We start from the raw sequence: 288,358 nt of genomic DNA, 5'->3' as shown, positions 1-288,358 counted from the left end.
GCATTTTGTTGTGTATCATTATCAAACTTATTTACAGGAATTTGGGTGCATTCTTTTATAACGCTTATTGTATATAATGAACAAATTTTCACGCCCCGTACTACTTCGTTATAACGAGGTTCGACTGTATCATTCAAAAGGAGGAAAAGAAACTTAGCCGCAACAATCTACCTTGTGTGTGGATATAGGGAGGCCGGCTTTTTGCAAACCAGTGTGGGTGATTCTTGATGACTGTATTTATTGAAAATAAATCTGACAGTTTTTTGCTGGATACTCTCTAATCTATCAGTTGTGTTGCTTGGTGTAGGGCTGCCAGCTAATAATACAGTATTCTGTAACAATGGACAAAAGTCATAAAGGACACTTAAAGGTGCCCTTGCAACGCTTGTCCGCTATTCATTAATAAGATTTCTTTGTCACGCAGGTACCAAACCAATAAGAATTGCAGGAATCGGTACTGTAGAATGGGAGTTATTAGTGAGTAAATGTTCAAAATACAAACAAACCAAAGCAAAAATTGCTTTCCCATTTAACTCGCCCATTGCATATGTGTGGCAGGACCAGTCGTAACAGCCTACATGAGCATGTCACTACATTGTCGCGGAAGATGGCTCCTCATGACACGTTTAAGTTGACGACCTTCCATGGTTAAAACCACATGGGCGCCTCGCAGAAATAGAATGAGGAGCAAAGATTACAGGAGCAGGCATGGGGAGGAGGCATTCCTTTGTCGCCATGCACCCCCAACTATTGTGCTTTTCTCATGAGCCCGTTCCTTGACTGCCCCTTTCACTATGCGTAGCCATCCTACAATAGTGAGGAGTGACTGGCGAGGTCGTTCAGTTCTTTCCTGCCTAACTTTGGCTGCATAGCTATAGGGAACCAAAGCTGGAGTTTGCTCCGAGACACCAGCGCTCAGTTTCCAGCGGAGCGGAGAGGAAATACAAAACCTATGCGCATCTGCGCCTGCGCTGCGCGCGGCTATCTGCGGAGTCTGCGTAGCCCGCTCGCTCGGGAGCGCATGCTACAGGGAGCCGCATGTGCACGCGGAGCGGGAGAAGGAGAGTGAGGACGAGGGGGGTGGACGCGCGTCTGCACGCGCAAAGCTGGCGCTCTTTGCCAGTGGGGTTTCTTATTTTTGCTTTTTTCTGTGCCCCAGCTGACATAGAGGCTGGCTGGAAGCATGTTTTTATCGGTGGCTTCGAAAGCAAGAAATTATGATTTGATCGTCGTGGACATTGTTTTCAAAGAGCGCTTGTTGGCAGGATAAGACATTAAGAAAAAGAAAAAAACGTGAACGCGAATTCGCTGCTGGAAGGCAGAGGCAAGCGAGAGGTCCAGCCATCTCATTGAGAATTGATACGCGTGTACACAGTGACGAGTGCTCCGGGCACTGGTTGGGGAGCTTTTTTTCCATTTGTGACTGCTCACTTGAAAGGGGCCTATTCAGCTCTTTGGGGACAGACGTTTTAGGCGATGCTACCGGCGCAGTGGTGCCTGCTTTCGGCACGTTTAGGACGCATTCCCTACAAAAACACAAAGCATGCCGCCTTACCCTTTGGTTCCTGCTGACAGCGGTCAGGGGGAGTTCGCTGCTGTGGCACTGACATCCGAAATCAATGACCTATCTACCTTTAACGATGAGGGGTTTCTAATGACCTAGGTCACTGACGAGAAGCCGAGGCATGCCATTTTTGCGGTAGTTTCCCCTCTCCACGAAATGCCTGACGACTTTCCATGCAGGCGGGGACATCTCTCCACGGAAACCTTTGTAATCTTAATTCCACAGCTACTCTGTGCAATTCCTAGTTCAGTTATCTCATCTAGCGAATGTGCAGTTTTGAGCTCCCGAAGCAGAATCTCGTATGAGGATAGATCGAACGATTGGCGTATGTGTTTTTCCTTTATAAGTGCCAAGTGGTGGCATTAATGGCGCATATGTTTCTTGAGGCCGACTTGGTTCCGCGATGGCTGCTGCGGCACCGCCAGTTACAAACAGAGGTGCGAGATACGAGCGGTACGAGATACCTAAAAAAAAAAAAGCCGACAACCATTCCGTTACAGTTTCCACACAAGTTTTGCGAAAAAGCACGCCGTCGCTTTTTCATTCCAGTCTCTTTTTTTTTTTTCCCTTTATTGGAGCGCGACGGCGGCCAGAACGCGGCCGGAGAAGGAGAGAAACAACCGAGCGTGCGCATTCAAACACGTGCTGGAAAGCAGCGCGGAGCAGATGACAGCATGCTTTTCGATGCGGCGGGGAGCAGACGACACGGCCGCGTTGCGGGGAGGTTTTGACGGGGTCTCCATGGAGGGCGCTGACGCACAGAGCGGCGCAGCTCCCCCTGGCCCAGGTTTTCTTCCCTATAGGTAGCTGTCAACGTGTATAGGTCATTGTGAAAGTCCTTGATGCAAAGTAGTAACCAGCGCCTCCGTTGGTGCTTTTTGTGTCACTTGCTTTGCAGTGCCTTTGCGTAAAACAACATTTTGGATTCATGGACCTAATACAAAATGCAACAATGCGGCATAGCATACTTTCTAATAGACACAATTTGCTGTGCATTTGCTGTTTATCCAATTGTCAAACACTCGTCAGTTGAAGTCTTATCCACTCTAAAAGACCACCACTTTGTGCCGACATCGTCAGTACCAAGCAGGCGTGTACCCCCTTTACCCTTGTTCAGTGCTCCTTCATAAAATATTAGATACCGAAATATGCATGTTACAGCCGGTGGTAATAGCATCACCGTAACTTAACAATTGCAGCAAACGACGTGCTCAAATTATGTTGCAAGACCCGGTACAGGACCGCAGGGCTGTGAAGTCAAAAGCAGACTACTTTTTAATCCACCCTTTGAGTCACTGTAATGCTCCCAAATTCAGCGGTCCACTGTTCTCCATTCTAATCCTACTTTAGTTACCTTAACCCATCCTAACTCTTTAGTCCTTTTGCAATCCAAAGCAACCGAATTTAATCCACAATACAATCTAATTAAACAATCTAATGCTACATTAATCCACCAGAATCTGCCTCAGTGCACCGTATTCTAACTCTATGCACTTAACCCTCTGTAATCTTAACCGTTTGACATTTTGCCATATGGGTACTGCGCTAAATGCATAGCGTTTAAGAAAATTCGACACTGGAGGTGAGTTTTTTTGGAATATTCGACATTCAAAGGGTTAATCTGCCACAATCCACTATGTTTGACAGCATGTGAGTCAAGTTCTGGCCACCTTGATCGGTTGCCTCGAATAGAATTCAGTCGTGTGATAACTTGTATGCTCTATATAACTGCTCACGGTTTAAAAATATGAGCTGCTTAAGTTTGATCTGTGAAGCCTAACTTTGCAAACTGACACAGGCTCTGGGGGCACCTATTGCCGACCACTTGGGGTTCTTGAATGTGCACTGACATCGCCCACTCCATGGGCGTATTTCGCCTCCATCAAAACTTGGTTGCGATGGCCAAAGTGTTCATACTACCGAGCCATTGCAGGGGGGTTAAAGTATTCCTAAGAGTTGGTGTGATAGTATGGTTTGGTCATGGTAGCCTGCCAAAGGATGATTGTCGAAACATCTCCCAACCTATCTAAGATTTCCTTATTGGTAGAGACGATGACATCACAAAGTCACGTCATCTGGCCAGATGCTGATTGGTCGGTGGTGTGGGATTTCATAAGCCGTCATGATTGCTCTTCAGTTGGCCGTTCTCATGTGAAGCACAGGATACCACCAGGTTTTTCTCAGCATGGGGGTTCTAATGGCATCATTTTATAATTGGGTAGTATTCGTTCAATGATATTTGGTTCGCAATTGTGCGACACGATGCACACTAGTTACAGCGGCCAGAAAACGAATAAAACAGCTTCGAACATTGACCAAAAAGGAAAATTTTTTAATATGGCTATCACAGTCGTGCAGTTGAGTGAAAGGGGGGGGGGGGGAAGGGGGCTGAAGCGAAAAAATTGGAGGGATGTGGAAACGAAAGCAGCTTGCGGAATCTGAGCACCCGGCTGTGAAGCTGACCGCTGGCAGCTGTGGTGGAGGTGAAATGGAGAGGCGTCCATGTGCTGTGCGATGACGATGCACGTTTAATATGATAGAAAAACAGCGCAAAAGACCCCAGATGGTCGAAATTACTCTGATGTAGGCAAAATCCACTTTCATGCCCTGTGCATGTGACAGACGCTTTCCTGTTCCACTCTGTCAGCTCTCTATGGCGGCGCACGCATGTGCAGTGCGGAAACTATCCTCCTCCTCCTTGCCGACACATGCATCTGCTGGAATGCTGCTACCCTCCTCCTCTCTGTAGCAAGTGCTGTGGCAGAACACCTGTGGAACTGCGCAGCTGGTTGCCATGGTGACGGCACATGTGCAGTAGCGGCTTGTGCCATGCACGGCAGCCTTGTCTTTGCCTGGCGTAGTGAAGCTTTTGCTTCAAAATGCCTGAATACGCTTTGTGTATCATGCAGGCCTCTTCATACCCATCACTTTGGTGGGCGCAAAAATGTTGGAAAATTAAATAGTGGCAAAAATTAAAATTAAAATGTTGGCAAAAAAATATGAATTTTTTTTCACTTCGTGTACTTTCAAGATGCCCCAGGTAGTTGGGAAAAACGTGGCATATCGTCACCCTCTCTGCATTACAGAATCTCAGCAGAAACTAGGTACTGTTCAGAACAGTTAGCATGTTCATAACAGCTTTTGATGTCCTGGGGTTAAAAATTAATGCCACAGACGTAAAATGACACCATAGTTGCTTAAATTACTAGTACGCGTGCAGCTCGAAAAACATCACATGTTAAACTTTTCCTCCAAAGCATATCCCTGCGTGTGTCCTGGCACGCCGCATGTCATTAGGTTCGAAATCTCCCTATGATGTGTGCATATATATATTTTTTTCATGGATTTAAGCTGTAGCTGTGCCCCAAACTGTGGGAATGCACACAACCATGCACTGAAAACAAGCTAGCATCGTGTTGCCCACCGTGTCCTCAGCAGCTGTATAGATCTTAAAACTACACAAGAACCACCTCTAGAATGGTGATATATGGGCCCACCTCTCTGCAGCCAGCTTGCAAACTTGTCCTGTTTGTATGGATAAGAGTCGCTAAATGTCAGCGTGCCTCGAGCGGGAGGTAGCAGGCAACATGGGATATTAGAATGGGTTCACGCTTGAGCCTGCTCCAAGGTAAACTGATTAACAAGGTGACAATGACTAAGCCTGCCGCAAGCAAAAAAAAAATAAACTGTGACTTCTCAGTAATGAACATATGACATGGATTATGTTTCTTTATTCTAGACTAATTACAAGGCCAGCAATGATAAAGGCAGAATGGTGCATTCAAATTGGAAAAACATTTACACTGTACCTTTAGAGCTGACTACACTTGACATGCATTCTGTCAGGTTAGGTTATCCTAAAAGTGATTGTGTTGAATTTTTTTTAATCCTCAGAAAACCCCTAAATTTTGTGCAGCCTCGGTAGCCGTTAGCGTTGTTTTTTGTTGCACTTTGCTTAAAGCACGTGCTTCAGCTTATTTCTGCAGGCTCTCTGAATAAATGTGGCCATAAAGTCAATGCTGCCAAGTGAATCGCATGGTTTGAGTAGCGTCACTAGGGCCACTAATGATTGATACCGGTGAAAGCTGTGAAATAACTTAATTACAAACATGGCAGGAAATTAGAAATCTTGAATTGTAGGAAGTGGACCACCTTAATCTGTCTACAAATGATCCTGGTGACAGTAAAATGACCTGAGTGTAGAATCTGCAAACAACACTTGGTCAAATTATAAAAGGGTTATGGCACTTGTGAACAAGTAACATATCAATGTCAAAAGAAATGTGAACGGGATGACTAAAAATTGCAGCTATGATATCGTACACGAGAAATTCAAACAGGTTACATATTCGCATGTTGCTGCATCTGTGAAATGACAGCAGTGTCATGTTCAGTTCTGTTACCTTCAAAGACCTTTTTTGGGAGTGGAGGGGGAGTTACTACATAAGGGGGGGGGATTTTATTGGAATAGGGAAACAATGACAGTTATTTAAAGCATTCAAGGTGACAGGTAATTCATTCTTGAAAGTCGACGAAGTGATGTTGATGTCATTGGTTAGGCCATTCCAGTCTGTTGCTACTCAAAAAAAGAAGGAAGCAGAAAAGTGTGCCATGGTGGCTGGGCAGCTTGAAGGGGATGACTGGTGTGGTAAGATACGCATGCTGTAGCTACGATGCATGGTGAAATGACTTGAGCGAAGAAAAAAAATTGGAGTCGTTTGACACTGGCAAACATGGGTACGGAGCGTTCATGAAACAGCAGCATTGAGGGTACAGGTCTATGGTAGCATCACTGTGCAATTGATTTTTTAGCAATTTTTGGCACTATCGTGGCAGTTTTTGCTTGTATTGTTTTTACTTTTGAATTTTTCTATTTAAATTTATGCATGAGGTCATGTGGTAGGCACACTGCCTCAACACTGAAGCAAACACCTGTTGTAATGGTAATGTCGAGGGTCGATAGCAGCATCATCTCAAACTCGCTGAGTGTGCGGCGTGCGCAGCTCGGGGCCGGCCAGCACCGCCTGTGCGGAGGTGCCTGATGCAGCCTCACAATTACCACGCATGAGCAGTCCTGTTGCATGCTCTCCTGCAAGTAAAGGTGTGGTTAGTGCTGTCAAGCAACTGTGTTGGAGGCTGCCTGCAACAGTGTGAGTGGATGGCTGTTGCCTTCAAGAAGTGGAAGGCTATGGCACCAATTATGGTTCTTGCTTCATTGTGGGAGAACAGCAGAGAAAGCTGTTTATTCCGGCGACTTGTTCATGACAGTGCCGTTAGCTGATTGGTCAAGTGAGTTATTACCACTGTACACAATAAGAATGTCTGTGCCACTTAGAATTTGCCGAGCGTTCAATCTTCAACTGTGGCTGTGCATGTGCCTCAAAATCCATATTGTGACATGACGAAAAATACTGGCTAAATGTGTTACCATCCCAGCCACCACAATGCATGTTAACTGCTGCAACTGAACAAAGGCAGTGAAGTTTCATAACTAAACCACTCAAAAGCATACATGTCACTCTCATGTGTGCCATTTACAGCAGCAAAATGCACCTGAAGCACTACATAATGTACGACCAACCAATAACAGGAGAAGGAATGGTATGCAAGCACCACCTGTGCATGAGCAGCCTGTTGCATGCCCTCTCTCAAGTAAAGGTGTGGTTAGTGCTTGTCAAGGAACTGTCAGAGGCTGCCTGCAACTTCTGCAACAGTGAATCTGTGGTAGTGGAAGTCTTTCAAGGAAAGGTTAACAGCCTAGTCACTGGCAGGGAGGCTAGAGTGCCCACTGCAATAGTGGCCAAGCCCTTGCAACATGTCACACCTTTGTCTGCAATAGGAGGACAGGTGCAGTAACACTTTGTTGGAAGTACACATGATCCTTTGGTGCAGATAGTGAAGATGGCCAGCCAGCACCTGGAGTGTGGTGAGCTGGCAGCCAAAGCTTACTTTGCAGCTGCCTTGCCTGGTGTTGTAGAGGTCACTGGCTGCAAAAGCTGTCCACCGCCAAGAGCGCGAGAACGTCAGGATGCATGAAAACGTGCCACAACCTAGGGCGTTGGCAGTGAGTGCAAAAGGGGTAAATTGCTCACAGTAAGCAAATGTACTCCTGGTACAGAAATGAACTGGCCAACTGTCTAATCTGTTTGCAATCTTTTTTTTTTTTTTTTTAACTTTTGAAAAGTGATATTGAGTAGTTACTTTGGTCAGCTTTTTGAAGTGACCTTGTAGAGACTTGCAGAGATAACAGAGGAACTTCGAAGTTCGAAGAGCTAAATAGAGAAGGTTGTATGCACACCTGCCAACTCTCCTGATTCAGTCAGGAGACTCCCGATTTTTCACTGCACCTTCCGATTGTACGATCACTAGCCTAAATCTCCTGAAAAGTTGCCTCGGCCCGCGCGGAAATCATTTTTGCAAAAATCTCTGCGCAGAATCTGCAGCCGCGTCGTAACGCCCCCATCAAAGTTAACGGCAGCAGCAACGCCATCAGCATCATTGGCTAGCAGCGAGCCGAAGCCAAATCAAAGCAAAAGCCGGTGGGGCCATTTGGCTGTACATGTTTTCTCGGGCCTTCCCTTGTGTGCACCGTTGCTGTCGCTTGCTGTGTGTAGGCTTAGCGTGTCTGCCGTCCACTGTGTGACGATCGACATCCTTGTGTTGTTCGCGACATCATGGCGCTCTCAAAGCCGAAAAAGAAATATTTGCAGAAGTTTTTGAGATCGTATACTTCTGACTTTCCTTGTTTTGTGACGTCAAGAAAAGGCGAACATTTCGCATTTTGCACAACGTGTGGATGTGACGTCAGTGTGTGTCGCAGCGGCAAAGGTGACTTGAAACATCACGTTTCCACAGCGAAGCATGTGAGCAACGTTCGCGCCGCTGACCAGCAAGGGAACATAAACTTTCTGCAAAAGGACTGCGACAAAAGTGTGATACGTGCGGAGTGCCTTTTTGCAGGTTTCCTAATCGAACATAACCTGCTGCTAAGTGTCAGCGACCATGTTGGGCCTCTTTTACGAAAAATGTTTCCTCGGTCTGAGGAAGCAAAGCGATATGGATGCGGACGCACCAAGGCGACTGCAATCGTGGGTGAAATGGCCTCAGAGGTGCAAAGCACGATGTTAAACGCCCTGAAACACCGTGCTTTTGCTGTTGCTGTGGACGGTAGCAATGACAGTACTGCACAGATATACCCGATTGTAGTGGCCTACTACGTAGAAGAATGCTCGAAGATTGACAGTAGGCTAATGAGCCTTCAAGAACTTCATGGGGAGGCAACTGGACGAAAAATAGGTAACCTCGTGTTGGAGGCATTGAAAAATGTTGACGTGCCTGTATCCAACTGCATTGCGTTTTGCGCCGACAATGCAAACGTTATGTTAGGGAAAAGAAACGGCGTCGCTGCAGTCTTAAAGGAAGCTCAAGAAAACTTTGTTGTTGTTGGCTGCCCGTGTCATCTGATTATTCTGGCTGCTGAGAAAGGAGCAGCGTGTTTGCCAGGGAAGTTCGACGAGGTCCTCGTTGATGTATTTTATTATTTGGAGAAAAGTGCCAAACGCAAAGACAAACTTTCAGAATTTCAGGACATGCACAATATGGAGGTGCGAAAAATTTTGAAACATGTGCCAACTCGTTGGTTGTCTTTAGGCAAGTGCCTCACTAGAATGCTTGACCAATGGAAACCTCTGATCAGTTTTTTTATGAATGAAGTAAAAACAAAAAAGCGATGCCCATCCTTAATTCTTATCATATTCCTCGAAGGCCCACATCAACAGGAGGTGAAAATCCCGATGGTGCGAGTCAAGCGTAAAGTAATAACAGAGAAGAAAGATGTTCTACCTGCAAAAAAAAGCCAAAGTTATATCTGAAACTGCAAGAGAAGCTGCTTTATCTCACGAAGAAAGACTGCTTCATTTTTTGACATGTGACATCAGCTTGGCGTTTGGATATTTTTTGAAAAGTGTGGTCCCTCTTTTTGAGAAAGCTAACTGCCAGCTGCAGTCGCAGGCACCACAAATACATATTCTGCGGCCTGTTTTACTGCAGCTCCTCACAGAGCTTTTGGCAAGGTTTGTGCTGCCGACAGCTGTAAAGGCTGCTGCTTCTCCGCTTGATGTTCTACATCAAGATATTAGCTGCCAGAAAGGAGACAATGACCTGGTCATCGGAAGTCGCACCACAGCATTGGTCGAGAAACTTAATTTAAATGATACGACAGAATTTTTTTGCTTCTGTGCGCAGTTATTTCAGCACTGCGTGCGACTACATCAGGCACAAATTTCCTTTTGAGAACCAAGTTGCGAAGCACGCTGAAGTTGCCAACCTGAATCTTATTTCTGAAGCATCTTTCTCAAGTCTGTTTTTTTGTTCAAAGTTTCCCTCAGCTGCTGCCTCACGACTGCAGTGAGACTGCTGAAGACGCGTTGGATTCTCTGGAAGCTGAGTTTGCTGTGCTGCAGGCGTACAATCTTCCGGAGCACATTCTGAAGGAAGAAAAATGTGATGTCCAGTGGGCAAAAGTCGGTAAAATGCAAAACACTGATGGAAAACTCCTGTTTGGCCGAGTTGCAAAGGTGGTACTTGATTTTCTTGTAATACCGCACAGCGATGCACAGTGCGAGAGGATTTTTAGCACAGGGAGGAAAACAAGAACTGAATTCCGTTCATCGATGTGCAACACAACGCTCGAACAATTGCTGCTGGTGAAGGGCCACAAGCAGTCTGAGCCATGCTTTGAGCAAAACTATTGTGATGAATTTTTGAAGCTCGCTAAATCTGCCACCGCAAAAGCCCTGCGAAAGGACTCTTCTGGCACTACATGAAAAGTTACGCTGCCTCCCCCCCTTTCATGTTCTGAATAAAATGTCCTGATTTTTGATCTTGCTGTGTTGGCAGGTATGCATTATAAACTACTTTACATTAACTCAAGATGCTTAGGATCCATGTAGAATGAGAGGCAGATGGTTTGCACAGTATGAAGTAGCACTGAACAAGGGTAAAGGGGGGTACACCTCAGTTCGCAAGTCGAGCCAACGTTTCGAAAAGTTGACTTGTCTTCGTCTCCACTTGTTCACCCCCCCCCTTTACCGTTGTTCAGTGCTACTCAAGATGTTTAATCAGTCATATTCTATTGCCCACTATGCCTTAATATCAAAGTAATCTTGCAATCAGTAGAATAACATTTTCAAATGAACACAATTTTATGGGTTGAATTTTATGGTCGAACTTATCGCTTTCATTAAAACGAAAAGGAAAACAGCTGCATATGTTCTGGAGCAACTCTGCCTGCGGGCAACACCATAGTGAAGGGCTCCAGATCATTTTGAGCACCTTTAACATCAACATGCTTTGACACTGCAAAGTACACAGCTGCATCAAAATCCAAATGCGGCCATGATCAAATTAGTGTACCCTGACTCAGTAGTAGAGTGCCTTAACCACTGAGCCACTGCGGCAGGGTAAAGGTAAGTAGATCAGTAAACCTTTACTTTTTTTCTCGGTGCACACCATACCTATATTTCGTCTGTGTCTCTGCTGTAACAACTTGGCAAAGTGATTCAAAAGCCATGCATTGGAATGCTGTGTATGGGCTTAAACCTGGCCCAGGCTTTTGGCCATCCAGAGCCCGTGCTATGCTCTAGGTATTGTTGCCATCTAACGAAGTGATCTTGCAGCTTTGGTGCAAAGCTTGAAATCTTGCTGTGCACACCTAATACATTGTCTATGATGACTGTGCCAAGGGAAAGAGGTGGTGCTTTCTGAGAGCCCCCTTCAGGCCCTGACAAAAACATTTTATAATGCTTCCCATGTTAAGCTGCTTTCCTGGTAAGGAAGTATGTGAAGCTCTCATTGTTGCAATTGCTTTTTTTTTTTCATTTGATTTATATTTGATTTTCATTTTTTATTTGTGCCACTCTTCTGAGGATGTTCTCTTAAGGGGGGGAGAGTAGGTTTATCTGAATGGCACCTGCTATAATTGATAGTTTTCAAAAATCCTTGGCTATTTTTGCTATTTTGCTATGCCCTGTCTATTAGTTGCCCTTGGTATATGTAACAGCACCTTTTGCATGGCATTGCAGTCCACAAAGCTTAATAGCAGTAGCCAATAAATCAAGCATATTCCTCTGGGACATTTGCCAGGCTCGGACTTTCATATCATGCTTACTTCATGCAGGTTATGTGCATGGTTTGCCAGAAGGCCCCATGCCATAGGGTGTGCGGTTGAGAAGTACAGTTGGGAGCTTGAGAATGTTTACTTGTCAAGCTGCCAAAGCTTCTCATAGGTGCAGGTTGAAACCCATCCCCACGCTTCATACATTTTGAACTTTAGGGTGTTTGTGCCCTACAAGAAAAAGTAAAAAGAGCATGACTTGTATTATATACATTCTGCTTCTTTAGGAGCTTTCTAAACGATTGTGTGAGCTTTTATATTCCGCTTTTTTTTTCTTAGCCAAGGTGGGACTTTTTGGTAACCAAGAAAAACAATAAAATTAAGGCAAATTCAAGTTAAGCGCAATAGCAGTACAGTACGGGGTAAATCGAAAAGGTGTGAGGAGTGCCCGTGGCCTTTGTCTTCAACCTTTGATGCCTCTGGCAGGTGGTAGTTGGCAGGTGGCATAAATGGGCAGCTTCTGTGACGTTGGGAGACCAGATGTCATGGTTGAATCGGCAAGGGCTACTAACAAGCTTCACCACTGAGATGGAAGGGTGAGATCAGAATCCAGCCTTCTAGGACCCTTGGGTCACAAGTTAGACATGCTGCCCTTATTCCACACAAGCACGTTCATAGCTAGCCTTTAGATCACTCCTGGCAGCTTGAGCAGCATGCAAATTACAATCCTCTTTGCAGCATGCGTCTGGCAGGTGGCACGGATGAGCACTAACCAGCTGCTTCTATGATGTCACCAGTCTTAAAATTACCTGCCTTTGTGTCTGCTTGCATTAAATGTGTTTGTGTTGTCAGCAGTGATGTATGCTGTCATATGGTTTAACCATATAAACTGTCCCGATCTTGAGTCTGCTTCAAGATAGCAGGCCTGGTCCTTAGTGGCAGTTGTCAGACAGTAAGATACATGTGCCAAGTGATGCAAGCAAGAGCTGGGAAGAAGATATGAGACATCGTGTCAAGATAACAAAATGCTCATGCATGCTATATTACGTTTAGCCACATTAAACCTTTAATTTTTGCAAACGCTTTTTAGCAGAAAAGGGTCAGAATTCCTTTGCAGGCATACACGTCTAAGTACAACCAGTTTTGCATTTAACTACCCCTACATTGAATACTTGGGCTCGGAAAAAGGCCGCGGTAGTCACCAGGTGACCTTTGCCCACACGGTAGCAGTGCGTTGAACCGCTGGAAAGATAATTGAATAACAGAAAAGAATAATTTAAAAAAGAAAAATACAATCTGAAGTAAGGACTGAAAAATGTCTGCCTAATTAAAAAGAAAAGGTCCTGTTCAAATTTATCAGTTTAGTCTATCTCATCCCATGTATTGAAAAAACAAAGTTCAGAAACGTGTCTTCTATCCAATAACAATATGTGAGCCCATAGAGCTGTAGTTTATTAATTTGCTGGCAGTAAATTTACTACCAAAGGGTTCCTTAAAGGACAGCTGCACATGCGTGCATATTGCTAATCGACAGAAGGCATACTTCTCCCTATTGCAAAAAACCAGTGCCAATGGGTCCCAGCGCCATACCTGATTATATATGGTCTCATATGACGCTGGAAACGGCGCACTGGGACGCGGCATACTGGGACGCTCCGCACTGGCGGCACTGTTCGCCCGGAGAAAAAAAGGCGTGGGATAAAAATTAACAAGTAAAAAGTAACAAAACAAGTTAGGTACATAAACCTAAAAAAAAAATGAGTGCACCAAACGCGCTTCTCAGTGCCTAGGCACGTATCAATCACAAGCTCACCACGCTAACCACTCGGCCACGCCAAGAACTGGAGTTTTTAGTAACATCTCTGCATTTTATGTCATGAACCGCATTTATAAGGTGGGACTTCATGTTTCGCAGTCTACAGGCCATTGCTACCGCTCTAACAATTACAACTTCTTGATTATTGGAGCTTGCTGTCTGCTCTCACGACTTGCAACTAATGTTCTGGGTGCCTATGCGCGCTATTTTGTGCACTGGAATCATTTTAACATGTGGATTTTGGCATCGCTGGCAAATTTACCAAGGCCGGCTCTTCGGTGGTGCTCTGTTACCGTGGGCGTAAATATCGCTGAACACGGAGCTTTAGTACACACCTTCAAGGAAAAAAGTGCGACCAAGCTTCAGTACCGGCAAGCGCAGCAGCGATGACCCTATATTGCATGTAACTAAACCTTATTTGTATGTAAACATTTCGGGAAGCGTTGCGATGACCGAGGACTGTGCTGCTTCATACGCAGAGTAAGGAGTGCAAAAGCTACAGAAACGCCAAATATTATGCATTACAAGCGCTGTATGTTTTTTCTCTCGTGGGCCCATCGCTCGGTAAACTACTCTTCCTCGTTTTAGTTTTTCTTTCTGCTGTTTATACTGGGCCGTGGTGCAGGCTACGCTCGCCTGCGATTGAGCCCGCATTGAACATTTTGGCAGTAATCATTGTGTTAGAGTGCCCTTAAGATCAGCTGTGAAGTTGGTTATGCACGGTAGCCCACATTATTGAATTCCAGCTTTAGTTGTGCGTTAATCGTCAGTGTGTCATGAGATAGAGGCGCGGCGGTCGTGGTCTCTCGAAACGCTCGAAACAACTTATCGAAACATGGAAAGTCTAGAAAAAAGATACTGCCTTTGTTTTCTTACAAATGCGCAACGACTTCGCAGCAAAAAGCGCTTGCTTGAACCATATTTTTCATATGCGCCCCGATGGTCGATTGCGAGTACGCTGTTGCCCTGTTGGTCCGCGAGGGATGCTACTCCGGCTGACGCTGCAGGCCGCACCGACTATACTGGGGCACTGGGACCAATGCGGCCCCAGCGCACAGCTTCTCCCAGTGCATCGCGGATGCCAGCGACACACCCAGCGTCAAAAAGCTAATCCCAGCGTTTTTCTCCCATCGTACCAGTGCAACCAGTGTCTTCCCGTTACTGCTGCAGTGAATATCGCAGACCTCCAGCGTGCCTAGCAGATCCAGTGCAAAACCAGCGCGAAAATCACTGGTTTCGCACTGGAGACGCTGGTTTTTGCAATAGGGCTGAGCTGTATTTTTTTAGTCACTGCATAAAGCTTTGAATAAATATGGGCTTGTCTTCAGAGCTTGTGGCCAGCAGGCACCACCACAACACTTTGAACTCATACAGACTGTAGCAACTTGTATTTGCCAGCGCCAGAACTGCTTGAAACATACAAGATTTTTAAAATAAAAACAACCAAAGTCTCTTTGTGAGCACTTGTGACAAGGTGCTAGGCTCGTGGACTGTTGTCAGGTTTCTGCACCTATCCTTCAGTAACCAAACAGGATAGCGCAAGTGCACTGGTTCACAATCTCGATGTGTGAGAATCCTCTTGCCGATTGCATTTTGTAGCTACAGGGACTGTGGCTGTAGTCCCAACATCAGAACTGAGGCTAGGTTGATTTCTAGAAGTCAGTATGTTTGTCCACACGGGCATGCCTGCTGTAAGTAGTGCCGAATGTCTGATTATTGCAAACAAGGAAGCATGCTCTGCACATTCAGCATTAACCTTGCTGCCCATGACAATGTTTCTTTTTTGAAGCACCATGCTAAGCACCCAAACTGGGGCTATACCAGAGCTGACCCAAGGGGACGCATGCTGCATGACGCAGTAGAATTGTCTGGTCTATACGTATACAACACCCTAGGCACTCCAACGCGCATAGCACTACATGCCCGACAACAAGATACGACACCCGATCTGACGGCCACGCCAGGATTCATCAGGCAATGGGAAGTCGAACGGACAACATGGGGAAGCGACCATTTACCGATTTTGATCACTCTCAATCGAAAAAAGATTTGAGAAAACAGGCAAACGGTTCTCATCAACCCAGAAAAGTTTTGGATAGCCACTGGCAACTTCATGTACTTAGCGCAATTAGGTGCTATGGTTGCAGAAGCATGGCCATGGGCCCAAGACGCAGTAATATGCGACGACACTATCACACATGGATAGGCATCTTGCCAACATGCGGCGAAAGGTCCCACATCCTCACTCAGCAATGGTGAGTGAGTGAATCAATTTTATTGTCCGACAGAAAAGGCTCTTTTCTAACCAAGGTCCTCCCCTCTAGTGGAGAGGCGCCTTGAGGCAGGTGAGAATCTGCTTCAGATGCTGGCCAAAATCCCCTGGATCTCGGCGGCCTCTTCAGCCAGTGGAACTGCTAGTAACTGGTGTTCTGGGGTTGGACTTTCCAGCAAAGCCTCCCAGGCTTCTCTACTATCGATTTTGTTTGCCCTGCCTGGAGAATGCAAACACTCCCATATTATATGGTTCAGGGTGCCCCTCTGCCCGCAAATCCTGCAGCTCTCATCTTCAAAATCTGGGAGTATATATTTATTTAAAACCGATTTTAGATCAACATCTGCTTGCAGACGTCTACATGCCGTCATCTGTTTCCCATCTAGTGTCTTGTCTGGAGGAGTAGTTTCAAACGCTGCCTTCTATAACACTGCATCACATCATAATACGATAGCAGACACCCTTCTGTGTTGTAGCCTTCCTCAGGTTGCTTATTCCGACTTGCTCGGTAGTAGAGATCTCGAGCCAGGTTGTGAGCAGCCTCGTTGCCACTGACAGATTTGTGCTGTGCTGAGGTCCAAATCAGATTAATTGTCCTACCCAGTTCTTTTTGTCTTAGAATTTTGAGTGCCATAGGACATATGCTCCCACCACCAAAATTCTGAGTTGCAATTTTACTCTCGTTAAACACTGATATGATCTGAAGACCGGGGCCCATAGGACTTCACCGCAGGGCGTAGAGGAAGGCAGAAGACGGCAGGAGTAGATTAGGAGAAGAGTAAACTGAAAATTTATTTTACGTATTTACAAAACAAACGTGCAAGCACGTGAGAAGGAGCGAGGTAGCTCTTAATCAACTGAGAGCACAGGCGATTCACACTGAAGCAGCCCCCGGAGGCTGCTTAAATCACTTTCCAGTCCAACTGTGGAACCCGCAGCTTCCCAAACGTCCAATGGACGCTGAGCCGCTTCTTTTGCTCTACCCATGGCTTCTTTCCCCTTCATGGATCACTGCCTTGTCGTGGCGGAGGGGCTTGCAAAACTCGAAGTCGTGAGCTCTGCTGTGTAGGGCCACCCAAGATAGACAGGCCACGGCAGAGTTCTGACAAAATGTGATTCACTGGAGAAGGTAATGGCAACCCACTCCAGTATTTCCTGCCAAGAAAACCCTATGGCCAGTCACAATACCATTAAAGATATGGCGCCGGAAGATGAGCCCCCCAGGTTGGAAGGCGTCCCTCGTGTTACTGGGGATGAACAAAGGGCGATTCCTAGTAGCTCCAGGACGAATGAAGCGGCTGGGCTAAAGCCAAAAGTACGCTCAGTTGTGGATGTGTCGGGAAGCGACCGGAAATTCCGATGTTGCAAGGAGATATATCACATAGCAACATGGAATGTAAGATCTATGTCGCAAGGTAAACTGGATGTCGTCAAGCGAGAAATGGACAGATTGAACATTGATATCTTGGGTATCAGTGAGCTCAAGTGGACCGGAATGGGAGAATTTAACTCCGGCGACCATTATGTCTTTTATTGTGGGCACGAATCCAAGAGAAGGAATGGGGCCGCTCTCATAGTAAACAGAAGAATGGGCAAAGCAGTGCTAGGGTACAACCCCAAAAACGACTGAATGGTTTTACTTCGGATCCAAGGTCACCCTTTCAACATAACAGTTATCCAAGTCTATGCACTGACCACTACTGCTGAAGAAGCTGACGTTGACAAGTTTTATGCGGACCTACAATGCCTTTTAGACCGCACCCCATCATCAGACGTTTTTCTCATAGGAGACTGGAATGCTAAGGTCGGGAGTGAAGAAATATCCGGAATTATAGGCAAGTTCGGTCTTGGCGAGCCAAATGAAGCTGGGCAGAGGCTAGTAGAGTTTTGTCAAGAAAACAACCTGACCATAGCGAATACTCATTTTCAACAGCACAAGAGGCGCCTGTACACATGGACTTCACCGGACGGTCTGTGCAGGAATCAGATCGATTATATTGTCACGTGCTTCGGGGCGTCAGGAAAGGAAGAAGAGGCTAGGGAGAAGAAGAAACGGAAGACACAGTGGTGTGTGCTGGTGTTCCTTGCATGACTCGCAGCGCTTTAGACTACCAATAAACACCCCCGTTACGTACTGAGTATGTAACAGTTGTGGTGGAGGTGCGGGGTAGATCCAACACGGATCCCCGTTGTCTTCGACGAAGCCGCCGGCTCGCTGGTTTGCCGGCAGAGAGGGAGAAGTGCTATACAAGCAGTAAAAACAAGGCCTGGGGCCAATTGTGGCACCGATCATCAGCTTCTTGTTGCCAAAATTAAGCTTCGATTGAGGAAAACGCAGAAAACTGGAAGGCCTTTCAGGTATGATCAGGATCAAATTCCATTAGAATATGCTGTGGAAGTGAGGAATCGATTTCAAGAATTAGATCTAGAAGACAGAGAGCCGGAAGAGATGTGGACTGATGTTCGTGATATAATACAAGAAGTTGCTACTAAGGTAGTTCCAAAGCAAAAGAAATGCAAGAAAGCAAACTGGTTATCTGAAGAGGCTTTGCAAATAGCTGAGGAAAGGAGGATGACAAAAGTTATGGGGGAAAGAGAAAGATACAAGGTTCTCAATGCGGATTTTCAGAAAATAGCAAGGAGAGATAAGAATGCCTTCCTGAAAGTGCCAAGCAGTTGAGAACAACAGCCAATTAAGGAACGCAAGAGCTCTGTATAAGACAATCAAATATATAAAAGGGAGCTTCTGTGCTAAGCTGGGCGGGATAAAGGACAAACGAGGCAAGGACCTCACTGACGCCTCAGAGATAAAGAAGAGGTGGCAGGAATACACAGAACTGTACAAGAAGGACTCGAATGTGCAAACCTAACATAAGACGGTTGTGATTACTGATCTCGAGCCGGGCATCCTGAAGAGTGAAGTTGAATGGGCCTTAGCCAGCCTTGCTAAAAACAAAGTTAGCGGAATTGATGGCATTCCAGCTGAGTTGCTTCAAAACCTAAACCATGACGCTGTTAACATTCCGCATACATTATGTAAGAAGATTTGGACAACCCTGCAGTGGCCACAGGACTGAAGGAGGTCAGTTTACATCCCCATTCCAAAGACAGGCAGTGCCAAAGATTGTCCCAACTACCGCACGATAGCGCTTATTTCGCATGCTGACAAGGTGATGTTGAAAATCCTCCAAGGAAGGCTGCAGCAGTATGTGGATCGGGAGCTTCTGGACGTGCAAGCTGGGTTTCGCAAGGGCAGATGAACTAGAGACCAAATTGCCAGCCTTCACTGGATCATGGAAAAAGCAAGAGAGTTCCAGAAACCCATCTACTTCTGCTTTATTGATTATGCGAAAGCGTTTGACTGCGTAGATCACAGCAGATTGTGGCAAGCTCTCCAAGAGATGGGAGTTCCAATTCACCTCATCTGTCTCCTCAGGAACCTGTATGAAGGACCAGAGGCCACAGTCAGAACTGGGCATGGTCTTACTGATTGGTTTCCGATTGAGAAAGGAGTGAGGCAAGGCTGCATACTGTCGTCCTGCCTATTTAACCTATATGCAGAATGCGTCATGAGGAAGGCCGGTCTGGACGAGTCTTCAGCTGGAGTGAAGATTGCTGGAAAACATATCAACAACCTTAGATATGCGGATGATACCACTTTAATGGCAGAAAGTGAAGTGGAACTCAAAAGACTTCTGATGCGCGTACAAGAAGAGAGTGAGAAGTTTGGGCTTAAACTGAACATTAAAAAGGCAAAGATCATGGCGTCTTACCCTATCAAGTCCTAGAGCATCAAGGGACAAGAAGTGGAAGCTGTAACAGATTTTCTCTTCTTGGGCTCCAAGATTACCTCGGAAGGAGACTGCAGCCATGAAATTAGGAGACGCCTGCTTCTGGGAAAGAGAGCAATGGTTAGCCTTGACCGCCTAGTAAAGAGCAGAGACATTAGTCTGCCAACCAAGATCCGTATAACTCGTGCTATGGTCTTTCCAGTTGTGATGTATGGATGCGAGAGTTGGACTGTGAAAAAGGCTGACCGCCGAAGAATTGACGCGTTTGAATTGCGGTGCTGGCGAAGACTCTTGAGAGTTCCTTGGACTGCCAGAAGATCAAATCAGTCGATATTGTCGACCATAAACCCCGACTGCTCATTGGAGGGTCAAATTCTAAATTTAAAGCTCAGCTACTTTGGTCATCTGATGAGAAGAGAGGAGTCGCTGGAGAAAGATTTGATTTTGGGAAAGGTTGAGGGTCGCCGGAGAAGGGGTAGGCAGCGAACCCGATGGTTAGATGGCATCCTCGAGGCCCTGCAGATGAAGTTATGTGATGCTAGGAAGATAGTGAGAGACCGGAAAGCGTGGCGTGACATGGTCCATAGGGTCACGAAGAGTCAGACACGACTGAACTGAACTGATGGCTTCTTTGGCTCCGCCCAATTGTTCCATCAGCACCTCATGCACACATACACACACCTCCTCGCACTTGTACAGGGAATGCTGTACACCGCTGCAAAATAGCCAAGCTGTCCCCTTGGCTCTCTATGATGTGGTGATGTCCCATATGGTTCCAGGCATTTTCAATGGCGCCGGCCAGGCGATGGTGCACTCCTCAGCAGCACAATGCCTGGTCTTAATGGCCATCGAGCAGCACGTGCAGCATGCTCCCTTGAATCAACAGTCGCTTCCTTAAGAACGGCTAAGGAAGCCCTCCCCCGCTGCTGGGTCACAACACAACGGCGTGCCGCAGCTCCTTGGTTCGCCCCACCGCCGTGGGCCATTGTTCAGAAGAGGGATACCGAAGATCAAAGGACGCCTAGTTCGGTTGCCGACAAAAGCGCTTGACTTCAATTAGCTTGGCGGAAAGATAAGGATCCGTGCTGCTTTGTCCTGATGTCCCCCGTCAACACGCCTCGGCCCGCTGTCGCATTCTCGAAAAACCACATCCGGTTCTCCAGCGGCGCTCTCCCAATGCGCGGACTCTCTGGGACGATTTGTAGCCGATTTCTCGGGCATAACAGCTTGACCACCGCCGAGGAGACGCTACGAAGTGGTTGCAGCTGATGGGTGCACCACGAATGTGCGTCGCTCTCCGAGCCCAAGGGTCACAGTCGCCAGCCAAGGTACTCCGCATATCTTGTCATGGCCCTCAAATTGGAGCGTTAGTGGTAAAATCTGCACCGAGCCCCTACCTCAGCTAGTCAGCACACAGCCAGCCTCTGAGATATGCCAAGCACTGTCTTAGCATAATTGGTGCACACAATTACAAAACAAAATAATAGAGAATCGAAAACGGCTACCCAGCCGTCGCTACGAAAGCACATGGGCGGATAAGTGGCACGGCGAACCTGGTTTGTATGCTGAATTTGATTTTCACATTGCACTCTTGTTTTCTTTAATTCTTTTTTTTTTAAGCTCTTTGGCTTTTATTTCCCCAAAGGAAAACCACAGTTTACACAAGATAGAAAAATGCAGCCTGTTCCATGCACAAATGAAAACAACTAAGCAACCTCTGCACAAAATCATTCGCTTTTCAACTTCCCTAACTGAGCCCATTTCCGCTCAAACCGATCCGGCAGCGCGTCAACTTAAACGCTGGGTGCATGGCTGGGTGCCTATGACCCCTATCAATGGAGGGCGGTCAGTCGTTTCGACGCAATCCGTGCCGATTGCCTCAACAGATTTGTTCGGCCTACTGATCAGCCCGACTTGCGCTCTATCCTTCGTTCTCGCGCTGCTGTCTACCTGCCGGTCCTTTCGTTTTCGCCAAAAGCGTTCTGTCTCCGTTGACGCTTCGGAAGAATACTGCGAACACTTACTCTTTCGGCAATGCTCCCCATTAAGGCGAATCGCGCGCACGGTGCCATTCTCAAGCCCGAGCATCTCTGCCCGCGCTCCTCCATTGGTGCTAGCTGCACACGCATTCCGCCCGCTAGCTCGTCATCCTGACACAGCGGTGCGCCTTCGCTGTTCGCGCAATTTAAGCCTTCGTTGGCATGTACCTCAGTATCTCCTGATGGAGCACTGACAAGTTGCTCATTCTGGGACTCTTCGCATTCCGCCGCACTTTCAACATGTGAACTGCTAACTCTTGCTCCCGCGCCGCCTGCCTGAGCCGTTATGATGACTGCCCCAGCCGTGACTCGCCTACAGATTTTTTGTCGCAAAGGTCGTCACTCAGCGCGGCCCCAAAGGGAGCGAGGTAGCCCTTAATCAACTGTGAGCACAGGCGATTCACACTGAAGCAGCCCTCAGAGGCTGCTTAAATCACTTTCCAGTCCAACCGTGGAACCCGCAGCTTCCCAAACGTCCAATGGGCGTTGAGCCGCTTCTTTTGGCTCCAAGCGTGGCTTCTTTGGCTCTGCCCAATTGTTGCACCATCACCTCACGCACAAACGCGCACACATACACACCTCCTCGCACTTTTACAGGGAATGCTGTAGACCGCTGCAGAATAGCCAGGCCGTCCCCGTGGCTCTCTATGATGCGGTGATGTCCCATCTGGTTCCAGGCATCTTTAATGGCGCCGCCCAGGCGATGGTGCACTCCTCCTCAGCAGCACAATGCCCGGTCTTAATGGCCATCGAGCAGCACGTGCAGCAGCTCCTTTGAATCAACAGTCACTTAAGTACGGCTAAGGAAGCCAACCCCCGCTGCTGGGTCACAACACGACGGCGTTCCGCGGCTCCTGGTTCGCCCCACCGCCGTGGTCCATTGTTCAGAAGAGGGGTGCCGAAGATCAAAGGACGCCCGGTTCGGTTGCTGACAAAAGCGCTTAACTTCAATTAGCTTGTCGGGAAGATAAGGATCCGTGCTTCTTATTTGTCCTGATGTCCCCCGTCAACGTGCCTCTGCCAGCTGTCGCATTCTCGAAAAACCACATCCGGTTCTCCAGCGGCATTCTCCGAATGCGCGGGCTCTCCGGGAAGATTTATGGCCGATTTCTCGGGCATAACAACACATAAGTGGCCTTTGTTCCGACACAAGCAAGACCTATCACAACCTCCTCTGCCACATCAATATCGCCACTCTTAATCGATAGTGCTGAGATCGAGCCCCCTACCCCGTCAACAGCTACCGCTAAGGTGCCTTCCCCCCTTTTTCCGCCCACTGCATCTACAAATACGCCCTACTCCCTCGGATTCATTGAATATATGCGTTCCTAAGCCTCAGCCCTTTTCTGCCTTCTCTTTGTTTTATTCCGGGCGCATGTTTCTTGGCAATGGGGAGACTCGGATACACTTTTGTGCCTTCCACCCTATGGTGGCTTGCATGCCCCTTCCCTTAACTGGATTAAGCTCCGCTTTTTCCAAAATTGCCCTCCTCATCCTTGTGGTCTGAGCCTTTCTAGCTGCGAGGCATTTACCGCCTCAATCAGTTCCACCAAAGTATTATGCATTCCCATGGTCAACAATCTCTGTGGATGCTGCCATAGGCAGCCCCAGAGCCCTCTTGATACTTTCGCATAAGCGCATCAAGTTTGCTCCTTTCTGCCGCCTTTAAGTTAAAGTATGGTGTCGTATAGCTCGCTTTACTCGTAATAAAAGCCTGAACCAATTTAATCAAATTTTTTAAGACCCCCTTTCGTACTTGATATTCTCCGAAAGAGACCCAAAGTCTGCATAACATAACCTTCCAGCTTTTTGATGGTAACAGCATCCTGACAGTTTCCACCTCCGGAACCTGCACCCCACCTACCAGAATTTGAATTTTTGAAGACGGTTTATTTCTAAGCGCCCTGCCCCTGTATAGGAATAATTCGTCTCTGTATAGGAATAATTCCGACTTCTCCGGAGAGCACTCCAGGCCCCTTTCTGCCGCGTAGGCTACAATACAGTCGGCTGTAGCCTGGAGTTTGCTCAATCTCTCCATCACTCCCTTATCCGCAAATTATTGCCATCTGCATACATGCTGAATTTAAGATTCGGGTTACCAAGCGCCTCTATAGCTGCCCTGGCAACTTCCTCATGGCCATATCAAGCAGTAGGGGCGACAGGAACGCCCCCTGCGGTGTCCCCCTACTTCCTAGCTGAATCACTTCCTAAGTGTTCTCCTGAAACACTATCTCGACTCTCCTTTCTCTCAAGAAATCCCTGATGTAGTTATAGGTTGTTATCCCTACTACTGCCTCATTCAGTCGCTCTAGGACCGCCGATTGTTTTACATTGTCGAAGGCCTTTAGATCCAGCCTTAATATCACCTTTGCATATCCTTTGTCTTAGATTCCACGTCATGCTTCAGGAGCAGCATAGCATCCTGCGTGCCAAGGTGCGGCCTAAAACCGAACATTTCATCCGGCCATAGCTCATTCCTCTCCATAAATCTAGATAACCTACTCTGAACTACATGTTCCATCAATTTCCCGATGCTCGAGGTCAATGAGATTGGCTGAAGATTTCCTATTCCAGGTTTCTATCCTGGCTTAGGAATTAGTATCACCTTCATCATTTTCCGCTGATCAGGGATTTTCCCTTCATCCAGTATAAGTCCATAAATCTAGTGATATCCCTAATAGGGCTATCATCTAGATTTCTTAGAATTTTGCTAGTAATGTCATCCGGGCCCGGTGCCGACTTAACTTTAAGTAACTATTTCGGCCCTTACCTCCGCCTCTATGAAACTCGAATCTAATTCCAAAATTTCTTCCCCCTCGTAGTCTTGAAGCTTTATCGAGCTGGTGTCGCCTATATATTTATCCGCCAATTTTCCAGCAATGCAGGTATAAAAGAAAGCGCCACCGGGATCTCATGGGCCTTAAGCGCCAGTATCGACTCATCAAGGAGTACCAACAGCTCGAAACAGATGCATGGCACAGCACTTCTACGACGCTCGGCTACGAACCCGGCCTTAAAGAGCTGTGGGGAATTCCAAGAAGCCTGCTGGGAAAAAAGTGCACCACCACTTGCAGAGCTGTTCCTGCACGTGAACGCTGCCGCATGTTCTTCTCACATGCTTCTGAGGTACCCATGCCACCAGTGCCGACAATCACAATTGACAATAGGGAGCCCAAGGTCAAGTTTCGCCACGCGACGGCAGCGCCGCATTCTTGGCGTGGTGGCGAAATGTGAAACAATGGGGCTTCGCCGGAGCAGACGCTCCGCTAGCTTCCTGTGCACGCGCGGCGATCGCGTTGTGCCTGGAGGTTACTTGGCGATACAAAAACGCTTCCGCTGATGCGAAACGGATGTACTCAGTAGCATTGTGTCATGGGAAGACACAATAGTAGGCAAATCACCAAAAGACGAGGCTCACGTGTGAAACTTTGCAGATTCCTTTGGAAGCGTGTCCGCAAGACCTGTTTTCCAACCGCATGACACAGAAGTCTCGCGCTCTTTGTGGAAACGAAAAGAGCCAATTTCCCCTTTCTTCGTAAACTCAGAAATGTTGACAGTTGACAAAGATGGCTTGGAGAGGCATCAAAAATATACAGTGGTTTAACACCATGCATAAAAAGTGAAGAGGATGGAAGATTATCCTGCTCTTGGCTCCCCGCGTGTCTAGTTTTGCTGATTTTCTAGGCTCTCTCCCTGCTTTGTGAGTGCTATGAAAGCAACCAAATTAACAGATGCGACGTCCGCGATCGAGACTGATGTGTGAATGTGCCCTAAGTGTCCACAGCTGTCTTTTCATTTTTAGATTGACAAAAAAAATATCTAGGAACGAGGCCTTTTTTTTTCGGGGTGGGGCGGCATTGGAAAACATGCCATGCTGGGCGCTTTTACAGATTTTTACAAATTGGCCAATAATAGAACCAATTATTATTATTATTATTATTATTAATAACAGAGATATGTTGGAAGTGCAGTACAAAAGTGATCCTAGCAATATGGGTCGACTGACACTACTCGCACGGAGCACCCCATTCGCGTCACGGGATTCGTGAGGGCAAACCAAATATTATCATAAATGAAGCACAACCATTTAATAAGAACCTACCCAGTCGGAAAAAACTACAGAAAATTTTCTGATGTTACGACAGAATTTCTGTGCGGTTTTTGACCGGAAACCTGTTGTGACAACAGAACATTCTGTCATAACATCAGAAATCTCTGTAGTTACAACAGAAAAGTGCTACAGAACTACAGACAACAAAAATATACTACAGAAACACTACAGAACTACAGAAAAGTACTACAGAACTACAGAAATGTCTGATGGTTACGACAGAACTGCAGGATATTTCGTCGTATTTTTGACACAGTTCTGTAGTTTTTTTTTTTCGACTGGGTAAATAAAACAATATGTTACAAGCTTGGATTTCCCCTGCCTTCCGAGCCAGCGAGCCGGTTATGTCGCGTGCAGCGCACGGAGCACGCATGTGCTTATGACATTGCTAGCGTTCTTGTCTTAAAAGAAACATCTCCTTCGGACTACATGCTTATTCTTCTGCTGCAAGATTTCCTTTAGTAACGGCGTAATAGTAATAAAAACATATTCGTAGATAGATGGCATGCTACAGGCAAAAACGATGGTCAACGAGCGGGCCACTTTATTTCACAGTACTGATGATACTTTAGCAGTTTTTAAAATATTATATACGACAATATTGTTACGTGCTTTGTACGCACGGGGGGGGGGGGGGGGTATTTACAGGGATCGGTACAAAGAGGTCTGCGGCGAAGGGTACAAACGTTCCTCTGCCCTTGCTCTTCTTCTTCACCGATCTACCCGACCGCTCTTCCTCATCTTCCGTCGACGTTCTACGAAGGCGCGTTACATTTCCCTCCTCGCAGACGAAGCCCGTCGGGCGAGTTACAGACATCCTCTGGAATGAAATCGCTTGAGGCGGGCTACATGCACCACCTGCGACTGCCGTGACCGTCGACCATTCGCCGTTATGCGTGCTATGACGTAATTCAGGTCATTGATGCGTTCTAACACTACAAACAGTCCGGTGTAGTGTGACAGCAGTTTTTGACAAAGACCACGCTAATGGAGAGGTGTCCACAACCACACATAGTCACCAGGAGCATAGGAAACTTGTTGGTGTCGGGCGTCGTAGCGGTTCTTAGAACGCTCTTGTGAAGATAAAATTCGAACTCTGGCCAACTGGCGGGCTTCTTCAGCTCTGCAAAGTGTGGTAGCAAGAGAAGGTTCGTCATGAATGAAAAATGGCAGTATGGTGTCGAGGGCACAGCGAGGCGTGCGAGCATAGAGAAGGTAGAAGGGACTGTAGCCTGTTGTTTCATGTTGCGCTGTGTTATATGCATGCGTAATGAACGGTAGAACGCCATCCCAGCTTATGGTCTGCAGCGACGTACATAGCCAACATGGTGGTAAGCATCCTATTAGTTCGTTCTACCACACCGTTCGTTTGGGGATGATATGGCGTGGAGTGGCGAAAACTGCAGGCGCTGAGGCGAAGAAGTTCTTCGACCAATGTCCGCTGTGAATTGGCGTCCACGGTCACTAATGATGACTGCAGGAGCGCCGTGCCGAAGAATGACGAGTCGAAGTAAGAAATTTGATACTTCAGATGCAGTAGCGGATGGTATCGCGGCTGTCTCACAGTAGCGGGTTAAATAATCACCACTGAACATTACTTTTCTACCTAAACGGTTCTTAAAACTCAAACTCATAACAGATACTGTAGCACCAGTGTCCACAAGAGCCATTGTTTTCACACCATCAACAAATATTTTCAATTTGTTCTTTAACATAAACACGGGCAGAGGTATGGACGTCATTGACTCGCCGGCGGCCTCACCTCCATCGGCCGCGCCCCCTAGTTTCCCGGAGGCGGAGGGGTAGAACGACGTCGAGGGGAAGGTGACCTGCGCGGGCGCTGGGGTGGCGGCGTCACACTACGATCAGATGCAGGAGATGAATTCCGCAAATATGTCGAATGGTGTGAGTCCCCAGTAGGCATAGTCGGGGATCGCTGTTGTTCGGTGTGCAGCCGTCCGTGAATGTTCGCGTGGGGTCGGTAATCTTGGACAGTTGGAAAACGACGGTGGCAGTATCTATACGATATGCCCCGCAATGCCACACCTGTAGCACACAGGTTGAGGGCGCCAGCGATCAGCATAAGAGTCCTCACTAACAAAGTCGCGACGTTGGTTGTAGCGAGGCTCTCGCTGCTGACGAACCACATTTTCAGAGTAGGCGGGCCTCTTTTCCATCAGCTGGTGGTCATAACGTTTAGTACAGCTGCGCTGATCGTCCATATGCGAAGCGCCGCTAGGTTGAACCCACGGAGTGGACAGGGCGGCAACATTTGCCTGCAATGCACAACTCTGCCGCACATATTCTTCACTACAGATGGCGTCCCTAGATCTTGACGATTCCTCGCGTACAATCTCTCGTATCATATCAGCCATGGAAACTGAAGGACAGGCTTCAACACTGGCTACAGAGGTGGCATTGGCCAGTCTTCCGAATTTAGGCGTAATTCACCGCAGCTTGAGAGCCTCAAATGTTCTACAATGCTTTATAACATCAGCGGTGGTGCTCAGGCTCTCTTTGCTAATAAGAAAATTATAAACGTCTTCCGCTATTCCTTTCAGGAGGTGACCGACTTTGTCTTCTTCAAGCATAGTGGGGTTGACGAGTCTGCATAGCTTTAAGATGGCTTCGATATATGCAGCACAAGTTTCTCCTGGTACTTGCGCCCGGTGAAACAAAATATGTTCAGCGCGCTTCTTCTTTGCAGGTTCATCTCCAAAATTTTTCTTGATTTCGCTTGTAAGACAGCCCATGTACTTAATGAATCCTCGTGATTATCGAACCAGTCAAAGGCAGTGGCGGCAAGGAAGAACACTACATTAGCCAGCTTAGTAGCGGCGGTACAGTGATTGTATTTACTCACTCTTTCGTAGTGCTTCAGCCACTCATCAACGTCCTCCTCAGGTTTTCCGGAAAAAGTACGCGGCTCTCGATAATGGGGCCAGTTGTTCGCTGTGGATGGTCCTGGCTGCTCGGTACTGCCGTCTTCAGCCATGTCTGATGGCATTGGTGGTAGGCCAGCAAGTCTACGGCTTCTTCGGTAGATGAAACACTCCGTGGTCGCTACCCAAGCACCTCTCACCAAGATGTTACGTGCTTTGTACGTACGGGGGGATTTATTTACAGGGATCGGTACAAAGAGGTCTGCGGCGAAGCGTAGTTGTTGTTGTTGTTGTCCAAATAACTTATGGCACATACCCACAGAGGGGGATCGGCCAAGAATTGGGTAGCAAAGAATTTTTTTTTAATATACTTGCATAAAAAATGAGGCGAAGCGTACAAACGTTCCTCTGCCCTTGCTCTTTCTTCTTCTTCACCGATCTACCCGACCGCTCTTCCTCATCTTCCGTCGACGTTCTACGAAGGCGCGTTGCAATATAATTACATAGTAGACTTACCTCGAGATGCACTTCCCTACGTTTTTGCTAACTAACGTGGGACGCATTCACAATCCATATTTACTCATCCCCGTCTGTTATCTGCTCTACAGTGCAGACGTGAATAAAAAGTTACCCGACTATAACTAAGTATCCTGGAAATACGCGTCAGGTTGCCCAATCAAGAAGGAATGCAGGCGGCATGTCGCGGTGCGCCTGCGGGGGCGCGTCAAGGCGCGTGTTCGTCCGAGAGAAAGCGCACGGCGCACGCCGTGAAGGCAGCGAGCTGAGCCGGCGGCGTCCAGTGTGTGCCCGCGCTACAAAGCAGCACGAGACCTTCTGCACGTGCGCGGAAGCGAGCGAGCGAAAGGAGAAAACATGCACGGTATGCCTAGGTGGGGCCGCCGCGTGTATCCCCAGTTTGTATTTTTCTGTCAGAGATGGTGCTCCCTGTCAGGAGCAGCAGCGCCGCTCGACGGTGCTTTGAAAACCTATACAAAGGTGGAACTTGAAAAACCATTTACATATGGCAAGCTACTGGCAGCACTAGCCCATAGCAAACCAAAATCGGCCCCCGGACACGACTGAGTACATGGCAGGAGCTCAAAAACCTTAGAAACAAAGCCCGAGATCAACGCCTAAAGGTCCACGGAAACGGCCCCCAAGAAGGCACTGACAAACGTGTTGAGTGTGTAGGATACATCCTTTTGAGCATTAACGCAAAAGTATAATTCCTTGGAACAAAGCCAGCGATTTATTATTAATTTTTAAAAACAGCGTTTTTTGAAATTCGCGGGCAGAGAGAATGCTTAGCGGTGTCGCATGGAACTATTTCTTTGACCCGTGACGTCACGGGTAAGTTGATTGGCAAGGCTTGCTAGAAGCTGCCATTCGCTGCGGCCACTGCAGCCATGACGTCACGGACACACTTCCGGTAGCTGCGAAAGTCGTCTGCTCGTGCGCTGCTCGAACTCTGTGCGGGCTGTCACACAGCTCGCCGCCCTTATCGGTTAGATGGCCATTGCCCATTAAGTACAACAACCGAAGCGACGCAGGGATCGGCAGAACGAAGCTGCATTTACAAATATCTTATTTATATAACGTAGTTTCAGGAGTACCGGAGTGTCGTCCGACGAGGCGTCAACAGCACGGTCAAGCACCGCACGATGGCAGCACCTCCTCGACCGCTGTAAACACCGCCGCTGTGGCCCCTCCTCCCGCATACTGTTCGCGAACGACACGGCGGATCGTTAGCACCGATGTCCGAAATAAAGCGTGCTAAAATTTGTTGGCGTATGGAATACTGAGCCGAATATCAAGTATGAAGCCCTCGTGAGGATCGCTGACCAGCAGCAAATTGCTGGTAAGAGTGATAGCCGTGATACAAGCTAGTTTCTGCTCAAGCCAGCTGCCGCTGGTGCATTTCGGCTGATCCGATCTGCTCGTACTAGCTATGCGTCGGCAGAGCTAATCCTATATTTATTTTACTATGGCAGGAAATGATTCACTATAAGGCAGTTTCAAAGTAGACGATTTACGAGAGCGTTGATCATGTTCCAAAGCGTCGACCGCCGCGGCTTCGAAGCGAAACAATTTAGGCCTAGCGACGACTAGGGACGGCCACGCACGGCGCCGTCGTGCGCCGCGCTCGCGCGCCCCACCCCCGCGGTAATTGTGTAACTTACCTCAGCCTGCTCGCGGCATCCCGTGCTGCAAGCGTTGCAAACTCGTTTACTTTCATAGCTAAGGCCGCGCATATTGTGACGTTCTGCTCAGCAACAAGCCATTCAAACTATACTGCAGGCAAGACAAGGCTTCAGTACGCAGTCGCTGTGCTGTCGGCCGTAATCGAAGACATCGGGTGGCACCATATTCTATATATCGATCTTTAAACGTGATACAGTGGGCAAATGAATAACTTTGTGAAGCAGATCCGCTCGTATACGTTTCGCGCACTCGGGCGCCGACGAGTAGCTTCCGTCAACGGACGCCGTCATAACCTCGGTTAACGACGCAAACCGAGATCGTCAAGCTCGGTTTGCGATAACCGCGGTTAGTGGTGTAACCATGGTTTGGTCCGCCGTGTAACATAGGGTAACCACGGGTTCGAACTGGCGAACTCAGGCGTGTGCGAGCGAGGACGGGTTGACGCGAGTACGCCAGCGAGCGAGCGCACGGCAACCGGAAGTTCGTCGAAGTGACGTATGTCTGGGCGGAGCTTTGAACTTGCTTGTATTCTTTATTTTTTTATGGCTCCCTTCGGCGTACGAGTTGAGAGGGAAAATTGGAAGGGTCATTTTTAATCGCCGATATCTCTGGTGTTGCAGAAGCTAGATCGAAAATCTTTGCGGGAGAATGATGGGCGGTTCAATAACCACCAATAACTTGGTGACCCCTTTCAGTGGACCTTTAACTGCCATAGATTCATGAGAATCCGGACTGGTGCCAAATGCACTCAAACTGTCATTGATCTACCCCATACTGAAATCAGGAACGGACCACACAAAACCAGAGAACCTACGGCCAACTGCTCTCATGTCAACCATCTGCAAACTGATTGAGCGAATGATAGCCACAAGAATACAGCATTACATTGAATACGAATAGCCTGGGTTACATTCAGCTCGGGCAGGATTCCGGCCAAATATGGGCACGCATGACTGCCTTAAGGCTGCTCCGCAGGGTAATCAAAGGTCTCGCAGACACCAGATTACATCCTCGTGGTTCGACATGTAAAACAACAGATAATCCTACGAGAATTAGAAAAGAGAGATCCCAACCAAAAAGCATACAATTGGATATGCAGCTTCCTTCAAAGACCTATTAAGCTTCATGGCAAAGCTTCAGAGCCCCAGAACCTATTACTTGGATAGGTAATAATGGTAATTACCTGCAATTAAACCCGGGCAAGTATACTTCGTAATATAATCTATTCAACGATATATGGCCACAGTAAGCATTTAATCACAAATTGCTAATTATCAATTAAGACCTACAATTAGTCTAGTGCAGTTATACTTGACATAATCTAGCTAATGATATCTGACTTAATGAAGTATGGTAATCTTAAGCATCATCACAATTTTATAATAAACTGTCATTAAGGCCTCCAATTCTTCCAGTGCCATTATACTTGATATAAGCTATCCAATGGTATATGACATTAATGTAGCATAAAATTTTAACTTAATCACAATAATCCAGTTAACAGCAATTAAAATCCTCAATTAGTTCACTTCAATTTTACTTGAAAAGCCATCCAGTGATCTAACACTTGTGGCTATTATGCTCGACATAACCCACATGGCCACTACACATGAGCCAAATAATGCTTCACATTAACAGTGACTGTGCTGGCAACTACCTTTTACAAATCACAGCATGAAGAATATGTGATGACATTATGGAGGCAAGGCGACGATATGGCAAAATAACCACAAATCTAGCTAGTCGATATGCGTCCTCCTGCGCATGCTGCCGAAGCAGAGTGACAGTAATGGAAGAATCAAGATCTTCAGGAGGAACCAGCACCAGTGCTCTTTCTTTTCTTAGTGGCCTCGAGATCCAGTGACACGAGCTGCTTTAATTCAAAGCGTGCGCCGCATAGGGCAGAGAGCACACCACCCAGTATCCTAGTACGCTACAGTACTACTACAGCGCATCACTGAAACAACAGACATAAAGACATGACACAAAGTGCTTGCATATGTTCCTCACCTTTCTGAAAGGGCAGATTTATAAATCTTTGTCCTAGATGAACCGTGTACTTCAAGAACTTTTTGGACGAATAAATGAGGTCCAGTATATAATTCTATGTAAAATCTCTCACTTAGGGGGGGGAGGAAAGCCGCCATCACTGGCCTCACAATCTGCTTCCCTCTCTCTGTCCGTTGTCTCAGTTTTGTTCTACGATGTCAGCTGCTAGCCAATCTGACTACAGTTGGTCGAGCAATTGCCCCACACAGGCAGTGGTCTTGATCCCTGAACCAAGGTATTACATTTTTCTTCATCTGAAAGCTACCTGTACAGTTTTTCTTAACAGTAGCCACACAGCAGCTTTCAAATGGAAGATAATTAGTACTTATTACAGTTTATGCCAGTGCTGTAGCAGCTGATGACAAAGATAGTTTTATTATCAGTAGATAGAAACGAGCAGGTTGACTGATAGTTCGCAGCCTTCAACAAGGTGGTACTTTCAAGGCCAATAAGCTTTCAAAAGCTGTGCCAAGAATTCTGGGGTGAAAGAACAGCAATATCAAGTGCAAAAATCTCTAGCATAGTAAGGAGGGCACACACTAAGTATTCTCTAAGTATTTTAGAGTAAGCTTAAGTTGCACAGCCGCCGATCACACAATGCAAGCAGTGATCTTAGGTGTGAAATAAATAACTAAGGCAGCACACATTATGTGGCAACATAATATGAAAATCAAATAATCAAATGTGAGGGATACATTATTTAAACAAAACAATGCACATGCTAGTGCAGAATAAATAAAGGAGGATTCATATAACTGACGCTCAGGCGGACATCGGGTGCACTGATAACCCCTTATTGAGGCATGACCTGTAAACTGGAAGAATAATTCTGAACTACTGCTACTCGAAGGAAGTTGGAGTGTCCATATTTTTGAAAATCTGTGCTTCTTTGGGACAGATGCACTAGCTGGAACTCCACTTGTAGAGCTTGAATCCCCTTTCTCTGCCAGCTCTGCTCACTTTTCTGACAATGCTGCAGTTGCAGATGCCTGCGCAAGAAATTATAAAGCATCTCTAAAGCTGTAGCATTGATAGGTGTAGCTAGACTACTTTATCATAATGAGTGTAGAAAAAAAAAACAACCTTCAAACCACAGAGTACTCATTTGATTGTCTTTTTCAATACTGCAATTCCAGGTCACTAAAATAACCAGGATAACATGACAGAGCATGACATGAAATGCAACATAAAACCGTAGTAATTCTAATAGCACCGAACAGTCACATATTTGAATAAAGTAATTCTAATAGCACCGAACAGTAACATATTTGAATAAAGCAGGTTTTCAAACTATCGAAAAGCAATGCGAAATAAAAGTAGGCAAGTGAAAAATGTTCCTTAACGTGCACTCCAGCATTTACTGCAAGGTCTGATATATCCGGCTGCTGGTCCCACACAGCACTACGGTGCAAGCAATAGAAGTAGATGCTGGAAGAACATATGTCGTAATTATTAAGGAAAACCTCATGGCGTGCCCAGACAGCCAGCACTACATAGCTAGCAATAGAAGTAGATGCTGGAAGAACATATGTCTTGTAATTATGCCCAGACAATCAGGCTGGCATGGTGTATTCTACATCGATGAGTTTGATCACTGTCACAGCATGCACGAAATAAAGCACATGTCAGTGCCAGTGGAACAGGTGCCAATGAACATGTTGCCGGGCAGGCACTGGTGACTAGCAGCCAATTGTGGTTAAAATCGTGTTGCTTATTGCAAAAGTCTATGCTAAACGGATAAGCAATGCTGCATTATCAGGCAGAGGCCGCCCGTTCCGTGGCAAATCATGAAGATACATTCCCAGCCTCATTTGGGTCCTTATGTGCGTTAATTCATTTGACTGACGTTGGACGCGCATTATTGCCCTCTGTCATGGGTGCCCGACTGACCCGTTGCCATGCAGGGGTGGTTTATCCTCACCAGATCTTCACAATGGCACGCCCGCAGTGCGGTTGCAACGCATCTGATAGCAATTAGCTGGGTTGACTGTCGCTACACAGCTTTGGCTTCTCTACACAGCTTCCATCCTGCTTTAAGCCGGGTACGAAGTAAGTAGTCTCGAAGGCGATCCAAAGACGCACACACCTACACCCGCGGCCATTCGGGGGGTTCCGGAAAACTGACCACCATACAATGGGCCGCTGTCTGGATGTTGGGTCCCACGCATATTCTTCAGCTGCTTTCCGCCAATGCACGATGGTTATCGTAGCAACTGCGGTAACAGAGCGCAGGGAATGTTAACAGTCCTCTGAATGCTCCTGTGCACATCTGCTATTCGTCACAGACGTCTGCCGTGCTGCATTGAAACTCTGCTTCAACCTTTCTGCATGCTTTGCAAGCAGAACAGCTTATGATTGAGGGCACAGAGGTCGCAGTAGCCGACATGACCTTGGCATCTATAGTGGCTGCACATCAACCATAGTACTCCATAAAGAAAGCTATAAATTCCCATTAAAAAGGGTGTTAGGTAAGAAGACATGATATTTCGAGTTTGCTTGCTTGGAGGAAGTATTCACATCTTGGTTGGAAATCGGGATAAGAGTTACTGGAGAAACCTTGAGTAATCAGCAATTTGCTGATGGCATTTGCCTTGCTATGCACCTCTGTGCAAGAATTGCAAAGGATGATGAATAACTTAAAGCACAGCATCGAAGTTAAAATAGGCAGAAGATAATTAATATGTTGAAGTAATGTTCAAGAGTCTCAGAAAAGAACAACAGTTTAAAATAGGCAGCGAGGTGCTGTAAATGGTAAAAGAATACATCTGCTAAGGACAGGTAATGGCTGCAGATCAGGACAACGAAAGTACAATGACTATGAGAAACAGATTTGGATACAGTGTATTTAACAAGCATTGTCAGATCATTGATGGCAGCTTACCAGTGTCCCTCAAGAGGAAAGTATACAAGCAGCTACACCTTTCCAGTACTCATATATAGGGCAGGAATGTGGAGTCTAACAAAAAGGGCTCAACTAACTGAGGACAACGCAGAATGCTATGGAATGGAAAATGGCAGGCAGGCTAACAGAGAGGAAGCGTGCAAGGCAGGTCAGGGAACAAACGCGAGTTAATGACATTCTGGTCGAAATGAGCATGGGCAGGACGTGCAACATTAAGGCAATATAACAGCTGCTCCCTAAGAGTAACAGACTGGATTCCAAGTGAAGGCAAGCTTAGCAAGGGGCAGCAGAAATTTAGGCAGATGACATTAGTAAGTTTGCACTGGTCAAAGGGACACAGGTGGCACAGGACCGGACTAACTGGAGTGATTAGACGAGGCCTATACCCTGCTGGGGCCATAGTCAGGCTGATGACTTTGAAAGGCACTTAATACTGCTAATTTGCGTTATGACTATTGATGATGAGTCATGGCTACGCATGTTTGTACATGATCCACAGCTTGCTAGTTTTTAAAGTGCTGAGTCATGCCGCTTTTTCCTATGACTACAAATCATGAGTCATGACTATGGCAATACACAATGTTTTTACAGCCTCAATGCCTCAGATCACGTTAATTTTTAAACAACTCAGGCATGCTACGTTGCATTATGACTATGAGTCATGACTATGTAATATTTGTACAGTTTCCACGCATGATAGTATGTTGCTTTGGAAAGCTGTTAAAGGTATGATGCAATGGAGTTTCTGACACACAGGTGATATATTACACTCATTCACATTTTAATTTTTTCTTTTTTATTTGTGATATGCCAATACTTCGTATCGTCAAGCATTGGCTTTTTATTCTGAGCATTTTGACAGCTTTGAACCCCCTGTGCCAATTTTTCATTTTTCGAATATATCAGTCGATAAATTTATCAAGGACTATTTTTCTTAATTAGCATCATCAAGCACTGACTTTAAATTCAGAGCATTTTGAAACCCGTGAACCCCCTTTTTCAATTTTTTTAATTTTTAATTTCTTCAACTCACGAATTAATTGCTTAACTCATCACTGTCTATCATTACCAATCAATCATCAAGTACTAAACTACAAATTACCATGACAGGACTTATTACGCAGCCACGATTATTTCAGACACGCGGTGCAGATGACTACTACTGCTACAATATATAGCGCCGACGGCTTTTCGTCTGAACAAGCTGTATAAGCTATCTTTTAATATTCACTGCAGTGCGCAACTAAAATGTCATGCAGTTGAGCAGTGAAGGAAAAGTACGAGCGACAACTCTCCCCTGCGTGCAGAGCACCAGTTCAGTAGGGGACCAAAATGGCACCTTTAGCTCAACTGGCAACACTGGCAAAGCCCGGGATACCGACTCCTGGGCCAGGCGAGGCCCATGAAGTAGGCCTAGATGAGCTACCGGACAGGATACTCGGGCCCAGACAGAAATCCGAGGACAAGAGTATACAGGGGGCGAACAGTCAGCAGAGGAGGGCGACTCCATCGGGGATTTGAATGCCTCTTGGGGGGAGCTAGCAAGGGATGAGGAACGTAGGGTTGTGTTCTTTGAAGAACGGGCTCGGGAAGACAAACGCATGGAGAATGGAGCTTGGGGAGGTGAGGGAGGTGGAGTCCGCGTAGCTAGTGAGCAGGGGGAGAAACACAGCGGGAAAAGTCGATGAAAGACCCGGTCAAACAACAGCAGGTGAGGGAGGAGCACCAGGAGTGCAAGTCACCGATCTCTCAGGAGGAGAGCTTCTAAGGGCCTAGGGGCACCAAAGATAGGCAGGTAGGGCAGCCCCGAGCAGTGTTAGTAGCTGGGGACGAGAACGCTTTCCGTTTGAAGCCGGGCACCCTAGAGGTAGCAGACAAGGACAGTCGCCTGTACTTCCGCACGAAGGCGACGGCAACCATGACTGACTGAAACCATGCAGCGGGTGCAAGGAAAGCTTCAGGCAAGAAAAGACCAACAGCATCTGGCAGTGGTACATGCCGGCTTGGTGGATTTGGAGGAGGGCAAGGAGCCCAAGGAGGTTGCTAGCTCGCTGCAGTGGTGGTTGCGAGAGGGGCAGGAGCAGTGGCCGGAACATTTCTTCGCAATCTATGCACTTCCGGAGGGCAGGGCAATGGAGCCCCAGTTGAGAGATGTAGGGCTGTAAACAGGCAGATTGGAGGAGTGTGCCAGGAGTTGGGGCCTAGGGTGGAATTTATACGCCATAGGCTGCAGGTCGTACAGACAGGAGCAGGGAGGCTGCTTTACACGAGGGAAGTGGCTGGGCAGTTGGGACAGAAGATCGGCGGATGTGCACGCGATTTTTTAGGAATTGCACCCGGAGCTGGCAAGTGCCGAGAGCCGCGTTGCACGCAAGAGTCGGAGTCCCAGATGCGCATAAGGACCAGACGGGGGTCAACTCAGGAGAGGGGGGGGGGGGGGCGTTGGACAAGGGGCGCACCCGAAGCATGATGCAGGCGCTAGGGCAACTGCTACTCCGGGCGGGGGCGAGATAGTGGCTCGCAGCCAAAGGGGGATAGAAGTTAGGAAGTTGCTGGAGAATAGGCGCATGAAAGAGATAGCTGAACGGAGTGGAGCACCTCGGAGGAGAGCACACCCCCGAAGGGGCAGGCGCCGTAAACAGCCAACTTAGAAGGGGGAGTCTATCGTTTTTCTTAATATGCAGGGAGGTAGGCGGATGCAAAAATGGGAAGAGTTGGCTTCGGAATTGACACAGCAACGAATGGACCTGTTTGCGGTGGCAGAAACCCATCTTCGAGAGGTAGAGACGCCTCCGTGGGTCGAGGATATGAGTGGGAGGGGTGTAATCGGAGAGGGTCCGAACGACAAGGCGGAGGGATTGGTTGCTTGTGGCAGCGTCGAGGCCGTGGACTCGCACTAGGCACTCGTGTCAAGAACACATGTGGATGGCTGGAATAGAACATAATGGGAAGTTGTACGAATGCCTGAGTCAGGATATACGTACACTTCGGGAGTGTTCGAAGATTCTGGTCCTTGGGGATTTCAGTGCCCACCTTAAGGACTTTGACGGGCGCACAGATGCAAATGGCAGGCTGCTGATGAGAATGGTAGAGGAAGAGAAGCTAGTGTTTATGAATGGCTAGGACAATGTGAGGGGCGCATAACGTAGGCAGCTCGAGAGATGTAATCTTTGATTGACTATTGCCTTATGACAAAGGAGTTGTACGAGGCGCTTGAGAAGATGGTGATAGATGAATTGACGGTAAGGGGAACGTTGTGAGTGACCATAACTGGATCCGGCTGGTGTTTGGACATGAACATCAGAGGCGACGGCAACCCCAGGCACCACTTCAAAGACGACTAAGCGAGGCTGAGTTGCAGGAGATTGCAAGCTGGCTAGAGTAGCGAGTACACCACATCGACTCCTATGAGGTGTTTATGGATGCAATAGGAGGGTAACTTCGAGCACGGGAAAGCTGTATGGGATGCTGGCGTAAGGGCATAGCATGATGGTGTACGGAGCTTGCTGCTGCAATTTAGCGGCGTCAGGAAGCTAGCAGGTTACACCGGCGTGCGGTCAGGAAGCGGTACGAGATGGCCACGGCCAGTGCATGGAATGCATATAGAGCCCGAAAACAGGAAGCAGCTGCTTTGATGGAATCCCGGCCTCACTCTTTTAATAGGCGATTGATAGAAGAACTGAGGACGGCGGGGCAACAAGTATCTCAGTGCTTCTGGCGATGTGTGAAGGCGGGGCAGCAGAACCCTAGGCCCATAGCATTGAAGGGTGGCCCAGAAGGTGAGGCGGTAACGGGGCCAGCTTGCATCCCAATTCTTGAGTGATGGTGCCGTGCGACACAGGGATCACCAGGGGGTGCGGGAAATGCGGCTGAAGAGAAAGGTGAGCTCGAGTGGCAGCGGCCGGAAGAGCAGGCGACGGATCTGCGCGCGCCACCCACCGAGAGGGAATGGGAACGGGCAACTATGAGAGTAGATTCTATGACAGCAACTGGATGTGACGGCATCCCCATGGGCTTGATCAAAGTGCTGGGGCCGAAGGGACAGTCATGACTTGGAGAATGTGTGACGAAAGTGCTGGGGGACGCCGAGATCCCAGACGACTGGAGAAGGACCAGTGTCAAGCCCCTCTTTAAGGGAGCGGGGGATAAGGAACGCCTGGGCAAATACAGACCCATTGTAGTGACGCCGGTCTAGGCTCGCCTTCAGGGGTTGGCGGAGAGATGTGGAATCCTTGGGAGCTGCAGAATGGATTTCGGTCAGGGAGACGAATTAAGGACAATTTATTTGTCCTTACGCAATGCATTGAGGCTGCTCTGCAGGCAGATAGCTCTCTCTATGTTGCGTACCTGGATATAGCCAATGCCTAAGACAATGTTGATCGCGAACAGCTGTGGAAACTTCTATGATAATATGGCTTGGAGGAACACAGGGATGACCTCCTTCGAGCATTATACGACAGGGTCAAGGTGCGAGTGGAGTGGGCAGATCAGGTGACAAGCTTCATGGATATTCCGAAGGGACTGCGTCAGGGATGCCCGTTGTCACCACTGCTCTTTATGATATATGTCGCAGGGGTCACAGCACGGCTAGAGGCCTCGGGGCTCGGTTTTCATCTGGAGCACTTCGAAAAAGGGAAAAGGGTTGTGCGACATTTACCCGCCCTGGTGTATGCGGATGGCTTCGCAGTGCTCGCAGGGTTACCCGCAGATCTACAGAAGCTCCTGGACATTTGTGCATCAGGAATGGCGGAGCGTCGTCTCAGCTTCAGTGACACGAAATGTGTGGTGATAGCCTGGGGCGAGGGAGACCACCAGAGCGGATCCACGTGGCAGATTCAAGGGAGACCGGTCGCTAGAGTGGAATCCGCAAAGTATCTCGGAGTAAGATTGTCCGCGGGAGCAGACTATCTGGGACAACACGAACAAGAGCTAAGGGGGAAAACTGCTCGCTACAGGGGTATGCTAGGGCGCCAGTCACTTTGGTCATTTATTCGGTACAAGTGACAAGAGCGCTTTGGAAGATAGTGGCAGTGCCAGCCCTTACATATATGTTACATATAGTGCCAGCCCTTACAACAGCAGCAGCGACAGCAAAGTGTGCAGCATCTAAGTTGCCCCTTATTCTTGCGCAGGTTAGTCCTGTCACTATAGGGCTCATTTCTTTATTTTTTATTAATTCATTGTTCTGCTGTCGCTGCTGCTGCTTTGGTTATTCATTTGTATTAACCATGCACTACTGTTCCTAACTAACGAAACAGATTGAGCCTACAATTTCAGCGCTGTCTTTAATTTTGCTCTGCATATCGCAAGCGATATGTCAGTTAAAGAGGCCGACCTCCACAAGTTCAAAGAGGAAATAACGCAAGAGCTGAAAATGTTTCGCGAGTCCATAGAAAGGGATTTGAAAACTGAACAGAGAAGTTTGGTTCAGAGCCTTGAATTTGCGCACGGAACAATCGAGGAACTAAAGCAAAAACTGGAGGCAGAAATCTTGGAGAAGATCTGGCAACGCAAAATGAATCCCTCCGCGAAAATTGCTTTGCAGCAGAAACTAAAATTCAAGTACTTGAATTCCGAATGGTCTCTCTGGAACAGTATTCCCGGAAAGCAAACATCGAATTTCAGGGTGTTATTGAACAAGAAAAATAAAGCTTGCCAGATTTGCTTTCTAAGATCGGTTGTGCTGTGAACGAACCAATAACGGAAAGCGATATAGAAGTCTGCCATCGAGTGCCCACGCGAAAGACTGGTAAGACAAAAAGCATTGTCGTACAATTTAAAACACGCACGAAACGTGATGCTGTTTTAAGGAAAGCAAAGAAAGCGCGCCTGACAAATGATGACCTCGGCCTTGATGATAAAGCACCTGTTTTCGCAAATGAGCACCTCTGTCCAACACTCAAGAAATTGCTTGCCATGGCTGTGAAAAAGAAACACGAGCACAAATGGAAATCTGTCTGGGCATTCAACGGCAAAATCTATGCAAAGCAAGCAGATGGCAGCTCAGCCGTGTTGATACCGCGCGAAAGTAGTCTAGAAGAGATATTTTCCAAACCGGAGTAAATCCGATTGTGCTGAAAACAACGAACATTGACAATCATATCATAGATTCTGCAATGAATTATCAAGAATTCACTTTTCCTAAAAATGTTGAAGTTCCAGAAGACAATCATATCATAGATTCTGCAATGAATTATCAAGAATTCACTTTTCCTAAAAATGTTGAAGTTCCAGAAAACCCTTTTGAATCAGTTCTGCATCAATGCACGGTCGGTGACTGGAAAAGAAGACATGCTTACTTCATTTCTCGATTACTTTAGTTTTAAATTCAGCATTGTGATGTTATCAGAAACATGGTACTATGATGGATGCCAAATGTTAAGATTAAAAGATTACAATAATTTCTTTTGTAATCGTACAGGCAGACGGGGCGGTGGTGTCGTGGTTTACGTTACAATGTGCAAGAACTGCGAAATTGTACCTGAATTTAGTAAAGTAACGTCTGACTATGAGATAATAACCTTACAGAGGAAAAATGAAACCAGATCAGTTGTATCTCGTCCACCAGGAGGTAGCATGAATTCTTTTATGCAGTTTTTTGGGCTCTTGCTCGAACATGTGTGCAGCAACAACTTCCGCCTTGTCTACAGTGGCGATTTTAACATAAATTTACTTGATGATACTAAAGCTACTCGGGACTTTAACAGTGTGTTGCATTCTTCTGGTTTTCTGAACTTAATAACAACATCTACACGAATCACTGTCAGTACTCAATCGTTGCTCGACTTCATTTTGACAAACAATAATACTGCTGTTTACAGCTCTGGTACTCTAACATCTGACATAAGTGACCACTGCCCTGTATTTATGACCTATCAGACTATTTTCAAAGGAACAAGGGAACGCAAGGAGTCGCTAATAGTTCAGTCCATCACCGAGGATAGTCTGGAATCGTTCAAACAAGACATAATTGCTTGTGATTGGTCTACGGTCTTCAGCAAACTAGATGTGAATGAGGCATACGCTGAATTTATTAAACTCTTTATGAATACATACGCAAAACGTTTTCCGTTAGTATCAGTAAAACCATCAAATAAAACAAGAAAACCATGGGTTAACCGGCAGCATTTAAAATTAATCAGAAATAAAAACCGCCTATATCATTCATTTCTCCAGTCGCGCTGTGAAGCTGCGCTAAAGGAGTTTAAAAAAAAACAAGAAATCAAGTAAACGCGGAGCTAAAGTGGGCAAAGAATGCATATTATGCTAACCTGTTTGCAAATATTAGCAGACAACGGCCCGGTGCTGCATGGAAAATTATAAATAATGTCCTTGGACGTGATGGCTCTCGTTCAATTCCAAGAACAATTACCGTAAATGGGCGTAATCTGAAAGATCGTAACTTGGCAGATCACTTCATCCACTACTTTGTAAACGCTGCACTACCAATTTGTACTTCATCAGATACAGTTTTCCTAGCTTACAACAGTGCTGAAAGCATATTTCTTGATCCTACTAATGAAAGCGAGATATACAACACATTCATGGCCCTAAATAACAGTAGGTCGTTAGATGCCGACGATATTCAGCTTAAACCCGTTAAATACGCATTAGAATTCTTAACATCTCCTTTAGCTCATATTTTCAATCTGGTAATTGAGTCTGGTATATTTCCCACTGCTATGAAATGTGCAAGGGTGTCTGTATTATTTAAAGGAGGAGATCATAATCTTGTATCTAATTACAGGCCAATTTCCATACTCCCAGTGTTTTCTAAGGGATTAGAAAAGCTAATTTTTTCTCGTATCACAAACTTTTTTGACAAGAAAAGAATTTTAACAGACTCACAGTATGGTTTTAGAAAGGGTCGCTCTACTGAGGCTGCTTTGCTAAGCCTGAAGGAAATAATTTTGGCAAATATTGATAATAATTTACTGACAGCAGGAATATTTATCGATTTCAGCAAAGCGTTTGACTCCATCGATCACAGTATTCTCATTAATAAACTTTCATCTTATGGAATTCGTGGAACAGCTATGGCTCTACTGCAATCTTACCTGGAAAATAGGCACCAGTGCGTATTCATCAATAACGAAAGGTCATCTCTCTTACCAATAGTATGTGGCGTACCACAAGGAAGTGTTTTGGGCCCCCTTTTATTTAACACTTATATAAATGATATTGCCAACATTGACACCTCAGTTCGATTTGTGATCTATGCTGATGATAGTACCCTACTTATTTCTGCGAATAATATCAGCCAACTAGTGTTAAAATCTAAGGATGTCCTTAGTAAACTCTCAGCCTGGACCAAAGCAAATAAAATCAAGGTAAACCCAATTAAATCCATAGCCATTATATTTCGAGCTAATAATAAAGTAGTTCCTCCCCTAGATCCATTCATTTTTCAAGACCAGCACATAGAGATAGTTCACGAGCATAAGGTTCTAGGTGTATACTTTCCTTCGCATCTTAGATGGGACGCTCATAAACCATATTTCTAGAAAGCTCTCGACTGTTACTGGTGTAATTTCACGTTGTCGCACATTGCTCCCCATAAGTGCTAAACTACAAATTTACTATGCTCTGTTCCTTTCTCATGTCAACTACTGTACTCTAGTATGGGCAACAACAACTAAAACAAATGTGAACAAGCTTCTTGTGTTGCAAAGAAAAATTATTCGTCTCATCGTAAACTTAGAACCAACATCAAATGTTCAACCCTTAACAACATCACTTAATATGATCCGTGTGGACAATATTTATGAATATCGTTTGTTACAATTAACATATTTCGGTTTGACAGGTATGGGTAATTTCTTGGTAAAACTTGCATCTCTTGAACACCACACTGCAATAGTAAACACTAGATGCACTGACACGTGGTCTCTACCACATTTTAGAACAAACTACAAAGTACAATCCTTGGCTCATAATCTTCCCGTTTTTCTCAACAAACATAAAAACACAGTTGGTTTTAGTCCTAAGCAGTTAAGAACCTACTTCGTGCATATATAATCTATTCATGCATGTGTTCTTTAAATATCATACTCACCTTTACGAACTTTCTGCATTGAGCTTGTTCCATTGTTTTCATCATTGATCAACTTTTTTTGTTTTGTTTTCATATCGTGCTGCAGAGATATACATTGTATAATACTTTTGATGTCATGGTCATATTGTTAACGAACTTTTGGAATTTGCTGTTTGCTCCTGCTCTGTTGTGTACCGGTTTCCTGGGTCTCTGTCAAGCTGTTTGTACAGCTTTTAGCCCAGGCGACCATCCACTTGTTGGAAAATAAATCTGATTTGATTTGATTCGATATGCCAATGCGGTACTGTGCCCGTCGACGGGCACCAGGGAGTTCCTTGAGTGCTAACAGGGGGCAGTTGGCCGATTGGCGTTGGGGGTGCCACGGTACACAGCGGTGGAAGGAGTGCAAGGAGAAGATGGATGGTCGTCATTCGGGGCGAGAGTGGCGGTGGCCAAAACAACCTTTGAGGACAGGCTAATGCGCCTTCCGGCCAGTCGCCTGGCTCATCAGATGTAGACACACCTGGTCTGTACAGGGATATCTATACGGTGACTAGGCGCAGAGCGAAGCTGCAGCGACGGTACAAGTTGCCAGCGGTGTGCCTGGCGAATGCGAAGGGGACCCGGAGACCGGCCGGGAGTCAGGCGAATAAAATAAAGGAGGAAGTGAAAGCAGCTGAAACAGCGGAATGGATAGCTGCGGTCGGTGTAAAGTCATCCCTGGCCTTCTACGGTTCGCAGAAGTTGGAGATCCGCCCGGAGCCGTGGTATGAGAACTATCTGGGAAGCGGCCTGCTGGCTGAATCTCGCTGCGGTGCCCTTAGAACACGGCAGTGGAGAGCGAAGTTCACTGAATACCAGATAGCATGCGCCATCTGCGGAGCGGAGGACGAATTCTTGGAGCACGTGGTCCTCCGACGTAGAGACATCATCCCAGTTCCGAGCGCAGCGTTCCGAGAGGCACTGGGCTTCTCCGTCGGCGCGGGTACAGCAGCAGCGGTGGAGGTTACAAAGAGACGCCCGGAGTGTAGGTGGGCACAGCGGCCGGAGCGGCAAGGGAGGCATGAACGAGTAGCGTAAATACGGTATAGTGACGGACGAAAGTGGAGTGTGCGGGCAGCCCGTAAACCCTTTATGTCTTTCTTCTTTTTGTGTGTTATATTTAGCTCGGACAGTGATGCTGTGATCGCCCGTTCCAAATGGTGCGGCCCTATCGCCATCGTGCCCCTTCAAAGGCTGGCACCGCCCTAAGCCAGGTGCAAGATGTAGGCTCTCTAGTGCGCCGCATGTTGTTGCATATTGCGCCGCGCAACAAACATCGTTGTGGTCAGGAAACAAAGCAGCATGCTATCACCGCTGGCGACCTTGCCTCGTGTAAAACTGCAACACACTCTCACCTTGTGCAATAACATCATAATACACCATACACACATGTCACCTTTCTAAAGGCAGACCACAGCCATGCCAGACAGGCTGCTAGGACCACAGAACAACGAGAGTCGAGATTAGCCCATTGCCAAGAAGCTTACCAAGTGCAGAAGCGAGCCAACATCGAAGAGGCAGCAGCTATTGTGGCTGCTGCTGATGACTAACACTCGTGAACCTTGGTTTAAGGATAGCTGAATCTCTACATTTCTTTTGTGCACTCACTATTTTTTCATGCTTCTCTAAAAACTAAAAACCATGCAGTTGACAAAGATTACTTTTTATTTATTAAGTGGAGATGCAAAACAGTGTACAGTAAAAGCTCAAAAATTCGAACTTACGGAACCGGGAAAAAAGTTCGAATTATCGAATGGCGTCGAAAAAACTGACAAGAACCATTTGTATTACGGTAAACGTACCGAATTTAGTCGCGTAACCAACTCGCTCGCATAATGAACCCACCCAGCCCCAATTTGTGCCTACTAATTTGAAAAAAAAAAAAAAAGGCGTCAGTTGTTAGCGCCTCCCTCCGTTTCGCGCGGTCACGGCCCACAACACATTTCTTGGCAGTGCGCCAAGAGGCTGCGGCAAAGACGGTACCTGCCGTTTTTATCGCAGCTCAAGCACAGGTGACCGATAGTTCTGAGCCTTGCCTGTTGCACCCACACAAATGTCGCGGCTCTACGACAACAGTTGCTGCTGCAGGTGACAAGAACACAATGGCAGCCCGCCAACACTGCATCGCGATCTATGGATCCATGTCCATATTGACGTCACGCAAGACGTTGGAACGCAAGACGTATCAAGACGCAAGACGTTATGTAGGCACTATAGGGGGTATTCACTGACGCGCTGTGCGGGGTGCATTGTGGGTAATTGAGGCGCAGTCGGCCATTTTTGTGTCCACGGAACGAACAGGGCGAACGCCTTGGCGAACGTACGTATCAAGTGCTGTCGTGCGGTTCTACAAGCAGTTGCACCCGCAGCTATATGTTGTTTATTGAGCTATCGTAGACTGTAATAGACGCGTGCACAGTGTAAACAACGGAAGCTGAAGAGCTGCGCGAAAGACCTCGGCATTTTAAGATTCCGGAAGTACACACGAACAACTCCACCCGAACGAGACACACTTCCCCGACATGCGACGCCACGTATGGCTGGCACGGCACAACCGCACAATTACCATGGAATATGAGAAATGTATGTCAAAATGGGCTGGACTGGAGTCTTTCGGATGTGCCCTAGCAGCCAGCTCTTGTCACTATCTGTGCACGACTGTTCTTCACGCACTCGGAAGACACATTCCCGGTAAAAGAGCAGCGCGGTAATGTAATCGCTCCCAGTCATGCGCATGCATGCAGCGCGGCGCCAACACCTCCTCGTCGTGTTTGGTTGCAATAAAATCCTTCAAAGAGGACTAGCTAAACTTTGTGTTGCCGTACTTGCCTCATTCGATCAGAAGAAGTCGGATGTTCGCATCGTCTGTGTCGGCTGCTAATCAAAGCAGACCGCATGCAGTTTCGGCGTTTCGGCGAAGGAACATAGGCGGGCAGAGTTGTTTTGCAGTATGTTTGATGAACTTTAAGAACAAATTTATCTCTAATATAACAAATTAAGTTTAGCTTGGCCAAAACTGCGCAGTATTTCAAGAGTTTCGTTGCAAAAAGTTATTTCGAGCCCGCAAGGCAACGAGGTGGCGCTACCGGTGTCATCGCTGTGGCGTGTGGCAGCGGTTTCTTTTGCTTCCTTACCGCCACAGACGATGCAAACATCCGACTTCTGATCGATTGAGGCAAGTACACCAAACAAGTTTTTTATAAAAGATACTGACTACTAAACGCCATTTCTATGCAGAATATTAGCTACAAAAACTCTGACGGCACGCACGTAATTGCACGAAAAGCGAGTTCGTCTGCTTCAACCGCGGCTCTTAACACAGCCGCTTGTAACGTAGTTGCGTTCCGAGTGGCCAGTAGACTTGCGACTGGTTTCTTGTGACGAAGTTCGTCTGTAGGACAAGAAATTCATGAATGTCGCACATACTTATGCGTGGGCACAGGCCGACGCTTACCATGCAGTTGCGCATATCGACTCCACACGGGTTGGTACCAAAGTTTTGTTTCGTACAGGTCTCCGTCCGCATCGCGCCCACTTTGCTGATAAATCGAACTGTCACTCATGATACCGATTGAGTTTTCATAACAACGGTGCTGACATAAGGCAGAGTGACAGAGCAAACGGACGCGCACGAACAGCTAATCTAACTGTCGCCTCGTACTAGTACTAGTCAAAACAGGACGCAAAGACGGCGTCGGCTGCATACTGACGTCAGCTGTGACGTCATGTAAACGATCTCGCCGCATTCCTTTGGCCGGCGTTGCTGCGACCCGGTTGGAATAAGCTAGAAGCTTGGTGCAACCGGGTGAAAATAAACAAATCGTTATTGCAACCCATGGATTGGCTTGGCTTTGTTTATTATTTTCGGATTGGGGTTTTTGCAGGAAAGCCAAAGGCAGATCACGTGTCGTGTGTTTGTAAACGACGTTTGGAATGTGTGGTCGTGTGAATCGCGATTTTTGCGCCGTGCACATTTCGTGCCTCAGTGCTCATCTTGCAGTTTCTTCATGGATTACGTTAGTAACGACAGAGGCGATAGACGCAGTAGAGAGTAGAGGCTTCGTGCATCCACGGAAGTTGAAAGAGTGCTCCGACCTGCGGACCCCGTCGGTCTCTCCGTTCATTCTGCAACAAATCATATTTGCGTGTTGCTTCACGAACAGGGCATCTTGGATTTATTTTTGAAGCATGAGTGGTGCACAGTGTGGCATACTAGAAACCAAGAGCGTATGTAAAACGCCTGTGTATGGGGATCGTGATTTGGTTTGTGCTGCCATAGAAGAAAAATATTCTCAACGTGTAGGTGGTCTTGGCTTTCGTTTTGAAGGTTGCGATTTTTATGTAATCACCGTATGTGATCGCTTGGCTGATTCTGGAAGGGTGTTTATGTGCTCTTTCTTTTGCAATGCCGGGCACTCCAGATAAAACGGGTCTTTTCGAAGCTGCGAGCAGTTTTCCCAAAACTGCCTTAGCGAAAGGACACTTCTATTTCGCGTTATTCACGAGGTGTGCGCGTTCGCGTAGTGTACAAGAGTGTGTTAAAAATATTTAGCATTCACCCGTTCCTACGTTCCCTGAATCACACAGGGTATAGGCACTAAGATGGAGCCGAAATGGTGCCTTTCGCCCTCAATATATCCCAATATTAACTTCGAAAAAAATATCCAGCAGGTTCGGTACTGGATTTTCTTTTACCGCTTTTCTCAAGTTGCGTCGCCTGTCTGCACGCATTTTTCACGTTGCCCGCATTCTGCTGAAGCTGCCTGAATTGAACAAACCTCTATCCACTAGTTTGATCCAAGGCTTTCTGACCGACCGCTCGCGGTTTTTATACTGCTAATACTCAGTCCTTTTTTTCAAAGTTTTCTTTCAGCTATGTGTTCCACAAAGCACTGTCCCTTACTCAACAATCTCCCTTCAGTAACTTCTACCATCCACATTTTAGTTGATGACTGTGTACTTCGCTGCTCTGTAACCAACTCATCCGACGCCTCTGCCTTATATCTATATCTAATTTGCATACAATAGTGATGTGCTATGTGGCCTCCGTCCCTGAGAATCTTTAAACTGTTGATTTCTTCTCACCACTGCCAAAACAACACATCCTACTTACAAAATTAACACTAGTATTACTTTTTCAAAGAATTCGTTTAAGTACTTTGGTGTTCACCTCACTAATGGCTTAACATTGTCTTACCTTGTAAGCCATGTAACTAATTACTCTAATAAAACTGTTGGATACCTCTATCGTAACCTACCCATGGCTGGCACCTTCTTGTGTAAAATTACTAGATTACAAAATCCTTGTGTGATCACAACTTTAATATGCCAATGATATAGTTGATCCACACTACTGTAATTTTACTGAACCTTATGAGCCTGTTCAAAACCATGCCACCAGCTTCATTCCCTCAAATACTCCTTCAGCATCTCTGCCATGAAATCTCTGTTACAGTCTCTGTTCTCATCACTGTACTTCATGCCCCTGCCTTTATCACAAGCTTTTCATACAAGACCTCATGGCAGTCGTCTCGGCTAACCTGTGTATAGAACACCTCGCACAGGTCATCGTAAAAGTGGCGTTTCACCGCATGCCCGCCCAACTACATTTCATGAGTCATTCTTCGCAAGCACTGTTCACAACTGGAATCATCCCTCATCAGTGATCCTGTAAGCTTCAATACTGCCATCGAAGAACCTGTCTAATCATAGCCATGTATACCACTAGCCTGTCGCCATTTATCACTGTGCACAAGCCCATTCCTTCTGTAAAGTCTTGCATTAGGACCTCTGAGGTATCAATAAACACATAAATAAAAGCATGGTTGATAAAGATTCCTTACAATATGGGAACTGTGATTATGTTCGGCAGGAATATATATATATGTAACTGGATCATGTTGAACGGTGTTAAGCTGTCTTTCCTGTGATATTGAACTTAGAAATTAGGATACTGAGTGATAACACTGGCATGGTGGCTTGTCTTTTGAACTTAGAATGAACTTAGAATTTAGAATTTGATTGCAGTATTCCTTTATTTGCATTCATCCTCAATGCAGGGGTGGAAGTGCTGCTTCATTCTGCTCCAGCCTGCTTTCCCTGCTCCAAAATTGCTCCAACTTGACTGCATCAATGTTCTGACATTAAATTTAGTGGAGCACGGTTTTGCCGCACAGTGGGCCATTACTGGTATTGACAGCAAGAATCGCAATCCGAGACAATTAAGTTAAGCGACTATGAGAAGCGCAGCTGGGCAATGGTCTGTTATGAGTTCTGTATACAGGGTATGTGGCTGGTGTAGTCAAAACGATGGCAGCACACCGGTAGCAGAGGTGTAATGCATGTCACCGGAGCCTAATACATATAAAATTTTAATATTACTTTTAGTATGCAGCATAATGTTTGCTTATAAGCAAATTTGAGGAATTCGTTACGGAAAATGTTCTGTGCACTTGATATAGCACCTACTCCCGGCCTTTTGAATCGCCTGTGGTGAGGGAAATGAGATCAGCAAGTGAAGCAGGCGCACCAAACTACTACGAGGTAGCGAAGCACTGTAAGTGGTAGACGAATATGTTTACTTAGGACAGGTAGTAACCGCAGATCTAGATCATGAAAGGGAAATAACTAGAAGAATAAGATTGGGATGGAGTGGATTTGGTAAGTATTCTAGTATCTTACCGGTATTGCTCAAGAGGAAAGTATACAGCAGTTGCATCTTACACTTACTCACCTATGGAGCTGAATCATGGAGGCTAATGAAAAGGGTTCTATTTAAGTTGAAGACAACGCAGATGACTATGGAATGAAAAATGGTAGGTGTAACGTTAAAAAATAGGAAGCACATAGAGTGAGTTAGAGAAATAATGAGTTAATTACATTCTAGTGGAAATCAAGGAGATGAAATGGGCATGGGCAGGGCATGTAATGCGTAGAGAGGACAACTGATGTTCGCTTAGGGTAATAAACGATTCCAAGGGAAGCAAATCGTCGCAGGGGACAGCAGAAAGTTAGGTGAGCGGATGAGGTTAAAAAGTTGGCAGGAGTAAAGTGGATGCAGCTAGCACAGGTAGAGGAGTATGGGAGAGGCCTTCACCTTGCACTTGATATAGCTTGGCCAATGATGATGACTACGAGCCATTAGAAACTTGTCCAGCTGCAATGAACTACACGGTTTGTTTCTAGCGATTCTGCTGTGAATACAAGCAGGTGCTTCACCATCTAGCCTGTCATGCCTACAACAGACAAAAGCACACTTGGAACTCTTATGGAGGTGATGCCACTTAGGTGCCAGTCACTAAATGTGTTTTCAAAAGTGTTGGAAAGTCATATACAGGGCCTATTGCCAGTGTGTTGAAACTAAGATAGCTCAAGCAATAATTTCAGCAGCCACAGAGGGCCATAAAGTAATGAATTTGAAGGGGAAAAAGGCTATACTTAAAGTGCCACCTATCTTCCCTGAAGGCCTTACTGGCCAGTACCCAGAAATTTATCTGCACAGGCGCAGGATCAAAAAGAATATGCACAAGATAGAAAGCAGAAATGTACTGTTCATTGATGTGACTTCAAACTTATTGGCAATACTTGAGTGCATCAAAGTGGTGAAGTCCACCTTTGAATCTTACAAAACAGTATAAATCTCTTAGTTAAACGATCTTCAATGAAGTGTAGAAGACAGCATTCCATTTGCTGCTATTTAACACTTTGACTGGTTTTGCTGTACAAGTGCTGCGGCCGCATGCCGTCCCGCAGCATCTGCAGTACAGGTATTGCGCTAAACGCATGGTGTTTGAAATAGCTCGACACTGGAGGTGATTTTTTTTTTTTTTTTCGGAATATTCGACAGTCAAAGAGTTAAGTGAGGAAGCTAGAATTCTATTATTAAAAGCGAGTAAAGAATCTTGCTCCAAGACATAATGTGATTGCTCCAAAACTCTCGCTTTATTGCTTCAAAGCTGCTCCGAAGTTACTTTATTACTGCTCCCTGAGCTGCTCTAAAATGCTTGAGCCTGTTTCCACCTGTGTAAATATGATTACTTTCTTCCCCTGTACGGCACTTCAACCAAGAAAAAACTCGGTTATAATTTCTTTCCTGTGTTTTTTTGTTTGTGTGACTAAACTATTTAAACTAATATTCTGCCTTGAGGTCTTAACCAACTCAATAATCTCCTTAATAATAAGCGAAGCATATAAGCAGAAGGAGCGATCACTTTCACTTCGACGTTAGATGTTGCAGAAAGTCAAGTTCATCATGGTTGACAGCAAAGTCTTATTCATTGTAATAAATTTATGACTGTATCAATACTTGTGCATGTTACTATATTGGAATGAGGTCTTTGAGATTGAGATAGATGTGGTCAGAGGTAGGGAGATGAACACAGCACTGACTGTCAACTGAGGTTTATTGGAAAACGGAGGAATTTATGCACATTTTCATAACATGTGACTCAGCCGAAGTCAAAATGTCATATACACGTGTACCAGTTTTCTCTCCTAACAAAGCATTGACAAAAAAAAAAAGTAACAGTAAACAAGAAATCACAAAAATCCAAAACGCAAGTGAAGTAGTATACACCATGAGCAAGCACATGCCTCACCGCTAAACATTCGATGAAGACAAATGAAAAAGCCAGATTGAGCTGTACATGGGCTTCTGTTGTCAAAATGTAAAGTATGAATGAGCAGGATTAAGTCGTGTCATTAGCCTTAAAAACCACCAGATATAGAACCGAAAACTGCCATACAAGAAAAGATATAACATACTAAGCATTTTGAGTAAACCTACGCTACTTACAGGATCTCAAGTTCTTTTTCACTGAGCATTATCGAAGGTGCACAGACGCACAAGCCCTTTTTCTGTTTGATGACTCTTGCCTCCAGAATCTCTGTTGTAATCTGCTTGTTGCTTCTACCAATAATCCTTGTTTTGTGAAGCCCAGTGCTTAAAGTCTGGCTCAATCGGAGGGGGTCTGTAGTGTTCGAGCATTGGTGGAAAGGGAAATAAAGAAAGTGGCTGGTTGCTTGTTTTGCAAATAATTTTATACAAAGGGGAGAAATCATTATTTTTCTCCATCTCTGGTTTTTATTAATACTCAATGTGAAACTGTTAAACTGCTAAAACGATAGAGAAGAAATCTTCCAATTACACCACTGACAAGAACAAAACAATGGTTACCTGGTTTGTATTCTTACAGTCCTCATGCTTGAATTCAAGCTTGTGGGGATCTCGGACCCCTCTTAAATATTACGGGGGGGGTGGGGGGTCTCTAACACACCCCCAGGCTTTAAGCCCAGTAGAAGCCAGGGCATACAACCTGTGCACCTGCTGCAGTGCAAAGCAACGTTTCCTTCGCAGATGTTTCTTTTTTGCAAGTTTTTCATAGGTATAATTGTGTTCTCAGAACCGTTCATTGAGGCATCTACCCGTTTGTCCAATGTAACGTTTCCCACAGCTTAATGGGATCTCATACACCACACCTGTGCTGCAGGGTACAAATAAAGTCTGGTGTTTTATGCTACATGCGCGTCGCTGCACACCACAAGTTTGAGTGATCCTACAAAGCTTCGATAACTTTTCCGAAGCTGTAAAAACTACTTCGATATTTACTTTTTTGCCTATTTGTTTCAAATCATGCGATATGCTGTGCAGATAGGTTATTGCAACCAGATTTTGTTGTTGTATTCTGTACGCTGTGTTAGGCATAGCTTCCTTGCTGTTTGTTTTCATTTTTTTATAGGTTCCTTCAGCAACTGAGATGACACCATGTTCCGGATAGCCAGCTTCTTTCAACCTGTCAGTTTGATGAATGAAGCTGCTTTCCAGGAATTTTCGAGATTATCTCATTCTTCTTTTGATACCTCTTCCTTTCCTCTGTCACATGAATCTCATGTCAAACGTAAAATGGGCACAAATTTTCTCTCCATCCCGGCACATTTCATTTTCCGCACTTTTCTTCCCCGACTTGGTGGGTTTGGCTAGTCTTGCACCAGCTGACGGACTGGTTGGCTTTGGTGACCCGTACTCAGGACATTCTCGGTGCCTAATACTCCGTGTCATTTAAGTTTCTTCCTCCTTCTCCCAGTGCATTTTTTTCTGTACCGTTTCCACCTAAAGCATCTTGTACCAACTATATCTCCCATTTGCATTAACCTGGAACATTGCTTTTCCTTTGCACCACTGCCATTCAGTCCCCCATTTATCTTGACTCTCCTCCTTTTAATTGGTGTACCTGGCTGGAGTCCTCCATGTCGAAGTGACAGATGGCCCTGGTTCTACAAGTTGCAAGCCTCTTTGGCACTCATTTTTGTAGCCAAATAAAGTTTCTTACTACTACTTCTACTAGGTCTTGAAGTACAGTTTTAAGAGTTGAGGAAAGGTCTACAGGGACCAGCATAGCTGAGAGCGAAACTTAAAAAACACAATAAGACCTTAAACGTGGGTCGTTTTATTTTGCAGTTTATAACTTATATTTTGGATAGTTCCAATGAAGCTCTGAATGGTCTCTTTTGATCGTGCTTCTATACCTTAAAATTTCTAACTGAAGGTATGAATGCATTCTAGAAAAGAAAGCAAAAGCCGTCAGGGCTAGGCTTTTTTTGTGCTTCTAAGTGTTGCAATTTTTTAGAAAAATTTGGCATTGGCAGAACAGCCAAGTTGAGTATTAAATTTTGGTAAAATGAATTCTGCTTTGCCCAGTACTCTTGCTGAATTTTGGGGGTGCTATTAAAATCACTTGTTTTGACATTTCAAAAGCCTTTTTCTGTTTCTTCTCTGGCTGCATATACTGCAGCTAATTCTCTTGATTTTAAGCGAGTATCTCAATTTTAAGGCACTTTTGATGACTCAGTACTTGCGCCTTTTCCTTTCTTAGAAATTTTTGCCTCAAATTCAAGTTAGTTTTTTATTTCATGCAAAGAGGAAGCAGCCACAGTTAAGCAATTACTGTAAGTGTCTTGATGAGCTGGCCCATCAGGTGATGAGGAATGCTTTGTATATACTGATTCACTAAATGAGAAGCATGGGCATGTTCAACTCAAATAAAATTAGCTGCCTTTTCTTAATCTTCAAAAAGCATTTGATACAGTGAACCATAAGATTTTAACTACCAAACTGAACTACTTAATTGTCTTCTGCTGTCCATTTATTGCTATTCTTATGAATTTTTGCATCAGATTAAACAACCAAATCAAACCTTCTGATAATGTATCAGTAAAGGGGGTTGTAAAGGGTAGGGTTTATTCCATCTCCCATACTTTTTTCCTTAATTTAATAACACAAGCCCCAAAATTTAAACTTCCACGAGTTTGTCCTTCTAGAATGAACAAATTATGTCACTAAGTGTTCTGACAATGCAGTTTCAGTGAATAAGAATCTGTTGGCACCATGCAGGAGGTCATGCCGACGCCCATGTCAGTATCTCTACCTATATCAGTGTAAACTTTCCCAAAACATAATTCTGTTGGCGTATTTAGCGCAAGAAATTTTTATGCGCGGGCTAAATTGAAACCACTGTGATGATCGAGCGTGTACCTGGCCATAACCTCCTCTATTTTTTCGAAAAAATAGAGGAGGCTATGACCTGGCTCTCTTATGAGCCCGTTTCATATGTGCGGGTATACCTTGCTCTCGAAGCTTGCCGTCCCTCCTGTGCGCTACGAAGGAGCAAGTGACAACTTTGGAGCAGTACGCTGCCATCTACGCTACCTGCTCGGGTAGTTTCGGCCGTACACAGGCGAAACCGAAACTATACAGCGGGTGAGCGAAAATCGCCACGCTAGTCATGCATGCTGAATACGCGCCACGCACCGCCGCGGGTGTCACTCCTTTCAAAATGTTCGGGAGCGCCCGGAAGGAATGGCTAGCGAAGCGATCGTACAACGTACACCCGTACATATATATGCCGCGCGCACGAAATTATCCTCGACCGAGAGGTTTCGTTTTCTGCCATGCGCGGCCTAAATTCATGTGCTAAAAGCGGGGACGATAATGGTGTTTCCAAAATTTAAAAAAAACTGATATAGATATTATAATTGCGACCTCAGCAAACCTATAGCTGTTAGTAAATGAGGCGCTAGTGCGCATGACTAGTTAAAAAGTATTATCAGTTATATACCAGCGCCTGCTTAATTAATTGTTATCGCACCACATACACGGGCACAATTAAAAGCCTCCAGCCGAACCAACCCGTGAAACTACATGTTAATTCTGCAATGCCCGCAGTCCCGGCATAGTTTCTTTTTTCACGGCCCGCACCCGCAGCAGCGGAGGCTGCAACGAATTGCATGCCGCCCGTAAGCGTGTACGTGGCGTCGATCGGCATTGCAGTGCACCGTTGTGATCATTTAAGAGCCAACAGATCCCGTACGTCTTTGTTGGCCAGCGTGTATAAACGAACTGTCTGGCGACTCGAGCAGGGTAAGCCACGCTAATTCGACCAGGAGGCGACTTCGTGCCAGGAATTGCATGGTTGCGATTTTATAGGAAGTCGAGATTGAATTGCGATGGCCCAGTGGAAGCTAGGTGGAACGGAACTGCATGGCCATGTCACAAAAACGTAGCAGCCGCGGGCAAAACCAAGCACCCAACAACACAACAGTGTCTTCTGCAGCCCCCCCCCCCCCCCCTCCCCCTCCCCCGCTGTGCTGGTGCAGTTGGCGTACTCGACTTCTGTGTCCAAGGGTGTGGGATTCAATCCTGACTGGGGTGACTGCTTTTCAATGGGAGCGAATACTAACAAGGCGCCCGCGTGTACTGCGCGGTACGGTAAAAACCCAGCTAGATGGTCGAAATTCTCGGAGCCTTCCACTATATACGGCGTATCTCATAGCCTGATCGAGTTGCTTCGGGACCTCATAAACCAAACCAAGCCATCTTTTGCAGTGCAGTTTAATTCGTCCCCCACGTACCCACCTCGCATACACAGCATATGTAACGCGACTCATTCGAACATTTGACCTCGAGAGCTATTATTCGAACTGAAGTGGAAGCGCGAATTTTCATGTGGCACTTGATCTCAGTGCGTGGTTATGCATATGTTTGTTGTGAACATAAAATATAGAAAAAGAAGTAAATTATTTTTTACTATATATTTTGCGCGGCCAGATTTACAAGCAATGGTATATCCAGCAGCCAAATGGCCGTTTATATCGAACAATTTGTTCAAATTATTCCATGTTGGTCTCTAACAAATCCAGTGCGTAAGACATGCATCAGAGTGAATCGCCGAACTTTCATCCTCTGATGTGCTCTTTATTCGCTTCGCCGGTTACGCGACTGCCATAGGGCTGCGCTGTAAACTAAATTCGATAAAATATTTTATTTATGTGCTCAATTAGTAGAGATGGCTTACCTGCTTATAGTGCAATAATCAGCGAAAATTGATGGCCATTAGCAACCAAACTGGAAAGAGGGTTGAATCCGTGCCGCGGAGGGCGTGGCGTCGCTAGGAGAATTGACGGCGACGATGCGCCGGCCGACAGCTGCCAGTCGATGACCAGACGCATAGCATGCTTGGTTTGTAAAGGTGACCACTGCACAAGTGCTGCCGACACTTTATGTCGCAGTCGACAAGAAAGAAGTGAAAGCGATTAAGTTGACTTACGTTGCACTCTCTCCAGGCGTTTTAATTGAGCAGTAGCCCGTCCATGTTTGGTGTCAGTGCTGTGTTTTCATTTTTAGTATCAACTAAGCAGCTCAATTAGACCACTATTAATTGTGCTTGAGGAAGTATATATGACAAACACTAAGTGACGACTAGATATATCAAATTTTCTTTATTAAATATAGTAGTTGGCAGGGCCCTTACCTGCAGGTATACTTAAAGCCTGATAGCATCTGATTTAAGCACCCTTCCATATATATTTCATGGAAATCAGGTTAAGCCTAGCTGAGTCCACTTAGAAAGGTACCCTCTCGCAAAACATGGCTTGCCAGTGCAAAAGCACGAAGGTGCTGTATAGAAACTAGCAGATGTCGTCCTTGCATGATGGAAACTGGCAGCTTGAAATATGAAATCTATGTGTGCCAGGAGGAATTCTATGTAATATTAAGCATTGCAATACTTTTCTTGAAAGCATGTTTCTTTTTTTTTTTTGCTCATTAGTTTCATTCACAGTGCACATGGGGTGTCCACTCAGAAACATCTACTCTATTTTCCTTTTTCAAAACCTTGCTTTGCCCCTCACAGAGTACTACCAAAGTTTTCACTTTTTTAGGCTTTAAGAAAATTTCTCACCGCAAAATTGGAAAGTGTGCCAAGCAATTAAGTAAGGCAACAATGCTATGCTTCAGAATACTCAGGCTACTGGAGGCATTAAGCTGAAGGTTTCATCATTAAAATCTTGTCAAACATGAGGATAGTCCGAAACTGAATTGATAAACTACTGATGTTAATACTGCATTTATGGTTCCAAAAATGGCTGGGATCACACGTGTATGCTGATGGTACAGTGTAGCAACTTTTGCTGCTATACGTACCTTAATTATTATTTCTCCATTTTTTGGAACGCTGTCATCTTGACAATGCTATTTTTTTAACTGCCAATTTTACTTACAATTACTGTGCCTAAAGGTGTGGGAAAGGTTATACCAGAAACTGAAATACACATAAATTGAGCAAATGCAACAAATATTTCGGGGGCACTTCAGCACCGCTGTTAAGGAAAACATGCCACAGCATTTACGACTCCTGTATCCTCATCCCTGTACATTTAGTTGGCTACTTGTTGACTCACCAATCTTTGTTTGCACTTTTATCACACATACCAATTTGTAAAATTACTAATTACCACATTATGTAAATGAACTCCCAACTCACACATCTGACGGGATTCTGAAAGGCAATGAGTTTTTCTCATGTCAAAGGAGCTGCTTGGGTAGGCAGCTGGACCATACCATGGCCCTCACATCACACAGACCAGTCCATCCGGTCATACTATCTGCCACTCATCCTTGTCGCTCAAATTGCCTTTTTTGGTAAATATGGCCTTTTAATGCAGTCAAATTAAATTAGGCGAGGGCTTGAACTATTGTTACATGTAAAGAATTACTGCACACGCTTATTTTTTATGCCCTTTTAGTATGCTGCTTCACCATCCCAGTAGCATAAGAGGCACAGCAATAGTGTATTAAGCGGGTATCCAAGGTTAGATCTGATCTCATTGCTACAAGCATGTCACCTCGCTACTGAACACAATTCACTTTGAAGGGCCAAGAGTTCAATATTTTAGTAAAGTGATTAGCACTGCCAAATGTTTGAGCATTACATGAGGTGACAGTATGGGTGTAAGCAAGCATTGCAATTAAGAAAGTTGCTGCTCATCTGCAAAATACTGAATTAAACCAATCTTATGCAATTCAACAAACACCGCCCACTTTGCCATTTTATCATCAGTCCCTGCCTGCAGTTCGAAACATCTTCATTGGGCTTACCTCTAAAAATTGTCTACGAAACATATCTGTGAACTTTTCTTACTTCACTGGTTTTGCGGATTATTTCCAGTCTCAAAAGGAATAACAAATACATGTGGTTCTATGACACATACAGTAAATACTTACCTTTCTAGGTAGGTTACAAAAGGGAAGTAATGCAGAAGGTTGGCAGTCTAAACATAAATGAGTGTGTCAACATGGTGTTTTGGCACTGGAGTGTTTATTACTCCAATCATGTGCGTTAATAATGAATGAAAAGGCACATAAGTAGGAATACTTTATTTTGACACAGAAGCTATGGGAAGCTATGGCCAACATGTGTGTGTTGCCATTACGCTCATAAGTGAAGTGCAGACTTGAGAGTACACTGTTGAGCCAGTAGCACAGAGAGCAGTCAACTTGGGCCAAGGAATGCCATGCTTTGAAAGGTGGGCAGCTGTTGTGATCTCTCGACTAGTATCAGTCACGTGCAGGATCGACTGTCATGGGAAGAAAAAACAAAAGAATGCAAGCTCAGAACAATAACAAAACACCCAGAGAAACTCAGAGACGTACCAAATTTAAATAAAAAGATAACAGGACTGCAGACTATGCAGCAGCTCATATATTCTAATAGTGGATTTGCATATGGTCACTACACCCTCAAAAAGGAAAGAAGCACGAATGCTGAATTCATGACTCGTCAAAGGAACCAGACAAAAAGAAAAGTGTGCACCCTGTAGCATAGCTCAAGAACGAGAAAAGCCAAAACAGCGAAAAGGTTACCCTAAGTAAGGCCAGTACTAGTGCTCTCTGCATGCATGTGACAATGTATCACTGCAGTGCACATGCACAGCAGAAATGGACACCATGGGTAGTAAAGAACTGATATGAAGTTATCAATACTGGCCACAGACATCAGAACAGACAGCTGATTGTGCTTTGGTATAACGCAAGCGTGCAGGCTTTAGTAGGTTGTGAAGCATATAAATAAACGTTGAGACATCTTGAAAACCATGTGTGCACATTTTCATTTGCTGCTGCATCCAAGAAGTTTCGCTTGCACTGTTCATTAGATGACATGCATTGCTCTCGGATTGTAGCGTTTGTCGACTACACAGCATGATTCCAGAATCGCGACTAATTCAGCTGTGGACTTTTCATTTTCTAAACTTGCGAAATCCTTCCTATGGGCCGTGAAAAAGAATGAGGAACTGTTCCACCCAAATGTCTATAACGCACATGATGGCAGCCACAAGTCATTTTGTGCCAAACAGTAGTTTCCATACAAGTAACAAGAAGTTCTCAAACTATGTGACAGGACCACAGCTATTTACTTTGAGGGTGGCCACAGCAAACAGGCAACAACCACAAGATGGCCAAATCCCTCATCGAACTGCAGCACCACAACAGTTGCTACAATGCCAGCATCATAAAACCTCTGGCTGTCTTTGATATACGGTCTCCATCACAAATACACCAGTTCATGTTGTTAAGGAGGCTGTCCACGAGCATCTTACTTCTCATAGCAGCTAAAAAATATTGCAAACAGAGACCAACACTTGACTTTAAGTGCAGTAGCAGCACTACCAACATTCAGTGTGTTAATGGAGTATACACACCCTGAAACAGATAAGACAAAAAATCAATAATAGATTATTTAGCTGTTGAAGATAAAAATCAGGTGATGATCTGTACAGAGCAATGTCTTGCATGTCGTTAACAAGCAAAATGCGACCAAGATTAGGTGCATATGCTCCTGTAAGATGAAGTGCTGCACTGGCCTAGCCCAAGCAGTGCGGGTACCTCCAGTCAAAACGCTTTCAAGTGCCATCATCCACGAGATGGTTGCCCAATAGCAATCGGAATTTTCATAATGCTGCGTTCCTTATCTTCAGCCAGCATTTTTCCCTCTTCCCAATGGATGCAACCCTCCCCAAAACTCCAAACTGAAGACATCAATTCAGTCATGCAGAACTGTCAATAATGACCTGAACCACAAACCAACTTGGAGAGGTGGAAGCAGGCTCGAGCACTTTGAAGCTATAAAACGGAAGTTTTGAAGCATTCAAATTGTTTTAGAGCACGTTTCTAAAGTCAAATGATATTGTTACGGACGACATCAAAGAAGAAAAAGCGGGCAGTGGCGCGGACAGGAGCGCTCGCGCTAGGCCCGGCAACATTTTTCATTAAACGCCATCTCACTGTCATCGACCATCTCTCTGTCCTGTGTTCTCCTGTTTTCATCGGCTTGCCGTATCGTAACATTTGGTTGGAGGTGCTGGTACTTCATCATCATCCCCCCCATCCTGGTCCGGAGCATCAGCGCCCTGCGACTTCTTGCGCCGTCGTAGAAAGGTTAGGAGGAAACGCAAAGTAGCCAATAGCGTGCGTATGTAGCCTTCACGCCATGCCAAAACTGCCATTCGTCAAGCGTAGGTACCACCTCCATCAAAGAAAGAGGAAGCCAATATTCTTCTCGAATTAATGTATCTTGAACTGGAGGTGACGGCGGTAGAAGAAAGACAAGAAGCTCAGGTGGCGTGCCCGTCCTGTGGTGTGCGAGCGGTGCCGTTATATCATAGCTCACAACAGCACCGCCGCCAGGGCCGGCACGTGTTCTGGCTGCAATGCTCTTCGCTGATTCTGCATGTAGAAGATGGCGCCGCTGCGGCAGCAAGACTGTATCTGTGGCTGAGGCGTCACGAGTGTTGAACACCAACCTTGAAAAAGATTGCACCTCATCAAGCGTTCAAATGTTGGCCCTTCCCAGTGGTTTGTATAAGGTTTCCAGTTCCTAGCCTCCAGTGGTATACAGTCGTTCCCCCTTTAATATGGACGACCCGAATTATGAACAGTTTTTCTGGGGACGAAACTTTTTCAGTGTAGTTATTCCTCATTAATATGGAAACTCGCTGTCTGGACAATGGACAGGGGAAGAATGTACACGGCCCACTTGGGCCCATGTATTTTTGTCTCGGTAATATGGACAGTGCTTGAAAAAAAAGCAGAGGAGTCCGAACGCAAGTTAAATAAGGGCACGCCGCCCGCGAACCTACGCAACAGCCGATACAACCGGATGCCTGAACGAGTCCTGTGGGGTTGGAAAGAATAAAAGCGAGCGTGGGGCGCAAGAGCGGAGAGGAACTTGCACAGCAAACCGAGGGTTGGCGTAAGAAAGACCCTGAAAGGGGAGAACCAGGAGATTTCTGGGTGCAGCGGCAGTGCCGCCGCAGTCGGGAAAACAGCAACATGTGGTTGCAATAAATTCTGCTGGACGTGAACAGAGAGGCCGGTAAAAGCGTAAGAAAGAAATGACAGGAAGAAAGAAAAGTGCATACAGTGGTGGTGGGAACTGAAGTTTTCTTTCCCAAAGCACAGTATGTGTTCCATGAAGCCGTAAACTCTTTTCGGTGAGAGTTAAGACACACTCACAAAGTAGGGCGACAAAAGAAAGGCGATGTACGAGCATGCAACCGAGACCGGGCGTCCCGTCCTGGGCGCGGTTCCCTCTCAGGCTCCTGGTTTTCGTTCCTGTTGCTGCCGAACTGCCACATTTTGCACCTGAGGCGGGTCCGCATGTCGGCTTCACTATAAGTCAACGATGCGGCCTTGACAAGGTCTGAGCTCTTCGTAGTCGGCTAATCGTCGTTCTAAACTGTACTTCAGCTTGCAGTGTTTGTCTTACACGAACACATAGAAACGGCGCCAAGAAGATGGGATGTTCTATAGCCTCCGCATAGCAGCTTGCCAATTTGACTCTCTCGCTTCCTTACGGAAACAGTACAAGGCAAAAAAGAAAGAATCAGAAGAACGGAAAGGCAGAAAGGTTAACTAAGCAAGAAAGTGCAAAGTATCAGGAGCCTGTAACCCTCAACTGGAGTCTGGATTTTGGCATGGTGGGAATTAAACGCAAAAGAACAGAGCTGAACGTCGGCGCGAAGCAAGCAATCTGTGAACACAAGCAGCAAAAGCCATCTCAGTCAATCTAAGCCGTGAGGGACTAGTATCGACAGCTCGACTGTTTCCTCGCCTCAGAAGAATCTCAAGCAGCTACTTAGCGGCTACTTTGCTCAATGCCGAGCCCATTTTGAAAGTGATGGTGAGTAGAAAATCGGACGCCGATTCATGCTCGAAAGTTAAACCAACACAAAGCCCACCATCACGTGTGTCATTGTACGCGAGTCGCTTCAGTCTCCACTACCAGTTTTCGAAGACAACAATGATAAGGATAATGCACTCAAAATTGCCGGTGTTCTGTCAAATTTTGTGTCAAGTGCACACCGTTATCTACAAAAGAAGTCATTAATTACAATTCTTTTTTTCTCAATAAAATTCTTTTCATTTTATTCATGACTCGTTATTATGGATGACTCGCTTTATGGACAGTTTTGGTCGGAAACCAAAGTGTCCATATTAGCGAGGCACGACTGTATAAAACTGACCATATGTAGAAGTGCCTTATTGCAGACCAGACTGTCTGTGCTCGCTGATAGCTGAAACAGCCTCACCTGGCACTACTCTAATTTATTAGGCGAACTTCACGCTGCACCACACCAGCGTAACCCGCACATGGCATTTTACGCTTTAAAACATGCAAGAGCGGTGTTTGACTGCTGCTCCTTAGTAACCGAGGGGAGTAATTTCATATATTCATTCGTATCGTTCAATGTGGCCGGCGCACGCCTAATTGTTTACGACTCTGACTCGATTTAAAAATTGCTCATTCAAGATTTATCTTATTCCATCATCAAGGAGATTTCTAAACTCTATCAAGCCTTTGCGGCTATTTCAGTTATGAGACGTTCCAATCAACAGATTAAAATGAAAACCATACCCACATTTGGTTTTGAATTTTTTCACGTGGAGAAAAAAAAAAAAAAAGTGTACATGACGCCAAAAAAACAACAAAAGGGCTATGTCTCTGGAGCAATGGTCCCAAATCGGCTCAAAGTGTGAGGACGCCGTAGCAGAGGCTTCCGGATCACTTCGGCCACCTGGGATTCTTCAGTGAAACTGCCATCGTTAAGTATATGCCTGCAATGCTTTCAGCTTCGACCAAAATGCTGTTTCCCAATTAGGATCAGACTAGGGTATCCCAGCTCAGTACTCGAGAGCTTTAATGACCAAGCCACCGCGGTGCCGTAATAAGTAAATAAATAAGCCAAGAAGACTAAACTTCTTTCTCGGAGCGTACCATGGTTATTTTATCCATTTCGCTGCAGCTACGCTGCGAATGTGTATTTTACTCTGACAAAGTGACTATAAAGGACATCGGCCCTATGTGTACAAGCCCGAATCCGGCTCAGACCCGTACCTTTAAGCCCACTCAGAGTCCAGCAAAAATGTTCATGTGTCGGCCCAGACGGGCCGTGGGTTGGGCCACACCCAGCTTTTGGGCCTGTCCATGCCCACACAGTGTCGTGTGAAGCGCGTGCTACCTTCACTTGACGCTTCTACAGAAGGTTTGACGATCTTCTATTTTTTTCGGTTCCTGGGGCTGCCTTTCAGTGGGTCGCTTTCTACTTTTCGATGCCTGAAAGGTAGGCAAGGCAGGCAGAGAATATCGTGGGGACCGCTTCCTTTGCTACCAACGCGCAACGCTTTGCAGCACATGCCCATTTAACTCTGTCGTCCATGTTTTGGACACAAACCTGGGCTCCAAGCGCCCCTCACAAACAGTGGCTGTATAGCTCGGTCCTTTCTTGGTATGCCGGCCACCATAGCTGAAGTCGTTTGACATCTTTTCGCACCGAAGAAAGCTGACATTTTTCATTGCAGAATACGTAGCCTGTATTGCAGTGGTGAACAATGCACTTTTTTTTCCACATTACATTACATTACAACTTAGAATATACCGTGATCGAAGAAAGGCGTGGAGCGGGGGCGTCAGCGAGAAAAACAAAATGTGCACCGATGCAAGTTGAGAACTGACTGGCAATCCTTGCGGCACCCAGCGAACCCGCGGCCACCAACAGTCAACGCAGTCTCTCGGCAGCCTACGGAAATCAGAGCATCGGTATTGCCACTTACTGTTCGGTGCGGAGCGACCCGTTCACACACTTCTAACACCATGATGCGGAGGTTGTGGGTCTGGGCCGACCAGTGGCATATAGTCGCTTTTTGCTAAACAATTACCTTTCAGACAAACTAATTATGAATTATCCATTGATCCCCACGCCATTATGGGCATAGAGCAGGGGGTCTCAAACTCATATTGCTACGTGGGCTGCATTGAGAAAGCTTTTTCTCTCATGACCCAGGAGCCAGAAAGTAATAAAACAACAGGAAACAAAGTACAGTAAATAACAATAAAATGAACAAAAATAAGCAAAATTTCGTTTTGTCAGACCAAGCGCTCCTATTATTGCAAAAGAAAAGCAATGTGTGCTGTTTCCACTTCAATGCCGGACAAAAGCAGCTTCAGGATCGCTCAGAGAGAGGTACTGAAATGGTACACCTGTTAATAAATATCACACTTATAATCTTCAACAAGAAAATAAAAAAAAAAAAAAAAAAAGAACACTTAGAAATAAAAGAGAAGGCAGGATGTCTGGCTCCTTGCTTTTGAAGGCATAGTGATGTCAAATGAAAGTTCACGCAGATTAAGTGGTCAACGCCTTTTCAAAAATGAATGCGTACTAACTGGTACAAAATCTGAGTTTATTTTAGTTGGAAATTAGGGCTGGTGGCAATGCTTTCAAAACGTCAGCTGAAAATTTTGAGCTGGCGGACTGCAGCACGCAGCTCCGCGGGCTGTGCGCCAAGGCCCCTGGCATAAAAGGATAATCTCTGATGATCTCTGATGAGCGGAAAGAAAGTGTTCGACATTGGGCTGCATTCCCCATTCTCAGCAAGGGAAACTAGAATGCTTCTTTGCTCGTCAAGTGAAGAGGATATACATTAGGCAGGCATTGCCTCTGCTACGAAATGGACACCACCGTAGGCAGTGTACACCTGGACAATGTTTTAACAGTACCACGCGACCGTCGACTGCCCTGCACTGCTGCGCCGGAAGATGCAGGAGATGACAAAGCAATAGAGTGCGAGGGCGTGCTCACAATTCTTGCTGCTGCAGTGAACCTCGTTTGCTACGCTGCTTTGATCAATGTGAAGCAACCCTGCCACAATTGGCTGGCAGGCATGCCGGTGCCCGGAGAAGCTGTCATTGTTTGTTTTTAGCCGCAATAGTATCTGCATATCATGCGAATATCTCCAAAGTACACACATTTCCGATAAAAAATCCAACATGCCCCATAACTCTTGCCATCGATACTTTTGAAAAATTGTTGTATCGGTACTTTCATTGCATTAAAAAAAAAAAAAAAAAAAAAAAAAAAAAAAAAGAAAAGAAAAAAAAAAAGAAAAAAGAAACCCTTGAGACAACCAGGGACAAGTGTAATATTTGGAACGTTACAAGTTTGCACAGATTGAAGCCACAAGCACATAGCAGAGCGCTCCCAGAACTCCGATATGAAACTTGATTCAAGGGGTTGCTGCCAATGGAGCAGAACAGCCAAGCAGACAACACTCGCTGAAGCAGCATGATTACATCTCCCTGCTTGTTCCCTCTCCTGATTTCCACTTTGCTTCTGCTCGGACAGTCGACGCTCAAGCGATACTGTTAAAGAATTGGCAGGGTGTATATTCTGTGCTGCTTGTCTTGCAAGCCATTGATGCCAATCTTGCAGACCTCATTTTATCTTTCACAGTGGTTTCCAAAGCTATAAAGTTATTGCAGCAACTTTGTTACACGCACAAAAAAGCGACACAACCAATCTGTGCAGGAATATCATTCGTTAAAGAAGGCAGCTTTGCCAGTTTTTCACAGCAAATTGAGAAGACAATAAAGCGTGGTTTGATCTTCCATCTCGTGCAAACATTTGTTTGTTTTTGGAGCTAGTCTGGTTTTCTTAGTCTGAATCAACTGTTACATTGCACACTGTTTGCAACGCATTGATTGCAACTGAGAAAAAAAGGCTGCAAACTACAAGCTGGACACTGCAGCTGCAGGAATGCTTGCTTGCTTGATTCATTCATGCACTCTATGCAAACTGGTGACCTGTGCCATGTTCCCCATGTAAAAGTTAAAACAAATGACCAGTCCCGGTGGCACAACAATTGTTTTGAAATTAAGTACAGGGCTCACGTTGTGGCGTTGGAGCATAGGCTGCCTCCGCCTTTCATAGTCCCTCCCATTTGTTCAGCCTCAGCAACCAGCAAGCCCATGCTAGACTCCAAAACACATATCAGGATGATCCCTGCGTACCAAATATTAGACGTCAGCTTATAAGCGATGTTTACACACACAAAAGAAATTAAGACAAGTACATGTTGATGCATTTTAAACACAAGGCGAAATCGCTTACCTCACCGCAATTGGAAAGTGGCCCTGCATACACTTGACAGTGCGCAGTCATAAAATGAGGTATTAAATCATTATTCTACACCGCGTCACAGCAATGAGGGTCACACAAAGGGTCACGTCGCACAAATGGTTAGTACGTCGTGGTGCACCGAAACAAAAGCTTCCCACACAGGCCTGTGTGATCCTCACCTTTCCTGCTTCTACGCGTTGTTTTGTCATGTCCTAGTATCTCCTTAAGTCCCTCCATCAGCTCAAAGACGTTACAATCATTAATTATTCATCCAGACCGCTGAGGAAAGCTTACCCAAGTTTCCCGCCGTTTTCAGGCGCACGCAAGACTGGTAGTCAGGCGTGTTTTACATGACTGAGACTTTCGTGCGGTTGGCCTAATAAACGGTATTTAACCGTATGTTCCTTGGTGTCGAACTACGTTGAGCTTTCGATTGAAACTTTCTATAATACACCTTTGGGCCGTTCGGGCCCACTGCCGGCCAAGCAGGCTCAATGGTCGTCAACAGAACATTCGGACGCACGGAAGTTGAAAACTAAATGTAGAACTCCAGACAGCGGGCAATGACTCAATACATGCATACTGAAGTATCTAAAGAATAGAAAAAATTGCTTACGTACCGTACAACACGAGAGCACCCAGCTCTCACGGCTCCCACTATGGCTCCCACCATGGACGACGACGACCAGCCATTTTGCTACTAAAAGCAACACACAAAACAATAGCCGGATGTGACGTTTTTCTTAAACCGGATAAGACGTCATGGGTTGCAGCAAGCATTTTGTTCCTGCAACCCGGTTGTAGGAAGCATTTCGCTGCTGCAACCGGGTCGCAGCAGACGGCGCCCATTCTATAGTGCCTAGAAATATACTGGCTAGTGTGCGCAGCGCGCGCGTTTCGTCCGGGAGGGGGAGGCTCCCGCCGCGATGACTGCGCGGAGAGGTCGCAAGGGGCGCTGCTGGTCGAGTGGGTGCGTGCGAAAGCTCGCGAACTCCTGTCGTCTGCTACCGCGCCGGTGCGGCGCAGCCTCGCGCGATTGCTTAGGACGTGTGAAATCAACATTTGACACGCATCATCTCTTGGATGTGAAGCTGAAAGACGCTAAACGTGAGCAGAAACATCCTAAGATGTTAAAGGCTAAGCGGCAATGCAAAGAGCGGACATGTTTCGTGCCGTTGTGTCGAAGCGGTTATCGGTCCAACGAAGAAAAGGTGTCTTTGTTTACTGCACCGGCGGACCCATCACGGCTTGCTGAGTGGGAAAATAGAATCAAGAGGGCAGACAGAAGGCTGACACCGAAGGCTGTTGTGTGTGAAAAACATTTCGAGGTCGATTGCATCGAGAGATCTTTTCAGGTTACGGTGAACGGCGTCGTGAACGAACTCGCCCGAGAGAAGCCACGCCTGAAGCCCGATGCTGTCCCTACAATATTCAAAAATTACCCAGTTCATCTTGTGCCTAAAAAGACGGTAAAAAGGAAGGTGCGGAACATTTGCGACCAAGGACCGGCACCTAAACAACGGAAGCGAAATGTCGAGCTGGTGGCTTCCGTCGTTGATGGGAATGATGCGCGAGTTGACCCCGATTGCGTTATTCGTGTAGGTGCATCAGAGGAACTCCAGAAGCAGTCCGATTCCGAGCAGACAGACATTGACACAGGACCGGTGTGTCATAGCGAAGCGATACTGCAGTCTCCGTGCCCAAGTGATGTTCGGCACCCGTTCGATGGAATTCTGATTCCGGTGACATGGATGAAGTTGCCTGCTGTGTTAAATGGCGCTTCGACTTATGCCTGTTGCGAGACCGAAGCTGGTGACTTCTCAAAGCTATTCATCGAAAAAATGGTGACTTTTGGAAAACCTCTTGAGCACGGTTCTGTAATTGCCACAATTTACTTCCGAGGAAGAGAAAAGGAAAAGTGCGTGCTTACAGCCCGCCATGAGGCAGAGACATTGGTTAAAGAAATGGATCTGCGTGCCCTCTGTAATGGATGTGGCATGATTCCTGTTGCAGGCAAGCACACCTCATACAGAAGCATGTGCTTTGCAGAAAAATGCTTGCTGACCACCGATGGGAAAGGAGAGTCATGCTTGCACTGCAAATATTTACGAAAGCTCTCGCAGAACAACATGTACAGAAGAAAAAAGACGAAAGGTTCTTGCAGTGACAAAAAAAAATTCAAGAATTGTACTCGTGCTTTAAGAAAGACGAGGAAAAGCCTCGCTAATGCTCAGCAGCAGGTTGCTCAAATGAAGGAGCAAAACAATGCACTGAGCGAAGAATCTCTTGAGGCAAAAATACATACACTCCCGAAAAAGCAGCAGTTAGCTGTGAGAGCTTGTTTCCTGGCCGCAAAACGAAAGTCTCTGAGAGGCATGCCTTATGATGATGCCTGGATTGTCGAATGTCTGCTAATGAGAATGCGGAGCCCAAAGCTCTACGAGCACCTTCGGAAGCAGAGCATTATGATTCTGCCTGGACGAAAATGTTTGCAAAAATATCTGCAACGATTTAAGGGTGGCTTTGGTCTGAATGCGAAGGTTTTTACGGCTATAAGCGAAAAGACCAAAAGCATGGACACGTTCAGCCGTCATGGGGGCCTTCTTGTGGACGAAATTAAACTCTCGGAACATCTCAATGTGAAGACAGCGGGTGAGTTTCAAGACTACTTTCAAAATGTGATTATTGTAGATTTACATTAATTCTGAAATTCAGGTAGAAAATCAAAACTGCATTTTATTCGATCCATTATGACAACCAATGTTCCACATGATGCGTAACGTGCTTTCTGTAACAATTCAGGTAACATTGAAGGCTTCGTGGATCTTGGCGACTACACGACCAGTGACCACACAAGTGTGCTCGCAGACCACGGGATGGTGGTGCTTTTTCAACCCTACACCGGTACGTTTTAAATGTGCTAGCTAGCTTTCAAACTTATGGCATCAACAAATTGGTTATCTCGTACCATCATTCTTGCCCATTTTTCAGGGAGCTGGACGCAAATCCTTGGCGTTTTTGCCTCGAATGGGAATGTAAAAGCAGCCACACTGGCAAAAATTATAGTCGAATGCACGGTCCTGGCTGAGCAAGCTGGCTTGTATGTTGACTCCGTGACATGTGATGGTGCCAGCTGGAACAGGAGTATGTGGCGGATATTTGGCATACATGGTGAGCAAACTATTATTTCACTCATTTGTTAATGCTGTCAGCAGCTGTGTGGAAGCATCCGAAAATAATAATATAATAGGTTCACGGGAAGGAAAAGGCGCAGTATCTGTCACACTTGCTCTGTGGACACCTGACCGCGCCGTAAGGGAAGGAAGGAAGGTGAAAGTGAAAGTGGAATGAGAGAAAAGAGAGCCGTAGTGGAGGGCGACGGAGTAATTTCGACCACCTGGGGATCTTTAACGTGCGCTGACATCGCACAGCACACGGACGCCACTTCGTTTCGCCTCCATCGAAACGAAACCGCCGTGGTCGGGTTCGGACCCGGGAATTCTGGCACAGTAGTTGGGCATCTTACCACTGCACCAACCCGAAAATCAAAATTTCACTTACTTAGTTTCCACATAGTCGTGTAATAAGTTCTCTTCATTCATTTTATAATTGAAACTTCTTAAAATATATATATATATATATATATATATATATATATATATATATATATATATATATGCTGCAATGAATTTATATTGTTTTATCCGTTTCCATACTAATATATTCAAAAGCTGCAAGTTTGATGGCCTGCAGCTGTGGTAAATATAAAAAATCTGCTACTTTTTATTACACTCAAAGTTGTGTAGACGAACCCTACACAGTGTCTGTTTCTTGCTGGCTTTAAAAAATTTGTTGTCGTATAATTTTGTCCCTAACTTATGCACAAAACGTGTTTTTAATAGGTTCTGCTACTCATGTGAGGAACAGCAAGGAGCACCCTGTCGACCCTGAAAGGCAACTTTTCTTCGTCTCAGACTTTCCGCATTTATTGAAAAATGTGCGGAATGGATTTGTGTCCAAAGGCTACCTGACCCCGTCTGGCCACGTTCACAGCGGCATTATCGAGACAGCGTGGGAGTTGGACCGTGACAATGTTACTCTGAAAGCTATGCCCAACATAACAAGTTCACACCTGAAGCCAAATTCATTTGAAAAAATGAAAGTAGATTTAGCGTTTCAACTGTTTGGTGATCAAGTGATCAAGGGACTCTATGTGTACAGGAAACGTATACATTACGTGTACAGGAATGCGGAACCAACCGAAGAATTCGTCAAGCAAATGAACCGGCTTATCTGCATAATGACCTCAAGGACGAGCCAAAAGGCTCTGAAGCCTGGAAATGCAGATGAAAAATTCCTAGAAAATTTTTTACATTACTTAGACACATGGCAGCGCCATGCAGAACCAGCTGGGGGTGGATTTCTTACCGAAAACACGGCTTGTGGACTAAGGGTTACGATAAGGAGCACATACTTGCTATCCTATCTTAGCTCCACTGTAGGATACAACTACTTCTTCACTTCGCGTCTGAGTCAAGACAAACTGGAAAACGTTTTCGGCATTATAAGGCAGTCATCCGGTTGTAACGACCACCCTACTGTTTCGCAGTTTCTGGTGACTGTTAACTTATTGTCGTTTTATAACCTGGCAAAACCACCGAGGGGAACAAACTGCTCACCAGATGTTATCAAAGCACTCTTGAGTGAAGAGCCTGTATCACAGTCCAGCACCAGGGCAGCGCCACTTTTGAACATTATTGATGATTTATTTGACCATGGGAAGGTTGACGAAGTCGAGGAGGCAATTGACAGTGTTCTGTTCAAAAGTGACCATGCCGGGTACGTAGAAAAGAAAAGTAACGCTGCCTTGATATATTATGCTGCCGGCTATGTGGCGAGAAAAACCATCGCAAAGAACGCATGTCCGCAGTGTGCATCTTGTCTTTGTGTGACGCCAAAAGACGCAAAAATGGACGAGAGCTCTCACTTCACGGCTCATTTTGACAACGGTGGACTTGTCTACCCTAGTTCCGCCCTGTCCACTGCAGTCAAGCTAATCGAGGACGAATTCACCGCCTTCTTCAGTAAAAATATTCTGCACGAAGAGAGCTTGCTAGATTTTGCCAAGTGCTTAAGTTCACTCTCACTGCCGCAGCTTGGCTGCTCTATCCATGGGAAACAAAATTTGTCTCAAGTGGTGAAGTTTTATGTTTTGTTAAGGTTAAGGTTTTTCGTTAAGGGCCTGAACAAGGAAAGAGAAGGCCAAAGGCAGCGACAAAAACTCCTCAAGTTGCGTCGCTGCCAGTAGCATGAAGTGTGAATAAGTCTAGTTTGTCACCTCTCTGTAGCAGCTGATTTGTTCTTTAATACTGTACAATGGTTTGCGAATAAATTACATACTTCACGTTTTTTATGTCTGCAGAAAATGGAGACGACCAGAATTTTGGTTTCATATTTTTGTATTTTCAGATATCTGTTGATGTCATGCACGTAATTACCATTATCTTGACTCATTAAGAAAGATAAGCTTAAAAGCTGCTGTAAAATATTGCTTTTTAGAAGCTTGTTTATTTTGATGCAGATGAGAAACAGGTCAAATTGTTGGCATGCTTTGGTCATGCCATCCTGTCCGTGCGCCATCGAGCTTCTGTTCACAACATCTCGCTATCTGGTAAGTGGGCTAGTAGAATTGAGTTGCTGAGATTGGTGGAGTAATAATAAGTCGAGGTTGTAACATTCTCGGTTTGTTTATTTGCACATTTGGGAATACAAGTATTGCCCACGAGGCAAGACAAAGGGAGGTGCTGAACCTCCTCACTGGGTCTTGACTTCGCCTGGCTACAGCAGCAGGAGCGGTATTGCCTCATACAAAAAATAAAAAAAAATTCTATCTTCGCTGTCATTTACACAACAGAAAATATCCACAGAATGCAAATTTGTTTTCAAATGTCAATGATTATTTAAAATTTATCGCAGGGTCATTTTAAATTTCACTGCCGTAAAGTTCTTGATTTCAATGTTTTAATTTCCATTGCAACGAGGCATCTCGTACGATGCTTTAGTAACAGAAGAAGGACCTTTTTGTCATTCTTTTTTTTTTTTTCACTTCAAGTATGTTCGAATGAAGGCTATGTGGTAAAGGGCGTGGACTTTCTGAAATATTTTTGCTCTCGACAGCTTAGTAGCTGAAAAAAAAAAAAAAAGAATTGTTGGATGGTTACTGTCGAGTTTTTTGCCGATGAAAGCAAACTGCTAGAACACGCCAACAAATCGATCTCCATATGATAACGCAAAATGTGTGCACTATGAACGAGCTCCCTGAAGCATTTTTGTAAGAGCGCGCCAAATACAGCGTAATTCTTTACTTCTCGCTGCTCCGAGAGCGCATATCACGGCGCGAATTGAACGCAGATGCACCCACCTACACCCACCCAGACAACAGCGCCCCAAGCGGGCGCCGCCGGAAATCATCCTCATTGGGACCCTCCCCTGGCCCGCGCTTGCCACACTAGCCAGTATATTTCTAGGCACTATACCCATTCCTTTCGCAATCCGCGCCCTAGCCCCTGAGCCATTAGCCAGTAACAGCCTCCTTCCGATCCGGCCATCATCATCATCATTGCAACCTTTTTTTGCTTGTTATTTTTTTTTTCATTTTGGCGAAATCGTGGGTTTTATGTCACATGCTTGTAAAAATATACAAGTGTTATCACAATTGCTGGCAGTACTTATATTTAATATTTTGTAACAAAAAAACATTTATTAAAACGGGTTTTAACATTGACCTAAATGAATAATTGATTTTGTGTGAGGTTTATGACTAGTTTCGATTTTGAAGGCTATTCCGCCAGGGTGACAGTAAAATGGCGTCTGGTTCCTCGCGTGTGCTGCCGAGAGGTCTGCGAAATATCCTGAATGGGTGAGTTCGCGATAATGTGAGGCCTAAATGTAATATATCGCAACATGTTCTTGCTTCTGCGGAGTTCGGCTGCTTGCTAAGAAAGTGCGTAACGCCTGGCGAGTGGGTATTTGCATCTCCGGCGTTTGCTGTGGTGGGCTCGCCTGATGTAGAACCTCTTCCTGGCTGCCACGTGAGTTCCCTAAACGAACTGTGTATATAAATATCGCCAAATAAGGTTACTAAGGTGAGGCTGCGAAGTCGCACTTCGCTATTGCACAGCTTGTGGCTGACCGATAGTCCAAGAATGCGACCTTGCCGCAAGTTGCACCATCTCTGCTGAAAGCGCACCACCTGCAGATTTCCCTTTGTGAGCAAAGTGCAGCTAAAGCAGTGTCGAGCATGGCTGGTACTCAGGTGTCTGACAAATGTTTTGCCTCGACCCTGCTCTGGTTGCATGAGCACCTTTTAACTTTTTGTTGGCGTCACGGCGGACGTTGCATGCGCACGTAGCGACCACGGCTCGTGTGGCGGGCAGCCACTCTTGTGTCGGGATAATGCGCCTTGAGCGCGTGCGATCGCCTCTAGCTTCTGGCCTTTAAAATTCACTCAGTCGATCTAAGTACTCTGAATGACCATGATGAAACATAGTGCGCCATCACGAATGAGGAATCGCCGAGCGAGCTCTACATTGCAGGTTCTCTGCTGAAGCGCAGAGCGGCCGTGTTGTGGGTGCAGTCGCTAGGTGAGCGTGAGAATGCGAGCCGAAAAGAACGCTACTTGTGACGATATGAGGCGGCTGTTTTTAGCGGCGTGTAGGAATGGTTCTGCTGCTGTGCCTGCTTGTGGCAAACGGAAGAACGCGCTTCTGGAGGTAGCCGCCGCAAATAAGGCTGAGGCTGTCGTCCACGCGCTCCTGTGTTCAAGCTCGTATCTCCAGATTTTCTTGCTTTCTGTATGCTTTGCCTGCAGGCTTTGAGTATTTACTCACGCGCCATGCCGCAAAATTGCCAGTGGTACTCGTTTGACGCACCTAGCGTGATGTGTTTAACATTGTGTGGTCAGTTGCCAGCCTGAAAACACTCGGGGTAATATCTGAGAGCAGCCATCCAAAGTTGCCTGTTGTCGGTCTTTATGAGGTGCACAGGAAGAGGCGTGCAGAAGCCCTGTGAAGAAGCCTCAGACACACAACTCATGCTCTCAGGCTGGCTGCTTGCTGGGGGCAGTTCTGCTGGTGATTTCAGTGCACTTGGGGCTGAATTGTGCTCCGACCTAATCAACAACTGTCATAAGCTTATCGTCGATTCTGATCAGCAGACTTGCTGAGCAATAGGAGCAGGTGCTGATAAGTTTGACAGTTTTTCTGATGCGACTCTTGTGTGACATCTGACTCTTGCGTGACATAGTGCAAAAACTTTGGCCTCCCCATGTGAAAACACACATAAATGTATGCTTTTGGGCCAGAGCTAATTACAAGCAAAGTTTAGCTTTTTTACCTTGCGTGAAAAATGTAGTTTTTGCCAGTAGTAGCCAGGCTACATGTTTTGTGCCTTGTTTTTATTGAGGAGCCTGTAAGGTTTCTTAGATTTGCTAAAAGGCGAGAACGTACCTTAACATTGCTTTGAGGGCTGGTATCACCTGTATGGTCGGCCGCCTGTCTTGTGATGACTGTACATACTGGTGCTCAGTGTGGGCCATGCTTTGTCTCTGGCCAGACTCGAAAGCATTTGCTGTGAAATGGGTTGAGGCATCGAACCTTCTGGCTACCCTTTGTTTACCTTGGTGTGTTAGGATAGCACTTGTGCGTCATATATTTGGACTCCAGCTGGCCTGAGTTGTAAGTGAAGCTTGAAAAACAAGGACTGGAAAGACAAGTGGGCACTTGCCAAAGAAAGAAATGCTTTGTGTTTGGGTGCTTAACGTTTGGCACTTCAATGTGGTTCATGTTTCATTCATCCTGTATGCCCAGGGTAATCCCCTAAGGTGTGGTTGACTTCATTCAAAGGATTAATTAATTGCACAGCCAGATGGTTATATTGTAGTTGCTAGTTACTTTCCTGGTCTTGTTTGGGACCTCTTGTCATTGACATATAGTGATGGGACTAGGCTGCTTCTGTTTGTATCAGTATGATTTAAATAGAGGGGACAAAGTCCAAGTTTGTCCTGGACTTGAATTATCAAGTTGCTGCTATGTGGGATGTGGGGCGAATTTTGGATTGCCAGAATCTGTTTACATTGGGAATACACTGGACCGAGAGCTAGCGGGATGTTATGAGTGTAGGCACTTTTGCGGGGATCCTGGTGCAAAGAAAAGTAATTGGCTTGCTGCGAGGCCATACCAGTTGGGCTGAATGGAAATGAGGCAGATTTTTAACGGAAGCAGACCTGAAATTCATTATTGAAGTGAAAAAGAGAGAAAAAAGAAAAGATGTGATTGGCCACCTTATGGACAGTGTCTAGGAAGGATTCTTCCTGTACACCAACAAGCAGTGAGGAATTAAGAGTGTTTGGATTTAACTCCCTCCAATCTTTTTCATTGCCATGTGCTCCCACTTGCATGGGCTGCATCCCACAGTAAATGTGCTCTCAACGCAGCCTCTGTGTTATTTTGTATGTGTGTTATTTCATAGAATGGCACGTCGGGAAGCTTGTTCCTGACTGAATATGAGAAGACATACTTCAAAAAACAAAGGCAGCCAAGTTCGCAGCAGTGTGGGAATCATGGTTACATGCTCTACCTGCTGAGTGTCCCTGCATGGGGCAGGTGTTTGTGTGTGACTTTGCAGCACCATGGACCTCAAGCAGCCACACTTCGCCATTCGTGTGGAATCGCCATGTCCAGGCAAAAAGGGAATCCTGGTGATTGAGCAGACGCCAACTGTTTGGACCTTAAAGGCAGAAGCAACGCACCACTGTGGCCCCTCACTTGTGTAGATGACACCTTTGGGAAAGAAATGGCAGTTGCCTTTGCCTACCTTCTTTCACTTAACCTTCCTTTCTCATCCTCTCTTCTTGGCTTACTCCTTTCTCCCTGGCAGCAAGGGTCACGCTTGTGTTGCGAACCCCCGGAGTTGTCATATTTGAATGCAGTTGTAGTGTATAGCTGGCGAGAGCCGGACTTGCAGTTTTTAAGTTCCTGTGCCATTTGGGCTCCATGGTGGGTGGCTGGCACCATAGCCAAACAAAATGCTTACTTTATCTCTCCTTCCTCTAAAAAATGTTATTGGCTAAAAGAAAGGTAGACCGAAAGTACTGCTCAGTTTTTCAAAAAAACAAGATGTTCCCAAACATACTTGGTTCTCCATGGTGACGTGAAAAACCAGCCAGACTCTTTTCCTCATTTGTAGCGTCGAGATCCTTGACAGACATCCTGGGCTAAAATATAACCAAACTGTCCAGTGATGATTTGGTTTTGCACCCGAAGACATTGTGCAGGCCTCTAAACTTGCAAACATCATTTTCATTAGGGATATCCCCATCAAAACTCTCAGATGCCTTAGCACAAGCCACGGCGGTGTCATTTTCCATCTCTCACCAAGCGAGACCTTAATGAGATGTAGTTAAGGCTTACTGCATCAAGGTCAGATTGCCTACTGCACACAGGACAGGCATCTGTCCTGTCTTTCTGTCTGTTTTAGCGCTACATCCCGTCAAATGAACTTGCACTGACTAGCCCCCAGCAAGTATTATTGAGATACCTACTAAACATCTGATTCTGGCAATTAACTCGAGTACATTGCCTGACTCAACAGAGGTTGGTTACATAAAGATCCAAGCACATATCATAATTACAGAACCCCCATAGATGTTTCAAATGTGAAAAGTATGGTTATGGTTCACTCCGTTGCCGAAGCCTGAATGTGCTTCAAGGGACCATCCATCAGAGAGCAGTGACAGTGTGCCACTCTTTGCAAACTGCACGGGATCACCCAGCATTTGTGCATGACAAAAAATAAATAATCATCAAGACAGGTGTTACAGGGGGCATTTAAAAAGAAGGAGCCATAAAGGCAAAAGAAAATGTATCACTCAAAGAAGCACAGTGTGTGTCACCGCTGCCTTTTGAATCCTCCTCTGTGATAGTTTGTCTGTTGGCAAATCATTGCTTGCTGTGTGTAGATATAACTGGAAAAGAGCAGTAATCCTAGCAATGTGCTTAATGAGGAATGCTGCTTGTGCTAAGAAAAATGCAGTGGCACATGTTATTTTGTTGTATCGGTATGCCACAAGTTGGAAAACTGCATTATCTTGTGAGAGACAAGTGCCTCAAGCATCATGCTATGGAGCATCCTAAAGAACAAGTTAATGGGTTATCATTCTTTCTGCTTTTATGCTGAGTGCCTTGTTTGTCATTCTGTCTACTTTGTGAGGAGCATTTATGTGGCTGCCCCTGTTTCATCTGGTTAACCGAGCAAATGTTAGCATTTGTTTTTAAGGGCTCTTGTATCACCTTATCTCTGCTTTAAATAGAAGTTATATTAGTAGAAAAATACAAAATAATTTAAAATTTTGTGTACTTTATGATTGATTCAGAATTTTGTGTCCTTGTAAATGTACTGTGAGCCATAAAAGTTTGTGGGATCTGGAGTGCATGGCGGAGCATTGCAAAGCTGAATTGCTGCACTATTTGCCATCACAGAGCGTGATGTCGAGGCTCACGGTCATCATCATGCATGCATGTCCTGCCAGGCATATCTCTTTCGTTACATCACTGTGATGCTCTTTTAACACTCGTGGTAACTTCTGACAGCTGTGTAAGGATCACCGCGGCGCGTCAGCTGCTTTGATGGATTAGGGAGCTCCCGAGCATCTTTGACATGGTGCTCAAATGTTCCCAGGCAGAGTATTGGGATGGGCTAGCAACAGCCCCGATGTAGGACCAGACAGCACAGTACCAACATCGGGCCTATAGTTTGTGCTGCCTGGGTTGTAAGGCTATATGCTCCGTTTCTAGATCTACTACTGATCAAACATGGATACATCTGTTGGGGTCTTCTTTCCTCTTCCAGATTGGAAATCGGCATGTAATAGGTAACATTTCACATTTGACACCACCTGCTCTGTGGTGCATGTATTTAAGCTAAGCATGATGACACGGCGAATTATGGCAGCGGTGGTCATAATGTTTTGAGGCCAGAACGGGAAAAGAAGCCATGTGCCACATAGTGGTAGAGAATAGTAATAATAAATTTTAAGAATTATATCACTCCAGACCACTTCCACAAGCTTGTCAAAACTCTAAGCTGTTACGTTCATATTAAATATTCTCTCAATCCTTGTTAAGCTTTTCTCGTGATGGTAGAAAGGTGCACTTGTAAACGGTAGAGCACATACTATAATTTAGTTGAAAAGCTAAAATAAATTTCATGCTCGATTGGCATGTCTCTTGGAAGATAACACACATTCCGGCAACATTGCACACTGCACAAAAGGCCTCCGCAAGCTCCGTTCATCACACCAGCCTAAGCACGCAAGCAGCGGTAGCCGTGTGCTACGCTCTCTCAGAGGCTACTACAAGTGTCAAAGGCTTGTCACAGGGAAACGAGCAACAAGATGTGCCTGGTAGCATAAAAAGTAAAGGATGTGCAAAGGATGCAAGTTTCGTGACCCTCGGCTCAGCGCGCTGTGACAGTGACGCAGGAATGTAGTTTTGCATTGCTCGGCCACACAGTGGAGATCCTGCAAACTTTTTCAGCCAACAGTACTCCCTGTGTCAAAAGCACTATTGCTTTTGACACAGGGAGTACTGTGTCACAAAGTTCACTTTTTCTAACAACCTCCACAATAAAAGTTTTTTGTCTTGTGTCACAAATGAGTGCAGGCTCCCAAAGCATTGCTGGGAGCTCCCTCATGTTGATTGCAGGGGCAGGCATTATGCTTTAAATGTCTAATGGCTGGAAGTACTACAGAGTAGCATGGTTGCTCAGGTTTTTGGCAGTTCGTGACAGTGCAGCATGTCAGCAGATATGTGCCCTTTCCTGGTGTGTGTAAATTGCACTGTATTTAGCCGTCACTTGTGCCTTTCAGAGCATGCATGCATTTTGTTTCGGGTGTCTGAAGCCTTGGATGTCTTGTATTCTTTGCCACAAAACATTGACTTGGGCAGTGTTATTGGGCAAAGGAGGTCAGTGCTGGGCCTTTACCAGTTTGCATCAGTATCTTTGCGCTGCTTAGCTTCCAGAGTGATGTGTGCTGAGCTGGTGAAAGCATTAGCCATGTTGTCACACTGGAGGTGTCTTGTGCAGGTGCCGGCACAGCAGCCAGCGTGCGCTGTGCACTGGGGGCACACCGACTCCCGAGCAGATCACCCGGATACCACTGTCGGATCCTCTTCCGGGTTTCCCCAAGCCCCGGTATGCAGTGCCCTCGGCCCACGACCATGCCACTGAGGTGACCACGCTCGACAATGGCCTCCGGGTGGCCTCGCACAACAAGTTTGGCCAGTTCTGCACTGTAGGCGGTGAGGCTTTTGCATCTTGTCTGGCCTCCAGGGGGTACACCTTTCAGGGTCACCTTTAATTACTACCATGTAACATTATTCTGCATGGAGGCAGAGAGGTAATTAATATATCTGGTGAATTGGGTCGTTCTCCCATGCAGTTTTTTTTATTTGTACAGAGCCGGATCAGAATAGCATAGCATACCTTCTGGTACCAGGGTTCCAGGTCTGCTGGTGTTACATACTGAATAGTTGGAGCAAAATTGTCTTTCCTGTTTTCATTTCCTGTGTACAACAGCTATGCCTGCTTTACCCTGTTGGTTATTTTTTCTTTGTGTTTTGTTAACTTGCGCACAGTTTGCTAAAATGGTGTAACGTGAGTTTTGAGTAAAATGTTAAGATTCTGTGAACTGATACTTTGCGAAATGAGAAAGTACGCAACTCTGACCACTGGTCATTGAAGGCACAGGAAACAACATTTTTGTGTCAAAGGGGATGTTTGTTATGTTGACAACAAGCAGCACTTCACTAATCTATATTTAGGGCTGACTGAAAATCACTTTCAGAAATAGCATGGTATTTTTTGTTGGCTTGCATTGTATGCTGCTGCAGGGGAGTCGATCTTTTTGGTTGTGAAATGTTTTTCTGTAAGCAGTGATCACAAAATGGTGGACAACACCCTAGCCATGGCAGTGAAATGCAGAAACATCTGTACGCTTTAAAAAAATTGCCTGTGGGGAAAACTGATTGGGGGACCGTCCAGTGTGTGGCACCGTTGTGCATTCCTTTCACGTTCACCACTCTTGCCCCAGAGCTTTACCATGTGGGTGGCTCATGTGATCGCAGGGTTGTGCTCATAAGGAAACACTTAGGTAGACCTACGTGAACAGACAAAGTTTACTTTTGAGGTAATTTCACCTGCAAACCTTAAGATGCACTACTAGGAAGAGATAGCTGGAAACGTTCCTCTGCTTATGATGGGCATGTCCTTCTCTCAGAAGCTGTGTTTGCCATCTGGTTGGAGATACTGGTGCCTTACAGACGATGGCCCCTTGTTAGGCCACTTTCTGCAGATGGTAGGTGCAGGCTTGTTTCAAAAGGGGCCTCTATTTTGCACTTATTGCCTGGATGATTATGACTAAATAGCAAAACGACATTTGTTTCCACTGCTGTCATCGTGTCTTTAAAGGAGCATGCCACACTAAGTGAGTAGCACTGCTGTGTTCTTACTTTCACCACATCGGTCATTCTGTGGTGTCTGATGCATGTACCTTCACTCCATTTCACAATGTTTGGAACTTTCCCCAAGGTGTACATTTGTCGCTCTTGGGACAACAGTGATTTTGCATTCTATAGCTTTTCAGACAGTTTGCATAATTTGGGAAACCTTTTGCCACAAAGATGAGAAGATCTAAGCAGTTCCACTCCTCGCAGTCCTTGATCACATTATTGTGGTTACTATGCCTTGTGGTGCAAAATATTTCCAGGCATGACAGCATACTTTGTGGACAAATGAGACATGTCACTCAACTTACTTCTTCGAGTTTGACAAAAGGCATTTTGCTTTATACAGTAGAATCTTGGTGATATTAAAGGTATACTGAACACATATTCAAGAATATTGAGAAAGCACCACAATTGCATTCTTAAGACACGATTACACTAGTACAGACACAAAATTCGGGTTAGTTTTGAGTGGATAGCTGCATTTTTTACGTTTTCTGAGCGGCTGCCGGGTCAGAGGCAGCGCGCTCCCAACTGTTAGCCGGCGGGTGTGACATCACAACTTCCCACAAAAATGTGATGGCCCCGCTATCCCTCCGCCGCCCCGTGCCTGAAGTTGTTTGACCGTCAACACGCAGTGTCGGTTCCCCCGCGTCGCGCCTTGAACAATGATGCGAAGTGTGGAATGCTTAACACGACGTAGGTCGAGGGGGACGCATACTGAGGGCGCATATTGCGGACAATTGTTTGCGCGCATAGAGGGAATGATGAATTGTGCGCAGGAACACGAGCAGCAAAAAAAAAAAAAAAAAAAAAAAAAAAAAAAAAAAAAAAAAAAAAAAAAAAAAAAAGAAAGAAAGAAAGCATGTTCGTCCCTGTGCTTTGTGAGTGCCCGGGGTAAAGGAAAAATGAACAGGTGTGACTGGCCGCGATGGGGGTAGTTGTGAAGTGATATCCGGTTTTGTCAGAGCTTTCATAGAAGCCCGCTAGGTGCAGCGATTTGAGAAATATTCATTAAAATACTTACTTTCCGCTCATTTCTGTTCTTAAAGTAGATTGTTTTCGTCACTTCCAATGCGATAGCTACCATTTGTGCTGGAAATCTCGACGTCAATTTTTTTATTCAGTATACCTTTAATCTCACTGAACCTTGAAAAAATTTGTTTCACCCGAAAATTCGTGTTATCAAAATAAACAATACTCATTTGCAGAAATATGGGAAAGGCATTCATGCAGATCTGTTGACGGCCCAAGAAATTTATTTATGGCTGGGAATGGCACATGATGGTAGCTCACCACTTGTGGCACATACAGTGTGACAGATGATTGCAGTGTTGGCAATGTATGGGCTGTGCGTCACTGCAACCTGCTCCCTGTGTGTACGATGCGGCAGGCAATCACGAAGTCAACGATGAGCGGGCCCCGCTGTCAGCTGCTTGTGGTGCATATAGTACATCACAACCGGCGATTGCAGCCTCTGTGATTCGCAGACCCCATGGCGCTGCAAATTTCTTGCGGTGTGGAAAGTGCAGTAGGCACTCAGTGAAAATGTGTGAAGTAAAATTTCCTGCTTGTGTATACAGGTGACAGTGACAACTTGCTAGCCATCGCTAACTGCTTTCCTTGTGTGGCTGGTGATCATAGAATCAGAAGTGTGCGGATAGTACTCAGGGTTCGTATCATGCATAGTGTCATGGAAGAGTGTTCAGATTATCAAAAATTCTGCACATTGCACTCCTGCTTGGGAATTTTACAAATTCATATCAAGCAGGTTCATATGACCAGGATTCTACTGTAATTGTAAGGGTGCCAGCTTATGGCACAAATGCTATTGTTCAAGGCAGCAGTTGCTCTGGTGCTGGATCGGAGGCATTGTCTTCATTAGTTGCCATTGTCTTCTCTGCATATTATAAATGCATGATGCACTCACACGCACACACACGCGCGCGTGCACGCACACACACACACAGTTAAACCTCTATGTAACTAGCGAATTCCGCAATACTGTTACAGTCGAACCCGGATATATCGAATTTTGGTTATATCAAACTCACGGTATATCTCCTTGAAAATCCCAATGTAAAAGTATAGGAAAGCCGCGTCATATATCGAACTAGATTTCACCGGTCGTTCGATATATCGAACTCCGCACCACGCACTGGAAAGTGTGCCTTCCCCAAAGACGATCGCATCACCCTCGGCCGTTTGCCGTGTGACGTTTTCAAGCCACGCGCGGAAAGAATGAGAGGGGACAGTTCGGCTAGGACAGCGCCACGCCCATTCCCCAAAGGGTCGCGCATCTGCGGTTATCGTTTCCCGCTCGCCAGCACGTGACGTTTGCAAGCCATGTGCGTGAATGAACCAGAGAGAACCGGTGGGAACGAGAGGGGAAAAACGCGATAGTGCGAAGCGCATAGGTGTGCCCATTCTTTTGTCGAGCTATCTCTCTCCATCCTCTTTCCTGGCCTTCGTTCGCAGTAGCACGCGTTACGCATGCGCCAAGCCAGTTCAGACAGAACGTCGAACGCTTTCTCCAGGGTGTGTTGCGAACCCTCTGCGAACCCTGTGCGCGCGGCGGCTGACGTGGCTATGACGCCTGCGGAAGTTAAAGGGACACTAAAGACATCCAAAGATTGTATGAAAATCTAATAAACTGCATTTCATGACACTGTCGCCACATATCCGGCAGCAAAAAAATCGAATAATTGCTGAGATATTGCGATAAGAAGTTGAGGTTTTTTCTTGTTCCCGCCTGTCGAATTGAAACTGTTCCCTCCGACTACGTAGTCGGAGTTGAGTGACGCACACTATGATGTAAGCAGAGACTCCGTGATAGCTAGCGAGCCGGCGCGGCCCGCGGCGTCGCATCCCTCAAGGGCCAACATGGCAACAGCGTACTCGCAATGACGGCCACAGCCAAAATAAATAAAACGATGAAGAGTGTAATTTACCGAGCGATGGGCCCATAAAGGAAGAAAAAAAAAAAAAAACATAGAGCGCTTGTAATGCACAATACTTTTGCTCCTTCTTGCACTGTGTATAAACAAACTGGGCCCTCAGGTTATATTCGAGACGAAACCTACGACCACATTAAAACGGGCAGTATAATTCGAATTTGTCAGCCTCCGTGATTCCTAGCGCGTCACGTGATTTGTAGTTGCGCATTTCGGCTGTGGCGGCGATACCTGTATTTCTGTTCTTCCTCTTTACTACCTTATAACAGCTCTGTTTTCAGTAAGAGTGGATTTTTTGTAATCAGGAATTGGCATTCTATCGATGCAAGCCCACTTCAGCTTTCTCTTTAGTGTCCCTTTAAGAAGCCGCAGATCTATCTTTTTTTTTTGCGAGAGTCGTTATTTCTTATCGTTATGCTGTACGCGCGGCGTAGCGTAAGATATGGCGTTAAGAAGTGCTTTTTTTGTTTGTTTTTTTTGCGGGAGTGTTTATTCTTGCATGTATGCATCAACGAAAGCACGCGGTCAGCTGCGATCATGACACCGGCTTTTAGCATTTTTTCGCTTCAAACAGCATTTGCAGCTACTTTATCACGCTTTCCAATATTTTGTGGCAGTAGACTACGCCCGCCCCAAGCGCGGCGTGATAAATCGAACCAGGCTTGTGCAATCAAGCCATCATGGGCAATCTGCCAAGTTCGCTCCCCGGCGCAGCAGCAGCTATCAAAAGATAAACACGCCGCGACGTTATCGCTGCGCAGCATCTTGGCACACTGCCAAGAAATGAGCTGTGGATGAGACGACCGAAACCAAGTACAACATGCAAGCGATAACGCTGGTGATTTCTGCCGCGGCGACATAGAAACCTTGTTTTGAGCTGCCGCGGTGGCTGGCTCGTACCGCAGAGGGAGGCAGTTCCAACAAGTTGGAAATTTTTTGCTCTGTCGCTGCCGCTCGTCGCTGAGATGGCTTAATCGCTTGCACATTAGCGAGCTGGCCTTAACGCTTTTTTTTTTTTTTCAAATTCTTGAGTGCAAAAGTGGAGGGTGGGTTCATTATGCGAGAGAGTTGATTACGCGACAAATACAGTATCGTTTTTTCGCATCGTAAGTGTCGTCCCAAGCTGATTTCTGTATATCGAATTATCGATATATTGAACTATTTCGCGATCCCCTTCGAGGTCGATATATCCGGGTTTGACTGTACCAAGTTTTTCAATTCCCCAACGCTGCTCCCATTAAAGTGAATGTATTTGAAAACTCCATGTAATGAACATGTCGAGGCGGTTGACCTTGATATAACGAACTCGCGGCACCGACTGTCTCTTAACTAATGCTGAGTTAGTGGAAATTTGGCAGAACCTCGCAGGTTTCATGGTGATGAAGCACAAACTGAAGTGAGAGGAACGCCTAGCATAGCAATGAGTGACCGCAGTTCATACCAACGTTACTAGATACTTTTCCAGTTCTCAAACTCCGGCGCGCCGCCTGACGCTTCTTCGTTGCGCTCCGCTCGGGGGCGCGCGCGAGGCAGTTTGCCCGGACACGGCCGGACTGAACGCAACGGCGCGCACTTTTTTCAAAGCGTGCGCCGTTGCATGCCTCCAGACGAGCCGTGGCCCGGCGAATAGCGGCGCAACATTGTTTTTGACACAAATGTGCTACTACGCGCAGCGAACAGCATGTTGTGGTGGGTGCTGGGCTTGTCCTGCAGCAGCGTGCACGTCTGGAAACGTTTGCTTTTGTATGCGCGGTTGTCGCGCAGTGTGTGACAGTGAATCATGCCACGCTGTTTCATACTGGGTTGTAAAAACGGCTACGGTTCTGTGCAATCTGTTGGAGAGAAGAGAAATTTTTTCAGGCAGCCAGCGCTGAATGCCTGCAGCTATGACACGCAGTACCAAGGCAGGACAAAAAGCTTTCGAGCTCGTGTTCAATTTTTGACCTCCATTTCCGCGATGAGGATATTTCGAAAGTGTTTGAGCCCAAAATTTGAGGGAATTTGGTGACACCACGTGACAAATGGGCACTGAAAGACGATGCCATACCTAGCCTCTTCCCAAACTGTCCGAAGTACCTTTCGAAACCTTTCGAACACGACTGAGAAAAATGCAGTCGAAAAGGGCACGAAGCTGTTTGCCTCGCAAATGACAACGGAGTCCATACGTGTCACATTTTGTCATCGACGCTAGACATTATCAGTTACCTATTCGACAAGGGCGCAATTTACATATTGACCGTCAAGCTTAACCACGACCCGTTGGGATAACAGAATGGCTTTGTTTCAATTTGCCTTTAATATTACAGAGGTGCCCTATACTTACTATATAATGTTTGATATCGTTTTCAGTGGCATTTTGGCCTGGCACGTTCACTTGAGGTGATGAATCCCATCCTACTGCCGTGAATTTATCGCAGATATTTCGCCTGCTAAGCTTGTACACACCTATAAAAACAGCACTGCGTGAAAGTGTTCAAGGGGAACCAAGTGCTGTACTTGTAGGGGAAGAAATATTGAAGACCACTGAAAAGGCATATCGCTCGAACAGGCTTTGCAATTGCAAAGTGAAATTGAGGCTAGGTTGTTAGAAATTACTTCATTTCCATTGTTCCTTCCTGAACAAACGTGTGATGAACACAGCTACTACAGAGATTTTGTAGAGGACAGTGTTGTATACTGCTTAGCTCGATATGTAGTATATAAAGTCGGCAAGCACGCAGATTGCCAGTTTTAGCCGCAGGACATATGTTCAGAAGCTCCAGTAGTAGGCACCGATGCATATTTCACCACATATTGGCTCTTCAAAGAAGGAAGCCTGAGGCAACCCAGCAGGAAGATGCAAATGAGTCAATTTTGCTTTCACGTGATGAGGAAGGTCTCTGTGGCAACCTATTTTGGAAGGTCCTGGATGACTGTAGTCTAACGCGGCTGGGTTGCGATCAGCACAAATACACGTTCCAACGCTCGTATTTTTTTTATCGCAACACGCATTCACTTTTATGCGAGGGATGCGAACTGCCGCATAGAAACCGTGCATGTGTGAAAGTCGCCATCTCGAGTAAGAAAGCTCGTCTCTTGTAAAGGGGTGTTGACCAAGTGAAATATATTTGCGCGTTTTTTGTGCCTTGCAATAAATGCGCTTACACCGCTCAAAGAAGCAGTTTCCTTTGCTTATTTCTTGTTTTCAGCAATTACTGCACGCAATGAGCGGCAGTGAAAGTTTGTTCCAGGCAGCTTCGCCGCTCGTGCTTTCTCGAGTTCATTCCGCTCAATTATAGCCTCTTCTCAATGTCTGAATAGAGCCCTAATGAGTAGAAAAAATATGCGCAACGCAATGCATGTCGCAATGTTAAGGCAAACTACGCGATTTGCCAGGCAAGCCGTAAGCGTTTCGCGTTGCGCTGCTCGGGGCGTCGGGCTAACCGTAGGCCGCCGCGCCATCTGGTGAGAGGAAATGCAAAGGGGCCACGCATCGACGGCCGCCGCGGAGGGAGTTTGAGAACTGGAAAGGATCTAGTAACTTTGGTTCATACAATGCGCGTGTTTCAGCGCCGAAGCTGCATCTCCTTGGCAGACGCAGCAATCTCTGCTGCTTTCGCTGTTGGTGCATGACACTACAAAAGTTCATGCTTAAAAGCTGCAAAAAATAACAATAAAAGACGCGGGGCGAGCAGCTCGCGTCCATCACTGCCATGCGGTTGCTCGCGGGCTCCCGTGCGTCGGTCGCGAAAACAGCGGAGCGCGCTGGCGACACGAGGCAGAGTCGGTTTTCATGGGCAACGGTGGTGGGCAAGCGCGTGCGGCATGGCGCGGCGCCTACTAACACCACCTAGACTACTACAAGGCCTGTGCAAGCTTATATGACGTCATCGTAGTGAGATCATACTGAAAATCGGTTTCACCCTACATGATTGTGTTTTTTTTTTTATTCAACGTTGCTCTGGAGCTACCTAGTGCTAGCGATGAAGAAGGTTATACTTGTGTTACCTGCGTTATCTAATATTGCCAGTCTTGCAAGTATATGAGAAGTTTGACACAATCCACCTGGCATTTATTTCAGTTCCAGAAATGAAGTTGCGAGGAAATTTTTACCATCATTCAGAGTCATTCAGAGTTACTTGAATAAACATTAAGACAGGCACAAAATTCATCTGAGAGCACATTTATTGTTAGATGGATAGATAAAGCTAAGAATGGTAGGCAGAGATATTACTCAGACCGGTGACCTTGACGACACTCGGTGTAGCTTGTCGTGAATACGAGGTCGCTTTTACGAAAGTGCTGGCTGGTCACAAAGCTGTAATGTAAATATAAAAAAGCTGCTTAAGCTGGGAGCAGCGATTGCCATGAGTATATTAACGCAGCGAGCAGCTCACTCAGCTTTAAACCAGTCATTTACTAGCAAAATAAAATTGTTTTCACAAGAAAATACATAATTCAAGTTGCAAAACAATTTTGTTCCGCGCTCAAAACAGGGCGAATGCTACTCGATGATTAGTAGTTGTTCTGTCCAAATTGTGTGCTCAATACATACACCGTGCTAAGTCAAATAGTGGTGAATAGCAGCACGACTATTAGGAAGCAAACAAGAACGCTTTCTTACCACAGTGCATTTCATCGGTAATAAGTTTTTCCACGGCACAGCCTTTCACCTTGCTCCATTTTGAGCCGAGTCCGACGGAAACTTGTAAACTTGCGCTTTGGATCCATTGGCATAGTTAGAGCGACAGTTTAGCGCACAACACCCAGACATTGTAGATACCTTGCTCACAAGCGCCTGTGCAGCACGGATTAGGAACACAGCAAACACAGGCTGAAAACATGCAGCACACTCAGGCCGAGTCGTTCCAGATCGCCTTGCTTGCGTACGCTTGCGCTCGGTGCCACCTATCTATCCCCAAATCTCACTGTCGTGATGTAGGACTAGTGGAAAGGGAAACTGGCGCTAGCCTTCTCTTAGTCTAGGGGGTGTTGGGCCTACCTGGCCTGCGCCTGCGGCAGCGCCAACACGTGCGCTCTCCCCCAGACTGATTTCTCCTCCACACCCTTTCCCCGCTCCCATGTAGACTCATCGCGCGAGCCGCAGAGGAGGTGGAGGCTGCTGCGCTATCAGTGCGATCATGTAACATCCGCTTCTATGACTTGAAATAATTCTGATTTACTGTAAACATCTTCAAGGGGTTTCTCTTACACCAATTCTTAATCTGGCTTTCGTTCTACAGTGTCCTTTTGGGTCTTCACGTGCAAACTGCATGTAACGAAAACCTGGATGCAACTAAAAATCACGGACATTTTACAGTTTCATTATAACCAGGTTTAACTGTATAACTATATATATGTAAGAATTGGCTTGTTTAATTTCCTGGCACCTGTTTGGGGCTTGCTTTGATCTGTGTGCATACAAATAGGTGCTCTCAAATAAGGCAAGGGGCCGGGGGGGCAGTTCTCATTCCGCACGTGATGCAAGGGGGATGAAGTGCCCATAATGCAGGGGCCACTTTTACACCACTTCGTTCTGGGGGAAGGTGCGCTCCTTAATTCTGTGCAGCAGCAGCTGAGATTTGCCAGTGACTGGCCAACTGCACAGGGTAGTTTATCTTGTATTTTACCCCCTGGTGAAATGTCCTAATTTTCACACTGTTACATTGCTTAGTTTTCTTCACAAGTCTTTGGCATGCTGTATTACTAAACGTTAGGCACCTTCACAATGGCCTAAGCCTAGAGAATGGTTTTTAGAATACTGATTCATTCAATTTCTGCACGTGTGTTTTGTCTGTTGAGAGTTACTTCAGTACTGCCCCTTTCAATTAGTGCATGAATAAACAAATGTATGTATATTAACAAGCCCCTAGTGGCACACCTTCCGCTTATTTCCGAAGAAGGTTTCACAAAGCTGCTCAGTGACCGACAGCAGTCAAGCCAGTGAATAAATGTGAATTGATGACACGTTAGTGGAGATTATGAAATAGGCGTGTAGTCATTACATGGTTCTCCAGGAAATTCTGAGAGGTGGACATTTGAGGAAGTGGGGGGGGGGGGGGGGGGGTGAAGCGGCTACGTAAATTGCCCCATTATGTTTTGAGGGTGCATCCTCAAAATGCAATGGTTTTGCTGAACTTGGCGTACTCAGAGCGGGAGAAGCACATGGACTTAAGGAACCAAAGTATGAGCAGGCATTAGAATGGCGTGATGCCATCCTGAAATAAAATAAGAAGCCAGTGACACGCGCTGCAGTGTCTCAAACGGTGGGGATAGTTACATCGCTCACAGAAAGTTAGTTGTCCCCGAGTATAGCAGACTTGAAGCTGAACAGGTGGGCAGTGGTGGGCGGATGGTTGGTCTTGGAGATACTATAGATGGCAAACCACTGCCAACCACGGTGGGGAGAACCCTGAGTCATCATAAAGGGATTTAATTCCAGGGGGAGGGTAAGGTGACTGCTGCAGCAGTTGGCGTGGATACGGGAGGAGAGGCTGGTGAGGATGACGACTTATGTGTGGCTCTAGTGCTCACTGTGGATGTGAAAAACCAGCAGTCACATTTAATAATTTATTTTTACTCTTAATGCTTGGAGCATTCGAATGTGCTTAACTACAGTCGAGGGTAGCAGCAGCTGTTCACTCTTTGTTTCCTCACTTTGCAGTGGTGATCGATTCCGGGTCGAGGTACGAAGCTCCTTACCCGAGTGGCATTTCCCATTTTCTGGAGAAGCTGGCCTTCAACGTAAGCTGTCTCTGTCAATCAAGAAGTGCACTTGCATGCTTGGTCCTTGAGGAGTGTTGCGGGGGTACTCACATGCTACCTTGCTGCCTTTACATTTTCTCGGCTGTTGGCTCATGACCAAGTTGGGCGCAGTGGTGCAACTTGCTTGCCAGGAAATGAGAAGACTGTAAATTTGTTAGCTTAGGGGAAGGATTTGTCAGAGCCCTCTGGCACTGTTAATGAGGCTAAAATGAGGCAGGCTTGAATGCGGAGGAGTTTGGAAAGAAACGTCTGGCAAGCGCTGCAGAAAAAAAAAAAAAAAAATTGCAGCAATTTCTTCAGGCAATTAGTTGCTAATGTTTAGGCCGTTTTCAGTGGCTTTTCTGCTCTGTAAGAGAGCTGCCCAATGTTTACTCAAATCTGTTTACAACCGCTGTGCAGGCTCCCGGGTCTTTCAGAGAAGGATTTTATATGGTTCTCACCCTTTCCTGTAGAGGTGATGTGGTGGTTGTTTTCTTTTATGCTTTTGTGCATCTGAGTATGATCAAGTGTGCAAAATACTTGTAGCACTAAAATTTTGGAATAGGCCCAGTTAAACATGGTTCTATCAAACCGCCATGTACAGGTGCATTCTTCAGTATTACCCATATGTTGCCTCCATTTAAAATGGCTTCTGTTTGCTTGTGTCATGTTCTCAAAATGGGAATTTTGGACTCCTCTCATATGCAGGGGAACACAATATGTTGCCGCCTTTTGAAGATGTGGAGCATGCGTGCAGAGTTTTTGATTTTTGCTCCGGAATTGTTGAGAAGGGCATTTCTTGCCAAAGGTAACCGAGCAGCCGTGTTGGCTGCCGAGCAGTGGTGCTGCACGCTGCAGTGGTGGCTCTTGCTTCCTGGTCACGTAACTAGCTGATGTAAGCTTGTGTCCTCGCTTAGTTCCTGAGGGGCAAAATCGCATTCTGTACTTGCTCCCCACTCATCACCTAAGGAGGGAGAATGGCGGCCTACGTTTGACAGTTTAATGGCGTAGCCAGAGGGAGCATGGGGGAAGCAGCAGGTACCTCCACGGTCGGTCGAGAGCAGCTCGGCCATGTTGCCTGCCCCCACCCACTTGTAGCGGCAGAGGTGGTGGCTGCTGCCACAGTCGCACAATAAGCCAGCATGATCACGAAAGGTGCTGTCATGACTTTGAGTAACGCAGATTGGCTTGAGCAGGATTGGAATGACCTGATTAGTAATTATTGCAACTTAGCCTTTGCAAAATAGATTTAGATATAATAATTCCAGCACCTCAACAGTGAGTACAAATTCGGAATTCACAGGGAAAAACACATTTGTGTGCATTTTGTAAGGCTCTGGCTTGAGACTTTTGAAGTGCCAGTCAAAGGAAGCCAAGCAATGGTCGAGAGGGTGCCTTGGTCTGTTTTGACAAGTGGAATTCTCTTTGCATGGGGTTATCCCTGGTGGAGTTTGTCTAGGCTTCCAAAGAAGGGGAGGTGACTAAGGTGAAGAAGGGTTGTATCGAAGATGGCTTTATCTGAACTGGGAACCCCGTGACCTCTAGAGAAATGAACAAGTGGCAGCAGCGGGGCAAAGAACAGCGTGCAAAGTATAACATGAATCGCCACTAGAAGCAGGCTCAATCTTTCGTGCATGTTTAGGAAAGGTTAGTGATTCCCGAGGGGACCCGATAGGAAACAGCAGAATACTTGAGCAGAGCGCTGAGGAAATCGTGAAATGGGGTGGTAGAGGAGTATGGGGTGCCAACCATGGCCAGGCTCGAGGAGAGCACGGAGGCACCTGCTCTTTCACGCATGTTCCTGATCACAAGCCTCCCTGCCGCCCAGAAAATGGCCTCGCATTATTACCAGCCATCCCTCTCCGCTAGCCTTGCTGCCAACGTGCGAGAGCTGCAAACACCTGAATCTCGTTACCAACTGCGTCGCAGCAATGGGCATGCACTGTTTGCTCTGTTGGTGAATCCTAATCGCAGAACTGGAGTGGTCCGCTTGCTCTGTGACAGAGCCCTATCTGCAGTAAGAAACAGTCCATGTTCTGGACCTGCACGCTCAGGATACACTTTCTCCAAATCGAGCAGATAACATTGCTGTGAAAGTGCTTCAACTCTGATTGGAATTCAGTATGAGAGTTCTTTTTTCCTTTGTCCCTTTATATTTAATTCCTATAACTGTTATAGTACCACGTTCCGAATGTGAAAGCAGTAATGACTGCTGCGTTTTCCACGAAGGTGTACTGTCAGCACTGGAGCACAGCGCGTTGCAATCGTAGACATTCCTCCCTTGTCAGTTGGTGTTCTATTGTCGCATCTCTACAGTTCTTCCAAATTTCCAGTAACTTGTCGTATTGTATTCATCAGGGCCATGTGCTGAAACATGTTGGTTACATGAAATTTTCAGGTATGTGAGCTTCAGTGGGATTGTGTTGGGAAATTGAGAAATTTGCTAGTTCTAAGGAAATCACTCGTAGTGAAGGCCTGGTGCAGTTACGCTGAGTAGCCATGCTTTTTAACCACTGCAAAAATTTGTCATAGCCAAAGCGCATGTGAACCAGTTATAATATTTTTTGTATATAGAGTCCTATTGGAGAGCAACCAAAAGGTTTCACATTGTTCACCTTGTATGAGAACTTGTCTTACGGAAATCAGCTGTGCGGGAGATTGCATGACATGCTGCTTGCATTGCAGCAAGTCAGTTGGGTTGAGCAGCTCACTGGTGCACGATAGCCCATGCTGGAAGAGAAGTGCTGTGAAACCTCAATATAACGAATCCCATGGTACCGCCAAAAATCGTTATTTTGAAATATTGTTGTAATGAAAAATCTGCGATTATAAGCCTATGGTCAAACCTAGGTATGAAAATGTACCTTGGCAGTAGGCATGTGTGTAGACAAGCGAAAAATTAAATGTTGCACTAACTCAAAGCTAATTTATTAAAGAAATCAATTATTTTCTTCTGCCTTGTGCAGCAAACACGACCATGCACTACTTTACACCACTATAGCGCATACACCTTCCACTTTGTGTGACACTTCATCTTCAGTGCTTCCTGAAGTTTGGAAATCTTTGATCGTGGCGGTTGATGGGGCAATGCTAGCTGTCTGCAGAGGCCGATTTGCTTTTTCCCTGCGTCGATTTCTGGCAGCGAAAGCTGTGTTCCTATCTTCGTACTTTGCTGGCTGCAGTCATCGTCAGGTCTCGCACAGAAACGTCACAATAAGATAATCTGCGACAAAAAAAATACCGTCCCGCACACGCTAATGGCACAGATGAATGACCGGCAAACGACACACAAGACAGGAAGAAAAAAGGTTGGCGGCTAGGCCTGCTGGCTACTGCGTAATAAACCACAGCTTTGTGGCGGTGCTAGGAGCTGGCACTAGATATGCTGATGATAGCTACAGTCCACGGACCATACACATAGAAACGGCGGTTTCTGTTTCACGCGAGAGTTGCAAGCTGCAGCGCTGTTCATTTTAGCCGAATTTTTAATGCTGATGTTTCCAGATTATAGAAAAAAATTATGTAGATTATTCTGAAATACGTTGTATTTGCTCACATAATGAACCCACCTTTATTCAAGAAACATTGATGTCAGTTTGGGGGTAGTGTTCATTATGCAGAAAAAAAAAAAACTTTTTTTTTTTTTGCGAGAGGCGTCCACCCTCCCACCCATCAGTCACTAACGAAAGCACACGGTCAGCCGCGATCATGAAACCTTCATTTTTCACTTCAAAAGGTGTTTGCTGCTTCTCCTGTTGGAATGATTTTGTGGCAGTGGAATGCGGCCACTGGGCCAAATCGTGGCATGTACTGAAAACCAGCACGCTTGTGCAACCGAACCAGCTGAGCGAGTAGCTGTTAGTTTTCCAGTCAAGGGCCCTGGTACTCCATCAAGTCCCTTCTCCCTCACTGCAAGAGCTTACTTCAAAAGATACATATGCATTGGGATGTTATTGCTGCGCAGCATCTTGGTACGCTGCCAAGAAATGCCACGCGAAATGAAGAGACTCGCTGACTTTTTTTTTTTTTTTAATTCTCAGCGTCAAAAGGGGGGGTTCATAATTCAAGTAAATATGGTACACTATTTTGAGATTCGTAATTCTGAAATAGTTTTACATTGAAAACAGGAAATCTGCTGGGGATTCTTAAAAAAATTTGTTAATTTTTAAAATTCGTTAATGTGGTATTTGTAAGAATGAGATTTCGTGGTACCAGCATCTCTGCCTCTCGTTAAGCTGATGCTGTTAGGTGCACTTTTTCTTTGTGTAATGAATGTCCTCACTGCTGCTTTGTTCACAAGTTATAATTTGGTAGTTATTCTGAAATTCTGCCTAGTAGAGGGCTGATAGTGAAGCTATCTGCATGCCACAACAAGTGCTCTGTGCAAGCGTATTTGCTCATCAGTGGACGGCTGGTCTGAGCACAGCTCTCTTTGAGTGTTGCTGGAATCCTTTGGCTGAAACTGAATTGCATGTGTGGATGTCTCTTGTGCAGTCCACCAGAGAGTTCAGGGACCAGGACGCAGTGCTCCAGGAGCTGGAGAAGCAGGGTGGCATCTGTGACTGCCAAGGCTCCAGGCAAGTAACCGTGTGGTGTGCACCCTTGGGAATAGGGGCGCTCTCAAAACATGCACCCTCTTGTTTTCAAGTTTTGGTTTGTAGGCACTGGGGCATGTAGCCTTCACACTGTGTACCCCTTTCCTGAAATTCCGAGTCTCTCCAGCACTGAGAAAAATGCTTCAATGCCACGAAAAAACATCTAGTGGAATTTGAATACAGCGCAGCCACAGTGTTATTAGTTGTTCCTGGTACCATGGTACCCTTGTCAGCCGGCCAACCTGAAAACAGTGTGTGTGTCAACAGAGGCGTGGGATCCCCTTTTACGGTTACCCGTCGTCACTCTATGAGGTTTGAGAACGCAGTTAAAAGGCCAACCCGTGAAGTACATGTGTCCATGTGTGATTGAGGGATAAGTTCAAGAAAGTTGCTTTTTTTTACAACAATTCGATATTTATAGCTAGTACAGTGCAGTCCACTTATAACGATGCCAGATATAATGACATATCACTTATAGCGATTAAATTCTTGTGATTTATCATTTTTTCCATTGCGCCTATGTAAAATAAACCAGATATAATGATCGATTATTGGCGGTACATTGGATACAACAATATATTTATCGCCGCCCTGTAGGTGTTTACCATGAAAATTTGACTGAATATTCAATAAAAGATGAAATATTTGCAAGACAATGACATGAAAACTTGACATATGCGACCTAAACGGAATAAAATGAGCACTGTCATCATCGCATTCGCAGCCGCGCAAAGGAAGCTGCTGCGGCCGTATCGTCATCGCCATCACCGATTCCGCGTCCGTGGAAGATGGCGATGACCACATAGATGGACGGCGCGATAGCTCACGAGGTGAAACGGCAGATTCATTGAGATTTTTGGCAGGGCTTCAAGGTTGGAAGCCTCGTGCAAAAATGCAGACATTCGCACTTTACGATTTTAACTATCATCAAGGCTGGGGATGTCCTTCAGTTCATCCAGCCGCTAATCAGTTTCCTGCACGCAAAAAGGACTGCCGCCAGCGTACACGCTACTGGAAGCGATGCTCACAGCGATTGTCACGCTTCAGCTGCTGCTCAAGTGGGCGCGAATTTCCAACTTCTTTAAGTATGCTTAAGTTACTTTATGGCTACTGATGTATGCTGTAATGAAGTGTTTAGCGCTCTTTACAATGATTAGCATTGTTAAACCCAATTTACTCATCGCTGGTAAGTAGGCAAGCCAACAGCATGGGAAAATACGTTGGAGTGCTTTTTTTTCTTATATTTCTTTTTTTTTTCCGCCGGTCCAGATATAACGATAATCAGTTATAACAATCGGATTTTCAGGTTTTCTCAGAGTACAGTGAAATCTCGTTGATACGATTCGGCTAAATACGCTTTTCGGCATAATACTTTTTTTTTCGTTCCCGGCCGATGCCCTATAGAGGTAATGCATTTTTGTACGGCTAATACGATCGTATTTCCACGTCGGTTTGGATAATACGATCGTGGAAACGTCTTCCGTAAATCTCGCGCAGTTTCGATTTTCGCGCCAGGAGGCAGCAAAAGTGTCCTAGCGGGATCTGACAGTAGCTGCAGATATTTTCCCTGTTCTCTCCTTATTCTGCATTTATCTTCTCCCATCCAGTTGTAGTCCCCAGCCCTGTTTTTCCCATTTCTCTGATCAGATCACTTGCATCCCACTACATTTCACCTACCGCAGTCACTATTATGGAGGCATGATGAAAAGAGGGATGTGATTGGCTCCGATATCACGAGATAGGTCAATGCTATTTTCCAGAGGGAGTTTTTCTCTTTTTTTTTTTTTGCCTTGAATTTCAAGCGAGTAGTTCCACACTCCCTTCTTCCTGTTGGACTTCCCTATCCATATGCCTGGCTTCTCTCTGGCTAATTCAGGTCTTGTTACCCGCAGAAGAAGATGGAAAGGGGCCAAGAAGAACCATTCCAATTGGTTGAAAGGGCAGGGTTGGGGGCGGCATCGGGTTCAGTAGCCCAGCTTGCCTGATCGGCGGCGTCTTGCGTCGCTGGCAATCACGGCACGTTTTTACGTGGTATGCATGGCGGCTAAAGCGATGGCCTCGCCTTTTATACAATTGCGTGATAGGAGCGGTAGTTAGGCCGCCGGCGGAGGCTGCACGTCCGCAGCGAGCGCACGAGCACGGCCGCTCGATGGACAGTGCGCTTCCATCGAGCGGCCGTGGCACGGCTGAAAAGCCTGGAGTTTTTGTTTCATTTCTGTTTTCCCGAAAGCTGGATGACCCCGTTTTGCACATCATGCCTAAAAGTGCCTGTAAGGCTTTTGTTTGTATTAGCATGTTGTGATTCGTTTTAGCCGCTATGGGCAAACTTGAATCGCAGTTCTGAGCCTAACGCGCGCAAGCTTGAGTTTCCTATTCTCGAAACGGGCTCTGGCGCTTGCAATGGTCAGTCCTGCATCCATTAGCAACTGGTTGCTTCCCTGGACGACGCCTTCAATGGCTTCATTGTCTTTGGTACCCAATCTACTTCTATAATTCGTTCAGCCTGACCGAATGCAAGAGCGAGACAGCAAATATTCGTGACATCAGTTTTTTACCTTTTTTTTTTATTTATGAAGCAAGGCGCTGAGGAAAGCTGCCTCGACCGAAGGCAAAGCAGTGCTTGTGACTGGTGAGTAGCCCTCTTTGACCCAGTGGTACGACTGCGCATTAAAAGGTTGTTAGGAGAGAGAGAGAGATCATGGTCGTAACTTCCCTAGCGCTCGTGGCCGATTTTCGATGTTGGACATGACCTTTGCTAGACACGTGTAGGAATCACATCTCTCCAACTATGATGATGACATCAGAGCCAGTCCTTTGCAGAGGGTGGGCAGAGCTACTGAAATTATCGCATCGAGCGAAACTACAGGCACGGCGGACTGAACACGCGACGACATGCGCTTCGTATGCTCGAGGCTTGGCCTGGCTCGGCTCGGCTCGAGTCCGGCCGTGCCTCAGCACAGCGTCTGCAGCAGTGTGGCGGCCTCTGGGAGCCATTTTCCCAAGCTCGCACAACAAAAGCGCCGAAGCGCACCGAAGGTTTTTAGCGCCATCTATCCTAAGACATAGTAATCACGGTAAAATCACGTGACCAAGAAGTAGTGATTGGCGCATGCATTGACGATGCTGTAGGCTTTGTTGGCTTTGTGTTTGCCATTTCTCGTTGCCATTTTGGTTTTCCGAGCGTTCAGCTTGCACTTCGCACTTATCGTTTTTGTTTTGGTGCCGCGTTTCACCCGTGCGCTTCACCATGTCTAGGAAGCGTAAAGTGTTATCGCTGAAAGAGAAACTTGATATTCTCGTAAAAGTCGACGACAATCCGCAGAAGAAACGTGTCGACCTGGCACACGAACTTTGTTTGCCTGTCTCCACGCTGAACACGATCGTCGGCAAGCGAGAAGAAATTCGGAAAAACATTCAAGTCTTCGGCGCCGGCGTGAAGCAAACAAGGGGCGCCCAGCATGGCAAGATGGAAGAGGTTCTACTGGCGTGGTTCAGGGAAGTAAGGGTGGCGGGCGTGAACGTGGACGAGACAGTTGTTCGCGAGAAAGCTGATGAGATTGCACTCTCGTTGGGCATTGAAGATTTTAAAGCTTCGGGCGGGTGGCTCCATCGTTTTAAAACATGACATGGCCTGTCGTATAAAACCGTTTCCGGCGAAAGGAAATCTGCCGACCAAGATCAGGTCTCCAACTGGCTTTCGACTCTGCCGGCGGTGATTGCTCAATACCAGCCAAGGGACGTGTTCAACGCAGATGAAGCTGGGTTGTTCATCAACCTCCAGCCCGAGAAAAGTCTCAGTATGAAAGGTGAGACGTGTCAAGGTGGAAAAAAAAGCAAAGAAAGAGTCGCCGTATTGTTGTGCTGCAATGCTGATGGAACCGAGAAGCTCAAGCCTACCGTCATTGGCAAGTTCTGGAAGCCACGCTGCTTCTCGCATAACCCACGCCTTCCTGTCGTTTACAAAGTGAATAGAAAGGCATGGATGACCGGAGCCCTTTTCACAGAGTTCCTCACCCATCTGGATGCCCGGATGCGTGCCGAGAACCGTAGAATTCTTCTATTTGTCGACAATTGTGCCGCGCACCCTGTCGATACTTCGTGGCTGCAAAACGTCAGAGTAATTTTCCTGCCGCCCAACTGCACCAGCCACTTGCAGCCCCTAGATGCAGGAATCATTAGAAACGTGAAATTTCACTTTAGGAGCTTGTTGGTCAGACGCTTTTTGGCCAAGATTGACCGGAAAGATGCCAGCTTGAAGGTGGATCTTCTTGATGCCATTCATTTTCTAGCGATGTCATGGGATCGCGTCAAACCCGACACCATCGCCAACTGCTTCAAGAAGTGTGGCTTTTTTGTGCATCTGGCGATACGGAGGAACATGGAGCTGACAGCGCAGAGATTGACATCCCGGACTGGGGTGACCTCGATGTCGGCGTGTCTCCGGAAGAGTTTGTATCGGCGGACGACCAACTGGCGACATGCGAATTGCGCACCGTCCAAGACATCATTGCAGATGTTACCGCTGAAGAGGAGAGCGACGACGATGACAACCAAGACACCGGAGATTGCAGCGGTGATCGTCGGCCATTAAATACTGACGGTGCACTCCAAGCTTTGGACGGGCTTCGTGGCTTTGTCGCGTCTGCGGAGCCGAGTGAGGAAACTGCTACTCGTTTCTACGAGTTCCAAAAAAGCTTTCTTCAGGACCTCAAAAAGCAAAAAAGTGCAACGCAAAGTGACGGATTATTTTAACGTGCTTTAATAAAAGCAAGTTCTGTGCCAAGTATGTATTATTCGCGATCTTTTGGAGTCCGTTTTGGATAATACGATTTTCGGATAATACGCTTTTATTGTCGGAGTCCGTGGGAATCGTATCAACGAGATTCTACTGTATCGTTATAAGTGGACAGCACTTTAGTCCAAATTACAAAGTTATAAAAGACGACTCGGTAACTGACAAATGGGAAAACCCGACAATGAACAAAACACTGCGATAAGAGAAGACTATAAAGATAAAGCAAGTATTCCAGATAGAGTAGATAGGGGCAAGAGTTACGCAGAAACCACACCGTAAAATGGTAAGCCAGATGAAGGCAAAAACAATATTCAATTAGGCACAGAAGGCGTCTAACGGCAAAGCCTTCAAAGCACTTATGTGTTTTATGAGAGACACAAACTTGATTGAGAAACTGTGACTGTGCTCCTCGCTGCCTTACCTTTCCTATCATTCTCTTCTATCTTTCTCCTTTAAACTCCTCATTCCCCTTCCCCAGTGCAGGGTAGCAAACCGGAAGCTTTCCTGGTTAACCTCTCTGCCTTCTCTCTCTTTCTCTCTCTCAAACCGTCAGTCTGTGGCAAAAAGGAATTCTCACGGCTTTCTTGTTCGATGAGGCATCGGAGTTGCCAACGTTACTAGAACCAGTTTCAGTTTGAAAACTCGTTGCCTCCGCTGCACATCGCGGGCAGTGCCTTTCTCGGGTAGGTGGCGCGGTGGTTGAAACTGGCTCCTGACTGACGCGGCAGCAAAAGTTGGGGCGTGATGGCTGAAGGGCAGCATTTGCGAAGTAATAATTTGTCTGAAGCAATAATGCGATTTGTTTTTTCCAATAGCTGCACCCTTCATAGTCACAAAACTGTTACGAACTAATGTAAAACCCTGCAAGCAGCTTTTCTTAAGGGGGGAGGATACCTTTGAATACCAACTTTGTTGTTTCTTGAGATAATTAAATGAAATTTTCAGGGTATACTCATGGCACAGCCATTTGAATAACTGCAAAGTTTCATGGAGCTGCGCACATTGGTACTCAAGTTAAAGAAGTATATCAGAATGGTTCACATGGGTTCCTTGTACCATGCCTGGTGAACATGCAAAATGTGTTGGCACTATGAAATTCATTATGAAGGTTCCTGAATAGGTACCACAGGGCAAGACAGAGGCCTTTTTTTTAAATTTCCCTGCCGAAAAATTTTAGCAGTGCATTGAAGTTAGTGCCACTAATTGGATTTGCATTAGCCTAATTTTGATTGTTTATTATAAATTCCAGACTCAATAATTTGAAAAAATGAGCTTGTCTTGCCCTCGGAAATTTATTCAGGCACACAATAAAAAAAATCAGGTGGGAATCCGATGAGCGGTTCCAGAAATACTGCGGGAATGAAAAAAATTCATTCTGAGAAAATGGCCCTTGAAGTTTAAAACAGCATTTTCAAGTCTAAAGTTTATTTTTAACTGCAGCACGTTGTGCCTCCACCTCTCCGATTCCCTCAGAAAGTGCATTTCCATGTGAACAGCGGACGACGCTGACGACGCGGTATCGCTTGCGATGACAGACGCGATACGGGAGGCCGAGATCGCCAAGGTTGATATGGTCGGTACAGCAGTTTATCCGAGTTGCAAGCAAAATGGGGTTTCGATTGTCGAGCGCGACTCTGCACAGATTGTGTATGAAACCAATTACTTTTTTTGAAATTGTTTCATTTAAAAGGAGTTTCCGTTTATGCGGGTTTCGTTTAGCGCGTGTCCACTGTAGTTCCTTTTAGAATACTACATGGGCTCAGGCCGAGCCTGAAAATGATTGTTTCGCTGGGCCCAGGCTGGGCTACGGCTTGAAGTTGCGGACCCAGGCCAGGCCAGAGATAGCTGTGTAGTCTTCTTTTGGAAATGAAGGACTCCCGGCATTAAAATCGTTCAAGTGGTTTATGAATAAACCACTAAATGTAGATTTGTTAACGCTGAACGAGGGAAAGCTCATTTGTAGACCGATTGTAATCAGCAGCATTGGTTTGCCCAAGTTACTTTGGGCGTGCTCGCCTGTTCAACGACACAAACGAAAAAGCTAAAACTAAAAAGTGTAAAACTATGCAGCACGCTCCACTACCGTATAGGACCGCTGCAATGCGTGACACAAGCCTCATTTATATGAGCACGTGCCTACAAAAGTGGGAATTTTCAGCAATCAGTGAGCACTAAGGAGGTGCACCAAGGAGTGAGCACCAAGCACACTCCGTCCGATATAACAGAAGGCACTCTTTTATCTTTTTGATTTTTTGTTTGTGTTACCTTAGGGACTGGCCATTTGAAACCTCATAAGCTCAGCAAGCAGCCGTCTTTTCAAAGCTAGCCTTTCTCTGCCTTAACCTCCCCCCCCCCCCCCAAAAAAAAAACGTCTCTGCGCTACGATAAACGGCATTGAATAAGCGCGTACAGCAGTAGGAATATTCGGGTATTAAAACACAAATGCGTGCACAATAAATAGGTGTTTTGCTTTTTGTCTCCATAGGGACGCGGAGTGTGGCATTGAACGCTTCACAAGAATACCTATGTAGGTTTTTTCTTCTCCTGCCCTTGCTAACACAGGTTCTTGAAGCATAGTTGCTGTAGGCAGCCTGTGTGATATATCTCAAGTAATATGCCCCATGAGTTAATTGCTAATACTGAGCCATATTTAAAATTTCTGTAATCTATAGCACTCAAACCTTAAATCTTGATTTGTAATATGAATCATTTAAGCAGTATCATTTATTTACTTTAAACATACCATCAGTTCTATTCAAGACTAAGGAGTGGGTTTGCTACATCAAAAGTGCACCCATAGTAATAAACTAAAAAATTACACATGAAATACAGTCATAACCAAAGGAAAAAAAATTCGTGAACAGCATACGTACAAGCGCTAATTCAGCAATTCAGATAACAGAATTGCGGCTATAAGCACATACAATATTATTGATAAATTTATCACAATCTCGCTTCGAACTTAGTAGGCAGTTCCTCGTGTGATAGCTACTATATGCAAATCTAGCAACCAACTAGCCCAGATAAGAGCCTTGGTACTACAGTCTTGCGCTCTTTCGATAACAGGAAATTTTTTCTTCTGTGTGCCTGATTTCGTAGCGCGTTGTTTAGAATGTTGACTCTTTTATGTACTGTTGCATGTAAATGAGAACTAAATCATTTATGATGAAATAAAAAAGCATTTCTTTTTTCGTCATAACTGTACATTTTTAAGGAATCCGCTCAGACGGACTACCGGGCCTGTACTTGATAGAGCGGGCTCGGTTCGGGCCTGCTTCATGTCAGCATGCGCCCTGACTGGGCCCAGGCCTGGAGCAGTGAGCCCAGGCTGGGCTCGATCTTCAAACTATGGGCTGCGCAGTGTGTTTCCTACTCGGTGCCGTTATTACTTGCAGGGGCAACTTAGCACACCACGCCTGCATGAATGAAATCTATTGCTCAACAAACTATGAAAAAAAAAAGTAAAGGAAACGGGATTACTAAATTCATCATATTGCTGGAGCCGCTAGGTTTCACGGCGTCAAGTCAGCGCTTTGAATTCGCGAGCTCGCAGCTGAACGCCTGCAGCCACTGGCAAACGTGCTGCCGCTGTGAAGCTTGGTTTGATTACAGCGCCACTTGCCACGTGAGGCAGCAGTGGAGATTTTAAACTGAAGCTGGTTCTAATAATCGTTGGTAGTCACAGAGTTGATCGCTAGTGGCGGTCGTAAAAGATGAGGAGAAACGATGAGTTGATCGCACACTTTGCCAGAGCGAGCGGCCGCGAGAGTTGCTCTAGAGATTACATATCCCCAGAGCGCACTGCCGCGGGTGTGCTGCGGTGTGCCTTTTTGTACTCTCGGCTAGTTGCGCTGTGGCGCATCATTAAGGCCTCACGCTGGCCGGTCGTTGCCCCGGAGAGTCATGTCGAAGCATGCTCGGAGGAGCGGGGAGATCTCGTAACTTCCGCTCTGTGTGAGGCAGCTCGTGACAGTGTGAAAGGGTATGTTGTGGTTGTGCTATTATTTTCTCAATTTCACAAATGTCACGGCACGGAAATTTCGTGTCATACTAAATGAACCAAATCTATATGGAAAAGCATGGGAAACGTGTTCACTTAGGCCTGTTTACTTATAGTTGTGTGGGCAGAGCTCACTACTCGTGGGGCATATGCCACAACTGGACATCTGTGATGTGTGGGCCACCACCCAGAGATCCCTGTGTCTGCCTGGTGTTTGAAGGTGCAGTTTTCATAACTGTAAGGGTGAGAGTGGAACACCTGAGCTTCTGTGTATTGTGCTCAATGCATCCCACAATTAATTCCAAAAGTGTGTTTATCATCAAAATACTAGTGTATTTGTACATTGGGATTAGCTTGGTCACGTGTGGCTCCTGTGGTGGTTCTCCACGGTTCTCTCTGTGAGGGCTGCCTTTTGTTGGAAGGTAGTGGTTGCTGCTTGCACGTGCAGCTTCCGTGGCCGCTGCTTTACTCCTTTCGCGTGTCACATGCTGTCTTAATTCCATGTCTGAGATGAGAGTCCAAAATGTTTTCAGAGTTGCCCAGACAGTGTTGTCACACCTGTCTTTCTTTCAAGTGATGGCCAAATGCTTCCACTGGAGTGCGTTCTTGAATTTTTATCAGACGTGGGCTTCTTCCAAGGAGGCATTGCTTACTGCCAGAGGTGACATGTCGGCTGAGCCGGTTCTCGCAGCTGTCTGATGAGGGCTATGACTGAGGCTGCCTGACTGCATCTTTAGTTAAGCGTTGAATGACCATTGATTATTTTGTAAGCCCTAAACGCTCTTTTCGGCCATTTAATATAGTGAAACCTCGATAGTTTAACCCCCGTTTATTTGAAAATCTGAATAATTCAGACTCTCTCAGGAGTTTTGCGTAATGCCTCTGTAATGTCTGTGGCATCAGAAGCCCGTTTTTCAGAAGCCCGTTTTTTTGAAAACTCCAGGTCCGTCATTGCTTCATTTTGGTGTAGATTCAAATTAGTGCCATGTTGAGGTACAAGTTAAGAAGTTAAGAAGTTTGCAGGTTAAGAAGTTCGCAGGGGTCAAGTGGATGCAGCTAGCACAGGACAGGGCTAATTGGAGAGAGATGGGAGAGGCCCTGCAGTGGGTATAGTCCGGCTGATGATGATGTTGTGGGCAGATGAGTTACAAGTCACTATTCAGGTACTGTTTGTCCTGAAGGCCTAAACTGCATGTATAGTGTAATCTTTTTGCAACAGATCCAGTTCCAGTACATATTCTCAACTGCCATCGTTGGTTGATCTCCCTAACTTTGCTATTCACTCAACGCAACACAGAAGTGTCATTTTGCCTTGTTGCTGTTTCTGTAAAAAAGAAAATAAGACAAAGAAATGTATATCTGTATTGCTATCTGTCGCACCAAAGTTGCCAAGTGTTTTTTTAGAGGCGTAGCCCCTGGTCAAGCCTTTGTTAGGCTTTTTGGCTACGCCCCAAACATCTCTGCGATGTTGAAATAAAGATGATTGACTGCAGGTTTGGTTGCAGCATAGATTTGTGTAGAACATAATCAATTAGGTGACCGGTAAGCTAGTCTGGGCTTTGTTACTGCACAGTTTTCAACAGCTGGTACCACCTCAGCGTGCCTTGGCGGCGTCGACATTGGTGGTGGCATTACCGCAAATGGATTCTTAAGAAAAGGCTGCCCAACTAGTGGTCATTGCTGAAAAAAAGAAAAGGTGACGCTAAGAGGCCTGCAACGTCACGCAGATGCTGAGGCAGTGACAACAGCAACTGTTAGGGCTGCTGGAGACGGCCGAGAGTTACCTTACAGCTTTCGGGGATTCTGCTGATCGAACTAACCAGTCTGCTTCCTGTGGCTGGGGTTTTGGATTCTGGCGTGATGCCAGTGGTGTGCACTCCAGCTGACCAGGGAATTTGGAGGGGCAGTGTCGTGTAGACATATGACCGTGTAGTGATGCTCAGGCATCCTTTCCTGCACTGCTCAGAAGTGTGTGCAGTGGTAGACATGTGGACTTAAGCCACACAGTTTTGTTTAGCTGAGCCCACATAGGCCTACAAGCACCTTGCTGGTGCAAGTTTTGCTTTCACCATGCTGTGTGTGCACTGAAGCCTCCTCACGTTCAGTGTCTCCAAGTTTCTGCGCTATCCACATTGTAGACCAGATGTGAAAATTCGAGGTATTAGTGCCTCCTCGCATGCAACTACTGCATTGCAGGCTTAAATGACGCTCCAGCGATTCTTACTACTGTCAAGTGTTCCAGCTTCCTGCTTTACTAACAGCGGGCATGATGAAACTGAAAAATCTCTGTGCGCATTTTTTCATTTTAAGAGAATGTGGTGACTATTACTGGGGTTTCTGCTTTCATGCAAATGGGCTCTTTTTAAAGCTAATTTGAATAATCTGGATGTGTTCGTTCACTGCCTTGAAATGTGAATTAATGAGGTTTTGCTGTAATTTCACCAGATTTGTCATACGCGATGGATGTGGCCATACTCTCTACTGTTTGGCCCTGTGCGCCTTTTTTGCTAGGCTTTTGTTAACGTCAACCAACAGCATGCGCCATGTGCGTGAGCTGACCAGCAGCCTCTTTGGCTGGAGGTGACTGCCTGCTGTTCAAATCTTATCATAGTCAGTTTTAACCAGTGCTTCTAATTTTTTAACTTTGTTCTTTGGGTTTCAGTGCTCCTAGTCAAAAGTGTTTTTTTTCTCCCTTAATTCTTACATGAAGAAGCTCCTGAGTGCCATTCCCAGCTTATGATACCCCCCCACACACTCAGGTGGGACCAGGAGTTCTGTGGGCATGAGATTGAGCTGTGCACTCTTTTTCAGAGACACGATGATCTATGCTGCCTCAGCGGATGCTCGTGGTTTGGATCCGGTGATGAAGCTCCTGGGGGACGTGGTACTGCGGCCACTTTTCAAAGAGGAGGAGGCAAGTGACAGTCTGTTAGGAAAAACCTCTTTCCTGAGGAAATACTAGTTGCATGAATGCTATATTCATACTACTGCCTTGTGGAGGCAATTGACATTGACACTACCCTGAGCATAGCTGGAATAATGTTTGGCTAAGTAGAGCACTACCAGTTATGTTCCACCATGTGTATTTTTGCGCTTGCAATGGGTTTTGAAGTTGCAGTGTTGAATTTCTGAGTAGCTGTTTCCCAATTGTCAAGTTGTTCATGTGCAACTAACAAAAACAAGCTGTGCTGGTTTTGTTTATTCCGACAGCCTGTTGGATCACTTTAACCAAACACAGTCAGGGGAGTGCAGTGGGTTGCTTTGTGCCATCACTGGGCCAAGGCAGAGTGTGGATGCTGACTGTCATAAACGGTGCAATACAGTGAAAGCTCATTAATTCGAACCGCAGTAATTTGAACTACACTACTTGGTCCGGTCAAGCTCTGTAGAGATCTGTGTACAAAAAAGCCCATTAATTGAAATGCAAGTCGGTTCACAACAGATAATTTGAACTACGCGGCGCCGCGTCTGGGCGGCTTGTCGCAGAGCACGTAGCAAATGAAAAAAAAACGTCAGCAAAAGAGCGGCATAGAGGCTGCGCACGTCCAAAACTGGGACAGAAGATGAAACCAGGTAAACCATGGAAGAGTGAGTAAAGCCTAAATGGCACCATGACAGGCGCGGCGGCGCTAGAAGGTAGGGGGTTGGCGGCTGTGGCTGCCTACTCTCTCTTCCGCACAACCTCCAAAACTCTCAACTAAATACTCGTTAATTCAAACCCTATCAATTCGGAAATACGGATAAGCATTGTCGGCACGGGCCCAGCCAGTGCACATGAAAGGCTATGGTTTGGACGGGCGCTACGGATTACGCAGGATTTTTCTTTTTTCTTTTTTTGCATCGGTCATAAACAAGAGTATGCAGACAAGCCGCAATCATGACGCCGGCTTTAAGCACTGTTCGCTGCTGCTATCGCGCATTTCAATAATTGAGTGGCAGTAGACAGTGCCCGCTCCAATTGTCTATGGCATGATAAAGCGAATGAGGCTTGCTCAATCGAACAAGCGTTGGCACTCTGCCAAGATCGCTCCCCCCTCCCCCCCTCCCTTCTCCTCTTGCTAGAGCCAATGTCAGAACGTAAACACATCATGATGTTATTGCTGCGCAGTATCTTGGCACACTGCCAAGAAATGCGTTACGGAGTACTGTGATGACGCTAAACGGAGGGACGCGCTAACGGCTGATGTTTTACGCCATATGTTTTACACTTTGCCAGTCTCGGCAAACTGTTTACATTTGATAGTTGTGCGCCTCGTCTAGCGTACTGTCCGCCGTGCTGCCGTCATCACAAAAACAATTCGAATGCTGCTTTATTGCTGGAGTTGAAGCAAATTCAAGCTTCTTCTGTTTTGAGCTTGCCTTTCTGCTTATCTGTGGCCTGGGATATTGTGTCGTGGCGGGCGCAACCGCTGGCAGTAGCAGCAGTCCCTCGTGCTGGGGAACACGGAGGCCTACTTCAGGCATGTACGCTCAATCGTTCGGTGCACAACTTTTGTCAGCCTGAGCGCACACAGCCGGGGCAGGGCATCGCTTGAGATGATTAACCAACAATTTTTTTCTCTTTTTCCCAAATTCTTATCGTTAATGCACCTTGTGGTTCGGAACCAAGCGTGACCTGCGTCACGTCTTCGCCGTCCCCCCGCGGCTCAGGTGCGCGGAGCAGACGCTGCTAGCCAGCTCCACCAATCGGCACCTTGAAGCAGTACAGTTTCACGAAACAGGTCTGGCGGCTAAATAAGGAAGCTTTAAGGCGCTGGCCTTGCTTTGCTGCCGCTCCATGGCTTCTGTCCGAGAGTGGTTTCTCATTTGGCAACTGCTAGGGGTGTTTGTGTAGTTGAGGGCCCGGTGGCATGACTGGAACTGTGAAATCACTGATTGCCAAAGTTCAGATGAAGAAAATTGGGCGCAGGTACCGATGCTTCAAATGCTGCAGCAGTCACGAACTATCGCCAAGTGTGAGGCCGCACAGCTCTTCGCTGAAGATTTTGCAGAAGACACGAATGCAAAATGGGATCATCGCAGTGCGACAAGTCAAGAAAGGGAACTGCTGCCTGTGAATTGAAATTGACACAACTAAATTAAAAAAAACTAAGCACGAAGATCATTACTTAGTGTCAATCGGATAACAGCTTTTGTTTCTCGCGGTACGGGTAGTTTGCACGAGGTGGTTGATTAGATGTCATAGTTACTGTTTCACGAGTCTTTCCAGGTTCGTCGGTCGATAAAATTCCCGATAGAACTGCATCTTGCCAAAATAAACAGAGCACAACGTAACTCTGCGCTAGTTTGCAACGTCTCATGGCATAAAAAACGTTTATTTAACAGTGACGACCGAACTACTCATAGGTGTGTTCGTAGCAAGTTATGAGTGTTTACTAGGTGCCGCCCACCGTTCTGGCTGTAATTTCGTTTCGATTTTTCATGCTCTTTGCGATGGCGGTTGGTTGACGCACATAAAAGGTGCGCCCTGGGTTTTAATCGCTATCGGGCCCATTTCCTGTGCTATGTCCACTTAGCGCCATCAGTCATGCGATTTATTAACGCATATGTTCTGCTGTTTATTCGCAAAAATGAAGAACTGTCGCTGCACTGGCTTAGTGGTCACGTCATCTTGAGGCAGAATGGAGGCAGAATGCAAGACGCCCACATGCTCTGCAATAAGAGTGCAAGGTGACGGAAGCCCAGTTAGTCAAAATTGCCCGATGCTCTGCATTAAGGGGAGATGCGGGTCTTAGAAAGGTCGAAAATGGTCAAAAAATCGATTTTGAGAATAGCCCATTTTTCGAAGGTTTAACCTTTCGAGCACCTGCACTCAAATTATGAACGCTGAATTCGGTCAAAAAATGCGATAAAATCGGTTTTCAAATCATCACGGCAGCCCCGAAATGCCTCCCGAGAAGAGAATATGTTCGAAATTTCCGCGTGCGCCACAGGCGCTCCAGCCGGCCGATCGCTGCCATCTTGGGCTTGGCTTGAAGCTGTTTTCTTTGTGCGCAATTTGCGCTATCTCAGAATGGCGTCGCTTAAGCGGAATGGCTGCGAGCGGTGAGTTTCCGAAGGCCGTTTATGGTCTGTGATTGGCTGTCACGCGGCGCACTTTTCAATCACGCCTTTCCGCGTCTCCCATTGGCTAGCGTGACCAGCGCATCATTTTTTTTTTTGTTTTGCGTTCGCCGTCGTGGCTGCCTCTTTGCGTGCGTCTGCATTTGCGCTCGCGTTTCTCAACGCACCGTTTTGTGCCAAGTTTTTTTTTTTTTCCTTGCGATCGAGATGCTAGAAAACGCAAGATTGTAACCGTGCGCGCAACGAGCCTTTGGAAGCTGCAAGAAACAGGCGTGGAACAAAAGCCAGAAGGCGCCAGCCGCAAGCGTGCCATCGGGACTTGCGTTACAACTACACCACTGGTTCAAATTAAAGTGCGAACTGCATCCCGGATCACGATACACCTTGTGTTGATGCCGCCGCTGCGTACTACTCTGCGGTGGAGCTGTCTCACTGTTGAGCGGTCGGCGCAAAGTCCGTTCTGTCGGGAAAGTTGGCGACCCAATGCGAGTTTTACCGCGGCCTCGGCGCGGAATGTGATGCCAGTACTGAGTTCATGATTGTAGACATGAAAGCGTTAACACCTTTATTGCGCACATGAAGTGCAGAACCTGTGGCGAGATCTGAAAGATGCGAGTGGTCAACCGCACGAGCGTCACAACGGAGCTTTTCAGGGCCACCCAACTGTTTGCCACGGGCCTCCTTGGCACCGGACCGCTAGTTCCCTCAAGAAACCGTTTTCAGGGCTCAAAATAGTGTCCTTGGAGCTGGACATCTTAGCCCCGCGCTCTCGTTGGAAAAATAAATAAATAAATAACTTCGTTTTGTTTTTTTACAATTTCATCATGTACACATCTTCAAAATTCTTAGGAAATGTTTCCTTGAATGGAACAAGACACTTTTTGTTTTGTTTTGCAGGGGGACAGATAGGGAACACTGAAATAAAATGTGTAGTTGAAGATTCCTCCCAAAATTTTCTGCAGTCAGTCAAAACTTCAAATGCGATTTTCTCAACTTCATATTTTTTGCCAACATGACTAGTCTTACGGAACTTTTCATTATGTTCTTGTGGTACAATTTAATAAGTCTTGCACCGTTGCATTCAGGAACAATTGAATTGTGGAGCTATGCTATTTTTATGTTGCTAGGTTGAACATATCAAATTTGAGGGAGAGTAATGTCAGCTAACTGTATATAAAAATTATGGGGCATCGGCATAATTGGACATTTTTATATGATAGCGCACCTCAGTGACAATGTAAGTAGCGTAGCTCCACATGGCAGGTCTTTGGCTACAGCTACATTTTAATCAGAACCAAATAATGTTCAGGGAAAGTGCCTTAATCACCCGTAAGAAATTACCTAATTAGGCATCAGTTATGTTTCCATAGTACAAGAACTAATTGAGATACAGTAGAATCTCGTTGATACGATTCCCACAGGCTCCGACAATAAAAGCGTATTATCCGAAAATCGTATTATCCAAAACGGACTCCAAAAGATCGCGAATAATACATACTTGGCACAGAACTTGCTTTTATTAAAGCATGTTAAAATAATCGGTCACTTTGCGTTGCACTTTTTGCTTTTCGAGGTCCTGAAGAAAGCTTTTTTGGAACTCGTAGAAACGAGTAGCAGTTTCCTCACTCAGCTCCGCAGACGCGACAAAGCCACGAAGCCCGTCCGAAGCTTGGAGTGCACCGTCAGTATTTAATGGCCGACGATCGCCGCTGCAATCTCCGGCGTCTTGGTTGTCATCGTCGTCGCTCTCCTCTTCAGCGGTAACATCTGCAATGATGTCTTGGACGGTGCGCAATTCGCATGTCGCCAGTTGGTCGTCTGCCGATACAAACTCTTCCGGAGACACGCCGACATCGAGGTCACCCCAGTCCGGGATGTCAATCTCTGCGCTGTCAGCTCCATGTTCCGCCGTATCGCCAGATGCACAAAAAAAGCCACACTTCTTGAAGCAGTTGGCGATGGTGTCGGGTTTGACGCGATCCCATGACATCGCTAGAAAATGAATGGCATCAAGAAGATCCACCTTCAAGCTGGCATCTTTCCGGTCAATCTTGGCCAAAAAGCGTCGGACCAACAAGCTCCTAAAGTGAAATTTCACGTTTCTAATGATTCCTGCATCTAGGGGCTGCAAGTGGCTGGTGCAGTTGGGCGGCAGGAAAATTACTCTGACGTTTTGCAGCCACGAAGTATCGACAGGGTGCGCGGCACAATTGTCGAGAAATAGAAGAATTCTACGGTTCTCGGCACGCATCCGGGCATCCAGATGGGTGAGGAACTCTGTGAAAAGGGCTCCGGTCATCCATGCCTTCCTATTCGCTTTGTAAACGACAGGAAGGCGTGGGTTACGCGAGAAGCAGCGTGGCTTCCAGAACTTGCCAATGACGGTAGGCTTGAGCTTCTCGGTTCCATCAGCATTGCAGCACAACAATACGGTGACTCTTTCTTTGCTTTTTTTTCCACCTTGACACGTCTCACCTTTCATACTGAGACTTTTCTCGGGCTGGAGGTTGATGAACAACCCAGCTTCATCTGCGTTGAACACGTCCCTCGGCTGGTATTGAGCAATCACCGCCGGCAGAGTCGAAAGCCAGTTGGAGACCTGATCTTGGTCGGCAGACTTCCCTTCGCCGGAAATGGTTTTATACGACAGGCCATGTCGTGTTTTAAAACGATGGAGCCACCCGCCCGAAGCTTTAAATTTTCAATGCCCAACGAGAGTGCAATCTCATCAGCTTTCTCGCGAACAACTGTCCCGTCCACGTTCACGCCCGCCGCCCTTACTTCCCTGAACCACGCCAGTAGAACCTCTTCCATCTTGCCATGCTGGGCGCCCCTTGTTTGCTTCACGCCGGCGCCGAAGACGAATGTTTTTCCGAATTTCTTCTCGCTTGCCGACGATCGTGTTCAGCGTGGAGACAGGCAAACAAAGTTCGCGTGCCAGGTCGACACGTTTCTTCTGCGGATTGTCGTCGACTTTTACGAGAATATCAAGTTTTTCTTTCAGCGATAACGCTTTATGCTTCCTAGACATGGTGAAGCGCACGGGTGAAACGCGGCACCAAAACAAAAACGATAAGTGCGAAGTGCAAGCTGAACGCTCGGAAAACCAAAATGGCAACGAGAAATGGCAAACACAAAGCCAACAAAGCCTAGGGCCGTATTACAGACGGCTCACACTCACAATCACACTCACACTCACAATCTTCCTATTGGCCAGCGGCAACACGGCGGGAGTGGCCGTCCTTTACATCATCGACGTCTGCTGTTTACGTCACGAACACACTTGAAGTGATGACGTTGGCTACGGGCCAATTGTGAGCGGGGGTTTAGAGCGACGCGAGCCGCTCACAAAGGGAAAATGGCGTCGATCTATGCGGCGGCCGGCGTTCTCGTGAGGCGGTAACGGCGGCGCCCCGACGCGATCATCGGCGAAGGACGGTGTACGAAGACTGACGTGCTCGGTGAGATGTTTCGACGCTTGTTGCTACTCGAGAAGGATATAGTACAGTGACTGTGCGACGCGATGAACTGAGATAGGTGTGTGCGGCCGAGTGCGCTGTGTGTGCAGCGGCAGATAATGTGTGCACTGGGCTTTTTCCGAACTGCTAGTGGCTTCCAAGCCGCTACTGGCAACGAGGCGAACATCGACTTCGCGCAGCCGACAGTTCGAAAGCGTTTGCGGCGGCGTGCAGCTAGGGCTGCGGAGAAGAAAGGCTTCCTTCGTCACGGCAGCATACCCGGCGTCGTCGGGTTTGTCGACGGCACATCCGTCGTCTACGAGTAGTCTTGTGATGTCCCTGTTTCAGATATGAGATGCCAACATGATTTTGGCCATGAACCTCCCTACGTGGGATCTTGGCATGATGCTTTCTCCTGGCGACACTCTCGGCTGCACACAGGCATGACACAGGTCGAGGCCGGCCTGCTGCGAGTAGTCGAATTCACGACACTGAGCCGCGCTGCTGTTTGCAAGATAAGTTACGGTAGGCTCCACATGCCTCACATGTATTACCGTTCTTGGGCTTTTATAAAAGCTGGAACATAAGACACTAGTACATTGTTGAAATGCCTACGTAAGAAACGAAGATGGGGATGTGTTTGTTTGATGCCTGTATTGAGTAGGAATGGGACATCGTTTATACCGATATGAAGTGCAAGGCTGTCCATACAGCATTGTTGCTGAAACGTTCAATCACTCATTGTCTGCACGCCCATGAATGTCATCGTCAGCAAAACCTGGCAATGAGCTACTTGATGGGACTCTTCCATTGTGTCAGTAAGGCTGTTAGTTTATGAGGCTGTTGAGGTCGACAACGACGTGACGAAGAATGTGCTTAACAGCTTGGCATTTTCGGTTATGCTGGTGAGAGGGGCACCTGTTGGAGACATGGCTGCCAGTGCCATGGAATCCCGGTCCGGACTCTCCATAACGGTTATAGAACAAGGTATACACCTCCACAAGGTTAATGGTGGATAGCTGCATCGACGTGCTGAAGACCCGCTTCCAGAGCTTGCAAAAATGCTAGACGTTGCTCTACCAGCCAGAGCGTGTAGCATGTGCCTTGTTGCATAACTTCGTTGGATGTCTTCCTGCCTGCCTGCAGACGAGGAGGGTGCTGGCTTGGACAAGAAAGGGTCACATCTGTGCACTGGCTACTTGGAAGTGGGATCACTATTGCCATGCATACCTCTAGTGAAAAGCCATACAGAATCATGTTGTGAGCCTGTTCCACAGAACCTACCACCAGAGGCTGGCACAGCTGCCCATGGTGCGGCAACCGCTTTGGCGTCAATCACAGCACAGCAATCGGCCGTGATATACCACACGAAGCTGACCAACTCATCACAGGCAGCCAAGTGCAGCGTCTTCTCGTTTCATGTCTGTGCCAGAAACCTGTTGTGATAAAGATGCATCTTCTCGAACCATGCGTTAAAACACCTCATCTGTCAAGTCAAATTTGTCTTCGTACACCCCCCTTCACTGTTGCTTACAACCGTGTATGTTGGTGTTTGTGTGTGTGTGCATGTGTTTGAGTACATAATTAAAGTGTTTCACAACGAGGCAGCAATTGTGATGCCTATCGGAATGGGAAGTCCTCACAGAAGTTTTTTTAGAAGCACCTGTATCCACTGTGCAGCTTTATTTTCCTGCAGCATTTCACACGCTTGAATATGCAGCAGCGAAGCCAACTTCCTGCAATAGCATCGGCAGTTATTTGACGTGCTGCACAATTGTGCTACACAGAGAGGACACACAAGAATAATTTTTAGAGCCTGTAAGCTGGCACAGTACTTATCGCAGGTCTGATATACTTCAGAAGCAAGAAATGAAAGTATTGTGCATAAAACTGTGACCCAGAGGCAAAACACAAAAGATTTGTTGCTTAATGATTACAGGCTTGCATAGTAGTTGTCATAGGTTTGGCACATTTCAGAAGCAGTAAACAAAGTATGGCAGTTAACAGTGCAGAAACATGACACAAGTAGTGCTATGTACAATGTTTGCATAAGGTAGTCTCCATTAGTGAACCTTCCAGGACTACAGGCCTGCATATACTGTTAGGACGCATAGAAAGCATTTGCTTAATGCTAAACAGTGTAAAGCTGACAAATTTAATGCATAATATTGCGAGTTTTAGTGCTCACAGTGATTGTAGCGTATGCAGAAAATCTCATAGGTATATAAACTGGTGCAAAAACATCACATATGCATCAAGCAAATGGTGTGTGGGCAGAAGGTATCGCTCAAAAACAAAGCAACTCAGTCATGAGAACGAAGAAAAAAAATACAGAGCACACTACAATGAAAGCTACATCGAAAGCCCTGTCACGGTGGCACTGCAGTGAATGAAGGCTTCGGGTTCAGTCACGGCAGGGGTGGAAGCATTCCCATGATCATGTTCTTTCCTAAACTATCCAGCTACATACAAACAGATGATCATGCAAGGACAGAGCTTCTTTTTGGCCTACACTACATGCTTCACAGTCGTTTTGTATTTCCTAAAGAGAAACAAATAGAACCACGGAGCCTGCACGTTGCACTTTCAGCACTTTTCTCATCGATACTAGTAGGCGCCGACCGAAAACACCTTCGCAAGTTTTCTTTGTCCATTTCCGTGTCAAGCGCTCCATGAAATTTTATCGCTGCAGGCCCTGAACTTCGACTGCATTCTATTAGATTTTCAGCATGCTTACGGAACCCGTACAGTACTTCGATTACCGACGACGCTAGAAAAAGCAGCACCTTCTCGGGGAATCAGCTGTTTGCTTGCAAGCCGCCATGTGCACGCCATGACGCCGCCCGCGCACCCTCGCGGCAACAAAAGTTACCTAATAGCAAGTATAACTACAAAACTAAGAACGCTTCAACTTAAGCTCAATGTTACACAATACTAAAAATAGTATCTTGCCAAAATAAACCTTTGTTTGTTTTATTTATTGCGTATTAGTTGCGTCGTGTTAGAAAAAGTAGGAGACGGTCCCTGCTCAGTTTTGTGCCACACTGTGGTATCAACGTTTGCCGAGGATTCGGGACTACTAGGGCGGAGCCACGCTAAAAGTCGCTGGTAATTGGACGATTTCGCATACTCGTCACGATTGACATCTCAAGGCTGCGTCACAGCTTCGTAATTTTGACATCACGCTCACAAACTTGTGAGCGGAGTCCGTAATTCGGCCCCTACAGCATCGTCAATGCATGCGCCAATCACTGCTTCTTGGCCACGTGATTTTACCGTGATTACTATGTCTTAGGATAGATGGCGCTAAAAGCCTTCGGTGCGCTTCGGCGCTTTTGTTGTGCGAGCTTGGGAAAATGGCTCCCAGAGGCCGCCACCCTGCTGCAGACACTGTGCTGAGGCACGGCCGGACTCGAGCCGAGCCGAGCCAGGCCAAGCCTCGAGCATACGAAGCGCATGTCGTCGCGTGTTCAGTCCGCCGTGCCTGTAGTTTCGCTCGATGCGATAATTTCAGTAGCTGTGCCCACCCTCTGCAAAGGACTGGCTCTGATGTCATCATCATAGTTGGAGAGATGTGATTCCTACACGTATCTAGCAAAGGTCATGTCCAACATCGAAAATCGGCCACGAGCGCTAGGGGAGTTACGACCACTGCAGCTACTGTCAGATCCCGCTAGGACACTTTTGCTGCCTCCTGGTGCGAAAATCGAAACTGCGCGAGATTTACGGAAGACGTTTCCACGATTGTATTATCCAAACCGACATGGAAATACGATCGTATTAGCCGTACAAAAATGCATTACCTCTATAGGGCATCGGCCGGGAACGAAAAAAAAAACGTATTATGCCGAAAAGCGTATTTAGCCGAATCGTATCAACGAGATTTCACTGTATAGTGAAACAAATTATATTTTTGAAAACAGCAGGAAGAAATACATATACAGTCGAACCTCGATATATCGAACACGGATATATCGAATTATTGATTATATCGAACACTTTCTATATCACGCGGAAAATCGCATGCATTTTTAATTTTTTATTTCGAATGGCGTCGGTTGCCAAATGGATAAATCGAACTCCGCCACCCCAAACCATGTGCACTCTGTTGACAGGAGGCGAGCTTTCCCTCAACGCCCTCGAAGATAGCGGCGGCGCGATGGGCGTTCCCGACTGCTGCGCACGATCGCTGCATACATCGGTCGCGCCATTTGAACGTAGCGGCGTATGCACGCGGCGGCTTGGCCGGGCTAGGGTGGCTAGCCTGATTTAGTTTGTCAACGACTAACCGCGTCTCGGCGCCGCCACTTGTGCTGCGCCAGTCGTTTTTATCGTGTGTGGCCTAGGCAGCCTAGGTGGCCTAGGCCTGTCACGGCGTGGTCGGTGTTATGATGGCTGCAAACGCGAAGAAGCGGACGACGCTGACATTTGCTGCGAAATTGGAAGTGATCCGCCGCGTTGAAAATGGTGAAAAAAAGTCAAGCGTCGCCGAAGCTTTCAGCATACCGAGGAGCACTTTGAGCACTCTGCTGAAAAACAAGAGTGACATAAAGGCCAAGGCGGAACAAAACCAGCACTCAGGCGCGCGGCGGGTGCGCAAAGCTGCCTTTGAAGACGTTGAGAAGGCGCTGCATAAATGGTTCATCGACGCAAGGGCCCGGAATATTCCTGTATCGGGACCGATGATACAACAGAAGGCCAAGAACCTTGCGTTCATTCTCGGTGCCGAGAACTTCAATGCCAGCAGTGGTTGGCTGCAACGTTTTAAGGCCCGCTTTAACATTGTCGGGAAGACAGTCTCGGGGGAAAGTGAGGACGCCAATGAAGGCGAGATCAAGAAGTTGCTTGAAGAAGAGTGGCCTAAGATTCTCGTCAAGTATGAGCCCAATCAGATATTCAATGCTGACGAGACGGGCCTGTTCTGGCAAATGCTTCCGCGACAAACGCTCGACACGCGCGGAGACAAGTGCCACGGCGGCAAGCAAGGCAAGGCTCGTATTACAGTTCTGTTGGCTGCGAATATGGACGGCAGCACGAAGCTGCGGCCACTTGTCATAGGCAAGTTCCAAACCCTGAGATGCATGCGCAACTGCCCCAGTGTTCCGGTGACATACGCATGGAACAAGAAATCGTGGATGACTCGGGAGATATTCCAAGAATGGTTGAAGGCATGGGACTCGGAGCTGGCGCGTCAAGGCCGGACGGTTTGCCTCATCGTTGACAATTGCACAGCACACCACACTGATGTCCAGCTGAGCAACATTGAAATTAAGTTTTTGCCGCCGAACACGACGTCGAAGCTGCAACCATTGGACCAGGGCATTATTCGTACTTTCAAATACATTTATAAATGTCGGCTGATCGACATTTTGCTTCTCAAGCTGCGGATGGGCCAAGAGCTAAAGATAGACCTTTTGGGTGCCATTCAAATGCTGAAAGCCTCGTGGGACAGCGTCAAGCAGTCGACAGTAGTTCACTGCTTTCGACATGCGGGTTTTGTAAGCCGCATTGAAGAAGCTTCCGAGCAAGCAACTGAAGAATCAGCGTTGGACGACGGCACAGAGGAAGAATGCCAGCTCGAAGAAACCTGGAGCCAGTTGGAGCGCTTTGTCGGTGCTGAGCCACACAGCATGTGCATTGATGACTTCGTTGGTGGTGATGACAGCACCGGAACAGTGGCGGAGTTGACAGATGTAGAGATTGCGGCGGAAGTTAATGCTGAGCGGCCAAACGAAGACGCTGCCGAGGTTGATCCCGTAAGCGCTGCCCCGCTCCCGACTGCAACTGAGGCTGTAGCTGCTTTGGACCTTGTACGCCGCTACTGCAGCGCAATAGAAGGCGCTGGACTATCGCTTGTGGACCGTTTAGACTATGTTGAGGATGCCGTGGTTAAGCACGCGGTTGCCAATTTGAAGCAAGCTATGCTGCTACAGTACTTTAAGCCAAAGGAATAAATACTTTGTTTGAAACTTCAAGTGAGTATTTATTGCGCCACTGTGCCACGATTGGTTCATTGATTGATTTGTACTAGTTTTTGACGCGTTTTCTACGTGATTTTGTATATCGAATTCCGGCTATATCGAACTATTTTGCAATCACCGCGCTGTTCGATATATCGAGGTTCGACTGTATACACTGAATTGCATTGTGATACAGTCGAAACCCGCAATAACGAAATCACCGGGGACAGCAAAAAAATTCGCTTTTGCTAGAATTTCATTGCCACAAAAATGAGACAGAAAAGATAGAAAACAGCCCGCAAAAAGAAAATTTATTGCCAAAAGTCTGTTAGCTTGATTTGCCAAGCCTTGCCTTGCAACAACTTCATAGTTCTACTTTCACATTGCAAGCCACAATATCGTGATGGGATTTAAAGCGGCTCAGCCAGCCAGCACTTGCTCTGAATTGTTCATGCCCGAGCATGTAGGCCAAGCCCAGAGCCTTCTTTTGCAGCACTTCGCCAGACAGAGGCGCTTTGTTCGCGTGCTGTTTATAAAACCATGCAAACCCCTCTTTGTCGACTCTGGGAATGCCACAGCCGTCACTGTTTTGTGCTGTACTCATAGAGAAAAAGATTGGTAAAGAGCGGTCACTCGGCGAAAACTGGCCCCAGGAAATGACGCGCGATTTTTTGCGCTGCCGCCGATTGATGGATGGCGGCACCAACGTGCGCATGCGCGGACGTGCACGCGACGGCACTCGCTGCAGCGGTAGCTCGCCGGAGCAGACGACACGAAGTTGTCGAAGGGTGCGGTTGTGTGCTCGTGCCTCTCTGCGCTTGTGCGGTACAGACCTCGTGGGCTGCTGCGCAGGACGGCAGCGGTTTGGAACGACGACAAGGTGAGCAACGATTTTTGCTTAACTACGCTGCATTTCAAGCAGTTTACGCTGAACAGGCGCGCCGGCTGTTCAGGCGCAGTTCGTTACGCCGTAACTCTGGCGGTTCCCAACCACGGCAAGGTGTAATATGTTGTGTTCCCGGGAAACAGTTTCATTTCGAACAGTTTAGCTCGTCACGCTTGACAAAGTGGCATGTGAAGGCATCAAGGCACGCCGTTGCGCCAAAATGGCGTGTTCGCCGGCCGGTGCGGCCATGCTGACGCAGTTTGCCGAACGGCTAGTTTTGCTAAGTGTCGCGTTTAGCAGAGCAACGGTAAAGTGAGAAACGTTTCATTCTTGACTTTCTTGTCAAACTGTGCAGTATTTCAGGCAGTTTAGGTCAGTACGGCGGCGACTGCGCTTCACAAAGTCGTGCATGAAGGGCAAGCTAACAGGCATGACAAGGCGTGCTGACCGCCGCGGTGACGTGACATGGCGATTTTGCGAACGGCTAGTTTTGCGTGGTATCGCGTTTAACAGGGCAACCGCAAGGTGTGAAATGTTTCATTCTTGTCGAACTGCGAGGCATTTCGGGCAGTTTAGCTCAGCACGGTGGTCTGCGCTTCACAAAGTCGCGTATGAAGGGCAAGCCAACATGGCGTGCCCGGAAGCGGCACTGTTGTCTTGCTCCCTTAAACTTAGTAAAGCAAACAAGTTTGACTGTGGGGATGACATGGACTAATTTTTAGCTAGTGTGATGACATGCATTCCACGCAGCGAATTCTTGCGCACTCACTACCGTCATTGGCACTCCTGGTTAGAGCGGATATTTGTTTTCCCCATACACGGTAGGGTTTATTTTAGCGCTTGTCTCGGCTAGCACATCACAACATGCATACAATGCTCTATCTTTCGTTTATTCAAGACGCTGCCCGAGACAACTCACCATGCTTACCGCTGCCCGACACGGCAGAATCTTCTAATTCAGTGAAACTTCCGTGTCAACTTGTTCATTTAGAATAATTTGAGACCTTCTGGCCTTTGAAAAAGCCGGCATCTTTTCCATCCTTCCACCAATAGGATCGTTAGCTTCACAAGCGATAAGCGCAAATTAAAATGCACGCGCCATTTTTTCTGCCGCTCACCAAACTTTTAGCGCCAACTTTATGGACAAAATCTCGCTCGCTGAAAGGTCTGCTGCGTACATCATAAGAATGATCACTTGATGATTTGCCCATTCGAATTTGGATTAAGGAAGGTTCTGTGAGCTTATGGTTCAGGTAGTAGTGGGAGCTTGCGCCGGGCTCCCTCATTTATGTCCGGGTACAGAGCAATAACGGACTGTAGCAGCAGCTTAAATAAACGTCACCAGCCTCAGTAACGATGCAAGATGAAAAAGTGCAATGCTGGCACTCTATATTGTTACACACGAAGGACGAAGAAGAGGGCAGTGGTGCGGGCAGGAGCGCGCGCGCTAGGCCCGCACACAGATTCATTAAATGTCATCTCACAACCATCGAGCATTTTCTCTCTGTCCTCTGTTCTCCTGTTGTCATCGCTTGCCGCCACGTAACATTTGGTTGGAGGTGCGGCGTACATCATCCCCATCCTCGCCTTGGAGCTTCGACACCATCTGTAAGCCGGGACCATTTACCGAGAGCCCAGGGACATCGCCGAGCAGCTTCGCCCCAGCCCTTCAAGCCCAGACCCGACCAACTACCACCACCCAGCCCCCAGCCCTGACCTGAAGACAAGGAGAACAGACAGACCAATCAGAACCGAGACGAAGGAACCGATGGACACGAACACGCAACCCCCGCCCAAGCTGCCAGACGTGACCTCTGGTGACGGATGGAGGCAGATCACCCACACATCAGACATCGTACTGGCAAGCCGTTCTATTCTTACTTCTTCCTCTTCTTCAAGCATCCGGACACGCCCATCATCATGCCATGGAATCATCGGTAAACTTCCTCGTCTATGATCAGGATGATCGCTCGGTGGCCCTGGGTCATGTTACGGACGAAGGAGGAAGAAGAGGGCTATGGCGCGGGCAGGAGCGCGCGCGCTAGGCCCGCACACAGATTCATTAAAAGCCATCTCATGACCATCGAGCATCTTCTCTCTGTCCTCTGATCTCCTGTTGTCATCGCTTGCCGCCACGTAACAATATCGACCCAAACTACAGAAATAAATGTGACTATTAGCTTTTAAAATGCACATATTCAATCGAGCATTTGCTTCAGCAGCAGTAAGAGCAGTCACGTGATCCCACTTGCTTCCCTAGGTCGATACTAGCGCTGTTTGCTCCAGTGGTGGCACTCGCGCCCAATATAGTCTTTCTCATAAAGAACAAAGCGTCACAACAATTCCATTTATATTGTCATAGCTGCAGTGTTGTACCAAATGTTAAAGATTGTCTCAAATTGGAAATGCCTTTTTTTCTCTGTGCTGTTTCTGGACACTGGACTCAGCCTTACTGGGCTTTTTCTCTACATTCTCAATGAGGGACAAATTTGATATCACTGCAGTCATATTGAAAAGATCAGGGTGTGCTCCAATATTTACATCACTCTATCGAGATTTTGCAAATTACCATTGAAATAATATTGCATATCCAAAAATTTTGCTGATTTCCTAATGTTATACACTATCTTGGCCATGGGTAATTTTGATAGCTTCAGTTTTAGATTACATATTGAAAATCCGAAAATGAAGGATGTCATCGGGTATGGGAAGTCTCTGGCTATCGATCCATGTAATTATAGGCAACAAAATGCAATGATAAAGTTCATTAAAGATGCGTAAGAAATTCACTTATTATGCCCTGGCCTTAGCTAGATAACTGTTTGATCTAAGACCACCAGCTCAATTATGATTGCATTTTTGAAATCAGGGGAGAAAACCACATCTGTGTGCAAAGTTTCGTGAGATTCTAGCCATAATTAAAAAAGTTAGTTTTAAGACCATCATCATCATCATCAGCCTGACTATACCCACTGCAGGGCGAAGGTCCCTCCCATATTTCTCCACTTAACCCGGTTCTGTGCTAGCTGAATCCACTTGACCCCCGCGAACTCCTCAACCTCAATCGCCCACCTAACTTTCTGCCGCCCCCTGCTACGCTTTCCTTCCCTTGGAATCCAGTTTGTAACCCTAAGCAACCATCGGTTATCCTCTCTTCGCACTACATGTCCTGCCCATGCCCATTTCTTCTTAATTTCCACTAGAATATCGGTAACTTGAGTTATTTCTCTGACCCACTCTGCATGCTTCCTATCTCTTAATGTTACCCCTACCATTTTTCGTTCCATAGCCCTCTGGGTTGTCCTCAACTTAAGTAGAACTCTCTTGGTTAGCCTCCACGTTTCAGCCCCATAGGTGAGTACATCCCTCATCCCCCCTTAATTCATTAACAGTTCTGCACCTGTTGAAACAGATTGATATATGCTTTACTCATTTCGCCTTTGGCGACCCCTCAAGCTGGCACTGTTCTCATGATTTGAGAGTGCATTTCAAGCATTTTTCAAATGGTGGAGGATGATGATAACGGTTAATTGAAAGGAAAAAGGGAGAAAATAGCAGGACTGAAAGCCGCGTAGTCTATTCAAGGGTGTTAAAAAAAAAAAAAAGAAATCAATCAACATTTTGTGTTACCACCCCGCTATTCGAATTTCCTCTCACAGCACATGTGCCTAAGCAGTAATAAGGTTGAGCTAGATTCGTCTACGATGTATAACAGACGACTTTATTTTTGTCGTAACCTTATTACAAACGTTGGTTGGTTGGTTTGTAGGGTTTAACGTCCCAAAGCGACTCAGGCTATGAGAGACTCGTTATTACAAACGTGACGGTAAGAAATTCAAATGGGAGAAACCATATGCATTGCGCTGTTCACATTTATTTCTATTGCAATAGTCCCTAAAATATCCCAGCCAGTATACGAGAAGTGTATGCTTCCAAGGCACCGAGCACATGATGGTTTTTTAGCAAGCAGCATTTTTTCCGTGGCTGAAAATACTTGTCCAGAACATCCGCGAATTGGAAACCGCATTGTAAAGCCGCAACGTCGCGGGCTCACGAGCTTCCTAGTGAAAAAGAAAACAAGCACGGCCTGAACAAATTCACTCGTGGTGCAGTGATCCCTGAGCAACATTTGAAAGGCATGCTAGAACGATGGAGCGCCTGCGTGAGCGGCACCTCTGTTAGTGGCGCGGATGTCAGTGCACTGGTGGCGCCGCCCGACGATTGCAGGCTCTCAGTGTGGTGATGCCCTGCCATCATGTGCACCCCGAAAACCAATGGGATTGCGAATGCCATGTTTTCCTTTTGCTATTTTTTATGTGAACGATGGGTGAATGGAACCAGCAGAGGCGGCCATTTGAAGATGAAAGGTGGCTCTTTCAATGAGACCAAGATGGCTCTGGTGCCGCGCACAAAATAGGAGCTACGCCTCGCGAAAATGGTTGTTTCGAGGGCCGTTGTCGACCCAAATTCGGGCGGCACCGATTGTGTAAATTGGCACTGTGACTGAAATACTCATCCTAGAGATGAAAAACCTAGCAGATAGGTAGATAAAGAGCTACTGATTTTGAAAATCAGTTAGAAAAATAAGCGATTCGTGGGCATAATGTCTCGTTCGAAAGATCGCAATCCAGGCTATTCCTATATTTCAGTTGGCGACCATGAGTGAGCACAAAAAAGGCGAAAACAAAGGAACAAAATCGCATGAAACACTCACTGCTATTGGTCTCTCATCGCATGTGAGCAAAATGGCAAGCTTTAGTTGGCTGGCAATGTCAACTGCTTGCAATCTGGCGCCACTTTAAGAAGGTCGCTCCGTTAGGCCCAGTTGGCCTAGCGCTGTTCTCTCGTCATGACCACAGCACGAAATGCGCAGTGTTTTAATCTGCGCTTCGTTATTAGTATGAAAAGTAGCGAAATATAGAGATAAACGTGCTGGGGATGCTGCATCACCGCATCTTCTGGTTATCTGCAGTCAATGACGAAGCGCCGATGGGCTAATAACGGCTTAGCCGGTCGTGCATAGTGTGGCAGCGAGAAGCGGGCAGGATCTTTTCGAGGCGCTTCCCGCTGTGTGGGCATCGTGATGGTGCAGATGAGAAAGTAGTACCTAAGCAGCTTTCAATACCGGGATAGATCGCACTGTGAGGCAGTGCCACTGCTGGCCGCAGCGGCAGTTGCAAAATGGCGTTCCACGACACATGAAATCCCAAACCCCGTCGAAATAAACTTGCTTCTGAATGTTACGCAGTGCAAGACTAGCAAAAGGCGTATATCGCTAGTTACAGGCCGACTGTGATTACAACATAAACTTGAGAATGGCGGTTGCACTCCAGCACTTTGCTCCAGATTTGCGGATGTCACAATGCAAATGCACTCGTCTTGGTGATGTCCTCCGGACTATACATTCCGTTGTTGGCAGTTTCATTCTTTTGAGGGCAGTTATATTGATGGTAAATTAATCATTGACATCCGAAGCCAGTCCGAACCCACATTAATGAATTACTGTTACTTTCGTGTTTCAAAAATTTGTCAATCCATTTTTCTTCAATTTCTCAAAATTGTATTTTTTGACACATTTGACATTTTTGAGGAGCAATATCTCTGGCTCCACATCAGCTATTGGTATGATTCATTTTTTTGCTAGGGAGATAAACTCATAAGCTGTGCAATGATATTAATTTTAAACCACTGGCTGGTTAAGAAAATTTTCTAAATAAATTATTTTGCTGAGTTGCCAAAACACTTTTTCCTTCAAGTTTGACGAGCTGTAACTTCCAATTATCCTAGAGTATAGATTTATGCTTAATGTACTCCTTGGTGACTCTAGGTCATTTAGAAATAGAAATATTCTCCACAAGATCCTATGTTTAATTGTCAAGGCTCCTCTAAGCAAAAGACATGCTTTCTCTGCTCTATCAAAAACTGTTTGCTGTAGAAGAAATCTGTTTGCAGTTTGGGAATTAGAATATTAGAATGCACAAACTCTGAAGGTTTCATGCCAATCTGTCCTTAAATAGAAAAATTAAATTTAATATCAGGGTCAAGCATACTTGAAGAAGTCAGAAATTCGCATTCTCTTGAGCAGCAGCTGAAGCTTGGCGATCACTGCGAGCATGGCTATGCGGCAGTCCTTTTTGCGTGCACGAAACCAATTAGTGATTGGATGAACTGCAGGACATCCCCAGCCTTGATGATCATTAAAAATCGTAAGCGTGCGAATGCTCATATTTTTTCGGGAGGTTTCCAACCTTGAAACCCTGCAAGAAATCCCGATGAATCTGCCCTTTCATCTCGAGAGCTATTGCACCGTAAATGCGGTCGGCGCCATCTTCCACGGACACAGAATTGCTGATGGCGATATGGCTGCACCCTGCACACCTTTAGGACAGGCAGCGATTGCTATGCCGATAGCGCTCATTCGTTTGTGCATCGTTCTCTTCTTCATGCCGTATTATTTTTTATTAAACATTCAAACAAATTTTATGTTAACAACTACCAGGTGGCGATAAAGCTGTCGTTGAATCCGACATACTGCCGATAATTGATCGTTATATATGGGTTATGTTTACATAGGGAAAATGGATAAATCCCAAGAAATCGATCGTTATAAGCGATATCGTTATAAGTGGACTGTACTGTAGTCAAGTTGTACATAGCCGGGTAGTTAAACTACACAGGGATTGTAAAAATGGGCTTATGGATTATTTTTCTGCATTTGCAGTTGTCTGCCAAGTCCAGTGCCATTCATGTAGTTATTGTTTCAGACAAAATAGAGCATGTAGTTGCTTGTTAAAAAGCAAATATAGTAAAATCTTCTTATAGAGATCAGAAGAAGTGTTCAAATTGTCACCCCGCAAGAAATGAAAAATTGATATATTTGGAATCAAGTGGTCACCTGTTTTGGCCCGAGGCAGAATTGTTCCACAGTAGCCCCTGGCGGCATCTCTTGCATGTGGTGTCATCTTCTAGTTCTCTGTTGTCTTTGATGTTTTTGGAAGCGCCGTCTCTTGGCCCACTATGGCAGGCCATACGTGGTGGTCAAGCGAATCAAGAGATTTAACACTTTTCTGTCCGTGGGAAAAGGGATGGACTTTGGGGGGCGTCGTTAATACAGTCGCCGATTTCCGACGGCCAATTTTCCGGACCTGCCTGAAAATCCAGACCATGCCGTGGTACCGCCACACACTCCATAGAGTCAATGTCACACTGACGATAATTTGTGGACTGGAGTTAAAAAGGGTGCTGGCTTTGCCTGGCCACAGCAGATAGGCATGAGTGGCTGACCTCAGGCACACCTGCACTTGATCTGAACCTGAGTTTGTGCTGGCGTCTTGTGCACGGGGGTTCCAGAAGATACGAGCACTGCACATGTCCTCCTGTTGTTGATTGTCATGGCCGGCAAAAACAAGGCTTTGTGCATGTGCAGAATGTTACTGGAAAAGGGTCCATTGTCTGCAGGCATGGGCACTGTCCACTCAGTTGCTCGGATCGGGCAGTCCAGTTTGTTCATCCATCCATGCCTTGCAATTCATGTACTTATTATTCAGCTTGACAGTGTCTTAAATTTTAAAAGATATTTTTTTAAGATTTGCCAGTCATGGACCATAGGTAGGTATTCTGTCTTTGTCCAACATGCGGACTCCCTTAACACTTTGCTGTCCACGCCTATTCTCATTGAATGTCTGCTGATGATGGTAAATGAATTTTCCCACTTTCAAAGGGCTCAGAAGTGCATAGCAAAGGAAGTAATCTTTCATTTTCGTTGCCACGTGGTAAAACCCCTCAGAGCTGGCTCAAGTGGCATTCCCTACACCATTGCCCCACAGAAATGGCATGTTTCTTCCGAGTCTTGTGCATTTGAAGGAACGGTGATGCAGAAAACAACTTCATCAGAATTTTAGCATAGCTAGTGGAGTAGCATCAGATTGACCCGGAATGTCAACAGGTATTTACTGATAAGTTTTTTTTTTAAATATTTTGGTGGCTCCCGTATGCTGATCTAAAGATATCCTGTGTGTTATTCTGCAGGGTGCCAGCATCTTTCAAGAGCCACCACTCGCATATTTTTTTTATTCTTGCCACCCACAAAGGAAGGAGCTCAGTAAGGTCTCTGACAACCAGCAGCTGGTGAAGGGACACAGAGTTCCTCCTTGGCTTTCTGATGATGGGCACACCTTGCAGTGTTGCACTTGCTTGGATTTGTCAGCTCGTATTCCCAGCCAAACAAATGAGGTACTTTATTGTTTCCCCTGTACTGAGCAAGCATGTAGAGAGCCTGTCTCAAAGCTGATCTGGGGCTTGCTTTCTGGACTAGCAATGGGAGTGGCTAGCCAGGGAAGAGGTGCCCTGCTGAGAGCATGTGGAACCCTTGCAGACAGAGTACCCAGTGTTTGAATTTTGCCCAAGCCTGGTTAGTGCTGAACATCCATGCAGTGTGAACTACAGATGGGGTCTGAACTCAAACCACTGCAAGGGACAAACAGTGCAATGCTTCTCCACCCCACTCGACTGATGAAGGCAGCTGGTTGTCAACGCCTGCCTGTAGAAGCCGCTGCCATCTGTTTCGGATTGATTAAAATGGGCAAGGCTTGTCAGAATGCATCTCTTCAGCATAGAAAATGGTTCCTCCTTTTCGGTATCCCAATCCTGACTTTTCCTGTCTATGGGATGACAATTGAAAAGATCAAGCCCTTGGAAGGCTTGTAGCGGGACTAGACGTTATCTTTTTCTTGGGGAGATTACTTTGCCTAGGAACACAAGAGTCGGATCTTGTCAGGGTTGATGCTGGGGCAGAACTTGATGAGCATGTGTAGCATGGCTCTCCAGGGTCTCCGAGTACACCAGGACATCATCCAAAAAAGCTGTGGCACATACATAATTTATGCCGTCCAAAAAATTCATTAGTGTTTAGAATGTGGCTGGGCCACCCGAGAACACATTCCTTGGTGCCCCGTAAATGCTGTGTAAAAAAAAAAAAACAATCCTCGGGACAGGTCAAAGCTTGCAAGCCATTTGGCTTGACCGAATTGTGCCAGCGGCCAGTCTGTCCATGCACCTTGGTGCGCGAATGGGCGGTAGTCGCCTGGCAGTAGCCCCCAGACAGCTGTGCTGGCTGGCGGCATATAAGACCCTGTTCGAGTATATCCAGTGTCAATGTGATCTTCGTCAAGAGTGGCGAAAATTGGTGTGAAAGCACTCTGTTTCCTTTGTCAGTGCCACAGTCATGCTGGCAGCAAAATAGCCTAAGCCTAAACATCCTCAGGCGGGGTTTCTTTCACCACCTTTGCAAAGAGCACAGTGGTTCCTGTCCAGCCTCCTCGTGACCGTCAGGAAGTTCCTGAGCAATGTAGCGGCCCAACCTATTGCCAGATGCAATGTCCACCCCTCTGTCTTGTTGGTGCACTGTCATAGCGTCTACTGGCACCCATTTCTCGGGTTTGAAAATGACCTTGCTGCTGGCAGTGGTAGCAGACTATCTAGTTGCGTGTAGCATGGCTCACTCCACAGTGTTGGAATAGAGTCCGTCCCATGTAGGCCCACTGAGGCAAAACAGCATAACTCAAGTGGTCCCTGTGAAAGGTTGGTTGGATGACATCGGAGGAAGCGGCCACTGGTGTGGGCTGATCTACGGCAGCAGCTGTTGATGGTAGCGGCGGTCAGAGCAGGCTACAGCCCTGGAATGCCATGTATGCCCGAGGCAGGTCGGAAGGCCAAGTTCCTGGCTGCGGAGGAGGGGATCTGCACTGCAGTCGGCACCAAGCACGTCGCATTAGACAGTCGGCTGCCTTTGCCAGCTCTGCGAGTTTTGTGAACTTCATACCCTCCACCACATCGTGCTTTGTTGGAGGACGAAGGTCACATCTTCCCTTTGAGGCATGTTACAGGCACAGTAACAGCCATGCAGCTCATGTGGAGGCGAGCAGAAACACTACAAATGTCCATCTTTGGCTGCTCCTGCAACTCCGTAGTGACATGTGGTCACAGAAACTGCCACCTGCCAGTGCTTTTGCATTAATTGCCTTAATATGCCTTAATTGGTGGAAAAGCTTTTGAATAATGGGACTGCATCAAACGTGCATTGTAGTCTTAGCCATGGCTTACAGTCATTACATGTACCGGCTGGGTTTGTCAGTACTGCTTTAGTGGATCCGTTCATGGGGCCTTATTCACCGTTTCTTTATTCTGTTTGCCATATCCACAAATATGTGGGAATGTGAGTGCCAGAGACTGCTATGAATGAAACTAGTGTTTGTAACAACAATTATGAATTGACTGTACAACAAGGGTTATTTGTCGGGAGGTTTTTGATGCCGCATTTTTGTCAGTAACATGCTTTTTCCCACATTTTTAACAAGTGGAATGGGGTTCCCCAGGTAGTTGGGGCCTCATACACACATTTTTTGGAAATAAAGAGCTCTCTGAAACAGTGGTGACGGCAGAACTAGTATCGACATAAATAAGCCTTTGGAGGCTCGAACAAATATCAACTTAAGCACAAGGTGATGTTATGTTGGGCCCTTGCCTAGGGTCTTCCAGAAATTTTATGCTCTTTTGCGAATTTGAGCTAGCGTCAGTTTGAAGTTTATGTTAGTTTTGGAACCGCTAAAGTGGCAAAGGGAGGAGTTGAGGTGCATTAACAGTTTTGAACTGCAGTTGGATAGCAAAAGGGCAGTGTCCATGTGCCTCCTTTGTTGCTGCAGTGTAACTGTAGTTAGGACACATAGGGGAGTTTTAGATGGGAGGTTCCCCCCCTCTCTCCAATGCTTAGGTGCACACTGACCACTTTTGCATGTCACGCTTACAGTCGTTGATTGCTAGCAGTGTGCCCATGGAAAGGGAAAATGTTAAGGGTTTGATGTTTAATGGTTGCAGTAATGCAGTCAGTCTTGGGTGATTGAGACTTTGAGAGAACTGAAAATTTGAGTTAAGGGGCCATTAATTTGAAAAGCAGGACTACCAGTTTAATGTGATTCCACTGTAATTTGCTTCTCCTAATCACTGACCAAAGTTTTTGTGAAAGCTTCCGACTAGGTACATTTTTCAGCCATAGCTAAAACAGGTGACACCGCATGTGTTCTCGTGCAGGTGGAGAAGACGCGGCAGACCATCCAGTTTGAGCTGGACGACATTGACACCAAGCCGGACCAGGAGCAGCTGCTCTTTGAGATGATTCATGCAGTGAGTGATGCTGCTCCAGGGAGGGGAAGGAGTCCTACTTGCCAATTACATAATGCCACCCAAAAACTATTTTCATTACCGTAAAGTTTTTTTAGGAAAGTCTGGGCGATAGAAGCATGTGCTTTTGAGATAACCATGGGATAGTGATGTTTTTTTTTCAGCTCTGTCAGGGGCTTTATGACATACACACTGGCAAGGGTGCCAGCTCCAAAAATTGCAGAGGCATCCGTGGCCTCCTTAGCACTGCATTGAAACCTCTTTACAAGGAGCACCTGTGTAGACTTCCTGTGTGTGCAAACTGCACTGGACATCAGAGGAGCTGCACGAAAAGCAGGGAATGCCTAAGTGCCTAGAACAGATTAATCCTGACATCACCGGTGGTGTGCGTGTCCAGTAGCCAACACCAGCTGAGAGGCAGAGAAAACCACTTGATTATAGAGCAACGGATTACCGTAAAAATGTGCGTATAATGCGAGGTTTTTTTCTTTCCTCGATTTTATCATGTCAGATTTCCGCTTCGTATTATTTGCAGATCCGAACAAATTTCACCCTAAATTAGCAGTTCCGGCCTCATTATCTCCAGCGTCAGTCTTCCAGCCAGAGAAGGCATCGGCTGACTGTTTCGATGGTTTTACCATGCTGATCCCGCGAGCTTTGTGACGATGATGCCCGCAGTGCACGGGGTCAATCGCACTTCACACTATGTAGAGATAGTCAAAGGATCACTCAGCACATTCCCTCTCTAGCTATGCTGGCTACACCTACAACGGAATTGCGGACGCTTGACCAGCGTTCTTAAGAAGCGCATCTGTCGCACCTTTGAGAAATGCAGGATACCGAACGAGTTAAGAGAAATGAGAAAGGTGCCTTTGAGCCAACGACTCTCGGCAAATGATACACCGGACTACGGCGGTGACGAGAACCCTGAATCTGAGAACACTTGCGGGACGCACACGCCACATGCCTGCGCGCGGTGCTAGACTCAAAGAGGCGCAAACGTGGTGCATTCTAGCCGGCAGCCCATGTGCTGCTGTGTCGCATCCAAGCTGTGAGCGACCTACTCTCCAATCTAGCGTGTTGGTGTGAGAAGGTGAGCGAACCAGCACCAGGCCACCTGCACATGAAGGTGTGTGGCACTATTCGTGGCACCTTGTGTGGGGTGGCATTGGATGCGAAAGTATCGAGCACGTGCGCCTCACAGGGCAACCGCAAACTGTAGTGCAAATAAACTCTTCTACTAATCTTTTCTCGCTCGCACTATATGCGGAAGAAAACTTTTTTTTTCCGTTTTTGCTATCCCGGGATTACACCTTGTGGGTTCGTGTTACAGTGCTGTCCACTTATAACGATATTGAGAAAACCTGAAAATCCGATCGTTATAATTGATTATCATTATATCTGGACCGGGGGAAAAAAAAGTAAAATGAGCAGAAAAAAGGCACTCCCACGTATTTTCCCATGCTGTAGACTTGCCTACTTACTAGCGATGAGTAAATCGGGTTGAACAATGCTAATCATCATAAAGAGCACTAAACGCTTCATTACAGTATACATCAGTAGCCATAAAGTAACTTAAGCATACTTAAAGAAGTCGGAAATTTGTGCTTGCTTGAGCAGCAGCTGAAGCTTGACAATCGCTGTGAGCATCGCTTCCAGTAGCGTGTACGCTGGCGGCAGTCCTTTTTGCGTGCAGAAAACCGATTAGCGGATGGATGAACTGAAGGACATCCCCAGCCTTGATGATAGTTAAAATTGTCAAGCGCAAATGTCCGTATTGTTTCACGAGGCTTCCAACCTTGAAACCCTGCCAGAAATCCCAATGAATCTGCTGTTTCATTTCGTGAGCTATCGCGCCGTCCGTCTATGTGGTGGTCGCCATCTTCCACGGACGCAGAATCGGGGATGGCGATGACGATACGGCCGCAGCAGCACCCTTGCGCGGCTGCGATTGCGATGATGATAGTGCTCATTTTATTACATTTTCGTCGCATATCACCGTTTGCCGCATATGCCGAGTTTTCACGTCATTTTTTTTCTAAATATTTTATCATTTATTGAATATTCAGTCAAACTTTTATGGTAAGCACCTACCAGGTGGCGATAAATCTATTGTTGTATCCGATGTACTCCGATAATCGATCGTTATATCTGGTTTATTTTTACATAGGCGCAATGAAAAAAATGACAAATCACAAGAATTCCATCACTATAAGCGATATATTGTTATATCTGGTATCGTTATAAGTGGACTTTACTGTATATGCCAGTTTTTACGGTAACCCTTTCAGTGATGCAGAATCCACAAAGAGGGAGCACTTTGAGCGGCTAAATTGTGAATGAACGATGAGAGGTATGGTGCATTGGCACGAATGAGCCTCAGAAGGGTGGCAGCATGTGCCCCATAAACTTGACACCCCGAGTTACAATAGAAACAAAGGGTTGCAGGGCTTCACTTTGGCCAATTAAGCACCGAGCGGACATTCAGTAGGGAGGGGTTGGCACAGTTTTTTTGAGCTCTACAACTGATAAACACAGTGGAAAGATGACGCTTCAGGTTTGTAGAAATATGCTCTGGATGGTCGTGCCATTCCATATGGGTTTAGGTTTGCACCGTGGCACGCATTTCAGAATGCTGAGCAGCATACGTGTGGGTTGTCAGTGAAGTTGCATGAGCCCAGCTAATGAGTCTCCATAAACTTAGTTTGCATTTTTAAAGCTCAAATTATGGAGGTTTTACCGTATTTAAAATGGCACAGCTGAGAAGTATGCAGCCTGTGCACGAATATGAGCACATGTCCAGTCATTTAAGATGGACAAAAAGGAAAAACAATGGTCTGAAAGCAGTTTGCATGTAGTTGTGAAAAAAACATGAGCAGGGCCTATAGCTTCCTACAGTTGTGCTGACAATTATAAGTTTAAGCATTTTTCATGGAATCTTATGTTAGCACTCACTTTTTCGGTTGTACAGAATATCAGTGAAAATGGCACATGTGGAGACCTCGTTTGCACAGATATAACATGAGGGGAGAGAACTGAAGAGGGATTTTATAAGAAATACTGTTACGCAACCTCAAAACGTTCAGGGCAACCAGTAAAATGTTTACAGTGGACGTGTTGATGATCGGAGCGAACATTTTAGTTTTTTGACTTAGAGGGATGAAATTTGGCAGGCGGGCTCGAAATAGCATCAAACAGAAAGCTATCAAGTTTCAGAATGATAGCTTGAGTAGTTATTATTTTATCATTGTTTATATGTTGGTCACATGTTGCTTGCTCGTGGAAAGCCTGGCATGACAGCAAAATGGGCTATGGGTCTGCAAATGTTCTTAATAGTTACTACGAAGTGTGGTCTAGGTCAAGATTCTCCTTAATTTTTTAAAACTTTTTTGCTCTTTTCCTAACTGACTTATTATACATCTTCTCTTTATGTTTAGAAGGTATCATGCTCTAATTACTGTGCAATAAAAAATGGTGAGCCTAAACAGCAAATCTGAGACTGTCTTAATGTAAAGCACATTTCAGCAATTACAACAAAACAAACGGGATAAAAATCCATGCACCAGTTCCAAACTGGCACACACTGTCTAAAATGCTCCTGCACTGTAAAATTTGGTGCCTCTGGCGATTTCTTAGACTTTTGTCCTTTCAGGAGATGGGCACCTTCTTAATTCGCTGAGAGTCTTTCCTGTTGAAGAGAAACTGTTTCCACAGCAAACAGTGAAGCATGCTGGTCTTTTGATAGTAGTGACCAAATCACTGAATGGAGGCTGTCAGCTGCATTTTGAGTTTTGCCTCCCCTGCACCGCGCCAGCAACTGAGGGTCTGAGAGGCGCTGGCACAAGTGCTTTAGCGACCTTGGGTGATAGCTTGTACTTGTGAGGGGGTTGTCCTTCTGCCTCTGCTGATCGATGTTTGCACCAGGTAAGGGGGCCAGCGGGACATAGCTCATGATCGGGCTCACCATCCGTCGACGTCACATGATAATAGGTTGTCATTACTGCCCTTTGCATTTCTTCAACTTCTGCGCAGAGCGAGGCCATAGTAGTCGGTCAGTTTTTTCATCAGCTGCTGTGTCAGGCCCCCCTTTCCACCCAGTGGCTCTCCTTTTTTAGCCTTGCTGACCAGAGAGCCAAGTGCAGCCCCCATCCGTTTTTTCACGTGATTTATGCAGTCCTCTTTGGAGGGCTGCACAAAACCATAAACTTCGTCACACCAAGTGCGGAACATGCGGCTGTCTCCATCACAGACTATGTTTGTGTACCGGAGATCTTTCTTGCTCAAGGAGCGCCTGAACAGCTGTAGTGCAGCCTCCGCCTCCATTCATCCAGAATTCACATCAGTGTTTTTCTGGCACTGGTGTTGTTGCTTCTACTTAGCATAAGTGGGGTCACTTTCAGCTGGCTGTCTGCTGCACCCAAGGCAGAAGTTCGAGAGACCTACACAGTCCAACACAAGCCCTGTGTGAAACTCAGTTACACAGCCTACGCCAGTGTGAGAACTGTGGCCACGTGCCAGTCATGTGCCATTGTACACGGCTGTAATATTCTTTGAAAATGTAGTTTCCATTTCTGTGTACAGTAGAATCTCATTGATACGATTCCCACGGGCTCTGACAATAAAAGCGTATTATCCGAAAATCGTATTATCCAAAACGGACTCCAAAAGATCGCGAATAATACATACTTGGCACAGAACTTGCTTTTATTAAAGCACGTTAAAATAATCCGTCACTTTGCGTTGCACTTTTTGCTTTTCGAGGTCCTGAAGAAAGCTTTTTTGGAACTCGTAGAAACGAGTAGCAGTTTCCTCACTCAGCTCCGCAGACGCGACAAAGCCACGAAGCCCGTCCAAAGCTTGGAGTGCACCGTCAGTATTTAATGGCCGACGATCGCCGCTGCAATCTCCGGCGTCTTGGTTGTCATCGTCGTCGCTCTCCTCTTCAGCGGTAACATCTGCAATGATGTCTTGGACGGTGCGCAATTCGCATGTCGCCAGTTGGTCGTCTGCCGATACAAACTCTTCCGGAGACACGCCGACATCGAGGTCACCCCAGTCCGGGATGTCAATCTCTGCGCTGTCAGCTCCATGTTCCGCCGTATCGCCAGATGCACAAAAAAAGCCACACTTCTTGAAGTAGTTGGCGATGGTGTCGGGTTTGACGCGATCCCATGACATCGCTAGAAAATGAATGGCATCAAAAAGATCCACCTTCAAGCTGGCATCTTTCCGGTCAATCTTGGCCAAAAAGCGTCGGACCAACAAGCTCCTAAAGTGAAATTTCACGTTTCTAATGATTCCTGCATCTAGGGGCTGCAAGTGGCTGGTGCAGTTGGGCGGCAGGAAAATTACTCTGACGTTTTGCAGCCACGAAGTATCGACAGGGTGCGCGGCACAATTGTCGAGAAATAGAAGAATTCTACGGTTCTCGGCACGCATCCGGGCATCCAGATGGGTGAGGAACTCTGTGAAAAGGGCTCCGGTCATCCATGCCTTCCTATTCGCTTTGTAAACGACAGGAAGGCGTGGGTTACGCGAGAAGCAGCGTGGCTTCCAGAACTTGCCAATGACGGTAGGCTTGAGCTTCTCGGTTCCATCAGCATTGCAGCACAACAATACGGTGACTCTTTCTTTGCTTTTTTTTCCACCTTGACACGTCTCACCTTTCATACTGAGACTTTTCTCGGGCTGGAGGTTGATGAACAACCCAGCTTCATCTGCGTTGAACACGTCCCTCGGCTGGTATTGAGCAATCACCGCCGGCAGAGTCGAAAGCCAGTTGGAGACCTGATCTTGGTCGGCAGACTTCCCTTCGCCGGAAACGGTTTTATACGACAGGCCATGTCGTATTTTAAAACGATGGAGCCACCCGCCCGAAGCTTTAAATTTTCAATGCCCAACGAGAGTGCAATCTCATCAGCTTTCTCGCGAACAACTGTCCCGTCCACGTTCACGCCCGCCGGCCTTACTTCCCTGAACCACGCCAGTAGAACCTCTTCCATCTTGCCATGCTGGGCGCCCCTTGTTTGCTTCACGCCGGCGCCGAAGACTTGAATGTTTTTCCGAATTTCTTCTCGCTTGCCGACGATCGTGTTCAGCGTGGAGACAGGCAAACAAAGTTCGCGTGCCAGGTCGACACGTTTCTTCTGCGGATTGTCGTCGACTTTTACGAGAATATCAAGTTTTTCTTTCAGCGATAACGCTTTACGCTTCCTAGACATGGTGAAGCGCACGGGTGAAACGCGGCACCAAAACAAAAACGATAAGTGCGAAGTGCAAGCTGAACGCTCGGAAAACTAAAATGGCAACGAGAAATGGCAAACACAAAGCCAACAAAGCCTACAGCATCGTCAATGCATGCGCCAATCACTGCTTCTTGGTCACGTGAGTTTACCGTGATTACTATGTCTTAGGATAGATGGCGCTAAAAACCTTCGGTGCGCTTCGGCGCTTTTGTTGTGCGAGCTTGGGAAAATGGCTCCCAGAGGCCGCCACACTGCTGCAGACGCTGTGCTGAGGCACGGCCGGACTCGAGCCGAGCCGAGCCAGGCCAAGCCTCGAGCATACGAAGCGCATGTCGTCGCGTGTTCAGTCCGCCGTGCCTGTAGTTTCGCTCGATGCGATAATTTCAGTAGCTCTGCCCACCCTCTGCAAAGGACTGGCTCTGATGTCATCATCATAGTTGGAGAGATGTGATTCCTACACGTATCTAGCAAAGGTCATGTCCAACATCGAAAATCGGCCACGAGCGCTAGGGGAGTTTCGACCACTGCAGCTACTGTCAGATCCCGCTAGGACACTTTTGCTGCCTCCTGGCGCGAAAATCGAAACTGCGCGAGATTTACGGAAGACGTTTCCACGATCGTATTATCCAAACCGACGTGGAAATACAATCGTATTAGCCGTACAAAAATGCATTACCTCTATAGGGCATCGGCTGGGAACGAAAAAAAAAACGTATTATGCCGAAAAGCGTATTTAGCCGAATCGTATCAACGAGATTTCACTGTACACATTTCTCACTGCCTCTACAGCATCTGCAAAGATGTGTGCAGCTGCTTCTTCAGCAGGCTTGAAAGTCTTTTTTAGATGCTCTTCATATGTTTTGTGGTATAATCCTCTATGTGAAACATTCATGGTTGCCCAGAAGTCATTGAGAGCAGTTGGTCCTTCACCAATGCTCTTTATCGTTTGAATTGATCTGATATCAAAGGCTCTAGAACCACTCTGTCTTTGTGAAGACCATTCAGACTGGAGGGCACCACAGGAAATACACAAAAGTACCATCTTCACAGCTAGCCCTAATTTAGTCTCTCAGTGCACTGTTAGGCCAGGCTGCTGACAAGTTGGGCAAAGCATGGAACTAATCAGCGAGTTCAAGGCTGCTACTTGCACAAGTATAAACTCCTCATCTGGAAGTGCGGAAATGGCATCTTCTTGTGAGTCAGTCAGTGCGAACTTGCGCTCCGTCGTTGAAACCGCCCGAAGTGATTCGCTCGATGCTTGCACTTCTGCCGATTCCGTGGACACAATTCGTGTTCTGAGGTGAGCTTGAATAGTGCTCACCTCAGAACACGTTCACTGGGTAAATATTTGGCACTGCGATGATCGGCTCCTGGCGAGTCCGTGGAAGTGAGCGTGCACCCGCGATTGTCGTAACTCGTTGATGGCTCGGGCGCCGCGTCCGTGAAAGCGAGCGCACACCTGCAAACACCGTATCTCGTCGATGGCATAAGATTGTTTTCACTCGTGATTGTCGGCTGCGGGCATATCTTGGAGTTGAAAAACACATCGTGGAAACGTGTCCCCGCTGCTCTACAGTCGGGCGGCGATGACTGTTGCAAGACCACTTCACTCGACGAACTTGCGCTGGGGCGCTCACATACGGTAAAACTTACTGGCGTGTCAATCCTCACTGGCAAAGTAACGTTGTGCCCGCATCTCATTGGCGAGAAATCGGGGCCCGTCTCACCTTTGCTGGCTGGTGCCTGACCCGAGGAACTTGCAGTAGCACGTCCGTGCGCGGCGCACATATGCGGCGACACTCACTGGCATGTCGATTGGTGCTGGTGAAGTAACGCTGCACCCGTGCCTCGACAGTGCAGCACGTTGTTGGTTGTTCAATCGCTGGCTGGTGCCTGACTCGGCATGAGTAAAGTCCCTTAATAATACGAAAGTAGCGACTTTCTGTGAACTTTGCCGCCGCTCCGCGTACCCTCGCTGATCCTCCTCTCAACTCTCCCATCGGCGCTCTTCTCAACGGTGATTGGCTCCGCGGGCCGTCGCCGGGAAAAGCGCGCAAAAAGTTTGCTCTTTTGGTGTTTTCATTTTTAGCAGCCGCCGTTGCTGGGAGCGAGAATGCGCTTGCACTTCGCGCTGTTTTAGTGCAGCGCTATACCGAGTTGCTGCATATTTAATTGCACAAATAGTGGATGAACTTCCGACAAGGTCAAGCATCGGTGGTTGACAGGACCAAATTTTGGGGTACGGACGACACTTCCCTCAGACGACGGAAAATCGGTGTCCTGATCTTGGCTCTCGGTTTCAGCTCGACGTCACTTCAAGGTCGCCGACACCAGGAGCTAGATCTGTTTCATGCTTAACAGAAAAAAAAGTTGATATTCGATCGTTTTCAAGCAGCCACGAAAATTCCTAACTACGAAAACAATTAAGCAGCTGCATGTTCACTGCGCGGTACCAAACTCAGTCTAAACCTTATTGAGAAATTTTAGGATGACCATCAAAGCATTTGTTCCAGCCTGTTGCTAGCAACCATCGCATTAATGAAACTCCGCTCAATAACAGCTGCATAAACTTTACTTCCGCTAAAATTAGTTTGAGGGGAATCTATAATAACTGAGCATAGGTATGCTGAGAATATTCAGGAATGTTCAAATATATAGTAAATATTATGCTTAATGTATTATGCCATGTTGAGGTACACGGTAATGAAAAGTCAAAAGGAATGTGAGGTGTATGCAGCAAGCGGTTTTTGTTTTATGCCGCAAGCGCTCGTAATTTGCACTTTCATTGCGCGTACGAGACGCTAATTTATGTGGCTCGCGGTACAGTCAAGCGAGTCGCATATCTTACTCGTGTCTTTATTTGACAACTGAGCGTGGAAAAAGCGCCTACGTAAGAGCGCGCGCTCGTGCCAGCCAATTTCCCGGATGGCGAAGGAGCGCTGCCCAAAAAAGCGTGCCGTGCGCAGCGCTCAGTCGACGGGCGAGGATATTCGAGGAAGAAAGTGCCGGAGTGGAGGAGAGTGTCGCTACTTTCAAATTATCGAGGGGCTTTAGGCATGAGATCGCACAGCACATTGGGAGAGAGATTGCGTAGCATGATGGGCGCGTGCTCCGCCAATTCCGAACGGACACTCGGGAGAACCACCTGTTGATGATCGCTGCTTTTTCCTTGCTGTGACAGGCTTGCGTTTTCGCTTCCCGTTGGCATGCTTTGTCTGGAACTTCTTTTCGAACGTTCGCTGATCCATTGCACGTGGTCGAAGCCTCGAAACGCAAGAAAAGGAATTGCTTTCCAGCAGCGGACAAAGCAGACGCTCCTTGCGCTGGCTGCCATTATTGCCGCGGCATCAGCCAATGAGGAGGCGCCTAGCAACACGTCACGGCGCAGAGCCAATAGGGGCGCGGTATTCACTGGCTGCTTCGTGCTGCCGTCCTGCAGATTTTCCTTTTTTGCGTGCTTGCTAGCTGGTGGAGAGGGAAGGGAAGGGCTGGGACAAAGAGCCAAAGACCCAGGCTTTCCAACAATGCCAAAATGGCGCCGCTCCGTGGCGGGAAAGCCAAGTAGTCATGCCGTGAACTTGGCAGCTTTTACGCGGTTTGGGGCTGATATCTCGGCGCCGGCACTGATAAATATATTTATTTAGACTACTTAGAGCTTGTTTTTTGGTGAAATATTTCAAGACAACATATAAGTAATGTTGTAGATTCCGAAAAGCACACTTTTAAAAATCGATTCTTTTCCGCAATCTGATCCCCGCTTCTTCCCTGAAAAGAAAGCTTCAGATGCCGATTTCAGAAGGCCCGCTGTGCCAGAAACCTTGGCTGTAGTCCTATGGTTTCCTTTGCATTTGGAGTGACGCCATTGTGGCTTTTTTATCAGCTAAAGAAACCGTGGCCACACCAGCTGCCGGGAAGGAAGCAGCACTGCATTGGGTGATGCTGCCTCAGTGCCACGATGCAAGGGGCCACGCTTGTTGCTTTCACATGATTTGCCCAAAAACATGCGTGGCACACATTAAGAATACATTTGCATTTCGAGCCACATTTTTCTATTCTCTGGTAGAGAACTTTCACTGTTCTTTGCACACAAAAAATAGCAGAATTGTGCATCATTACAGTTATTTTTCGCAACTAAAGTTGAGCCTTTATTTTTTACTATGCATGCTGCTCACTAGTCTGTCTGCATTTTTCGGCAACAAGGACAGGCCGCACTTAATTGTGCATGCATTCCATTTAATTGCTAGATGAGGGTTTCGTGCATCACTTCTTGGGCCCACTGTCTGTTATGGTGTGGTTTTATTTCATCAAGTCAGCTTTGCTATTTTGCTGCTTAAATCGCTAGACCTGCGCAATGCGACCAATTTATGCCACTTACATTAAAGGAATCTGCTAGGAGCATGTGTTTGAAGTCAGAATGGCCGAGCAGATTCAAGAGCTAACTTTACAGTTGCCCGCGACAACACTATTTCTTTAATTTTAGGAAAGTTTTATTTTAGTGGTTGGAGAAGCTACTACACAGATCTCTACCCCTGGCTGTTCTTGATAGCATTAAATCTAAAGTCAGCTGGCTTCTTTTTTTAGTGGGAAATACTGTATAAGATGCTCGCGCTGGTATGGCATTTGTCTGAAAAATTCTAGTGTAAAAAACATGAAATTTGGCCATCTGCTGCAGTCATTGAATAAAAAAAAAAAAGACGGTCTCTCAGATGTCTCTTAAGAGGAGAATGGCGAAAGCCTACCCTTCATTTGGCTGTTATTGGCGTTATTATAATTTGTTTACAGGGAAGGAAAGGCGCAGTATCTGTCACACTGTGCGTGTTTGGACATGGCGTTCCTTAACGCGCATTCAAGTCTGCCGTGGCCACGAGGTCACCGCTGGACACCCACCGGTAGAAATTGGGTACAAGCGAACCCCTGGCTTTGGCTCCGAGCTTCCTCAGGGGGTGAGCTTGGAAGAAGCTCCGCTAACCCCGCTGTGCCCTTTGGGACGGAATCAGTTTCCAACACTTCAACCCGTAAAGGTGGTCCGAGATTACCATCGGTTGGAACTTGCAGAGTTCGACGATGTGTTGTGTGTCCCCATGTGGGGGTTGGAACTTTTGAGAAGTTCAGTGATGAGTTGACCCCAGGCTGAGGGCAGCTCGACCTCGCGAGAGGGGAGTAGACTCGAGACTTTGCGCCGTCGTCGAGTTGTTGACGGGCCCAGACGTGCCGAGTAAGCAAAATAAAAAAACCGCTAACTACTAACTACTACTACGCACACATCGTCGCCTGCAGTTCTGGAAAAAGAACCACCGTCAAACTGTTTACGCTGGCAAACAGCGATCAGTAAGCGTGGCCTAATGGCTTTACTTAATGACTTTACTTTTTTGTTGTTGTTATTGTTGCTGTTGCTGCCGAGGCTCAGAGGGAGGAACCACCTTTGCAGGTTGTGAGGTTGCTCGAAACTAGGTTTGGAGCGCAGCGTGGTTTGCGAAGCTTCCCCCTAAGCGAATACCCCTAGGAAAGCCGAGCGCCAGGCTGAGGGACGCTTGTACCCATTTTTACGGTGGGTGTCTGACGGTGGGTGTCTGACGGTGGGTTTCGAACTGACCACCTCCCGCAGCCATGACGGGCACTCTAACCACTAGACCACGGGCATGCTTAAAACCGCAACTGGGAAATAGTGAATGGTTAACAACGAGCTCTCTGTAATACGAACGGTTAACGACGAGCTTTATGTACTAGTACTGTTCAAGCCCAACACGTGGGATTTGAGGCCGCGGGCTCCTTTTCCAAGCCACTGATCCCGGATAGCCGAGCACCAGGCCAGGCTATGACTTGTACCCATTTGAAAAAACCGGTGGTTGTCCGGCCGGTAGTGGGAGTCGAACCCACCACCTCCGGTTGCCGAGGCGGGTGCTCTACCACGAGGCCACGGCTACACAGCACGTGAGCCCAGTACTGCTCATGTGACACAGGACAGGAGATAATGAACGTTCCAGGCATTTGCTGGGTGTCCGCCTAGAGTCGAGAGGGGTCAGAGAATAGATGGAAAAAATGCTAGACAAGGAGAACACTACTCGTGGAATCTTGCGCATAGATGCAGCGCCTCCTAGGAGGCGTTGACAGATCTTGTGCACAAGTCTCGCGCACGGGATTTCGGTCCATGAACCTAGAAAGGCCTTAAAAAAAAGAAACTTTTGCAAATGACGAATGATCATGCGTGCAGCGAGTGCTCATGTCTTGTGGAAGCTTCACATCAGTCCTTTATTCAGTGCCAGCGAGCACAAAAGGCGACAACACAGTGCATGCACTCACTTGAAGTTGAAACAACAGCAGCTGTGTATAGATGTGAGGAGGCAGAGCACATTTAAGAACCTTCTTTGTTGTAGTTTGTTTTGCACTCGTTCACAATCACTGCTTAGCAGCTAGCCTAACGTGGAATGGGAATGCTGTAAAGACTGCTTCATGAAGTAGATGATATCGACTGTGGCCTTTACAACAATTCGAGCTCCTTCATCAGAGCTTGACGGCAACTTCACTTCACTTCACTTTATTACCTTAAAGACCCCACATTGGGAGTATTACATAAGGGGTGGGAGTACAAACATTGATTGAATATGATTGCCTACATGATATTTATGAAGTGCATATTTAAGGCCTTTTCACCCTGTGTATAACGCAATGTAATCTCGCAGTCATCTACAGGAACAAGAAGCTAGGGCCTCTCTGACCTCTTTCTAGATGCTCTTTTTACATCTTGTCCAAGCTGTGTGAATTTCCATGTATCATTTACTCAGGGCACCTGTCGCAGCATAGGATTAGAGGAATCCACCTGCCCTGTAAAACCTGAATATGGACAGTGAAGAAATGAGTGGCGATGCAGCTAGATGCATGACACAATATGCAGCCACCTGTCAGAGTACCACAATGGCCATGCGGAGCACAAATGGTTGTGAAATCAACGTAAAGCCAAGCTTCCCACACTCGACTGCAGACAGTGTTACTGTTGTGCTCTCGCTACTGTCCTTTTGATGCTTGTTTCTCTAAGTCAGTGAACTGTTTATCTCTTAGCGATCTATAGCTACCTTCTCATTTGCACATGCCTTTCCCTAAGAACGCTGGCTTCTCTTAGCAGCTTTCAAGCTTCCTTGACAGGCTTGGGAAAAGAGAAAAATAACTTGTTTTGAGTATAATGTAAGGTGCATTCTAAAGCATATTTTGATGTCTATTGCAGAATTTTGCAGATTGTTTGTTCTCGTGTTATGAAATTATAAACTTTCCATCGGAGAAGGCCTGATGCATAAGTCATACCTAATTACAGTGGAACCTCAATTATACGTCCCTTAGTTATGTAATGACCTGTATTTTCTAGTTAACTGGCACGGGCGAGGCGAATCATAATGTGTAAAAAACCTCAATTATACTATGGAAAATTATGCGCACCTTGCTTCGTCCGACAAATGGCAGGAACTATCCAGGAAGAGGGATAATCGTGGAGCACTATATTGGCAGACATCACACCAATGCAAGCCAGGTGTTGGAAATTGTAATCAGTGCATATAGCAATGCAGTCTAGTCTAATGGCTCCCCACATGCGACCTGTCAGTGTGTAGCTGTTCTATTTCACTTGGCCCGCTTTATTATGGAAATGCCAACCGTAGTCCTTGCACTCCAGCTGGCGGCCGAATGGCACATTGCTGGTTGAATTGCCGCTCAGTTCTTTGCTACACGTGTTGAGGTTTTGCAGAGGGGCCCCTGTATGCCATGACACCAAGTAGATGATGTGGATAGCTTGGAAAAGAAGGTGAGAGAGGCAGCCCATGAGTGCAACTCCTCGCTCCTGCAGGTCAGCGTAAGTAGGCATAGCATAAATTTTCTGGCAAAACTGTATGCACTTAAATTATTGGGAAGGCACTATCATGCATGGTTCTCTGCAGAAATTTTCGAGGTGGACATTTGACAACAAGAGGGTCTTTTAGAGAGAAAACAACGGCCCGATGGCTGCGCAGTTTTTCTTTTTGAATACAGGGAAATTTGGTTAATTCGGCCCTCAGAAAAAATGCTAGAATTATCGAATAGGCCTAAAACCTGTCATCATCGCAGCAATTCTATATAATGAACACTAGAATATGACTGTGTGATGTTGCGCTGCATTTAATATGAAAGCTATGCAGCAGTGAATTTTCATGAATTGGTCGAGTGCTTTGTTTTGCGCACACTGTCCAACAATTTCTCCAAAATGACCACCCTTTTCGCAATTGCCCCTTTGCTTTATGGAGACTGGCGGTGAAGCAGCCTCGAAACGGTTCCATGTATTAGAGCGGAGCAAGCAACTGGATTCATTAATGAAAAATATGACTAGTCGTTAGAACCATGTTACTTGATCCCAGAATGAAACTCAAAGGCCAGTGGTGCAACGTTTGAAATGGCGTAATGTGACTGGCCACATTACAGTCACAGAAAGGAACCCTGTTATCATTGACTTGAGAAACCACTGGTGTCATACGAAAACTGTGTGAGCTATAACTTGTTCCTTCTGGACTTCCAGTCGGTACAGCGACATTATGCAGTGTTGTTTGAGGTCACCATGGAGGGAATGAGGTTAGAAGTCATCTATCAAGGAGGGGAAGGCCAAAAAATTAGGTTCATCTCATCTATCCAACTGGAACAGATTTCACTTAGCTGACTTCTAAGCAAAGAGCATCAGTGTATGCAGTTGAATATCACACCGATTGCTGTCAGCTTGAGATGACTGTGGAAAAGCTTACTGGGAGCAGATGTTTACTTTGCATTTACTTCAATATGGAAGATGAGGTGGCTATTCCCATTAATCTCCTCAGGGCATTGGTAGAGCAGCTGCAGAGGGAGATGAAAAGTGGCCTCTTTTTATTGCTTTTATGTTTGCTAATCCATACCCATAGAAATGCACAACTCAGGGTTGTCGTGTAAGATTGAAATCATGCAACAAAGTTGCCACGTGTTTGGCCACTTGTACCCTTGGAGTGGCAAGTAGGACAAAGGACAGCATCAGCTGCTGGTGCTTTCTACCCAGCTGTTTGAAAGGCAGTGGAATCTCTGTGCTGGACAGGCTTGGCTGGGTTAAAATCTTTTTGTGCTTGAAATCATGGCTGACGCAGGCTGCCTACGGCAACAACACGCTGGGCCTACCCAAGCTGTGCCCTCGGGAGAACGTGCCACTTATCAACCGCCAGCTACTGTACACCTACCTTAGCCACCACTTCACACCTGCACGCATGGTGGTGGCGGGCGTTGGTGTCGAACACACCGCACTCGTTGAGACAGTTCACAGGTGAGGTGAGCCCAGCCAAGCTGTTAACATATTTTCGCCAATCTAAGCGCAAAAATTTTTGAAAATAATTTTGCATGAAAATCTAGCACCCCCTTTTTAGCAAGGAATGAGCATATCCAGTGTTGCCAAGCTCGCTTGCAAACTCTGTCGTCGAACCGGAGCTGTCACTGAGGTTGCGCGGGTGTGATCTCCGGCTTCATGTTTTGCTGTGCGCACATGAACAGATGGTGGCATATAAAAGCAAAAACGGGCCAAAAGCTACCACGATAACTCTCAGCGTGTATCACTGGAGCTCGGCACGTTTTGCAGGTATCGAGGGGAAGTCTGACAGTGATTTTAGAGGGCTGCCTATAGCTTGAAGTTTAAGCGAACTGTAATCGCATTTACCGAAGATGCCTGCCAAATTGGTTTTAACATTTAAATTTGTGCCCGAGTCGTCGAGATATAGTCAGTGGGGTGACACTCCCATAGAAGCAATGGGATGGAAAAATTACTGGTGACACTATCGGCTCCTGTTTTTTCGGTGATAAATACTTGGATCGCTAAATTGTGTCCGTACCCACCCGAGAGAAGAACAAGTTATATAATGCGTTAAATTGTTATATTTTGCCTTTATTAGCACTGAAAAAATTATTAGCAATGCGTACGACCGGTAAAAACGTCAGATTTTACCCGCAATTGGAACGCATTGATGGTCGGTTTGAAATTGCGCAAGCCCCTCTTGCTGCAACAAGCCAATCCAATCCGTTATGGCAGCAGGCGTTGGGAGCGCCTGCTGCAGTTGTACCACTGCTGCTCGTTTTTCGATACGTTTTGTCGCGTGCTGCTCTCGTTGCATATTTTGTTGAGCACCTACATCTCGTGTGTATTGGTTCTTCTCTTGTAGCACCTCCGGTGCGTTAGTAAATATGTAGGAGAATGCTCCGCACCCGCGAAAGCGGTCGCATGCTACCAAGGCATCAGCGCAAGATATTCGACAAGAAGTGCATACTTTATTCAAATAAAAGATCAGTCTCTACATAGCATGTACAAAAATGACGCGTTTGGGCATGAGTATCATGATGGCAGCGGCTAAACTTACGAGCACTCACAAGAGGCCTGACCTGACGAAACTGCAGCACTACCGCATTTTCACTATAACCACGTTAACAAATTCCTTAAGGGGGGAGGCTACCCTTGAACACTAACTTTTTTATTTCTTGAGATATTTGAACTAAATTTTCAGGGTATGCTCATAGTACACACATTTGAATAACTACCAAGTTTCATGGAGCTGGGCTCATCGGTTCTCAAGTTAGAGGAGCATATCAAGATAGTTTACATGGGTCCCTAGGGGCAAGCCTGGAGAATTTGCAAAATGGGCTAGCAGTGTGATATTTGTTATGGTCATTCCTGGATAGTTTCCCCAGGGCAAGACAATTCTTTTTTTCAAATTTCCTCTCTGAAAAATTTTACTACAGCCCCAAATTTAGTGTTAAAATTTGCACTTGACTTAACGATATTTTAATTGACTGCCCCTAATTACACATGAAATATTTAAAAAAAAAAAAACGAATTGTCTTGCCCTCAGAAATTTACTTAGGTATGTAACAAAAGAAAAACATTGTGAAAATCCAATAAGTGGTTCTTGAGATATGATTTTTCCTAGCAGCCACACTGTGCAAAAAATTTACTCTGAGAAAAATGGTTCTCAAAGGTTGAGAGAACAATAATATTTTTGTTTTTCAAGTTATCATGATGGAATTTTAAGGACAGGCTTATGACATTAACAAATGAAAAACCACCAAGTTTCATAGAAGTGTGCATGCTAGTTCTCAAGTTACCGAAGCATATCAAATTGGTTCGAATAGGTCCTTTATATCAGGCCTGGGGAAATTGCAAAAGGCACTGTCATTGTGCAATTTGTGCAAGACAAAGCCCTTTTTCTAAATTTCCTTGATGACAAGTGGTAGCATAGCACTTTTTTTTTGCTATAAATTAGACCTATGTTGATTAATCAAATTAATTATGACAAATTCCAGACATATTTTGAATACATGGGCTTGCCTTGCCCTCAAAAATTTATTCAGGTACAGTCGAGCCCACTTATAACGGCCCCACTTAAGACGAACACTCGCTTATCCCGAACAAGTCCGGTGCGACTGTCAAAATATACATTAGGGCTATGGCGCTCCGTCTTGGCTACAACGAACATTTGTGCGACTAGCCGATTGACTACAGCGAACGCTTTGGTGACGCGGACCACTTTCCACATGCTGAGATCCGTCGATCCTGTGCTCTGCAAGCCGCGACAATCGGCATTCCCGATTCCTCCGCGGCATTTCGCCCGAAGCATGATGGGCGGCGCAGATGCAGCAAGCAGCTTCCCGGTTTGTCCGTCGCTGCATCTTGCTAGAGGAACGAGGAGCAGCCCAAACACGGCAAGCGACTTCCCAGGTTATCTACCGCGACATAACCGCCGAAATGAAAAAAAAGAAAAAAAAAAAAAGCTAGCCAAGCCTGCACTGCACGCGTGTCGCATCTCGAGGCATCGTGAGCGACCACGCAACGTTTAACACGTTGCATGAAACCGTTCAGAGGGCATGACGAGAGATCGTAAATCCGGAGATCGAAAAAATGGTGAAAGGCGAACAGAACGCACGAAATACAAAGACAGCCAACAACGGCAGCAAAGAGCCGGAGCAGACGACGCGGGGAGGTAGCCGGCGGAGATCGGTGAGTCAGCGACCACAGCAGCCAATAGTAGTCGCCCGATATCCTGCGTTCTCGCGGAGCACGCGCTTTGCCCAATCGCAGCCTTAAATTAGAGCGCGGGAAACTCGAAAGCCACCACGAGGCTCCCAATCGGAAGCAAGCCACGCCTCGACCGCGCCACCGTCGCCGAGGGTGGCAGAAGAAAGCGCAAGAATTCACAAACAAGACCAAGATGGCGGCGTTCAGTTCGGCGGGAGAGGAATGGCGCGCGCGCGAAGTTCGAGAATTTTCGGCGCTTGCTCGCCACTTGTTATATAATTAATTTCGAGTATTTCTACGCTGAGTTTGGCAATGATAATTACAGAAATGGTAGTTTATAAGACATGCTACCTGAATATATAATCTTTCAAAACTCAACTGTTTTGCGATTTTTCGCTTTTCAAAGGTCGTGTCCCCCCTTAAAGAATCGTACAAAAAAACTCACCTAACAACAGCACAATAAAGCATTTTTGAATGTCCCGTCGTAGCGGCTTCAAGTAGCAACTGTCACCGGCCTTAGATAGCCAACAGTGTCACTATCGGTTGTAACGGTTTCGCTGCGCAGCTTACGTTTTAAATGAACTGCGAAAAATACCTCTGGTAGACAAAAACTGTAGAACTTGCACAATCCTTAGTAGCCGGTGCTGTTGCAAAGCTTCTTTGCACAATATCCCATCGAGTTACTCCTTTCCACTTCTCGCTTTCAAAGCACTTCCTAACGGTGCGCGGTACTTGCGGGGGCCGCCTGCGCCTGCTGCCGCACTCTCAGCTGATTCAAATCAATGGGAGGGGTGGGAGGGGGGAAGGGGGTGTATGTCACGGGGGCAGATAATTTTTCTCAACAAAGCGCTTTCAACTGCGTGTGGCTTGTTTCGAAATTAACCTGTGAACATAAATGAATTGTACCCCATGCTTCGCTAAGTGTGGAAATTATATTTGTATCAGCTCAACCTGCGTTTTGCCTCTGCCACCAGTGAGCTGGTATTGTTCCAACGGTGGAGGCTCCTATAGCGCGGATGCGGAACTCGCAACATGCCACCCCCCTGATATATTCGCGAAAAGAAGGAGGGCTTCATTTTATGTTTTTCGGATCCCCCCATCGGGACCGTGAAAAAGAGAAGGTGCTGAGAATCAAGCAAATATGATACATTGCTGTAAAACCAGTTGTGGCCTCATTAACCGGCAGTATGGTCCTGGCTAAAATCAGTGCAAGTATACGGTCTTGGATAGGCTGTGATTGAAACGGCAAGCCATCACCAACTCTCGTCAAGCCTTAGTTGTCTGAGGCAGTGGTGTGCACAAACATCTGACCTACATGCAACGGCAGTTATGATGGTATTCAGTGAGCATGGTCACCAAAAAATGGTCTATCTGCATAGTTTGGGTTTCACTTTTCTGAGCTTCATGGAGGCCTACAGTGGAGGCCAAGCACAGCTCACCTTTTTTTCAGTTTTTACAAGCCATTCTGGAACTGCATCTTGTGGTCTTCCTTGGTGGCAGCACGCTTGTCAAGCAGTCTGTGAGGATTGGAGCAGATATTTATAGTAAAGCATTTCACGGGAAGGGAGAAAAATCACCTTCACTGCATAACTTTTAAATACTGAATCTACCACCATGTGGAAGGCCTCGTCTGCCTGTGCAAAACGTGATGGAATCAATCTGTGGAGCATTGCTCCCATCAGAAAGGCATGGACCAAAACGGCTGTCCAACACGTGTATTGATCAATACTCAGCAGTGCAACCCCAGTATTTATTTCAGTTCACATACTCCTTGCACCACTAGTATGGGAACCCTAGCACAGTGAGCATCCTAGGCTGCAGTTTGTCTCCTAGCGGCTCCTGCGTGCAAGGCAGATTTTTCTCCCTGTCTCTTGATCTTTGCGTTGATGAGCTTTCAGCCAGGAAGGTTAGGGATGCTTGTGAGTTATGCTTTTAAAAAGAGTTATTTCTCCATTGCTCTTTTCAGTAATGAGCGCTTGCTGAGATGTGGCTCATGCATGCAGGTATTTCGTGGAGCAGCCCCCGCTGTGGGTAGAGAACCCGGAGCTAGTCCTCGACCAAAAGCTGGAGCCGGACCGGTCCATTGCTCAGTACACGGGAGGTGTCATCAAGGCAAGCACACAATCATCCCTAGTGCTTTGAACTCTTATATGATGGTGATAACATGCGTCACAGACAAAAGGGAAAATATTTATAAAATGCATGAGTACAATGCTCTCAACACAAGCTCAGAAAGATGTAAAAGAATAAAAGGAAAGAAAAGAGAAGGTGCAAAATTCTGGAAAGCTGCAAAGGTGATAATGAGAATGAAGAAAGAACAAGAAACAGATTTTGGAACACTCGTTATGAAAAGAAGCTTTGTAATGCAGCTTTTACAGTCATGTTGTCGTTTCCAGTTATGCTTGTTAGTGATGCAGACACGCTGTTCCAGTCTTTCCTGGTCTGGTTAAAAATAGTAAAAAGGAGTAAAAATAGGCAATCATGTTTGACTATCCAACATTTACCTTTCTACTCTGGTTGTGGCAAAATGAAACATATGATTGTTTTCAGACCCAAACACTCCAAGCAATTTGGAGGTGGTGATAGTTGCAAACATGCTCACTGGTCATCAGAATACAGGATGGCCTGGCAGTGCTGAATTTAAAGTCGGCAGCCTCTAAAAGCAGCTAGGACAATGTGGCTTCGTGACGTTACCTATATGATCCTGTGCGATGCAAGCAAAGTGGTGAGGTTGCATGCTGTTGGCAGCAGCTAAGATCTTGGGAAGGGCATTTATTAAAGTGCTTTTTTTTTTAAAAAGGTGGGTGCTCATTGTTGGGCTTTGATCATTTTTGGAGTGCATTGTTGCATTTTAGAATGGTTGCTTTCTCGAGGGCTATATTGAGGGAGTTACAAGGGTAGTTTCTTTGCATTAGGGTGGCTTTTAATGACTGGTTCAAATAGTCATTATTGTCGCTGCATATGCTTCTTAGCCGTATTGCCTGTCCTACAAATATGCTTTGCATACAATGTCTTGTATGGTGGCTGAACAAGTCTAGCTATCATTGTCAGTCTCTTGGCTTTCTGTACAAAGAAGGTTATTCTTTTTTCCATGCACACTGTAGTGTAAAGAAAATCGACTTCATGCCAGGTATAGTCTAGCGATCATTGTCAGTCTCTTGGCTTTCTTTACAAAGAAGGTTATTCTTTTTTCTATGCACACTGTAGTGTAAAGAAAATTGACTTAGCGACAAGTGAATTTATTGTGGCTGTGACTGCTATTCAGTTGGGAGATGAACAATTAGAGTATTTTCGATCTGTGTTTTCATTCGGGTTGGTGTTGTCAGTGTAGTGCAAGTATATGAGTGGTTTTTTAGCGAATGAATTTAATACCGTATTTTTCTTTGTATAAGTTGCGCCCCCTTCCAGATGGCAATTTTTGCAAAACAAAACACCGATAAGTTGCACTGGTGTATAAGATGCACCTGTTGACCAAGTAGCAAATTGGTTGAGGATCACGTTATGAAAAAGTGCGGCGAAAATAGATGCTTGTACGGCCGCCGCATATGCCCATATCCCATGATACGCACTGCTCACAGGTTTATGAAGCGTTCAAAGTCTGAACTTTTCAAAAATGTTTTATTGTGATACATACAGATGTATGGTATGTACACTTAGATGCCTTTTATGCAAAACCATCGGAGGGAAAAGAGGGGAGAAGGAAGAGGGGCTGGAGAAGTGAGGGGGAATATGCAACGTCAACTAGGTGGCTTTGGGCTAATCACTGATCATTTTTTCGCCAACCTCAAACTGCCTTCGTACAGGCTAGTATATGTGCTTCTCGGCGAATTCTCACTGCATGCAGTTTTAATTTCGGATCGAAACGTTTTTGCCTGCAGACGATGCCTTGGTTAGTGAGAAATAAGGCACAACGCAACAGAAAGAAAATTAGAGGGTCTCTTAGATGTCTTTTAAAGGGACAGAACACTGGAATTTTGGTCGCGAATATTTTTTGTCACAATGGAAAAATTGATGTCTAAAATGTTCAATTCCATAACGTTTTTGGTAGAAACGGCGTAAAAACTTTTTACCGAGAATTTTTCGATCAGTGCATGCGTCCTTTTTTATGTAGTCCGACACTGGAAACCATGAGCAGCGACCATGATGGCGACTGGTGGTCGATAAAAAAGACGTACCGAAAACAAATATATAAATTTCATTCGCTAGACAGTAATTTTGCATAGAGTATTGTCCTTTTCAGTTTCACACTCACTGCTGTTAATGCATAATAATGCATGCCTCGTCGACGAAAGTTTTAGTGGGCACTATCATCGCTTCATTCACGGAATCCCTAAAACTGTGGCGCCATCTAGTGGCAAAACTTGAAAGCATGCTTTTCGCGGTGCGAAAGAAGGGGTGGTTTTTATTTAAGGACGCAGTACAGAGAGCAAAATATAATGAATTGTGACAAGCACTCCCAGAAAAAAAAAGAACAGTGTGCACTTGCGAAAATCAGCTATATTTTGCTGACGTGCCACGTGGGTACTGCAGGGAAAGTAATAGGGTTTCTCCGCTAGTTAGCACTTCAGTTGTTTTTATGGGATTTTCAATGGCAAACCAAAATTTTTAAAGCCTCTTTCTTTTTTTTTTATATTGTAGTGCTCGACCTGTACTATATGAGGCAAGATCTTTTCATCTCCACCGTAACCTCATGACACATTTTGGCCAGTGTCCTGTCCCTTTAAGAGGAGAATGGCGAAAGCCTACCCGTTTTTTCCTATGACTTGGCTCTCATCGTTTCCCTATTATCGGCATTTGTTGTAGTGCTACACATAATAGTAATTGGTTTACAGCAAAGGAAAGGCGCATTATCTGTCACACTTTCTCCGGTAGGCATGTTTGGACGGTACACAATTGCGCCGGTCACGTGGCGTTCCTTGGTGTGCGTTCAAGTGTGGAATTGCAGATGGCAGGAACGCTAGGCAAGAACACATCTCGCGGAATCTCACGAAATATCACACATCTCGCGCACAGATCTTTCCGCTGTCACTCCCAGCTTCCTTTCTCCCTCAACGACGCGATTCATTTGTCCACAGAACAAGTGTGGCAGATACTGCGCCTTTCCTGTGAACCAATTATTTTGTAGTGAGAGCTACATTGGCTGCAAAGGCGCATTTGTGTTGTGGCAGTGGCCGCACCGTGGTCGCCCTGCTCCTTGCACCGTTGCCTAACAACCGCTGTTTTCTGTGGACACCTGAGCCGCATAGCAGCAGTCCCACACTGACATTGTGTGTTGGTTTATAGGGACGGAAAGGCACAGTATCTTGTAAAATGTTGGGTTTAAATCCCCGAAGTGACATATGGGCTATGAACGACGTTGTAGCTGGGGGCTTCAAATTAATTCAAGCTACTAGGGTCTCTTAACATGCGCTGACATAGCGCAGCGCACAGACAGCTTTTCGGGCATGGACCAGGCGTGATCGCCTTGGCCCAGATTTCTTCCATACATAAGTTGCACTGGTGGATTAGATGCATTGACGAAAGTTTCGGAAAAAAGACCATGACTTATACATCGGAAACTATAGTAACTTGGATTCCTGAACCCGCATGAATATATTTCCTTCAGTTGGCACAAATGGAGTTCCCATGCTTGTTCTGAATATCTGCAGGTAATAGGATCATTCAAATTTAAAATAATTTAATCCAAGTACTAGGTGAAATAGCGAAAAACATATTTCACTTAGTAGTTGGTACCTTCATCGATACGAATATTTGTACACACAGTTGTATTTTTACTAGTTCACCGGCCCACCCGTTTTTGTTCTTTTTTTTGCTTTAACATTTCGGGCAGCCTATGTTGTTATTTGCTACAAACAAATTGAGAGTGCTTCTTGTGGTGTTGTAGTGTTAGCTTGTATGCAGAGAGAACGACCTATGCGTTCGCTTTTCGTTTGGAGGCTCTCTTCCCGTGCTCCTCAGTGTGAGGTCTCTCCAGTGCAGCATCGCCTTACTGGCTGTGCTTATTGCTCCAAATGCCAGAGCGTCACCTCCTCGGGCTGTGCGAGTCGCAGCCTACAGCATATCTCCCCTTTTTGGAGCTGCATTCTTTCAGCCGGCTTAATTGCACGACCACTTCTTGTCTTGTGCAGTGCACCATTCTAGGAGGTTTCTTTTTCTAATGCTTGGCTTTCGTGGTCTTACAATCCGACTTCTGTTTGCTAGGGTCTTTGTGAGTGACAACATTTTGGCTCCACTTTGAGAAGTGAGATGAATCGTCAGTGTCTGTTTCCATGATGTACAACGTTGGAAAACCTGTGGAAGACAGGAGGTCTTAAAGCAGGCAAGCTCCATGTCTGTCATGAATAATCAGCTACTCTCCTTCATTCCCACACCTGCAAGGCCTGCCTGTCAATCGGTTTCAGCTTGCTGCCTACGATGGGCAGGTTCAGCAGTACCACAGTGCTGAAGCCGTTGGCTACTGGTGCGGCTCTGTAAATCTAGATGTCGCTTGTTTTTTCCAAACCGTTCTTGGCAACGCTTGCCGCAGCGAAAGCATTGCTAGAGGTGACATGCTGAAAGCCACATTTCTCCGCATACAGGTGTGGCATGCCTAGCGAAAATGGACATGTGTTACAGCTTCTGCAACAAGTCATTTTCGCCAGCAGAGGGGTAGTGAGAGTAGCAGTTGGTTACCAGAAGGTAATTTCCATAGTGCAACAAATCTCCCGCAGTCACTTGGGATGGTATAAGGGTATGTTTAATACACTACGTGCACTGACGGATGAGTCGTGCCACCAGACAGATTGGAAACTTCTTGATGGCCTCTTTGCTTGTGGAATCTGTGATCCTTTTGTTGTCACATCCAGAAATCTTGAGTAGAGCATAATTTCCACTTGCACTGATTCAAAATCTTTAGATCCTTCAGTTGCTGCAGTCAGATTTTCATTACACTCTTGTTCAGTTCAGTTCAGGCGTTCAGTTGTGTCCGACTCTTCGTGACCCTATGGACCATGTCACGCCACGCTTTCCGGTCTCTCACTATCTTCTTAACATCACATAGCTTCATCTGCAATGCCTCGAGAATGCCATCTAACCATCGCATTCGCTGCCTACCCCTTCTCCGGCGACCCTCAACCTTTCCCAACATCAAATCTTTCTCCAGCGACTCCTCTCTTCTCATCAGATGACCAAAGTAGCTGAGCTTTAACTTTAGAATTTGACCCTCCAATGAGCAGTCAGGGTTTATGGTCGACAATATCGACTGATTTGATCTTCTGGCAGTCCAAGGAACTCTTAAGAGTCTTCGCCAGCACCACAATTCAAACGCGTCAATTCTTCGGCGGTCAGCCTTTTTCACAGTCCAACTCTCGCATCCATACATCACAACTGGAAAGACCATAGCACGGGTTATACGGATCTTGGTTGGCAGATTAATGTCACTCTTGTTAGTTGATGGAAAATTAGCAATCTAATGTAGGGTGCAACTTCTTCCTCAACATTGCCGCTGACCTGTTATGAAAAGTGGTCTGTCGAGTATTAGCCGTGACAAGATCTTTGCCAGGAGCATGAACTATGTCGTATGAAAAATGCATCACGAGTATTTCCTGTAATCTGTCTAATCCTTCTTATTCTTGAAAATGGGTACTAATGGTTTTGACTGTCATGAAGGCCTGTGGCCTCTCGCCTGCCTAGGTTACTGCACAACTTCCTTTCTTGACCTGTGCATATGTTATCCCCCATCATCCTGCAGAACTGCAATCAATCCAAAAGCATTGTAGGCTTCTTTCGGTCTTCTCCAGTATTTCGAAACTTTTTTGCTGAACTGAGCTTAGACGTTCATTTTTGCAGTTGAGCGAACTATTCAATGGATGGGCAATGTTGGGAACATTGGGTACTTTATCATGCCCAAAAACCGTCTCAGTTAATGGGTGTGCTTGCTTGCGCTTTGATTCCTGTGATAGAGCTCCCATTGTACAGTAAAATCTCGGTGATACGAATCTGGTTGATACGAATTCGCAAAATTGTGTACAATGTACAAAATTTCGGATGGTCCGAACACTCTCCTGCGCCACAACGGATGATACGAATGCGCAAACTACGGCCGCAACCTTGAGCACTATGTACCGCCCGCGCATTGTTGGCTCTGTGATCACCAGCTGCGCTGTATATATGCATCACGAGCAGCTTGCGGTGACGCGTGATCCGCACCTCGGCGACATTGCGATGTTTTGTTGGGCTCACGCCGTGAAAAGCTTTCAGCGGTGTGTGGCCGACAAACCGCAGACGTCGCAATCACCGTAGCTGGCGGCGGCGGCGGTGTATGCGGCGGGTGTGCACGGACCGGACATCACTGGCTCCACGATCGCAATCCACGAGCGGTTAGCAGTGCCATGCGGCCGTGAGTAGTAGTCGGCAGTGTACGCGGCGGCGGGCGCGCACGGGCCGCACATCGTAGACTTCGCGACCGCTAGTCGCACTGTACGCATCGCAAGCAGTCTGCAGCGCCGCGCGGCTGGCTCGTCGCCATCTCTCCAGCAGTACCATGTCGGCATGCGTCCCGTGCGTCGCCAACGTCGCAATCGCCCATCGCGGTATGTGCGCCGCGGGTGGCGAGCTGTGACTGCGTGACCATAATAAACCTTCTTGGACGTAAACAGATCTACGCGACTGCCTTTCCCACGCTTCTGTATACTTATTTTCGTTAGTTTTTATGATACGAATTTTCGGATGATACAATGTTTTCGCGACCTTGTGAGAATCGTATCACCGAGGTTCTACTGTGTGTTGAACTTTCACCTGCCATCATTCAGCTCTTTCGTACCTGAAGAAACTTTTTTAGTTGGGCATTGTGCTCAGGTGCAATGAGTTAGGATGTTGTTGCACACTATGTTCCATCTAGGACATTTTCGTGTGGAAAAATTCAGGTGCAGAACGAATCCCCAAGTGGAGGCCTCTTGAACCTGTATCTGCCCAATGGCCTTATAACTCTTTTTCTGAGTCCAATTGCCTCGGAAAAGTGATGGGCTCCAGCCAGTTGCTCAAAAACATCTCTACAAAGTTGCTTACCTCTGTGAGCAGGTCAACACATGCGCATATGTCTTCATTATGCTTTTGTATAATAACCATACCAGAACACCAATCTGTTGGCTCATCAGCTGGCTCTATTCCAAGATTGACCATTTCCTGTAATTCTGCTTTAATCTTGGACAGAAGTGATTTGGTCCTCTCAACGCTCTTTCCGGTTGTTGAAGATGAACATGTTCGAAAAGACATCGGTATGTGCGTGCTGGCATAACAGTGACGTCTGCTCCCATGTCAACTTTAAACTTGACTGACAAGCCATGGACATCCACTGTAGATATCCACTTGTCTCTAGTGACGGACGAAATAGCTCCAAGAAATTCGGTGAGCGTGTGGACTGCATTTTGGGCTGTGCAGACTCGGGCCTAGTATTCTGTCTTGCGGCACTTGCTGCAGCTGGTTTTATCTGCTGGAGAATGTAGTCCATTTTGCAGAGGCTTCTATGAAGTACAAAGTGGTTCTCATACCCTGCAATGTCTTACTGATTGGTTTCCGATTGAGAAAGGAGTGAGGCAAGGCTGCATACTGTCGCCCTGCCTATTTAACCTTTATGCAGAGTGCATCATGAGGAAGGCCGGTCTGGACGAGTCTTCAGCTGGAGTGAAGATTGCTGGAAAACGTATCAACAACCTTAGATATGCGGATGATACCACTTTAATTGCAGAAAGTGAAGCGGAACTCAAGAGACTTCTGATGCGCGTGCAAGAAGAGAGTGAGAAGTTTGGGCTTAAACTGAACATTAAAAAGACAAAGATCATGGCGTCTTGCCCTATCAAGTCCTGGAGCATCAAGGGACAAGAAGTGGAAGCTGTGACAGATTTTCTCTTCTTGGGCTCCAAGATTACCTCAGAAGGAGACTGCAGCCATGAAATTAGGAGACGCCTGCTTCTGGGAAAGAGAGCGATGGTTAGCCTTGACCGCCTAGTAAAGAGCAGAGACATTAGTCTGCCAACCAAGATCCGTATAACTCGTGCTATGGTCTTTCCAGTTGTGATGTATGGATGCGAGAGTTGGACTGTGAAAAAAGGCTGACCGCCGAAGAATTGACGCGTTTGAATTGTGGTGCTGGCGAAGACTCTTGAGAGTTCCTTGGACTGCCAGAAGATCAAATCAGTCAATATTGTCGACCATAAACCCTGACTGCTCATTGGAGGGTCAAATTCTAAAGTTAAAGCTCAGCTACTTTGGTCATCTGATGAGAAGAGAGGAGTCGCTGGAGAAAGATTTGATGTTGGGAAAGGTTGAGGGTTGCCGGAGAAGGGGTAGGCAGCGAACGCGATGGTTAGATGGCATCCTCGAGGCACTGCAGATGAAGTTATGTGATGTTAGGAAGATAGTGAGAGACCGGAAAGCGTGGCGTGACATGGTCAATAGGGTCACGAAGAGTCGGACACGACTGAACGACTGAACTGAACTGATACCCTGCAATACATCATCACCAAGACCTATTCTTGGTTTGGTTGAGAGGAAGCAGAATATCCCCAGTGAAGCAGACCAGTGCACTTACGTGCTCCTCAGCAAGGCCGCCGATGACTCGAAAACTATTGTGGCCACTTGGTTTTGTGAATTCCTTGGGAGGCTTGCACTGGAAGCTGGATGTGGTCACCTCCATTGCTTTCAGGGTCAGCATGTTTACAGCATGCAGAGAGAATGACCGGTGCGTTTGGTGTCGACTCAACAGTTTCCGCCAACATGACCAAATAAAAATATGCCCGTTTGCTTTCGTGCGACTCAACCTCATCATTTAGCAGGGGTCAATAAATATATGTTATAATCCATAAAGTCAAATGAAACCACACAACGCCTGAGGGTGGCCTAAATATAAACTGCTACTAGCCAACGTTTCAACACTTAGACTCTGGGCAATGCAGTCCTCACTGGTGGGGTTTATATCAGCTTCTCCATCGTTATAGGCAAGAGAGAAGGACATAAAATAGCACTGTTTAACCCCTTCTCTCTTGTCCCATCTTTCGCGCTGTAACTATGAAAAGTTGTTACCAACTTGCCCACAACTTACATTGGCGATATCAGCTTCTGGTTCCAAAGGAGGAAAGCAGGGAAGGGGAGAGGAGGTGAGTGAAAAAAAAATGGAGGTGACCCATAAACAATGCATTCAACGGGGCAATGCTGCACAAGAGACGCCCCATGTTCAGGAGAGTGTGTGTCTGTGGGGGGACCTCAAGGATAAAGAGCTTTTTGTAGTGGCCCAAAGCAAAATAAGTGCAAAAAGCATGGTGGGGCTGGGAGTGACCAGAGGATATACAAAGGGGATCTCGAAATAGTTCGATATATCGATAATTCGATATACAGAAATCGGCTTGTGACGGCACTTACTATGCGAAAAAACGATACCGTATTTGTCGCGTAATCAACCCACTCGCATAATGAACCCACCCTCCACTTTTGCACCCGAGAATTTAAAAAAAAAAAAGCGTTAAAGCCAGCTCGCTTACATGCAAGCAGTTGAGCGATCTCAGTGGCGAGCGGCAGCGACAGAGTGAAAGATTTCAAACTTGTTGGAACTGCATCCCTCTCGCCACTCAAGCCACCGCGGCAGCTCAAAACAAGGTTTCTGTGTCGCCAGAAATTGCGCGGCAGAAATCGCGAGCGTTTTTCGCTTGCATGTCGATGGCGTGCGTCACTCCGTTTCGGTCGTCTCATCCACAGCTCATTTCTTGACAGCGTGCCAAGATGCTGTGCAGCGATAACGTCGCGGCGTGTTTATCTTTTGATAGCTCCTGCCGTGGCAGGGAGCGAACTTGGCAGTGCCCGCGATGGCTTGATTGCACATGCCTGGTTCGATTTATCGCGCCGCGCTTGGGGCAGGCGTCATGATCGCAGCAGCTGACCGTGTGCTTTCGTTGATTCATACATGCAAGGATAAACGCCTTTGCCAAAATAAAAAGAAAGAAAGAAAGAAAGAAAGAAAGAAAGAAAAAAGAACCCTGTTGCTTCTTAACGTCCGCAGCCACCATATCTTACGCTACGCCGCGCGTACAGCACAACAATAAGAATGAATGACTGGCAAAAAAAAAAAGAGAGAGAGAGAGGGAGATCTGCCGCTTCTTGACGTCCGCAGGCGCCATAGCCACTTCAGCCGCTGCGCGCAGAGGGTTCGCTACACACGCTGGAGAAAGCGTCCGACGTGTGAAAACGGGCTGAGCTGGCTTGGCGCTTGCTTAGCGCGTGCTGAAGGAGAGAGAGATAGCTCGGCAAAAGAATGGGCACACCTACGCACATGTCTTGCAAACGTCATGTGCTGGCGCGCGGGAAACGATAATTGCAGATGTGCGCGCCTTTGGGGAATGGGCACGGCGCTGCCCAGATCAGCCGTCGCCGAACTGTCCCCTCTCATTCCTTCCGCGCTTGGCTTGAAAACGTCACGCGGCGAACGGCCAAGGGGGATGCAATCGCCTTTGGAGAAGGCACACTCTCCAGTGCGTGGTGCGGAGTTCGATATATCGAACGACTGGGGAAATTGAGTTCGATATATGACGCGGCTTTCCTTTACTTTTACATGGGATTTTCAAGGGGATATTGTGTGAGTTCGATATAACCAAAATTCGAACTATCCGGGTTCGATATAACTGGGTTCGACTGTACATCTTGGCCACTGTTTGCGTATGGTGGCAGGTGGAGAAGGACCTGTCGGACGTGAGCCCTGGCCAGACGCCCATTCCTGAGCTGGCACACTTTGTCCTGGGGCTGGAGAGCTGCTCCCACCAGGACCCAGACTTCATTGCCTTCTGCGTCCTCAACATGATCATGGGCGGGGGAGGCTCCTTCTCGGCAGGGGGTCCTGGCAAAGGGATGTACACGCGGCTGTACACCAATGTGCTGAACCGGTACGTGGCCATCTTTACAACACTGCACTCTCTAGAGCTGTCAGGATTTCACTTCTTAAATCAGTCTTCCTCACTACCTGTACAGACATGAAGATGTATTACTGCAGGAGGCCATTTTTTGCAAAGTTTTTACAGGCACAAGTTTTCTTGGGGCAATAGTACTATGGCAGTACAATGAGGGTTGGCAGTATGAAAAAAAAAAGCAAATGGTTCTGAAGAAAAGAGCACCGTGTTGCCCACTGTCACCCCTCTGTCATTAATAATCTGTGAATTGTGCTGAACTATGGAAAAGCTTTTTCTAAACAGCTTTTAGTTAAAAATTTCTCTTGCTGCAGCTTTTGCTTTGCTTGAGCTGTAAACTGTTTTCGGACTGTATAGCATTGATTGACCTCTCCTGCTTGGGCATGATATGCTTTATATTTGTTTATTACGGACAGCACCTTTGCAGTGAGTGGGGAAGGGTATTTTTTAAATGAATAAACTTCATTCTTCCCGGATGTTTTAATAAGATCATGAAATTTGCCAGTGGTACATCCATTGGATGAATTTCCCAAATGCATGTCTCCCCCTAGTCAAGGTTCATTCTTTTGAGGCAGGTGTTGCTTTTTTCACTCGTGCAGGGGTAATACTGTGCCTCACTCTCCTTCAGAGACAGGTGGGCATCATCTCGGGCGCATGGGGCCTCAGCTCAGCTGAGGCACAAGGGATCAACTGGAAAACATGATCAATATCAGGAATGAGAGGCCTTTATACAATTGACGACCAATTTTTTCTAATTGAAACCACCTTTAAATCAAATGAGGAAAAATGTTGGCATCAACTTTAATTGCCTTTATGGCAGGGGCAGCCCTTTTGTGTGCCTTCTTGCAAATGACAGGAGGTGATCGTGACCTGTATCGTAGACAAACCTGTGAGCTTAGAGGCAGACTAAGCATGAAAGCAAGCCCACGGCAACTGCAGCTACCATGTAGAGAGCACGAAGGTAGCAACAAACAAGTACTCTGTTGGCCTATCAATCGCAGCCGAAATCCAGTCTTGAAATATTAAGTGGTGCAATTGAACAGTATGCTTGCAAAGCACCACCAGTTTCTTGTATTTTTGGTTGTCTCCATTCGGCAGCATGTTTCACTACATATTCGGGGTGAATAGACTTTGTGCAGAGGAGTTAAAGTTTTGTCAGTGGGCGACATCGGAGAGCTCACAGCTCTGTGAGTGCAATGTGGGGACTATCAGCCTTGCCGCTTGAGAGGCTTGAATTTCATTTTATTTGACCAAGTTTGGATCCCCAAGTCATGATGTTCCCCTGGGAAAACTTGGCTTTTGGCAGTGGTGCATGGCAAGCGCAAATGACGCCCTAAGCATCGAGCAATCAGTTGTTAACATTAGTTCTGTGGGTATATTTTGGTACTGTAAAAATGTCTGATAAGTCAGGGGTGCAAATTAATGGTCGGCAACCTTGTGCATAAATCGCAAGTAGTGCTCAAAAGTTTTGGAAAGGTACAGCAGTTTACAGTGAGGCAAGTGGTAAAGTAGGGCAAGTAGTGACTATGAAAGGGAAATGAGGATAAGATTAGGATGCAGTGCATTTGGCAAGTGCTTCTCTCCCTGGCTAGCAGCTTGCTGGTATCGTTCAGGTGGGAAGTATATAACAGCTGCATCTTGCCAGTACTCGCCTCTATGGTAGGTGCAATGTTATGAGATAGGAAGCGTGTAGACTGGATCAGAGAAATACAGTAGAACCTCGTTGATACGTTCCCGGTTCATACGATTTTCTTCTTTATACGTTTAAAATCGTTTGCAGTAAAGCATCTTTCTCCCAGTTCCCGGATAACACGACTGTGGTCGTATAAGGCCTCATTCTCACAGCTCCATTGCAGCGGCAGCGGCGCGATGTTCAAACAGAAAGGAGCGCCATCAAACATGTTCTGGCGGACGTGACTCTGCATTAGAGCGCATTTTTTTTTTCTCCTGCAAAAAAAAAATGCAGAGGTTGCGGCTGCCCTCCCTGTAGCGATGGAAGTCGTGTGCTCCGCGTCTGTAGAAAAAAAGAAGCGTCTCACGTGCTCTAGCAGCAGTTTGGAGCTAGAACGTGTTTTAGCATCAGATACAATTTAGCCTCATGCGACATGGTGCCTCTTGTCCAAATGACTCATTTTTTTTTTTTCAAGTGCTATTCTTCCTTTATCAGTGACAGTGTTTACAAATGACATCACACTAACTCATTGCTGTTGAGAGTCGCGAGGATCATAACTCAGATTTTTTTTTTATTCTGCTATGCTTTTGTTAATTTTATGAGACGCGCTTGCTAGCTATCAAAATATTTATTTCAGGGAAAAGTTTCGATTGCAAAGCCTTAGTTCACCTTGGAATACCAGTCTGAAGAACCTGCAAAAAAGTGCTCGTTCAGTAACCTTCTTTAAGCTCCAAAAATGACTAGTCAAACTAAACTGTTATCAATACAAGCATTGTTCATCAGCAGTGAAAGGTTGCTGTTGATACCACCATTCATGATATGAGGGTAGCTCTTAATATTTCACTAGCACCGGCAAGCGCAAACAATGCAACTTCAAAAGCTATGGCTTCCTCTTGAAACGCAGTTTCGTCACAGCTTTCATAAAAGGGGTTCTCTGTCTGGCGGGTATATTGCGGCCTTTTCTTGCATTTCTTTTCCCCAATGATATGCTTTTTCTTTACTTTTGTTGGACCTCCTCCCCTTGATGTAGTTTTCTTGCCACGCCATTCATCCGCTGTTTACTTTCTTTTCTCTCTCTTTGTTCAGTTCTTGCAGCAGTCGTTTTGACTTCTTCACCTGCCTAGCCAACAGGTTTTCCGCCCATTCAAATCTTTACTGTCCCGAACCTTGTTTGCCACACCGTACTTGTTTTTTATTCTGGTTGTGTCTTTAATAGCTGTTAGCTCAACTTGTGAGCCACATACTTTACATGATTTCAATTTGCCAAGGACCTGTTCTTCATTTGGATCGGCTTACATTTGCGAGAAAAACTACCAGCTTAACTGTTTGCAACGAAGTACCGTTTGCATAACAATAAAATGAGAGGAAATGAAATTCCAAATCTACTACTTGAGAATAGTGTTACTTCAGCACCCCAGATAAAAAAGAAATTTCCCTGTCTCTTATACAGTAAAAGCTTGTTAATTCGAACTCCACGGAACCGGGGAAAAAGTTTGAATTATCCGATGTTCGAATTATCGAATGACCTCGAAAAAACCGACAAGAACCATTTGTATTACAATAAATGTACCTGTTTAATGGCGCAACGAACTCACTTGCATAATGAACCCACCCAGCACCAATTTATGCCTACCAATCTGGAAAAAAGAAAAAAAAAGAAGCATCAGTCGTTACCGCGTCCCTTCGTTTCGCGCAGTCATGGTCCACAACACATTTCTTGGCAGTGCGCCAAGATGCTGAACGGCGTGTTTACCTTTTGACTTTAGCTCCAGCAGGAAGGAGGGGGGAAAGCGAACTTGGCAAAGTGCCAGCGCTTGTCTGGTTGTGCAAGCCTCTTTTTGAGTATGCTCGCTTTATCATGTTATGAGTTACGGAAGCGGGCGTCGTCTACTGCGATAGCAGCAAGCGGCTTTTGAAGCCAACGATAGCAGCAAGCGGCTTTTGAAGCCAACGATGCTAAAAGCCGGCGTCATCGCGGCTGATCCGCGTGCTTTCATTGACGACTGATGGGTGGAAGGATGGATGGCTGTCGCAAAAGAAAAAAGTTAATTCCATAGTGTCCGTCAGAGATTGCAGCCTTTCATGGGTGTTGGCTGGGACCACACCGACAGTACTTATCCGTATTTCCAAATTAACAGGGCTGGAATTAACGAGTATTTAGTTGCGAGCTACGGAGGTTGCGCAGAAGAGAGAGCGGGCAGCTGCCGCCGTGGCCATGCACTGACCTTGCTGCGGCCGTTGTCCCCTCCCTCCAACGCCGCCGCGCCGGTCATGGCGCTATTTAAGTTTTACCCACTCTTCCATGGTTTCACCTGGTTCCATCTTCTGTCCCCATTTTGGACGTACGTCATCTGTTGTCTCTTGTCAGCGCGCTTCACTGGGCACCAAACAGGAGTGCAACCCATGCTTTTTTTTCTCTCTCTCTGTGCTCACGCACTGCCATCTGCATGCAAGCCTGCGAGGGCCACGCGGCCGCTCTGCTGGCGCTCGCTCGGTCGCGACATGCAAGGCATGACGTAGAGCCATGTAAGAGAAGCGACCGCCCTCTGGTCCGTCTTTCGTGGGGTGGAGTCCGTTGCTTGCCGGACAGCGGCACCGTAGAGCAAAAACCTACAGCGCCGGCCACCTGGTTTCGGAGAATACTGGCACCATTAACTTCCCTCCTCCGTCAAACACCGGCACGACGTATGCGAAGGAGGAGGGAAAAACTGGCTGCAGGAATGAGCCCCAATACATTTTGTGATCAACCGGACATATGCTAACAAGCACTCGCGACATGAAAAACTGATCATTGGCGATCACCCGCTGCAGTTGCTTTCCTGCAGTGCCTAGGTGCAACGGGGCAAAGCATCAAAGAAAGCCAACAAGCCAGCATATGCCCGTTCTCGCAGAAACATGACTTCATGAGGAGAAACGCGATGGCTCCTTTTGCAGTGCCTTAGGGGCATAGGGATTAACTATTTGATAACAACTATAGTGAAAGCTCGTTAATTCAAAATGGCGCCTTGACTAGCGTGGCAGTGCTGGAAAGTAGGGGGTTGGCAGCTTCTCTTCCGCGCAACCTCTGAAGCTTGCAATTAAATATTTGTTAATTCGACCCCCATTGATTCGAAAATACGGATAAGTATTTCTGGCGGTGCGGTCCCAGTTAACGCCCATGAGAAGCTATGACTGGATGGACGCTACGGGTTTCCAAATGAAAACGAAATCATTACGCGGGGAAAGCTTTTCTCTTAATTTTGTGATAGTCGTTCATACTTTCACACACGAGTCATCAACGAAAGCATGCGGTCAGTCGCGATCATGACACCGACTTGAAGCAGCGTTCGCTTCAAAAGTGTTGCACTGCTTTCCAATGATTGTGTTGTGGCAGTAGACGGCGCCCACTCCAAACGGGACAGTGAAAACGAGGCTTGCACAACCGGGCGCTGGCACTCTGCCAAGTTGCACCCCCCCCCCCCCCCCCTTCCATTTTCATTTTTGAGCCGATAGAGCTAACGTGAAAAAGTAGTCACATCGTGATGTTATCGTTGCGTAGCATCCTGGCAATGTGCTGTGGAATACGACAGTAACGGTGCAAAATGGAGGGATGCGTTAATGAACACATTTTTTTTTTCCCCCAAATTTTCAGTAGCAAAAGTGGGGGGTGGGTTCAATATGCGTGGGGGTGGGGGGGGGGGGGTCGTTAACGTATAAATACGGTAAATTTACTATAATGCAAATGGTTCTTGCCAGTTTTTTTGAGACCGATAATTCAAGCTTCTTTTCCCGGTCCCGTGAAGTTCAAATTAACGAGCTTTTACTTGCAAATGAGCGGGCCTGGTCCGGGGAAACAGCATGAGCAAAAGTGCGGCAACTGCGAGCCATTGCGATGACTTCTCCACATGTCACTAGTGTAAGGGGGCAAAGCATCCTAACGCAATTAAGGAAGTGACCCCGCTCGTCATTCGTTCTGCCAACCAGATGTGTTGCTAAATCTCTTAGGACAACACGAAATACTGACTGAATTCTGCTAAAGATAACAAAAGAGCTGTGCATACTTCGTGTCTTTAAAGGCTAATTGACATTTTTACGGAGTGAAAGTGTCAATTTTAAATGTCTTTGTACCTCATTCAGCAGTTAATCTTTTTAGTTTCAGGCAGTTCGGATCGTACGTTTTCCCGGACATGTTTTTCCGGCATTTTATTTTAAACGTATCAATGAGGTTTTACTGTAACTCGATTTAATGACATTCTGGTGGAAATCAAGAAGAAATGGGCAGAACATGTATAGTGCGGGATCTGGTAAAAATGTCCCCAGAAAAAAAGTCCCCAGGGTAAATGTACCCGTAAAAAATAGCCCTATTTGCGAAATGGGAAAAAAAATGTCCCTAACGGGGACTGTACCCTTTGCGCTATAGGACGTAGACTGTGTTTTCTTGTGGCGAGCTGCAATGATGAATGATGTATGGTAACTTTATTTAAGCAGTTCCACCTGTCGACTGGGAAGCGATCAAACATCGAACTGATGTGGGCATTCACAACAAACACAAAAAAAAATGGTGGCTTCGGTAATACAGTGACAGCTCCTCAACTTCGCTTTGTTTGCGGGAAAAAGGTGAACTGACCACTGGCTTTACGTTAGAGCGATGCTTTAAGGTGGCCATGGTCCACGACCAGTTAAACGTTGTCCTGGCTTACACCATCATCACCCTTATCGCCAATTCTACACTATCATCACAGGAATGGTTGAGCCTCGTCACCAGAAGGGTCAGGGAGGTAATTCTGGTGACGTCTTCTGCTTTGGGCGGTTCCTGAGACTACCACGCGCCGATTCGCTTGTACCTTTCTCAGTGGGCAGTATTACCAAGCTGATTAGCCCTGTCTTAATAATTGCTTCAAGCTGCGGAGCTCGGAGCCACGCAACGTATAAAGAGCCAGATGGCTCTTTCGCCTCGCTTTTCCGCAGTGCTTGTAAACACCTCGGGCACCCAAAGGACACATGTTCCAAAAGATGATTGCATTTAACTCAAAGCCAAGAAGTAATGGTATAAACTGTTTTTAAGCTCGTTAATTCGAACCTTGATAATTCGAATTTTCGGATAATTTGAACTACACTACTTGGTCAGGCCAAGCTCCATAGAGATCTGTGTTAAAAAAGCCGGTTAATTCGAACGCGAGTCTGTTCCGCTACGGATAATTCGCCGCGTCTGGGCAACTTGGCGCACATCACGCGGCAAAAAAAGAAAAAAAAAAAAAGAAAAACAAAAACAAAAAAGAAACCTTCGCGATCGGTAGGCATAATTAGAGGCTGCGCACGTCCAAAACGGGGACGGAAGATGGAATCAGGCAAAACCATGGAAGAGTGGGTAAAACTTAAATGGTGCCATGACCAGCGTGGCGGCCGGCGGCGTTGAAGGGAGGGGACGGCGGCCGCGACAAGGTCAGCGCATAGCCGCGCGGCGGTGGCTGCCTGCTCTCTCTTCTGCGCAACCTCCGTAGCTCGCAACTAAATACTCGTTAATTCCAACCCTGTTAATTTGGAAATAGGGATAAGTACTGTCGGCGCGGTTCCAGCCAACGCCCATGAAAGGCTATGATCTCGGACGGGCACAATGGGTAAATTTTTTTTTTTTTGCGATGGCCATCTGTCTTTTTACTCATCAGTCATCAACGGAAGCACGCGAGTCAGCCGCAATCATGACGCCGGCTTTTAGCACCGTTCGTTCTGATGATTGAAGTGGCAGTAGACGGTGCCGCTCGCCCCAGTCGCTATTAGCATGATAAAGGGAACGCTTTGAAAAGGAGGCTTGCACAACCGGACAAGCGCTGGCACTTTGCCAAGTTCTCTTTTCTCCCTCCTGCCGGAGCTAAAGTCAAAAGATAAACACGCCGTTATCGCTGCGCAGCATCTGGCGCACTGCCAAGAAATATGTTGTGGACCCTAATGGCCCAAAACGGAGGGACGCGCTAACGACTGACGCCTTTATTATTATTATTTTTTTTTTTTCAGATTCGTAAGCACAAACCGGGGCTGGGTGGGTTCATTATGGGAGGAGTTCGTTACGCGACTAAATACGGTACATTTACTGTAATACAAATTGGCTTTGGTCAGTTTTTTTCGAGGCCATTCGATAATTCGAACATCGAATAATTAGAACTTTTTTTCCGGTCCCGTGAAGTTCGAATTAACGTGCTTTTACTGTATTATTTTATTTTTTATGTGAGTTACGGAAGAAATCATTCTTAGGGTCAGCTTTTGCCTTGGGGGACGTTTTTTCCTAGTTGCCGCTTCTTTAGGGGCCATTTTTTACGGGGACGTTATTACCTACTCCCGTATAGTGCGTACGGAGGATAACCGATGTTCCTTTAGGATATAACCACTTGGATTCCAAGGAAAGAAAAGCCTAGCAGGGGCGGCAGAAAGTTAGGTGGGCAAATGAAGTTGACAAGTTCGCAGGGTTCGAGTGGATGCAGCTAGCACAGGACCGGGTTAGTTGGACGATTTTGAAAGGAGAGGTGTCTGCCCTGCTGCAGTCAGGCTGGTGATGATAATGCAGGCAGGGAAAAATATAATTGCAAGTTCAGTTTGTGGTGTAACAACTAATGAGGCAGCCTTGCAGGTACCACTGGATGTACAACGCCACAGCATACAACCATGCCTACGGCGACTCGGGCGTCTTCTGCATCCATGCCAGTGCAGACCCTTCGCAGGTGAGTCGTGGGCAGTGTAGCGTGTGGAGTCATTTTCCGTGATCCATTTTGTGCCACCAGGAGAATGTGGCCCACTTGGGGAACTTTGAAGGGAAGTCTCGAGGGGTAATGATGTTATCCTTCATGATTTGATGGGCACTGGTGACAGGCTTCTTCTGTAGAGTGGCCCATTTAGGCTCTGAAATGTCTCTTCACAGGCATTGCCCAGTCGGGCAGTCTTTAGGTAGTTTGAACACTTGTATGGTGCGCTAATTCTTCAAGTTTTGAGCAATTTAGCTCCCTCTGAACATTGCTCGTTTTACCAGGAGTACTTCCAGAAATTATGTGTGAGCGTATAAAGCGCATCCAAATACAGTCAACGCCCAAATTTTTGGACATGCCCGATATTCCGGAGGTCTTCGCGGCACCGCCACGAGCCCCATAGAATCAATGTATAAGGGCATCTGAAATTTCGGACGCTCGAACCCCCTGCCATCCGATTTTTTGGACTTTTTGACGCGACGGAAGGTCTGAAACCGCAACTGCGTCATACAAAGCCGCCATTTTGGCTATCTTCCAGTCTGCGTACCATGTCAAAGCTTTGAACAACTAGCCGTACCTAGCCGTCACACACCGATTTGGTCTGGCCACTCTGGCATGTTCACCGGTGCCTCTTCCGGAGTTTCCAGAAGCGCTGTCGACGCCGCGACTGTTTCGTCTTTTCGTTGCGCAGACTCATCGCAGACCACATGGTGTTTCGCTAAGCTGGTGCATGGTTTTGCTACGTGCTACGTATTGTGTCAAGTGTGCTCTGCGACGCTAGGCCTAGGTGCTTCGACACTTCGCAACAAGAGGATTTTGCTTGCCCACGATGGCCCCCACTCCGTCCTCGTTGTCCTCGTCGATGGCATCGAAGCACGGAAAACAGTACCGTCGGTTAACGATGGAGAATAAAGCCGCCATTATTAAACAAGTAATGAGCGGACGATCGCAGGCTGACGTGGGTTTCGCCACGCGGGCTGCGCACTCACCACAGAGGCAGCAGACTTGCCTGAATGTGACGTGATTGACATGTGCCCGCCCATGGACGACGCGATCAACGACCTCCGCTCTGCTGGGATTTCCATAATGATGGAAATAACTTTTGAACAGTTTGTCGACGCTGACAACGAGCTCGACTTCTGTGCAGAACTGACCGATGAGGAGCTAGTCCGTCAGGTTGTGGAGGATTCGGAAGACTCCGATGTTGAGAATTAGGAGCAAACGTCTGTGCCGCCTACGAGCGCCAAGTTGACGCGAGCATTGCTTACGCTTTCATCGGTGTACAGCGCTGACATGACTTGCTCAGATTGAGGCGAATATGATCGCATGCAAGCGGAACGCTGTCCAAACAAGGATCGACAAGTTCTTTAAGACACTGCAGCAATAACGCCGGCTGCCGTGACGACACATGCATAATAAACAGGCTGTCGGCTGCGTAGAGTTTTTGAATGGCTCTTTTTTATGCTTTGGTGTTTCGGAAGCCTAATAGACCTTATGCAAAATTGCTGCCATCTATCGGCCGCCGCGCTCGTTTCCGCCATGTTCAAGAATAGCTGCATTGAGGAGTGGCAAGCGGCATAGAGGTTGCGCTGCCGGCTGCGTTAATGCTCATTGTTGCCGATAATATCGATATACTGTTGTGCCCCTTGTTGTACGCAAAATTAAAATGAGGGTGTAAAAGAAAAGAAGCAACACGTTACATCCCTTGAGCTTTCTTTTTTAATATTTTTTCTTAAGCCTTGTGTTAATCTGCACTTGCGTGGTTGTCGCGCTAGGCGCACTTTCGATCAACAGTGCACTTGAATTGTAAAATATCTTATTTAGCGTGCATTGGAAAATTGCAAATCAGTACCCGGTGCTAAGGCAGACGAAATATATCGCTCACGGTGTGTTAAATTTGCCTGTAGATGGACTGCATATTGCCTTTTCGCATAAAAGATGTGCAGGAGTATTGTTCCTGATTTCCTTGTTGCGCCAATTCATTTCAGCTTTTAAGGTTTCATGCATACAAGCTGTCGACAGATTTCGCCAGTATGTATACGTCCAGGTATCCAGATAGAACAGGTTTCGGCACTTCAAAGGTGCCAGACTGCTCTCTTAAATTCCAGCGCAATATTCTAACGTCTTTACGCATTCGATTCATTGATGAATTGAATATAGTCGACTACGTCCAGGCTTCAGTTGCTTAATTTGGACCCCGGCAGTTTTCTTTTGTCCCATCCATATCACTGAATAATACAGTATAACCTCGGTAATTCGAACTCGGTTAATTCGAAATCCCGGATAATTTGAAGGTTTTCTGCGGTCCCGTATTTTCCAATGTAAATTTGGCCGGATAATTCGAACAGGCGGCCTGCGCCAGCCCGGTTAATTCGAAAATTTGGACTGCTATGCGGCAATGCCTGATCCATGTTTCGCCGCAAACCCGGCGAAACGACGGCCCTACGTAGCCGCAAGGCAAAGCCACATAGTAATGGTGATGATTTATAGGCGAAGCGCCCCAGCCAGAGCACTCTCTGCACAAAAATCGGTCCACAGTGCGCCTCGCGCACCGCCGAAACACGCGCCTGCAGAGGAGAAGACGTGCTTCACTGCAACACGGCGGGCATACCGGTTTTTATCACGTGACCTCGCCCCCACTCCATCCCTTGGTGTGCTTCGCCCACTCTTCCCCCGTGCCTCCGACGCTGCAAGTACGCCACCACCACCGCCGCGCCGGTCTCGCCTGCGCCATTTCTTTGTGTTGTGCGCTGTGGTTAGGGGTTGGCTACTGTGCCGTTTTTTTGGGCGGGACTGTGCAGAAGTGCTAGCTTTGTGACCATAGCAGTGCAGAAATGCCAAAGTACAAGACTTTAATGCTGCAGCAGAAGTTCTGCTTGATCCAGAAAGCAGGCAAGAGCGCTTGTTCGAAGACCGAGTTGGCCAAAAGGCATGGCGTGCCCCTCTCGACGTTGTCCACAATATTGAGCAACAAGTAAAAAATACTGGAGGCTTACGGCAAGACCTATTCTTCGAAGCGGTCACGAGTGCGGGCTCCCACGTATCAAGATGTGGAAGCTGCTCTGCTTCGCTGGCTGCAGAAAGCAAACGCTGCCCACCTTCCCGTCAATGGAACGCTACTGCGGGAGAAGGCCAACGACCTAGCTCTACAACTTGGGCACGAGGAATTTAAGTGCAGCAATGGATGGTTTTGCCGTTTTAAAGAACGCAATAATTTAACCTTTCTCACCGTCTGTGGTGAGAGCGGCAGCACTAACGAGAGCGTTGTCGAGGATTGGAGAAACCACACATTGGCGCCGCTGCTTAGCGAGTACGGTGCAGACGATGTTTACAACCTTGACGAGGCTGCACTTTTTTATAAGATGCTGCCAACAAAAACATTCGCAGTGAAGAACACCGCCATCAAGGGTAGGAAACAGGCCAAGGACAGGATTACTGTGCTGTTCGGCGCAAACATGTGCGGTAAACACAAGCTGCCGCTACTGGTCGTCGGGAAGACGGGGAAGCCTCGCTGCTTCAAAAATGCGCGGCTGCCGCCAAAGGATGAACTCGTCTACAGGCACAATAAGAAAGCCTGGATGACAGGTGCAATATTTGAAGAGTACGTGCGGCAACTTGACCGCAAGTTCGCGGCCACGGGCAGGAATGTCCTATTTGTCGTCGACAACTGCCCGGCACATGGCGACATCCCACATCTCCAGGCCATCAGGATGGTATTTTTACCTCCGAACACCACTTCGATCTCACAGCCGATGGACCAAGGCGTCATTCACCACACTAGGAAGATTTATCGGTACCACCTGCTCAAGCGCATGCTCCTTTGCTACGACAATGGCAAGGAGTACTCCATCGACCTCCTCGGAGCCATATGCCTCATGGTGTACGCTTGGAAACAAGTGGAGCCCACATTAATCAGGTGGTGTTTTGAACACTCTGGTTTTTCCAGTGAAAGCACTGTTGATGCCGATGCAGACCACCCTTGTACTACTACTCTTGACGAAGAAGGAGCAGAGTATTGCGACCGCATCAATGCGCTCTGCGCAGAGGATGAGTCCAACGCAGTCGGCTTCGCCGAGTATATCAACATTGAGAGCGAAGAGCAGACTGGCTACTCTGACTTGGAGAGTGAGATCACTGCTGGTACGAACATGCGCGATGACAGCGACGATAGCGACGACGACACCGACGAGCCTCCCCGAGCACCTGCTCTTGGTGAAGTTATCGGATCGCTGAACGTTATCCGCAGTTTTGTTGAGTGCCGCGGTGGAAGTTCAGAGATGTTTCGTCTATTTGACCAACTCGAGAGCATGACCTTAGGAGCCGCAAACTACCGGACGCGGCAAACCAGCATCTCTGATTACTTTCAGTAGTAATTCAAAATATGCCGAATAAAGGTAACATGTTCCTGCAATGAATTTTTTTGCCTAAGTCTTATTTCTTGGTGTGTTCGGTTAATTCGAAAACCCGCTTAATTCGAAGATTTCTCGCGGTCCCGATGACTTCGAATTAACGAGGTTGTACTGTACTGTTTCTTCGTTTAACCTTCATGGCGCGTCATGAAAACAGCGTAATGAGGTAGGGATTGAAACTGTTAACCATTTGACAATATCCACAGAGCAATATCGTTTGTAGCGAGCCATACCGCGCTTAGCAGTGAGGTTTGCTACTGCGGCTATCGCAGTAGAAGCAAGAATGAGCGCACACAGGTCTTCCAACTTTATTTTGTCTAAAAGTACCCAGCCCTATATATTGTGAGCCCTCCACGGATCTTCTTTCATTTGTACATACCGTGATCTTCGTCTTCCTCTTGTACATACCATCATCGTCCCGCGGCGCCGGCTCCGGCGCGCGCTTGGGTTTTTCTCCATCAGATTAAACGCTGATGAATGTGATATGCATCACATTTTTGTATGCCCATTGCTTGGTACATTCTACTACTTCCCTGAATTGATGCTGGCAAATAATGTTTGTTTGTTTGTTGTTTTGCAATACGGCAAAAAAAAAAAAAAAAGATCCCATGCATCACAGCTCCACACTGAAAACATTTGTGTTCTTTAAGGGGGGGACGCGGGTCTTAGAACGGCCGAAAATGGTCAAAAAATTGATTTTGAGAGAAACCCATTTCCTGAAGGTTTAACCTTTCGAGTACCTGCATTCAAATTATTAAGGGGGGACACCCCTCTTAGAACCATTTTTTTTATTTCTTGATAGATATTTGTGAAACTTTCCTAGCTTATGTATTTAAATGTGCGGGTTTCAAATATGCTTTTACTTTTTCTGTGAAACAAGTGGTTTTCAAAATGTTACATAATTACTGTTTAAAACATGCAGGTAATTTAATTAAGTAGTAACAAAAGCCACAGCAATGTTTTGCACATAGAAATGATCTAGAATTCCAACGGAATGCATTAAGACATAAATGAACGTTTTAGGCCCATTTGAGCAGAAGTTACAGCATGTTAAACTTCACCAGAAAAAAATTCAATATGGAGGCTCGGACAAATTGTATTGTTTTAAAATTGTACTAAGTTGTGATTGGTCTTGTTTTAGTCTTAATGCTTACACCAAAAGTTTATCTTTGTAACAAAAAAAGAACTATGAAGCTAGCCAATCTAGAACCCGAGATATTTTCCCTGCACTACAGTCGAGCCCACTTATAACGGCCCCACTTAAGACGAACTTTCGCTTATAACGAACAAGACCGGAGCGACCGCCAAAATGTACATTACTTCAATGGCACAAGATCGCACGTATAACGAACGTCCATGAGCGCTGCCGATCGGTTACAGCGAACGGACGGCGTAAACCCGGCGCCCCGATACGAGATAATGATGGGCTCCCATCCCTTTTGGTCTGTTTTCGCAATCCTCCTCGCAAGCGAGCTACCCTTTGCTCGCCGACGCGCGCTGCCTACGAGTGTCGGCGCGTGGTGTGGGCCCCTCCTCGCAACTCCGCTCCCCTCTCCTCTCGTCTTTGCCTGTCTCCACGGCGCCGGCCGCCGGCATAGTCTTCGAAGTTTCGTCGTTTCGTTTCCTGGCTGTTCCATTGAGCGGCCGTGCCAGGGGCGCGGGGCGCGGGGCGCCAGGAGGCAGGCCTCTCCATACGCTAGCAGTTGTACTGTTTGCACGGGCGGACTGAATGCGCAGCGGCGCGCTGCATTCAGTACGGTGGTGACGGTTCGTGGCCTCCGAGATTTGCGGAGGTAATCTCGGAGGCCATGGGCGGTTGAAAGCAACTACGGTAGGAGCCAACAGGTGGCAGCACTGACGCTCAGGGATGCCTCTCATTGGTCTCCCCGCTGCATACCATGCCCCGCTGTGTGTCCGTGCCGTTCCGTTCCGTTCCATTCCTTAGGCACTTCCGCACTTGCCTAGCGTGATTGTCGCACGTGCGCACGTGCTCCGTCAGTTGCGGCGCTTTGTTGTCATTTTCGTGTGTGTGGTGTGAGCGCTTCGTCTGTCGGGCCTGAGTCGTATAATTCGGGATGGCGGACAGGAATTGCCTGCCTCCAGCGGTCACGAAACGAAAAGCGCTGGACATGGCAACGAAGCGAGCAATTGTGACGGAACTGTCTCAAGGTGCTAAAAATTGCGAGCTGGTGAAGAAGTACAACGTGTCGAAATCAACCATCTCGACAATTCTGAAGAATAAGGAAAAGATCGCCAGCTCCGACGCCAACACAGCAGACAGAAAGCGCCTGCGGAAGGCCACCTATGCGGACGTAGAGGATGCGCTGCTGAAGTGGTTCGTCGACGCACAGGCTCGCAACATTCCGATAAGTGGACCAATGATGCTGGGCAAAGCCAAAGACTTCGCATTCCTACTAAATTTTCCCGACTTCTGCCCAGGCAATGGCTGGCTACATCGGTTCAAAGTGCGGCATGGGATTGTTTTTAAATCGATTGTCGGTGAGGCGCGTTCGGTAAGTGACCAGGACGTTGCCAATTGGCTTGCAACAAACCGAGCCATTATTGCAAGCTACGCGGAGCAGGATGTGTATAACGCAGATGAAACTGATTATTTTATCAGATGCTTCCAGACAAGACGCACTCCATGAAAGGGGAGTCATGCGCTGGCGGTAAACACAGTAAAGTGCGCGTTACAGTTCTTCTGTGCACTAATATGAATGGCAGCGACCGGCGCATGCCGTTTGTAATCGGAAAATCCAAGAAGCCACGTTGCTTTCGGAACCATGTACCCGTGCGCTACAGGCATAATACTATGTCCTGGATGACACGGGATTTATTCGCAGAGTGGCTGGGCGAGTTTGGCCGCGACATGCAGAGGCAAAGCAGGCGCGTGCTGCTGTTGCTCGACAATTGCTCAGCGCACCACGTGCAAACGTCTCTGACGGCAGTGACTGCACTTTTCCTGCCGCCCAATACCACTTCTAAAGTGCAGCCTCTCGATTTGGGCATAATACGCTCCTTTAAGGCATCGTATAGGCGCCGCATTGTGCAGCGCTTGCTCATCGCCGTTGACCGTCCGGCCGCTAACTTGCCGCTCCGAGTTTCATTGTATTCAGCCCTTGAGATGGTGAAGGCGGCCTGGGCGGAGGTGACGACCGCTTGCGTGCGAAGCTGTTTCCGCAAGGCCGGCTTCGTCGACGCAGTACCGGACGTCGGGCCTGATGCCTCCGATGATGATGATTCCGGCGGCGATTTGTGGCAGCGCGTCGTCGGCTCTGACATGGGAGGCCCTGGCATTGGTTGGCAGGATTTTATTTCTGCGGATGAAGACGCGGATATTGCGGAACCGTGCACGGACGAAGGCATCGTTTCTGAAGTGCGGGCCGAGAGCGGCGCGGAAGAATCAGATGAAGATGAAACGTCTGAGCCAGCACCCGTAAGCACATCTGTAGCAATGGGCTATAAGAGGGCCTCAGAGAACTTGTCTATGCCAAGGGACTCGGCGAAGAGCACGCTAGTGCTTTAAATAAACTGGAGACCGCCCTCATCGCATCTGCACTGCAGAAACAGACGAGCATCACAGACTTTTTTGCTAAGAAATAAATTTCGTGTTTTGACCGCCAACTTTTTTTTTTTCTCTTTTTTAGTTTGTGGTCCAGTTACTACGAACTTCGGGATATAACGAACGGACGCCGCGTGACGCTCAGGTTCGTTATAAGCGGACTCGACTGTACTGCAAATGTGTCAAAACTGTGGTTTTGAGAAAACGAGAAAAAACATTTCAAATCATTTTTATGCACACTGAGTAAATTCGCACTCATAGATATGCACCAGGGGCATAATCTGGGTGCATTGCACCTCTGTGCCGCCTTTTGGCTATCTTGGCGATGCCGAGTGATGACTCCCGCTTCTTGGTGGAACTGGAGCTGCGACGCAAGTCTTTCTCTTTAGCCCTTTTTGAGGCAGTGCTGCAGGTGTTCATGTCCAGCTCATCCAAGATTGCGGTTGTGGTGAACTCGTTGCCAGTGTTGAATCTGAGCACTGCTTCAGCAACAGCTGCTTGCACTGCAAACAGTGAAGAATGCTTTTCCTTGGACACAAGGCTCCAGATTACCGAGTGCAAGCTTTCATTGGAGTTTTGTGTTTTGCACCGTTGGCACCTCTGAAGCAGGTTCTTCTCGGCCAGGCGTTGATAGATAGGCAGCAGAGCTTCTCCAACATCCTTGGGCAAGTTGTACTGGTGCTTAGGCTGAACTTCACCTTTTGCCTTGGCAGCATTGTGGCGGCACCAAGAACTCTCACCAGTCGGACAGAGGTTGTGGTTATGCAGCTATCAGTAGAAGTTATGTGATAGTATGTTGCCATCATTGCCTGTTGCATGGCATCTACATCCCCTTCATGTGACTTCAAGGCACGGCCATAGTGCTGAGGTGGGTGATGAGTTCCGCAGTCAATCTGCCTTTTCCACCAAGGCCTCATTTTCCATCTACCTTGTGTTTCTGGACTAAATTGCGGAGCGCTGTCCCCATTCTTTTTTGAATGTGATTAACACAGTCCTCCTTCTCCAACTCAACAAAGCCATAAACTCTTGCTTCCTGAATAGCATTAAATGTACGGCTGTCGCCGTCACACAGAATGGTGGTGTAGCGCATGTTATGCCGTTGGAGTGACCTTTCAAAGAGAATCAGGCTAGCTTCAACTTCCATTTGTCCAGCTTTAGATTCGCTGTTTTTCTGGCACTGATGGTTGTTTTTCCACTGTGCATAGCCCTCACTGTCAGGTTTCGGGCCATTTTTGCATCCCAAGCAAAAGTTCGACAGAACAATGTAGTCGAGCACGTATCCCGTGAACAGCTCCACGACGGCCCCGACGCCTATATGGGAAGAGTGGCCTCGGGTCATCCATGTGCCATCGTAGCACACGGCAATATTGCCTTTGTGCCCAAAGCACAAGTCCTCATATAGTGCCTCCACTTTCCGCGCGCACTGGCTCATGGCAGCTTCAGCTGCCCGTGTTGCTGCAGGCTTTAGTGTCTGCTTCAGATGGCGTTGGAATGTCTTGTGCATTCCACGGTGCAAGAGTCCCATACCCGCAAATATGTCATTTAATGCAGTCTGACCGTTTTCCAGTAAAAAGCATCGCGCGACAGGCCAGCATGTTGATTTCGAAGGGGTTGCACCTCTTGGAGCCTTCCACCCGTCTCGAACTCCAGCTTTCCGCGATCTCATCGCAGGTATCACACACGACTATCAACTTCGTCGCGAGGCCGTTATTGCGATCACCACGGAGCAAATGCACTGGGCCGCTACACGTTTTGCACTGAACGGCGCTTAACAGCGAATTCAATACATGTAGGTCAACAATCACGTACGCCGCCGCAGGTTCTGTTGCCGACGCCGCAGAGAGAGACGCGGCGAAAGGCTCAGTCTTCCGCGTTGTCGCTGGCGCCGATTCGAGACGATGAAGTGTCGCACGTTCACGGGCAGTAGCTTCGTTGACATCACTATCCGTGACAGCTCCAACGTCGATGCGTATGCGGTTGATGTCGACACGACGTGCGCGTTCGTCGTTCTCGTTCGGGAGCAGAGCCGACAAAGGCCCCGGCGATGCATTGTCGTTCACGGCGCGGGCGTCGGACGGCAGCAACGCGGCAGCAGAACTTTGACCTTCGCCTTGCGGAGGCTGCGCAGGTCCAGACTCCTTGCGCCGTTTGTTTTTCCTCCGTTTCCGGGCGCCGAACCGATGCACAGAGTGATATTTCGTCCATCCTCCTGGCATTGCGAACGTCGCGTTGATGGCGTGGATGGTGGACTCTTTCAAAATGGCGCAGCACTTCAGGGGAGACAAGCCTTGTCCAAGGCTTAGCCAGTCACAAAACGCCATTTTTGTCACGTGCCCTTTTCGGCCAATGACAACGCGACGCGCACATTTTCTTTGTGGTGGTTTTGTGTGCGAATGGAAGGAGCACAGTGTTGCCGACCGATTTTAAAAAAAAGCTGGAGGCGCGGGCTTTCAAACGAGACCAAAACTGCGTCGGTGGAGCGTGTAGACGGCGTAGATGCCGTACAACGGGAAGGGCACGATTTGACCTCGATTTAAAGGGCAGCGCTCATGCCTTGGTAATTTCAGGTGCTTATTACAAAGCAAATACTGATTATTTCTTTTTAAGAATTTGTTGGCAGGTGCAAAATGACCTCGTGAATCCGAATATGGTAGAATTGAAAAGTTGATTTTTTCGCGATTTTTCGGTCCGAAAGAGCCGTGTCCCCCCTTAACGCTGAAGTCGGCCAGGAAATGCGATAAAATCGGTTTTCATAACATCACGGCAGCCGCAAATACCCCCCGAGAAGAGAAAATTTGTTCGAAATTCCCGCGCGCGCCACGGGCGTTCCAGCCGGGCGTTCCAGCCGGTCGATCGCCGCCATCTTGGGCTTGGTTTGAAGCTGTTTTCTTTGTGCGCAATTTGCGCTATCTTAAAATTGTGTCGCTCAAGCGGTATGGCTGCGAGCACCGGTTTTCCTAAGGCCGTTTATGGGGTCTGATTGACTGTCATGTGGCGCGCTTTTCAAGTGCGCTGTTCCACGTCTCCTATTGGCTGACGTGACCAGCGAGTCATTTTTTTTTCTTTCTCTTTTGCGTTCGCTGCCGTGGCTGCCTCTTAGCGTGCGTTTGCGCTCGCATTTCTCGAAGCACCGTTTTGTGTCTGTCTTTTTTCTTTTCTTCCCCTTGCGATCGAGATGCCGGACAGCGGTAGATTGTAACCGTGCACGCAACGAGCCTTTGGAAGTCGTAAGAAAGAGGCGTGGAACAAAAGCCAGAAGGCGCCGGTCGCAAGGGACTTGCGTTACGACGACACCGCGGGTTCAAATTACAGTGCGAACTGCATCCCAGATCACGATACACTGATGCCGCCGCCCCGTACTACTCTACGGCGGAGCCGATGCACTGTGTTGAGCGCTCGGCGCTAAGTCCGTTTTGTCGGGAAAGTCGGCGACCCAACTCGAGTTTCACCGCGGGCTTAGCGCGGAATGCGATGCCAGTACAGAGTTCGCGATTGTGGACATGAAAGCATTAACAACTTTATTCCGCACACGAAGCGCGGAACCTGCGGCGAGATCACGAAGATGCGAGCGGTCAATCGCACGAGCGTCACAACGGAGCTTTTCAGGGCCACCCAACTGTTTGCCACAGGCCCCCTTGGCACGGAACCGCTAGTTCCCTCAAGAAACCGTTTGCAGGGCTCAAGATATTATCCTTGGAGCTGGACATCCTAGCCCCGCGCTTTCATCGGCTTTTTTAAAAAAAAAGTAAACCCATAACTTCACGATTTTTTTTTTTTTACAATTTCGTCACATACACACTTCAAAATTTTTAGGAAATGTTTCGTTGGATGGAATAAGACACTTTTTGTTTTGTTTTGCAGGGGGACAGATGGGGAACACTGAAATAAAATCTGCACTTGAAGATTCCTCCCAAAATTTTCTGCAGTCAGAGTCAAAACTTCAAATGCAATTTTCTCAACTTCATATTTTTTGCCAACGTGACTAGCCTTACGTAACTTTTCATTACGTTCTTGTGGTACAATTTTAAGTCTTGCACCGTTGCATTCAGGAAGAACTGAACTGTGGAGATATGCTATTTTTATGTTGCAAGGTTGAGCATATCAAATTTGGGGGAGAGTAATGTCAGCTAATTATATTTAAAAATTATGGGACATCGGCTTAATTGGACATTTTTATATGGTAACGGACCTCCGTGATAATATAAATAGCATAGCTCCACATGGCAGGTCTTTGGCTACAGCTACATTTTATATAGAGCCAAATAATATTGAGGGAAAATGTCTTAATCACCCGTAAGAAATGACCTAATTAGGCAACAGTTATGTTTCCATAGTATGAGAACTAATTGAGATATAGTAAAACAAATTATATTTTTGAGAACAGCAGGAAGCAATACATATACACACCGAATTTCATTGTGATATCTCTAATAATAAAAAAATTTGTTTTAAGACTAGTGTCTCCCCTTAAGCTGTCAACTGACTGGACGCCCCATAAATTTGGACTTTGCAAAATATGTTCGGCAGCTATAAAAAGGAAACCGCCATTTAACATTGGACAGCCCATATACATTCGTTACTTTTTCGCAAAACGATTTCGTGAAGAATGTCGCTAGTGTCGAATATTGCATGAGAACGCAGTGCGATTAATTTTTTCATTCAATATCTTCACAAGCAAAGAAAACAATTAAACCTCGTTCACCCCTTTCCCCCCTCTTGTTTCACTACTGAGCTCATTCCTGACATGGACAAAGAAAAACAATTGAAATATTTCAATTCTGCCAAGAATTACGGAAAGAAAATGAAAAAATGCGGTATTGGAGAGGAGAAAGACTTTGCTGCAAAACCTGCACATTGCACAAAGAAAACTGCGCATCACACAAAGCACTGCTCGTATACGCGTCTACGAAGGAGCTTGACATTGCGTCTGGGTATAAGGCAGACCTCTGCTATGTGGCTTTGCAGGCAGCAGTATCTGCTATATATTGATTTTCACGAAATAGAACCACGATGTGACGGCAACAGGAGCTACATATCTGAGGAGGATCAGCGCGCACGGAATCACGTTGTTGACCTGTCGCGTTTCGCCAGCAAATTCAGGTGGTTGGGGGTTTTTGCCAGTAACATATAGAATATAGGATCTGCTATATCGTTGATTACACGCTAACGAGATACATCAGCTGCTAAACGTTCAGACAGAGGATGGGAACAGTAGTGCGCATGCTTCACTGGGAACTGTGAAGGTTCATCAGAGCGCAGTGTTTATTAGGCACCAGTCCTAAATTTAAAAAAAAAGACAAGAAACAACATTAAGCTCCTTCATGTACGCGTAATGACATAGCAGACATGTTTTACACCCGGAAACAATATCAATACGTTTTGCACTTTCATAGACTCATATTTGAGTAGCGTATCAAGGAATGCCCCGGAGCAACAACGAATGTTTTGCCATTTGTAGCTACGTTGTTACCACGTTCGCAAGAAGTTTTGGCAGTGCAGTATCGCTTCACGAAACAAAATTGGAATGTAGGCAGCGTGGACAAGTCAGTCGTCTATTATTCCATCATTTTTTGCTTTGAATGCGAATAAATAAACGGAAATCACGGCACAAAGCAGACGCAGCTAACGCAACGGCAGCAGCCGTAACCCGTAAGCGCAGCTGACGCACTCAACCCTTGAACATGGTGTCGCGTAGCGCGGTTCGCTGAAGGTCCGATAGATGGCAGCAATTTCGCATAAGGTCTATACCTCGTCCTTGACTGTTTTGATCCAAGAAATATTTGTAAAATGGTACGCCTTTTTCATGCATTCATTTTTTCGGACTGCCTCAATTTTCGGACGTTTTTGCATTCCCTAGAGGGTCCGAAAAATCGGTCGTTGACTGTACACGAATGTCCTTGTAGGAAAAAAAATAACCATAATTTAAGCATTTATTGTTCAGCTGATGTCATCCGACCCTTTGCCACCCGCAAGGCATCATGCACTCTCAGCTGTCACCCAGTCTGTTGTTTCCTTCTGTTTTTCTCATGCAAAGTGGGTGGCCGAAAAAGCCTTGGGGGCCCTAATTCAAAAACTGCACTGAAGTATCTAAGGAAACACGAGCTGCATCGCAAGTGATTCACAGGACATTCAGGAAGTAAAGGAGAGTGGAGATGGGAGGTGATGTTACATTAAAATGAGCTAGATCCTGCGGGCAAGCTGTTTGCTTGATAGTTAATATTGTGATGTAGCATTCATGCACATATTGTCATGTTGGCAAAAAGGCGTGTGAAGGCCGCAGAGCCGGTAACACAGAGAGCAGTCCAGGGACGAACGGTCCGAGCGCGAAACGGGAACTTCGTCGTCTTCTGCTTCTCTTCCTTGTCTTCCTACTGGCAGCATTAGCTCCCCCGGTGAGGAAGCATCGACCTGATGCTCGAGGCAAGTCACAGACTCGCAGGGAGGGCGTCCTCGCGTGATAAGGTTCGAGGTGAACGACGTGGACCATCTCTGGGCGTGCGGCACGACTTGATCGTTGGGCCTCGTGAGGAACAACTTTGTAGTTGAGAGCGGCAACGTGGCGCAGATTTCGGTAAGGGCCGAAGTAGCGACGCAAGAGCTTTTCGCTAAGTCCGCTTCGTCGAATTGGAGAAGAAACCCAGACAAGATCACCCGTCTGATATTCAATCTATTGGTCGTTTCTTGGATGACTGTATTGTACGCGAAATTACGTAAAGTAGGACTGCATCCCACGTTTTGTGCTGAACGTCCACATACAGTGCAGCCCACTTATAACGATACCAAATATAACGATATATCGCTTATAATGATCAAATTCTTGGGATTTATCAATTTTCCCACTGGTCCAATGTAAATATAAACTAGATATAACGATCGATTATCGGTGGTAAATCGGATACAATGATAGTTTTATCGCCGCCCGGTAGATGTTTACCACGAAAATTTGTCTGAATGTTTTATAAAAATAGAATACTAAGAAGAGAATGACGTGAAAACTCGACATATGCGGCGAAAGCGGGCTGTCGGGGAGAAATCCGGGAGAAGTGAGCACTATCATCATCGCAATCGCTGTCTGTTGCCGTGCAAAGGATGCGGCCATATCGCCATTGCCGATTGTGCGTCCTTGGAAAATGGCGTCGCTCACGTGGAAGGCGCGACAACTTTCAAGATGAAACAGCAGATTGATCGGGATTTCTCGCAGGGTTTTAAGGGGGGAGGCTACCCTTGAACACCAACTTTATTATTTCTTGAGATATTTGAATGAAATTTTCAGGGTATGCTCATAGTTCACACATTTGAAAAACTACCAAGTTTCATGGAGCTGGGCTCATTGGTTCTCAAGTTAGAGGAGTATATCAAGATAGTTTACATAGGTCCCTAGGGGCAGGCCTGGAGAATTTGCAAAATGTGCTAGCAGTGCGAAATTTGTTATGTTCATTCCTGGATAGTTTCCCCAGGCCAAGACAATTCCCTTTTTCCAAATTTCCTCTCTGAAAACTTTTAGTATGGTCCCAATTTTAGTGTTAAAATTTACATTTGACTTAACGATATTTTAATTGACTGCCCCTAATTACACTTGAAATATTTTGAAAAAAAAAAAACGAATTGTTTTGCCCTCAGGAATTTACTTAGGTACGTAACAAAAAATACCTCATGAAAATCCAATAAGCGGCTCTTGAGATATGACTTTTGTCTAGCAGCCACACCGTGCAAAAAATTGATTCTAAGAAAACGGCTCTCAAAGGTTGAGAGAACAATAACTTTTTTGTTTCTCAAGTTATCGTGATGAAATTTTCAGGACAGGCTCACGACATTAACAAAGGCAAAACTACCAAGTTTCATAGAATTGTGCATGCTAGTTCTCAAGTTACCGAAGCATATCAAATTGGTTCGAATAGGTCCTTTATATCAGGCCTGGAGAAATTGCAAAAGGCACTGGCATTGTGCAATTTGTCATGCTGATTCCTAGATAGGTTCCTCAGGGCAAGACAAAGCCCTTTTACAAAGTTTCCTTGCTGACAAGTGGTAGCATAGTACTGGTTTTTTTGTTATAAATGAGACCTATGTTGATTAATCAAATTAATTATGACAAATTCCAGACATAATATTTTGAATACATGGGCTTGCCTTGCCCTCAAAAGTTTATTCAGGTACAGTTGAGCCCACTTATAACGGCCCCACTTAAGATGAACAATCGCTTATCCCGAGCAAGTCCGGTGCGACCGTCAAAATATACATTAGGGCTGTGGCGCTCCGTCTCGGCTACAACGAACATCTGTGCGACTAGCCGATTGGCTACAGCAAACGCCTTGGTGCCGCGGACCACTTTCCACATGCTGAGATCTGTCGATCCTGTGCTCTGCAAGCCGCGTCATTCGGCATTCCCGATTCCCCTGCGGCATTTCGCCCGAGGCATGATGGGCGGCGTAGATGCAGCAAGCGGCTTCCTGGTTTATCTCTCACGGCATCTCGCCGGAGGAACGAGGAGTGGCCCAAACTCGGCAAGCGACTTCCCGGGTTATCTTCCGCGACATAAGCGCCGAAACGAAAAAAAAAAAAAAAAGCTAGCCAAGCCTGCACTGCACGCGTGTCGCATCTCGAGGCATCGTGAGTGACCACGCAACGTTCAACACGTTGCACGAAATCGTTACAGGGCACAACGAGAGATCATAAATCCGGAGGTAGCAAAAATGACAAAAGGCGAACAGAACGCACGAAATACAAAGACAGCCAACAACGGCAGCAAAGAGCCGGAGCAGATGACGCGGGGAGGTAGCCGGTTGAGACCGATGCATCAGCGACCGCAGCAGCCAATAGTAGTCTCCCGATCCCCTGCGTTCTCGCGGTGCGCGCACTTTGCCCAATCGCAGCCTTGAATTCGAGCGCAGGAAACTCGAAAGCCACCTGAGGCTCCCAATTGTAAGCAAGCCACGCCTCGACCGCGCCGCAGTCGCCGCGGCTGGCTGAAGGTGGCAGAAGAAAGCGTAAGAATTCATAAACAAAAGACCAAGATGGCGGCTCTCAGTTCTGCGGGAGAGGAATGGCACGCGCGCGAAGTTTGAGAATTTTCGGCGCTTGCTCGCTGCTCCGCAGCTGCCGCCGCTTGTTATATAATTAATTTCGAGTATTTCTACGGCGAGTTGGGCATTGATAATTACTGAAATGGTAGTTTATAAGACATGCTACCTGAATATATAATCAATCTTTCAAAACTCAACTGTTTTGCGTTTTTCAGTTTTCAAAGGTCGCGTCTCCCCTTGAGGTTGAAAGCCTCGTAAAAAAATGCGGGCATTCGCGCTCTACAATTTTAACAATCATCAAGGCTGGGAATGCCCTGTAGTTCATCCAGTCGCCAATCGGTCTTGTGCACACAAAAAGGACCGGCGCCGGCGTGCGCGCTACTGCAAGTGATGCTCACAGCGATTGTCAAGCTTCGGCTCCTGCTCAAGCAAGCGTGAATTTCTGACTTTTTAAAGTATGTTTAAGTTAATTTATGGCTATTAATGTATCCTGTAATAAAGTGTTTAGTACTGTTTAGTTTGATTAGCGTTGTTCAACCCGATTTACTCATCGCTAGTAAGCCTGCATGCACGGGAAAATACGTGGGTGTGCGTGCTTTTATTTTTTTTATGCCGGTCCAGATATAATGATAATTGGTTATAACGATCGGATTTTCCGGTTTTCTCAATATCATTATAAGTGGACTGCTCTGTACATTGAAAGCACGTCAGCAAGCGTTCTGTTTAAACGGTCTGTTAAAGGGGGACGTGTCTATTAAAGCTATTTTTCTTAATTTTCGTCCAAACTTGATAAATCTAGGTAGTCTGATTCAGTTTCTTGCGCGAATTTCAAATATGTAACTATTTTCCCAATTGGCCAATTAGTTCAAAAGATAGATGAAATTAATTGTTCACAATTTGCGCAAACAATGAAAAAGTAACCACACTAAAAAAAAATTCATATTGATACTTTGCTAGGTACTAGAAAGCATATTGTATACAATGTTAGGAGCACTTTTTTGATAAAACAAATATTAGCAATGTTATAGCATTTCTATGTCCACCATTCATATGTGGGTGCCCTACTGTCTGACCTAGAGCAAAATTTAAAGATATTTAAAACGTAAATTGCAAAATCTGCTCCTAACATTGTGTGCTTTGCACTTTTAGCTACATGCCACAACAAAAATTATGATTCTACCTCCATTGAAAGCAGAGATATCGCTTCTGCAAATAAGCAAGAAGTCAAGAACCGGTGTTTTGAAAAAACGTGAAAAAAGAGATTTGCTCTCTTTTAATCAAAAATGCCGAGAAAATATTGCAATATTTTGCAATGTAAGTGACTACAAGGCACCAGGAATGTAGTCAGACTGACTATGGCCACCCAAAAGGCGTTTTTTGAAAGCGTGCTGCATGTCCGCAGTGGTCTTGCACTTGTTTGCAGATGCCACTGCTCGGCGGTGGTCTTTCTCTGCCATGCGCTTCATGCTTGGTGTCCCAGGGTTGAGGTGCAGCTCTTTCAATATTGCTGCAGAGGAGTTATGGCAACCAGCATTAAATCTCATAACAGTGCCGTCTGTCGATTCCCGGTGGCTTGCATCGCCCGCGCGGCAAGAACGTTCACAACGAACGGGTTGCACTTCTCTTTTCCGTGCACATAGGCGAGCTCCACGCCGACGCAGCATCACCGCAGCACGCGCACTCGATAATAATCTTTATGGCGAGGCCATATTCACGTTCACCTTTCCCTACCGTGACGCTACCGCCGCAAAACTTGTACTTCACAAACGACATCAACGCGTTCATTGAGTCCAAACTGACGACAATGAAGTCCGTCTCATTGTCTGATGTCTCAATGCCGCGGTCGAGAAGCAAAGGCAAAGGCTGTTTACTCTCGACGACACCTTCCACTCCCCGAAGGGTGTGGTCACCGACGGTCACCATTACACTGGAGCGGGGAGGAACAACCACATGCTCGTCGAGAATGTGGAGTGGCGCCGGCAGAACACAGTGGGCATTCTCTGTCGAAAACTGGACTGAGATTGCAGGTTGATGATGGCGCCGTTTTCCGTCAGGAAGTCTATACCGGGTATAACGTCTCTGGAGCAATCCGCTAGCACAACAAACGTTGCCAGGAAGGTTCGCCCTTGAACTGTGACTCGTGCCATGCACGTTCCTCTAGGTGTAATCAAATGTCCTCCAGCAGTATGTATCTGAGTGCCTTCCCAAGCTGTCGTAACCTTCTTGAATGCCGCGGCGAATGATCCACTGAGTACAGAATAATCGGCCCCAGTATCCACCAAAGCGGTTACGGCGATGCTGTCAACTGAAAGGTCTAAATCGACTGGTGATGTCGTCTCGCTGCGGTAATGTCGAGGTGTCCGGTCTCGGCTCCGGTGTGTCGAAGAGGTGCGGTGTCGTAGATAAGGAGTCGGGCTACGCAGTTGTCGGTTGTCGCTTGCCGTTAACTTGAGCGGCTCGGTAATCGTCGCCATTGTCTCTGGGTTGTTTGGCGTCAGCGAAGTGGTTTGCATTGTTGGAGGGCCTTGTACAGGGTCCTTCAAAATATGTGCGAACACGGCGAAGCGTGCCCGCGCTCCGTGAGCGTCAGCGCATCCGACGCGGTCGCGCATCGAAACAATGTGGCGCATGCGCACATAGCGTGCGCATGCGAACGCTTCAAATATGTGCGAATATGCGAATATGTGCGAACGCTTCGCCGTGTTCGCACATATTTTGAAGGACCCTGTACATTTCGTCGTCGAGCAGCCACACCTCCAGAGGCTGCTGCGTCTAGTTTCCCCTGCAGGGATTTCTAGACGGTTCCCGCTGCTTGGAAGAATCGTAGCGGCAGGGCGAAGGTGATTGGTGGCTCTGGAGTCTGGGTTATAAAGGTAGTCGGCAATCTTTCGTGGGCGCTCTCCCAGCTGCGGACACCGAGCACCGAAGGGGAACCCGCGAATACCCATCTCTTTGTATGGGCAGCGACGCCAGACATGCCCAGCTTCGCCACAATGGTAGCACAGCGGCCGGTACTCCGCGGTTCGTCAGATGTCAGTTCGGCGGTGCCTGGTTCGCTGGAGGAAAGTCGGCTGGGAAGGTGGCAGTGGCATTTGGGGAGCGGCCGACGCTGGTGCTTCGTAACGTGGTGTTGAAGGCAGCAGAAAACTACTTGCGACGGCAGCGTAACTCATTGTGGGTGGTTGTGGAGGGCTTGCAAGAAGCGGCGCGACACCCAAAGCTTGTTGCACTTCTTCGCGAACAACATCGGTGACCGATGCAACTTGCAGCTGTGCCGGCGTAGGCAAGTTTCGCCAGTTCTTTGCACACAATGGCTCGTATGGTCTCATGCTGTGAGTCTCCTGATGACACGGTGGACCTCTCAGCACATGTGGACAGCATCGACACGGTCGTGCGCTCGTACTGCCGTGCTCGCATGTCAAGCGCTCTCTTGATGGAAGTAGCTTCCGTGACAAAAGCATCTACGGTGACTGGCGGACTGTGAACGAGGCCAGCGAAGCGCTGTTCTTTCACACCTCTCATCAGTAATCGCACTTTCCGCTCTTCTGACTTGTTTGGATCTGCACGGCGGAACAAGAGCTTCATCTGCTCTGCGTACACAATCATGCTGTCGTTCGGATGCTGGATGCGATTCTGAAGTAGAAGATCGGCCTTTTCTTTACGGAATGTGCTAATAAATGCATGAAGAAATTCGGCTTTGAACGTGTCCTGTGTTTGCAGGCGAGATTCATGATTGACGTAACAGGTCCTCGCCGAGTCCTCCAGAGCAAAGTCGATATGGCGCATCTTTGCGTTCGCATCCCAGGCATTAAAGATGGCCACCCGGTAGAACTGGTCCAGCCAGTCCTCGGCGTCTTCATGGGGAAGACCATGAAAGCAAGGGGGGTCTCGCTGGTGAAGCAGGGCATTGGCAGGAATCTCTTGTGTGCACATAGGGATTGTCTGTGTACTTGCAGACCATAGATCAGGAAGCGGACAGAATTCGAGAGATAGGCCATGTAGTTTCCGGCTAGCCTGGTGAACAGGCGTTTCTACCCTGGGAGTGCGTCCTTGGCTGCAGTCGCGGCTTGAAAGGGGCATCCGGTACATGAAAGCTCTACCCAGCACTTCTCCACCAGATGTTGATCAAAAGACGTGAAGACTGCAGAGCCGGTAACACAGAGAGCTCGGTGTTGGTGAAGTCCAGGGACAAACGGGCCAAGCGCGAAACAGAAACTTGGTTGTCTTCTGTTTCTTTTCCTTGTCTTCTTCACACTGCCAGCAATATTAAACTACTGTACATGTCTTTTGGCAAGACCAAGGAGCTAAAGGAGAAAATGTCGATTAATGGATAACACAGGAGCAGCAGCACAAGAAAAGCATGGGCAAGACAAGGCTGATATGGTGTATTATATTTGGATGAGGCTGTTCTAGCTGAAGCATTATTAATGCGAGGTGATAACACTGGGCAGCCGCCTCATCATTGTGAATGTAGTGCGCGGTTCGATTCTGTATTCTTTGTTCGCTTTGTCGTTTTCTTTGTCTTACAAGATGCATCGAGATGTATTTCAAAGATTCCAGCCACTGGCGTGTGGTTCCGCAATGTTGCAGGTTATGCTAGTCACCGTTTGCGGCTTTATCTAGATGTTTCTTCGCCGCCTTTAAACTGAGCGTTGACGGGTGTGACAGACATTCTTTGTTCGACGACCAGCGAGCATGTTTGCTGTTACCGCCACCGCCGAATCACTTAGTCCTTTGGGCGCAAGTCAGTCCAACAGAGTTCCTTTAGCGCGCTCCCGGACTCTTTATTTGTTGTCATCGGCCTTGTCACTACTGCATGACAATATAATACAGTTGAACCTGGATATAACGAAGTTGACAAAAGTTCGTAATTTTTCGTTACATGCAGGTTTTGTATGAAGGCTCGCACGAATGATGCAGAAACGAAACCGAGTCTTCAGATATCAGTGAAGGTGAACTCACCCTTCAGGCATTTATTTTACAGTAAAAAACTGCTTAATCTCTGCTTGTTTCTGCACAAGTGAAGGCACAACACGGCGCTCCAATGAAGCTAAATGATGTAATGCTTCTTTGTCGTCGCGTGAGCCAACGAAACGGCGCAATGCGTCGATTGGGTTCATCACCTCCTTCGCAGTGGGCACGTCACACGGATCTGGCTCACAGGAACCGTCATCAGAGACATCAGGATTTTGCACACTTTCGACAAGTGTGCCTCATCATTCATTTCTTCCATAGCTACGGCAGCGTTGTCAGCAAACAAAAATTCGCTGAGGTCGACGTCGTCGAGGACACCACCTTTGCTGTGTAGCTCATCCCACGCTTTGGCCACATCGGATGAAGCTGAAGTCTCTTCTTCCTCGTCGTCGGCACCAGCCTGTGCGTTTTTTGTAATCCTTGCCTTCATAAAGCACTTCTTAATAACTTCTGCCCTGACTTCTTGCCAGGAGGCAGCAAGCATTTCAACTGACTGATAAATATCGATCTTCAGCTCCCGTTCCAGACGGATGTTCAGAAGAAGCTTCTGTATCAGTCAGCGCCGGTAACAGCATTTAAAACTGTTGATTATTTCTTTGTCCAGTGGCTGTATTAATGATGTGCAATTAGCCGGGAAGTAGTGCAGCTCGATGTGAGACAGCTGCAGGCCTTCAACATGGTGCGCAGTGCAATCGTCCAGAAGTAGGCAAATTTGACGGCCTTGCCACTTGACATCCTGGTTGAAGCCTTTCAGCCATTAGAAAATATTGCCCGAGTCAACAACGCTTTATGGCTCGCTATGTATTTCACAGGCATACGCTTCGTCCCCTTAAAAGGGGACACGGCTCTTTGAGACGAAAAAATCGATTTTTTGAAACTGACATTTTCAGAATCTGTAGCTATTATTCCTTTAATTCGCCAGGTTTTATATCTCGCGGTGCAGTATTTGGGCCACAGAATCAATTTATAGCATCACTGTCAGCTGAAATCCGCGCAAAAACGTTCTTTTTTTCCGAGGCGCATAGGTCGTTTTCTACGCGCGCGATCGCAGCCATCTTGGTCTCGTTGGAAAGAGTGGATTTTCTTTTCCCATTTCCCGCCACAAGTGCCTCCGCCGGCTTACTGGTGACGTTGAAATCCGAGCATAAAAAAAGTCGAAACGCACGGTTCTATTCGTCGAGCTAGCACACGTGAATGAAAAGTACGCTGTGATTGGCCACGCAAAGTTCCAGTCGTCTGCTCCTCCGCAGGCGACGCGTCTCTCCTTGTTCAGTCGTAGGGTTGTGACGAGTGCGGCACGATGTCGGAAGCAACGCCAAAGTTTGCCACGAGTCACAAGTTTGGCAAAAAGAAGAAACGATCGGCCTACAATTTCAAGAAGCGCTCAGTTCCTTCGGCCGGCGTCGAGAATAGTCCGCTGCCAACAGCAAGTGATGCCGAAGCCGCGGACAGTACCGGAGTGGACTTAGGCCTAACCGGATCGCCGACGAGTGAATGCATTCCGGACAGCAGCCGCATTCGGCGCGACACTGTAATATTGCAGCGTACGGAGTTGTTGCAGAGAGAAATGGAAGCCCAAGAAAAGCTACAAGTTCTTTCGTCAACACCGGCCACCAAGCGAAAGATGGATTTTTTCACTCGCGCTGACGATGTTGCGACCACGCCATCAGACATCGAGACGGGCTTCGTTGTCGTCAGTTTGGACTCAATGAACGCGTTTATGTCGTTTGTGAAGTACAAGTTTTGCGGCGGTAGCGTCACGGTAGGGAAAGGTGAACGTGAATATGGCCTCGCCATAAAGATTATTATCGAGTGCGTGTGCTGCGGTAATGTTGCGTCGGTGTGGAGCTCGCCTATGTGAACGGAAAAGAGAAGTGCAACCCGTTCGTTGTGAACGTCCTTGCTGCGTGCGCGATGCAAGCCACCGGGAGTCGACAAACGGCACTCAGTGACGTTTTTGATGGCCACTTATCGCCACATAACATCAAATGACTTGGTGTCGGACCACAGCTATTGCCCACTAGGACCGAGCCAAGGTCCTGGCAAAATGCAGCAAGAGCTAAGGTTGAGACAGCCCCTAAGCACCGCTACAATCTGCCTCAGCACGTATGTGAAGCCTTGTTGCCCATTTCTGAGCGCCTGTCTGATGAAAGGCTTCTTGAGTGGTGCCAACGGGGCAGCACTCAAAACACCAATGAATGTCTCCACTCCCTGATATGGTCACTGGCACGAAAAGAACCGCATGCCTCACTGTTCACGGTGCAAGCTGCTGTGGCTGAGGCTGTTATGAGATTTAATGCTGGTTGCCAAAACTCCTCTGCAGCAATATTGAAAGAGCTGCACCTCAACCCTGGGACGCCAAGCATGAAGCGCATGGCAGAGAAAGACCCCCACCAAGCAGTGGCATCTGCAAACAAGTGCAAGACCCCTGCGGACATGCAGCATGCTTTCAAAAAATGCTATTTGGGTGGCCATGGTCAGTCTGACTTCATCCCTGGTGCCTTCTAGTCACTGACATTGCAAAATATTGCGATATTTTTTCTACATTTTTGATTAAAAGAGAGCAAATCTCTTTTTTCACGTTTTCTCAAAACACCGATTCTTGACTTCTTGCTTATTTGCAGAAGTGATATCTCTGCCTTCAATGGAGGTAGAACCATAATTTTTGTTGTGGCGTGTAGCTAAAAGTGCAAAGCACACAATGTTAAGAGCAGATATTGCAATTTACGTTTTGAAAATTTTTAAATTTTGCTCTAGGTCAGACAGTAGGGCGCCCACATTTGAATGGTGGACTTTGAAATGCTATAACATCGCTAATATTTGTTTTATCAAAAAAGTGCACCTAACATTGTATACATTATGCTTTCTAGTACTTAGCAAAGTGTCAATATGAATTTTTTTTTTAGTGTGGTTACTTTTTCATTGTTTGTGCAAATTGTGAACAATTAATTTCATCTATCTTTTGAATTAATTGGCCAATTGGAAAAATAGTTACATATTTGAAATCCGCGCAAGAAACTGGATCAGACTACCTAGTTTTATCATGTTTGGTCGAAAATTAAGAAAAATAGCTTTAAGAGCGATGTCTGCCCTTGAAGCACCTGGGACGGGCACTTTTTCCCACAACTAGCGGGACTCGCTTGTCAGTGCCGTCGAGGTTGGTGCACAGTAGAACTGTTACGCGGAGTTCAGTCTGCTTTCCGTCGCGGCAGTCATCTCTTTTAAGTGCTAGCATGCGGCCCGGAAGCATTGTTATAAAAGAGAGCCGTCTCGTCGGCATTATAGATTTTAGCCCCTTCGAAGCGACTCATTATTCCAGGAAGCGTGTCAGCCACCCACGAAGCAGCAGCATCGCTGTATGCAGAGGCAGATTCGCCACAGATAACTTTCCTGATGACATTGTGTCAGTCTTGAAACCTTGTAGCCACCCGTTGCTTGCCTTGGAGTCATCATGGCCCAAGATGAACGCAAAATCCTTTGCCTTCTTTTGTAATATTGCTCCGCTTATGGGCACATTCCAAAAACCACGCGAGCATATGATGATGTTGACATCATCATATGTCAACATATGATGATGTCAACATCAGCATATGTTGACAGTTTTAATCTTTTCTTAGCCTTTGTTCCTGACTCCACTGCATTTCTAATCATCTCTTCCGCACTCAAAATTGTTGACAGGGTACTCGCGGGGATGTTGAAACGAGCGGCGACGTCCTTCTTCTTCTCGCCCCGCGCAGACCGCATTTAAAATGGCAAGTTTGTCTTGAAATGACAAAACTTTTCGTTTTCTGGCCGTTGAACTCATCACGATGAACTGACGCCGCAGATACAAGCGGAGCTTCACGAATACAGGCAGAAAGGCGGGCCTAGCACTTCTGAAACACGTCGGGCGAACCAACGGCGCAAATCCGCAGACACTCGAGACGTGCACGAGACGCAGAACAACAGACAAGATGGGGAATGCACAACGTGCACAAAAATTGAATGTGCTACACGCACGTACAGTACCTACAAAGAAATCAACTGCAGCCACTAATGCCACCTGGTGTTGCACTACACTACCATCGCCTGAGCAGGCTGCTGCGTTTGCCACGGAGTGGCGCTAGAAGGTAATACTATGATCATCACCAATTTTGCTTGATTTCTGTTATAGTGCCTAGAATATACTGTTTAGTGTGCCGAGGGCGCGCGCTCGCGTGGCCGCCACCGCGGGTCGGTGCTACCAATAGCTAAGGTGCTATCGCTCCGCGTTCGCGGCCTTGGCAGCATAGGCGGCATATAGGTCCGGATAGCGCGCTGCGCTTTTCACTGCGAAACCTGTCTCTTGACGGTTTGAGCGCACTTTCTGTCTAAAAACATTCTTGGTGGAAGACAATCGTACCGTCCTAATACTGTGCGAAGAAAATCATACGCTGAAATAGGGCTCGAGGAAGCGTTTAACAAATACTGTCGGGTCCATATATATGTCTACTATGTCTTACTGTTTTATTTATTCAGCTGAACCAGATAAGGTGTTAAGCAGAACACATATTAACTTTCTGATATCCAGCGAGTCAAGAAATTTGAAACAAGCACCTAAAGTTGACACGTTGGTCGCAATACTTTGTTTTGATTAAACGATCGAGTCCGGGCCGGGTTCAATATATTGCTATGAAATATTCCGATGACGATTTTATTTGATCTGGAGCCACTCGATTGCGATCCATGCATCGCGATCGCGGATGTAGGGTACCGTATGCATCTTCCTTCTGAGTGAGCGCGCAGTCAGCTCATATATCCCAGATAGTTGTCCCGAATTATGGCAACTATATATTCTCAATCGCGATCTAACCCGGAACGGATCGACGACAACTGTTATTGTCCGTGTGACACAGGTATCAGAAAATACCCTTAATATTTTACACTGTTAATTAATCCAACTTTGAATTTTATTTACTCTTCGGCCTTTTTTTTATGGTCCATGGTATATCTCGATGCCGCAGTCAAGTGCTACGACTGCGGGCCTCATGCTTTCGGATAGGTTACGTCGACGTTTCTGCACTTCAGTCATGCTTATTGCTAAGGTGATATATATCAAGTTAGTGACATTTCATAGCGTCACATATATGCTACAGAAAAGAAGGGCAATCGCTTTTTCGTAACATATGGCATGTGCGCATGTTTTCAAAGATCGCATGCGACAATAAACACAAGCAGTGTGAATCTGACTTCAGTTTTTGTTCTTACTTTTTATTCATGTGTTTTATTGAGAAGTGACTTAATTGTTGCTTCATACATAAATGATTATTATGTGGTGTGCTTTCTTTTGTAACAGAAGGAAAGGCAAGAAACAAAAGTGTGTGATTGTAGCATTGATTCTTTTTTTTACGAAGTCTACAATACAGTAAAATTTGAGCAAAGAAGTGCAGCAACAATAAACAAGTAAAAATATAGAAATGCACCGCTAAAGGTTTTGGAGGAAGGCCGCACATATGACACCGCAATAATTTTAAAGTAGTATGATACCAATTTTTTGTGGTATTTTTTTTTTCACTTGCTAATATGCGCTAGATATTCCTGTATAATTCTCCACGTGGTTTTTCGCTTACCCACCGCTAAGTAATTTATAATTAATTTTACTTTCTTCACCAGTTTCGGCTTCGCGGTTTCAGCAGCCGAGCGGTTGTTGTACGGTCACAATTGTCTAGGTCACGCGCGAGATTAAAAAAAAAAAGTTTCAACCGCAGGCTCACTTATTAGCGCCTCATTTTGCACTTTCAATAGAGCCACTTGCTTCTGCGCTCCATGCCAGTTTTCTCTTAGCTCTTCTCAGAGCGCGAGAAATGTTGCAGCATTTCTTTAGCTGGTTGCATGTTTCCTTCTTTCTGCGCATCTTGTGTAAGCTTCCGCTGGTATTTGCATTAAGCGCAGCTAACCCTTTCAGAGTCGACGGTCAAGCGACGCTTTTCTGTAAAATGCATTCCCATGAATGATATGTGTTTTCCTGAACCAGGTTTCAGGCCGGAGCAACCGGAGCATCCGGAACAAAGAACCTTCAGTGCACTCTGCCTAAATTGCAATTACGTTTTAGCTGTTGTTGTAATGTACATGGCTGTTTTTTTTCTTTTCCGAGAATATACACTGTAGCGTCCATAGAACTGTGTTCAGGCATCAAGCTTCCAAAAGTTACCATTTTTTCAATGTACCAATTGGCAAAGTGTTTTTTTTTTTTCCGCTCGATAACGCGCATAGACTAAAGAGCCAGCAGGTGCTTCGGTTAATTTGGTATTCGGTAAGTTACACAGATGGAAATTGAGTCAAACGGATGCTGAGGTTCAAAGCTGCACGTCTGCTGCTGCGGGCATGAGTTCTCACTCGGCTCTTCTGCTGCCGGCTCTTTGGAAGCATTGTCAAACATCCTTGACGGTCCGTGGCCGTCGTCTGCACCACAGCTGGCATTACTGGCATTGCGCTTTTGTCGTTTAGAGGACGGTTGGTCACAGAGGTTCCTCAACTTCCTTTTCGATGTCTTCTTAGGCAGAAGATGGTTCGGATAATAGTCGAATAGCGTTGGCACGGTTTCGGGCTTAAGGCGTGGTCTATCTCTAGCGAGCTCGTTGACGATGCCGTTCACCGTCACTTTGAACGTTCTCTCGGTGTAGCTCTCCTCAAAATATTTTTCGCAGACAACACACGTTGAAGTCAACTTGCGGTCCTGTCTTTTAATCAGCCGCTTCCACTACGCAAGCTGCGCAGGGTCCGATGGCACACCGAACATAGAAACCTAGTTCTGATTCGAGCGGTAGCCACTCCGACAGAGTGACACGAAACATATGTCTTTTCCCTGCCCTGATGCTTTATTTTTAGTATCATTAGTCGTTGCAAATTTAATTCTCTCACATGAATGCAAAGAACAGAACGACTAAAACAAAAGAACAGCGTAGACGCGTCCAAAGCGCTCGAACCACTGATGGCTCGGCCAGCGCAACTGCGGCAAATCAAGGGCGCGCCGGCGGCCGACGGCGTCGACGGCACCTTTACGATGAGCAGCGCCCCTGGCGGCCAAAGTTGGAAGGCATCGCCGGCGCGGCCACCTCCTCCCATTGAGAGACCCCTCCGCACGGCACACTAGCAAGTATATTCTAGGCACTATAATTTCTGTGATTACAGGCGTTCACGTAGCTGCTGGCTTCTTAGAGCTCTAATATTCACTAAATTAATGCATTGCTTTGGCCAAATTTTTGGTAAAAGCTCGAAAAATAGTGACTGATCAATTTCGCGAGTTCGTTACATCAAGGTTGACCGCCGCAATGCCTTCGTTACATAGAGATCGAAAATACATTGGCTTCAATGGGTGTGGCATTGGGGAATTTAAAAACTTCGTTAAATTCAGGAATTCGTTACATATATGTTTGTTACATCCAGGTTCAACTGTACATTTTTTTTTTTCGCCAATCTTATGTCAGATTTCTATCTCCTATTATATGCAGATCCCAAAAATTTCAGCCAAATTCGCAGTTTCGGGAGCAACGGAAATGGCTGCGTTTGCCACATAGGTACATTGGTGGCACTGAAACGCAGCGCATTGCAACAACCACGGATGTTCGTTTCGATTGTAGGCATTCTTCTGATGTCAATTCGTGCTTTTGTCGTCATGAAACTTACAGGGTTCTCCAAAATTTTTGGTAATTCAGTACTTAGGCAAGAAACAGTCGATACCATGGATTCGTTATACAGTGAAAGATCGTTAATTCGAATTTTCTGATAATTCGAATTACACTACTTGGTCCGGCTAAGCTCTATAGAGACCTGTGTATAAAAAAGCCTGTTAATTCGAACGCTAGTCGGTTCATCTACGGATTATTCGAACTACGCACCGCCGCGTCTGGACGCACATCATGCGGCAAAAAAAAAAGTAAAGAAACACCTCTGCGATCGGAAGGCATGATTAGAGGCTGCGCACAACCAAAACGGGGACAGAAGATGGAACCAAGTGAACCCATGGAAGAGCGGGTAAAACTTAAATGGCGGCATGACCGGCGCGGCAGCGTTGGAGGGAGGGGACGGCGGCCACGGCAAGGTCACTGCATGGCCGCGGCGGTGGCTGCCCGCTCTTTCTTCTGCGCAACCTCCGTAGCTCGCAACTAAATACTCGTTAATTCCAACCCTGTAATTTGGAAATAGGGATAAGTACTGTCGGCGAGGTCCCAGCCACTCCCATGAAAGGCTTTGATCTCTGACGGGCACCAGGTTATTTTTTTTTGCAATAGCCATCCATCCTTCCACCCAACAGTTATCACGCGAGCACGCGTTTCAGCCGCGATCATGACATCGGCTTTTAGCAGTGTTCGCCTCAAAAGCCGTTTGCTGCTATCGCGCGTTCCGATGATTAGAGTGGCAGTAGACGGCGCCCGCCCCAGTCGCTCATAGGTCAATTGAGAGGTGCTGAAGGGTGGCAGTTCCTGGCCCTCCGGGGCTGGGACGGTAGGTCAACACCGCTTGCGGCGAGGGCTAGCCAGCCACCGAATTTTATCTGTTGTAGGCCGTCATTGCACCCACCACTGCTTCGGTGGTGGACGGCAGCTGTTGTTGTGGCGCGCGTCTTTCTCTCCCTCTTCTTTTTCCTTTCTTCTCTATTTTCTCTTCTGTCCGCACGAGGCAGCGGAGGTGGCTCAGCTACAAAGCTAGTAGCAGGCCCGTGCATTTTTTTTTTCCTTCTTCCTACAGCCACAACAACAGTCGCTCATAGCATGATAAATCGAACATACTGAAAAGGATGCTTTCACAACAGCAAGCTAAAGTCAAAGGATAAACACGGCAGTATCGCTGCGCAGCATCTTGGCGTACTGCCAAGAAATGTGTTGTGGACCGTGACGGCGCGAAACGGAGACACGCGCCGACTGACACTTTTTTTTTTTTTTCAGATTCGTAGGCACAAATCGGGGCTGGGTGGTTCTTGTCAGTTTTTTCGAGGCCATTCGATAATTGAACATCGAATACAGTGCAGTCCACTTATAACGATACCAGATATAGCGATATATCGCTTATATTGATCAAATTCTTGAGATTTATCATTTTTTCCATTTCCCCCTATGTAAAAATAAACCATATAATAACGATCGATTATCGGCGGTACATCGGATACAACGATGGCTTTATCGCTGCCCGGTAGGTGTTTATCACGAAAATGTGATTGAATATTCAATAAAAGATAAAATATTAAGAAGACAATGACGTGAAAACTCGACATATGTGACGAAAACGGAAGAAAATGGGCACTATCATCATCACAATCGTAGCCGCGCAAAGGATGCTGCTTGGGCCGTATCGTCATCGCCATCACCGATTCCGCGTCTGTGGAAGATGACGACGACCACATAGATGGATGGTGCTAAAGTGAGCTAGAATTGGGTAGTGGGCTCACTCCTCAGCCGGCGCCATACATTGCGATGACGCCGCCTATGTCAGCAGATTCTAGTTCTGCGCGCCTCCGCAGGGGGCCGGCACCACCGCCTTCAATGTAGCAGCGCGCGGCACCGTGCGCTGCGCGCCGTTTGCCTTTGCCTGCCTTCCCCTTCGTTGCTGTATTCTCGCCACTGCGGAGGTTTTGTTTTACAGTGGGCAATGTGACCCAACGAATTGTGACTTCTGATATGAAGATGCCACCCCGATGACAAAACCATTGTGCTAGGCTGCCGGACACGCTTACGGGAAAGGCGCCAAGCACGAATCGAAAGATATGTGGCTCTTGGAAAATAATGGGAGCAAATATAAATCCTCCCTAATGGATATAAATACACGATGACCTGATCACATCAATTGCACCTATATCAGCCTAGTTTTTCAGTTGTATTTTATTCTACGGCCTTGTGGAAACAATAAGCCAGAGGAATTCGTGCAAGCAGGACCAGCTATAGCCGTGTTGTCGACATGCTGCATCAAGGAAGCACAAAGCCAAATACGAATGTGAACAAAAAGGAGGACCAGTAGTTAGGAATTAACTTTATTCAACGCATTACCAGGCGTCAAGAATGCGCTGGTATATCTGTTGACCACAGCCAGCATATTATAGCTGAAATGATTATAAGCTAATATTTCACAGTACTGGGTATGTTGCTAAATAGGGTCTAATGAAATTGATTTGCGAAGCTTGTACAAGCCTGCTAACGCAGCGTCGCGGGGAGCAAACAGCTTACTCGGCACAAACTTCGCGCGACAATGGAGACTCAGCTATTGTCAGTTCACTTTACTGCTTCTTGAGCAAGCTCGAAAATGACTGCCTGTGGGGCGATCATTCATGACTTGAAAACCACTGTACACGGCGCAAAGATGACAACACAAGAAAACAAAAAATGGACACGACAAATGTTGTGTCCTTTTCTTTTTTGTGTTCGTAATGCAGTTCATGGCACGAAAGAAAAACACTCTGTGAACATATTTTCGAGAAACACTGTATACGGCGCAAAGAAGACAACACAAGAAATAAAAGGATACCATGTGAGCATGTGCTGTCCTTTTCTTTCTTGTGTTGTCCTCTTAAATTTGCACAGTGTACAGTGGTTTTCGAAAATATATGTTCGAGTTTTTTTTTTTTTTTTTCGTGCCATGAACTGTATTCGGGCAGCAAATAAACTGATGCACTCGGAGTTGTAAAAGCTCTTAGCTCATCGTATAGCACCAGTAGTAGCACAGCTTGCTAATATATCCAACCTCTGCATAGCTGCCATATGCTAATCTAAAAAGTGTGGACGTAGACGGTGCGTTTTTCTAAAGCGAGAAGGCCGCGGTCGCACGAACACAACCCCTCAACCAGCAGAGCGCTACATTGAAGTCTCCGGTGGCGCCACCTAGTGCATATAACATACACTGCGTCAGGGAAGGAACCCCCGTGAGCCCACTACCCCATTCTAGCTCACTTTAACGGCGTGATAGCTCACAAGATGAAACTGCAGATTCGAGATTTTTGGTAGGGCTTCAAGGTTTAAAGCCTCGTGCAAAAATGCGGACATTCGCACTTTACGATTTTAACGATAATCAAGGCTGGGGATGTCCTTCAGTTCGTCCAGTTGCTAATCAGTTGCGTGCACGCGAATAGGACTGCCGCCAGCATACAGCTACTGGAAGCGATTCTCACAGCGATTGTCAAGTTCAGCTGCTGCTCAAGCGAGCGCGAATTTCCAACTTCTTTAAGTATGCTTAAGTTATTTTATGGCTATTGATATATACTGTAATAAAGTGTTCAGTGCTCTTTACGATGATTAGCGTTGTTCATTCCGATTTACTCATCGTAAGTAGGCAAGCGTACATGCATGGGAAAATACGTGGGTGTTTTTTTTTCCCCAGTCCAGATATAACGATAATCGGTTATAACGATTGCATTCTCAGGTTTTCTCAATATCATTATAAGTGGACTGCACTGTAATTCGAACTTTTTTCCGGGTCCCATGAAATTCGAATTAACGAGCTTTCACTGTATCAAAGTCAATTGCCGCAACATGTTATATGTTACACGGAGTTTTTAAATACAAGCATTTCAATGGAAACAGTGTTGGGGAATTGAAAAACTTTGTAATGGTGAGGAATTTGCTATATAGAGGTATAACTGTAATTACAGTAATGCAGCACTTGTACAACTCACTGCAATGTGGGAAATGTGGCACAGCCCGGGAGACCAAAACAAGCCAAATTAATTATGCAAGGCAGAGGGAACACAAGGTAAGGTCAAAGACCCATTTTCCAAGCATTATCACTCCAGATAAATCGAGCACCACTGACCACCCACCACTACCGGGAACTGAACCCCAAATGCTTACGTCATTCGGCCACAGCAGAGTTCTGCCATGCCACCAGCATGAAAGCCTATGGAAGTCAAGAGGGCAGCGGCCACCTGGGACAAATGTAGAGCAAGTTTAAGTGATGTGGGCAAAGCAGTCGTAGATGTAAACACAGTAGAGTCCACTTATAACGATACCGGTTTTAACAATATATCGGTTACAACAATGAAAATCTGCTGCACCGTCCACTTTTGTATGCTTTCTATGGTGAAATAACCCGCTTACTACAATGTCCCCATGCCGCATTATTGGTTATAACAATGAAGTTTGGCTCCTCAGTGCTCGTGCCAAAAGGTAGTGGAATGTGAAATCTTTGAAAACAAAAAAAAATACGGCCGATTTACGTAGTTATAAATGGGAAGTAGGTGCGTAGCACTGCTTATCCCTGCTATACCTTTCCATCACTTGCAGTCGCGCAGCCCGTTGTGCTCCCCTACCTCCGTTGGTTCCTCTTTGCTTCGGCATCCGTTTCACAATGACGCTCAGTGTCTTGAGCTGTTTCCTGAGCATGCTTGGCACGTTTCCTCATTCCTTGTGCTTCTAGATTCTTGCACCGTTTAGCTGCAATATCAGAATCGGTAGACACGATCCCGCTGCCTTTGTAACCGTTGTACTTCAGCACGTCGAGCACGGCAAACCTGTGCCTCAGTGCCAGATGGCCCGGCTTTATCCATTGCGACGCGAAGCAAACGCGCGGCGCAGCCGCGTCCTCATCTTTTCTTACAACATCTTCAGAAATTAGCGAGAACAGGCACATTGTACCCCTTTACAATGCACTGCTCTGCGGCCGAAAGGTCTGGGGTGAGATCATATGGGGAGAGAAAGAGAGAAGAGAGGAAAACACGCTTGAAGGCGAGTGCCAGTTAAGGCTTGCAGGTGAGCACAAGTTGCTTCACGACGCGGCGAGCAGCTCGTAGAGATCCAGGGAGCACCGCGCGTGAACATCTGTTGTCCGTGAAAGATGAGGACTTGAGTGACTGATGCGAGTGGAGAGATGCTGAAGTTGAGGACACGCGAGCGAAACACGACTGCCCACTCCGGCGTAACACACGCTTGTGCAACGCGTGACGGCCACCACGTCCACAACTGACATGCCCCACTGGGTGCATCTATGCGGCCGCTCCGCCCCCTCAGTGTTATGTCGCATGATGCGGGCGTCACCACTTTCCTTTCCTCCTCTTCAAGTTCACGCAGAGACGGAAGGACAGAGGAAGAGAAAGAGAGAGAAAGGCTTCTGCTGCAGCTATGCTGCACCCTTCTCGCTGCGCGCTTTTACAATAGAACTTGTTTTCTGGCACCGTATTGCTAGCCTCACGCGCCTTTCTCTGCCGCCCTTCCACCCCTCCAAACACAAATGGGCTGCGCCCATAGCTCTACGCCGCACCACCCTCCGAAACACGGATGGACTTCGCCAACGCGCCGACAGCGCTGATCTGCTCGGTCGCCCCTCATTCTGCACAGTTCTGCCAACGGATTTGGTTGTTAGTGCAAGTTGATTGCGTCGAAGTCGTTCTTGGCCACGTGGTTGTTTTTTTTCGTCTTGTTTGAATCGCCACCAAAACAGAAGATGGTTGATCCACCCGCTGATTATCGGACGAGAAAAGAAAGTGCACGGCTATCGATTTGGACACGTAGTGCTGTATTGTGAAGGACTACAAAGAGGGTAAGAAAGTGTGCGACTTGGTTAAGATGTACGCGCTATCACAGCCAACAACGTCAACGATCATCAGCTCCACTGAGAAGTTTAACAAAGAAAAGTCCTCGCTTGACAGTGGGCGCAAACGCGTTCGACAAGGTGCCTATAAGTTGGTGGAGGAGGCCCTCTACGAGTAGTTTTTTGCCGCCCGTGCCCAGAACTTGCCTATCACCGGGCCGATTCTGGACACGAAGGCGAAGCTGCCCTGCTAATTAACAATGTGGACTTCCAGCCAGGTGGCGGTTTTAAATAAAAGTTTTGTCTCTTTCTCTCTTCACCCCAATGTTACTTTGGGATTTCTCAAGCTGAAAAGCAGCCGTGGCAGCCTTCTCGTATTTTTTAGAAGGCCCCTTTCGGGGCCACCAAAACGATGCCTCGGCGGACCTCGCATGTCACTTGGCATCCGTGACCCCTCTTTACAGTTATTATGCTTTTTTCGTGCAAACTGTTTATAACAATTATCGGTTATAACAATATAATTTTTGTGACACTTGAATATTGTTATAAGTGGACTCGACTGTAGTATGTAAGGTTGATGTGCATAAGCACCCACCACTACCACCTGGAATACCGTGAAAAAGCACACGTTTGGTTCAGGAGTAAAAGCCTCCACAAGCATTTCCAAAAAGGAACTCGGTGTGTCCGGAAATAGGCAAAGCAGCACAGCACCTGTAAACTCTGTGCTTTAAAAAAAAAAAATGTAAGCCACAAGTTGACACCCACGGTATACCAGGCATGTGGCCAGAATGCCAACAGCTATGTCACAGCTGCATCACTGCTGCGCCATCCCCTGGCGGATCCGCGCAAAGCATGATGGGACAATGGAGCCTTCCGCGTCAGCTGCTGGCAAACGGGTTGACGTGCTGCGCCATTGCTTTCTGCCATTCTGTGTCTTCTTGTGCGTGTTGTTTCGTGTTTCCTTACAAAATACAGCAAGCGCCGGATTGCTTTGATGGTTAGCTGCTAGTTTTTCTGCAATTCTGTCCTGACTTTTAAAACGAAAGCTATGCACGCTAAAGGGAGGAGGGTACTGGCATCCCAGCAGATGCACGCACCGGCGCGGAAAGGAGAAAAAAGGTGTCTGCACCGCCATGGAGAGCTGCGGTCGGGGAATGCTGCTCTTTGCATGTCGGATCCGTGGATTGAAAACACAACACCTATCGGTGCAACGCAATGCAAAGGAACGGCGGGCACAACAGAATTAACAGAAAACAATGGGAAGCAGCAGCACAGAGATGACTCCGAGATGGCAAAGAAAGGCAAAGAAAAAAAAAGAGAAGGGCGGAAAGATGTGAGCGCCGCGGCGGCAGTATGCGGCAGTGCTCCGTTTTCCCATGGGGCTTTGCGCGGCTGCTAGGTGGCGTGGCGGAATTACTGGAAAGGTCTATTCTCACTCAAAGCATACTGGAGTAGCCTTTCGTAAGTTAATTTTGTTGTAACTTTGACAGTTTTTAGGAGCCATTCGATGACCCAGCCTTCAGATAATTGGGAGGTTTTTATACTCCTTTGAGGTCCTGATGAATGTGGTTTCGTTTTGTTCACAAACCAGTGCATTAGTGACAACTTTTTTCATCCGCACATCCGTTATACCCTCTTTACACGAGCAGAGTTAACCACGGTTAGCGTAACTGCAGTTACGCGAAACCGTGGTTAGCCCATTTACACGGCAGACCAAACCACAGTTACACCCCTAACCGTGGTTATCGCAAACCGAGTTTGGCGACCTCGGTTTGCGTCATTAACCGAGGTTATGGCGGCGTCTGTTGACAGAAGCTGCTCGTCGGCACCCGAATGCGCGAAAAGCGTACGAGCTTGTCTGCTTCAGCAGTGTACTCGTTTGCCCGTATTGAATAGCCGGTGTCTACTGTGCCGCCCGGTGTCTTCGGTTACGGCTTACAGCCAAGCGTCTGCGTACTAAAGCACCGTCCTGTGTCTGCAATATCGTTTGTGCAGCTTGGTGCTGAGCGCGGAATGTCAAAAAATGCGCGGTTTTAGCTTTATGATGAAAGTGCACAAGTTCGCAACGCTTGCAGTGCGGGATGCTGCGAGCCAGCTGAGGTACGTTACACTTACTGCGGCGGTGAAGCGAGCGAGCGCGGCAAACTACAGCGGGGTGCGTAACCCCCTAGTCATCGATAGGCCTAAATTATAATTCTCTTCGAAGCCGCGGCGATCGGCGCTTTCGAACTGATCAACGCTGTCGAAATGGTGTACTCATGAAACTTCCTTATTGTGAACCCTATTCTGCCGCCGTAAAATAATGATATGATAAACTTTGACGATGCATTAATCGCAGAGCTAGTATAAGCACTGCAGAACGGTGAGCTGCAATGCACCGGCGGCAGCTGTCTTGAGCAGAAACTTGATAGTCTCGCGGTTATCGGTCTTGCCAGCAATGTGCCGCTGGTCAGTGACCCTCAAGAATGATTCATTCCTGATATTGAGCTCAGTATTCAAGATGCCAATAAATTTAGCACGCTTTGTTTCTGACGTCGGCACTAGCGAGCCGCCGTGTCGTTCGCGTACGGTCTGCGGGAGGAGGGACCAACGCGACGGTGTTTACGGTGGTCAATGAGGTGCTGCCATCGTGCGGGGCTTCACCGCGTTCTTGACGCCTTGTTGGACGGCACTCCGGAAACTACATAATAAATAAGATATTTGTAAATGCTGCTGCGTTCCGCAGATCACCGCGTCGCTTCGGTTGTACTTTATGGGCAATGGCGGCCGTAACCGAGAACGGCGGCGAGCTGTGTAAGCACAGCTAACCGCGATTGGCGGTTAACCGTGGTTAAGTTCGGTACCCTCGGTTAAACGTAACCGTGGTTAAGCCGGCCTTGTAAAGAGGGTATTACAGGACTGCTGGTTGAGGAAACATAACAGTGCATCTCATTTTAAGTTTTGCTAGTTCCTTGAGGTGTTTTTACGAGAGAAATAGTTCCAGAATAGTTTTTGTTTACATAGACATTCATGAAGCCAATTTGATTTTGTAGTCTTAGGATACAGAAATCTCTAGTCCCTTGAACCTTAAATTATTGATAGTCTGCTCAGCCATGGGAAGTGTGGAGTGATGATTGATCGTGAATTGGGAGGTTACTGTGGAGGAAAGCCTGCATTTTGTCTAAGTGTGACACCAAGGAAAGAGCAGTAGGCATTGTTAACCTCAAGGTAGCATTATCGTGCTGAGTCTAAAGAGAACCAGAAAGCCTGTGAAGCAGCAGCTGATTGATAACCATGGTCTCTGTAAATAATGAAAGGTTTGAGGGTGGTAAAGAAAGGTTGACTACAACTTTTCCCAAGTTGATTGCTTCATCAGACATGCTGTGAAAGCAAAAACTACCTATGACATGATGTGGGCTGTTTTCACAGTTTGAGGATGGCAACTAAAAGGCAAAGGATGTTGTCGGCATCAGTACTAAGAATGGAATGAAAAATGGGTGCTTTTGGGAAAGCTGAAGCTAAGTAGAAAATCACTCGTGTGTTTCCGTTTTTGTGCTTACATAGCAGTGAGGTGTAGAATATGTGCATTGACAAAATGCTTTGTGTTTTTGAAGTCCTTGCATTTCAAGTGTGAAAAGAACTGTAAACCCTATCCTGTTACGGCCACGAGTGAGGCTCTATGAATGTGAGAAATGTGTTGTGCTGACTACCTAGAAGTTTAGCACAACAAACACGGGATAGTGACTAGCACTAAACTTGAGGACAAACGGGAACTGGCTACATCATACTGCTGTATTGTTCTGTGGTAATCTTGGACATTTAGAGTAACCGTTTGTTAGCTCAAACTTGCTGAATGCATGCTTTGGAAAATGGGACCATTGCAAGTTGATTTCACAGCACATGCTTCTTGCCACCTGGAATCTCAAAAGATTCCAGGAACAGTTGTGGACGTATTGAAATTTGCCCTATGGAGACTCGAGGGGAGGGCCAGCAGTTGCATAGCCTACAGGTCACCCCACAAACCGTGCTCTGACCAGCAAGTGCTGCAACACGCCACTGTGTGGTTTATGCAAAAAGGGGAAACCTACTGTCCTTGCAAACATTGGTGCAAAAAATAAAGATCGACAGTTAATGTTTGCCGAGGGAAAAGGTGTGCATAGATTCGGGTTGTTAGGGCAGTGGTGGTGGCTGGGAGAGAAAACATGGCAGGTAGCAGGTGTGTCTTCCCCACTCCTTCCTTACCTGGGGAAGAGGTCACTTTATCAAGATACTTCAGTGCTGTACGCTAGGTTTCCCTGCATTACCCACCTTATGTGGGACTGCTGCTCACTTTCATGGTGGAATTTGTTCCAATATAAAAACAATAGTTGCACTTTTTAGTGCAGTGAAAGTTTTGTAAATTTTTATGACTGAGTTAAGAGAATTTGCTATAAATTTATTTATACTGTTTGGTGTCTGATACTCTCTTCATTCAGTATCCTCGTTACAACCTACTGTTCGATATTTGGCAACTTATGCATGTAGTGTACTACTGCCATGAGTACTCTAGAGCCTGTCAAGGGCTGTGAGTGTGTAATGCTGTTCTTTGTGTTGTATGTATGCTTTCAGCTCCGTGACGTGGTGAATGTCATCGTCCGGGAATTCTCGGCCATGACAGGGAGGGTGTCACATGTGAGTTCCTTGTGTGTGTTCTGAAGAACCAATTTTGGTGGATGTTGCAGAAGTAGAAGGTAGAGCCTAGTGCATTTCAGTTCACATAAGCAGTAGAGCAACCTCTGCTGTGCACTCAGGCAAGCACAGCGGTTTCACGACAAGGCTCTGTAAGGCTAGCTTTTTCTTTTACCAAGTTGTACTCAAGATTCTGCCAAGGAAATCTGAGGGCTCAGTGGCTGGTGCTAAGTTTAAGATATCCATGAGTAGTAAGGAGAGGCCATCGCTTTCTGTGAAGCCACCCCACTAGCAGAGTTAGTGTAAACAGAGTGGCCGCACCACTTACAGGGTCAGTCACAGTGAGTGGGAATGCCTTGTGGCTGTGCCCAAGCCAAATGGCACTCAGCACCAGCTCAAGGTACACCATTTGGCATTGATTTGTCACTGTGTTGATCTGCAGCCGTGCTGATGCTGACAGTGATTGACCATGGGCAGCCATCACCTCTGTCCCCCCTATCCACTGTTCACGTGCCAGCCCTCATGCAACCATTTAGCAAAAATGGCGCCATTGCTGTTTGCCCCGTAAGCAAGCTTAGGAGTGACACCTGACTTCTTTGGACACATGGGGCCTCATATTTCTTTCCTCTATGTAAAATTCCCTGGCCAAGGTGCATTATGTACAATGGGCACAATTTTGTATGTTCCTAACACTCTTCCATGTCACTGCAGATGATACGAATGCACAAGGATCATACTCTTGATCACTAAGCATTTTAATTAGGTAGATTGATGGGCGAAGTTGGTCAGGCATAATGTTTCAAACAAGAGTGTAAAGACAAAAGAGGACAAGGTGTTAGAGAAAGTAGTGTCTGTCTTAGGCTTTCTTTCCCTGTGTGTTTACACTACTGTAAAACGTCGTTAATTCAAAGTCATTGGGACCAGAAAAATGTTTGAATTAACCAGGTTTTCAAATTGACTGACCACTGCAAAAAATTTGGCCCAGGCAAAAATTTCATTGCTAGAACACGCTGGGCATCTCTCTCTCATCCTTCTATCTATAAGCACGACATCTGCCGTGATCATAACGCCAGCGTTTTTTAGCGTCATTTGCTCAAAAAGGCATTTGCTGCTATCACGTGTTCAATGATCAGCGCCCACCCAATCGCGATGTGATAAAGTGAACGTAATGAAAACCAGCAGGCTTGCGCAACAGACGAGCTGAGCAAGGCACTGCTGGCACTTTGCCAAGTTCACCCTCCTTCGCAGGAGCTGATGTCAGAAGATAAACACCCATGATGTTATCGCTGAGCAGCATCTTGGCATCTTTCCAAGAAATGCGCTATTGGCCACGACGACGACAGCACGAAACTGAGAAACGCACTAACAACCAACTTTTTTTTTTTCAATTTCTTAGCGGCCTAAGTGCAGGTTAGGCTCATTGTGCAATTTGGTCCATTACACGAATAGATACAGTAATCAAGGTGCCCATTAACCCTCTAAGCTGTAGCACACTATTGAAAGCGGCGTAGGTCAATGTTGCACACAGTCAGGATAAGTTGTAGGGCAGCACTTCTGCAGGGGTGCGGCCGGCAAGCCCTACCACAGAGTGGTTTTCTATGCTGAGAGCACTACGGCATATTAAGCATAAGCATGGCTTTGCAGCGCCACTTAACAGCTCTGTGGTACCGTCGCTTTATTGGTTTGCGGCAAAATTGAGATCAAGCATGCCAAGAAAGCACCGAAAACCTTCAGATTAACAGATGCAGGCGGCCACTTGAACTGTGGTTAAATCTACATTAGAAATTATGGGACCGCAGAAATTTCTCGAATTATCTGGGATTTTGAATTACAGTGGTTCGAATTATCCAGGTTTCACTGTATTTTCTTGTATGAAACGCTAAACACTACCTTACATCTCCAGTCATGCAGTACTCATTGTGAGCAGTCGTAAACAGGTTTGCATGAATACATTTCCTGTGCTTGTGCACATGGACTTGGTTCGTTTTGCATGATGCAAATATTGGATGCATGAATATTTTTCAGCTCGTGATATTCATATTATAGTGGAATTTCAACAGAATTCTAGTGAGTCCAAAAAATATTCATTTCATCCTACTTAAGCAGAATTGAACACAAGGTTTAATTGGCACATTTGGTTGAGAAAGTTTGTAACCTACGGAGGCGTCTCTACCTCGAAGATGGGTTTCTGCCTCCGCAAACAGGTCCATTCGTTGCTGTGTCCATTCCAAACCTAACTTTTCCCATTTTTGCGCCCTCCTATTTCCCTACATATTCAAGAAGGCGATAGACTCCCCCTTCGGTGCTGACTGTTTGCGGCACTTGCCCCTTTGGGGCCGTGCTCTCCTCTGAAGTGCTCCACTCTGTCCAGTTATCTCTCTCAGGCACCTATTCCCCAGCAACTCCCTAACTTTACCCCCCTTTGGCAGCAAGCCACTATCTCGCCCCCGCCTGAAGTAGCAGCTGCGCTAGCACCCGCATCATCCTCCGGGTGTGTCCCTTGTCCAAAGTCCCCCCTCTCTCCTTAGTTGACCCCCTGTGCCCCCTCTGGGTAGCTGGGACCCCGACCCTTGTGGGGAACGAGGGTCTCTTCAGTTGCCAGCTCCGGGCTGAATCCTAAAAAAAGTGCGTGCATGTCTGCCGATCTTGTGTCCCAACTGCCCAGCCACTTCCCTCGTATACAGTTGAACTCGGTTATATCGAACCCGGATATATCGAATTTTGGTTATATCGAACTCACGGAATATCCCTTTGAAAATCCCATGTAAAAGTATAGGAAAGCCGCGTCATATATCGAACTTAATTTCACCGGTCGTTCAATATATCGAACTCCACACCACGCACTGGAAAGTGTGCCTTCCCCAAAGACGATCGCATCACTCTTGGCCGTTTGCCGCATGCCGTTTTCAAGCCACGCGCGGAAGGAATGAGAGGGGACAGTTCGGCGACGGCTGGTCTGGGCAGCGCCGCGCCCATAGGGGAGAAAACCTGGGCCAGGGGGGGCGCTGCGTGGCTCTGTGCGTCAGCGCCCTCCATGGAGACCCCGTCAAGACCTCCGCGCAAAGCGGCCACATCGTCTGCTCCCCGCCGCATCGAAAAGCATGCTGTCGTTTGCTCCGCGCTGCTTTCCAGCACGTGTTTGCGCGCGCGCGCTCGGTTGTTTCTCTCCTCCTCCGGCCGCGTTCTGGCCGCCGTCGCGCTCCAACAAAGGGGGGAAAAAAAGAAACTGGAATGAAAAAGTGACGGTGAGCTTTTTCGCAAAACTTGTGTGGAAACGGTAACGGAATGGTTGTCGGCTTTTTCTTTTTTAGGTATCTCGTACCGCTCGTATCTCGCACCTCTGTTTGTAACTGGCGGTGCCGCAGTAGTTTTCGCGGAACCAAATCGGCCTCAAGAAACAGATATACGTCATTAATGCCATCACTTGGCGCTTATAAAGGGAAAACACATACGTCAATCATTCGATCTCTCCTCATCTGTGTTCCTGCTTCGGGAGCTCAAAACTGCGCATTTGTTAGAGGCGATAACTGAACTAGGAATTGCACAGCGTAGCTGTGGAATTAAGAATACAAAGGTGTCCGTGGATAGATGTCCCGGCCTGCATGGAAAGTCGTCAGGCATTTCCTCGCTCTTCGTCTCGTGGAGAAAGGAAACTGCCGCAAAAATGGCATGCCTCGGCTTCTCGTCAGTGACCTAGGTCGTTAAGAAACCCCTCATCGTTAAAGGTAGATAGGTCATTGATTTTGGATGTCAGTACCGCAGCAGCGAACTCTCCCTGACCGCTGTCAGCAGGAACCAGAGTAAGGCGGCATGCTTTGTGTTTTTATAGGGAACGCGTCCTAAACGCGCCGAAAGCAGGCACCACGGCACCGGTAGCATCGCCTAAAACGTGTGCCCAAAGAGTTGAATAGGCCCCTTTCAAGTGAGCAGTCACAAATGGAAAGGAAGCTCCCCAACCAGCGCCCGGAGCGCTCGTCACTGTGTACACGCGTATCAATTCTCAATGAGATGGCTGGACCCTTTATTCTGTGAACAACAGTGACAGAGACATCAAGAGGTGCCGCCTCAAATCCTTCAAAATACCTCTCGCTTGCCTCTGTCTTCGAGCAGTGAATTCGCGTTCATGTTTTTTTTTTTTTTTTTTTTGAATGTCTGATCCTGCCAACAAGCGCTTTTTGAAAACAATATCCGTGACGATCAAATAATCATAATTTCTCGCTTTCGAAGGCACCGATAAAAACATGCTTCCAGCCATCCTCTATGTCAGCCGGGGCACAGAAAAAAAGCAAAAATAAGAAACCCCATTGGCAGAGAGCGCCGGCTTTGCGCGTGCAGACGCGTGTCCATCCCCCCTCGTCTCACTCTCCTTCTCCCGCTTTGCGTGCACGTGCGGCTGCCTGTAGCACGTGCTCTCGAGCGAGCGGGCTGCGCAGACTCAGCAGACAACCGCACGCAGCACGGGCGCGGATGCGCATAGGTTTTGTAGTTCCTCTCCGCTCCGCCGGAAACCGAGCGCTGGCGTCGCGGAGCAAACTCCAGCTTTAGTTCTCTATTCCTCAAAGGCGTGCGCATCTGCAGTTATCGTTTTCCACGTGCCAACACGACGTTTGCAAGCCATGTGCGTGGGTGTGCCCATCCTTTTGCCGAACTATCTCTCTCCTTCAGCACGCGCTACGCATGCGCCAAGCCAGCTCAGCCCGTTTTCAGTCAGGCGTCGACGCTTTCTCCAGCCTGTGAACCCTCTGCGCGCGGCGGCTGAGGTGGCTATGGTGCCTGCGGACGTTAAAAAGCGGCAGCTCTCTCTCTTTTTTTTGCAAGTCATCCTTTTTTATTATTGTGCTGTTCGGACGTTAAGAAGCGGCAGGATTTTTTTTTTCGCGGGAGTCGTTTATTCTTGCATGTATGAATCAACGAAAGCACGCGGTCAGCTGCTGCGATCATGACGCCCGCCCCAAGCGCGGCGTGATAAATCGAACCAGGCTTGTATGTGCAATCAAGCCATCACGGGCACTCTGCCAAGTTCACTCCCTGCCACCGCAGGAGCTATCAAAAGATAAACGCGCCCCGACGTTATCGCTGCGCAGCATCTTGGCATGCTGCCAAGAAATGAGCTGTGGATGAGACGACCGAAACGGAGTGACGCGCGCCATCGACATGCAAGCGAAAACACTCGCGACGATTTCTGCCGCAGCAACACAGAAACCTTGTTTAGAGCTGCCGCGGTGGCTCGAGCAGCGAGAGGGATGCAGTTCCAACAAGTTTGAAATTTTTTGCTCTGTCGCTGAGGTCGCTCAGTCGCTTGCGTGTGAGCGAGCTGGCCTTAACGCTTTTTTTTTTTTTTTTTTTTTTCAAATTCTCGGTGTAAAAGGGCAGGGTGGGTTCATTATGCGAGTGGGTTGATTACGCGACAAATACGGTATTGTTTTTTGGCATCGTAAGTGCCGTCACAAGCCGATTTTTGTATATCGAATTATCGATATATCGAACTATTTCGCGATCCCCTTCGAGTTCGATATATCCGGGTTTGACTGTATAGCAGCCTCCCCGCTCCTGTCTGTATGACTTGCCGCCTCTGGCGTATAAATTCCACCCTAGTCCCAAACTTTTGGCACACTCCCTCAATCCACCTGTTTACATCCCTACACCTGTCAACTGGGGCTCCATTGCCCTGCCCTCCAGAAGTGCACAGACTGAAAAGAAATGTTCCGGACACTACACTTGCCCCTCTCGCAACCACTGCTACAGCAATCCAGCAGCCTCTTCGGGCTGCTTGCCCTCCTCCAAATCCACCAAGCTGGCATGCACCACTACCAGATGCTGTTGATCTTTTCTTGTCTGAAGCTTCCCTTGCACCCGCTCCATGGTTTCAGCCAGGGTTGCCTTTGCCTTTGTGAAGGACAAGCAACTGTCTCTGTCCACAATTTGTTGGGTGCCTGGCTTCAAACTGTAAGCGTCCTCGCCTTAGGCTACCAGTACTGCTCGGGGCTTAGTGGTGTACTAATTCCATCATATTAGTGCTGACATGTATGCATGGATTGAATTGGATCATTGAAAATTGAGCGCATCCACAATGTTTGCGTTTATTTTGTTTTGATTGGGATCACATAAGGACAGTATGCAGAAACTCAAGCACAAGCCTGTCCACATGTTGGAATGGATTTGCTGTAATGTAATTTGTGTTGGCTTAAGTAAGGTTTTGTCATCACTAATGGCTTGGCATTGCATATAACTTCCACTCAAGAGTTCTCACCACATTGGGAACCGAGGTGTAGTGGGAGGGCCAGAAGCGTTGTGTTGTGGGAGTAGATGGGCGGGCGTTAGTTGACCAGTACCCGACAAGGCCATCGTGGCTCTAAAAAATGATACGATGTGCCGAGAACCTAAAATGAGTTGCCCTTTCTATTTCCACGTTTGCCACTAGCTCAGTAGCCAGGTGTAACCCGCGCAGTACAAAACTGTCAGCGCCGTGTGGGAATGCTGCAACAATGTGACAAATTGCTGATGATCTGATGAGCAGATGCCTTTGTAGATGGAGCTGGAGCGGGCCAAGACGCAGCTGCAATCAATGCTCCTCATGAACCTGGAGGCACGGCCAGTCATGTTTGAAGACATCGGTCGACAGGTGCTGGCCAGTGGCCACCGCAGGGACGCCGACTACTACATCACAGAGATCAGTGAGTGCCTGCGCAGAACCATTGGCTTGGTTGCCTACCAGTCTTTGCTTTTCGCCTGCCTTGGTCTTTAGCCTCATGACAGTTTACTTTGCTCTGATTTAGTGCTTCGGGTGCCAAACAATTTTTTTTTTCAAAAAATGTCACTGTCAGAAAAGAGAAAATTTCAGCGAAATACTGTATCTGCAGCAAAATAGTTTAAACTTGAAGGAAACGAGAAGGATGTCCAAATTATGCCTAGATTGGAATACAAAAAAGCTTTCAAGAACTGCTTGCGTCACGGTGAATTTGTTTGGTGAAAAAAGACTGGCACGCTGTGTGCTTCTTTTGTTTTGAAATGTGAATAGCGTGACAGTGACTGCTTGTTCACGTTCCCACCATTGCTTCATTGCATGCATACTGTCATAATTGAAAATACATGTATCGTGAAAGATCCAATAGATACATCCTCACTGCGGAAGTGGAGCGCAGTCCTTCGCAGTCACCCCGGCCGCTAGTGCTGTTTCCAACAGCTGTCGCCATGCCAAACGGATGGTATACGGTTTGCTGGCGCGCTCAAAGCACAAATAGCACCTCGGATAGCTTTCACGAGCACCGCGAAACACCACTTTTACACTGCAGCATCGCAGCATCAACACGCACAGCACAGCCCAAGATGGCGTCAAGAGGAGCCGCAGTGGACTTTCCCAGTTTGGCTCATACGGGGCGCCACCATCAAACTAAGATGGCTGCGCCCAGGCATCGAAACTAAAAAGGTCTATAGTGGTTCTAGCTTAGCACTATGCGCTTCTGCCGCCTTAAGCGAATTGCATGCTTCCCGGCGGTATCTAACTGAGGAGTTACAGTGGTTCTAACTTAGCACTATACCACCTTGAGCGAATTGCATGCTTCCCGGTGGGGTGCACAACTGCTATGTCAGCACCGATACGCTCGTGCACATTGGCAGCCGTGCCTTCCGTATCGGTTCACATTACCATGTGCGCAGTGGCGGCACACAGAAGCAGATCACAGTAGTGGATGGCGCCATGACATAACTCCCTACTATCGACATACAAACGGCAAAACATGGGAAGTGTTGAAGTTCATGATCTTTAGAGCTGGTTTTACGCAGAAGGGTTTTTTGTTTTCAAGTTTACAGATTTTACGCGCTGTTCGATTACAGTCGACGATCGATTTTTCGGACTCTCAACGGACCACTAAAATGTCCGAAAAATCGGGCAGTCCGAAAAAACAAATGTGCACCAAAAAAGCTCAATTTATTGCCTATTATTCACTTTCAGGCCGGAAAAAGTCATGAATGCAGGGGTGGAAGTGCTGCGCCAATCGCACCATTCTGTGCCAATCTGACCTGTTGCACCAAGCTGCGCCAAAACTACATTTTACGCGATGATTGACCATCGCAAGTATACAACACCAAATTTAGCCTAATATCGATAGTGAGCAACACTGGGCTCTCACTATAGAAAAGCATGCAGTCGCATCCACGACAGTTGTTTCACTCGAGGTGTTCGTCATAAAGCTGTTATCGCCACGGCTTCCACGAAAGGCAGGTGAAGTGAAATAAACAGATAAACGATTCCACTGCCTTTGCAGTAGCTGTCATTTGTCTCGTTTTCTTGCATGAACTCAAGCAAAAATCCTTCGAATTGTTGCAGTCCTACATAATTCTGCTAAAAGAGATACAGCATGAATGTTCATGCAGTGTTTGGACTAAAGTAAATTCGTTTGCTTCGCCTCTTGTTAATTTGGAAGGTCAGATAATTTTAAATGGGAGCATGAATGCAGCTGATGCCCATTAAAGGGGACACACTCATGGGGAAACACCTGTGTTGTGTTCTCACTACGTCCTGTGTTGGCGCTGTTCCCACCATGACGTGCGAAAAGTGAGTTCAATTAGATGCGCCGCAACGACTGATCACAGCTCTTCGCCTGCGTCCTGCAGGGTAGACGTAAATAATGGGTGGTGCAGGGCAGACACACCTGTGTTCGGCGACACGTTGAGGTACACCTCGCTTCGCCAGCGATCACCTTCTGTGAATCTGAATTGCGTGTAACTGTTGTGCCCGCGCATATTGTGCGCACTGTAGCAGGTGCGATGACAATCGGAAGTTTGCCATTTCCGAAATAAAGCTCAATCGTATAGTTTTGGATTTGCCTTGACTGCATGCTATTCCGCGGCTGCCATTGGACGTGCTCATCGGAAGTTGCTCGGGCTGTCGCTGTTCATTTTGTTTTAGGATGGCATCGCATTGTTCTAACACATACGTCCCACGTGTCCATCCACATTTTGCTTCCAGCTGATCATACTCAGTTTCACCGCAGAAAGAGCTTTGCCGCAGCGCTTTCTGCGGTGAAGCATCCTCAAAACACGAAATCGGACTTTTGCTGCTCCAAAATGAAAATTTTGCTGCTTCCGTGTCTGCTCCAAAAGGCCAGAGCCTGCTTCCACCCCTGTGAATGCTTTTCTGCACCACGCTCCGCTTCCGTGCTAACAGCTCCGCCAGAATTTCACTTGCATCAGCTCAGCTTGCGTCGGCTGCGCTGCTGTAGGTGAGTCGTTGTCGCTCTCAGACTCCACAAGCACTTGGCGAATAATTTCTGCATCTGTGAGCCCAGCGCACAGTTCCAACTCATGGTCCACGTCTATGAACTCTGAAAACGAGACGGCCGATGGAATTTCGACACCAGCAGTGCGAAGGTCATGAATAAGCTGCTCACTGCCTGACAGCTGCTCGACCACGCTCTCCTCGTCTAAGGCAGCCGACTCGTCATTCAGCACAAATCCCGCGTGACGGAAGCAATTGCACAGCGTTGTGGGTGCTACAGATTTCCACGCATCGGCGAGCATACTAAGGGCTCCAAACAAATCGACAGAGTAGGTTTTCAAACTGTCGAGGCACACCAAAACCACCAACCACTGGATCATAACACTGACTCCGTTGAGTGCCTTCTCGCTACCGCTTTGCACGCAAAAAAAAAAAAAAAAAAAAAAAAAACTTCTTAAATGCGAGCCGCAGTAGCGACAACATAGTTCTCGCATCAGCACGACCACAGCTAGGCCTACTCGCTCCGCTTGGCAACGCACGTGAAACACACGGCGAACACACAGTGGAACAGGCAGTCAAAGCAATCACGCTAAAAGAAAAAAATAAAAGAGCACTCCGATGGCAAGCAGCAATGCAGCGACGTTGTCCCGGAAACGGAAGCTGCTAGGCAAATAATATAGCCTCGATCCAGCGTCAGTTTAGCTGAGGAGCGGCACGCAAGGCCGGCACTGGTTTCGAGGCTATCGAAAGAAAAAGTAAAAAAACAAGATGCCGGCCACACCGCTCAAAATGTGTGGCAGTTGGCCCGGCTGACACTTGGAATGTCCGAAAAATCGAATAGCCCTCCCGAGTGTGTCCGAAATTTTGAGCAGCAGAATACATTGACTTTATAAGGTATGTCCGGGGGCCGGGAAAAAGTCCGAATAATCAAGCATGTCCGAAAAATTGGGTGTCCGAAAAATCGGTCGTCGACTGTATTCAGACTACTTTCAGAGTCTCACTGAGTCCGAAAAATCAGTCTGAAACTGTATAGATTGCCCCATGGTTTTTGCTTATGACCGCCAAGTAATTTATAATTGAATTTTCTTTTCTTTCCTCGCCAGTTTTAGTTTCGCTTTCAGCAGCTGAGAGATGGCTGTGATGTCACAATGAAGTGTAGGTCACAGGTGGCATGAAAAAACAGCGATAGAATCGCTTACTTTTTACTCTTTGTGAGTCATTATTTTTTAAGGGGTTGTAGCGTTGTAGTGAATTCAAATGATAGAAGAATGTTTATATTGCAGTATTTTCATCCCTCATGACCTAGACTTGACTTTGATGTCACAGCCATCGCTCAGCTTTTGAAACTGAAACAGGTGAGAAAAGAAATTCGATTATAAATTGGCAAATATTACGTAGTGATTTATGTATAATAATGTCTTGCACACTATTAAAAAGGATAAAGCATGAAATAAGAAATTAGGTGTCTATACTCCTTAAAATGGGACCATCCGTTCATTGCCATACCTGCCATTGTTCACGAGTGAAGCTGTGGCATTGAACTTGGGTTTTTGAGTCGGGCTATTTTGAATATCTTGTGCCCAGACGATCATAACTGCACATGGACTCCTCAGGCACTTGTTCTAATTATTCTGTGCATTTCCTGTAGCATCTCAATTCGTAAGTGCCCAATGCCTTTGGATAGGCATTGTCCAGGAGTGAGCCAGCACTGTAGATTATCTGGATTTACGAATTAATGGGGATTGAATTAACAAGTTTCTAATGTGTGCAGTTAAGGGTGGTCTTATCTTTTCCACAATTGGGGTGAGACGTGGCCCTTTTCTGGAAGTCGCAATTTCAGTCAGACTACTTTATTGTCCCATACAAGCTGGCATTATGGGCACTCGTCAGCCCGTGACGTCACAGAGGTGTGGCAGCACTGGCAACAGCAACAACTTTCATTGTGCAAGCAAAAAACGAGACTTCTTATTTTTAAGTTTGGTTCACGATATTCCACCACGCAGCACAAGAAAAAGAACAGCATCAGTCTCCACAAGTCTCTTGTAGTAAAATAGAGGTAAAAGCAATGGGCACCGGCTGTGGAGTGCAGCAGCCTCGTCGGTGACAGATTGCCTCTTTGCCTGGCATAGCACATCTGCATTAAAACCTGATCAGTTCATTTGCGGTACTTGATCCTCATGGCTGCCCATCAGTTGCTCAACAAATAGGGCTAAATCAAGTGCCTGCAGCCCGTTCTCATTTTTTCATACTCTTAATGTGACAAGTTTAGATGTAATACATTTGAACTTCAATGCAACAAACTTATTTCTATTCAGTTTCTTGCTTCTGCTGAACTTCATGTTTTTTATTTTTTCTCGATATACCATATTTGCTCGTGTAATGAACCCTCCTTTGTTAAAGAAAAATTGATGTCAGCTTGGCGCAGTGTTCATTTTGTGGGAAAAACTTGGATTTTTTTTTGTGAGTCCATCCTTCCACCCATCAGTCATAACGGAAGCACGCGACCAGCTGCAATCATGGCATCAGCTTTCAGCATTATTCCTTTCAAAAGGCGTTTGCTGCTACAGTCGAACCCCGCAATAACGAAACCGCCGGGGAAGGAAAACCTTTTCGTTGTCGCGAGAATTTCGCTGTCGCGAAAATGAACAAATAAGCGCACCCATTACCTACCAGAACCAAGATTTAATTAAAAAAGTCGCTTATTTTGCTCTGCTTGACATTGCTGTGCAGGAGCTTGACGACTCTGGCTTCGCAGCTTGATAAGCTATGCATAGCTTCGTCGTCGTCGTGGTCGCCGAGAAAAGTCCGGATCACATCGAATGCATCAAGCACATCACGCGAGCTTACTTGCTTACCTTGTGCTTGGTTTTCGCTATCTTCATCGTCACTCGCCTCATTTCCTTTGCGCACACTGTCGATAATAGCGTCGCTGAATTCCTCGTGCACGATCAAGTCGGCGTCCGCACACAAAAAGTCCTCCAGTTCAACAGCCTCTGGCACCATTGTATCTACACTGCGAAGCGCGTTCCATGCTTCGGTTAGTGGCTGCAGATCGTCACCGCTTGCAGCTTCCGGTTCTGCCAAGGCGTGCTGACCAGCTGCGAAACCGGCGTGCCTGAAGCAGTTCTGGACAAGCGTGGCCGAAGTAGCAATCCACGCGCCGGCAAGCATCTCCAGCGCCATGAAGAGGTCAATTTCCGTCGGTCGCTTCATTTCGATGTTTAGCAACATCCGCTGTATGAGCCTTCTTCAGTACGCAGACTTCACACTTTTGATAACCCCCTGATCAAGAGGCTGGATAACGGATGTGCAGTTCGCGGGGAAAAAAAATCAAGCGGATGCTCGTCAGGGCAACGTCTTCAATGTGGTGCGCACTGCAGTTGTCCAAAAAAAGGCAGACAGATCTGCCCTGCTTTCGCATGTCCGTATCAAAGGCTTCCAGCCAGCTTGTGAATATTGCGCGCGTCATCCACGCTTTTTGGTTTGCAGTGTACTGGACCGGAAGCTTTCGGTTACGTTTAAAACACCGTGGAGTCTTGCTCCGGCCGATCACGAGGAGGGGACGCTTGTCAGATCCATCCATGTTTGAGCATAAAAGAATGGTGACCCACTTTTTGCTCAGCTTGCCGCCATGGCATTTTTTTCCTTTCAGGTCTAGCGTTTTTGAAGGCAACATTTCATAGAAGAAGCCCGTTTCGTCCGCATTATAAATTTCGGAGGGCTCGTACTCGTCCATTATGCCTTCGTAACTTTTCTCCATCCAGGAAGATGCTGCTTCAGCGTCTACGCTCGCACACTCCCCCGACAACACTTTGGCGACGATGCAGTGCCGCGCTTTAAATCGACTTAGCCATCCGGCACTCGCCTTAAAGTTGTTGTGCCCCAGAATGCACGCGTAGTCAATTGCCTTTTGCTGCAGGAGGCTTCCGGACAAAGGCACCTTGTTCGCTCTCTTGTCCAGGAACCACTGAAATACGGCTTTGTCCACGTCTTCGTAGACCGGCGCTGCCAAAGTCTTGTTCTGAGCGCGCGCGCCGTTCTGGAGTGCCGCCATGATGCCATTCCTTGATTTCAGAATCGTAGAAAGCGAGCTGCACGGGATACCGAACTCCTCCGCAATATCAGTCTTCTTCCTGCCTTTTTCAGCTTCGGCGATAATTGCAGCCTTTTCCTGCAGCGTCAAAAACTTGTGCTTCTTTACAGGAGGCGGCATGTTTCCAACAGTAAAAAAAAAAAACAACAAAAAACACTGTACACAGGCAAGTCGCGAGCGGCACAAGGCGGATGGCGAGATCGACGAGATAGCGTGGTCGCGTGGTCGGCGCACTAGCGAAAAGAAAAAAAAAGGAGGTTCCTTGCTCTTCCCCGGTTGGCCGGCGGTGTCGTCACGTGGCGTGAAACGTCACATACATGCGTAGTCGCCAACAGACAGGCTAGCAAAAAGCCGCTTTCAGCGGGCAAAAAAAAAAAAAAAAAAAATGCTTTGCTATCATCATCATTACCGAACCAACCGAAAGTAAACAAAAATGGCTGCGCCGGTGCTTGTTGGCAGGTGAAATGAACGGGCTCGACTTGTCGGATGAGTGTGCTGCTGCAGTTTCGCCCATTCTATGTTCCCGACTGGCTGATGTGCCGAAAAAATGTTGCAGATCACTACCTCAAACTTTCGTTAATGCGGGACTGCTTTTTAAAAACCCTTCGCTGTTGAGAGGGGACAAATGCATTGAACCCTATGGGAGTTCGCCGGGGGCGCCAGAATTTTTCGTTGTCGCGAGAATTTCGTTCTTGAGGGCTTTCGTTATAGAGGGGTTCAACTGTATCACACGTTGCAATGATTTTGCGCCAGTGGTCTACGCCCGCTTCAAATGCAGTGTGATAAAGCGAACATATTGAAAACCATGTTTGTGCAACCCAACGTATGGGCTGAGCAAGCTACCGGGGGCACTCCTGTCAAAGCCACTGGCACTCTGCCAAGTTGCCCCCCCCCCCCCCCCCCCCTCCATTGCTAGAACTAATGTCAAAGTATCAAAACAGAGATTTTATCGCTGCACAGTATAGCAGAACCCCTTTATTGTAAAGTCACTGGGGCCGGCAAATGTCTTTACTGTATCAGTTGGTGGTGACGTGTTCATCAAGATGCTGTCTGGTAATTAAATGCTTGCTTACTGAACTTCTTGTCTTATTGCTTAACAAAAAAAAGTATCTTGCACCTCTTTCTCTTATTGTCACCTCGTGCCACTTTTTTAGTTAACCCTCGCTGTTGGGTGTTTCTGGCTGTGACGCACTCCCAGTGTCAGATGGGTTTTAGGGAACAAGCATAGTGATTTATTTTTTATTATGATTGCGATGCAAATAACATAGTCAACGGAATATGTGCAGTTCAGTGTTCTGCAGGCGTTGTTAATTAACATCATCATCATAATCAGCCTGACTATAAATGAGATAAATGAGGATCATCATCATCATCAGCCTGACTATGCCCACTGCAGGGTGAAGGCCTCTTCCATATTTCTCCAATTAGCCCTGTTCTGTGCTAGCTGCATCCACTTGACCCCTGCGAACTTCTTAACCTCACCCGCCCACCTAACTTTCTGCCTCCCCCTGCTACGCTTTCCTTCCCTTGGAATCCAGTTTGTTACCCTAAGCGACCATCGATAATCCTCTCTTCGCACTACATGTTCTGCCCATGCCCATTTCTTCTTCTTAATTTCCACTAGAATGTCGGTAACTTGAGTTATTTCTCTGACCCACTCTGCACGCTTCCTATCTCTTAATGTTACCGCTACCATTTTTCGTTCCATAGCCCTCTGGGTTCTCCTCAACTTAACTAGAACTCTCTTGGTTAGCCTCCACGTTTCAGCCCCATAGGTGAGTACAGGTAAGATGCAACTGTTGTATACGTTCCTCTTGAGCGATACCGGTAAGCTGCTAGTCATAATCTGCGAGTGCTTGCCAAATGCCCTCCATCCCAATCTTATCCTTCTTGTTATTTCCTTTTCATGGTCCGGATGTGCAGTTACTACCTGTCCTAAGTAGACATATTCGCCTGCTACTTCCAGTGCCTCGCTACCTAGCGTAAACTGCTGTTCCTTCCCGAGGCTGTTGAACATTACCTTAGTCTTCTGCATATTGATTTTAAGCCTACCTTTCTACTTTTCCTGTCTAGATCATCAATCATTATTTGCAGTTCATCCCCCGAATTACTTAGCAAGGCAATGTCATCAGCGAATTGCAGATTACTGAGGTATTCTCCATCTACCCTTATCCCTAACTGCTCCCATTCCAAGTCTCTAAATACTTCCTCTAAGCAAGCTGTGAATAGTACTGGGGAGATCGTGTCTCCTTGCCTAACACCTTTCTTTATGGGAATTTTGTTACTTTCTTTATGCAGAACTATGGTTGCTGTGCAGTCCCTATATATATCTTCCAGCACTTTCACGTACGGCGCGTCTACCCCCTGATTTTGCAATGCCTTCATCACCGCCGAAGGTTCAACTGAGTCAAATGCTTTTTCGTAATCAATGAATGCTATGTATAAGGGCTGGTTATATTCCGAGCATTTTTCTATCACCTGGTTGGTGGTATGGATATGATCAATAGTAGAGTACAGTTTCCAAAAACCTGCTTGATCCTTTGCTTGATTGCAGTCTAAGGTTGTCGTGATTCTATTAGCGATTACCTTAGTAAATACCTTATACGTAACAGACAGTAAGCTTATTGATCTGTAATTTTTAAGGTCCTTAGAGTCCCCTTTCTTATGAATGAAGATAATGTTTGCATTCTTCTATGGTTCCGGTACCGTCGATGACACCAGGCACTGCGTATATAGGGTGGCCAGATTTTCTAGCACTATATCCCCCCCGTCCTTTAGCAAATCTGTAGTTATCTGATCCTCTCTAGCTGATTTCCCCCTTTTCATAGTTTTTAATGCTTTCTTGACCTCGTCCTTCATCACTGGTGGAACGTCTGACTGTTTTTCCCTACCGCCAGTCTCAAATCAGAATAATATACGAAAAAAAAACACTGCTCGATACATCTTGAGAGTCCGAATCCGAGCTCGGCTTGTATTCATAATCAGAAGAGCCATCGCTTCAGTCCGCAGTCGAAGGTCCCGCGCAGTCAGCCATCCGAAAGTAACTGCACACACGGAGGGCGTACTTTCGGTAGTCCGAGAGAAATGCCACGTTGTGAAATCAAAATGACAGAGGGAGATGGAAAGACGCTAAAATAACCTCCTTTGCTGCTGCTAGCCGCAAGCAAGGGCATGGCGAAAGATCAAAAACAGCGATCGAGTCATGTGTCGGCCTATTGGAGAGGCAATGGCGCGCGCCCCAAAACTTTACGCGTCGTAGGCTCGTAGCAGACACACTAACAGAATAAAAATAAAAACCTGCAAACCTGCGGCAGATGGCAGAACAACCTTTGAACCCGTAACCACACACGTGCGCCACATGATCATTTAGCGCAAGAGAGTAGCGCGTGCGTAGTGACCACGCCCCCTACCCAAGAAGGTGGCGGGGGTGGGCGCAGTGACTCCATATTCTTGAATATTATGCACCAACACAGCGCGGGGCAAAAATACGAACTTATAGAAAGATTTGACAGATGGCACAGCCAGTCCAAGCACGCCAGCTTCGAGCTCAGGCAAGAAGTTTTGAACGCACGATGGAGAACGTACCGGTACTTCGGTGACACTGGGGGAGGGGGGGTTGGGGGGGAGCGACAACGTACCAGTGCGTTTGTGACAGCGAAAGGGTTAAGATTTTTTATTTGTGGAAGTGCCTCTTAAGCATGAGGGCAACATGGGTACAAATATTCCTTTTCAATCATTGGTCGTTGGGCGTGCCATAGTGCTCGCTGGACTGAATTTTGCTATAACTTTGCTCTCGTCGCTAGCATGGCGGAAGCCACAGTGGGACCGGTTTTTCTGCATTTCTGCAGTCCAGAGAGGCATTTTGATATCTCCCGACGAAAGGTCTATACAACAGAGTTCAATTTCATGTCAAAACCAAAGCCTTGCATCAACACCATGTCATCTTTCGCAGTTCCTGTCTTTTAAGAGGCAACAGATGAGAAATGTGCATGGCAGTCAAGCGCGGAAAAACCGTGCACGCCGCACCTCCAGTTCTTGTCACTCCTGCCTCGTGCTGCACAGTGCTGCGAATGTTCGGCAATTTCTTTCCTTCCCTATTTCTCGCTGCACGTTTACTCTTTTACTTTCCAAGTGGACCGCACCATCTTTCATGCTTGTAGACAGCTTTACTTTTTTTTTTCCTAGGCACTGCATGCTTTCCCTCACAGCTCCAAGGCATATGTAAAGTTGGCTTCCCCTGAGTGCTACTAAACCTAGTGGTAAAACCATTTATAAAAAAAAATTGTGTTGCAATTCTCGGCATTGCCACACGCGCTGGCTTTGCGGCTGGCTTTGGCGAGGTCAATATCAGCTCGGACCCGGGATGATGTGCGTGCTCGTTGTGTCGAGGAGTGTGTTGATGTCGTAGCTAAGACATGCGACCTTGACAAATGAAAGTCCCCAATCCGGGATTTGGTGCTTTACATGGCTTCTTCGAAAATGAGAGTGCTTATTTCAGATAAGGAGGGCTTTGTTGTACTCCCTGATCACATGTTTTTGACAAAGGCCCGCTTTGCCGTACATGACAATTTTCACCTGGTTTCTGTAAAAACAGCCAAGGTCAAGCAAAGAGCGATATCCCTGCTCGAAGAAATGAAACTGGATCGTCTTTCAACTGCAGTTAAGGCGACTAATACCGCTGTCACACGGGCATTTCGAAGGCCCTCGAAGCGACTGCCTATCGACTCGAAGGCCTTCGAAAGCTGCCACACGGGCGTTTTCAATGACCATTGAGTCGATAGTCTATCGAGTCAGCGGAGCAGCCCAGAACTCTATCGAGATCTCGAAGGCCCTCGAACGTGCGCAAGGTTGCTAGCGCTGACCCGAAAAGCGTCACACACACACGTGCACAGCGCGTTTACAATACAAAAACGTGAACAAGCGTTATTTTATATATTTAATTTGCGTGGTAAAATATTAATATCCATAATAATTTAAAAAAAGCATCGCTTTTTTAAAGCAAATAATTTATGCACTCTCTACCCCTGTAACATGCTCCGCCGAGAAATGCAAATGCAATGAAAACCACAGCCGTATAAACGCCAGCGAGTTAAAAAAAAAAAAAACATTTATCTTTGAATAACAACTAAACACCTGCAGTTACTAAAAAAGGTAACAGTTACATCTTATTTTGCATTTATAGATAGATTTTAGTTATTTAAGCAAAACCGAAAGCAACGATAGTGGCGCCATGAAAGTTTGGCGCCAAACACCAGAACTATTTCAATAGCCTTCGAGTTTTGCCGTGTAGCAGCGGCACAACTCCTTCGAGTTCGATCGCGATTAAAAATCTCGAAGGCTATCAACTCAATCGCCTTTGAAAATGACCGTGTGACTGGGGTATAAGGCATTACACCTAGACATCTTTTTCTCTGTAAAAACACATAAGCCTGACTCATCGTTCTGCGCGATTGTGTCCGAAACTGGTTCGTGGCAACATGTCACTTCAGGTTTCCTGCTCAGGTGCCTTTCAGCTTTAGCAATCGATGACCCTTTCCTAATTCCCAATTGAAACAAAATCGTCCAGCATCTACAGATATCTAACATGGAGGGGCTGCAGGCTTCCAGCATAGATGTAGAAAATCTTTATTATGACATCCCCCACAATGCCCTTCTGCAAAATGTTAGGGCGTGCATTTCTGACTTTAATGATGAAGCACGGTTCATCGTTCATTGTGGCATTCCTGTACAATCTTTTTTAGAATTAGTTTCTTTAGAATTAGTTTCTTTTTACCTTAAGTCAACTTTTGTTGGGTGGAAGGGTTCTTTATACTTACAAAAATCTGGCGTTTGCATCGGTTTGCGTGTAGCGCCAGCTCTTTCAGACATTTTTCTTGGCCAAATAGACAAAGCTATTCAGAAGAATCTAGATGGTCTTTCATTGAATATTTTCCGTTACGTTCATGATTATTTAGTTCTTCTCCCTTCCAATCAGTCCAATCATTCTGTCGTTAATATTTTAAAGGTTTTCAAAGAAAGTGGTCATGGTTTGAACTTTACTTTTGATTTACCAAGATACTTTGTTGGGCGAGTTGGTACTTATTCATTATTAATATAAACAGCGCGAACACGAAGACAAGGGACAAGAAACAAGAAAGCCACAGTCAGCGCATGTACTGTGGCTTTCTTGTTTCTTTTCCCTTGTCTTCGTGTTCGCGCTGCTTACTTTTGAATTGCCCAATGATGATATTCTCCGATTTCTTGACTTATCTCTTCATTTTGGGAATGAGCATGTGTGTTGGGGTTATCAGCCTAGATCATCTAAGCCTTTACTTCATTTTCGCTCTGGGCATTCCAAAGTGGTGAAAAATGCAATTGTCTCGTCTTGTTTGCGCTCTGCTTTAATTAAATCTTGTGAGCATAGAATTAGTAAAAGTTTTCTAGATCAAGTCAACAGATTGAGTAATTCTGGTTATCTGCTCCCGTTAATCAGTAGCAGATGTGATAAACTCCTGCTTTGGGTGACGGGAAAGGACACGAAAAAGTCTGAAAGTTGTGCAGCAATAAAAAGAAACCAGTGGTTTTTTCACATGGGTTGCGGAATGCCGCCAATTAATATGATGTAGGCACAGTAATGTCAGCCCCCACGAAATTGTCAGGTGTGTGTGCTTTGGTTAGAAGAAAGTGAGCACCGCTGCTATGTTAACCATAAATCTAGGTATGTACTGTGCAGAACAGAACGCAGGTACAGTAAAAGCTCGTTAATCCAGATCTCAAGGGACCGGAAAAAATGTCCGAGTTAACCGAATTCCGGATTATTGATTGGACCATGAAAACAACAAGAAAAATGTACGGAGCATAAACATACCTTTATTGCATGAAAAATGGCGTTATTTTTGTTTGCCTAGTCGCCGGAATTTGCGCGAGAACGATTTCCTTCAACCCCATCAGGTGGTGGTGCGCACGCTCACTGTTGCGACACTCCACACAAAATTCCTCTAGTATAGCGAGGGCCTCCGCGGCCTCCTGCATGGTGCGACGTCGCGACGACGGGTTGCGATCGTCTTCATCGGAATGATTTTCGTCCCCGTCGAGCACTTCCGACAATATGTCGTCGTCAGTCAGCAGGCCAGCAACAGCAGCATCATCGTCTATTGCTACGTAGTCGGCAAGCTGGACACCACTAGGTAGGAGAAATTCAAAGCGCCTGTCATCCACCTCTTCGTTGTCCATATTTTCAGTGGGCTCTGGGGTATCCTCTGCAGTCACCTCTGAAGGAACGTCACAGTCATCAGGGCGGACAGACCCGCTGTGCCTGATGGAGTTGGCTATGACCTCGGCCGGCGTGTCGTTCCAAACTTGCACTAAAATGTGAATTGCACTGAGGTGGTTTAGGTAACATTCTCGCCCTGCCTCCTTGCACAGCAGCATCCGTTCTAGCACATGCTTCCTGTATCTGCATTTATGTGCTGAATTATGCCCTGTTCCAGCGGTTGCAGAGCAGCCATCGTGTTCGGAGGAAAGAATACGAGCTCGATGCACTCCAGCCCTGTCACTCGGGTGTGCGCGCTGCAGTTGTCCACTACAAGTAAAACCTTGCGCTTGTTAGCGGAGAAGCGGCAGTCGAGCTGCCGCTGCCAAGCTTGGAAAATATCTGAGGTCATCCAGGCTCGATACTTCACAGGCAAACGGGGAATGTTCTTATAACACCTTGGGTTTTTTGCCTTCCCGATGACAAGTAGTGGCAGGTGCTCCGTGCCCGACATATTTGAAGCGAGAAGCACAGTGACCCTTTCCTTGCTCCTCTTCCCTCCAACGCACGGGTCACCCTTAAAGGTGATTCTTTTGTCTGGCAAGGCTTTGAAAAACAGTACCGTTTCGTTGGCATTGAAGACGTTGGCAGGTTCGTAACGAGCCAGGTACTGGAGAAGCTTGGTTGTCTTCCAGTCAGCAATGCGATGTTCATCCACCGCTGCCTTCTCCCCACACACGTTTCGAATGACCAATCCGGGCCTTTCTTTGAAGCGGGCGAACCATCCTTCAGGCGCACTGAAAGATTCAATGTTCATTTTCTGTGCGTACCTGTCAGCTACAGATCAGTGGGCCGCTCAAAGGAAGCTGTCCGTCATGCATATATGTAATCCACTGTAGCAGTGCTTCTTCCAGTTTCGGGTGCGCAGCCGTCCTTAGCCTTTTTCTCTTCCCAATGAATTTGCCGCTGTCAAACGCTTCGAAAATTGTTTCTTTGTTTTTCACGTAGTCGCTTAACGTGCTTCTCTTGACGCCATACTTTTTCATTACCTCTTGCCGAGAAATGCCTTCGTTCAGCTCCTTCAATATCTTTACTTTTCTTTCTAAATCATTTGCTGGCTGCTGTGGTCGTTTCGCTGGGGTCGCGGTCGCCATCACTATGAAGAACGACGGCGACGGCACAACGTACAAGCACAGTCGACGAACGCAACGTGCACCCACAACACTAAGAATGAAGCAGCGTAGGGGCACTGTAGCATAGGCGTAGCACATGTGGCATTGAGCGGTAGAACAAACCGTCCCGTCGTCCTTGCAGCTTTCAGTAGATGCTGGATGGTCCAGCGGCCCAAAGCCCCAAACCCATGCATCGGGTGGTGGCTGGCGCCACCTAGCCACTGCTCGCTCATTCACTATCATCATTGTCATTTTCGAGCTCCTCATGCAGCTCTTGTTCGGTTTCGGTTTCTCCAACTCTCCTGCAGTCTCTTGCCACGTCGTCGGTTACGGCAAGGAGTGTGTGCCTCCGAACCGCCGAGTATCGCGCGGCTCACTGGAAGTTGCGATAGCCTTCGTGAGTTGTCCGAGTTAACCGGTGCGCGGCTAAATGCCTCCGAGCTAACGAGCATTTCACACCACTGAACTATACACAGTTTTGCCGGGACCGCGCCGCGAGTCCGACTTAACCGAATTTTCGAGTTAACGAGATCCGGATAAACGAGGTTTTACTTTAATTTGCAAAATTCCTCATTCTTGTGAAAAATAATACATAGGGCAGACTGGCCGTTGTTTGAATGTCCGGCTCTTTGAACATAGAAATTCTTTAACCCCAACAGCACAAGACAATTTGCTTAAACATTGCTTGAAATGTAAATGCCACCCCATTTTCGATAAAACTATCGTGTTTGGCACATTGCGCAATCAACGTACAAGAGAAATTATAGAGGCATATCATATCACGAAAGGAGGGGATTAGTGTGTTAGCGAAGCATCCATTAACTGAACAAAAGTAGAGATTACATACCTTGAATCAGTTATCAAGTAGTTTTTTCACGTGTTTTGTGTATCTTTGCAGACTTTTTCCACATTTTTGTCAATTCACCTCCTTTATTTCATGTCTTTGATAATTTTTGTACCCTATATATTCTCTAATAAAAAATCAGTTATAAGCGCTCGTGTGTGTATCCCTCATTTTGTCCTTGTCTTCTTTGCGCTACGTTTCTTAAAATGCAAATGCACCAACTCGCCCAATTCAGTATTCTTGTGCTTGTATTTATTTTCTCGCGATTTAACAAAGTAATTTTATGCCGCACTTTTTATTTAACGAAGTCCTCACGCATCGCATGCATGTACCATGCAAAATGCAAAGTGTCAGGGCTGAAGTTTTAGTTCTCATTTGATTGGCAAGGTGGGTGAAAACATTGCCAATCAAAGGAGAACTAAAACTTCAGCCCTGGCACACCGCATTTTACATCTGCCCTTTACGCACCAATTTTGCCGGCAGTCTGGAATCTGCGGGCGAAACAAAATGATGATGACGGGTGTACCGTTGTGCCATCCGTCGTGTGCATACAAAACCAGCGGCGCAGAAGTTTTAGGACGCGTCATGCCATCACGTCACTGCCAGTCAGAACGATGAAGCGCTTACCGGAGATACCATACTTACTCGCTTAAAAAACCCACTTTTTCTTTTTTTAAGAAAAATTGACGTGAGTTTGAGGGGAGGGTTCATTACGCGTGTAAAGTTGGGATTTTTTTTTTTTGTCCATCTCAGCCATCAATCAAAGAAAGTATGTGGTCAGCCACGATCATGACGCCGGCTTTTAGCATCTTTCGCTTCAAAAGGCGCTTGCTGCTATCACACGTTCCAGTGATTTTGTGGCAGGGGACGGTGCACACCATAGTCACTCTTTGATAACGCAAACATACTGAAAACAAGGCTTGCGCAACGGGACGAGCCCAGCAAGCCACCCCTGGCACTCTGGCAGGTGCCCCCCCCCCCTCCCACTACCACTAGTGCTAACGCCAAGAGACATTGTGATGTCGCTGCCTGCGCAGCACCTTGGCACGCTGCCAGGAAACACACTGCACTGCGACAGCGCGAAACGGAGGGGCGCGCTAACGACTAGTGCTTTTTTTACTTTTTTTTTTAATTTTGTGGCAAAAGTGTTAGGTGGGCTCTTAAGCAAGTAAATATGGTAAGCCTATGTGAAGCCTGAGCAAAAGATTGCTGAGGCCAATGTAGCCGCACTGGCGTGGGCGATGGGGACATACTATATTACAATAGCGTTCCCGTTAAAGTCCCTAGATCAGCTGATCTAAAGATTCGTATTAACTCTATTGCCTCTCGTTTCCGTTTGTAAACATTGTATGATATCAGTGGCGACATCTTGTGGCGGCTTTGAGTACTAGGCACTGCACTCACTCTTTGTGTATGCAGAGAAAAATTACACGTTCGCGTCTGTTTGCTATCACTTAAAGGGACAGAACACTGGAATTTAGGTGTCACATTTTTTTTCGGTGCAGTGGGAAGATTGATTTCTAAAATGTTCCATTCCATAATGGTTTTGGTAGAAACGGTGTAGAAATGTCTTCAGAGAATTTTTCGATCAGTGCATGTGCCTGTTTTTATGTTTTCCGATGCTGGAAACCGTGAGCAGCGACCGCGATGACAACTGATGGTCGACAAAGCTTACCAAAAACAAATTAAATTTCGCTCGTCAGGCAGTAATTCTACATTTTTTGCTTAGAGTAACATTCTTTTCAGTTTCACACTCAAGGCTGTTACAATAACGTAGGCCTCATCGACGAAAGTTTTACTGGGTACTATCATCGCTTCATTTATGCAGTTCCAAACACTGTGGTGCCATCTAGTGGCAAAACCTGAAAGCATGCCTTTCTCGGTGCGAAGGGAGGGGTGGTTTTTATTTTAAGGACGCAGTGGAGAGAGTGCAAAATACAGTGAATTATGGCAAGCACTCCTAGAAGAAAAACTGTGCACTTGCGAAAATCAGCTATATTTTGTTGACATGTAGTCACGTGGGTACTACACCCAAAGTAATACCCCAGTCACACGGCACTTCTCCAAGGTCTTTACTGCAAAGGAGCTGTATTGCATTAAAGGAGTAAAACTAAAAAGGAGAAGCAGCGCAGCTAAACGGCAAGTGCAAAGGAGATTGATGGCGATGATGATGATAATTCAAGTATTCTCCGTGAGCGTCATCTGTCGAGTGACAATCACAACGGCTGTCAACCGCTGCGCTTGACTCATTAATATAAAAAGATTCTGAAGGTTTGATGAAGGTTTGAAGCGGATGTTTAGTGACAAGACTTTCTGTTTTCCTTTCCATTCTGACCACGGTAGACACGTACTCGTCGTTCCGCCTGGTTTCGCGTGCTCGCGTGTGAAGCACGCTTTACTTGTGCGAATTTTGAATAAATTTTTATAGGGTGTGTTCGATCAACGTAATCAACGTGCGTGTTACAACCATGAGCGATGAGACCCAGGACGTGAAAGCAAAGTGCGAAATCGCAAGGAGACATCATATGTCGATGCGGCTGCTGAAACGTTCGAACTCTTCTATCAACACTCGGAGATTTTTAAAGTTCATTGAAATGCGAAATTACCGCCTAAAAGGCCACCCCATGGAGTGAACTTTGCGAACTTCATGCGGTGCGGCAGAACGCTGACGCACTGTCGTCGTGCCGTACCACATGCAGCGAAAAACTGGCGGCGTCGGCGCCCGAGTGAGAAAACGCACGAGCTGGTCCGCTTCAACAATGCACTTTTCACACTAAATGACATTTCAAGAGCAACACATAAAATAGGCAGCGTCTAAAATGGCGCCCGACAGCGCTTGCATACAGCCTTCGAGTACGCCCGACGCCGCAACAACAGCGTACTGCAGGCGCTTCGCTTTGCAGCAGAGTTTGAGCGAGTGTTGTTGAGCGGAACGTCGCAAAAGGTCCCGTTTCGTCTCCATCATCAAAGTAGGCAAAATCGCAACACTTACAGCCCCTTATGACGCGACCTTACCAAAGCTGTGCAGGCCGCTAGCGCGGTGGACAACAGTGCTCTGGCCGAGCGCTGCTCCCTAGTCGTTGCTAGGCCTGTTTTGTTTCGCATCGATGGCACATGAAACAGCGCTATGAAATTCCTTCGTGCTATAGTAAATGGTCTACTCATAGAACTGCCTAACTCTCAGTCCCATCTCTAGTAATAAAAGCAAATTATGATTAATTTCGGCTTCACTTTTTAACGGAGCTAGCGTGCAGGCGGGCCGCAGCAGCCGCGCCGCAACGGTGGCAGCCGGCTGTGAGCAGAAACTTGCTTGCAAGGCTCAGTGATCCTCAAGAAGGACTCGGTTTTGACATTCGACTTATTATTTATGGCAACAACAAAATTTAGCACATTTTATGAGTTTTTTTCGTATCGCCGGCGCGCATGACTCCTTGGTCAGCGGCGAACGGGCGCCGGGCGGCTGTTCGCGAGGTTTGCCGCGGGAAAATTGCTCTATGTGGGTCAGCTTTAAGTAGTGTGTGTCAATTAGGCTTAAATATAATATTAAAAGTTATATTTGTGTCAGCTTTTTTCTTTCTCTGTTTTTTTTTTGTCCGCTCCGTGGCGTTCATGTTTGGGCCGCTCCTTTACGAAGCTGAAGGCCGCTAACGACCGCCTTTCCCGCTACGGGCCTTTATCGCAAAGGGCCCACGACTTTGCCGTGTAGCTGCGCGTCAACCGCCTTTGGAGCAAAGAACCTTAATTCTCAAGGCCTTACAAGTGCCTGTGTGACAGGGGTATAATTGGGTTTCTCTGCTGGATAGCGCCTCAGTTATTTTTGTGATTTTCAATGGCAAATTAAAATTGTAAAGCCTCTTTTCTTTGATATTGTTGTGCTCGATCTGTACTATATGAGGCAAGGTCTTTTCATCTCCGCCATATTTTCAACATATTTTGGCCAGTGTTCTCTCCCTTTAATATGTGCTTCTAATATACAAAATAACATCCGGTGCCTTGTTAGGGCTATTATTGCTAGAATTTCTTGCTTATTTTCTGAACATTATGTACAGCGCGAAAAACGAAGACAGGGGAAGAAACACGCAAGCGAACAAACGTTGACTATCAATTGAAATTTTATTAGGAAATACTCGTGCTTATAAAAGCTTCAAACCCAGCACGCGCAGGCGCACAAAGCATGAAACACAACAAAAACAACACAAACAGCAAACCAAACCACACTAGCGCATTAGCCTCACTGCACTGCAGCAGTACTCTCAAGATAGTTCAGTTCTACCTGGTGCAACGACACCGAAGGTTTCGCAACGCACGAGGTGCGCGATGTGGCGATCAAATACGCCTCTGCTATTTCCCGGCGCATCTGATTCCTGTGCCTGAAGACAATGTTGGCACGCCCCAAATCAGGAACACACACGCTATCGTTTTCTTTGCTGCATCCACGGCAATGTAGAACAAGATTTGATGAAGCAACAGAGGCCCCCAGCGACGTCTCGTGCTCTCTCAGGTGGACATTGAGACACCTTCCAGTCTGCCCATAATAAATTTTCCCACGCGATACGGGTATTTTTTACACAATGCCCGTGTTGCACGGCACATATCTGTTCTTTCCTGAATTCGTAATTTGGAAGTTCCCAGCAGTGTTCCACGAACCTGTTACTTCATTTGGGCAGCTAAAACATATGAATCTCGACATAACGAAAATCGTGATTTAACCAAATTTTCAGCTGCAAGTAGGACTTCGTTACATCGAGGTTCGACTGTGCCTAAATGCATAGCGCCTGTGGGGAACTGCTCAGCTCTGCAGAAAATCTGGACTGATGCAGTGTTTTGAGATATGCGATTTCAAGTCAGTGTTTGTTTGAATACTCTCGCTGCTTGTCTTGATTGGTACTTCTTCTAAAATCGCCTGTATTAGTCTCCCAAAGTGACACTGGCTATGAAAGGTGGAAAATAAGCACAGTAAGACTGCACCTGAATAGAAATTTTAAAAGCTGATTTTAAATACCTAGCCAAGTATGGTGAACATAATTTTCACATGAAGCTTGAGGAAAACGTCTCTATATGCACTTATGCTGCTCTCCTAAAGTCAAGAGAGCAAAAAGAGAACATTATTAAGGATGTCCATGTAGGCATAAGTTCAACACCAGCATCGCTTGGCGCGTGCTGCATTTTTGCCTGCACCCCCTCATCGCCGCTGACCACAATGCCACGTCTCTTAACAAACATGATGCTTGTCTATGTATCTGGCGCCTAGGCTTCAGTCAGGTGCCAATGTGACGTAGTTGCCGGGAAGTATTTTTTATTCGAGAGTGCATTCTCTGGGTGAAAAATAGTGTAACTCTGGGAGATTTTGATTGCATGGACAACAAATATAGCAGTGAGTTTTTACTGCTTTTCTTTGGTGGCTGTGATGAATTCTCAAATTGAAATCATTGATTCAAATCACAGTCAGTTGGAAGATGCACCTGCGCCATGCCATCACCATTCTAAAGCATACAAAAGACGCTGTGGAAAAGCAGTGTGTCAGACTGCCTTCCACCGTTCGTATCCTTTGTTCAAGTAAGGCAGGATCCAATTTGTTAGGCAAATGTTGATTGAAAGGATACGCATGGTAAGAGCTCTATTTGTGGAACCTTAGTAATTTGATGCATGTTATCATCTATTACCTTGAGCTGTTGCATTAGCGATGTTCTGTTGTGTCAAACCCAAAGAGCAGATGTGCTTTGGGAGATGTGTGGGCTAACAGTGGAAGGGGTGTTGTTTCATACCTTTTAATACGAGGGCCCATTTGCTGTGTTGGCTAGCGTACAAATGAGCGCATGCACTGCAGGCAAAATCAAGGCAGAGGATGTGCAACGCGTGGTGCAGCGGATGCTCAGGTCACGGGCATCAGTGGCGGCCCTGGGCAGCCTGCGGGGCCTGCCCCCACTCGAGGACATCGAGGCAGGCCTGCTCAGCAAGGACGGCATGCTGCCCCCACGTCGCTTCTCACTCTTTGGGCGCTGATCGCACACATCCACCCAAGCCGGCCTTCAATGTGCGGACCTTTGGGGCACACCGGAACCAGACATCAGGATCATTAAAGATGTCATCACATGTTGACCTCTCAGAAGCTGCTGACAATGCCTCCACAAGGAACTGCACCCAGGCTTAGGAGGCCAGTCAGCAGCCTTGTGTGTCGATTCAATCGTCACTTTGCGCGCATGCACGGAGAGATGCGACGCGCATATGTATACGGTGCAGAATTACTCGAGGCGATCGCGTGCGTGGCTTCTCGGTGTCAGTTTGACGCGTACGTGCCTCATCATATCGCATGGACGTGAGGAGGGCTGCAGCATTGTACACTTTAGGACGTGCTAGCATGAGTTCCAATAGTGCTCTTGACCACTTTGTATCCATAAGGCCCTCTCAATTTTTGTCTATTTGCACCAAGTTTTCACAGCATTTGTTCGATAATTGTGCAGCCAGATTAAGGAATAATGGCCGTATTTGTTATCAAGTACTAAAATATTTCAACTTCAATGTCTCAGGCTGTCCTGCTTCTGTGCATGGTGCGTCATCAGTTCTTGTAGTAGGAGCATCTTTGGTGCACAATTGCACTGGGTTTCCAGCAGGCACTGAACCTTGCCTTGTGCTACTACCCAAGATTGACCAAAGGCTGGAATCTGTTGCTTTGTAAGAGACCTTTCGTGCAAAACGTGTTCCAGTGTACTGCCACACCCTCTGCAGTCACCCTGCATTGCTCGCCACAAGTTTGCAGGTTCGATTTTCCATCGCAAAGGCCCTACTGAGTTGTCGGTGGAACTAAGATGGCTTTGAATGAACACTCGGCATGCCTCATAACTTGGGCACAGCTCTGGCCCCTGAAGATATATAGATTCACTGTAGCATTCATCCCAACAGTTGCAAGGAAAATTTTCAGTCAGTGCACAACATAGTTAGCACATCAGATGTAGTTTTTTCATGTTCTTTGGTCCTTGTCTATTTTGTTATGCGAAATGTGCCAGAGTGGGCCTAGGTAGACATGCCGTGATACATAATAGATTTCATGCCATTTGTTTGTGAGTGGTACCCTTGCTGACTGCATAAGTGCTGTTCTCTAAAGTGTTGAGCTTTTGAGTGCCCCAGCCATTTGCTGAAATAACGAAACACTACATTTTACGTCAGTTTTTTTTTTTTTAATGCAGTGGAAAGCTTGCTGTCTGAAGTTATTGTTTCCATTATGGTTTTATTAGAAAACAGTGTCGAAAAATTTTCCCCAGAATTATTTGACCTCTGATGTGCCGGTTTTTATGTAGGCCGACGCAGGCAACCATAAATAGCGACCACAGTAGCGATTGGGCATCGTTAAGTGATGTACTGAAAACTAACACTGTTACAAGCGAGGAAGAAGCGGGCTGTGAAGTGGGCAGAGTGCTGTTGGCAGGCCCTCCACCTTTATTAAAACATCTCATCGCCATTGTTCATGTTCTTTCTTCACTGGCCTGCCAGCTTGTTACATTTGGTAGAGCTTGCGGGCTATTTATGCTTTATCCTGACCCTGGAGCTTTAGCACCGTGCGTCTGCTTTAAACCATGACAGTAGGTTCCTGGTGCACATTGCCCGGCTCTGTCCCAGCCTGCCAGACCCAGCCCAGCATCTCCATTCCCCCCAATCACAAGGCAAGACGAACGCCGAGAGATCATACCTGGACCCCACCGACCCAAGATGCTTCCCATGCATGAGGACACTGTGCCCCTGTTTATGCCATTCGATGTGTGCCTAGGCCTCTTCTATTGGATCTCGGACACCTGTGACCTGAACACTACATGAACTAGGCTTCATCTGGAGATCATTGTGACAGCGTGCTGGTCCCTTCTTTTTTTCTCTAGAGTCATGCAGTCACGCACATCGTCGAGCCATGCGCCGGATCGACCGTGAAATTCTTCCTTGTCCCAAGATGATCGCTCAGTGGCTCCGGGCAGTGCTTCGGGCAAGGAAGACAAAAGTGGGCTGTCGTATGAGCAGGAGTGCTTGCACTAGGCCTGCTCCGTAATTAAATTGTCTCATCGCCATCGGTCATATTCTCTCTTCACTGGATTACTGCTCTATTATGATATAAGTGTCACCCACCGAACAGTAATTAAGAATCTTTAGTGTAAGAGTAGCAACTATTTCAGACCCTACACTCAAGGCTGTCAGGGTGTCATAGCACAGGAACACGCTTTGGCAACAAAAGTTTCAGTGGTGGCCAGCATCACCGCTTCACCCAAGAAATGCAAAAGTGTGGTGCCATCTAGTGACACACCACAAGTAATGCAAAAGGACTGTTTTATTGAAGGGTGCACTGGTAAGAGTGCAAATCAGAACAAATGACAAGCATGCCTGAAAGAGGGAAGAACACTGCACTTAGTCTAATAATATTCTCCCGAAGTGTCACGTGGCCATGCTGATAATGAAGCGTATTGCAGCAAGAAGCCACTTAGTTTTTAATGTAAAATTAAAACTAAATCTTTGTTTCTTGGGTACTTGTTCTCAGTATACACACTATGATCAACGACCTTTTTGTTACCACCATAAACACATAGCTGACATATGAAAGCTGCCCCCTCACTCTCTTACGGTGATAAATTGTAAGCCAGTAGCAAGTGCGGCATCCGATTTTGTGCCTAGGAGCGCTGTGCTGTTGCGCACAGTATAACTTCCTCAGCACTCCTTTTTGGCTGTGAAGCTGGACTCTTGGAATACCTTGCACATTTAAGTATCTGTGTTCAGCTGTCATAGGTGCAGCAATTTGAAAAATACTTGCTTTTCTCTCGTTTAGAGTATTAGCAAAGTAAGGTGTGGTAAGGATCTCTAAAACTTTGTGTGGTTATTCTCACGATACTTTGATTTTGACATTTCATTGAGCTGCAACACAGGAAAAATGAGGCAATATTTCCCACTGTTTGAAGTGCAGTTATTGTTACATATCTAATGAGGCAACTCTGTCAGTGTTCCATTTGGTAGCACACAAGTGCGTAATGCTTTTCTCAATTGTAATGCCAAAGCGAATGAGAAATATGAGCAAGGAATCAAACTACATCAAAAATATTTGGCAGTAGGGAATGTAATGTAAACATGATTTCTCAGCAAAGCTTCCCTATTATGAAGGGTGCCTACGAGGACATTGTTTTTCTAGTTGCACAGAATCTCCCACTGAGCTCTCACCATGTGGCCAGGGACTTTAACAAGGGCAAGGTCCCGGGTCCCAAATGTGACCATGTGCTACAGTTGAAGACTGTATCCGGCATTTTATTCAGCAAGTTCCTGGTGGTACCATTCTGCTGACAGGCAATATAATACTAATCAAGTGGTTAAGTAACAGCAGTTGTGATTGGTGGTGAAACTTTGTCTAACAGATACAGGATAGGTCTTTGGACCCGGGTGGCGTGTTTGGTCAGTTGGATTAAACCTAGCCAACTCAGGGTTTAAACTTGGCAGTAGCGTCTCCCAAAATTCTTTTTTTATTTACATCGTGTATTTCCGGGCTAGTTCATACCACATGTATAAGATCTGCCCTATTCCAACATAATTTGCATCTATCCGAGAATTGTTTCAGGTCAGTTCAGTCGTACAGTCGTGTCCGACTCTTCATGACCCTATGGACTATATCACGCCACGCTTTCCGGTCTCTCACTATCTTCCTAACATCACATAACTTCATCTGCAGATGCCATCTAACCATCGCGTTCGCTGCCTACCCCTTCTCCGGTGACCCTCAACCTTTCCCAACATCAAATTTTTCTCCAGCGACTCCTCTCTTCTCATCAGATGACCAAAGTAGCTGAGCTTTAACTTTAGAATTTGACCCTCCAATGAGCAGTCAGGGTTTATGGTCGACAATATCGACTGATTTGATCTTCTGGCAATCCAAGGAACTCTCAAGAGTCTCCGCCAGCACCACAATTCAAACGCGTCATTTCTTCGGCGGTCAGCCTTCTTCACAGTCCAACTCTCGCATCCATACATCACAACTGGAAAGACCATAGCACGAGTTATACGGATCTTGGTTGGCAGACTAATGTCTCTGCTCTTTACTAGGCGGTCAAGGCCAGCCATGGCTCTTTCCCAGAAGCAGGCGTCTCCTAGTTTCATGGCTGCAGTCTCCTTCCGAGGTAATCTTGGAGTCCAAGAAGAGAAAATCTGTCACAGCTTCCACTTCTTGTCCATTGATGCTCCAGGACTTGATAGGGCAAGACGCCATGATCTTTGTCTTTTTAATATTCAGTTTAAGCCCAAACTTCTCACTCTCTTCTCGTACGCGCATCAGAAGTCTCTTGAGTTCCACTTCACTTTAAAGTGGTATCATCCGCATATCTAAGATTACGTTTTCCAGCAATCTTCACTCCAGCTGAAGACTTGTCCAGACCGGCCTTCCTCATGATGCACTCAGCATATAGGTTAAATAGGCAGGGCGACAGTATGCAGCCTTGTCTCACTCCTTTCTCAATCGGAAACCAATCAGTAAGACCATGCCCCGTTCTGACTGTGGCCTCTTGCCCTTCATACAGGTTCCTGAGGAGACAGATGAGGTGAATTGGAACTCCCATCTCTTGGAGAGCTTGCCACAATCTACGGTGATCTACGCAGTCAAACGCTTTCGCATAATCAATAAAGCAGAAGTAGATTGGTTTCTGGAACTCTCTTGCCTTTTCCATGATCCAGCGAAGGTTGGCAATCTGGTCTCTAGTTCCTCTGCCCTTGCGAAACACAGCTTGCACGTCCAGAATCTCCCGATCCACATACTGCTGCAGCCTACCTAGGAGGATTTTCAACATTACCTTGCTAGCATGCGAAATAAGCGCGATCGTGCGGTAGTTGGAACAATCTTTGGCACTGCCTATCTTTGGAATGGGAATGTAAACTGACCTCCTCCAATCCTGTGGCCACTGCAGGGTTGTCCAAATTTGCTGACATAATGTATACAGAACGTTAACAGCGTCATGGTTGAGGTTTTGAAGCAACTTTGCTGGAATGCCATCAATTCCGCTAGCTTTCTTCTTAGCAAGGCTGGCTAAGGCCCATTCAACTTCACTCTTCAGGATGCCCGGCTCGAGATCAGTAATCACAACCGTCTTATGTTGGGTTTGCACATCCGGGTCCTTCTTGTACAGTTCTGTGTATTCCTGCCACCTCTTCTTTATCTCTGAGGCTTCAGTGAGGTCCCTGCCTCGTTTGTCCTTTATCACGCCCAGCTTAGCACAGAAGCTTTCTTTGATATCTTTGATTGTCTTATACAGAGCTCTTGTGTTCCTCAATTGGCTGTTGTCCTCAACTGCTTGGCACTATATGTTCAGGAAGGCATTCTTATCTCTCCTTGCTATTTTCTGAAAATCCGCATTGAGAACCTTGTATCTTTCTCTTTCTCCCATAACTTTTGCCGTCCTCCTTTCCTCAGCTATTTTCAAAGCCTCTTTAAATAACCAGTTTGCTTTCTTGCATTTCTTTTGCTTTGGAACTACCTTAGTAGCAACTTCTTGTATTATATCACGAACATCAGTCCACATCTCTTCAGGCTCTCTGTCTTCTAGATATAATTCTTGAAATCGATTCCTCACTTCCACAGCATATTCTGATGGAATTTGATCCAGATCATACCTGAAAGGCCTTCTAGTTTTCTGCGTTTTCCTCAATCGAAGCTTAAATTTGGCAACAAGAAGCGGATGGTCGATGCCACAATCGGCCGCAGGCCTTGTTTTTACTGCTTGTATAGCGCTTCTCCATCTCTGCTGGCAAAGAGTATAATCAATCTGATTCATGTACAGACTGACCGGTGAAGTCCATGTGTACAGGCGCCTTTTGTGCTGTTGAAAAAGAGTATTCGCTATGGTCAGGTTGTTTTCTTGACAAAACTCTACTAGCCTCTGCCCAGTTTCATTTGGCTCACCAAGACCGAACTTGCCTGTAATTCCGGATATTTCTTCACTCCCCACCTTAGAATTCCAGTCTCCTATTAGAAAAAGGACGTCTGATGGTGGAGTGCGGTCTAAAAGGCATTGCAGGTCAGCATAAAATCTCTCAACGTCAGCTTCTTCATAGTGGTTGGTGCATAGACTTGGATAACTTATGTTGAAAGGGTGACCTTGGATCCGAAGTGAAATCATCATCATCATCCGCCTGACTATACCCACTGCAGGGCGAAGGCCTCTCCCATATTTCTCCACTTAGCCCGGTTCTGTGCTAGCTGCATCCACTTGACCCCTGCGAACCTCTTGACCTCATCCGCCCACTTAACTTTCTGCCGCCCCTGCTACGCTTTCCTTCCCTTGGAATCCAGTTTGTTACCCTAAGCGAACATCGGTTATCCTCTCTTCACACTACATGTCCTGCCCATGCCCATTTCTTCTTAATTTCCACTAGTATGTCCGTAACCTGAGTTATTTCTCTGACCCACTCTGCACGCTTCCTATCTCTTAATGTTACCCCTACCATTTTTCTTTCCATAGCCCTCTGGGTTGTCCTCAACTTAAGTAGAACTCTCTTGGTTAGACTCCACGTTTCAGCCCCATAGGTGAGTACAGGTGAGATGCAACTGTTATATACTTTCCTCTTTAGCGATACCGGCAAGCTGCTAGTCATAATCAGTGAGTGCTTGCCAAATGCGCTCCATCCCAATCTTATTCTTGTTATTTCCTTTTCATGGTCTGGATCTGCGGTTACTACCTGTCCTAAGTAGTTATATTCGCCTACTACTTCCAGTACTTCGCTACCTAATGTAAACTGCTGTTCCTTTCCGAGGCTGTTGAACATTACCTTAGTCTTCTGCATATTGATTTTCAAGCCTACCTTTCTACTTTTCCTGTCTAGGTCACCAATCATTATTTGCAGTTCATCCCCCGAGTTGCTTAGCAAGGCAATGTCATCAGCAAATCGCAGATTACTGAGGTATTCTCCATCTACCCTTATCCCTCATTCGGTCGTTTTTAGGGTTGTACCTTAGCACTGCTTTGCCCATTCTTCTGTTTACTATAAGAGCAACCCCATTCCCTCTCCTGGATTCGTGCCCACAATAAAAGACATAATGGTCGCCGGAGTTAAACTCTCCCATTCTGGTCCACTTGAGCTCGCTGATACCCAAGATATCAATGTTCAGTCTGTCCATTTCTCGCTTGACGACATCCAGTTTACCTTGCGACATAGATCTTACATTCCATGTTGCTATGTGATATATCTCCTTGCAACATCGGACTTTCCGGTCGCTTCCCGACACATCCACAACTGAGCGTCCTTTTGTCTTTAGCCCAGCCGCTTCATTCGTCCTGGAGCTACTAGGAATCGCCCTTTCTTCATCCCCAGTAACATGTGGGACGCCTTCCAACCTGGGGGGCTCATCTTCCGGCGCCATATCATTAATACTATTGTGACTGGCCATGGGGTTTTCTTGGCAGGAAATACTGGAGTGGGTTGCGATTACCTTCTCCAGTGAATCACATTTTGTCAGAACTCTCTGCCGTGACCTGTCTATCTTGGGTGGCCCTACACAGCAGAGCTCACGACTTCATCGAGTTTCGCAAGCCCCTCCGCCACGATAAGGCAGTGATCCATGAACCCCACTAACTTTAGCACTGGCTAAACCAAACCAAACCAAAGTTAGTAGGGTTAAAAAATGTTTTTGTTTGTAAGTGCCTCCAAACGCTTTCTCAGCCCTTATTGTCCTTCCTGCCGGTAGGTATTCTATCCTCTAAGCTTCATTATAGCTTACCAGCCTGTCCCTGCTCGTAGTGTACCGAGGGCCAGAGCCTACTCTGAAGGCCAGACCACGAGCGAGCCCTGGGCACATGGGCTCACCATTTCACTGGGAGTGGGCTGGTGCCCATGTTAGCCAGATCATTAATGCGATAGCATTAAACGCCCCATTCACTGAAAATTCGGTGTCAACAGCCGTGTCCGCCAGCATTGGCATTGTGAGCGAAAAATTATGAGCATGGCTCTGGCAGGCGTCATCTGGCAACTGACATGGCCAAGCATTAACTAGACATACCGGTGGCAGATTATCTTTTGGCAGGAGTTGCCAACTCGGGCCCCTCCTTTAATGTGGAAGGGTGCTATACGAATCAGCTTGCCAGGGCCCTTGCATTCACGTTACCCAGAGAGACCCTTCTCTCGAAAAAGTTCTCTATCACTGGTTTTAAATCACTTATGATGTAGCCGTTGCCCCTGCTATCGCACGGACAGTGGAGACCTTTTCAGCTTTATCAGCTACCCTCATCCTGACCAAGCCGCTGATCAAAGTTTGATTGTGATACAATAACACACCTGTCCTCATATTCGGTGACATCAATATAGACCACGTCCTGTCTCCCTTAATATTTCTCCAGCAGCATTTTCACCCTTTTCCTCCCTTCCTGGTGATGCTCCAGATGCATGTTTTATGACAGCAGGGGGATTTTTAGTCACCTCCTCACTTCCTTCAGAACATTAATCAGCGGTCCCCTCAACTTTTCATCTGGGATGCCTAGTCACAGAAGTGTGTTTTGTACCGTACGGGACTTTCCAGTCTTTTGTATTGGGTAATTTGGTTGGCCTCTACCACTACCATCTATTGTTCACCCCGTTTCATTAGCCGGTCTGTAGACGTGCTGATGGGAAGTCGAAATGCTGTTTTTATGCTCTTCCTGATTATTTTTTTAACCTTAGCCTTCTCGCAGTTAGCTAGGTACAGGACAGCGTAGGCGATTTTGATGATGACTAAAGGCTTGTATGTGACTTTGAGGATTGGCTGCCGTCATACCAGACTTGCGATTAGCAATGAGTATAATTAGACTCATTGTTCAACGCTTTCGAGTTCCCTTATTCTCCCCGACAACCATTTTCCTGTAGCCACATATCTAGGATCTGGTCCTTTTAGGATGGATATTCCATCTGGCTTTAGTTTGATTTTTGGTTGCTTTTTCCAACCTGCTGTGTTGAGGCATCTAGGTGTTAGTCTCCAACCGTTTGAACAGCTGTCTGAAGGTTATCTTCAATTTGTCCATTGCTACCTCCCATGGCTTAGGACATGTCTTCCACATACAGGCTGTGTGGTTTAGGCTCTGAATTTCTAATAATGTTTAGGCAACATAGCAACACAAAAATTATGGAAGTTTATCTTTGTTTAACCTAGTTATCCAAGCATAAGCTGTGGTAAGCATGGCTACACATTGGCCTGCATCAAAGCGTTGCCGCACTCTTATCAGCATGCACCTCCTCATTCATGGCAAGACTGAGTAACCAAGTGTCAGCGAAGTGGTTGTCACTCCCCGCCTCGTCATATGTTTAATGCACTTTAAGAACCCCGGGTGGTTGACATTTCTGAAGCCCTCCACTACAGAATCTCTCTGCTCAAGGTGAAACTAGCAATTGAGTGACCTTGGGAGTTTCAGTGCAAAGAGCGGAGCTCGCGCTCTAAAAATAGCTCACACTCGCAATGTCTCGTATCAGTTTTCTGTTCATTTCCAAAACACTGATGTTAGGTTAGGAACATGATGTTCCCATAAAGAAACGGTTGCACTTATTGTGAAAATGATGTATGGTCGAGGTGTAAGACTGACATTGTTTCACTTAGTTGGCACATAAAACAAAAAATGTTTCGCAGGTAAATGCAAGAGTTTCTATCATGCAAAGAGCATTACACACTTTTCTATGCTATGAAATGCAGCATATGTAACAACGGACACACTTGCGAGCTCGAAATACTTGTATTTCTCTAGCTGAACGAAGTCTCGACAGAAGAAAAGATGCGGCAGGAAAAAGCGTATCGAGTTTTTGAGACCTGTTCGCTGCCTTTGCTGACATGAGCGGAAGAGCAAGTAGTTGCCCATTGCATCGATGGTAGTTGTAGAATGATATCAAACACGCCAGGTACTCTAACAAAAAGTGCAGCTTCACAGCACTAGTCGAGCATTGAGCAAGTTGTGCTATGCGGAGAGCCTTTCATCAGTAGCACAGCACTCTGAAGGCACTTAATCTGGAGCCACAAACGATACTCGCTAACTTTTTATCATTCCAAGAGCGAAGAAGCATGCTTATGCAGCCGGCTTACACCTGCAGCCGGACAGCAATACTCCAGCCTGGTCCTATGACTGTTGGGCTGCTGGGTTGCTTTTAGCAAAGACCACTTCAATTATATGCCTTTAATAGTATGTGTAGGTGTTCACTCTAGAAGTGTGACAGATGCCGTGCCTTCCTTTCCTCCAAAAGTGAAATTAACATGGTTTTTAACCCTGCTTAAACCAGTTAAGATGTCTGAAAGCACTTTGACTAGGTTTTGCTTGGCGGTTTAGTGTTGGGAAACTTGCACAGCGATGTCAGTGCACGTTAATGGCGGAAATTATTCTGCAGCTGTCCACTATGGTGCCTCTTTCACTCCCACCTTCCTATACGGCTTGACTCGGGTGTCCAACAATGATTGTAAAAGATGCTCCTTTCCTGTACACCAGTTTCCAATTTAAGCAGAGCTTGCAAAGCGCATGTGTACTGTGGTGTCAGTGCTTGTTGAAAAACCCCAGGTGGACAAAAATTTCTCATGCCGTCCACTACAGCACCTCCTTTCATAGCCTGAATCACCTTGGGGAAAAAGCGCAGCGTCTACCTTACTCCTTGGAGGACATTTAAAGGAGGCGGACATACAAACAGACCTCCAAATTACTGTTTTTGCTCAAGAAGTAAGACAATTAAAGGGCACTTAAGCTCTGTTTGTTAAGGGTATGGCACATAGCATTTCATTCACACTGGTGATTTTTTTTTAATTGTTTACTTTTCTCCTATAGCCTCACAGGCAATAACGTCATCAGTAAGCACGGACGCCGCTTCTTCGAGAGAGTATTCTTTATTTACACCAGTGGATGAAGGAGCTCCGGCCCTCTGTCCCTTGGGATGGATGACAGGGGCCAGCCCCAGATGTAGACCGGCAGGTGTTGGCTGGCGGCGTCCCAGGCCAGCTGGATGGCGGCTAGCTGGAGCCCAGGGTCTGAGCAGCACAGCATGGTCTCCCAGAGTTGTGGCATCAGATTCAGGCTCCTCCCGGGAAAAAAAGGGGCAATCCCAGATGATGTGTTCGAAGGTCCCTCTCGAATTAGTTTATACAGAATTATGATCTTTCTTCTGGGAGCATATATGGCTCACCAGGAGCGAGTATGGGGATGTGCCAGTCTGAAGGCGACAGCCTGCCTGAAACTTATGGTAGGGGCTGGCACAACAGCCGCCTGCCTACTCAGTCGATAGTGCTGTAGAATTGCGGTGTAAAATTGGCACACAACGCTTCCCGCTCCAAGACCTCCCTTTGCCGCCGGTTCGGTGGGGTAGAGCCCTCGAACCATGGCATGGGCAGATTTGTTGTCGTGAATGCCAGTATGTGCCGGAGTCCAAATCAGCTGTACAGTTCGCGAGATTGGATGATTTGCCTGGGGGGCACTCGACCCATGACTAATTTCGTATGGCAGTTTTCCTGTCGCAGTCCACAAAACGTGCCTTCGTCTGGGCACAGGAGAGCTACATCCACTTTCTCATCTGTCTCCGGAGATCATTTTCAGGGTGACCGCGGTGATCAGTCTACCCAATCCGCTCGTTACGCTGAAACCATAAAGGGGCTTGTCCCTGTGGCAGTATCACGAAGGCTACTTCCTCCGGCTGCAGGCAGCTAAATTTCCTACTGAGCATTTGGGGTCTCTTTTCCCGACGCGCCTTACGGTGTTCGGGATGCATGTTTTTGGCAGCGGGATTACCCATAGCCCGTCCCGTATAGCCATGCTTCCGCAAGTGTCGATCACTATTTATAGTATGGATCTGCCTGTGGAGGTTAGGCAGAGCCGCTCTCTACCTGTGTGGTACGCACCGCTTCAGCAATCTCATCCCATGTGTTATGGATGCCTAGTTGTAGGAGGCTAGTGGTGGAAGTACAGCACGGGAGACCAAGGGCTCTTACTACTTGTGCGGATGAGGCTGTCTAATTTCTTCTGTTTTGCTGCCTTAACCCTTTGAGGGTCGAATTTTTTTGAAAAAAAAAAACTGTCTCAGATGGTCAAATTACTTTATTATGGATTTTGAAAGTTCAATATGAGTAAAGTCAAGGAAAAGTTGTAGAAAAATATTAGGAACCATATTCTGGAGTCAACCTTGCTCCACACTGTAAACACAAGAACTTAAGGAAACCACAAGGAGAGCGGGGATACCCCCTGAGCATGGATGATGATAAACAAGCTAGCAGCAGCCCCAATAAAGATGGAAATCGGTTTCTGTGGCCCCTGCACTGGGAGTGGCCATAAAGATAAAAATCAAGTTTTGCGCGCCATCATTGCGGTCACGAAGGGGGGGGGGGGGGGAACCAAAATCATGCAAGGACCTTACCGTGCAGACCGGGCCACAAGCTGCAGCTAGAAATCAGTTCTGTTTATCCCTTGCAGGGAAACGCCCATAAAGAAGTTTCGCACCTCCCTTGCAATCACGTCGCGAAACCGATAGGGCGGGGGCATTGCCGCAGACCGAGCAACACGCTGCAGCTAGGAATCACTTCTGTTTATCTTCGCAAGAAGGCAGCAGTGCAATAAATTTCAAGGGCTTCTTTGTAAGCCCTAGGAGGTGGCAGCACCTCCCAGTGAGCATGCATCGTCATTATGGCGCGCGATTTCAAAGGGAGGACTGAAACCGTACAGGTACAGCAAAAACCTTGCGGGATGGAAAACCGCCGCCGTACATTTACAGCAAAAACCCTCAAAGGGTTAAAGGGTAAGTATAGCGTAGAATAGCTGATTGGACTAATGATAAATGCCTGGATTATGCACAGATTCTTTTCCTTACATCTTCTGCCTTTCCTTTAAACTCTGTGTCTGAGGCTAACGGAAATACGTGCTGCTCAATCCTCTTAATAGTTTCTTTGTTATAGCCATTATCTTGGAGAAGGAGACCTAGTATACGAATCTGTGATACCCGGGGAACTTGCTGTCCATGTACTGAAATCTGTACATCCACTTTACACTCCTTCTGCAGGTACCGTGGATTGTAAATAAAGTTCTGATTTTTCGACCCGGTGAGCATGCAAGCCCCCGTAATGCTACAAACCGCACGACCGTGTCCACAGCCTCTTGAAGCGTGTGTTCAATTTCAGCATCGCACTCGCTTTGTGATGTAAACAATCGTCGATTTGGGGTCGCTACTGTTAGAACTACACGATCGATGGCCACATGCAACCGCTACAGCTTGTGAATGCGCGCTCCGTAATCGGCAAAACTAGACCCGAGCCTACTCGTCGCTGAACGGGCTGCCAGGTCGGGGCCGACTAATATTACTGGCCATGGTCATTGCTGATGACAAGGGGTCAACATGTAAAGTGTATACCTTCTTGATTTTTTTTTTCTTTCTAACACAGTTAAGCTACAGACAAGCACAGCTGTTCAGGCCGTTCAATCATCTGGTGTCAAGTTCTCGCTCAGCCTCCGATCTGACTAAAACAGATCGGACAACCGTACGCTGATCAGTTTCATCGGCGTCGTGGGGCCGCAGAACTTCACACTACGACGAAAGGCGACCGTTGGCCCTGCTGGAGTCGTCGCCTTTGTAATATGCGACAGATCAGTGTGTCGATAAGCTGAGGAACCTATAACCGTGCAGCCTCTGACTATGACCGTGTCTTATGCTGAAGAAAGCATGCTTTACTCTACATCGCTTTCGTGCGGTAACATCTTCATCAAGCACTTCTGCATGAGGGACAACCACTTTGTCAATCTCAGAAAAAAAGATAGAGAGAGAGACTTGTCCTTTGATATTGCAGCCTGCAGAGGATACGCTCTGCCGCGTATCCTCTATGACGTCACACGAGCATTTCAAAATGGCGGTCGCTTTCTGGGAGGAGCTTCTCATTTCCGATTTCTATCGCTTTCTTTTTGTAATATGCACTGCGCGCTAGGCACTAAAACTTTGCGAGTAGAATCACAGACCTGTATATTATTCATACAAGTATAAAACAGCATTATATCAAATGACCCTGTCATTGCCCTTTGAAGGTGGCCAGGCTGCTGTCCATATATACACACCGGCGGCCGCCGCGAAGAAGCACTTCCCTCATATCCCTGTCCCAATGAACGCAAGTTAGCATGCACTCCTGCCGAGTACTGCTTTCCACAAAACCCCTTTCTTTTTTCGCACTGCCGGTCAGTCTCCGGTGTCAGTAGCTTCAGTACTGTCTTCTGCAGTTTGACCAACGGTGGCCGGTCTCGTTGCGGAGTTGATGCGATAGCAACGGCTTTTAGACCTCACCTCTCCAATAATGTGCTTTACCAACTGGCACATACAGGAACATGCAAGCTTGCTGCTACGTGTCAAATCTAAGAATGAATACCGGGTAAGTTGTAAAGGTCTTTTGGGTGGGCACTGCAAGCAGAATGGTCAATTCGGTCAAACATTTTGACGCCACAATTTCTTATTGCTCATAAAACTCGACTTTTCAAACGTATAGGGGAGCACACCTGAAGTTTGCTCCGACTACACCAGCGCCGCCTCCTTCCTCTGGCGGTCATTTCTGAACTACTGATCAGGAACGTCGCCGGGGGAGCGCATTGAACCACCCATGTCCCGACTGGTATGCGCGCTGCTCGTGCCGTTGGCACCCTCTCCTTCATTGTATGCATGCGCCGTCTCACGCGCAGGTGCACAAAAGAGATGTTGCTGGTCGCTGTGAGTCTGGCTGGCATTCCATGGCATTCAGAGAGCGAAAAAAACTTATTGTGTACAGGGGTGCGGAATGGCCCCTCTTTGGTTCTTTTTATTAAAAGCACACCACAGCACTATGCTTGCAGTGCCACAGAATGCCAGCCATGCAAGTGCACTTGCCACTGCTTGTACGCTGCTGCTTTGGAGAGCATTGTCATGAGTGCTAAAAAAGATATTCGCGATGAAACTTCTTTGTCTCACAATTTACGAGTACAGAGAAAGAGGAGACGCACCCACAATTTTTTGCCATGAACGGCCTCCAACTAACTTCTATCCAATTGAAAAGGTATGGCATTATTTATTGCAGAAACATTTATTTACCAAACTTCTGCACGAAATTGTAGCATTTAGTTATGCATTTCTCCATTATCGTTATTTACTGACAAGTGTTCATGCGGCCGAAAGCAGTTTTGAAAAAGATTTGTGAAAAGTCATAATGTTTGTCATCCACATCAGTGAGCATTCGGTTATCATCGATGGCTCTGCAGGTAGGTTGTCTTGAGGGTACGAGAGCGCTGTGATAGCATGAAATAAATAAGCAACCGCTTTTCTCTTTGGCACTTATTAACCAAGCTTACGACATTTTTCTTTTAACCGTAAGTGAGCAGTTGGTAGGCATATTCGGTGGATGGTCTCTTCTTTCTCTTCATCCTCGCATATCGCCATTAGGACTCTTAATTTGTGTTAAAATAAAGGTAATTTTCATTACTATCAGCAAAAAAAAGTATCAAAATCCAATCTGTTAAGTCAGTGAAGTTTCGTGCACCACACTGAGCCATCGAATAAAATTTTGCATTGTGAAGATGACTATGTAAAAAAGAGATTTACTTTCCACGTTGTAAACTGTTTTGCCCCTTAATTACTTGCGGCACTAAAATCGTCGTTAACATAATGGCGTTTTCGTCAATTTGCCTCACGGAGGGGACATGATCCACAAGTTTGTTTGTTTTTCGCGTTTGCCCGCTGAAAAAGTTTCCTAATTCTCTGAAGAATGTGCATGCCTAAGCGTTCAAGCATCAAGGAAAAAGCACGCAACTGCACAAACAGATCTGCAGCAGCCCAGCACGTGCAGAACTGACCCCATTCAAGAGCCACTCGCGCAGCTGTTCAATGGGAGGGGGAACCGGCCTGCCCGGTCAATTATCGGAACGCCGCCGAAGAGAGCACTTTTCACTGGCGCTTGCAGCGCCCCCCTGCGAAGCTGCGGTCCCCTATAGTGATGAAATATTATAGCAAAATGTGCTGCAATTTTTTTTTTTAAAGAACTCAGCCTTGTGCCATTTCATAACATACGGCAGTGGAATGATTTTATTGTGCACGACTCCTAAGACACTGAAAAATGCAATAAAGCTTAACGTTTCAAAATTTGCCAGTAACAGCTTTTGAAACTGATTTCAGCAAAAATTATTGCCATGTAAATATATGTGCAAAATTTTAGCTTTACATCTCTAAAATTACTAAGCATTTAACAAAACTTAACAGCTTTATTGCGCACCAAAAACATCTGCAAATATACCAACATCTAAAATTTGTACACTTTCTTCTTAGTTATTTATATCCAAGAGATGAGCTTATAAGGCTGCTAGTTGCAACTGATTAACTATATTAACTTGTTTAAGATAAAAATCAGAAATAAGCATAAATAGGACATGCAAGGCATAAGGCACAGCACACAGAGTGACAGAGCCCTAAATAGAGAGCGTGCCACGCACAAGAATTCAGTTCTCGTTGCTTGGCTTATCTGTGGCAATATTTACATGTACATTCCAGAATCGGTTACATTTCATGCATAAATAACAAAAATAGTTTTAATCACAAAACTGCATTCCTCCTTAAGGGAACAATAAATTGATATAGCAAACTATGCAAACTGTTACGCTAGACAGACTGATTGCAATAATCTGTCTGTCTAGCGACAGACACGTTTTGTCCCTCGCCCACTCTTTGTGCAAATTCAGCATGTTTACGATCTTCGACGTCTTCAAACTCAACGATTAAACCGGCAGCGGCCTTGTTCATTCAAGAGTAAACTAAGAACAAAGCGACGGATTGCAACGCATATTATAACGAGGTTTAGAAACCACGCATTTTTCAAACTTGCAAGCAGAAGCAAGTGTGTGAACAGTTAATCAAAGTAGTATATTCAAATGAATCCAGAAGAAAATTGTAGTGTTACTTAGCTACGTTGGAATTAATTTGAATCATAACATGTGACTATTTAATGACATCAATTGCACACGATTAAGCAACATATATCTGGTCAGAAAAATGTAGTCAAGTTAAATAAGGTGCTGATGTTTCTTTAGAAAAAAAAAAAAAAACGAAATGCAAGGCAATCAAGTTACCACAAGTATAATTATACAATACAGGAAGATAACGTTGAACCACATTTTTCTTTTAGGAAATCAGCTCCCCCCCAAAATTAGGGGACGCTTAAGCTCTGCTGTTAAGTGTATGAAGAGATAGCATTTCACATACAATGTTTTCTCACTATATAAATATTTAACAAAAGGAGGTTTCGAATGCTTTCAGCGTATAATCACAGTACAGGGATTACGCAGCCTATTATCCAAGCTTGTGGTTTCCACTTCACAAAAATGGAGGTACTTCAACAGCTCCCAAAAGAGCGGTCTTCATATTATTTTGACATAAATAAGTGTGCTAACACTAAACTTTATTAGTACATAAGAATTTATGGCATGCAGGCCTTAAGTTCATAATTCAAATAGTTTAAGGCGCAAAAAACAAACACAAAGGTAAGTGACGGGACGAAGCGCCAACTCCCAACTGATTTTATTGCATGCAAGAAAACGTACTTAAACAGTTTTGTTGTCACATGCGTAGGTGTCACCTAAAAACAGTCACCTAAAGGTGTCTGTTTTTTGCGCCTTAAACTATTTTAATTATGAACCAAAACCAACTAGCCCAGCAGCAAGTGCTTTCAGGCCTTAAGTGTTTGTCTTGCAACTCAAGTGTTTGTCTCTAAGGCTCATTACACTGGCAGCCCGGCTGGTGGCGATGGTCTGCATGGCCAAGTCCAACGAGCGCAGCAGGGTCTCCTAGTCCTCCCAGATCTTGAAGTACTCTAGGCCTTATGGGGGAGGGTCCGCTGCACAGAGGGAGAGGATGTGGAGGGAAGAGACAAAGGGTTCTTGGCATAGGGTACAGGCAAGAGTGGGAAAAGAGGGATGGTAGTGGGACAGATAGGGTAAGGGGTGACGTAAAAATTTGCTTGGAGTCGGCGCCATGGTGTTTCGTAACTATTGTCTAAGAAAAAGGTGTGGGTAGAGCTGGCGCGAGACTCTGTAGGCCCGCGTCAGCTTGCTGAACAAGTGCATGCACTCTTTTGTGAATCATGAAGTGAAGTATAACGTTACTTCTCTTGAGCAAGTGTTTGTGTACTGTGACACAGACTCCTAAATTTGATCAGTGATGAGGGCATTTAGGTCCTCTAGTGGAGAACTCTTGCTACCAAGTATAAGATTTATATAGAGGTTCAGTTCATGTGATCCCACAAATGGAGATTTCCTTACTGTTCCAGCACTGCCGTCCTTTTCCCAGGCCCATTCGCTTATCTTCGGCTGATGCAGGAAGTGCGGAGCGTCCGTCTCGAACAGCAGTCTGTCAAGAGGAATGTGGCCGGCTGCCTCCACGAGCGACTCCGAGCAATCCCAGAAGCCCAGTGCGGGCATCAGGCCGAAGCATAGGCGAGGGAAAATGTCTATCCATGTCTCTGCCTCTATCCAGTCGCCCCTGAAACAGTTAAAGTGGATTTTGTGGTCCGCACGTACAGTCTCCTTCAGAATGTGAATGGTGTCGAGGCATCGAGAGACCAGTACTTTATTCATCCACTTTGGACTCACAGCAGCTTTCAGAGTTCCTGCCATTTTCCGATGATAGCCCTGGAATATCTATCGATTCCTTGCACATGTGATCACCATCACTATCTAATAGTGTCCGGTATTGCTCCATCGGAAAGATTCTGCCGGCCCCTGTGGACAACCAGTTTTTAAACGCACAACAGGAATGAATGAAAACAAAGATAATATTATTAGTCTCAGGACTGTTGTAAGGTACTGCTACCTGTTTACAATGCATGGAAGTTTTTGTAAGAACAATTTTTATGCACTGGCTTGTAACGACCATTTTACAAATCACAACTAAGACATGCCCTGCAATGTTACAGCTTTGGCAATATTGCCGCAGCGTGCCAATATTTCGCCAACACCACGTCATCCTGCAGAGCAGCCCAAGGAGCAGGAAGCATGCTTGTTTCAGGCTCGTACATTCTATTTTGTTAGATTTTGCATGGGTGCTGTCATGCTCATACATTTGATGCCAGGGGACAATACTATGCACGTGAGCCAAGAGCTTGCTAACCTGTTTGCGAGTTTTCGAAATCTAGGTTGTGTGATACGACGTCATGAATGGACATGATGTCTCAGATATTTGACTCACGATGCCCAAGGAGTACTACTTTTCCCAGAATGATGTTCTGTCCACATTTTACGCAAGTCGAAATATAGAGGCAGCAGAACCTTGAATGGAGGGGTGTGCCTTTTGGCAACTACTCATCCCCCCCCATAGAACTAGTGAACCAAAGCATTTCCTTAACAGTGCCACACATCAGAAGACGTAGTACATACTGAGGCATTGGGCGAGCTGTTGATGTTTACAGCACATTCGTTTGCAGAGCTCAGCCCCTCTTTTGGTGCCACCCATCTTCCTGTATGCAACATGCCGTTCCCAGCAAGCTTGCCATCATCTGTAGAACTACGGGAGACGCCTCACAGTTCGAGCTTGCTATTTCCTGCCGAATGCAAATAGCAATATGCAAAACATTCATTGTGCACGATAGGAGGCATTGTGGGGCTTCACTAACACAGACAATTCTGAACAGCATACTCTTCCAACAAGTGTTGATTTGACTGCCTTATTCTCATGTACGGTGCCGAGCCTTAAGCCATATGTGTTGTCATACAATAAATATTAGATGAAAACATCAAAAACAGCATCATTTATACAGATTCACTAAGTGTCTTTACTGCATTAACTTGAAAGAACTTGTATCTAGGCTAAATGGTACATAGTTTTGTAAGTCCGCCTCGTGCGGCAAAAGCCCATATGTGGCCTTTTTTTGTTGCTAGTTTCAGCTAGTCAGTACTAACATTAACACCCAGTGAGTAGCTGCAAAGCCCTGTGGATCTATAGTTTTTAGTGAGGGTGAAAATGGGATTTTGTGCCTAGTGTCTTTTGAGTCGGCAGCGTTATTAAGCATTGAGCAAAAAAAAAAATAATGAGATCTGCAGTGAATCTCAGCAAGCACAAAACTGAAGGAGCAAGAGGACAGGCTATACAGCAAAACGTAAGCAAGCGGTGCATGTTTCAGCCAACCTGTAGGACTGCGCTATTTCATTTGCAATGATATCGGTGCAACCAGCAGTTGATTTCTTTCTTGCATGGGCCTGCTGAACACAATTCTTTGTGCGTCATCACTATGTCCTGTCAGCTAGACCTGAAATCTAGCCTAGTGGCCTGATCCCCTTTTTAATTCAGTCACTGTGTCAGTCATCCCTGCTTTCCCACTAGACGTATTAATGCAATTCTACCTACCATCTACATATTAGTGCTGAGAGTGCTCGACTACTGAGGCCTCTCCCACTGTAGGGTGCGTCCTTTCAATGAAATAGATGTCGCACGAATGAGTTCCCGCAGCCAGCAAAATGAGACAGCTACTTTGGCCCGTAATACAATATCATGAAAGTGAAATGTGCTGCAGGTCGTAGAGTTTACCAGTAGGAACACCAGAGGTAATGTAAGTAAACATGAACCTGCAGCAGGTGTTAGCGAAAAGCCGTTGGAAGATTGATGCATAGACAGTAAAAGCTTGAAAGACATAAGATGCCCTTCATTTGGAATCACTGTGTCGACTGTAAATTGTAGGAAGAAAACTGGGATATTAAAAGGCAGATCTATTATAAGGTTGTCATCATTTCATGTGGAATGGAATATTACAGTGGTCGCTCCTGCAGACATCAGCATTGCATTTCCCCCTTGGAAAACAAGCTCCATTTTTCTCACATTCTTTGTGCAAGTACCATTTCCGGGCTTTCCACCACTTCCAAGTTCCTTCACTCACTTCCGTTTCTTCACACACTTTAGGGGGAACTAGTCTTGAAACCATTTCCTTTATTTTTCAAACTAAAGTGATGAAACTTGGCACACTCGTGTAGTTCACAGTGCTGATTCCAAAAATTATAATTATTTTTTCTGTGAACCAATTAGGCATTATGGTAATTAGGATCAATGCCGCAAGGGCGTGAGAATAACTGGGAAAAAACCTCCAACAAAAACTTCTTAGTGGCACATTACTATATACTAGAATGAGTAAGGAACACAATGGTTGAAAGCAGTTTGATTGAATGGTTATTTCTCATTTTATTGCATATTGAATTTCAGTAGTCATAACATGGAAACCGAGTGGTTGCAGAAAGTGCCAGTTTAGAAAATTTCAAAGCAGCAATTAAAAAACCTGCTTGCAACAATGTGTGCTCCATATATTTGCCTCATATTGAAAAAAAAAAGATTCCTCTGTCTGCAGTAGGTGTTGAGATATCACATTCACAATCTCAACAGGAGGCCAAAATTCATCATCATCATCATCATTAGCCTGACTATACTTACTGCAGCGAGAAGGCCTCTCCCATATTTCTCCACTTAGCCCGGTTCTGTGGTAGCTGCATCCACTTTACCCCTCCGAACCTCTTGACCTCATCCGCCCACTGAACTTTCTGCCGCCCCTGCTACGCTTTCCTTCCCTTGGAATCCAGTTTGTTACACTAAGCGACCATCGATAATCCTCTCTTCGCACTACATGTCCTGCCCATGCCCATTTCTTCTTCTTAATTTCCACTAGAATGTCGGTAACTTGAGTTATTTCTCTGACCCACTCTGCACGCTTCCTATATCTTAATGACCCCTACCATGTTTCGTTCCATAGCCCTCTGGGTTCTCCTCAAGTTAAGTAGAACTCTCTTGGTGAGCCTCCACGTTTCAGCCCTATAGGAGAGTACAGGTAAGATACAACTATTGTATACTTTCCTCTTGAGCGATATCGGTAAGCTGCTAGTCATAATCTGCGAGTGCTTGCCAAATGCGCTCCATCCCAATCTTATTCTTCTTATTTCCTTTTCATGGTCCGGATCTGCGGTTACTACCTGTTTTAAGTAGACATATTCGCCTACTACTTCCAGTACTTCGCTACCTAATGTAAACTGCTGCTCCTTCCCGAGGCTGTTGAACATTACCTTAGTCTTCTGCATATTGATTTTCAAGCCTACCTTTCTACTTTTCCTGTCTAGGTCATCAATCATTATTTCCAGTTCATCCCACGAGTTGCTTAGCAAGGCAATGTCATCAGCAAATCGCAGATTACTGAGGTATTCTCCATCTACCCTTATCCCTAACTGCTCCCATTCCAAGTCTCTGAATACTTCCTCTAAGCAAGCTGTGAATAGTACTGGGGAGATCGTGTCTCCTTGCCTAACACCTTTCTTTATGGGAATTTTGTTACTTTCTTTATGCAGAACTATGGTTGCTGTGCAGCCACTATATATATCTTCCAGCACTTTCACGTACGGCTCGTCTACCCCCTGATTTCACAATGCCTGCATCACCGCCGAGGCTTCCACTGAGTCAAATGCTTTTTCGTAATTAATGAATGCTATGTATAAGGGCTGGTTATATTTCGAGCATTTTTCTATCACCTGTCTGATGGTATGAATATAATCGACAGAAAAGTACCGTTTCCGAAAACCTGCTTGATCCTTTGCTTTATTGCAGTGTAAGGTTGTCCTGATTCTATTAGCGATTACCTTAGTAAATACCTTATACGTAACAGACAGTAAGCTGATTGGTCTGTAATTTTTAAGGTCCTTAGAGTCCCCTTTCTTATGAATGAGGATAATGTTTGCATTCTTCTATGGTTCCGGTACCGTCGATGACACCAGTCACTGCGTATACAGGGTGGCCAGTTTTTCTAGCACAATATCCCCCCTGTCCTTCAGCAAATCTGTAGTTATCTGATCCTCTCCAGCTGAATTCCCCCTTTTCATAGTTTCTAATGCTTTCTTGACTTCGTCCTTCATCACTGGTGGAACGTCTGACTGTTTTTCTCTACCACCAATCTCGTTACGGTCCTGACTACTTTGGCTACTGTAGAGATCTGTATAGAACTCCTCGGCTACTTTGACTATCTTGTCCATATTCGTGATGACGTTGCCCGCCTTGTCCCTTATCGCATACATCTGGTTTTTGCCTATGCCCAATTTCTTCCTTACCGCTTTAAGGCTTCCCCCGTTCTTTACAGCATGCTCAATTTTCTCCATGTTATACTTCCTTATATCGGCCAATTCGATCTGGTATGTTGAATTGGAAGCTTTCCCCGTTCTGCCTTGTGTACAGCAGGGAGCCCACGACGACGCTTGATGCAATGCTGCCACACGTAACCGATGAGGAGAACCTGGACGTCGCCGCCTACCTTCAACGTGCAGAGGAAGCCCGAAGACTCGCCCAAATGCGCTTTAAAGATCAGCAGCGAACCGACGCCCGGGCGTTACAATTTACGAGGACGCGATGCTGAGTACAAGCCGGGAGATCAAATCTGGGTTTGGACGCCGATTCGCCGCCGCGGAATGAGCGAAAAGCTTTTACGCCGATATATCGGCCCGTACAAGGTGCTTCGCCGACTAGGATAACTGAATTACGAGGTCCTTCCCGACGGCGCGGCAGCATCGCAGCGGCGCCAAGTGCATCCAGAAATTGTGCATGTTGTATGCCTTACGCCATATAGGGAACCAAAGCTGGAGTTTGCTCCGCGACGCCAGCGCTCGGTTTCCAGCGGAGCGGAGAGGAACTACAAAACCTACGCGCATCCGCGCTGCGCGCGGCTGTCTGCGGAGTCTGCGCAGCCCGCTCGCTCGGGAGCGCGTGCTACAGGCAGCCGCTAAAACCCCTTGATACTTTGAAAGTTACGCCAACGATTGAACTTTGCCGCCGCCGCATTACCTCCTCGCCTCCTCCTCGCCCCTTGCGCGCCCCTTCGCTGAAGGCCGGCTCTCCGCCCGATTTCCTGAGCGACGATTGGTCTCCCTGCCGTTGCCATTGGAAACCAACGCGCGTCCGACGTTTTCCTTGTGTTTTCTTTTTCCTTCGCGCCATTTTTCTCCTAGTCTCGGCGAGCGAATATTGCGCGCTGTGCTTTTATTGCAGCGTGCAAGCTCCATGCCGTGCTGTTGCGCGTACAACTGCAGCAAGCGACCTGAAGATGGTTATACGGTATTCATGATATCTCAAGGCAAGCGTGACGGCTTGCGCACGAGTCAATGGATTCACAAGATTAGTCGAAAGACGTTTATTCCTAGAAACAACAGAGTTGTTTGCGACGTCGAGTGCCTTTCTCACTCCCCGTAATAACGCGTCACCTGACGCTGCGTTTTTTATTCCTGCTTGCTGCTCAATATTTTTGCGGCGGCAGCATGTTCATTGTATAAAAATAAGGTTGTCCTCTGCAGCATGCTGAATATTCTGCGAGGCTCCAAGGCTCCATCATTTAACACGCTTCGACTTCTGTACAGTCAGAAACAGGGCGCTATAATCTGCTTTTTGCTGTCAGAAATAACTGGAAAATTAGAGTCTCTCGATTGCATTTGTCGCGATTATGCTAGGATCCCTGGCCTCCTTCACTAAAAATCAAACTTCGGGCTTGTAGAGGAGCTAGCCTTTCCAGCTTTTACTTGTAGTGTGCGTCGGTTACTCGGGAGCAATGAATGCTGGCCCTGAAAAACTCTTTGGCAAGTAAACCCGAGGTATTGCGGGTAATCTGCACTAGTTAGGTCGTATGGCATTTTTTTTTTCAATTCTTGAATGTGTCTTGTCATGCTTCGACGCACGCGTGGGTTAAAAAATATGCGTTCGTTTTATCAGGGATACGGCCAATGTGCAGGAGGTGTTCATATAATCACACACGCTTCACTTTGACCATGACTACTAGGCGTTGGCAGGTTACCTTCGCTTTGAAAGCTGGAGCTCTAAAAGCGCGATTCCGCGTATTCATTTATTGCGAGAAAAGTTATCCCATCGATGTCAAATCAGCCGGAATCATTGCATCAATTTTCTGTATTTACGAAACTTAAACAATCAATGATGATTATAGTTATGTAAAAATAGGGGAACATTTTGCGAGCAACAATTCTTAACACTGTAACATATTACTCATTTCAATTGTATGCAAGATTTTTTTTTCACCTAGCCTGAGTAATTATCTCATCGCTCTATGTTCTAGCTACATTTCACTGAAGACCAGTTTGAGCCGCCAATATTACACGAACTCGAAAAAAAAAACAGACCAAACGCAGTTCCACCAATTTTCTCTCACCGACCTGTCCTGAAGTAAAGGAAGCCTCCTCGACAGAGACATGAACCTCGCGCTGATAGTAGTCAGTTATTTCTGTGGCTTGCTCTTTTCCCACCTCCATTTATGAGAAAACAAGAAAGTATAAGAATTAAAAGTCAATGTATAGTTGTCTCGTCAGATATTATGAGATAATAGAGATATGACTGACAACGTAAATCAATGAAAATTGAAGTATATCAATGGGTCATGGGACGGCATCAGATTAAATAGTGATGGTTATGAATAGTGATAGGTAATGATGGTGACTGTTACGGACAATAATAGTAAATTATAGTAATAGGCCCGGATAGTGAGGTGATAGTGTTCGTTGCGGATAGTGACAGTTACGATAGGTCTCTGGCATTAGTAGATATAGTGATAGATAGGATAGCGATAGTTAATGAATTGGCAGTTATATGCTTTCTCATTTCCGCACGTTGAAGACCTATGTGCACCTTGTAATTTTTTTATTTGATTGTTGCGTTCAATGAAATCAAGCTCTTTTACACAGCGCATGAGACCACAGCATGCTTGCCCCAGAACTTCAGTGTATCGGCAATAGGGCCCACCACTTCTCCCAGTGTACCCTGCTGTCTTTTAACCACACGCGAAGTCAGTGAGGGGCCACATACTCATAAAATTATTTCATTCCTCCATCAGCATCATATCAAGACTGCCGTGGCAAACCTGTTCCTTGCCTCGAAGCAGCAAGGAACAGCTCAAAATTTGATTTTATACAAAATAACTAATGAACGCAGATTATCGCGGATCGCTAACTAGCACAGTGCCATTACACTTGGCCTAAGCTTTCCAACGGTATACGGTTCGGTGTTGCAGCTAAAATTTAGATTTTGATTGCAATTTACTAAATATCAATTAATTTGGCCCAGTAATTGATTGAAATACATGTACAATTAACCAATAATCCAATCTCATGGTTGATCACGTGACATATACTATGCTTAGAGAGATAGCTTGACAGTAGCGAAATAGACTAAGTCCTGCTTTAACCTTCTCTAATCTTGAAGTTCAAAGCACCAGCCTGGATCGTTTTCTGAAGTTTTACCGCGGTGACAGATTTCACGCTCTAAAAAAAAATAAACACAAAGTCAGAGGCAGTACTAGATTAAGTGCACAAAGTAAAACCTTATCATGAGACTTAAAAAGTGTCTGTAGCACAGAACTCGCCTGAAAGCTTTGTTTATCAGTATTCCCCATTCAAACAGTTCTAAGAAGAAACCAATCAATTCATGAACTTTACTATCGGCATTCTCAATGCTTTTCTCGCAATTTTTCAAAAATTTTGTGCACTCCTGGAGCGCAGACCTGGCCCAAAAGCTCGCGCTTCACTCACTGCTGCGGCCGGCCGACGGGCGTCAGGGGGAAAAAGCGTGTCGTGCGCAGCGCTCGCCGCCGCCGCGCGAGGAGAATCGAGGAGGAAAGCGCGGCGCGGAGGAGAGTGTCGCTAGACTTTCTGTGAACTTTGCCGCCGCTCCGCGCCCCCTCGCAGATCCTTCTCTCTCAACTCTTCCATCGGCGCTCTTCTCAACGGTGATTGGCTCCGCGGGCCGTCGCCGGGAAAAGCGCGCGAAAAGTTCGCTCTTTTTGTGTTTTAATTTTTAGCCGGCGCCATTTTTTAGGCAGCCGCTGTTCGTAGGAGCGAGCTCCCTAGCATTCCGTGCTTGCACTTCGCGCTATTCGCGCTGTTTTGATGCAGCTCTATACCGAGCTGCTGCATATTTATTTGCACAAGCTGTCGTGAAAAAGGCTTCATTCTTTTCGCAATTCCGAGCGGAAAGAAGGCCACCATTCGAATAAAAAAATGGTTCAACAACATCGGCCGCAAGCACTTCACCCCGACAGACTAGTCACCTCTGCTGCCTCTGCGACGTACTGTGCATTTGTTCCAAGTGACATGAAACTGCTTGCAAGCGCATCACAAAGCTGATAATCTCACTTAATTCACTGATCATTTTGCGCCGTTATGCGCGTTATTGTTTTGACTTCATGGTTCCGCTCAACGTGCAATATAATAGCGACAGCTGATGCATACAATGCGCATACAATAGCCGCTTTAATTTCTGAACTAAAGGTCTCGCTTTTCAGCGCTAACGCGTGCAATGAGGAAGATTGTTAATTCATTAATAGGCTTATGTCGCAGGAGCGTGTAGAGGACTCTTTCGCAGAACTTGTCCACAGAGTGTATATATATCCGCACATCAAAATTTTGTCTCTTTAGACCCTCGAAATTAGACCTCGTCCTGATCTGGCGAAAACTGATGTTCAACCTAATTTGAATATTTACTGGTTACGTCCAAATTTCGGTGGGCCTCCCTCAGAATGTAGCCCCAGAAACCCCTTAAATTTGACCACTTCAAAAGGTGGCAAAGTGAATGACCAACCTCATTTGCGTAGTGCGAATTCAGGGATTACCTCCAAACCTAGGTGGGCCATTGCCAAAATTTAGCTCTCTGGACCCCCGAAGTTTGACCTCGTCCGATCTGACCAAAATTGGTCTAACCTAATTTGCGTATGGCGAATTGAGTGGTGGCCTCCAAACCTAGGTGGCCTATTCCCAAAATTTAGCTCTCTGGACCCCCGAAATTTGTCCTCGCCCGAATTTGACCAATATTGGTGTCCGACCTATTTGAGTATGGGAAGTTCAGTGGTAATCTACCAACCTAGGAGGGCCACCCCCGAAATGTGGCCCTCTGAATCCCCAAAATTTGTCCGAGTCTGACCGGAAATTGGTGTCTATAACCTAATTTGCGTATGGCCAACTCAGTCTTGACTTCCAAATTTAGGTAGGCCTCCTTAATTATTTGCCTAGTTAGCGGGCGTCATGTCCATTTTCGTAGCGTAGAGTAGCCGTCGGCCTTGGACCCGAGAGGTCTAGTGTGTACAAAGAAAACAATGCTGTTTGGTCTTGAGTTGACATAGGAGTATTTTGTACGTGCGCACCCTGTCGCAGTTCTCAACGTAAGGCCTGTACTTCTTCCACATTTTGCCACTAAATAGTTGAAAGCGTTGTGGGTCACGTTTCTTTAGTCTAGTCAAAGCAAAGGAAAAAAATATTGGTCATACTAAAATTAGAGTTGACACTAATGTGGATGAACTTCCGACAAGGTGAAGTATCGGTGGTCGACAGGGCTAAATTTTGGGGTACGGACGACGGGAAATCGGTGCCCTGATCTTGGCTCTCGGTTTCGGCTCGACGTCAATTCAAGGCTGCCGACAGCAGGAGCTAGATCCGTTTCATTCTTAACAGAAAAAAGTTGATATTCGATCGTTTTCAAGCACCCGCGAAAATTTTTAACTACGAAAACAACTAAGCAGCTGCATGTGCACTGCGCGGTACCAAACTCAGTCTAAACCTTATTGAAAAATTTTAGGATGACCATCAAAGCATTTGTTCCAGCCTCTTGATAGCAACCATCGCATTAATGAAACTCCGCTCGTTAACAACTGCATAAACTTTACTTCCGCTAAAATTAGTTTGAGGTGAAAATACATTTAACTCAGCATCGGTATATGCTGAGAATATTCAGGAATGTTCAAATATATAGTAAATATTATGCTTAATATGTTATGACGGGTTGAGACACACGGTAATGAAAAGTCACAGGAATGTGAGGTGTATGCAGCAAGCGGTTTTTGTTCATGAGGCAAGCGCTCGTAATTTGCACTTTCACTGCGCGTACGAGACGCTAATTTATGTGGCTCGCGGTACAGTCAAGCAAGTCGCATGTCTTGTTCGTGTCTTTATTCGATAACAGAGCGTGGAAAAAACGCAAACTTAAGAGCGCGCGCGCGTGCCAGCCAATTTCCCGGACGGCGAAGGAGCGCTGCCCAAAAAAGCGTGTCGTGTGCAGCGCGCGCAGGCGGCGGGCGAGGATATTCGAGGAGGAAAGTGCCAGAGTGGAGGAGAGTGTCGCTACTTTCAAATTATCGAGGGACTTTAGCAGCCGCACGTGCACGCGGAGCGGGAGAAGGAGAGTGAGAACGAGGGAGGATGGTCGTGCGTCTGTGCGCGCAAAGCCGGCGCTCTTTGCCAGTGGTGTTTATTTTTGCTTTTTTTCTGTGCCCCGGTTGACATAGAGGCTGGCTGGAGGCACGCTTTTTATCAGTGCTTTCGAAAGTGAGAAATTATGATTAATTGATCGCCGCAGACATTGTTTTCAAAGAGCGTTTGTTGGCAAGTGTTGGTTGGAGAAATTTCAAGTTTTATTTAAACAAAAAACATGAACGCGAATTCGGTACTCGAAGGCAGAGGCAAGCGATAGGTATTTTGAAGGACTTGAGGCGGCACCTCTTGATGTCTCTTCCATGTTGTTCAGAGAATGAAGGGTCCAGCCTTCTTGTTGAGAATTGATAGGCGTGTACACAGCGACGAGCGCTGGTTGGGGAGCTTCCTTTCCATTTGTGACTGCTCACTTGAAAGGGGCCTATTCAACTCTTTGGGGACAGATGTTTTAGGCGATGCTGCCGGCGCCATGGTGCCTGCTTTCGGTGCGTTTAGGACGGGTTCTCTACAAAGGCACAAAGCATGCCGCCTTACCCTTTGGTGCCTGCTGACAGCGGTCAGGGGGAGTTCGCTGCTGTGGCGCTGCTATCCGAAATCAATGACTTATCTACCTTTAACGATGAGAGGTTTCTTAACGACCTGGATCACTGACGAGAAGCCTAGGCATGCCATTTTTTCGGTAGTTTTCTCTCTCCGCCAGACGAAGGGCGAGGAAATGCCTGACGGCTTTTCATGCAGGCGGGGACATCTCTCCAAGTAGTACCTTTGTCTTAATTCCGCAGCTACGCTGTGCAATCCCTAGTTCAGTTATCTCCTCTAGCAATGCGCAGTTTTGAGCTCCCGAAGCAGGATCGCGTATGAGGATAGAACGATTAACGCATGTGTTTTCCCTTTATAAGCGCCGAGTGATGGCATTAATGACATATATCTGTTTCTTGAGGCCGACTTGGTTCCGCGATGGCTGCTGCGGCACCGCCAGTTACAAACAGGGGTGCGAGATACCTAAAAAAAAAACGACAACCATCGTTTCAACACAAAAGAGAGAAAAACACTCACGAGTTTTGCGAAAAAGCGCGCCGTCACTTTTTCATGTTTTTTTTTCTTTCTTTTTTTCTTGCCCCCTTTGTTGGAGCGCGACGGCGGCCAGAATGCGGCCGGAGGAGGAGAGAAAAAACCGAGCGCGCGCGCGTAAACACGTGCTGGAAAGCAGCGCGGAGCAGACGACAGCATGCTTTTCTATGCGGCGGGGAGCAGACGACGCGGCCGCACTGCGCGGAGGTTTTGCGGGGTCTCCATGGAGGGCGCTGACGCACAGAGCGGCGCAGCGCCCCCTGGCCTAGGTTTTCTCCCCTATTATGCGCGCTAAAGGCAATTCATGTTTGCTTTGCAATGTTTTTGTTAATTCATGTCTGTTTATTTTGAAACATTGGGCCGATGTTTCCTTAAAGGGGGAGTAATGCCGCGAATTGTTTAAATCTTTATCTGTTCCTGTTCGACAGCCGTGGGCATGCGGCCTTATCATTGTGATTCTGGCGCGCTTATCAATTTTGTATCCCGTGTTTGTTCATGCTCGTTGTTGCGATACGACGCGTTATCATTTTCTTTGTCGCGAACGGTGCACCGAGATCGGTCTCGAAGATTCCGATCACTCGCGTATGTTTCTACAATATTCCAGGTTGTGCTAGTGGCAGCTTGCGACAGCGTTGACGAATGCGACGGGCATTCTTTGTTCGACGATCGACGAACACGTTTGCTGCTATCGCCGCCGCAGAGTTGCTTAGTTCTTTTGCGGGCGTAAGTCAGCCCAATAAAGAGTGACTTAAATGCAATCACTAACCGATGTACCGCGGCGCACAAACGGTTTCAATCGAGAAACATGAACAATTTCAGTTCCACGGTGGCGTCGATCGGCTGGGGAATCAACAGGCGTGACTTTGTAGTTAACTGGAGAAGTTTGGCTGATGATCTCGTAGGGACCAAGGTAGCGGTGGTGGAATTTGTCACTAAGGCCAGGGATGCTCAGTGGTGTATAAAGCAGTACTTCGTCACCGGGACGATAAGAGACCACGCGATGCGTAGAATCGTAGCGACTCTTGCGGTCTTCCTGGCACGCTGCTGTGTTGAGGCGGGCAAGATGACGGCATATCTGGCCACACGAGATAAGAACTGGGTAGGTACTGATGTGGAGTAGTCGGGCGTAGAGAAGAAGGAAGTGTTGAGAATTGTAGTGGGAGGACGGGCATAAACGAGGAAAAATGGAGAGTAACCGGTAGTCCGCTGTACTGCTGTATTATAGGCGAAAGTGGCGAATGGTAGAATAGCGTCCCAATTTTGATGATCCGGTGTGATGTACATGGAGATCATATCCGATAAGGTGCGGTGAAATCGCTCAGTCAGCCCGTTAGTCTGGGGATGGTAGCTTGAGGTTGTCTTATGAAGGGTGGATGACGCGTAAAGAACTTCGGCAACGACTGTCGATAAGAAGGCCGTCCCGCGGTCACTTAGGAGCACCCGAGGAGCGCCATGACGCAATACAATTGATCGCAAAAAGAAATTTGCTACTTGAGCGGAACCGGTCGGTACAGGTTCTGTCTCAGCCTAGTGTGTAAAGTGGTCGACAGCTGTTATAATCCAATGGTTACCCCCATCGGAGAGAGGTAGGGGACCATATAAGTCGATGCCGACTACGCCGAATGGCGTGGCGGGACAGGGAACAGGTTGTAGAAGGCCAGCGGGTGAAGAAGTCGGCCGTTTGCGACGTTGCCACTGAGGGCAGGATGCTACGTATTTCTGGAAGATAGGCCAGGCCAAAAGAATCGTTTTTTCACGCGGTCGTAGGTTCTGTCAACACCAAGGTGACCTGCGCATTAGCGTCATCGTGGAGAGCAGCCAGTATACGTGGGCGAAGCACCCGCGGCACGACTGGGATCCAGCGAGTTCCATCAGGGCAATACACGAAGCGGAGTAGGATGCCATCTTCGAGCTTGAAATTGCGAAGCTGTCGGCGAAGCCGAGCATTGGGTGAGTCCAAAGCGCTAATAAGGCGGTCGATGATGGGACGGCAATAGGCATCGGTTGATTGCTGTGAGCGGAGAGCGTGTTTGTTCTCAGAGTCGTCAAATGAAACTGTTGCGGTATACGTCGGGGAAAGAGATGGTTGGCTGTGGTCATAGGTGGAAATGCATTGGGAAGAAAAACAGCAAGCCGATTCCGAAAGTGGACTGCGAGAAAGAGCGTCGGCGTCTTGGTGTTGGCGACCCGATTTGTAAGTGACGTCGAAATGGTATTCTTGCAGGCGTAGAATCCAACGGCCAACTCGGCCTGTGAAATTTTTGAGCGACGACAACCAGCAAAGAGCATTGTGATCGGTCACAACTGTGAAGTGCCGACCGTATATGTAAGGGCGAAATTTTTGGACAGCCCAGACGACGGCAAGGCAATCCTGCTCGGTAATGGAGTAGTTTTTCTCAGCTGGAGTCATAGTCCGACTGGCGAAGGCAATCACTTTCTCACGCGAAGTTGCATCGCAGAAGTACAGCGCCAAGACCGAGACCACTGGCATCAGTGTGCAGGATGCTTGGAGCGCTGTCACTGAGGTGGCCAAGAATAGGGTCTGATGTGAGGGCGTGCTTCACGTTATTAAAAGCAGTTTCGCACTGTTCAGTCCACACGAAAGGGCTGCGTGCTTAAAGTAGTTCATGAAGTGGATAGATGCAAAATGCCTTATATAACGCCGGAAATAAGACGCCAGGCCGAGAAAACTGCGCAATTCTGTAGTCCGTTGTGGACGAGCAAAGTTCAAGAACGCGATGATTTTTTCAGGGTCTGGACGAATGTCGTCATGGATGACTAGATGTCCCAATATTTTAATTTCCTTCTGTGCAAAGTGGCACTTCCTGGTGTTGAGCTGAAGGCCTGCTGAAGCGAGACACGTGAGGACCTCATTCAGGCGCGTGAGATGGTCGTTAAAAGTTGACGAAAAGATGACAATTTCATCCAAGTAACATAAACAGGTTCTCCATTTTAGGCCACGAAGCACAGTATCGATCATTCTTTCAAATGTCGCTGGTGCGTTACAAAGTCAGAAAGGCGTAACATTAAATTCGTAAAGGCAATCGGGAGTTGCGAAAGCGGTTTTTTCTTTATCGTCCTCGTGCATAGGTATTTGCCAATAACCTGAGCGGAGGTCCAAAGTCGAGAAATATTCGGCGCCTTGGAGAGAGTCAAGGGCGTCATCAATTCTTGCCATTGGGTATACATCTTTGTGGGTAATTTTGTTGAGTGCGCGGTAATCAACACAAAAGCGTACCGAGCCGTCCTTTTTTTTAACTAACACTATACTGGGGAGGACCATGGGCTTGTCGAGGAACGAATAATATTGCGATGGAGTACGTCATTTACACGAGGTCGTGACGGCAAGGACAGCGAAGCCTTGTCTAGCGTTTTTAATCCGATCACGAACCCAGGCGCGCGCCGGAGCCGCCGCCGAGGGACGATGATGATGGTATGTAAAAATGAAAGAAGAAGATCATGGCATGTACAAATGAAAGAAGGTCCTTCCCTCCTTCGGGCTCTGCTTGAAACCAAGTCTGGAACGCTTCCCTCGTCGCAAGCGAAGCCCTCCGGGCGAGTCAATCGTCAGCACGAGGATGACAGGGTTTCAGACGCGCGACGTGAGCAAGCTCAGTTCGTGAAGAACGTCGGCCACTTTTGGTGAGGCGCGCAATCCGATAGGTGAGGTCACTAATTTTCTCGAGGATAACATAGGGACTGATATAGAGCGCGAGCAGTTTCTCACTTAAGCCATGCTTCCTTAGTGGACGCCAAAGCCAGACCATCTCGCCAGGGAGGTAGGTGATGGGGCGGTGGTGGTCGTCGTTGCGGGATTTCGAGCGCTTTTGTGACGCGATAGTTCTCAGGCAGACTATCCGGCGGGCTTCATCAGCCCGGCAGAGGATCTCAGCAATCCCAGGATCGTCATCTGTGGAGAGGCGGGATGGTGTCGAGGGTGTGTCGAGGAGACCGGGCGTAGAGAAGAAAGAATGGACTGTAACTTGTTGTTTCCTGTTGAGCGGTATTGTATACGTATGTTATAAATGGTAGCACAGAGTCCCAGTCCTTGTGGTCGGCGGCGACGTACATTGAAAGCATGTTGGTGAGTGTCCTGTTGGTTCGTTCGGTCAACTGATTTGTTTGCGGATATGGGATAGAATGTCGGAAATGCGTTTGGCACAAACAAAGGAGTTCTTCGACAACATCAGTGGTGAAGTGACGAACTCGGTCACTGATCAACACTCGGGGAGGCCCATGCCGCAGTATAACAGAGTGCAGCAGGAAAAGGGAGATTTGGCGTGCAGTAGCCGATAGAAGAGCTTCCGTCTCACAGTAACGAGTGTGGTAATCAGTGCAGATGACGATCCAGCGCTTGCAAGAATGAGACTTGGGAAAGAGTCCCAAGAGGTCGACCCCGACCTTCTCAAAAGGGGATCTTGGAGGCGTCACAGGATGAAGGAGACCAGGATGAGTGCCGGTTGGGCGTCTGTGACTCGTACACTGAGCACAGCGAGCCACATACTTCTCAGTGGTTTGACGCATCCGCGGCCAGTAAAAACGTTCTTGAATGCGATAGAGCGTCCGCGCAGATCCCAGGTGTCCCGAAGTGGGGTCGTCGTTCATAACGCGCAAAACAGAGGAGTGTAGGCTGACGGGCATCACCAGAAGGTAGCGGAGACCAGTGGCAGAATAGTTCTTTTTGTACAAAAAACCATCTCGTATACAATAGGGACTAGAAGCTGTAGGGTCCCCTGCAGCGGTAAAGAATGGCAGAAAATTCTCGTCCTTCCTCTGCTCAGTGCGGAACGTACGGGTATCGGGGAATGAAGGTAAAACCGCAGCGATGTAATGATCAAAATTGTCGGCGTCACATTCCGTCGTGGGAAGCAGCAACAGTGAGAGACATATATTATGTTGAGGCATGAAAAGGAAAGAAAAATAAAGAGCCTCTGCTAAGTCCGCATCGGCGTGACGGCGTCCACTCTTGTACGAAACTGTGTAATCGAACTCTTGTAAACGGATTGTCCACCGTGCAAGACAGCCAGATGTGTCACGGAGGTTTATCAGCCAGCACAGGGAATGACTATCAGTAACCACTTTGAAGGGTCGCCCGTATAGATAACAGCGAAACACCTGAACGGTGAAAACTACTTCGAGGCATTCCTGCTCAGTAATTATGTTATTGCGTTGAGGTTGGCTTAAGGAACGACTGGCGTAAGCAATAACATGTTCCTTGCCGCCGTAACGCTGAATCAGCACAGCACCAATGCCAACACCACTGGCGTCCGTGTGCAGTTCCGTTTGAGCAGAAGGGCTGAAAGGCCGGAGAATCGGATGTGATGTTAGTAAAAACGTGAGCTGGCGAAAGGAGAGTCACACTCTGATGTGCACTCGAAGGGAGCGTGTTTGTGGAGCAGGCACGTGAGCGAGTTAGCGATGTCAGAAAAACGGGGAATGAAGCGGCGAAAATACGAGCACAATCCTAGGAAACTTCGAAGTTCCTTCACATTCTGAGGTGTTGGAAACGATGCAACGGCCGCAGTCTTTTGAGGGCCAGGTCTGATGCCTTCACGATCGGCGAGGTGTCCTAGTACCAAAGTCTGACGCTCACCGAAGCGACACTTCTTCGAATTAAGTACTAAACCGGCGTTTTTGAAGCAGTCCAGCACAAGAACGAGTCGTTCATTGAGCTCATTGAATGTCCGGCCAAAAATGACATCATCGAGGTAGCACATACATATTTGCCATTTTAGCCCACGTAGGATCGCGTCCATAAATCTCTCGAAAGTTGCAGGAGCATTGCAGAGCCCGAAATGCATTACATTAAATTCAAACAGGCCATCCGGTGTGATAAGAGCCGTTTTCTCCTTGTCGTCAGGGTGCATAGGGATCTGCCAATATCCCGATCGCAGATCGACGGATGAAAAGTATGATGCGGAGAACAGACAATCTATGGCGTCATCAATCCGGGGAAGGGGATACACATCTTTCTTTGTGGCAGCATTCAGGCGGTGATAGTCGACGCAAAAGCGCCATGTACCATCTTTCTTCTTCACCAGAATTACAAGGGCGGCCCAGGGACTGACTCTTGAATAATACCCTTTTCCAGCATATCCCGAACCTGCTCATTGATGACCTGGCGTTCTGATGGTAACACTCTGTACGGCTTCTGTCGAATTGGGTGTGAGTGTGTTAATGCCGGGTGCGTATCACGGGAATGCACCATGAACCGCTGGGCTCTAAAAAATCAAATTTGGAAGAATACTTGACCAGTAAGGCGTCCAAATCATCACGCTGTTCACAGGTTTGAGAGCTGCTGATCATCCGATGCAGTTGTGAGTCAGGGGCTGGAGCGGCAGCAACTTCGCCAGGAGCATCAGTAAACAAGGCCACCGACGGAGCGTCGTCTTTGCTGCATGTCGCAATCTTCATATTCACAGGCAAAACTACAGATTGCGAATAACAATTGATGGCCCGCAGCTTTGAGCAGCCCTTCACCACCGACAGTACGCAATGAGGAACCAGAATGTGTTTCTTTGCACAGTTAGAATGAAGCGGTGCCACCGCAGCATCGAAGGTGTCGGAGGCGCGGCTGGAGCACAAAACTGGGACGCACACCATAGACAGGGCTGGCACACATCCTCACGCACGTGTGGCTCCTCTAAAAGTCCAGAAGGAAGGGAACCATCAACGCGGAGTTCCCCAGAGCGGCAATCGACCGTAGCGCCACAAAACTTCAAAGAGTCCATTCCTAAAATGATGTCATGCGTAGAGTTGGGTAAGACGACGAATTTGGCTTGAAAAATTGCACTACCCGCAGACACTTGCGCACTGCACACAACCAGAGGCCGCTACGCCTCTCCACTCACACCACAAAATGTTAAAGCACGGTCATATTCAAACATCACTTTGCGTCTCAACAAGCGCCTAAACTGATTACTCATCACAGACACAGTCGCACCCGTATCCACCAAAGCTAGTGTACGCACACCATCATTAAACACACGAATTTTGTTTTTGAGCATTATAGTTGGAGGGATATGTTGGCACACAGCACATTTCCAGCGGCCTCACCCATATTGGTCGCGCTGGTTAGTTTTCTTGACGGGGCGACATGGAGCGCCGCCGCGGTGATGGAGAACGACGCGCGCGGAAAGCGGGTGGAGGAGTAACACTCCGATCAGATTCAGGGGAATGGTCGCGGAGATTGTCGTTCTGGATGTTAAGGTAATACCCTGCGGAGTATTTGATTTCTCGAAAACGGGGCTGAATTGCCGATTGCTCGGTACTGTGGGAGGCGCCGGGCGGTTATAGCGTGGCGGGAACCTACTGCGGCAGTACCTGGCGATGCGACCTTCGACGCCGCAGCGATAGCATATCGGTGGGAAAGGTAGAAGATGCTGTTGTGGATAAGAGCTAGGAACAGCAGGGCGCGTCGTAGGTCTGGCTGAATGCACATACTGCTCAAGAATCCTGGTAGATCGAACTGAAAATCTATGTGCACTTGAGGCGACGCCATACCTTGGGGCGTCAAGCATCGATGCATTCGGGTTGGTAAAATGCATAGGCGGGTAGTCAATTGAAGCTGCAACTTCAGCAGGTTGGGAGAAAGGCTGCACTGCAATCGCTTGTGGTGATGAAGCCGGCCGTCTAGAGACCCTCCGGACAGAGACCTCTGCAGATTCATAGAGGGGAAGTAGGTTGAGCCGTAGTTTTTCCCGCACGATTTGCGGGATAGTGGACGGAAGATCTAGGTGGGCTTGGTCATCAAGGCTGGCCATGGTAGGCACGTTAGCCAGCCGCCCAAATTTCGGTGCAATTCGACGTGTTTTGAGCGCTTGAAACTCGCGGATGTGTCTAATGACATCGGAGAGAGTGTGAATGTTGTCTTTGGCGATTAAGAAGTTGTAGACGTCAGCCGCGATGCTCTTCAAAATGTGGCCGACTCTGTCTTCCTCGGGCATTTTAGAATTGACACATCTGCGTAATCTTAGAATCTCTTCTGTATAAGCGGTACAAGTTTCATCGAGCAATGGAGCTCTCTGAGCAAGGGTCTGCATAGCCCGCTTTTTACTCGGAACAGAGTCGCCAAAACGCTGCTTTAACTCGGTGGCAAACCGTCCTCAAGTCGTCAAATTGCCCTCGTTATTCTCAAACCATGTCATCGCCGTGTGAGTTAGAAAAAAAACGACATTTGTTAGCATGGTGACAGGATCCCACCGGTTGTACCGACTAGCTAGTTGATAATGAAGTAGCCACTTCTCAACGTCTGCACCTTCTCCTGCAAACGGTCGTGGTTCTCGGTAAGGCTGGGACGGAATAGGGCTGGAGGGGGCAGGCCTGTCGCCAACCTGGCTTGCAGCGTCGCGGCTTGCACGGTTAGAGTCGGTGTGGTCCATGATGGTCGGGAGCAGTGCCAGTCTAGCAAAGCTGCGACTACGTCGAAACTAGAGTTGGTCTTGCAGCGTCTTAGGTCGGGATCAAACGGAGCACCTCCCACCAAGTTGTTACGGTGCAATAAGCAAGGGGTGTTCATTTACAGTGCTGTAGCAGCCGCACCAGGTGAAGCCTGCTAGACCCAGAAACCAACGCTTCTTCCTCTTCCTTCTTCCCTCTGCCGTTGTCACCCGTTAATAATTAAGGGGGTATTATTAACGATGCGCCCTTAACGGGCGCACACTCCCAGACACCCTTAGAGTGAGTGGGGATAGCTGTTCCGGTCGCTAAGGAGATGCCCTCGACCTGCGTGGCAAGCTCAGCCGGAATTCAGCTACCTAGTAGTGACAGAAGGGGGTGGCCGTTTGGTGCCCAGCTGTCGCCGGTTCAAACCAGAGTAAGGATCGGAGTCAGAAGTAACAAACAAAACACAATTTATGCACAACAAGAGACGATACAAAGGAATACACAAGATCACTTGAAATGCACAGACGAGAGGTTCACAGAATACAAACGCTAAGCATGCAACTACAGAACGATTCAATAACACAGAGGCTTTACAACGGATCAAACACGAGAGAGTTACATAAACAAACACCAAATTGTTCACCACTGTTGCAGTCCGACGCCTCAAGAGTCACGATGTGGCCGCCATACGAGACGAGAGCCGCTCCCTTGCAGGTCCGTGGGCTTGCCAGCAGCGGTTGATCCCCGGGAGTCCAGCCGAAGCACAGGCGAACACGTCGCAAACACTGACTGACTGTCTTCAAAAGCGGCGCGGTCTCTTTAAATAGGGCGCGCCGCGTCTGTCTGTTAACACGCGCCAAAGCTAGCGCGCACACACACTTAGCTTCGCTGGTTAGAGCGCTCTCTCTTCCTCCCGTCGAGCCGCGCGTCGTCATTGGCTAGGTCCCATAGCAGATTCTGGTAAAAGAATGCGCTTTGCTCCCTCCTTCCTCCAGCAACAGATAGATAGGAATTTTCTGGCGGATTCCAGACCGATGAACCACCGTCCTTCCCGGGCAATGGGAAAGAGGGTGACGGCAACGCGTACAAAGCTACGCGCTCTCCCGCACGGGGAAGGGGGCTTTTCTCTCCATGCTTTCCACGCAACGCCGCGCGGGCCTCGCGCCGTACCGGCTTGATGAAAATGTGCGCCGATTTCGTGACAGCCGTGCTCTGCTTGAGACCAAGTCCGTAACACTATATATATATATAGTAGGCACTTCCCTGCGAAACGATTACAAAAACAAAAGCCTGCTCCTCGCTTTATACATAAGTATTAAATATATATATATATCATAGTCCGAGGAACTTAAAATCTTCGAATCTAAAAAAAAAAAATAGCTGAGATCTGGGCCATTAAATTTCATAAATTTTCACGAGATAAAATCCCCCCCGAGGCAATATACCACTCTGCCGCACCAAAGTCCGAGAACCAAAAAGTCACAGTCGGGGACACCAACGAGCGCTCCAACACTCACCTCCCATAATCAAGAATTAGACACCGCTAATCGAAAAGATAATATAATTAACCTCTCTAAAACATCACTGACCAGAGACGAGGTATCGGTTCTATCCCGAGGTCTAAAATTTTGCCCAAGCAGAGGCCGCCACAGTGAATACCAACTACTAAAGGACCTCGATAACTTCTCTCGTAAACTCTGATTACAAGAATATTTCTTTGATAAACAAAGGCCCGCTAGCTCACTTCCACCAGTTCAAGAACAATGGACACCCTCACCCGGAAGAGACAAACATCTTGACATATATATAAAGGCTGTAGAACAAGATATAATTCACGCTTTCGCAAAACAACCCGCCGGATCACCAAACCTCTCAAAAAACGAACGTGATGCTTCAGATGCCTTAAAAAAAACGAAGTGATATCACTATCAAGCACGCAGACAAAGGAGGGGGCATAATAACGTTGGATATAGAAAAATACATACAGAAAGGAAACCGCCAACTTAATAATACCCAGTTTTACAAATCCCTCCTTGCAGACCCCACTGCCGAACATCAAAATACTATAACGACCACTCTGAACCAACTAACCCAGGAAGGAGAAATAACACCTCGAATAAACAAGGCACATACAGTAGCCAACCCGTCTCCAGGCCGGTTCTACATGCTCCCAAAAGTTCATAAAGAAAACAACCCAGGTAGACCAATAATTTCCGGCATCGGCACACTCACGGAACCCATCTCCGCTTACATAGACTCACTAATCAAACACATACTCCTCACTCACCCGTCCTACATACGCGATACTAGCCACTTCCTCGAAGGGTTAACAAAAGTAAAAGTTCCCGAAGGCGCGCTACTTGTAACCCTAGATGTGGTTTCCCTCTACACTAATATCCCACACAATGATGGCATAGAGGCCCTAGTCACAGCCTACGAAAAATACAGCAGCAAAGATTCCTCTAGCCCGAGGGCAATCATGACACTCACCAAGTTAGTATTGGAACTAAGCTCATTCGAATTTAATAATAACTATTACCTCCAAACGAGCGGCACGGCCATGGGAACTAAAATGGCACCAAATTACGCCAATATATTTATGCATCATATCGAGTCAAATTTCCTTTCCTCAAATCCGTTTAAACCGGCCTTTTACAAGCGATTCCTTGACGACATATTCATGATATGAACAGACAAAGAGAGCAACCTAAACCAGTTTATTGCAGCATTCAACAACGCCCATCCAACTATATCCTTCACACACACCTACTCCGCGCACCACTTACTTTTTGGACCTCACGATCTAAATAGAAGGGGGCACACTCCTCACTAGCGTCTACAAAAAACCCACTGACAGACAACAATACCTTCATTTTAAGAGCTGCCATCCACGACATTGCAAAATATATATCCCCTACTCCCAATCCCTTAGATTTAAGCGCATTTGCTCACGCCCTGAGGACTTTAGCGGAAAACGCCAACCGTCTGCGGACGGTCCTTAAGAACCAACACTATCCGGCTCCCATCATTAACGACGCTATTAATAAGGATACCAAACTAAGTCGTGAGATTATTGTCAGGAAACGTCAGATTGAACCTCCGAATCCTCATCCCTCGAACCTGATTCTAACTTTCACAAATAACGCCCCTAACATCAATAATATTTTGAAGAAGCACTTTAACATTATTGAGCAGAGTGACCGACTCTCCAAAATTTTCCCAAATCCTCCCCGCGTAACCTACAGACGGCCAAAAAATATACAAAATTACGTAGTTCACACTAAAGTAAACAAACCACCTCCCGCAGGTTGCTTACCTTGTGGCAAAAGTCGATGCCAGTTGTGCAAACACATGCACACAGGCTAACAGCACACATTCAGCTTTCAAGCATGAGATTAAAGAAAACTTTAACTGCGACTCTGGCAACGTTGTATACCTACTGGAATGTGGCCACTGCCAGATGCAATACATAGGCCAAACCCACACTCCCTTCAGAATATGATTCAATAACCACCGCGCACACACCAAGTCACTACCTAACCTTCCCCTATCCAAACACACTAATCAAACAGGTCATAAATTCAATAAACTAAAAGTTACTCTACTACAAAGCAACTTCAGAACTGATCGTGAGCGTGAGCAACGTGAGTCGCATTTTATTCATAAATTTCAAACAGTGGATTGCGGCATAATTGAACATCCGGGAATCCTTTCGGCCCTTCGGGGTCACTAACCTATCGAAGCATTTCAACTCCCGCCCCCCCCCCCCCCCCCCTCTTGCTTTTCTTCTCCCCTGCCATCTCCTTTTTTGCTAATCTGCTTGCCCCCTCTTTCCGGGCCTTCAGAATCTTCATGCTCCCCGCATTTTCTTGGTTTGGCCGCCCGCTTGTACTCATGTTTTGTCCTCTCTTTCCTAGCATTCAACAGATCCCCCATGGCCGTCTTTCTTCTCCTCCTCTTTATTTAGTGGTCCTTCTTTCCTGCGTCTGTACAATTTTCAAACCTTTAAAACTGAAACACAAGCAATGTAACCACAGTCTTGAAAAAGACCGGACCCCGATCGAAACGTCGACGAAGAATAAATGAAGTGTTAATGATTTTCGCTATATATATATATATATATATATATATATATATATATATATATATATATATATATATATATATAAAGGATGTCACACAACGTTGCCGATTATCTATTTTATTCCAAAAGTTTCGGACGGTGGACCGTCCTTCTTCAAGGTAGAATTGAGAATGGAAAATAAGTCCGCACATTACGCCACTGTTAGGAGAGGGAGAAGGAATTCTCGCTCTCCGTCTTTGGAGAAGCAAACATCACTGAATAGATAGAAAGGGCGAAAAGCTCCAGTTGATTATTGGCTGGTAATGCAACAAAGACGGAGAGAGAAGGAAAAAAAAAGAAAGGGGGAAGGGGAGAGGGGCAAAAAGAGAAAGTGGAGAGCCGACGAATGTTACTTACGCGCCGTGCTTCCACGAAGACGACACTAAAAGCAAGACAAGTCGTAAGACGGCATATGCGCGGCAGTGGATGCATACCTTAGGACGGACCCCTCGGTGAACCTGGATGAGGAAACCCTCTCCACTATTCTTAGCCTGGTGCTTAATCACAATAACTTCGAATTTGAGGGAAGACACTACCTTTAGGTTAACGGTACGGCGATGGGAACTAACGTGGCACCGGCCTATTGCCTATATATTCATGGCGGCCCTCGAGAAGCAATTCCTGGACACTCAGTCTCGAAACCCCTCCTCTATAAACGTTTTATTGACGATATTTTCCTCATTTGGCCCCACGACGAAGCCAGCCTGTTAACATTTATACAAAATTACAATTCATTTCACCCATCCATATCGTTCACTCACAGCTTTTCTAAATCCTTCTTGGACGTTACAATACAGAGAAAAGGCAACATTCTTAAGACTACCCTATACCGGAAACCTACCGACCGCCAGCAGTACCTACATTTCAAAAGCAGCCACCCACACCACTGTAAAACCAGCATACCCTACTCACAGGCCCATAGATTCCGACGGATTTGCTCTGAGCTAGAGGACTTTGACCGCCATGCGGAGCAACTAAAAACAAATCTTCTGCAAAAGGAATACCCCCCTTCATTGTTGATGATGCTATTGGGAAAGCTCGAGGCTTAGACAGAAATGAAATAATCAACTTTGAAAAATCACAGCAGAACGACAGGCCAACAAACCTCGTTCTTACACATTCCTCAAACATGCCACGGGTTAATAATATCCTCTCGAAACATTTCAATATAATCCAGCAAAGCAGTCACTTGTCTTCCATTTTCAAACAGCCACCGAGAGCAGTGTATCGGCGCTCTAGAAACCTAAAGGACATGTTAGTTAAATCTAAAACGACCGCCAATACTAACCCTAACCCCGGATGTAAACCGTGCGGAAAACCACGCTGTAAAGTTTGCAATCATGTGCAGGCGACAAATATTGTAAAAGGCAACTTCTCGGATTTCACCTTTAAGATCAAAGAATCCTTGAACTGCGACAGTGCCAATGTGGTATACATGCTAAGCTGCGGTGTGTGCGGCATGGAATACGTCGGCCAGACCGAAACACCATTCAGGTTTCGTTTCAATAACCACAAGGCCCACGTCCACACACTGCCAAATCTCCTTTTTTCTAAGCACCTGAGCCTTCCAAACCACACTTTCGAAAACATTCGGGTCATTCTCCTTCAATCAAGCTTCGAAACAAGTCGACAAAGGGAACAAAGAGAATCGTACTTCATAAACAAATTTCAGACTCTAACCCATGGAATTAATGAAACATTGGGCAACTTTGCCTTTCTGAAAAACCTACATAACTAATAGACGAGGCCTTTATCTCCCATTTGCCCGCTCCTAAGAATTTCTTCCTAGTAAACTTCTTTTTGATGGTTTCTTGAAGTTGCCTGTTTTCTTCTTCTTGTTGTTTATGGTCCCGTCTCCTTGCTTCGCCGAAAGAATCGCACTGGGCCGAATTAAATTAACAAACTGATTTAATTAAAATAATAGGTCGGATGGATGAACAAACACAGCACAGTCGAAAGAAAGAACAAAACACTGAGTTGGGTCGCCCTCCGGCTTAGGACAGTCCGTCGTCCCAAGCGAGCGTACAGGAGAACGTCCGTCTTTTCCCTCGCTCGGGCCGCAACTCCCGGCCACCCATCGCACCTCGTCGTTTTCGCGCGGTCCCCCGTTTCCGTGAAAACGTCCTTGGTGTCCCCCCGTTCACACAGATTCGTGGAAAATCGTAGCCGAGGTCCAGTTCGCCGAAGCGTCCCAACCCCGGCCTTTCCACCACTGGCATTCCACTCTCGAGGACGCGCACGAGATTTACGACCGCGTTTTACACATACAAACTAAAAAAAAACTGCGTGAAAGCATCAAGATGGCGCTCGACGGGGTCGCCGGCGGTGTTCAGAGCCTCGAGCTCTAACCAACAGGCCAAACACAGAACGGCCGAACGCCTTTCAATGCGCAAGATCCCCCGCCCCTCAAGAAAGGCATAAAACAGACAACGCACACACGCAGGGACACTTCCCACTGTAAACAAAAACAAGAAAAAGGCTCCCCCTCCCTGGGTACGGGCGCCGCTCCACCCGCGTGCCTCGCGGGCCGGCTCTCCGAAACGGGAGGAAACACACAAACACGCACAAAAGGAAAACCCGAGTAAACATGCACTATTGACGACCTTACACTCCTTCTCACGCAAACTATACTGTTCGTTATTTAGCTCCTCGGCCTCCCTCCTCTGGTCGCTTTTCTATCCCGCAACAAACGTCTTCACTTAGGACACGCTCGCGGGAACGACTTGACGCGAATGCCCGGCTGCGGCATCGGGTTTCGGGAGAGCGCGTCTGGCCGACGGCTCTTTCGTCGCCGCGGCGGCGCGCTGCCCTGGCTGTGTCCTAACCACGGCCGCTCAATGGAGGCGCACTTGGGTGCGGCCCGTCGCGTCGCCCAGAAGAGCCGTATTGCGCCTAGTTCTCACCGCCACCGCTGCGGCGCCACCGCTCCGGGACGAGTCCGGGCGGAGAGCTGCGCGCAGCGGCCGTGGCTGTGCTTTCGTTTCGGCGCCCGCGTGGTCGGCGCTTGCTCAATTTAGGATTATGAGTGGCGTTTCGCACAGTATGTGATGCTATGTGCATGTTTGCTATTGATAAGGTGATAGCGGCAAGTCATCATCACTAGGCTTTTCCAAGTCATTCGTGGTCTTCCGTTTACAACGAGAACGAGGCAGTCGTGTGCTTCGCTGAGTGCGCACCCATTTAGTTGCGTTTCAACCACTGTAATAACGTATTATATATTGCAACCTTGAAATCGAGACATGGTTTGGGGCCATTTATTCAGCGTGCACTTTTCTGGAAACTTACAATTCAGGACGTAGTGTTCAGCATTATTGTTCAGCCTGTTCCGTTTTCACTGGAAATAATATTAAAGTGGGTACCACCACCAAAACATACTAGCTGACACAAACTGTTGCAAAAGAAACAACACAAGACAGCCAGTTCAACGACACGCCCGCAGATTCAGGCAATTTTTTTCTCGTTTGATTATGAAGCCGCGTGATGCACAGAAGACGCAAGCTTGTTTTACAAGCGAAGAACTTTTCTCGAAAAAGGTTTATGTGCAAGCGTGATTTTTTCCACTGTCTAATTGATGTTGCCTGTCCAGTTGGTCAGCAGTGGTCGCATT

At 46.6% G+C, this 288,358-nt stretch overlaps 1 protein-coding gene, 2 long non-coding RNA genes and 1 pseudogene across 3 annotated transcripts; 1 reads left to right on the top strand and 3 right to left on the bottom strand.

Moving 5' to 3' along the window:
- Positions 1 to 32,800: 32,800 nt before the first annotated feature.
- On the bottom strand, positions 32,801 to 45,700 carry LOC146171646 (uncharacterized). Its single transcript, XR_014702848.1, has 3 exons — positions 44,798 to 45,700; positions 34,927 to 35,053; positions 32,801 to 33,829 (listed from the first exon to the last, which is right to left on the bottom strand). It is a non-coding gene; the product is annotated as an uncharacterized LOC146171646 (long non-coding RNA).
- Positions 45,701 to 60,512: 14,812 nt separating this feature from the next.
- LOC146171645 (uncharacterized) lies at positions 60,513 to 69,324 on the bottom strand. The gene is made up of 3 exons (XR_014702826.1): positions 69,226 to 69,324; positions 68,377 to 68,488; positions 60,513 to 60,727 (listed from the first exon to the last, which is right to left on the bottom strand). It is a non-coding gene; the product is annotated as an uncharacterized LOC146171645 (long non-coding RNA).
- Positions 69,325 to 75,378: 6,054 nt separating this feature from the next.
- On the top strand, positions 75,379 to 242,514 carry LOC146171643 (mitochondrial-processing peptidase subunit alpha). The gene is made up of 13 exons (XM_084586384.1): positions 75,379 to 75,524; positions 81,749 to 81,963; positions 92,764 to 92,843; positions 97,338 to 97,420; positions 109,045 to 109,147; positions 133,686 to 133,778; positions 149,143 to 149,315; positions 154,052 to 154,160; positions 164,742 to 164,953; positions 173,248 to 173,338; positions 213,379 to 213,441; positions 219,968 to 220,112; positions 241,823 to 242,514. Exons 1-13 carry the CDS (start codon positions 75,469 to 75,471, stop codon positions 241,996 to 241,998), a joined length of 1,599 nt encoding a protein of 532 aa, XP_084442510.1. The 5' UTR covers positions 75,379 to 75,468; the 3' UTR covers positions 241,999 to 242,514.
- Positions 181,586 to 183,651, bottom strand: LOC146171644 (uncharacterized; annotated as a pseudogene).
- Positions 242,515 to 288,358: the final 45,844 nt, after the last annotated feature.

This window comes from Amblyomma maculatum, unplaced genomic scaffold, assembly GCF_055883805.1.
Source record: "Amblyomma maculatum isolate TAMU_Amacu unplaced genomic scaffold, ASM5588380v1 scaffold_19, whole genome shotgun sequence".
Classification (NCBI taxonomy): domain Eukaryota; kingdom Metazoa; phylum Arthropoda; class Arachnida; order Ixodida; family Ixodidae; genus Amblyomma; species Amblyomma maculatum.
This window is presented reverse-complemented; position numbering and strand designations above follow the sequence as displayed.

Excerpts from the sequence above, each read along its gene's own strand:
- LOC146171643 (XM_084586384.1), top strand. The coding sequence starts at position 75,469 with ATGGCGTCTGGTTCCTCGCGTGTGCTGCCGAGAGGTCTGCGAAATATC. Across the intron at positions 109,148-133,685 it reads CACTTTTCAAAGAGGAGGAG|GTGGAGAAGACGCGGCAGAC; the intron begins GCAAGTGACAGT and ends GTTCTCGTGCAG. Across the intron at positions 164,954-173,247 it reads TACACCAATGTGCTGAACCG|GTACCACTGGATGTACAACG; the intron begins GTACGTGGCCAT and ends GCAGCCTTGCAG.